The sequence below is a fragment of the Eptesicus fuscus genome, chromosome 19 (assembly GCF_027574615.1).
Source record: "Eptesicus fuscus isolate TK198812 chromosome 19, DD_ASM_mEF_20220401, whole genome shotgun sequence".
In the NCBI taxonomy this organism is placed as follows: Eukaryota; Metazoa; Chordata; class Mammalia; order Chiroptera; family Vespertilionidae; genus Eptesicus; species Eptesicus fuscus.
In genome coordinates, this window is record NC_072491.1 from 17835006 (window position 1) to 18081787 (window position 246782).

Here is a 246782-nt window from a genome sequence, read left to right on the forward strand (position 1 = left end):
ATCTCACAGAACCAGTTATCACCAGTTTATTGATTTCCTCCTACTTAGCACAGCAAGGAACTAGCAAGCATTTATCATAAAATTAAATTTACTCTTTTATTATTTAATGACTAAAAAGATAACCCAAGACTAATACAGTTATGTGTGTAGATTTCAGATGTGTTGCCTGTGTGCTGTGTGACAACACCATTTGGAGTGGGTCACTGGGTACCAAGACAAGGTGATTTTGACGACTTGCTGTGTCTACACCTAGGAGAAATATGGAGGTCAGTAGCCCTGATTCTGAATTCCATAGTTCTGTAGTAGGACTTGCATGCCACTTTGCATTTTATTGCCTTCCTTCTTTCAATGCTCTTGATAATCCAGATGCATCTCACTCTGTATCATAGGTACATTTCTGAAAATGTGTGCATAAACCAAATCTGAACTATGTTATGCTCTACGAAGAACACTTGATTTTAAACAATGATATAATTGATGTAAGATAAAAATTGCTGAATTTAATTTTTTGTGTGAATTACCACTTCTGATGGTAAACATGTTATTTAAATAGTAAATATATAAAAATGAATTAAATATTTTAATAGTAAATGAAATATATTAAAATGAAGTTTAAAAGAGAAAGTGCATTAATTTTTATCTTACATCTTTTGGATAAAAAGTAAAGTTCTGGAGGGGAAATAGGCTAATACCTTAAGCCTTAAGGTAACGTGTCTGTTTTTCCTGGGCTAAGAGTCTTAGCAACTTTTCTAAAAGCAATTTCTTCTTACCCAGATTATGAAGAGGGGATAAATAAGGCTCACCACATCTCCTTAGCTTAAAATTTAACATGCAGGTGACCAAAGTATGCAGAAAAATAACTTCTTTATTTTCTTTAATATCATCTTGCTGATGGTAGAAACACCTCAGACTTGCCACTTTAAGGCCACTCTCCCTATTTAAAGTCTCTTTTAATTTAACTGTTTGTTTTATAAATACCCAGACAATTCAAATCTGAAACTTATAGGAGCTGAACTAATGTTCACAAGGCTGGGGACAATTTTAATTGTGCACAAAGGATAAAACAACACGGAGAACATTTTGGGTCATGCCATGTGAAAGTGGCCTTCCTGGCGCTGAGGCTCTCCCACACGTCCAATGGAGGTCACGTTCGTGTCCTTCCACTCCCTTGGCTCCAGGCTCTGGATTCAGACTTCCTGGGTTCAATCCCTCTGACTTACAGATCTGACTCATGGAGCAACCTTAAGCAAATGGTTTCTCTCCTCAGCTTCCTCAGCTGTAAAATGGACAATTGCTTCATAGGAATTAATGAGAAGGGTTAAATTAGATCACACCCATAAGGGGCTTTGATGATGCTGCCTCAAAGGTTTAGGGGATTTAGGGGATTTTAAAGTTCACAAGCAGCTGTGGAAGAGACTTTTAAAAAAGGCAGTGATTTTGAAATCATATATGTACACACACGTACTATAAAATCATGCTCTCACTCTCTCTCTACATATATATATACATATATGTTTTTTCTCTTTATTATATATAAATAAAGGCAAATATGGACACAATCTAAGCTCAAATCACTACTACAAAAGTTTCTGGGCACTTTAATTTTTGTACATATCTCTTCTTTGACATTGGTAGCAATTTGCATTCTCTGGCCTGCTGGCCACATTCTGAATAACACTGCCTTACACAATGGCCTGCACAAACAAACACACAGTAAGTGTTAGCTATGTTGTTGTTTATTGAGTCCCAGTAGAAAGAGAGCAAATGGAGCTTCCAGTACTGTGCACATTAACTCAAGTTCAGTGTCACCAGCTAATAAATAATAAGCTTTCACTAAAGATAGAGCAAACATGAAAACTTCCAAAACACGACTACATGCATAACCTGTATCTATTTAACATAAGAAAAGAAAATGCTTTAGGAATTCTTTCATTTTATAAATGAAAAAACTAAGACTTAGAACTTAGTAAAGGCCCAACTGCCTATTAAAAGCACCTGGGAGAGCATTTGAAAACCAGTGTTGCCCAAGTGACACTGAGACTAGTTATATCAGAATCTCTGGTGCTGGGACATGGGCATAGAGATACTTAAAGAGTTATCCGTTTAATTCTAATGTGCAGGGAGGGCTTGGTTAAGGTTTTCTCATAGAACCAATTACTGGATGAGGCAGGACTCATGAGTCGCCACCTACTTATCCACAACACTGCCTCGCAGCCATTGGAGACCTCATTGCAGGGAAAGTATTTATTTGTCTTTGGACAATTAAGATGAATACATCTTGTGAAAATCAAATTTAGGGTAGAGGGAGGTCTATATTAAACAGATGATTAATGAATCTAACTCATGACCCAAACGAATGCACCTAATTTGGTTTCTCTAAGTGCCTCCCTGGGTGTTTTGGGAACCCCAGGGGGACACATTGATAAGTCCGATTAGACAGATGATAGGGTGTACTCTGAATAACCTTTTAGATTCAGCAAGGAATTCAAGGCACAATTTTTTAAAAATAAAATATCCTATTTCATTCCTATTTCCAGAATTGTAATCAGAACTCTGGCTTTTACGATGTATTATTTTTCTCATTTGGTTTCCCTTGGAAGAGAATGGAAACTCTGAGTCTTGGCCCCTCTTCCGTCACATTCTGATTTCCCCATTTAGTGGGCCAGAGCGCTTTATGTACACTTTAATATCAATGGAATTAACGTGCATTCTATGGAAAATGTACAATGGAGATTTACAGACTTGAGAAACATAATAAAAATTAAGCTAAATGTTGATGTTTTCTTAAAGGTAGAGGTGGTACATTTGATGTGCTTGCCAATGTTTAGTTTGGGGAAAAACATTTAAACTTTCCAAGGCTTCCTTTATTTTGTTTGTATTCAAAATATTGGTTCCTAGACCTCCCCTGTAGTGTAGAACTCATTCTGAGCTAGTTGGGAAGGTCTTAGGGGAGATACAATAATGAGTGGGGTGGATTTGATCACATCACAAGCAAAATTGTTTATGTAACCTGCTAGTGCAGAAGATGATAGCCACAGGGAGAAAAATTCTCACAACAGTTCTGCTTTGTCTACCGCTGATTTTTTCATTCAGATGTACCTTAAATCTCACTGTCCATAGAAAGTTCTTCAGGAATTTTCCAAATTAGTTTAGATCTCTGTGTAATATTATGCATTATTATTTTGTTTTTATCCACACCCAAGGATATGCTTACTGATTTTAGAGGAGAAAAGAGAGAGAGAAAGAAAGAAACATCAATGGGAAAGAGAAACATTGATGGAGAGAGAAATATCTATTGGTTGCCTCCCACATATGCCCCGATTGGGATCGAGTCCACAATCTAGGCATGTACCCTGACCTGACCAGAAATTGAACACACAATCTTTTGGTGCATGGGACGACACTCCGACCAACTGAGCCACACTGGCCAGGGTGTTACGCAATTTTTTAAAAATAGTTTTAAAGGCATTATTTACTAGTGTTTCATATATATATATATATATATATATATATATATATATATACATTTTTATTGATTTCAGAGAGGAAGGGAGAGGGAGAGAGAGAGAGAAACATCAATGATGAGAGAGAATCATTGATCAGCTGCCTCCTGCATGCCCCTGACTGGGGATGGAACCTGCAACCTGTGCATGTGCCCCTGACTGGAATCGAGCCTGGGACCCTTTAGTCCGCAGGCCAATGCTCTATTCACTGAGCCAAACCAGCTTGGGCATTATGAATTTTTAAAGGAAAAGATTCTCCTGCATGGCACTAGTCACAAGTATATTTACTTAATATATTTTCTGTGCTGGATTGTATCTTGTTCTCTTTCCAGGACTCCAGTACCTAACACAGTGCCTGGCATGGTAGTACTCAAATTTCATTGAATGAATGAATATGCCTCTTATCACCAATACCCTTTACACACACACACACACACACACACACACACACACACACACACACACCGAGTTAGTAATTTAAGTATTTGTCAAAAGAGTAGTGGAGAGCCCTAGCAGGTTTGGCTCAGTGGATAGATCCTCAGCCTGAGGACTGAAAGGTCCCGGGTTCGATTCCTGTCAAGGGCACATGCTGCAGGAGGCAGCCGATCAATGATTCTCTCTCGTCATTGATATTTCTATCTTTCTCTCCCTCTTCCTTCCTCTGAAATCAATAAAAAATATATTTTAAAAAAAAGAGTAGTGAAGAATATGCTCATATTGAAACCTTTCTGAAGTCTTAAGTTCTGCTTTATAAAACGCACAGGCTATTCAAACTTTTTGCGATTGTCACAAAATCAGAAACCACTTTTCAAGATGGTTATAGATGGTTGGAATCAGATTTGGGCTCAAATCTTGAGTCTGCCACTTGCTAGCAATCGACCTAATTACACAAAGCCTCAGTTTTCACATACATAAAATGGCAAACAGTAACGACAATAATGAATAAGATACCACAGACCATGGTTGTAAGGGTGGAATAAGAGAATATATAATTTAAAAGCTAGCAGAGTTTCTGGCACAGGGTAGGTCCTCAGCTAATGCTTACTGAATCTGAATTTCAAAAAAAAAAAAAGTGAAAAAATCGACAACGGCAATTTTGGGTGGAAGGTTTCCAGGTAGAGCCGGCTTCTTCAAGGTGGAGAAGGCTCCGAGAGTCATTCACCATGACTGCTCCCGGGGTTCTTGGGCCACAGTCCCTGCAGCAACATCTTTTATTCTACCTGTGGTTTCTGGAGTTACATCAGAGGTTTGGGTTCATTGGAATTAATATTCCCTGCATAATAATATCAGGTAATCTGAAACTTCTATTTTTTTGTCCTGATTAATTTTTTTTAAATAAGCCTCAAAATTATTCTGGGAACTACTGTATGAAATAATATATTGGTATACTGACTGTTTTTGAAATTAGGCCTAAAAAGTTTACCAAATATTACACTTAGGAACTGACAAACTTGGGTTTACTTGGATCACACAGCAGTATGTTGACAATCTTTAAGGCAAGAAGAAAAATAAAAATCTCTCTGATGTGAAACAGTGGCCATTTAAGCCACTCAAACAATGTGGCAGGACTTGGACCCCCCAAGTAGCCAAGTTTATCACAGTGGGTCCCCTTAGTTTTCCCTGGGATGGGATGTTTCTGAGTAAGGGTTGTGAAGCCAGTGTGTCTAACATTATTCAGGGCTTCCTGCAACCTCTTATATTAAGATTATAGCTAACATCCAACAGTAAATTGGAGGGAACTCAACTCTATTGAAAATCTCTCTCTTGCATATTCAAAACTCAATCCTCAGGAACCAGAGAGATATTACTGGAAGCCATGAGCACTGTGGGTCCTCACCAACTGAACCTTTTCAAAGTTCAGCAAAACCCTGGGTCACTCAGAGGTTTGTCAGGAATAGTATATGAGAGAAACTGCAAAAGAAAGCCATAACTAAAAGAATACAGACACAGGGTAGGTAGGTACAATTGCTTGAAACAATCATCTTTCATTCTAGGTTGTCCTAGGAAATCATGAAATTTAACCTCAGCAAGATACATTTTTATAACACAAATATTGAACAGCCTCACTCTAATAGCAAATAATTTCTATTTCATTTTTTCTGCTATCCTCGTAAAAAGAAGAGATTTCTTTCTTACATAAAAATATCTGAATTGGTTGTGATATGTTTTGATATTCTGAGACACAAGCAAATGAGTAGAAAACATAAGACACTCCAGAGCTTTCTTCAGCTCCTGAAATTTCTCTAAATTTGAGTAAAAAAAATAGGAGACACATTTCATTTGCATTTTTCACCCCTAATTGAAGAACCAGTTTCTAATGGAAGAACATGAAGCTGAAAGGGTGCCAATGAAATAGCTGGGTTTCATAAGCCATGGGACTGCTTTCTCAGTACAAATAAGTTTGTGGTTTCAAACAGAAAGTCTCTGTGGCTGGGATCTGTGAACAGCAACTCAAATCAAACTTCATGGAGCTGTTCTGACAAGCAGGAAATGTGTAAACATTCTCGAAACCACCAAAGTCTGTCAGGTAAGGGGACTGCCATGCTTCTGTTTGCCACAGAGTGTCCCCATCTTCATTCCTTGTTCACTGGTCAGTTTCTTCAATTCAGAATGCAGTCATCTTTTATTCTAGGGCAAATCTTCATTTGACATTTCATGCAAATTATAATAAATCTCTCTCTCTCTCTCTCACACACACACACACACACAACACAACACAACACAACACAACACACTATTATACAGTCCCATTCCTAATATGAGCTATTATTTTGCCTTTGAGCTCATTGAAAAGTTTTGTTTGTTTTTTAAGCAAAAGGAAGAAGAAGCGGGGGATTAGGAAGAAAGGATGAAAATTAGGAAGGAAGGAAGGAAAAAAGAAAGGAAGGAAGGGAAGAAAGAAGAAAAAAATGGATCTTCAGTGAGATGGTAAAGAGAAGTATTAGGCCACTCTATAGAGTACCCCTCTCAGTGCCTCCAATGCTTATTGAATTAAAAGCAGACTAATTTTGTGACTAAGACAAACCAATACTGACTCTTCTTGCTCCCACCCATCTCCCCTTCGGCCATACAGGAGAGGGAAAGTGTTCATTTATTGCTCTATTATGACTGAAGCCAGCACTATTTGGCAGTTACTCTCCAAAAAATTTAATGTCAAAACTTCCATTTCTTGAAACAACAGGTTTAGTCAAGGCCAAACGCTTTGAGAGTAACTTTTTTCCCTCATGGTATTTCCATTGCTGATACTAGCCAAAACCCAAACTACATGCCCAGATGAAAATAAACATAAATCAGACCTCAGAAACAGCTTGAGTTTAGTGTGAAGAGTAAATGAATGAGGACTTGGGTTAGCTTGAATTTTATCTGAATTAGATCCTTAATTTGTTTCTGAGCTGGTTAGATTGGGATTTCTTTTTATTCCTTGTTGGTTTAGATCCTCAGTTTTGATGTGAATAAAATTGTTAGTGTACTGATAAAATAAAATGCACTGCCACCACTGACGAGAAATATTCAGAAATTCAGCCCACTCCATTAAGTATTAGGCAAATTCCAGTGACTGGTGACATATTACGGTTATTTCCTCAGTTATTCCTGGTAAGGGGTCTACCTAGGAAATGAGCTTTCTTTATAACAAAAGAACCTTGAGTCTCTAACTCCCCCATTCACTCATCCTTGGAGAAAAATGGTAACACCCTTTGTGAATGGAACGTTAATGTTAGAAGTAACCTTAATATGACTACATTTTATTTTTTTGTGGACTTGGTGAATGTTTTTTCTGATATGGACAGGATGAAGCACATAAAAGCAGTTATTAAAGTACATATTTTTGCCTGAAAACAAGCCCTGTTTCTGCCCCCACAGGATGTTGGTGCTCTCCACAGACCTCGTGTTGATTACCCTCTGTGGGAAGTAGCGGTCAACTCTAATTAACTAATTTACTTTCAACAAGTGTTTAATTAGGGCCTTTGCCCATATGTTGTGCTCTTTTGAAGATTCTACACAATGTAGGAACTTTATTAAAATACAAATAATTAATCTGGGTCTCTGACATGAGAGGCCGTCGAGCATGTAGAAAATAATCTGAAATAGTTGACAAGTATTAAACTCGATAAATATATATTTAACAACTTAGAAAGGGGAGCGAGCCAACCATCATGGGGACAAAATACTGTGCCTTAGGAGACTAGCCCTGAAGAGGAGGACATAAAAACCAAAGTGCAATATTCAAAAGAGGCAAAATTATGATCACTGACAATAGATTGAGAATAACAATAAATTTTTGACTATTAATGTGTTAGGTACTTTCTGCACTCTCATATGCTGCTCATAAGAATTCTACAATCTAACTCATCCTCATTTTGCAGGTGAGGCAACTGAGACAGAGAGGGGTTAAAAAATTGGCCAAGGTTACAGCTGGCAGGTTGCAGACTTGGGATTCAATTCAGGGAAGTTTTAAGCCATTGCAGAGGTACCTTAAAGAGGTGGTTCCCCAACTTTGATGTCCATAGGAATCCCTGAGTAGTCTGGTTATACTGCATATTCTAATTCAGTGGGTTATGGGTAGGGTCTGAGATTCCGCATTTCTAACAAACTCCAGGTAATGCTCATGTTACTGATCCTCCAACCACATTTTGAGTAATACATATTTAAAGGGACAGTGAGGATTTCAACAAATTAAAATGTGGTGGAGAACATACCAGAAGCTATTGAGAGTCAGAGAAGGTCAGCAAATTAATCAATGACATAGAGCTGATAAAATTGTGGAGGCAGTTCTTAAGACCAGGTCCCAGGGCCAGGCACTGTGACTCTAAATCCCTTACCTTTTGTCCCTCAAGCACCAAGACTATCTATATAATAAAAGCCTAAGCCGACCATTACGGCGGAATGACCAGAACAACTGGTCACTATGATACACACTGACCACCAGGGGGCAGATACTCAATGCAGGAGCTGCCCCATGTGGTCAGTACGCTCCCACAGGGGGAGCACCGCTCAGCCAGAAGCCGGGCTCACAGCTGGCAAGAGCAGCAGCGGTGGCAGGAGCCTCTCCCGCCTCCGCAGAAGCACTAAGGAGCAGCAGGCCAAGCAGTAAGGAGCAGCGAGCAGGCGGTATAGAGTGAGGGCTCTCGGAATGTGAGAGGGATGTCTTGACTTCTGGCATAGGACCGCTTCCATAGGGAGTGGGCCTAAGCTGGCAGGCAGACATCCCCTGAGGGGTCCTGGACAATAAGAGGCTGGGCTGAGGGATCCTCCCCCTCCCCCAGTGCATGAATTTCGTGCACCAGGCCTCTAGTATAATTATAAAATCTGGATATAGAGGAAGTAATGATTGCAATTGGAGTTTAACAATTAACTACCTCTTCTTTGGGTCATGGTCTTATTCCAGCTAAAACTTATACCATGTCAATTGCCATCCTTGAGCACAGGAAGTGAAGTATGTCTTTAAAACCCTGCAATTGTAAAAGCTCTGCCATGTTTGTGGGTAAGAATAGGAAACATCCCTGAGATGGGCTGTAAGCTCCTTCCCCAGAGGAGGCAGAGAGGGCGAGAACAAAATGCAGAGTCAGGCTCTCTGGTTTGAATCCCAGCATCACCCACAAGCTGTGTGACCTAGTTTGAATTACTTAACTTTGCTGTGCTTCTGTTTATCTGTAAAATGAGCATACTAAGAACATCTACCCCTGAAGATTTTTCTAAGTATTAAATGGGATATCGTTGAAAAGTTCTTGAAACAGTTCGTAACATGTTCTAAAGGCTATGTATTTCTGTTAGCCAACCTACAATTGTTCTGTTTGTTGAACACAGAACTAGCTCTGACACAGCAGTGGAGAAACAGCAATGGTAAAAATGAACCAAATTAAGGTAGAGAGAAAGTCATTAAAGCTCAACTCTGCCCCTTCACTAGATTTCCCTGAGCCTGTTTCCTCACCTGTAAAGAAGGGAAGCTGAGTGATCTGGATAATTTCAAACACTTTCCCAGGAAAAATAAAGTAAACATGTGTGGTTCCATTATTGAATGGGGCAGGAGGGGAAGAACATGGGAATAAGAATTACTTACATAGCTTTTAATAAAGTTAGATCCTGCTCCTCAGATTCCTAGGCCCCTCCTGCCAATTTATTAAATATAAGAAGAGACATAAAAATTTCAATAAGTGCCCCATATGATTATGATGTATGCAGTTTCTTTGAGGAACACTGTCCTAGATAATAGAGAAAACAATCCAGTCTAGAAGTGCAGTTTTTTGTAAATAATCTTTATATATGTGATCCAGATATGGATAAATAAAAGTTAATATCCAAGGTAATGACAGGCTCCTATTTACTGTGTGCACATTCTATGCCACACATGTAATAAATTAGATATTTTATATATGTGTATGTGTACAAAATACCTAGTTTTCACAAAATCCCTGCTGACGTTTTTGAACTGAACTTCAAGTTCTGTGAGCCTATTAATTTCCTTTTCATTTAAGCCATGTTGAGTTGGGGTTTTGGTTCCTTGAAGCCAAAAATACCCTAACTAGTTCACATATTCTATTCCAGGCCCTGCGGGTTTAAAATGAGTTTCCCCACAAAAGTTCAATGACTTGTGTTCGGGGAAAAGGTGTCAGACTAATAAAGTTGTAGTATGTTTCAAAACAAATTTATTTTAAATGTAATAGAAACACTGGGGATGGAGAGAAAAGCTTTAGGAGAGAAAAACCCAAACTAATTCCTTAAAAAATGAGCACACAAAGTGGGTGAGAAGGGCATTGCAGGCAAAGGCGCAGGTGTACGAGAGGACATGGAAGGAGGGACTCTGCAGGAAGCTGGTCCTGTCTGCCAGCTTAGTATAGATTATCAGCAAGTCTGTTCAGGCAACGAGGAATGATTTCATCTCCTCTGAGCACTGTGTGGAAGAAGTACCTGCGATGATACTACCTTGCATCTGACAAACCTGTCTCCAAATCTCAACTTTGCCCTTTATTAGCTGTGTGATTCTAAGTTACTTAATTTCTCCAAGCCTCCACTTCCTAGTCTGGAAACCAGGGTTAAGGATGTCTAATTTGTAACTTGTTTAAAATGGAAAGATAATGAGTATAAAGTTCTTGGCACATTGTTGTTGTTTTTTTTTTTTGGGGGGGGGGTTGTGTTTTGATTTTTTTCCCTTTATTGATTAAGGTATTACATATATGTCCTTATCCCCCCCCCCACTCATGCCCTCACCCTCCTGTTGTCTGTGTCCATTGGTTAGGCTTATGTGCATGCATATAAGTCCTTTGGTTGATCTCTCCCCCTCACCCCCACCTTCCCTCTGAGTTTTGACGGTCTGATCGATGCTTCTCTGTCTCTGGATCTGTTTTTGTTCATCAGTTTATGTTGTTCATTATATTCCATAAATGAGTGAGATCATATGATATTTATCTTTCTCTGACTGGCTTATTTCGCTTAGCATAATGCTCTCCAGTCACATTGTTTTTATTACTTCAATTATGATGACTATCTATGTGCTAAAAATACAAAGAGAAAAAGACGTCATCGCTGCTGTTGAGATGCTTAACATTCCATTGACAAGAATTATGTACCAGCAAATAGTTTTCTGAGAATGGAAATGTACAGGATAGTATGAAAAGCACACATTTTAAAATGTAACTTGATAAACTTTTAATTAATTTGAAAACATAAACAGATTATTACAGTTCCATTTAAGATCATGGTTTCCACAGCTGCGTGGAAATGTGATTGTAAGGAGAGGTAGCAGAGAGGTTGAGAGACTATTACAGTGGGAGGGGATGAGAGAGGGCAAGGAAACCAGGTAGACTTGTGAGATAGAAGTAGAATTAACTGGATTTAGCTCTCATGCCGCAGCTATAAGTCTAGGACAGTGGTCGGCAAACTCAACAGAGCGGCAAACGGCGGCTCGCGAGCCGCCGTTTGCCAACCACTGGTCTAGGGTGATGTTCACATTTCTAGTTTAGAAATATTTAATATTGATGTCATTCTCCAGCATCTGGACTGTGAGAGGTCGAGCTAGACTCATCAGAGTTTTCCCATCCTCATTTTCCTCACTTGGCCCACCCCATGCGTGGCCAGCAATTAATTATTCCTTCCCTGCAATCTGTGTTATGAATACTGGCATACCTTGTTTTGTTGCATTTTGCTTTATTGTGCTTCACAGGTGTTGCCTTTTTTTTTTTTTTTTTTTTTTTCAAATTAAAGGCAAGACTCTCCACCCACAAAAAGATTCCTACTCACTTTACTGTGATACTTGCTTTAGTAGGTGGTCTGGAACCAAAACTGCGTTACCTCCAAGGTATTGTGAATGCAACTCTGCATGCTGTATTGTATCTGTAATATACATCTACACTTTTCTCTATTCAGGGGTCCTCAAAATTCAGTCCTTAAATCAGCAAATCAGTATTACATGAGGACTTGTTAGAAATGCAAATCCTCGGGCTCCATTCCAGACCACCGGAATCAGAAACTGAGGCTGGGCTCAGCTGGTTGTGATTGAACCCCCCAGCAGGTGATTCCAATGCACGCTGGATTTTGTAGAATCATGAGACCACAGTAACCTTAAATACACCAGGTGATTTGGAACATTCTGGCTTGCAAAAGAGGAAACAGCTCCGGCAACGTTCTGCCAGTCCCAGGAAGATGAACTGTGGCTTCCAGTGGAAGGCAGTGCAGTCTGAGGATGGAGCAACCTAGGCCCTCACCACAAATACAGGTAAGATCCAACTGGGCAAATTACAGTGACTTTGGGCAGCTTCGTAGCTGATTTGGTACAACCTGGGTCTTCTTTCCAACGCCAATTGCAATGCTCAGGAGTAGCCATGATATATGCTGCAAAACTACCTAAGGAGTAGGCCAGTATCAAAGCTACCAATCCTACTGGGAGAAAAACTGGGGCCCTGTGGAATCTGTAAGAGGTAATCAGAAGGAACAGTGTCCCTCAGACATGCTCCTCCTGCACACTGAGTCACTCCACTGTTCTTACAGACAAGGCTACTCAGACTCCAAGAGACAAACATAATAGCCCATCCTGCCAGGTCAGTAGGTAGAATTTCAAGGGTCAACAAGGCATGGTCTTAAGGGCTCCAATTACAACTGGGCCACCAGACAGATGCTCAATTGTCTACGGGCCTCTGTGGCACAACTCCATGCTTCTTAGGGAAAAGGGGGAGGGTTCCTTGGGTCTTTCTGAGGGAAAAGGAATTAATCCTATCATGACCCCTAGGTCTCAGCCCCCAAATGCCCATTAACTGTCAGACTAACTGGTGTCCCTGGGTGGGCTGCAAAGTTTGGGAATTGCTATGAAATCACTTCCTGACAGTTTTCAGAATGAAATCCTATGTATAGAAATATTTTCTTTCTCATTAAATCACTTATTTCCTCATCCAGGGAGCTCTTTTGTTGAAGTATTGTTGAAAATTCAATTTAAACTGGCCTTTCCCTGAAAATACAAAAACTACAGTTCCAAGATCTTCTTTGTCTAATGACAAGAGGCTGGGTTGGACCATCTAGCTAAATATCTGCAGCTGCTGACCATCATCACTGCTTAGTTTCTTACAGTTCATCTACTCCCTGACCCGCTAAGCTAATTACACTCCCAGCCCTGCTCACAGTTAGACTTCTATGGGCAGGATCTAGACATGCAGGACTCCCCAAAGGTCAAATGGGAGACTTTTCATTTGTTTGCTTTTCTCCATTCTTAAGAGGAATTAAGTACAGACCAAAAGGGACTCACAACCTCAGCTAATTCTGATCCAGTCTCTTGGGACATCCACATTTTCCTCTACTCTGTTGTCTTCCCTTTGGTATTATTGCCATCAAGACCTCTGGATGCTCAGAATACACTAAGCTTTAAGGAACCTTGGGCAAGATTTTAATCTATGCAATCCTCACTTTCCTCATCTGTAAAATGGGGGTAGTTGTGAAGATCACATAAGAGAATGCATGTAAGATTAGTGTTGTACCTAGTTTGTGGTGCTGAATAAATGGTAGCATTGAGGGATGATGATGATGGTTGATGATGATAACAATCATGACAACTGTAGTAGACAATTTTAGTGCTCCTCTCAGATCTCCTTTGCTTCCCCAGAGGCCTTTAACCAATGACTATTGGGTGTAGGAATAAGAAAGCCCCATGTAGGAGGATTTGGGACCATAAGGATGCTCAGAAACTAAAGAAACAAAGATGAGAAAAAAGGACCCTCCTTGCTTTAAGGGAGTGGCTTTGGCATACTTCTATGTTGATACTTCTTGACTTGTGGTCATTAGCAGTGTCTGTACTCTCACCAAAGGCGTTACTAGCAGTTTGAGTGCCAGCTTGTCCTTATGGAGGAAGCCATAAGCTTGTGAGTAGACCAGTGGCTTCAGAAGCTTAGTGGGGACAATAAAGGGGTAAGTCATTGACAGCAACAAGTAGAAGTGTGAAGAGTTGGTAGAATTCTGTAGGTTCTCCCATAGTAACTGGGTAGGTTTGAGGTAAGCTAAAAATCCAGTAAGAGTAAGTGAAAAAAACAGAACCAGGAAAATGTAGCATAATACTGAATCAGTATGAATTTTCTCATGACTTTCAAAGAATGGGAGCTATAGAGCTTCCTATCTCCCCATATTTCCTTCACCTCACCCGACCATGGGATGATTTTCTAAATCAATTCAGTCGAGTTCAGGCCTGCACAACTTATTGAAAATCTAAATGCAGTTTTTTGTTTTTTTTATAAGCCCCCTTCCCTTTCTGTGGCAGTCGTAAGTGTCCTGGCACTTCTGGTGAAAGAAGTCTCCCAGCCTATGGATTCTATTCTGCTGTTTGTGATTGACCAGGCCCTTGTGGCTCACATAAGCAAACCTGGCCTCCAGGCCCTCCAGCCAGGCTCCCAATGTCAGGACTCAATGCCACAGTTCTTAATACCACTCAACTAGCTCAATAAGGTAAGAAAAAGGAACAAAAAGTATAAATATTAGAAAGAAATCATTAAAGTGGTCAAGTCCAATCGCAATTGCAGGTTCAGGAATTTCTGCTGGCACAAAACAACCCCCCCCTTACACCCCCCCCCCCCCAGTATCTGGTATGGAGCAAAATAAAAGCTCTCTATTTAGCGCAGTAAATAGAAAACACCAAAAGCAAATTGCTTTCACTTGTCAGGGATAGCACTAACCTCTCCTGTTTTGCCTAGAATTGGATCACCTCTCCAACTCTGATCCATAATTGAATCCTCCAGAGACTTGTCTTAGCATCCTACAGGATACTCATTGATCCTCAACATTTAAGACACCATTTTGATAGAATCTGGACAACAGGAAGTAGTAGATAGTATACATGCTGTAGGACAGAAGGTGGAAAGCAAATCCCACCAGAAATACAGGGATTTGCTACCGTGGTTGTGCTTCTGGGGACCCGGTGGTCTGGAGTATACAGAGAATGACAACTTGCAGTATCTAGCACCCTGTGTGTCAAACACTAGTGATATTATTTGTAAGAGCTCTTTGGGCTTTTGAGACAACATATAATTTTTTAAAAAATATACAGAAGTCTTGCGAGTTTTGAGTAGGACTGGGAAGGCTCTCCAGCTTGCCAGGGGAACACCAGGGGAACACAGGGATTAGAGCATTTATGGAAGATCAGAATATTGTGTGAAGTCTCTGGTGATCCCCTGTAATGAAATTACAGTACAGGTTCAGAAGAAAAATTATGCTTTCCTACAACTATTGCCCTTTTTGACAAACAGCTCTTGGCTCACAATTGGGCCCTGGTGGAGAGGGACTATGGGAAGCAAGGTGTCCATGCATCAAGAATTGGGTGTTATCTGTTCCACCAGCAGATAAAGTGGGCATGTCCACACCACTCCATCTTCAAGTGGAAGTGTAACTGGGCAGGCTTTGAAATCATAAACTGCTTGAACAAGTAGCTTGCATTTCCATTGAAACTACTACTGTGGCACTGCTATCTCCATATGGCCTTGTGGGGAATTCTTTATGACAGATGTTCAAAAGGCAGGGGATAGAGGGGGGCGGGGAGTGGCAATTTAAAGATTGCTCTGTTTATATGCTGGCCTCATCTTGAAAGGAACAGAAATATTCTTGGATGAAACATGGAATGAATGTACTATTAATAGGCAGAATTCCAAACAAAGTGTGGAATCTCGGAGGGAAGATGGGGGAAGGTGGATAGGTGGGAGGTAATAAACTAAGGACCTTGTGTGCATATATGTATGGCCCATGGACACAGACAATGGAGCAGTGAGGGCCTGGGGCGGAGGGTGGGGCAGGCTGGAGGGGATCAGTGGGGGGAGAATGGGGACATAGGTGATACTTTAAACAGAAAATTATTTTTAAAAAATTAAATAAATAAAAGGAAAGTGTCCCAGAAATAAAATTTTTCTAATATGCCTCTCTTTGCATAGGACTATAAAAATGACCATGCAAGCTATAACTTTAGAAAGCAATCTGTTTACATTAAATTTACTGGGGTAACATTACTTAATAACATAAGTTTCAAGTGTACAATTCTATAATGTATCACCTGTATATTCCATTGTGTACTCATCCAAAATCCGGTCTCCCTCCATCCCCATAAACTTGAGTCCTTTTACCCTCTTCATCCTGCACCCTACTGTTCTTCACCTCTGGTAACTACCATACCATTTTCTGTCTATGAGTTTGTTTTGTTTGTTGCCTTTGTTTTATATCCCATATATGAATGAAATCATATGGTTCTTGTTCTTTTCCATTTAACTTATTTTACTTAGCATGATACTATCAAGACCCATCTATATTGTCACAAATGCCAATATTTCATCTTTTTATGGCTGAGTAATATTCCATTGCATACTAGTACAGTGGTTGGCAAACTGCGGCTCTGTTGACTAATGAGTTTGCCGACCACTGTACTAGTATGTACCACATCTTCTTTATCCATTCATCAGTCAAAGGAAACTTAGGTTGTTTCCATGTCTTGGATATTGTAAATAATGCTGCAGTGGACATAGGGATACACATATCTTTACGAATAAGTGCTTTTAAATTTTTTGGGTAGATACCCAGAAGAGGGATTGCTGGGTCATATAGTAGCTCAATTCTTAATTTTTTGAGCAGAAAGCAATTTTAATAAACAATGTGAAAAACTATAGTTGTTTCACAACATTTAAAAATTGTCAAACAATAAAAATCCTCTTACTGTCAAATATAAATGTATAGGGAAATAAAAACATTAAAACTAATATTTAATTAATACACTATAATTTAAAACAGAAACATTGAGAATTAAAGTATTTTATTTGTTAAAAAAAAAAAGGGACCAAGAGTAATTTGAACAGTGATAGCCTCCTGGTTGTAACTTAGGAAGTGGAAAGAGCATCTTTTTTTTATAATTTGGTGAATTGCTCTGTTCCTTTTTATTCTTCTACCATTTTGTCCTTTGCTCTTACACTGTCATGAAATCTCTGAGAATTCCTTTAATGAGATGTGGTTTTTTTGTGGGAAGGTCAGCATCACTTACTCTGGAATTTCTTCATCTTGTCACAATCCCTTTCCTCATTTATATCAATAAGTTTGCCTGAAGTAAGTTCCTCCCGCTACATACCTAGAACCTCTCCAATATTCCAAAGGTCATCTATTTTGTCTGTCACTGATTTCACTTCTGGAGTTATCTATTTTTGTTTCTTTGCTATATATCCATCTTTGTGGGTCAATTCCCTTTTACAATTATCCACTTTTGTAAAAGTCACATGAGTTTATCACTGAAAGACAAGGAGGCAACAAATGACACATTTTGCTATGTGTGAACTGAATAACAGATGAATAGTGACCAGTCACTGATAGACTTTGAAAAAAGTGACCCGTCCAGTCACTGATCATTATGTGCGTCTGTTGTTTACATAGTGACTTGTGGACTGAAGGGCTGGCAGTGAAGTTTGTACTTTATGCAGTCTCTCTTAGATCTCATACCACGGTAACTAAATCTGAACTGTGTTGTTGAGGGTCTCTGTGGTATTTAAAGTGTGATAACTGAAATTCTTGAATATCAGAACTATGCAAAATGAGGACTGCTGATATGCTTCTTTGTTTACTTTGCCTTGAAGGAGAGACAGTCTAAGGTATGAATCTATGCTGATTTTTAGACATGATTGGGCCATTTGGTCAGACACAGAAGGAAGAATTTTTGCAGATTAGTGACAAGGAGATTTGGGGAAGAGTTATGTGGATGGTCCCCTCAAAATGGGCCCAGAGTATGAAAATAATTTATGTGAATGTTCACTAACCGTCCCCTTTACAGAAGAGACTCCCAAGAATAACATGAACAAGATGACATACCCTGTGTATCTCAGGTCAACCTCATTTCTAGTCCCCCGAATGTTTGATCAGTCAACTCAAGAGCAATGTGCCATGATGGTAGGGATGTATTTTATGCAAGATCAACCCCATAGACTGCGCCAACCAAAGCTGTTCAGCTTACTCCCACTTCTAATGACACCAATACTGAATCCTAGGAGATCCAGCTACCTTTCTGGTGAAATGCTAATTATGTTGCATCCCTAACATCATTGTCTTAGTCTGTTCGAGCTGCTATCCCAAAATACCACTAGGTGGTTTATAAACTCCGGAAATGTAGTTTTCATAGCCCTGGAGGCTGGAAATCTGAGACCAGGGTGCCCGCAGGGTTGGATGAGGCTCCTCTTCTGAGTCTCCGGTTTCTTGCTATGTCGTCTCATGATGAAAGGGTCTAGGGAGCTCTGTGCGATCTCTTTTCTAGGAGACCTAACCATCTCCCAAAGGTTCCACCTCCTGGTACTATCACCTTGGAGATCAGGATTTCAACACATGGATTTTAAGGGGACATAAGCTTTCAGACCACAGCAATCATGCAAAAGACGGTGATTTGTCTTTACAAAATAGATATTTGTGGTTTTGGATTTGCCTTCTCTACCCACCACTAAAAATAACATCCATAATGCCTTCTCTGTAAAGTTTTCTACATGGCATAGCTTGACCAAGAAACATATTTTTCAGCCAAAAAAGTGAGCCAGTGGGCTGATACTTATAGAGCTCACTACTCTTTTTTTGTTGTTGTTAATCCTCACTCGAGGTTATTTTTTTCCCATTGATTTTTAGAGAGTAAAAGGGAGGGAGTGGAGAGGAGAGAGAGAGAAAAAAAAAAAAAAGAAAAAGAGAGAGAGGACAGAGAGAAACACCGCACCGATGTGAGAGAGAAACATCTGGTTGCTTCACACATGCCCCTGAATGGCCTGGAGTGAACCTGCAAACCCGGTATGTCCCCTTGATCAAGAAGCAAACCTTGACCCTTCAGTGCATGGGCTGACACTCTAACCACTGAGCAGTGCCGGCCAGGGCAGAGCTCAGTACTCTTACCATGTACCTTATTACCCATATTAAAGAATGTTTATCAAAGATTCATTTACAGCATCAGTTGACAGTCATCACCTTGCAAGGTTGGTATGCAGCATATAATCTGAGCCAATGAGGTGCTGTTTCTTCCAAAGTTAAAACACACAGGCGTGGAAACCCAGGTGTGGATGTAGCTATGACTTCACCCATTATTATACCTTATTACTCAACCCCAAAAACTTTTCTCCCTATTCCCAAAACTCTGGGCTTTGCTGGTTGAAGAATTTAATGCCCAAGAGAGAAATGCTTCCACAATGAGGGATAGCAACTGTTGCATTGAATTAGAGGCTGAGACTGACTTTTTGCCGTTTGGGGCTTCTCGACAAATAGGGAGGTACAGGTTTCCCTGTGCTTCCTGGGTTATTGATTCAGGTCAGGGGTCTGCAAACTTTTTCCATAAAGGTAAAGATAATATTTTTGGCTTGTGGGCCATATGTTTTCTGTCACAATTATTCAACTCAGCTGTTATGTGTGAAAGCAACCACAGTCAGTACTTGAATGAATGGTCATGGCCATATCCTTACTAGATAGGATCAAGGAGCAAAACCACAAAATGAAGGGTTCTTCCTCCTTCTGAGCACTCCCATTTGATACATAAAAGCATAAGCAGATATTCTTTCAAGTTTTCCATGTTCCTGCCTGCACCAATAAAAAAGGAACTCCTGCCCTCTGAGAAGTGTTGGGAAAATTTTTTCTGCCATTTCTTTACCTGTTTTCTTTACCTCTCAGGATTTGAGGAATAACATGTAACTGTCAGCCTCTTCAGGGCTCTTTCCCTCTTCAGGGGAGTTGCATACCTATATATTCCTCCACCTGTAGTCTTTATTTCTCTGGTCTCCTTTCTGTGTTAAGTTTAGGAAGGTCAGACCTTGCAAGGGCAAGTAGTTGTGAAGGTGAGGAAGCCTGCAGTTTCACAGCTGCTTCTGCCTGTAGCTGGTGAGTAAGCTTAGCTTGTTCTCTAATATCATCAGTCCTTGTATGAGCATCACTGTGTTGTTCATGGATTTCCTTCTAAACATCTATGCATTCTGAGAAAACCAAAAACAAATGTAAGACTTCTTAAATGACAGCTTTCTACAATGCAAACCTAAAGTGTCTTGCTATTCTGAAGCACAAGTGTTTCTATAATCTCTAAATCTTGAGGTCATGAGCATCCCTTAGAATGAGGATGGGATAATATAAATAAAAAAGGAAGGCTGAGGATTCTGGAAGGCCAGGAACCCAATAACAATTTTTAATATTGTTCTAGATATTGAGGTAGGCACTTTATTTATTTATTTATTTATTTATTTATTTATTTATTTGCTTGGTAGGCACTTTAGATATATTACCTCATTTAATACTTTCACAGCCATTTAAAACTTATAACAACCCAAATATTAGATTTCTACTTTAGATGAAAAAAATGGGTAACCAAAGATGTTAAGTTATTATAAGTATTGCTTATACAAACTAGTAAGCGGCAAAACCAGAATTTAAACACAGTTGTCTTTGTCTTCTAAATCCATATTCTTAATCACTGTGCTATATTAGTGATCAGTGGAGGGAAAACTAAAACAATAAGCCATGATCTTTTATCAATTGCCTCTCCCAGTACCGGAGATAATTCTGAGTAGCAAAAACTACCCAAGAAAGAGAGGTAGTTTATCTGTGGCCATTTCTAAGTTAGGATTGAATATTCCATTCATCAGCCATCTTCTACTTTTAGAAACCTGAACCTGGGCATATCCTAATTCATGATTCCTCACCAGAGATGCAGTACTGTGATCCATTCAGGGCTAACAACCCACTGATGAACTGACAAGTAGGATTCTGACAAAGTCCAAGGAAGGAGAGCTTTCATGGTCTGACATGTCAGGGTTACATTTTACACTATCTCTACTTTGTCTGCTTAACTGAGCAATATTCTCAATGTCCCCTTCCTTCACAATTCCTATAATGATATATTGATATTTTTCGGGGAAAAATTATAGAATTGTCACAGTCCACTAAAAATCCACGATATATACATTTTAATTGATGTTCCAAATCTTTTCATACATCTTTTACTGGTTCTTAAGTACCCTCCTCCATAGCCACTATACAAAACTTTTATTAGTCTCCTCAAATATTGCCACTCAGAACAAATAACTCCACCAACTTTTATTGATAAGAAGCCGTGTGACATAGTACCTCATTTATATCTTCTTCAAAATGGCTCTGTCTGGATGTCATATCATAAGAGGATTTTCTTTGTAAATGCAGAATATTTACCTTAAAAAGACAAGTGGGGGTACACAATAGACGATGATGATTAAAGTTACTTTACTTTATATAGCTAAAAATTCATGTAACTGTTCAGCCATCTGGCTTACACATGGAAGACAGTAGACTTACTGAATTGGCTGAGAACACAAGAATAACCATTTGGTCACCTAACAAACATTGCTTGGGTGCCTACTCTGTGCCAGGAACTGTAACCAAGATAATAATAGTTTGGTCACATGGGGCTCAACACAACAAAGGCTTTTTCCAGTTTGAACGTCCAAGGAGTAGGCTATCTTGAAAACCTATAAATAATCCATTTTTTCAACCAAATACCTGCTGACCACATCAGATATTGTAAAATGTTTTTCCTACTGCAGAAGAAATTAAAATAATTGAATTACTTTTTACTCATTGCTTGTATGGAATGACAATTCTGGGTTCTTTTCTCCAGTATTTATTATCTACTCAGCACTGTATTTATTTCCACATTCCTTTAAAACTATATCTATTCTGATTCAAGTTTTTGCTGATGATTTATAAGTGGTTTCCTGTAGTCCCGATGACTCCTCTAAGCCTCAGTCATGCTTAGCCCTGCCCACTGGCCATTTCCAGTTGGATGTCTTGTCTGTCCAAAATTAAAGTATTTAATCAAACTTATCCTTAACTCAAAACTACTAGTATGTACACATTTCTAATAATAGCACCATTTTATTCCTTTATTAATTTTGGCACAAAATCTTATAGTCACCATTGATGTACTATGTCACTTAGGTTTTAGGATTCATCGATCATCAATCATGTTGACTCAATATTTCCAAAGCTCTCTTGCTCACTTTTTAAAAGAAAAGTTATATCCCTCTTCCTAGTTCATGACTATTCTTTAGAGTGTCTAATGAGTAGGACACGGTATCCCCAAATCTGTTTTCCTTGACATTTCTCAAAATAAGTACATACACTCTTTTTAAAGTGTTTGCAGCCTATGAATAATAGTCTTTATCAAAATTTAAAAGGATTTGGACCATATTTCTGTACAGCTACTGTGAGTGAAACTCATTCATTTCCCTGCATCTCAGGTAGCACAAAATATTCAGTAGATAGTTTATAAAATGGAAAAATGGAAGTACACCACTAAAATACCCCAATCATTGGCAATTCAGAAAAACTTTCAGCACAAGAAAATACGCTAATGGCATACAAATTAAAGCACAATGGTGTACCTCTGCATCCCCATTAGAAAATCTACAGTGAAAAAGACTGACCATATCAAGTGTTAATGAGTAAGTGCATCAACTGAATCTCATACACTTCTATTTGGAATATAAAATGATAAAATCACTTTGGAAAATAGTTGGTCAGTGTTTTAAAGTCGTAAATATATACCTACCATATGACCCAGCCAGTTCATTCCTAGGAATCTACTCCAGGGGAAAGGAAGTATATGTTCCTACAAAGGCTTGCACATGAATGAATGATCATGGCAGATTTTTCACAATAGCCTCCAAATGGAAATGGCCCGAACACCCATCAACTGGTGAATGGATAAACAAATTGTGATATACTCATACAATGAAATACTGCTCAGCAATAAAATGGCATGAACTAATACAGCAGCATAAATGTCTCAAAATAATTATGCTGAGTGAAAGAATCCAGTCATAAGCAGAGTGCATACTGTATTATCCATTTATATAAAATTCTAGAAAGTTTAAACAAATCTGTAGTGACAAAAAACAGGCTATTGGTTACCTGAGGACAGATGGATTCAAAGAGAGCTTACAAAGGGTCACAAGGAAACTTTTAAAGGCAGTGAATGTGTTCATTATCTTGATTACAGTCATGATTTCATGGATGCTTGCATATGTCAAACTTTACCAAATTGACACACTTTAAACATGCAGTTTTTTTGTATACCATTTATACCTCAATAAATCTATAGAAAGATAAATGAAAAGAAAGAAAAAATTTTTTCATCCATTGGAAGAAATCAATTATATAGATAAACACAGTTTGCAGAGGAAACGAATATTTTAAATGAAAATCTGGTTAAGGATTATTGCTGTAAATGTAAGATGGACTCAATTATTTATTCATGCACTTAATGTATACCTATTTAGGACTTATAGGCACTATTCCAGACACCAGGGATATATCTGTGAACAATGAAGGTGAAGTTCCTATCCTCTCAGAGATTATATTTTATTTGATAGAGGGGACAAAATGCTTATCACACAGATGAACAAATTCTATATGATTGTAAGGGGGAGTAAAGCAGGGGAAGGAGACAAATAGGAATAATGGGGGAGGAGGTTGCTATTTTTGATGGACAGGGAAGATAATGACAGATGACATTTGAGCAGAAAACCCTTTTATAACATTAATGCTTTTAATTAATAATTTTTCATAATTTCAGACTTTTTTGAGAATTTGGATAGTGAAATAATGTTCTGGATAGTAACTTGTAATTCTTTATGTGACTCACCTCCTTGATCTTAAAGAATTTGGGAGTATGTTGATGGTGGGGGTGAGCTATAGAGAGTTAAACATAATATATATAAATTAAAGGCCTGTGTGATTTCTAAAAGCCAAACACCAATTAGGAAACCAGTTTCAAATTAGAATCATCTTCCTTAATTACCACTTTGAAGGGAATTACCTTGCCCCCGTAATAGAACATGTAGCTCCCTTTCATTTGGTAGCTGAGCCTAAGTATTCTGTTTTTTATTTACCTTTACTTGTATGTACTGACTTCTACATGTTGAAATCAATACATTCATAGCAATGAACAATGAGACCATCTTTGTATGATCATATTGACCTATCAGTGTTATTATCTATCATTCACCTATCCATCCAGCATGTACTTAGTACCCACTATGCTCTGTGCAAGGGCTGCAGCATGAAGCCATGGCAATGAACCAGACATAGAACTTGAACTTCTATAGCTTATTGTGCACTAGGAGTGGACACATGTAAATTAATGAGGAAAGAAATTGCCAGAAGTGTTGACTTACAAGATAAAGCAGGAGGGAGGGGCTTGTCAGGCCCACTATTATGCGGTATCCTCGGTGATCTTTCTGTAAGCTGCAGCTTTCCCCCTCTTCCTGCAATGTCCTGTATCTAATATTTTGGAGCCAACTAGACTTGGTTGAATCTCTTTTATATCCTTAAACATCTTTCAGGTACTTAACACCCCTCCAGCTGTTCACCTGTAAAATGGGAGAGATAGAAATAAGGATTAAAGGATATAACAAATATAAGGTGTCTGACAGACAATGTCCAATTAATGTTCTTTTTCTTCATGTTTTGCTCACCCTAGGAACCAAGTGTGATTTTGTACTTTAAATTTTTAAAAAATTATTATGAAATATTTCAGCTACAAAGTGTTTAAAGAATGAATTAATAAATTCAGTTTCAGAAACAGAACATTATCAGTACAGTTAACATCTATGTACCTGACTCTCTCATCTCCCTCCTAGCAATAGCTTCTTCCAAGAAATAACCTCTATTCTGAGTTTGCTGTAAATCAACCCCATGCATTTCTTTAGTTTTTATTACATATATACACATATGTACTACATGTGTATCTAATGTTTTGTGTGTTTTTAAATTACATCACAGTCTCAGTGATAGCGAACCTATGACACGCGTGTCAGCACTGACACGAATAGCCATTTCTGATGACACGCGGCCGCATGCCGAGGATGAAACATTTGCTGCTCCTGAGGATGAAACATTTGCGACTAGAGTCTTGGAGTTAGTTTTTCCTCAAAGTGACACACTACCCAAGTTACGCTCAGTTTTTTGGCGAAGTTTGACACACCAAGCTCAAAAGGTTGCCCATCACTGGTCTTGGTTCTGAAAACCAGATTTCCCTGCAAATGTGTTTGTAAGATGCACCCTTGTTGATATGTACAGAGCTAGGTCGGTCACTTTTCTGTTCATACTCTTCCATGTAAATATTTCATGACTTTATTTTTGCTCTGGTTGGTAGGCATTTAAAATGCTGCTTTAACAATGCTGCCATAAATGTTCCAATCAAGGTGTCATTTGCAAACGTGTGAGAGTTTCTCAGGGGTATATTTGGAAGTAAAATTGTTGGATCGTTGAATATACACAACTTCTATTTAATGGATGTTACCAAATGACTCCCAATATGTTGTAATAATGCAACTTTCCACTACTAATATACGAATTACTAATTTTCCACATTCTCATTACTTCCTGGCATAGCCATATATAAAAATGTTTTCAAATGAAAGGGTGTGAAATGGTACTTCAATATGGTTTCAATTTATGTTTTCCTTTCTACCAGTGGAGTTGGGCATCTTTTTACATGCTTAGTGGTCATTTGGGTTTTCTCTTCTATGAATAATTTTTGCCCATTTCTTCAAAGTGTCTTCATAGCAGGAGAACTGACATTTTTTTCCTTCTCCAGTTTTAAATTTATTAGAATCTTGATAAAAAAATATTTAAACCTATTGGAAAATTTAAAAAACAAACATAAGATTCTCCTTACCATCCTTGTTCCCAATCACCCAGTTTTCCTCTTTGTAATTAACTTTTCTTCAGAGTTGAAATCTGGAAGCAGCATATAGAGAGTATTGCTTTCTTAATTCTGTCTGTGCAGTGAGAAGTATATTGAATAGAGTGAAACTTAGGTTCCTGTGGCAATTCTTAAAGGCTGAACCAGTCAAGATGCTTTTATTACCCCCAAGCAGAGAGAGAAAATGAAGAAGAGAGAATGATCACTGATCATTGAAGGTCACAGAAATTGAGAATGGAAGGTCTCATACCAGGAGAGGGCTCAGGCTAGGGCTGCCCTTCAGTACAAAAGTCCCAGGAGCCACTGGCTTGTGTGTGATCTGTCTGTCCTCATACAGATCAATGACCACTGAATTGTATGGAGATGAAGGAGTCAGTACCTGCTAACCAAAAGTTCTTTATTAAGCCTGTTGAGGCATGCATAATGTTGGACATTGCTTCGGTGTCCTCTGACATCATAGTGAATAATAACACCTATGATTTGTGTTTATTGTTTGTTTGTTATATAGGAAATACTTTACACACTAGCTCATTGGATTTCTCAATACTTCTAATAGGTTTTTAAGTTAATCCCACAGATGAAGAAACTGAGGTTCATCCTGGAGAATAATTTACCCAGCTGATAAGTTACTGGTCATAGATAGAGCTTACCTTGTGATAAAGTCGGTAGATTTACTTAACACTGATGTGAAGCAGAGTGTACTAGTAGTTATGTATTTCAAATTTAAATTTTATAATCACCCACCTGGAATTGAGAATTGCCGATTTATTTGGAAATGTCCAGATTATTTTACACCTCACATCACATATTTCTTTACAATGAAATTATCATGTGCCCCGAGTATATAAACCTCTGAAAGTAGATGCCAGGTCACCACTAAGAAAGATCTGACTAGAAACCCAAAGAGTTGGACATTTCTAAACATACAGCTCCTCTTCCCTATTACTGTCACTCTCAGTCATCTTCCCCTGAATATTGGTAGGGAGAATAAACCACTTTTAAATAGCAACCCTCTGGATTTATAAAATTTATAAAGCTTCAGATTTAGGCAATTTGTGAGCCATTTCATTTCTGCAGGGGAAATAAAAACTAGCTCTAGGATTTTCAGGCTTTTAGTATTAGCCAAAATGAACCCCTCCAGGGTGTTCTTCCAGAGTTCCCCCAAACAATCCCAACTTTCTCAAGGTCTCCCTTATAAGAGGCCAGGAGCAGTAGCCCAAAATGAGCTTCAGGGGTCTAACTGCTGGTGCTAGAAGGTCAATTGTTACTTGAAGTTTCCCAGAAGAAAAACTCAATGTCTTTTTATAAAGAAATTAAACATTTATTTTAAAAGGTGATATGTTCCCCCTAAAACTCTTTGTGCTTTGGCAGAATGCATTCAAGCCAATTTGGGGGTTATATTCAGTCTTAAAACTGTGGCCACTAATCCACAGAAGCTGTTGACTTCTTTGAAGTTTCCTTTCACTATGAGCTGACATGGTTTTAGCCAAACTTGGCTTCAGGAGACCTTCAGAGATTGTTCTCTGCCCAGGTTATGTGCTCTCTGTATGGTGGTTGAGTCCTTGGCTCAAATTTCCTGGGGAGGACCAAGTTGCTCAAGTACAAGGCAGAGTAGATAAATGTTTCCAGCCCATGGAGAGGTTTGTGAGAGGAGTGTGTGTAGGGGTATGTGTGTGGAATGGGTTTTTTTTGTGTGTGTGTTTTTGTTTTTAAAATAAATTTTATTGATTTTTTACAGAGAGGAAGGGAGAGGGATAGAGAGTTAGAAACATTGATGAGAGAGAAACATCGATCAGCTGCCTCCTGCACACCCGCTACTGGGGATGTGCCGGCAACCAAGGTACATGCCCTTGACCGGAATTGAACCTGGGACCCCTCAGTCCAAAGGCCGACGCTCTATCCACTGAGCCAAACCGGTTAGGGCTGTGGAATGGGTTTGAATATGAATGGGTATGAGTAGATTTTGCTGAAATGAACCTATGAGATGTATATGGAAAAGTTAAGTTGTACTAGTGTGTTCCAAACATTTACATTTGTCAGTTCTAGAAATCACTTTGGTAATGACTATACAATGGTTATTCTCTATATATCATTATTTCCCTGTGTAATTATTAGCTAACTTGAGATAATGATGAAATAATCTTGGTAAATGGTCTAATAAAAACTAGTGTCATGCCAAATTGACCTTGGGCAGCAATGAGAAAGTAGCACATGAAAGTAGTTAAGTGTATTACCCAAAGTTCCCATTACTGTATTCAGACATCTCGCCTTTCGATGCACTAATATTTCTCTTACATAGGGTCACGGATCATTAATTCCCTGGCCTTGAAATCTCATTATTAAAAGTGTTACTTAGCAACTTTTAGACATTGAAGTGAATCCAAATAAGAAAAGCCAAAAGGTCTGTTGGTCTGTTCACTCTTATTGTGAAAAACGATTGATGTCCTAAGCTGAAATATTTTTCATTTACTTTCTTAGAATTATATTGTCTTGACTAGGTTAGGAAAAGTAAAATGTACATTTTCTTGGCTCCCCTAGATCAGGAACAAAATCACAAACATATTGGTGTTCATCTCATGTGTCTGCCTCACTATTCTTCACACATGAAAATGGCTCTCTGCTCTCCTCCAAAAACGTTGGATTCAGTCTTGAAACAACAATATATGCTGTCTAATACTGTTAGTGGATGCAAGAGGCCCAAATATGTCTATTTTTTTATCTGCATGTTTGATTCATTGTGTGTGTGTGTGTGTGTGTGTGTGTGTGTGTGTGTATACACACACACTTTATTTATTTACTAGAGGCCCAGTGCATGATTAAATCATGCATGTGTAGGGTCCCCTAGGCCTAACCTGCCACCCAGGCCATATCCACTGCCCTGCAAAGCCTAGCACGCTCCGCGGACACTGCTAGCAGCCTGCTCCCCGCTTTTGATGGCAGGGGGTCCGCTGGTGCTGGAGCAGACACACAGCTCCCCCGCTTTGGCTTTTGATTGCGGGGGAGCTGGCTGTCTGTCCGCTGGTGCACCAGGCCTTTCAAAAGGCCTGGTGCCGGAGCGGACAGACAGCCAGCCTCCCCACTTTCACTCCCCGCTTTTGATGGTCCACAGCAGGACGTGGGCTCACTGCCCCAGAGGCCCCTTTAGCACCGACGCGAGCTCAGCGTCCCACCGGCCCAATTGGCCACCCCGGCCACCCTGAGTCCCGCCCCCTGCACCTCCCGCTGGCCCAATCGTGGGCGTAGCAGAGTGATGGTAATTTACATATTACCCTTTTATTATGTAGGGTTTATTTTTTTTGCTAAAAGCAGTCATGTTTGCCTTTATTACTGCATGCCCATTGGTGTAGCCACTCGGACTATCCAGAATGAGAATACCACCTCCATTGTGTTCCTACTCTACTTCAATATTTACCTATATTTAGGCACTTACCATCCTGTACTATATACTTATGCTTATATCCAGGCTTGACTTCGTGGGTGTGTGACCTGTGTAGTCATGCATGGCCCACACTTTTCAGGGCCACACTCGTGGTTTAATGCTGCACTGCAGATCTCTTGAAATTCTTAATTTTTGAAGCAGACGTTCTATATTTTTCATGTGTCCTCCCTCCCAATGTGTAGAGCGAGACCTGGCATATATTAAGACACCATAAATGTTTTGAAAATGAATGAAGGATTTGCAAAGTCAATATGATCCATGTTATCTTAACATGGATCATATTGCATGACATGTAATGTTAAATATGCTTTAAAATGCTTTGATATGCCCGGCTGGCTTGGCTCAGTGGTTGAGCACCAACCTATGAACCAGGAGGTCACAGTTTGATTCAGGGCACATGCCCGGGTTGTATATCCCCAGTGAGGGCTATACAGGAGGCAGCCAACTAATAATTCTCTCTCATCATTGATGTTTCTCTCTCTCCCTTCCCCTCTGAAATCAATAAAATATATATATATATATTAAAAAATAATAATTAAATAAAATGCTTTGATAAAATTATTTAAATTAAACAGAACCAAGTTTTGATATCAAAACTTTAAGATGATAGAAACATGCCTTCAATTTGGTTATGACAGCCATTTAGTCTGAGAGGACATACCTTTGGTAGACATTTTTATAGAACACTTGGCTGCCAAGTTTAGATTCAGTAATTACTGAACAAGTATCAGTTGATAGTTGGTATAAAAAGAACTTTGGGACTTGGATATATTCCCTCAGACTCACTTTTGTGCTGTGTCAAATGGGGATACTTCTACTTGCTTAGTCATACCTCACAGTTTTTGTAGGTGATGTATATATATATATATGTATATATATATATATATACACATACATATACATACATACACACACATACATACACACACACATATACACACACACACTAGAGGCCCGGTGCACAAAATTCTTGCATGGGGGTGTGTGTCCCTCAGCCCAGTCTGCACCCTCTCCAATCTGGGACCTCTCGAGGGATGTCCGACTGCCCGTTTAGGCCCGATCCCGGTAGGATCGGGCCTAAACGGGCAGTCGGACATCCCTCTCACAATCCAGGACTGCTGGTTCCCAACTGCTCGCATGCCTGCCTTCCTGATTGCCTGTAACCGCTTCTGCCTGCCAGCCTGATCACCCCCTAACCACTCCCCTGACAGCCTGATTGATGCCTAACTGCTCCCCTGCTAGCCTGTTTGCCCCTAACTGCCCTCCCCTGCAGGCCTGGTCCCCCCCAACTACTCTCTCCAGCAGGCGTGGTCCCCCGCAACTGCCCTTCCCTGCAGGCCTGGTCACCTCCAACTTCCCTCCTCTCCCGGCCTGGTCACCCCTAACTGCCCTCTCCTGCAGGCTTGATCACCCCCAACTGTCCTCTCTTGCAGGCCTGGTCCCTCCCAACTGCCCTCCCCTGCTGGCCTGATCACCCACAACTGCCCTCCCTTGCAGGCCTGGTCCCTCCCAACTACCCTCCCCTGCTGGCCATCTTGTGTCCACATGGGGGCAGCCATCTTGTGTGTTGGAGTGATGGTCAATTTGCATATTACTCTTTTATTAGATAGGATATATATCACTGCAGATATAGTAGATATTATATGCAAAGTGCTATGCTATATGATGTGGAAACCAGTGATTTAAACCCAAGGGCCCTTTCTTTAGGGAATTTATAATCTAATTACAAGTATAAATTGTTCAGTCTAATAGTAGGAGTAACCAATGATTGTTTGGATCACAGAGCAGAAGCACCACCATGACGAATTCATCAGGCTTCCCATTCCTATTGTAGACCTTAGGAACCTGCATTTTTAACTGCTCATACTTTCAGACAATTTAGAACCTTAATTTTGGTCAGTTTTCTCATTTGAAACAGTGACAGACAAGGGTCCTTATTGTTCATTTTGTGTTTGTTCTGCTTTGAAAACATATAATTTCCAACAAAAATCATGGACCATAACTATCCCTGAATTGTATTTCTAAAGTTGAGACAGATTATGGGAAAACAGAGTGGGGAGGAGGGAGAAAGAGACAAGAGAATATGAAGCTTCAGGGAGGGAGAGAAGCTGGGAGAGAGAGAGGATGGAATCAGGATCCTCTGGGAAGGTTTCTTTATCCCTCATCTCAGCTTCCCCCATTGCCTTGGCTTGTGAAATATTTGCTACTCACTATACTTCCTGGGTGAGGCCACTTGTTAAAGATTTTAATATATTTGTACAAATTATAATAAACTCTCCCCCAAATCATCATCATCACCACAACCACCAAAGCAAAAGGAAGAGAGAGAAGTAAGTCCAACCCTGCCGGTGTGGTTCAGTGGTTGAGCATTGACCTATGAACCAGGAGGTCACAGTTCCATTCCCAGAATACGGGCTCAATCCCCAGTAGGAGGTGAACAGAGGCAGCTGATCAGTAATTCTCTCTCATCATTGATGTTTCTCTCTCTCTCTCTCCCTCTCTCTTCCTCTCTGAAATCAATTATATGTATATAATTTTTTAAGGCATCCATATAGTAATATAGAATTGACACCCCTAAGAAATTCTGCCACTTTGGGTAAACTCAGGCATGTCCAAGATGTAAATCAAATCTGCTTTTAACTTGGACAGTTTGGGTTTTATGTGGAAGAACACAGAAAAAAATGCGCAGGTAATAATAGCCCAGAGATTTCTGCAAAGCAGATGTGGGATGGGGGTAGGAGTAAACCAATCCTATCCCTCTTATCTGGGCCCTGATTTCCTGTAACTCCATTGTTTAGGGAGTCCAGACCAGATTTTGGACTTGCTTAAACTTTACCCAACCTTCAACTATACAATTTTTATGTAGTTTTATATTTAATCATCACAGAATCATAGGGTCAGTTTGTGGTAGCTTTTTTCCAAAATTATTCTGGGATATGTTTGGATTGGCATTTAAGCACCAGTTTTATTTGTCCTGGAGTGTAAATCAAATAAAGAATCACTTTTGGGTCAATTCAGACCCAAATATCTTTAATATAGCCAAAGTTTGTATACAGCAGTAGAATGTTTTATATTTTAGTTCATTTTTATAAAATACTGTTTGTACATCAAGGAAATATTTTAAAACAAATCATGGAAATTCTTTTTTAATCATGTTATAGACTCAATCAGTACTGTGGAGTTAAAAAAATCATATAATTTAAGAAAATATATTTAATAATTGGTGCCAATTTTTAGATGGTGGTCTTTTGAATTTTCTAAATTTCCTAATTAGGGTGTAGCAAATTTAATGACAAAGAACTGCACACAAGCAGCTAATTACAGTGGAACACCACTGATATTGAGGAGCTAAAGAAAGGGTAACTAACATACCATCCACTTTGCCTGTTGCTATTCCACAAAACACATCAGAGTTCAAAACTATAAGATGAAACACATTCAGCCAGCCTATTTTCCAAAGCTCAACAGTCTGTGTTTTTGAAATGCACTAATTTAAATTTAAAGACACATATTTAATGTTCCCCTTTGTAGGTTTTCAGCAGCAAACACACATGGAGTCACCATCTGTTTTTAGCCTGGTTCATTACCAATTCATCTCCTGTGCTGTATTATCAGATCAAGAGGGTGGACATAAATTTGGCCACCTGGGCACTGGTGTCATTAACGTGCACCCCAGCCACACACTCATAAAGTGGTTTTGCTTGGAGCTGTAACTTCGTGGTGCTTCCTTTTTCCATTTGATCAATGTTGAGTTTTGCTCAGTAAGCTCTTAATAATGTAATTTCGAAACAAACTAGAGAACATCAAGAACTTTCAGGGGTATTTTGCCTACAAATCCATGAGAAAATGATTTGTGTTTTTAGGGATGGACACAAACTGACAGAATAAAGCTGATAGAAATAGAATCAGAGAGAAGAGAAATGCAGGAAGAGAGAGAGAGAGAGAGAGAGAGAGAGAGAGGATCCTTTTTATTTCCATGAATGTATGCAAGTGTAGAAGACTTCAGACTGTTTCAATATAATTTTTAGTATGGCTCATGATTGAAAATGGGGGAGCCCATGTATTTTCTTTGTTGTAAAGGAATCTCTAGCTATTCATCTAAAATCACTTAGTTCAAAACACAATCAAGGTGTCACATTTAAAACAGATGTTTTACTTCTAATTAAAAGTTTGACCAAGTATCACTTTGGGAGCTATATTGAATTGAAAACTAATCTAATAAATTATGAAGTTAATTAAAACAGATAAATTGCCCAGATTTTTTCCTACCCTTTTTAAACATTGAACAAAATCACAGAAACACAATTATCTTAAAAATATGATATGAAGTAATTTATAATATAATAATCACGTGTTTTATAGAAATTTAATATTATAATTGAAAATCTTACAAATAATATAAAAATTCTCATTCCTGACTCTCATAAAAATTTTCTTAGGATTCTGGGCTGATTCAGATTTTAATAATCAAAATATCACAAAGAAAATGTTGGACCATTAATAGAATCCTTTGCTGAATAGCTACTATAGCAATTTTGAGGAATAAAAAGATGGAATGCAGAACTTGAACTCTTATCTCAAGGGATTTATAATTCAGTTGGTAAGATAACTTTATTCAGTCATTGAATAAAGTTAAAGCATTTCATTTAAAAAATGTTATCAAGTCTCAAAGTATATTAACTGTGGAAATTAGAGAAGTAGGCTACCAATGGTAACTTAGAAGAGTAAGGCTACAAGGAGGAGGTAATAATCAAGGGGAACATTGTGAGGGATGGTGTATTTAGCCTTCTAGGGATGCCATAACAAAATGCCATGGACCAGGCGGCTTAAACAACAGACATATTCTATTGTGTATAGAGGCCACATTTTTTGATACATTCTTCCATTGATGGATGTTTCCATACCTTGGCTATTGTGAATAGTACTGCAATGAAAATGGAAGTACTAATATCTCTTCAAGATAGTGATTTCCTTTTCTATGGATATGTACTTAGAAGTGGAGTTCCTGGATCGTATGGCAGTTCTGTTTTTATTTCCTGAGGATCATCCATGCTGTTTTCATAGTGGCTGTACCAGTTTACATTCCCATTAACAGTGTGCAAGGATTCCCATTCATTCAAATTCTCACCAGTGTTTGTTATCTTTTGTCTTTTTAGTTATAGCCATCCAAACAGGTCAGAGTTGATGTCTCATTGTGATTTTGATTTGCATTCCTTTGATGATTAGAAATGTTGAGCATCTTTTCATGTACATGCTTCAGGGTCTTTTGTTGGCCATTTTTTATGTGCTTTTTTGGAAAAATGTCTATTCAGGTTCTTTATCCATTTTTGAATCAGATTGTCATTTTGCTATTGAGTGGTATGTATTCTTTATACATGTTAGATATTAATGCCTTATCAGATATGTGGTATGAAAATATTTTCTCATTGCATAGGTTGCCTTTTCATTTTATTAATAGTTCCCTTTAACGTGCAGAGCTTTTTATTTATTTTTTAATATTTTTGATCCTCACCTGAGTATATTTTTTCCATTGCTTTTCAGAGAGTGAAAGGGAGGGAGGGGAGAAGGGAGGGAGAGAGAAAGAAAAAAAGAGAGAGAAACATCAATGTGAGAGAGGCACATGACTAGTTGCCTCCCAGATTAGAGGCTGGGAGTGAACCTGAAACCCAGGTACATGCCCTTGACTGGGAATCGAACCCTCAACCCTTTGGTGCACGGGTGGCCACTCTAACCACTAAGCAACACTAGCCAGGCTGTGCAGAGATTTTTAGTTTGCTGTAGTACCATTTGTTTATTTTATTATTTATTTATTGATTAATGTATCATTGATTTCAGAGAGGAAGGGAGAGGGAAAGAGAGATAGAAACATCAATGATGAGAGAGAATAATTGATCAATTGGCTGTTTCCTGTATGCCCCCCACAGTGAGGATCGAGCCTGCAGCCTGGGCATGTGCCCTAACCAGGAATGGAATCATAACCTCCTGGTTCACAGGTCTACACTCAACCACCAAGCCACACCAGCCAAGCTATTTTTATTTTTGTCTTCCTATCTATGAGAATTTTTTTTCTTTGCAATATTTTTATTTATATTTTAATCATTTTTTATATTCTTAAAAAAGTCCCTTTATCATTTATTATAATACTGGTTTGATGGTGATTAACAACTTTAGCTTTTGCTTGTCTGAGAAGCTCTTCTGTCCTTTGATTCTAAATGATAGCTTTGCTGGGTAGACTAAATTTAGTTGTAGGTCCTTGCTTTTCATCACTTTGAATATTTCATGTCAATCCCTTCTGGCCTGCAAAGTTTCTGTTGAGAAATCAGCTGATAGTCTATGGAAGCTCCCTAGTAGGTAAGTAACTGCTTTTCTCTTGCTACTTTTAAAATTCTGTCTTTGTCTTTAACCTTCTGCATTTTTATTATGATGTGTCTTGGTGTGGACCACTTTGGATTCATCTTGTTTGGGATTCTCTGCTTCTGGGACTTGTATGTCTATTTCCTTTGCCAGGTTAGGGAAGTTTTCAGTCATTATTTCTTCAAATAGGTTTTCAATCCCTTGCTCCCTCTATTCTCCTTTTGGTACTTCTATGAAGCAAATGTTGTTATGCTTGATAATGCCCCAGAAGTTCATTAAACTATCCATGTTTTTATAATTTTATTCCTTTTGCTATTATGATTGGGTGTTTTCCACTACCTTGTCTTCCAAATCATTAATTCATTCTTCTGCTTCATCTAATCTGCTGTTGATTCCATGTAATGTATTCTCTATTTCATTTATTGTATTTTTTACTTCTGACTGGCTCTTTTTTTCATGGTATTTATGTCCTTTTTCATACTTGCTATTCCTATGTGTAAGTTCTCACTGAGTTCATCAATTTTTCTCCTAAGTTTATTGAACTTCCTTATAGCCTGGGCTTTGAACTTAATATCTAATATATAGCTTACCTCCATTTTGTTTCGTTCTTTTTCTGGAGTTTTTCCTGTTCTTTGAATTGGGACATGTCTTCTCATTGAGGCTGCCTACCCCTCCCTCCATATCCCCCCTATGCATTAGGTAGATCTGCTATGTCTCTCATCTTGGCAGAGTAAATTTATATATTAGGTGTCCTGTAGGGCCCAGTGGTGTAGACTCAGTGGTCACTTCAGTTGGGTGCTCCAGGGGTGTCCCTTGTATAGATTGTGTGTGCCCTCTTGTTGTAGTTGAGTCTCGATTGCCATTTGCACATAAGTGGGTGATATTAACTCTCAGGATGACTGACTGTGAGGACTTGCTGTGATTACAGATGATGAGCTGGATTTGCTTTAGCCCGGTTCTGGTGACCACTGAGTCTACCCTTTGGGTGTGTCATTTGTGGCACTAATTGGGTGGTGCTCCCATATGGTCTGAAGCCAGCCACTGGGTTTGTTGCTTCTGGGGCCTCTTGGGAGGGCCCTGGTGCAGGGCAAGATCAGCTGCTGGTTGTGCTCAGCCCAGAACCACCTGGTAGGAGCTACAAAGTGTCTGTGCTTCACTTGGGGGATACCTGGGAGAGGCTATGCTACCAATCAAGGCTGTCTTCCACTATGGTTTCAGGGTTGCTTAACAAGAGACACAGGGCATGCTGAGGTCTGAAACTGCTTGTTTGGGGTTTGTGGACCTTCAAAAGATTATAGGAAAATCTGCAACTTGAGCCAAGGCAGGCTGCTTGTAAGGAATAGCACTGAGAGAGGTTTCTTGGTGGGGAAGGGTCTAAGGGAATTACCAGGGTGAGATGAGTATTGTTACTTTGATGGAGACTCAGATTTGATATTTGCCTGCACCTGCCAGCTGTGTGAGAGAAGAGCTGAACAAAGGAACAGTGGTCCCTGCCAGCACTTTTGTCCTACAGAGAGCTATCCCTTCAGTTCTTACCCTGAAGGCAGATAATTGAGTTCCTCTACATATATCCCTCTTGCTTTTCAAGTGGCCCAGTGTGGGTATGGGACTCCTCACTCCTCATTGTGTACCTCTGTTACCAAGATATCCTTCCCGATTCTAAACTATTACACATGGATAGGGACCAGCCTGTTTTGTGTCATCATCCCTCCTACCAGTTTCAATGTGGCTTCTTCCTTTATCCTTAATTATAGGAGTTCTGTTCAGCTAGTCTTCAGGTGGATCTCAATGATGGTGGTTCTATAATTTAGTTGTGATTTTGGTGTGGTCATGGGAGGAGGCAAGCACAGCATCTACCTACTTTGCCATCTTGAGGGAAGTCACCCCATATGTTTTCCTGTAGGAATCTTATGATTTCAGGTCTTACATTCAAGCCTTTAATCTATATGGGGTTAATTTTTATGTATGGTATAAGATAGGGATCCATTTTTATTATTTTGTGTGTGTCAATACATTATCTCACCACCATTATTGAGGAGACTATCTATCTTATGCCCATGTCTAGGCTCCTTTGTCATAAATTAATTGATCCTATATACCTGGGTTTATTTCTGGGCTTTATTCTGTTCCACTGATTTATGTATGTTTTTTTGCCAATACCATACTCTTTTGATTACTATCATCATAATGAAAGGCTAATATGCAAATGGTTGTCACACCGTCATGCCATAACACCGATCAATAGGGACCTGAGGTTGCATTGCACCAGGTCGGGGTTGGGGGTGGGGGGCCTGAGGCCACGCCCCCTGCTCTGGTGCCAGGGCTGGGGGACCTGAGGCCGTGCCCCCCCTGAGGCCGCACCCCCCCGCCCCAGTGCAGGCCGTGGGACCTGAGGCTGCGCCCCCCCCCACCTGGCAGGGCTTGATGGGGGTGGGGCCGGCCAGGTCTTCGTGTTGCCCAATTGGGGGGTGGGGCCAGCCAGACACTTCTATTATAGAGAAAGGGCAAATAGCAATATTAAAATATTTCCTCTAATTCCCTTTTAATGTGTATGAATTTCGTGCACCAGGCCACTAGTAGCTCTATAATATAATTTGAAAGAAAAGTGTGATGGCTCCAGTTTTGTTCTTCTTTCTCAAGAATGCTTTGGCTATTCAAGGTCTTTTATGGTTCCACAAAAATTTTAAGATTATTATTCTATTTATGTGAAAAGTGCCATAAGGATAGCATTGAATCTATAGATGACTTTGGTTAGTATTACATATTAACAATATAAATTATTTCAATCAATGAGTATGGAGTATCTTTTCATTTATTTGTATCTTCTTCAAATAAAGTTTTTAGTGTATAGATCTTTAGCCTCCTTGGGTAAAATTATCCCTAAATATTTTATTCTTTTTGTTATTGTTGCTATTATAAATGAGATTTTCTTCTTTTCTTTTTCTGACACTTGGTTAGTGTACAGAAATGCAACTGATTTTTATGAGTTGATTTTTTTATCCTGCAACTTTACCAAATTTGTTCTAACAGATTTTTGGTGGAATCTTTAGGGTTTTCAATCAGTAATATTATGTCACTTGCAAAGAGAGACAATTTTACTTCTTCCTGTTTAATCTGTATGCCTTTTATTTGTTTTTCTTGCCTAACTACTCTGGCTAGAACTTCCAGTACTATGTTGAATAGCAGACATCCTTGCCTTGTTTCTGATCTTCAAGGATAAGCTTTCAGTTTTCCACCATTGAGTATGATGTTAACTGTGAACTTGTCATCTATGGCCTTGGTTATGTTGTGGCATGTTCCCTCTATACCAATTTATTGAGAGTTTTTATCATGAAAGAATGTTGAATTTTGTCAAATGCTTTTTCTGCATCAATTGAGATTATCATATGATTTTTACCCTTCATTTTGTGAATATAGTGATCACATTGATTGATTTTTGTGGTTGTTGAGCCATCCTTACATCCTGGAATAAATCCCACTTGATCATGATGCATGATCCTTTTAAAGTACGGTTGAATTCAGTTTGCTAATATTGTGTTGGGAATTTTTGCATCAGTGTTCCTCAGAAATATTGCCCTGTAATTCTCTTTTTTTCATAGTGTCCTTTTCTGCCTTTGGTATTGGGGTATGCTGGCCTTGTATAATGATTTTGGAAGTGTGCCCTTGGATATTTTTTAGAATAGTTTGAGAAGGATTGTACTCTTCAGCTCTATGATTTCTCTTTGGCACTTTTTTATTTTCTATCTCTGTTGAAATTCTCACTTTGTCACACATTGTTCTCCTGACCTCAGCGAGCATTTTTATGGTCATTATTTAGGGCTTTCTATCAGGTAAATTGCTTATCTCCATTTTGCTAAAATCTCTTTCTGGTATTTATTTTGTTCTTTTATTTGAAATATATATCTTTGTTCCTTTGTTTGAAATGTATTCATTTGTTTGAAATATATTCCTATTCTTCTTACTCTCTGTGTTGGCTTCTGCACCTTAAGATAAAACAGCCAGCTATCCCAGTCTTGACAGCGTGGTCTTGTATAGGAGACAAACCTCATCAATCTGTTTGGCCTGAGCTCTTGGTTGTCTCTCAAACACTTGTGATTGTCTAAACTGCCTTCTTTATTCTTAGTGGCTCCCAGTAGCAGAGTGTGTGCCAGGACCTATCAGTGTACCTAAGGGGAGGATTGCACTTGGCTCCTAGATCAAGCTGACTAGAAGCCAGACCCTCAGGAGGCATCTTGGAGAGTACACAGTTAAGCCCCTTCCAGGGAGAACTGAGAGATGGCCATTTTTGTCTGCTCCCTCTGTGCTAGGCTGGATATACAGCTGCCCAAGGTGGGTTCTGAGACTATTAAGAACTGCTTCGTTGTTTGCTACAGTCCTCTGGGACTTGTGAATGCAAGCCCCTTTGGTAATCAGAGCCAGCCAATTGGAGGCCCATCCCTCCCAGGCAATCATGAAAACTGGGTCATGAAATATCTGTAAAAGGGAGATACTGGTGACTTGTAGTGGGCTACAGAGCAAAGGTGGTGGAGCAATTTGCCTGTTTCCCTGGTCTCTGGGGAGGATCACAGGCAGCCCCTAGATGTGTGCTAAATTAGAAGCCTGAACCTCAGGCAGCAGCAGCTTTCAAAGTGTGCAGCTGGACCCCTTTGGGGAAAAGACTGAAAGATGGGCAATTTTGCAGTTCCCTCTGCACTGTGCCCTGGGGGCATAGCCATGGGAGTGTTCCCATTCATTAACTACTGGCTTTTTTTTTTTTGCTTTGCTTTTTTTTACTATAGTCTTGTGAGTCTTCTGGATACAAGCCTTGTTGGTTTTCAAAGCAAGGTATTTTGAGGTCCCTTTTCTCATGGAGTCTTAAAGTTGGGGTGCTAAATCTTTCCCTTCCCAGGGAGAAGCTGGGAGTTGGGAGTTTCCTCTCGATTGAATGGCACTATGCTGAGGGTCGGGGTTAGGTGAGGGTGTGTCTCAGCCTTATCTACCATTTGATGTGGGTATTTTCTCATTCACCCAATGTGTAGGAGTTACTCAGCAGTGGTAATTGCTCCCTATGAAACTGTATATTCATGTGTCTTCAGATAGAGGGGAGTACGGGAACCTTAATCCTGGTTGGCCTCTCACTAGTAGCATTCTATAGGTTACCTACACTTGTTGAATATGGTAGATATGTGGAGAAAACCTATGAAGATTATGTGCACCTTGGCTATCTAACCATATTGTAGAAATCTTTGAAAAAGTTTTACAATAAGTTATTTTATCACCATTGTCAGAATGCCAATCCTACCTAATAATAGACAAATACGCAAATTGACCATACCTTCGCTATGCCCAGGATTGGCCAGGAGGCGCGGGGGGGCGGGACTCGGGGTGGCCGGGGTGGCCGATTGGGCCGGCAGGACGCTGAGCTCGTGTCGCCAGCGGCGGTGCAAGCTCAGCGTCTGCGCCATGGCTGTGCTGCGGCACAGAAGGGGCCTCTGGGGCAGCAAGCTCCCATCCCACCGCGGACCATCAAAAGCGGGGAATCTGGGTGCCTGTCCGCTCAGGCACCAGGTCTTTCAGAAGCCTCCGCCATGCCGGAGGCTTCTGAAAGGCCTGGTGCACCAGCGGACAGGCACCCAGCTCCCCCGTGATCGAAAGCAAAGCATGTAGGGGACCCTACACGTGCATGATTTAATCATGCACTGGGCCTCTAGTATCTTTCATAAAATGAGAGAGATGCTTCATTAAAAGTAGATGTCATTGTTCTAACTCTAAACTTATGTAAGTTATTTATTCTAGTCAAATATCATTTTGACTTTTCTGCTTTTCTTTATCTACTGATCGTGTTTCAACTAATAAGTAATATAGTTTCTTGACCCCATGAAAAACGGCATTACAGAATAATGTCAGGCCATACTATGGTACCAATAACCTCACAACCTCGGTGGCTTAGTACAATAAAGGTTTATTTCCTTGCTCATGCAAAGTCTGATTTAGGTTGGGCAACCACCCAAGGCAACTCTTTTCGAGGCAGAGACTCAGATGCAGGCTACTTTCACCTTGTAGCTCTACCTTTGTGATCCCAGCCAAATGGGAAAAGAAATTGTGCAGAACTTGTACTTGCTCTTAAGTGACCCAGCCTTGCAGTTTCATGCAATTCCCAATCAGATTCCTTTGGTTAAAATAAATCACAAGGCTTCATCTAACTACAGGAGAATTGAGAAATGGACTGCTGCTTGGTGGTCAGAAAGGAAAGAACTAGATGTAGCTAAGCACTAGAAGTCTCTATTATATTTAGTTTTCCCAGGTGATAGATGTAGGAAAGAGTAAACTTGGGAGAAGCATGTGTGATGGGAAAAAAGATTAAGAACATATTTATTTTATTAAAAAGTGTCATGCAAGTACCTAAAACTTTAGTTATCCTATTTACATACTGAACTCTGAAAAAAATGCCTTTAACACTTTTCAGTTAAATACCATGATTGTAGGTGTCTGTTCAAACATGTATGCTCTTATGTCCGAGAGTTGTTACCAAAGTATCTCAATAATTACAAGTTTTAAAAATCCTCATTGTTGAAAATTACAAACCCAAGGACCTATAATTCACAGACTAGTTTTGTTGTTCATTTGACATATTTTATTAAATTTGAAAGAAATAAAGGAAAATTCTTTGTAGAGTCATTGAGATAATTATTTCATCATAAATGTAGATGAAATTGGTAGGTGATATGGTAACCTGAAATTAAGTATCATTATCACATTTATGTGAAGAGTGGTTTTGAAAGTTTTTAAGCATTGACTTATTTTACGTTCTTTTTACATCAAAACCATTTTCAATGAGCTTTTAAGTTTTGCTCTTGGAGTGCACAATGAGGAAAAATATTTGAGAAGTCCAAACTCCGTAATTATTACAAATTTTTCCTAATTGCCCTTCACTTATCCTGGTATTTTTATTCTAAAATAAGGGGCAAGAGAACTATGTAAGTCTTGAATCCCTTAGTCACTCTTAGTGACTTACCTGCTCCTGGTTTTCCTCCCTGGACACTTTGACATAATCTCTCTCTTGGTGCCGCCTTCTCTGGTCAACATCTAAGGCTTGGTGCTTCTAAGGCTCTTTTTCTCCCCCTTGTACATTCTCTCTCTGGTCAGCCCATAAAGTTCCTTGGTATTAAGTGCCATCTATATATTGATATCCCACAAATAGTGTATTTCTAGCCCTGAACTTTCCCCTAAACTCCAGGTTTATATCCAGTTGCCTACTTGGTATTTCCACATAAGTATCTAACAGGCACGTTAAACTTAGCATGTGAAAATGGCTTATTTTTATTCTCCAGTTTTCCCCATCTTCCCTATATGTTCTGTTGCTTAGGGCAAGAACCTAGGAGATATAATGGTTTCCTTTTTTCCCTTCACCACTACCCACTCCATGCAACTCATCAGCAAGTCTGTGGGCTCTTCTGCCAAACGATGTCCTGAATCCAAACATTTCTCTCCTCTCCTGCCACCCACCAGCCCAAGTCACACTAATTCTCATCTGATTACTGCAAAAATTGGTCTCTTTGCCTTCGTTTTGAATATCCACCTTCCACACTGCAGCCCAAGTGAATATGGCAGAAGAATCTGATCACATCATTAAGCTGCTTAAGTCCTCCACTGATTTTCTAAGCACTTAGATCAAATCCAATCTTTCACCTTCGTGTTTCCATGTCTTGGCTATTGTGAATAATGTTGCAGTGAACATAGGGGTACATATACCTTTATAAATAGGTGTTTTCAATTTTTTTGTGGAGATACACAGAAGAGGGATTGCTAGGTCATACAGTAGCTTGATTCTTAACTTTTTGAGGAACTTCCATACTGTTTTTCACAGAGGCTACACCAGTTTAACATTCCCACCAGCAGTGTGCCAGGGTTCTCTTTTCTCCACATCCTCTCCAAAACTTTTTATTTGTTTTATTGCTAATAGGCATTCTAACAGATGTGAGGTGGTGTCTCATTGTGGTTTTGATTTCCATTTCCCTTATACCTAGTAAAGTTGAGCATCTTTTCATATATTTATGGGCCATATCTTGGGCAAATTGTCTTTTCAGGTTCTCTGCCCATTTTTTTAATTTGATTGTTTGGGAGGTTGGGGCGGGGGGTTGGTGTTGAGTTGTATGAGTCTTTATATATTTTGGATATTAGTCCCTTATCAAGGTATTGCTTGCAAATCTCCCATTCAATCAGATACCTTTTTGTTTTGTTGATAGTTTCTTTTGCTGTGCAGAGCTTTTTAGTGGGACATAGTCCTATTCATTTATTTTTACTTCCCTTGCCCTTGAGGTTAAGTTCACAAAAAATGCTTTGAGACCAGGTTTAGCACCTATATTTTCTTCTGTGTATTTTCAATAAGTGGTATTGGAAAAATTGGAAAGCCACTACAAAAGAATGAAACTAGACTTTCTGATACCATATACAAAAGTTAACTCAAAATATCTAAATCTTTGACACATTCTTCAGACTGTTCAACCTCTAAATCAGATTTAATGTTTACCACCTACTTTCAAAGCCATAGTTACTGTGATAGCTCTGCCTTCATGATTGAAGAGCTATCAACTAATGTGTTTACCAAAGGAACCCTTGGAGATTTTATAATAATGATCATCACAGTCCATTCAGGCTTTTCTTGATCCCCACAAGATACATAGAGGAAGAGGAAATTAAAAGGGCACTGTATTCCAGTGAAAAAATGTTTAATATTTTATTCCACATGGAACAGGATAGTATTTAAACAAGAGAATAGCAGAACAAATATATTAATAGAAAAATAAATGGAGACGTATAAATAAAAAATTGGAGTGAAAGTGGGATAAGAATATTTAGGATGATGATGAACACTTCAGAAGAGAGAAAAAGAGGACCAAACAGGGTTAGGACAAAGCAAGTAAAAAGGTGGGGAGAAATTCAACAAAGGTTTCTGAGGTAGATAGAGTCTAATAATGGATTAGACTTAGAGACAATGGGAGTATATGATGAATATGAGTTTTTCTTTAATCAACTAAGTAGGTAGAGAATTTGCTTCTTTGATATTGAGTCTATCTCTGCACTTCTGTGCTTGTCAGCATCACAAAGAACTACATTACCCAAGCTCTCTAGTTTTGAGGCAAGTTTGGGCCATGGCAGATGCTGGTGGGGGACTGGAGGTTGAAAGGTTGGGAGAAGCCAAGGTATTTTTCTCTCTCACTTTGCCTCAGACAACATTTCTTAGGGTGACCAGATTTCTTCCAAGATTTCAGCTCCCTCCAGACAAGCTTTCTGTCTTTGGTTCCAGTTTCCTCAGTGGTCATAGCTCTAGCCTCGACTATTGTTCCAGCTCTCGTTGGACAGCCTTGCCTTCTGCCTTCTGGAAACATCACCACTTCCTGTTATCCCTCTTGCCTTATGGGTGGTAGTGGCTTCCTGCTGTTGCTAATCTCTGGATTGTCTTGCCATCGCCATGCTTCTTGTTTCCTTTATTACCTATGTAATCAATTCCAAGTGTTAAATTCCCTGTTTGAAATACCTAGACTAGTATATTTCCTTGACTAGACACTGACTGATAGTCATAAGTTCAGTTTTCAATACATTGAACTTACGATAAGTGTGGGGCTCCCTGGTCAAGATATTTTAGAAGACGCTTAGAAATAGTTACCAAAGACCTGGCAACAGAAATTGGTTTGGATAGCACCAACATGCCGGTGGTATTTGAAACCATAAGGTTAGACTTCCCAAGTGGAATGAGGAGATGAAAAGATTAAATAGTGAACTAACCTCTGAAATATCAATATTTTAAATCCAGGCTTAGAAATAGCTTGACAACTGAAAAGAAGGAGCCAGAGAAGTAGGAAACCCAAGGTAGGAATGTCACAGAAGCCAAATGAGAAACAAAATTCCTAAAGTAATGGGAACAGTAGAGTCAAATTTGATGCAAATAGCAGATAGGACACATAAAAAGGGATCGAGACAAACATTTTGCTTGAATTTAGCAAGTGAACTGTCATTGCTACTTTTGTCAGAACAATTACAATACAGTTGTGGGGAAGAAACAAGATTATGATGAGTTAAGATGAAAATGGGGAATGAGAGAAGACATCAGTGAATGTCAACTGCTTTTTCAGGATACTGAACAATGAAGAACTTGAAAAAAAGAGAACTTGAAGTCAAAGGGAGAGGAAGGAGTGAAGAAAGGCATGGATACTGAACATCCCACAAAAGTAAGAGGGAATCGGGTCAAATGTTGAAGTGGAATAAATGGTTATGCTTTTGAGAGGAGAGGAAGGATGATGAGGTTAAGATATAGATATGTTTACAGGGTTGCTTATTATGCCTTTTCTAACATGGTATTGTCAAGTAGTATTCACTGTGTACAAACTTCTTTAAAATGAACAGAAATATTATTTACTTCTCTTGCTTTCAGCTCCCCTTTAAAGCAAAAAAAAAAAAAAAAAAAAGTTGGAGAAGGAATCACACGCTTGAGGCTAAGTGTTAACTTTTCTCCAAAGTCTCAAGCAAGACATGAAAATTCCATGTTTGTAAACATGACTGATATTAGCATCTTGAAAAACAAGAACATTTATAAAATTGGCTTTTCTTAAGTGCTGATTTGTCAATTTTTATTTCTTGTGATGAGGGTATTTAAAATGTATAATCTTGGCAACTTTCAAATATGCAGTTAACTATGTGTTAACTATAGTCACCATACTGTACCTTAGATCCCTATGACACTAAGCTACATGAAAATATTGGGAAGAAAACCGGTTTCATATATTCTACTCATATATTTTATACAGTATAGAAATGGTATATCTATTTGTGGGAAACCACCGATCTTTTTATAACTGCCCTGAAGCTACAAATTACACTGTAGCATGTGTGTGTGTGTGTGTTACAGCTGTATGTCAATTCCCATGAGAATAAAAGTTTGAGCAAATAATGTCCAGGCATCAAACAGTAAATTGAAGGGAACTGATGCTTTCAGACACATAATCATTTTTTTTGAGAAATGAATATTTTAAAATTTACATAGCCAGGGACAGAGGTAGTTAAAAAGAATAACAGGTAACAACTTACGTAGTGCTTAGTATATATCATGCTGTGTTGACCATACTTTACACATTTTACCTGATTTAATCCTCAAAACACAATCCTACACATATTTTACTAAATTCAGCCCTTAAAACATAGCCCTGCAGGTAGGTAATATTGTCATCTTCATTTCACAGATGAGTAAACAGACCTGGATAAATTAAATAATTTGCCCCAGGCTATTCTCAGTCTATACTGGAACTCAGTCTGGCTCTAAAATTTCCTCTCTTTTTCTAATTTTTTTCCCTTTTTATCTAATTTATTAGAATGACACTGATTAACAAAATTATACAGGTTTCAGGTGCACAAATCTATAACAAATCATCTGTACACTGTATTGTGTTCACCACCCCAAGTCTCTATCCATCACCATTTACCCCCCCTGTGGTCTATGTCCATGAATTTCTTTTGCTCAATCTCCCCAGCCTATTCCCCACCCCCACCCTTGAGACAGTTTATCTATGAGTCTGTCTCTATTTTGTTAGTTCCTAAAATCTCCACTCTTAATTACTCCACTACCATGTAATTTATAGCTAACCTAGTTAGTGCCTTAGATGTAGTTACTAGCATAGGTTTGAAAATTTTTTTCTTTTTTAAGGACCATCATTTGAGGGTAGATTTTTAAAGTGTTGGGTTTTTTCCTAAATATATCTCAAAAGAAAAGCAAATTTCCACAAATACTTTTGAAGTTTTTTAATGCATGAAAAGAACATCCCAGAAACAGAACAGGTATTGACTTACTAACAATGAAGCACTATACAAGAGCCCCCTCCCTGCTTAGCAATAGGAATATAGTGTAAATAGACGTGAAAGGAGGTGAACACTTCAGGATTAAATGCAAACCCTAAAGTTGAATACAACATTCATATATGGCTTATCTCATAACAATATTTTCATAATGATGTATATGACATTTATACTTATTGGTAAGATGCTTTTGACTCAAAAGTTAACCAAAATACTAAAGAGGTAGTTTTGCCAATGCAAGGTGAGAGAAAGGCTTTACCTTGCTTTGTTTTTTCCTCAAAAATCTGCAACCATTTCTTTTGGATCATCCAGGAAGATAATGATGCTTTTAGAAGTAGCCAATTCAAAATCCTTTAAGAGCCGATTCCCTGCAAGGGGACAAGGATGTTTTTGAAACCACAACTCTGAAACCGTCCCTAGGAGCTCCCACGCTGTTCCTCCCCATCTCAGATATGAAATACATTCTGGCTCCAAGGGGACCTGTTAAGATCTGAACAGCAGTTGTAGGAATTCATCTTGTTTTCTCCTCAGATCCAAAACAGAGTCTTATGATGGTAACTCCTACAGTCACCCAAGAATACTGGTAGGTGCCCTGTCACTAAGTCAGGGACTGCTCTAAATGATGCATATACACATACTGAAGTTTGGAAGTTCTCTAGCAGGCCTGTGAAGTTGCATGACAAGTACTAGGAATGGCTGCATGTAATTCCTCGTGTTTCAGGTGTGTTTCATTATGTCATCCCATCTTAGACTCAAAGGGACTTCTAGTTTCTGACTGCCAGATGCTGCTTTATCTTGTGAGGAGATACATTCTTTGACATCAGTCATTTGACCCTATGTACAAACTAGCTTATCCTATCCTTACAGTGAGAAATAAGCCCACAAAGAAAAGAAAAGGTAAGGTTCAAGGGGCAACAAAACATGTGTCAATTCTCAAAACTAGAACAGCCATTTACCGGACAACAGTTAGGAACCACTAAAAAACAAAGTGACATCTATCAATCAGGTATGACTTGTTACACATAAGAGAGCATAAATATACAGTAAATAAGAGGTTTATGCGTAGCCCCAGCGGAATATGTACATATCAGAGCCGCTGTGAAACTGAGCAGGAATTCCTGTAGCATATCCCCAGCTAAGAACAGTTCCATCCCACAACAGTTTGAAGGGAACAGATGCTGAGAACATGTGGTAACATTAAGCAGATATCCACATACATGTATCCTTGACAGTGCACAATGTGAGAAATAGAGGGCACAAGTGAAATAGCACTTTGCCTGTTGAGCATCTTCCTTCCCATAAATATGCACAAGTCCGTTCTCCAATGGTGGTCTGCAGCCTCACACTTGGTGATGGTGCACGCCGAGCCCAGTCCCCTGCTGTACACTCACTCCTGCTTCCTCCGATTCAGGTCACGAGCTCCCACCTTCACAGTCTCCAGCTGCAAATCAAAGCATAAATAACAGAGGCCATCGTGGCTCCTCCTTTCACAATGTCACTGGGAATGGATACTGGTCAGAGCAGCACAAACACCGCGCACCAGTGTCCGGGAGTGGAGAGTAGCTTTGTGCACTTTTGCAAAAAAAAAAAAAAAGAAAAAAAAATCCACCCGACGTGTCTCTTATTTTACTGGTTTGCCCTGTCTGTAGCGAGGAAGACACTGTGCTGCTCCTGGGCTCTTTCTGTCAACTTCCTCTTCTTCTTCTTGTTCTTCTTCTCCTTCGCCTTTGGCCCTCTCTTCCCTACAACGGGGGGAGAGAGAGAGAGAAATGAAGACGTGAGAGAAAAGGCTCTTTTTCTAGGAAAGAAAACATAAAACATTAAGAGTTTTACACAAAGCCCATCTGGAAAACATCACCTATGGAAAAAGCAGCCTCAAAGAGAAAATTGTTCACATTAATTTTGACGGAATAATAATAATTTACTAAATTGGATATGCTGTCTAAACCAGAGACTGATCTTCCTGTTACAGGGAACTGGCATATTTAAACACCTCCCAGCGGCCTGATCAGTCTTGCAAATATCATCCTGCCACAAAAATTTCACTTATCCCCTCCTACTTTTAACAATGCTACCCTTTACTAGACATCTTTACATCTTTCTCCTGCTCCACATGTCAGTGGGTCAAAAGAAAATAAGCATCTATCTACAGTAAATATACCAGAAGTTTCAAACCCCCCTCGCCCTGCCCCACAGGAGAAACTAATGTCTTGCTTTTAACATTATTCCCTCAGTGTCCTCCAAAGGCCCATATGATATGACATATGTGGAATACTTTATTTTCTATAAAAATTTATGAGGCCATCATTCATGATGTGGCTTATGGCTTCTTATAAAAATCGCCTAGACCAGTTGTTCTTACTGATTGAGAGCAAGAAAAATGCTTGTTTCTGAAGAACTGGTTGACTATATCTTACAAGCAGAAAAATCACACCATGTTATCCTGTTGGTTCTCTTTGCCTTAGTCACTAGGAAGCTCGGAGCACAAGGTAAATAGTCGGAGTTTTTGGGTGCAGTTTTCCCTTTGCCTCTGCTGTATTTCACTTCTTACATCTTGTGGTTATGCATCATGGTCTTTAGAAGGTCTCAGCATTTCTTTGCAAGTATGTTTACATAAGATTATGAAAAAAATAAGGAACACAGACATTTGCTTTAGGTCCATTGCTCTCTTTGAGTTCTAAACACACAGGGATCATTTTTAGAGCAGGAAATTAATAAAGTTCACTTGCATTTTACAGAAAGCGAGTCATCACTATACATCTTCAGTACAGGAAGGTTTTTCCTCAAAAGACAAAGAATCCTACAGCCCGCTCGCCCCCCTGCCCTATGTCCAATTTTATCGTGTAGTTCTACAAAGCCTTTCCTGTGAGACACCATAGTAATCAGTACCACAACTAGGATATCCTGTTGTAATCCATGCTCTCCAACCTTCCCAGACCTTTTCATGTCAGGGACATAGATGACCGCTGTGAGAAATGAAGAAGAAACAGACCAGAGGTTAGAGAGGTAGATGCATGCCTTAGGAAACCAGACATTCTAGATCAAGAGAGGCCATGAGAGTCCTGCATAAGGGAGGTGTTTCTCATTTCTGCTCTTTTTGATCAGAAAGGCTTTATTTTATTTGAGTATGGAAAACAGTCTCACTGATAAGACTATAGCACATAGTTGCCACGTAGTGGATACTTAGTGTTTGCTGAGTAAAACTTTTATCACAAGAAAAAAAGATTAGAAAAAGAATAACTTATTTTTAATAGGACACTACAGTAAAATAATCAGAATATCATGCCTTCATATTAAATTATGAAGGTCCTTGAAGTTAACTTCTGGTTCTCATTAAATCCTGGCATTAATGTTATAATGGCATTTTGCCATCTTTAAATATAGTTAATCCTACCCAATGAATCTTTAGTCCAAGCCAGCATTAATAAAAAAACTGTAAAGTTACAACTATTTAATAACACCATATCTGATGATGAGACACACTTAATGAGGGCAGAGATGAAATATTTAACATTAAATAGAATATTTAAAAAGAAGCTTCAATGATAAAGTTATATGAAGGTTTTTCTTAGATCTATATTTAATCTTAACAGAAAATCCTTTAAAACTCATTGCTGACTACATTGAAAAGTTCAGTTTAAATTTCATTTCTTTAAAGGCTGGAGGTTTCTTTAAAAGCAAATTGAAATCCAGTGAATGGGAAATAATGCCAACATTCCTTGATTTTAAAGTATATTCTGTTAAGATAAAAATATACTGAATATGTTATTTAAAGAAAGCTTTTCACAGTCACCATTTCAATTCTTCATATAAATGATTTAGTTGGGAATCAAATGTGCACTACTTTCACTAACAGCAAATCTAAGCTAAATTAGTGGAAACTCATTTTAAGAGAGGGTCAATTTCATGTCATTTACTTAATATATTATTCTGATGTAATTGTCAATATCAAATGGTCTTTGGATTTGCTGGCTGATATAATATTGTGTGTGATAGAGAAGTTATTCAATATTTGCATAAAACTGTTCATATTGTAGCCAAAAATTCAGCAATGCTTCTGAAAACTTATATAATTTTTCAAATTGTACAACTATTCTATTGGAAATAAGTCATATGGTGCCTGTTCCAACTAGAGATGTTCTGGGAGACCTAATTGTAACCCTAAAACTTTCCTCAGCAATCTCTTTTGAATGACGTCTCTGTGCTATTGGCTCATTGCTTGGTTTTGTTCTTGGTCAGCCCCATTTCTCATGTAAGATATATTGCAAATACCAAAGAATTAAGACAGTTAGCCAATATTTGACCATGGATAGGCCTAAATTAACTGAAAATATTTTGTGGTCCATAGTAGGTTGTTTTGACTTTAAGCCCAACTCAAAGTAATAAAAGAATATTGAAACATATCCTAACAAAAGGTATAAAAAGAGTCTTGCACATATTTTCTTCTGGTCTCTGCTAAGATTTAACAAAAATATATATATGTTTTTATTTATATATTTGAAAACAACATATTGAATATACAAGCATGCTAACTTATGTTTTCACTTAACTTGTTTACATCTGTGGGTAGATTAGACTCAGAGAATGACTTCTAGACTTTCATCAGATCGTTGCACATTTTTTCAAGAATATTCACCTATACAGGAAGCATTTAAAGGCAAATTTGATGCCAGTCACCCAAAAACTAATTCAACTCATGGATTTAACTTTCTTGCTTTTTAGTTCACAAGAGAAGACTTGGAAAAGACATTCCCCAAGATCAGCAGAAAAGATCCGAGTTTTGTTAGGAGATTGTCAGGTATGTCCAACACTAATGACAAATTATGCGTATCTTTGTCCTGAGTGCTTTAAGAATGCAGGTGCCTTGACAAATCACTATTGAGTGAATCTCTTCAAGATAGAAGAGAATCTGATCTACAGAGCAGATCTCTTCAGCACTGTTGTGTGAATGCAAGAAGACAACTAGCTCTTAAGGCAAAGCAATGTGATTTCATAGAGAAAGGCCTCCTCTGGGAGGAAGCAAACCTGATAGGTAGGCACTGTCTTATGACAGAGGTGCTGGTGCAATATTATACTTGTGATTCTTGGTTTCTACATTTATAGAAAGAAGATGCTATAGTCATCTTTCATTAGAAAGTTATGAGACACCGTTAGAAAAGATTATATTCCTGGGATGAAAGGAAGATGAGTAAAATACCACTGGCAAGACAAGATTATCATCAAAATGAACAAAGTTAGAAAGGTATTATCAAAGCCACACTCTAACCAACATAATTACATTGACTTGCACACATGTGGAAATGGTCCAACAGGATAACCTATCAACTCTTCTACAGAGAAAGGTGAGCAGTGCCTTATGGAAATACTCCTAACGTCCAGCTGTAGATTACTGCTATTAGAATCAGAAACAGGATAGATTATTTTGAACCAAGGTATCAGGCAGCCTCACAAATTACATGAAGCTGTGAAAATACTGACTCCCCTGTCAGTCACACATGAATTTCATTCTTCTGTAAGCTCTCCAATACAAGGAAATGCTTCAGATGGTTTTTTCCCCTGACTAGTTTAGATAAAAGTCTTTTCATCATTGGAACAATACATCCACCGGTGAGGCACAAAGGTTGTGAAGAGTTTCCATAATGATTACTGAGTATTTTGAGGAAGACTTTCTAATGGAAGAAAACTAAAGAAAAAAAGTCAGTAACTGTGACTAGCAAAAAAGATTAAAGCTTCGGTATATACACAACTGGGGGAATTAGCCACAATTATGACAAATAGAGTTAACTGTAATGACCAGTATTAGAGCCACAACTATGACAACAAAGGTCATCACCTAAAACCAGGACCAATTTCTATTACATTTTAATAAGTTTGTGATGCTAACTTAAAACCTAGGCTTCATTGTATTTATGAAATTCATTATGGTGACTCAGGGGTCACCTCAAAGAGATTGTCATCCTTCAAAGCAGCTAAGATTGAGAGACAAGAAGCCTGTGTAACCACCAATTGGTGAATCTTGTCCTACATAAGAGGGCGCACACACTGTAGGCAGAACATAAAAGGTTGCCTCCACATCTAAACGCAGAGGGACTGAGTTGTAGACAGTGAATAGCAATTGGGCCATTACTTTCTCTCATATGGGCAACTTGAGTTTGCCCAAGAATGAGTAGCAACAGAGATTTATTTATTTAAGAGTGATTGATGATTCCCTGGGGGGAAAATGCCAGCTGGTTCCTAAAATATTTTTAAAAGCTCATATGAAAATAGACAAAAGTCCTAAATACAATTCATAAAAAGAAATAAAAAATAGCTAATAGCTAATAAATATATTTAAACAATCAAATCTCACAATCAAAACCACCAAATAAAATTAGTTGCTACTGCAAAGATGCTTAAGAGTGAAAATATGTAAAGCTAGTGAGAATGTGATGAGACAGGCTTTGGGATTCAGTTTGAGAATATGCAATTGATGCAGACAGCCTTTCTGAAAAGCCAGTTGGCAAGTGTAAAAAGAGCATTAGGATGCTCATAACATTTTAAAAATTGAATTTTAGGGAGGGAGAGAAAGAGAAAGAAACATTGCTTTATTATTCCACTCATCTACTCATTCACTGACTGGGGATCAGACCCAAAACCTTGGTGTATCGGGACAATGCTCCAACCAACTGAGCTACCTGGCCAGGGCAAAAATGTTCATAACTTTTGAACGAGATCTTGGAATCCATTCTAGGAAAATAATCTAAACTTGGGCAGAAATTTATGCATAAAGATGTTTACCATAACTCTGAAAAAACCTGTAAGTTACCTAAGTGCCCTTCTACTACAATTTTATGATTACCAAAGCAGTGTGTTTTCAACTATGAAGAAGCATTTTGTATTTTAAAACCACAACAATTAAATTTATGTCCAAGAATAATTGCATGTTCCTAATACTTAACATAAATAGCTATAAGGAAAACCTTGTACTACTAAAACATTTCTACTGTGGTGGTAAGCAGATTTTTTTTTTTTTTTTGGTAATATATTTTATTGATTTTTTTTACAGAGAAGAAGGGAGAGGGATAGAGAGTCAGAAACATCGATGAGAGAGAAACATCGATCAGCTGCCTCCTGCACACTCCCTACTGGGAATGTGCATGCAACCAAGGTACATGCCCTTGACCAGAATCGAACCTAGGATCCTTCAGTCCGCAGGCCAACGCTCTATCCACTGAGCCAAACCAGTTAGGGCGGTAAGCAGATTCTTTAGTGAGTAGCCAATCATAAATGAATCTAAGATATATAAAAACTTAGGAACTATTGGACCTAAACACTCAGACATTAAGAATACAAAAACAGACTCATAGAAACAGAGGCCAAAGGGATGGTCACCAGAGGGAAGGGGGTGGGGAATGAGTGAAAAGGGGGAAGGGGAACATAGTCAATATCATTGTGATAAGTTTGTACAGTGACAGATGATTACTAGAATTAGTGGGGTAATCACATTGTAAGGTATAAAAATGTCAAATCACTATATTGTACACCTGAAACTATATAACTAATATAATGTTGTATACTGATTCTACTTAAGTTTTTTAAAAAGAATATATATTAGTTCATGAAGCTCTTTTTTTCCTAGAAAGGAGTCCAAGTATGGTGAGCATGACTGGCATCTACCACAGAATATTCTATATAGTCTAAGATAAAAATCTTCCCACTGTCTATAATAATTCAGGATAACATATCTTGATGGTTATTGATTCACATTAGCTGGAAGTCAGAGGAGAGTAAAGTTAGCTAGAACTCTGAGTAAAGCAAAGGAATTCATTTTTGGCTCCTTCGTTATAGTACAAAGTTCCTTGTCATTTTCAGTAACATTTATCTGTTTCTTTGGGTTTTTAAAAGAAATAACACCCTTTTCACTAAAAACATTTCACAGACAGATGTCTTTGGAAAGAACTGGAAAATCCTTCAATGGTTTGATGACTGTGATCAAATTTTCTTTGAGGAAAAATATAGAGACAAAAGAGTTGAAAAATAACAAGCTATCTACAAAGGAGACTTTTACTGGGCATCTTGAATCTCAAGTCATTTCATCTTCATAAAAGTGCATGTGTTTTAAAAGTCTACACAAAATCTGGAGATAACTTACAAGTAGCTGTCCATCTTATAAGGCTACTGGTGAAGAGTGAAAACCATCCAAAATAATAAATGACAATGCATTTCTCTAAACATACAAATGTGAAAATCATTCAAAATATTTACTGCTATAGATTTACACTATTTCAATAAGCAATTCTGTCTTAATGTTCTATCTGTACAAGTTTGCCATATTTTTATTGTAAAAAATAGTATGAAATTGCTTTCTTTGTCTTTAAGACCATTCAAGTTTTCTTATATAACACATTTTATTAGGCGTGAGGTCTGCTACCTATTTTGTTGAAAGGAAGTTCATTTAGTTTTAAAAATCTTGTTTCATGTTCAAAACAATGAAGTTGGAAGAAAAGCTAATTCTGAAGATCGAGACTTTATAAGTTAATTATACAACCAATAAGATTTCCTGCACATAGTATTTTCAAAATTTATAGCCCTGAAGAAAATCACTGTTCTTCAGGCATATTACAAGAATTCTGAAGGGGCAATAAGATATTCCCAAGCCCCTCCCAACTCACTTGAAGTGGTAAGGTCTACAGAAAAGTAATTTCAATGAGATTCAAATTGTTCCATATAACATTGGTTATTCCAATGATTTGTTTAATATAAGCTCATAGATACCTGGTACCTCAAACACAGAAATGAAAAATCAGTTCAAAGACAAAAGTCTATGGCGTTTAAGATAGGGGAAAATAAATAAATTAGGATACATTTGTTTCAAAAATATCCAGAGCTCTTTTTATAAATACTTTAGGTTCATTGTAAAGGACAAAGAGTGTTTCAGGGTAGTGAAAACTAAAATAATGCTCTGCGTAAATGCACTTGTGTGAAGGAATAAATACATAACTCTACCACAAGGGGGCACTAATTCACTTTTACTGTAATGTAAGAGTACCATGGTTTAAAAAAAAAATGTACATAGGAGCTTTGGGGCTCTAACTTCTTACATACTTCATTTTAACCCCAATTGGAGGTCCTTTTTTTTTTTTTTTTCTTTCCAGGCAGAGTTAAGCTCTTTGGTAAAGTGAAGAATAGTAGCAAGACAAGGAAAGATATAATTACATACTGCTTTTAAAGATGTTTGAGAATAAAGGCAGGGAATAATGACAGGAGAAAAGAAAAGATGAATCTGCTATTCAAATAGTGATTTGGAGAAAGACGCATTATCATAAACCCAAGTAGTATTTTCTTATGGGAAAATTAACCTAAATTACCTGCAAAGAACAAGTCCTTTCCTTGGATCTCTTATTTATAAGAATGAAGTTGTGAAAATAAAAATGATATTCATTATTATCTGGTGCATAGATCTGATATCAAGTATGAAAGCTGATTAGGTGGCGAGTCCTGACAAAGGGTTATGATCAAATTGGCCTCCCAGCACCAGAAACAACTGGCTGTTTTTTTTTTTTTTTTGGGGGGGTGTTAAATATGAAACAAGTGAGGTACAGAAAAACTAGGGTGACCTATCCAAGTTCCTACAGCTAATTAGCAGCTGAGCTGGGCTTGGAACTAGGTTTCAGTGTCTTTCTTAGATACTTTTATAGTTTTAAAAACCACTGGATAAGGACACAATTATAGAGTTGTTTTTTCAAGAAATGCAGAAAAACATTAGAAGACAAATAACATTACTCTGACCAAATTCTAGGAGAAGTCATTGGCCACCTCATAACTGTGAAGAAACCGCTTTATGAACTGTTAAAGTACTGCCTAAATAACAACTTATCTGTAACTTTGACATTCTGTAAACTTACACTGCATTGATTCATTGCTTATTCTTTTTCTTACCTTTTAGCAAGATGCAATCTGTAAAGTTTCCTAGGTCGGGTAAGTGAGATGGTGGACATTCCTACCATGGACCATGCACTCACTGTAAGTGCTTTCGACACATTCTCACGTAATTGAATATCATGAAAAAAACTGAAGTACTCCAACTGCCTGCCAGAACATTGTGCAGTTATGCATCCTAAAATTACTTAAGATAAATAAAATTTGCAGAAAACCATCAGGCTCATTTGGCATTCCTAAATTAAGTCAGAAAAAAACATCAGGTTTTGCAGAGAAAATGATACAACTATTTCATTTGATTAGGAGCGATGGGATAATCAGAAGAATTTGAAGTTCCTCCATAGCTGACTTCATACTATAACAGAAGATACCTTTTAAGGTAATTCCATTAGAATAAGAGGATTTAATACCTACTCCTTGGTCTTCAATCAATAACCATTAACTAAATGAAAAAAAAGTCTAAGAAATGATATACAGGACTATAATCATATGGCAAGCATTTATTTAATTTGGATTCAACACAATTTCTATGGAACTTGAAGACACACTTACAAGTGAAAAGAAAAACAGAAATGGTTTCTCCAAGACAGCTGTGTCAGGCATGGGCTGTCGGTCCAAGCCTACAGCTCACCTAAGTAGTAGGCCTTACACGAAGGGAGTCAGCACAGAATAACAAAGAGCTGCATGTTCCACAAAGGCTCATGAGCACATTCCCTCCTCTGTGCCCAGGGCAGCACTTGAACCTCCCTCATTAAACAAATTACCACCTTCTGTTTTAATTTTATGTTTGTGGATATGTCATGCAATATATCTATATATATATAAACCCTAATATGCAAATAGACTGAACGGCGGAACAACCAGTTGCTATAACGTGTGCTGACCACCAGGGGGCACATGTGGAACATGGCAGGCAGCAGAGCGCAGAACACAGCGGGCATTGGCTGCGACTAAATGGCGGAGCAGGTGAGCAGGGGTACCAGACCAAGGTGGGGTGCTGGTTGTCACTGGGGCAAGCCCCTGGTGATTACTGAAGATTCTTTGGTTCCACCCAGCACTCACACCTGCTGCTGGTACCAGCCCCACTTGCACTGACCAGCCCTGATTGCCCCTGAGGGCTTCTCCACCTCCCCCTGCTCCTGAGGGGTGATCAGGGCAGCAGCCACCACTCACACCCGCTGCTGGTGCCGGCCCCAGTCACTCTGTGCAGTCAGCGGGTGCGAATGTGGCCAGCGCCGTCAGCGCATGGGAGTGGTGGGGGCGCAGAGGATGGGCCAAAACCCACCTGTGCCCACCACAGCCTCGTGGCCCACAGTTCCTTTCAAGGTGCACGAATTCGTGCACTGGGCCCCTACTTTGTGAATAATTACAGATAGCTACAGTTAAGACCAATATATGCCATAGAGTCCTGGTAAGAGTCTTTCCACAAATTAAGTTATAGATATTCACTTATTTCACCTAATAAAGGGAGTCAGAGCAAAGATATATGGGCTGGACCCAAAGCCATGTGGTCTTTGTCACCCATCATAAAATGAACTTTCTTGTTCTTCCTGGGTGTCACGTGGCAACTGCCCTCAACTTCAGTTTATACGTGGTCTATGAAGGTGACCCTGGCCCTAAGTAAACTCCATGATCTTTCAGCTTACCTCCCTCTTATAATAGCCTCATTCTCTTTTGTCTTAATCACATATTCCCAAGAGGGGAATTCCACATGCCTTGCTCCCCCTGTGAGTTAACCCATAGAGTCATTGGGCCAGCCAATGGGTTGGTCACTCCCAGGTCTATCCTGGAGGGGTGGAGCAGTCACGTGACCCTGGACTGGGCAGGCATTGAGGACACAAGGTTAAGAACATGAGCTTGAGGACAGATAGCCATAGATTCAAAAAAGACCTCTGCCTCTTAGAAGCTAGTGATCTTGGACCAGTTACTTACTTTTTTCTGAGGGTTAGTTTTCTTATTTCTAAACTGATAAAATCATTGGTACCCACTTCAGTATTGCTGTGAAGTGTAAAGACAATGTATATACTAGTAAAGTTCCAGAAACTATACCTGGCACATAAATGCTGAACAAATTATAGCCATATATGAGGTACCTCACATGTATTATTTCTAATCCTTACAATGGTCCGCAAGGTAAGCATGATTTTCAGTTTGCTCATGAGGAAATAAGTTTAGAGAAGTTAAGTAAATAGCTCCAAATCACATAGCTCAGCATTGAGTCAAACCAACATCTGGCAGATTCTAAAACCTGTACTTTTTGGATCCCTTGTGCCCAGCAAACCTCTTTGATCTCATAATCATTAAAATGGCTGCTGAACAAACAAATTAATATACTAGACTGAAGAAAAGCATCAACCTCCCCACTCAGCACCCTGAGATATCAGAGTTCCCATGGGGCACATTAGGTCCCCCAAGGGCCCGGCCTACACCTGTATTTTTCATATTAATTATTTACTGGAGTTAAGGCATTCAAAGCCTCAGTTTCCTGAGGTCAAGCAATACATTTAGCATTTCCAATTCAGAGTCAACAGTGTGTCCTTGGCAAAACCCAAGGGAAGAAAACACAGCATGCTTTTTTTTCAACTGGGACTTGGGAGAAGTTTAGACCTGTTCATGGGCCAGAAATAGTAGAACCCTCCAGGGAGCTTTTTCAAAACATAGGTTCCCTAGCCATACACTGACTCCTGAATGAAACCTTCAGGAGGAAAAATCTGGAATTATTGTTACTGTTTTAGCTTCAGAGGTGGTTCATTGCAAAGTTAAGATAACAGGGAAGTCTAGAGCATGAAGCTCTTCTAAAAAGGACGTGGGCAAAAGAAAGGACTTGGGAACAGGAGAAAGAAGGAAGTGCTAGGTGAGAGTACTTCAGAATGCATTGCAACCTCCTTCCCAACTGAGCTGAGAAATAGCTTCCAAATTGTAAATGAAGTCCTCTTTCTGCCTGGACTCCCTTCCCCAGGTTCTGTTTGTGGTGATGCCCCAAGAAAGCAGCAGGAATCAAGATGCCCGTGGCCAGTGGAATGTGCACACAGGCAAAGGGTCCCTGATCTCTGTGCTCAAGGGAAGGGGCTGCAGGTCACTCCGGTTACAGCAGATTCATTTCTCCCAGCGGTTGGATTCCAGAGACTAGCTTTACTCTACAGAATCTCTCAATTCACTCAATGAACAGGTTCTGTTTTGACAGACAGTTTAGTGGGTTTGCAGAAATTCTAAAGAGTTAAAAAAAGAAAAAACAAAATTGCACTTGAAAAAATTAAAACTATTATCAAGTTCGGGGCTTCCTCCTAACTAGAATATAGAGTTGCCACTTCAAAAATTGCAAAGACAAGAACAGTACCCCTCAGACCAGGTGACACAAATACCAGAGGCATTAGGGTGGCATTAGTTGTATTACAGACAGAGGAAGCATATTACAAGTCTTTTTTCCTTCTTTCAGAAAGGTGCTCTGAGGTTCTTCTAAATTATTAAGTTGTCATCATCACCTTGATGTGTTAGCTGTGTGCTAGGCACTAAGTGTGTTACACATGTTAACTAACTTCATACTAATAATATCCCTATGAAATAGTGTCCTTGGTCCCACTTCACAGCAGATGAAATTACAGATGAGAGAAGTCAGGTGACCTGAGATGACATTGCCAGTAATGGTAAAATTCAGATTTGAACTCAGTAGTCTGGTCCCACAGTTTATGATCTTATCCATTCTATCTAATAAAGAGGAAATATGCTAATTGACTGCCACGCCCTCAAAGATGGCGGCACCCAATCCCCTCAGCCCCGCTGGGGCGGCAGGCCCACACGCCTGCCTCCGGTGTCCCCCAGTTCCCTCAGCCCCCCAGCCACCCAGGGCTGGCGTGAAGCACAGGCAAGCCTCGGATGGCGGCTGCCCAGCCGCCCAGGGCTGGCCCGAGGTTCAGATAAGCCTCAGATGGCAGCTGCCCAGCTGCCCAGGGCCAGCCCAAGGCATAGGTAACCAGGGCCAGCTGAGGTTTGCACTACCGGCAGTGGCAGCAGCAAAGGTGTGATGGGGCGTCGCCTTCCCCTGATCGCCGGGTCAACTCCTGCCCCTGAGGGCTCCTGGACTGTGAGAGGGGGCAGGCCAGGCTGAGGGACCACCCCCTCCAGTGCATGAATTTTCATGCACTGGGCCTCTAGTTATGCTATACTTTTCCAATCACCTTTGTAATATAATAAATGTGGTCTCCTGAGAGAGAGGAAGGAGGAAGAAGGTGTTACACTCTTCTCTTTAACCACAGACTTCCACAAACCCTATGACCGGTCATTTTATGACTGGACCATAAAATTCATAAAATGGAGGCCAGGACCATCATTGGTTTGATATGAGACCAGAATCAAGGGCATATTTTCTTTGTTATTCTTGCAGGACAAGGAAAGTAAACAAATATTTGCCAAAATAAATAGTTTCTATCCACAAGTAAAGATCAGATGAATGTTTTGGTCACTGTAGAATCTTTTGTCAACTACCCAAATAGCAGTGAGGGATTTCAATTATAGGAAAACCGAACCTAACGATTCTTAGAGACTTCACATTTCTAAGGTTTCAAAAGGTCTAATACTTTGCTGACTTATCTCAATTGCTAATACCTTTGTCTGTGATCACCAGATAATAAAAGAGCAAAACATGGCTAATTTTTTTTTTACAAAAATCCTAATGTTTCATAAAATGGGTTTATTTCCCCTCAACTTAAAATGGTATTTCACTCTCCACAAAAAGTACCGTATTTTCTGGCGTATAAGACAACTGGGCGTATAGAAGATTTTCCTGGGTTAAAAGGTCGTTTTATACGCCTGAAAATATGGTATATAGACTGTTAAACATATAAACTAAAATCAAAGGAAGCTACTACAGATGTGTGTGCATACACACATACACAATACGTATCTGTCGTATTTCCCAAGCATTGCTTATTTCCATGTTTGTATCATTATGTTCTAATTATTTTTATTTAATTTTGGTGTTTAAGGGGAAAGATGAGAAACCAAAAGTTTACAAATAGCATGGAAAAAATTAAGACACAATCAAAGTGATTTAAACTGAGTCATCACTGAATGAGATATCCAACAGAAAAGTCTCACTCTAACTACTAAAATTTCAGGAAAGACATCCCTGAAGCTGGATGAGAAAGCTATATAAAGAATATCATTGAGCTTTATGTCTGTCTATATAAAACCCTAATATGCAAATAGACTGAACAGCCGAACGACTGGTTGCTATGACATGCACTGACCACTAGGGGGCAGACACTCAACACAGGAGCTGCCCGCAGACCTCGACCAGCAGCGGTGGCGGGGAGTGGGGTCAGCGAGCAGGCGGCACCAGGCCTGCTCGCCGACCAGGCCTAGGGACCCTACCCATGCACAAATTTCATGCACCAGGCCTCTTGTGTGTTATAAAAAAACAAACTTCTCACAATCTTAGCAGGGCAGGCTCAGGGATCTATTCTGAAGCAAGCTAAATAGATCAGTGCAATTGAATTATAACTCTAAAATTGCCTTTTAAGAACCATATGATTTCACTCATATGTGGGGTAGAAAACTGAAAGCAACAAATGAACAAACAAGAAAAGCTCATAGATACAAATAATTGTGGTTACCAGAGGAAAGGAGGTAGGGGGTAGTAAAGGATAAAGGGGGTCAAATATAAGGTGAAGGAAGATTTAACTTTGGGTGGTGGGCAAACAATGCAATATACAGATCATGTATCATAGAATTGTACCCTTGAAACCTGTATAATTTTATTAACTAATGTCACTCCAACAAATTTAATTTTCAAAATGCCTATTAACAGTGACTAGAAAGTTAGGGACCCTGCAGAGGAAGGAAGGTGGGGGAAGCACTGTCCATTTACTGTGCTTGAATACTGCATCCTACTTGGCTTTCAACAATGCAAGCTAGCATGACCAAATGAGGTGCTAAAAATGAAAATGTTAACCAATTAAAAAAAAAAAAAAGAACTTTGAGGAAAGATTACAGAATATGCCTTTTCAAGCAACAAAAAAATGATGTCAATGCTCATAGGATATGTACAAAGTTATGTTTTAAAAACAGAACTGTTTTCTACCTTTCCCTATGTTGCTAATTAAAAATAGATAGAATTACAACTACAAAGGTGTAACAAGCCATAATAACTCCTGGTCTGTTAGGGAAGTTATAGACTGAGTTACTGAGAACAGAGGTGATAAAGCTTTCCTGCTTTACCATTTTCAAAAATTAGATAACCGTTTTTTCTGACAGTAGCGTGAACAGAACTCAGAAGATGAGTGAGTTAACTTTTGGAAATCGTTTCAAATCAGTTTGATTATAATACAAGAAAGACAAAATGTGTAGGTGGTAAGTGTTAAAAATTAACATTTATATTTTGATACTTTTTTAGAAGTAATAAGTATATTTTAGTTGCCTAAAATTAATGTGTTTTCCAATTAATCCTATAAAAAAATTAAAAATCTACCAAAATAATAATGCCCAGGGATCACCATCTAAGTGTTTTATTAAAAGTTAATTGATTCTAATATAAATCAAATATTTCTTTGAAGGAAAACTGCAGTTATATTTTAATGACCATTCATTTATTCTTAAATTCTAGTCACTAATAGTTTCAGTAGCAATGAAGCAAGCCACCCTAAAATGACTGTGCACTATTTCTCTGAAATGTGAGTGTGTATATTCCTAAGTGCAAGGGTATCTAAATATATCCCTCCATAGACTACCTCTGGGCACACTGGTTGAGAGAACAGTTTACTTCCACATAAATATATATATATATTCATCTTACAGCATAAAATTATATTTTTTAGGATTATGACCAACAAATTATAAGTTTCTTTAAAAATAAGATTAAATTACTAAAGAATTAAAAATTGTAAATTCAACATGAGTTGCAAAATTCCTATGGTAAAAGTTTATGGCTTGGAGTCATTACTAATGAATGCTATTTTTCCAGCTCTGACAAAGAACATTTTGCACTGAACAATGTTTCTTTAAGGGTCCAGTTTTTACACCATAAAATACAGGAAAATAATTCTTATTAAGGGCAAAGCATAAATTGCTATCTCACTCCCAGTTAATGTATTTATAAATAAAATATGGAAATAAACAAATCTGGTTGAGGGAAGTTATTCAGTGAGTGGGAGGGAGGAAGGAAAAAGAGAAATAATTATTATGGCTAAACTGTGTCTGGTCACATTCACATTACCAAAGGGATAAAGAAAAAAAGCAAATGGGAGGGATTCTCTTAAGAATACAGGGGTGGGCAAAACTGCATTTTTTCATACAGTTGTTTGTATGAAAAAATAATATAACAATTAATAAATAGTAATACAAGAATAAACTTTGTGCCCTGGTACTGAAGGGTCGCTGGTTCGATTCCTGGTCAAGGGCATGTACCTGGGTTGCTAGTTCCCTGTCTGCCCCGGGGGACCCAGGTGGGAGGCATTCCAGTCGATGTGTTTCTCTCACATCAATGTTTCTCTCTCTCTCTTCCCTCCCTCCCTTCCACTCTCTCAGAAAAGCAATGGAGAAAAAATCCTCAGGAAAGGATTAACAACAAAGAATAAACTTTGTATTTCACATACAACTGTAAATCTACTTTTGCCCCACGCTGTATATGGGCAACTTATCTGGTAATATTAAATTCAAGCGATAAAAACTAGTTAATTCCTGTTTGACTCATTCTGTATCTAAAGTGTGCGGACTTCCAGAAGCCACAGACAATTTCAGTTGTAGAGGGCCGCCTGGGAGGCACCTGGGCATTTCCTTATTCATCAGCTGAACTTGGCTTAGGCCGAGTCACAGCCCTGGGAACATGCTTCCCCAATGAGGCTGGACATGTTAATCAGTTCTGACTTCATAGCAGCCCAGGTGTCAGCAGGGGCGGGTCTAGATATGTAAATCCAGTAATGCTAGGGCCTAGTTAAGAATGCAAATAAGTTCCTTTGATCCTAAGTTTTGGTGTTACTTCCTGGATTTTGGGGATATAAAATAAACCTGCTGGGTGGCTCAGGGTCGTCGTCGTCGTCGTCGTCATGCTGCCTCTCCATCAGAGAGGAAAGATGGCGTCCCACCCAGCCCCAGCTTCATGAATCTATTTTTGTGTCTTGTTTTCTTTATTTCTATTATTTCTCAATCCCTGGCCGCCTCCACTTAGAACCGGTTTGTTCATCTCTCTTTCCGTGCGGGACGCGGAAAAGGGAGATCCCCGCCATGTCTGGCCCCCGCCGCTTCAGGCCCCCGCATTCAGTAACCTTCCTTGATTCCTTATTCCTTTCGCATACTGTCTTTCCTGGATCTCTTTATAAGGAAAAGCCAAAAAACCAATGCTCTTTCCAGCAGGAAAATTTAAAATGTATTCTCTGTCACAGACTTCAATAATAAAATAGAGTTAAAGTAAAAAGTATTTGAGTATAAATCCTTTTCCAAATTCATTCCACATAACTCCACAAATTGTGCATTTCATAAATTGAATGTACTGACTGGCTGAAATATTCTCTTTCCTTCTGAGTAATGCATCTTTCCTAGTGCCAGCAAGAGTTTATTTTAGAGGTAGAATTAAATCAGTCCCCATTAAGGAGTATCTGAATACATATTGTTATGTGGGTAAGAATTTCTTTCCCCAAGTGTTATTCTGCAGGAATATCAACTCCCAACAGTTATACACCTGTATATACTATATACATGCAAAATTAAGTGCAATGAAGCAGATGAAAAAACAATGAAGTATTTGTATACATGTCTGATTTAAGTATACAGCAGTACAACCTTTCTGAAAGGAGTGTTTTCCCTGTACTTTCTTCTAGGAATTTTATAGTTTTTATCTTACGTTTCAGTCTTTAACCCATTTTGAGTTCATTTTTTGATAGGGGCCCAAATTTGTTCTATTGCATGTGGATATTCTGTTTTCCTAACAGCGTTTATTGAAGAGACTGTCTTTTCCTTATTTCCTTATGGGTATCCTTGCCTTTTTTGTCAAATATTAGTGGACCATAAAGGTGTGAGTTTATTTCTGGGATCTCAATTCTGTTCCATTGGCCTATGAATCTGTTTTTATATCAGTACCATACTGTTTTGATTACTGTAGCTTCGTAATATAGTTTGAAATCAGGAAGTCTGATGCCTCCAACTTTGTTCTTTTTCAAAATTACTTTGGCTATTTGAGGTCTTTTGTAGTTCCACAACATTTTAGGATTATTTGATCTATTTCTGTGAAAAATGCAATTGGAATTTTGATAGAGATTGCATTGAATCTATAGATGGCTTTGGGTAGAATGGATATTTTAGCAATATTAACACTCCAGTCTTTGAACTTGAGATATCTTTCCATTTCTTTGTGTCTTCTTCAGTTTCTTTCATTGATATCTTACAATTTTTGTGTATAGATTGTTCACTTCCTTGGTTAAATTTATTTCTAAGTATTTTATTGTTTTTTATGCTACTGTAAATGGAATTGTTTTCTGTAATGCTTTTTCTGATAGGCCTGTGCCTGGGTAGTGGGCAAGATGCAAACACACATGTAGTGGTGGGAACCAGGGCAAGCCTCAGGGCTAAGGCCAGCTACAGGTGCCCTGGCCCCAGCAGGAGCCTTGCTGTCAGTGTGCACTAGGCTGGCTGCTGGTGTTCTGCTCACTGGGGCACAGCAGTGAAGGTCAGTGTCAGGAGTCAGTCTGGGGGAAGGCGGATAGACAACTAGAGGTGTTAGCTGCAGGTGGCACAGTGGTACAGGCCATGGCAGGAGACAGGGCCAGATCCAGGCCCACAAGCAGCGATGGGGCCCCTGGCTGTGGGCATGCCCTCCTGAGCCTGCATGGTGTAGCCTTAGGCCTGCACATGGCAGTGGAGACCAGCTGACAGAGATGGGGCTGGAGGGGCTACCCCCAAAGGCGTACACAGAAGTGGCGTCTAGACTGACACCTTGCACACTCACACAGCCACAGAGGCCTGGACTAGCTGCCAGTGTGGGTCCTCGGCTTCTGCAGGAAAAGGTGGGGGGCATCAGCAAACATGAATAGTTGTGAGGCAAAACCGGTGAAATCTGCAGGGGGTCTGTGGTGGCTGTGCTGGCCTTGGTTTCTTCAGTGACGAAAGCTGCTGGTGTGATTGGCACCTCAGGTTGCTCCCACTGTGTGGCTGGCACTGGTAGCCCTGGCTTTTCTTCCTGGTTCCTAGCCATCTTTGTGTCTCCGCTTTGCTGGTCTCTGGGTTGGGTGTCTGAAGTGGGTCCTCACACAGGGCCCCTAAAGGCTGCGGGAGCCTTTCCCGGGGAGAGGAGGCCTTTCCCTGGGAGAGTTCGCACTTGGCCCTGAGCAATGCCGCTTGGCGGATGAGGTGATACAGGCACAATGAAGCTGTTCTTCCTGCCCTTTCTGTGTGGTTATGCTCCGGTTTTTTGTCCCACTGGGTTACTGGGACTTCGTCAGTGGATTCCAGAGCTCTCCCAGAGCTGTTTTTGTTTGTAGGCAGCTATCTACTTATTGATCTTCATGTGGAGATAGAGACTAGGGCCTCCTACTCTGCTATTTTGGTGATGTGACTAATAATGATCTATTTTATAAACAAAATGGTATATACAGGCATGATTATTTTATTATTGTTCTTTAAACTATGCATGTAAATTACATGGACTTTTGGGTAAGTATGGTTTTTCTTTAGAAAATTAATATAAAATCACTGTAAAATACTTCATAAAAACACATAGAGAAACTATGCCTGGAAATAACCATTGTTAACCAAAGATTAGATAGCTAGACAGATAATCTTTGAAACAGAAAATGTTAGCATAGCTCAGAAATGCTAATCAACTACTTGGTTTCTTCTTTAAGATATTTTGCAAAGTGTTTTTCAAGGAATGACTACATTGGCATTGCACTTTGAAACTTCTGTCCTTTCTCTACAAGAACCCTCACCACCTGAATCTAACTTGTTCCTGGAAACATGTTTTGTAGCAAACTTTTGGATAGTGGTGGCCTATCTTCTGTTTTTAAAATGGAAAAAGTAATTTGTTTCCAACTTATGAAAATACCCCAACTAATGTCCCAGAATTTCACTAAAATCCTTGACAGCACCCATGTAATAATCCAGCCAAGGATTTCTGACTAAAAAAGAGTTAGATAGCCTAATTGCCTATTTAATAAAACTTAATAAAGTCTTTGATAGATATATTCACGTTAACTAAGCAATATACCATATAGGATTGGAAGCCTGCATTTGGAAATCACGTGAACAGGGAGGACAGCTGTAGTAGGGTGACTCCAGGTCACTTGCCATCACTTTCTTCCCTCCCTGCATGCCATTCCCCCATCCAGAGGCCAGTCTCTCTCCTCATGCCTCTGTCCCTCTGAATCCAGGGTGGCCTTACCAACTTGCATGAGAGAGATGATACTCTGGGATTTCCTTCCTAAGAAGCCTTACAGCTTCATCTGGGTCTACCACACTGTACGGAAACACAAGCCAACCAAATGGAGAGACTAAGTGGATAGAAAGATGCTCAACCAACACCACGTTTTGCAGCCATGCCAGCCCAGGAGCCAAACATGGGAGTAAGAAGCCTTCCAGTGCATCCATTCTTCAGCACTTAGCTGACACACAAGAATGAGTGCCCCCAAGAGAGAGCCTCCCAGCTGCACGCTGTCAACTCACACATCCATGTGAAACGATAATAAAATTCTTGATTTTGAACTGCTACATTTTGGAATGTTTGTCACAAACAACAGATAACCAGAATATACACTATCCTCTTTGGAGGACTACTGAAGTAGGATTGAAATGCACGGCACATCCTTCTTGCTTGGACTCACATCCTACTAGAATGTTTTTGCTGGCAAGTCATGTAAACCTAGAGGGGCTGGGTTCATAAATTTGGTGTAAAGTTGTTTGCAAGTTGTTTCAGCAGATAGTGACCGTTCAGGAAGCCTGGCGCAGCAGTAATGATAACTTGGCTGGGTTATAAGATTATAGAGTCACATTCTTCATCTTCCAAAACTTAGGTGCTATTCCACTACCTTTTTTTTTTTAGACATCAAAACTAGAAGTCTGAGGGCAGCTTGATTTTTATTTTTGTCGTTTGGATGTAAAGTACTTTCCTTATGGATGCTATGATGCATGCAGAATTTTCTCTATCCTTTTTATTTCAAATGTTTTTGCCAGACTGTGACTATATATAGATATCTCCTTCACATATTGAGTTGTTTGGCTCTATAGACTCAGACAATCTTTCCACTCAAGGTTTTTTTTATTGTTAATAACCTTTTCCATCATCAGTTTCAATTTTTGCTTCTGAAATTCTATTTGTTTCCCAAGATTTTCCTCAGTACCATTACTCTGTTTTCCAAACGATCAATTACATACTTGACACTCGCTGAGGAAAGTTTTAATTATGTTTGGGTCACCTTTAAATCTTTATCTCACCTGACCTCTCTTAATCTGATCATGTTGTTCTTTTATCGCTGCCTATTCATTATTGCTTCCTAACTTATTTTTTGAATAATATGTCTTCCCTGCATTCTATTGAGGACAAACATTTTTTTCCAAATTTTTCTTCTGGCCTTATATTGCAACAATAGTAGGAGTTGAGTCTGAAGTTAGCTAAGTTTTAGATGATTTCCCTCTTATTCAACAATAATTATTCCATAAATTCACTTTTCTTTTTCTCTCAAAAAAAGGAAGTCTACTCAGATCTAAGAGATGAGTTGTGGAGACTGCCTTTGGACCCACCTCCCCTCTCTGCCCATCCAGGTGTTGATTAAATTCCATTTTCATCCCAACACATGAATTGGACTTGATCTGTCCATCCCCCAACTTAATCCAATGCTTAGGCCACTCTGCTATGATACTGCTGGACTCAGATGGAACCTTCTCGTAGCTACTGTCTGGGTTTCTAACACATTGAAGGGAAATATATTAAATTCTAATCCTGAACAGTCACCCAGTCAGGGTTCTTTACATCATCCCCCTGACTTAACAGCACTTAAGGGAACCACATTTTCCAAAACACAAAGTACCACCTATTTCTTATGTATTTGTTTTCTTGGAGTTGGTGAGCATTTGTAGGAAGAGCAATATGAATAGGCTTTGGAGAGAAAGATGTAAGAAAGAGAAATCTTGCTTCAAAGACAGTTTATCCTTGTCATTAGAGCATATGTCTGGAGGCCAGACAGTCTGGGTTCAAATACTGGCCCTGTTCACTTGCTCAGATCACACAGTGAACACTGGCAATCTCTGTGCTTCTATTTCCTCATCTGGAAATTGGAGATAACAGTTCCTACCCTATATAATAATTATAGTAATTAAGTGAGTTAATATACTTAATACAATCGCTGCAATATTAAGTATTCACTATTAGTTAAATTATCATTATATTATTATAAAGCAGAGGCCATGCCAAAAAAAAGAACATCTATCCACTTTTCTAATTGACAGAGAACTTTCACTTCTGCCCCAGGGGTCAGCTGGTTGGGACCGGAGAAAGCCATTTCTAGCTTTCAAGTAGACAGTCATCGGTAGCATAATGCTAATGATTCTCTACTTTTTTTTTCAATTCAGTGCTTTTGATTTTTAGTTATTAGAATGTATTTCTGGATTCTGAAGACAGGTGGCCCATTGGTGTTAGTGTACAGTGTTATCAACTTATAAGTATAATAGGGAGAAGTCAGGAGAGGACAAATCCATCTAGATACCATTCTACCTAATGATCATTAATCCAAAGTATGTTAAAAAACAACAACAACTCTGTATTAGAAAGAAAATGTACAACTAAGGTTTGCATGACTAAGAACAGTTCCCCAGTCCAGTCTGATTTATTTAAACTAATGACAAATGGCAAATTCTAAAACTCTCCTGATCAATCAGAATTATTAAATGTGGACCCTCTCCACCAGAGAATCACAATGCTGGACATGACTTTGAGAGCTCATCTACTCCATGCATCTGCCTTAAAATATGTCTATACCCATTTATCCTGGAAGAGTATTTTAGAGACCCAAGAGAATACTTAAGTATTCTTAATAATCTTAAGTATGAAGGAGCTTTTGATTACTTAAACTCCAAACCCTCTTCTGTGGTTATTTAAGTCTAGTTTCTCAGAGAGAGAAAACTAGTTGGCCACCGGATTCCCCATAATCTTTATGTTCTTTAAACCTTATTATATCATCTTTTACTACCCTTTAAAAAAGATATAGCTAACAGATGCACTGCTTATCTAACAAAGTTTGCATCAATAATTAGCTTTATATAAACACATACTGCCTATTCTTCTTTTGAAATGTCATATTTATTTTAAACAAGAGAGTAGAAATGTAGTCTTGCCAAATCACGCAAAGATTCCTCCAACACTACTTCTAGCCTAACCTTCTGACTCCGTCACTGAAGGTACTTACATTATGTGCAAGTAACAGAACTGGGAGAAATGCCATTTCAAGTTTTTATGTATGGAACATTTAAAAGTGGCGACTTCCTGAAGTGAATACTTTCCAATAATCATCTTAGTTCAGGAAAGCAATATAGCATAGAGGTTACGAACATGCTCTTTGGAGACTGAGCGCCTCAGTGCAAACCTCAGCTCTGCCCCTTTAGCTCATCCAAAGCCTCAGAGCTGGTGTCCTCTCTCAGCCTCAGTTTCTCATCTGTAAAATGTTCCTACCAGATCAAGTTGGTGTTAGGATTAAACAAGAAAATCAAGTGAATTGTATCTCAGTTCATGGCCCCTGGTAAGCGCTGAATATATGTCGGTCGCAGCGTTAGAAATGGTGGGAATAGTAGTGGTGGTGGTGATGGTGATGGTGATGATGATGATGATGATGATAACAAAAGAGACAATCAGTGAGGCCAAGGGAGCAAGAACAGATCTTCGCCTTCCTTAAACCAACCACGGGAAACAGTCTAACTCAGAGCCACACCACAGGGAGGTCCAAGCACAGGCCTGACCCTGCTGGGAGCCTCGGTGGCTGTGCTGCCCCAGCTCGGTCAGTCACCCCACGGACTGTTCGCTGTCTGACATGAATTAGAAGTTGCTCTTCCCGCCTCTGAGAGATGGTCACTGCTGGTTCGAATGGGATTTACTTCACATCCCCTGACTTGAACAGCTTCGCAGAAGTAATTTTTCGTTGTTTTCAAAGGATAAGTAACATTACAGAAGTTCTCCTGTCCAACGGAGTGAGGATCACTCCACAAAAGGAAAACACCCCAAGGAAAACAACTGTGTAGAGGAGATAAATCCACTTCAGGATGGATATTTACCAAAAAGAAATTACATCCACAGTTCTCTCAGTTGGGGACCAATGGCAAGTTACATGCCCCCTGTTTAGCAGCTGACAGCCAGCCAGATCCTGTGGCTTGGCTGCCTCACAAGCTTGAAAGACGCAAACTTGCAGAACAGCACCCAAGTAAGCAAGTAATTGCAAACTGCTCTCTGCAAAGAGGAGAGAGGAGACATAGCTTCCAATAACTACAATCTTGAAGAGATTATACAGATAAATGGGCTCAGCCCTGCAAAGGTAGAAAACATTCCATTAAGTTTGCAAAATCTCTGAAGGATACTTTAAATCAATTTCTCTCTCCTCTCCTCTCCTCTCTCTCCCTCACCCCCTCCCTACAACCTCCCCCCTGCCCATGCACGAATTCATGCATGGGCGGGGTCCCTCGGCCTGGCCGGTGGTGATTGAGGCCTGTCAGGGAGCTGGCCAGCGGGGGGGGGGGGGGGGGGAACCACGGGAGGTTGCCTGTGGGAGCTCCTGCGTTGAGCATCTGCCCCCTGGTGGTCAGTACGCATCATAGTGACTGGTTGTTTGGTCGTAACGGTCACTTAGGCTTTTATGTATATAGATAGGTTGTAGGAAACAAACATAAATTTTATCTTTTCAATAGCTTTTTTTCTTCTTATATTTTTCTATCTACCCCAATAGATTTCCCACTATAAAAAAAATGCAAAGCAATTCTGTCTGTACTATTAACTCTGATTTTCTTAAGGCGCTATAAGGCAAAATGTCTGCGGGAAAGGAAAAATGTTGCCAGTGGGGATTACAAGGCCCCAGCTCAGCTCTAGTATTCATAAAAAGAATCTATATCTCTATCTATTCTTCCACCTATTTTAAGCTTTCTGGGTGATTCCGATGATCTCCTTGGTTTGCGAACCTCTTCTCTAGGTCAGTACTATTAAGACTGCTTTATCTATATTCTTTAAGTTGGCTGACATTACCAACGTTATAATTAGTTACAATTTAATAGGTTCCCAAGTACTGTGCCCAAGCATTTCACATGTAGTGGCCCATTTAGTATTCATTACAACTTTTGAGGTATTTATGAAAGTTAAAAAACTGCAAAAGTCACAAAGCTACTAAATAAAGGAGCCACAGATATGAACTCCAAAGCTTTTCTTCTTTATTTGTTGTTTATTTAATCCTTTTCTAAGGAATTTTTCCATTGATTTCTAGAGAGAGTGAAAGAGAGAGAGAAACATCAATGTGAGAGACACATTGATTGGTTGCCTCCCGCAACCAAGGTACTTGCCCTTGACTGGAATCAAACCTGGGACCCTTCAGTTCACAGGCTGACACTCTATCCACTGAGCCAAACTGGCCAGGGCCAAAGCTTTTACTTGTAACCAATATATTGTATTGCCTGGTTATAAACGAGCATCAATACTTAGAAATAAAGTAGGAGTGGAGTACAGGAAACTGAGTTTGAAAGGAGAATGAAGATAAAAGAAGATTTAAACTTTGTAGGCTCTGTTAGCCAGATCTCTATCACTCGAACTGCCGTCCTTTCCCACTGCCCCAGTTCTGAAGTAGCATGGATCCTTCCAGTGGTAAGTTACTGTTGATGAGCAGTGTAAATGCCCTCAAACATCTGACCTAGGAAATGTCCTGCATCATACCATCTTGCCATCGGGATTTCTCATGATATGCAGATGCATCTGAACCACAAAGTTGATAACCAACACCAGCGCACTGAAATTACCCAGTCTAGGTTTTGTAATGATTTCCAAGTATGTGGCTTCATCCCTAAATAAGTCATCTAACTCCTGACGGGCACTCAGTAAAGCCTTATTAAGTCTATAGCCCTAATCTCACACTTGGAGAAAACTGGGCTGTTGTCAGAGGGGCACGTCCACCATCCGCCAGAGCCGGGCCTGGGTTGGCCCTATCACCAGACACTGGGCTTGACCACCGGGTGTCATATTTTATCCCAGGACTGTATGGCATGGTTAGAATCCCAGCTTAACTAATCGACATGCTCAACTACCAAGTAGGATTTTATCATCCAATTTGTTTCTCATCATGTAGGCAGCTGTTTTAACCAAACTGTGCTAATTTGTTTCAGGACATACATAAAATCCAGCATTCCTCGATCAAGGCTGGAAACGTAATAGCACTTTGCCAGTGAATAAAAAAGTCTAGATGGCTCCCATAAAAACCTGTGACATGAAATTAAGCTAATTACAAGACACAAGTTTAGGGTTTAAACTACTTAATAATTCTTATTAATCTTGCACTAAAAACTGAAATCAACAATGGACAAGAGTTACTTTGTGTAACTAACTCTCTTCAAATTAATGCTATTTCCTTTATAGTAAAAAGAAATGCTAATATAAAGTGGGTCTTTATTCTTCACATATCCTTCAAATTATAGCTTTGCAGTACTTATGGCTCCAAGATAGCCAACATCCAGTAATGCCCTTGGAAATTTGAGATCTGCAGTATACTTTTGACACAAGCCTCCTTTATTTCCCCCTTAAATGCTGTCAAAACACATGAATGTTATCACTCCGCATTACTTTATGTTCGGATGCTTGGCTCTCACCAAATTAGCCAAATCATTTGTTTGTATCAAATCACAGAAACAAATATTGTATTAAATATAGAAAAGTAAAATAGGATAAAATTTGCAGAAGTCCAGTTACACAAAACCAGAAACTAACAACAAACACAAAACAGTTGGCTGAAAACTTAACATGAGGTGATCACACTAATAGAATAACTGCAACACTCTGTGGTTTTTTTAAACTATACCACTAAATAATAGTTCACTTAGAAATTTAATAAACATGCATATTTGTTTCAAGGCAATACCTCGATAAAATAAAAGATTCTAGTCTTTACATACTAAATGAGTACTCTTCTAGAGGTGGTCTCAAAAAAGTAAAAAAAAAAAAAGACAACCCAGTCAGACCACTATAGTAGTCTAGATGGGCAAAAAGAAGGAAGAGTAGTCCAGCCAGAATGGCTCAGTGGTTGAGCGTTGACCTATGAACCAGGATGTTGTTTGTGGTTTGATTCCCAGTCAGGGCACATGCCCAGGTTATGGACTTGATCCCCAGTGTGGGGCATGCTGAAGACAGCCAATGAATGATTCTCTCTCATCATTGATGTTTCTATCTGTCTCTCCCTCTCCCTTCCTCTCTGAAGTCAATAAGAAATATAATTTAAAAAAAAGAAAAAGGAAGAGGAAGAGTAGGGTTGAGTAAAGAGAGGTTGCAGGCAACAAGTTAAATGAAACTATTTGGAAGTGGTGATCACAAGTAGAATCAAGTGGAATTGGTGACCAAATGGAAATGGGAAATAAGGATAATAGAGGAATTTGGAAGATTTCCAAGTTGTGGCCTAAATGACTAGGTAGTTGGTGCCATCCTCTAAAATAGGGCATAGCAGTGAAAGAGCATGTTTGAAAGGAGAATTAAAAGTCATTTTAGAAATTTTTAATTTGCAGTATGTGTGGGATAAGTGGGTGGAAATGTGAAGGTCGGGAGCTGATAATGAGGCACTAAAAGGAGCTGGTAGAGATGAGAAGGAAAATATAATAAAGAAAAGGTCATAAGAGATGAATAAGGTCCTCTTGAACAAGGGCTAAGACTCAGAAATACTGAGGTAGCCCTGAAAGGAAAAGCTGTGTCCCTTCCATGAGAAAATACTACAAGTAGGTATAGTGTTTGAAGGTGGATGGGAAGAAAGGGAGGTAGTTTATTTCAATTGTCTGCCATAAGAAGCCATCTGAGAACAGTCACAGTTAGGATGAACTACTGTGCTGAATGAGAAGGAGGAGAGGGGGAGGGGGAGGGGAGGGAAGGGGGAGTGAGGGAAGAGAAGGGAGAGAGAGAACAGGAGCCTAAGCTGGCCTGAGGAATTAGCTAAGATTGTGAGGACACTGTCCAGCAGGTCTTTCATTTCCTCAGCCTTAGACTGAATCAGGTTTGGGGATTTTGAAGTCCCAGAGGTTAGTTGAAAGTCCAGCCTGTCTTTCTGAGCCGGTGCATGGTGTTCCATCACAGAAAGCTAACAGCCATGAGGCAACCTCGTGAACACAGCCTAATGGAGTCTTCACTTACACATACATACACCTCTCTGAGCTGATGCTGAGCTTAAATGAACCATGTCACTATCAATATGAAAAATCACATGGCATAATTTTCCCAGTTCACAACCTAGTCCAAAACAGTCAACTTTTGCCCTGGCCAGATGGCTCGGTTGGTTGGAGCTTCATCCCATACACCAAAAGGCTGCGGGTTTGATTCCCAGTCAGGGCACAAACCTAAGTTGTAGGTTAGATCGCCAGTCCGGAGGCAACTGATAGATGTTTCTCTCTCTCCCCCACCACCACCCCCACTTCCTCTCTATCTTAAAAAAAAAATGAATAAAAACATATCATTGGATGAGGATTAAAAAAATCCAGTCGACTGTGACAAGAAATTGGACAAAGAAATTGCATATATACTTATATGAAATATACATGTATGTATGTATTTATTTTTATTTCAGAAAGGAAGGTACAGGGAGAGAGAGAGAAACATCAATGATGAGAATAATAGATCAGCTGCCTCTTGCACACCCCCTACTGGGGATCAAGCCCACAACCCAGGCATGCGCCTTGACCAGAATGGAACCATGATCCCCCGATTCATAGGTTGATGCTCAACCGCTGAGCCACACTGGCTGGGCTATACATGTACTTAAATTATCCATTCTCTTTCATATTTATATGCTCATAAAAATGCTGATCTCAAATTTGTCACCCATTATATATGATTTCTGATATATGATACCAAATTTTACCTTAAAGGAAGATTTAAAATTTATTTTCATAAAATAATTTTTCAAAAGAAAGCTAATTCCATTTGTCTTGCTGGTGCCTAAACTCTGTTTGGATTAGTTGGCAGCACTTGAGACTTAGAAAACTTAGAAGACAAGACCAGAAGCTAAAACTATCATTGTACAACATAACAGGTTATAAATTCAGCCTTTTAGTACAACTTTGTACTCATTTCAATCCATCTAAAAATTAAAGACCTTGTACTTGGACATGATAATCAGGTCATAACTATCCAACTGTGATAATTTCAAAACTCTTTGCCATTGTGTAAGTCTTGGACCCTCATCTTAACAAATAAAATTACCCCATAATCTTTTATATTCCATTTTTCTAAGTTTTTAAAGGAATGCACATGCTCTTTGCCTGTCACAGGCAAAGGTTACCAAGGCAATTCACAAAAGAAAAGATGTAACTGGTAAACAAAGAAATGGAAGAGGGATCCCCTCATTAATAAACAAGTCTAATTGAAAACAGATGACATTTTTAAAACTTAATTAGATTATGTTTTAAAACATAAAATGTAGTTCTGGCAAGGTGTGGTAAGGCTGATACTCCACTTTGCTGGTTGCACAATGATACAATACATTCAAGTCTTGTGGAAAGCCACCTAACGACAAATGTTGGCAAATATTTCCTTTTATGTAGCAATTCTACTATTCAAGCTATCCTAAGAAAGTAATCTAAAATACAGAGAATTCTGTTCATAATGATAATGACAAAAATATTTGCTTGTGAAATAACTTGGGTTGTGTTTTTTTTCTAGAATACTATGCAGCTGTGAAAGAAGGATCTCTTGCCCTTTGAGACAGCATGGAGGGACCTGGAGAGTATTATGCTAAGCGAAATAAGTCAGTCAGAGAAAGACGAATATCACATGATCTAACTTATATGTGGAATCTAAAGAACAACATAAACTGACAAAACAAAATAGACCCAGAGACATTGAAGCATGCAACAGACTGACATATTTCAGAGGGAAGGGGGCAGGGGGTGGGAAGATATTAACCAAAGAACTCATATGCATATATACATAACCCATGGACATAGACAACAGGGTTGTGAAGGCCTGGGGAAAAGGAGGACATCTTTAACACTGTTAACAATAAAGAGAAATTTTAAAAAATACAAAAGATACTCATTATGAGATAAGGTTCAAAAGGGATGTAATCTAAGTATTCACCTTGGAATTTTGCAATATCATGGCTTCCTACTGGGTCCTACATTTGTGAGAAGTCTTTTTTTTTTTTTTAGAATAGTTTGATTTTTAGAGAGAGAGGAGAAAGAGCGAAAAACATCGATGTGAGAGTAAAACTGATCAGCTGCCTCCTGCACGACCCCCCGTCCCCCGCAGGGACTGAGCCAGCAACCCAGGCATGTGCCCTGTCCGGAAATCAAACTGGCAACCTTTCAGTGCAAGGGACAACACTCAACCAACTGAGCCACACCAGCCAGAGCTGTGAGATGTCTTTATCCTCCTGGGAGGATTGTCAAGATTTAGAGAAACTATGTCTAGGTCTCTAGATATGTAAGTTAGAGATGGAACTGCCCAGACAGGTGGGAAGAATCAAAAGACACAAAGGCATGGGACTAATATACCAGGACCACAAAATAGTGCTCTATTATATGGCAGCATGGCGCCCTTTGAGCCTCATGAGTAAAGCACCTGGTATTAAAAGAAGGAGCTAGGAATCTGGAACCTGAAGAGCTTTAGTGTCCTGGCAAGCCGTCCAGGGTCAGGTGGAGGAGCTGGCACTCTTGAACAGCCGCAAGACGCCAGGAATGTTAGCTGTGTGCAGGCGCTGCATGTTCTCCTTTAAGCTTCTCAAGCCTTCAAGGTAGATTCCATCATGTCTCCCCAATTTACAGAAAAGGAAAATAGCATCAGAGATGTGACAAGGACAAGTAGCTAATGGGCAGCAGCCCTGGGGGACAGTGGGAAGGAGGGAGGGAGGAAGGGAGGGAGGGAAGGAGGGAGGGAGGGAGGGAGGGAGGGAGGGAGGGAGGGAGGGAACAGGGGGCCAGCAGTGGAGTCCCAGGTGGTGGTGGCAGCGTAGAGACTGCAATAGGTTGGCATCAACTGGAGATGCCAGATCATGAAGTAACTGATGGCAATTCACAGGTGAACCGAAATGTTTATCCTGAGCTGTGTAGCCTTGCAAGTCCACACCGTGACTTTCTGTAAGATTATTCTCACCAAGCCTTTAGTAACAGTATTTCAACAAATGGGTTTGATCCATATTATAGGGAGAGCTTCTCTTCCACGTTTTCAGCAGATGGGTTAAGAAAATATACGTTTTGGTCATACACACACATAGAGAATATGAGTGAATGAGGTATTTAAGGGCAGATATTTCTTATATGTCTGCTTAAAATCTCAAACATGCACACAATAGGACACTTGAGATGAAAATGCTGTTATCAGACAACATTCTCATAACATAAAAATTTGGTGTCCTTTCAAGTTTAAATTTCAAGTTATAAGAGATAAAACATTTAATAGACTCGGGAGTTCTGGTGCCACACACAAAAATTTTAACTTTGCTACATTTCTTGACATGTTTATCAAATAAAAGATTTTGCTTCTGTTCACAGTCTAGTCTTTATGACTTCAAAGCTTGAAAATGCTCAGAAGAAATTAAAATTAATCCAGAAAAGTTCAAATCATTTCATCCCTGTGACAATTTACAACTGCCCATCATTTTTCTAGGCAAATGCTCCAGGAATACATTATCTTAAACCTCTCATTTATGAATGCCTGCAGAATTACTTAACATATTGAAAGGAAAGGTTTTCTTTTCAAAATACACAGTCTCTCTACCCACAATACTATCAGCACAAAAGGTCATTTATTAAAGCTATAATATCCCACCCACTTAGTGAAAATAAATAAATACAATAAAACAGACCGTACCTCCCCAGCCCATCAACCAAATGAATTAAAAATTGGGCGGCTCACCTGATGGTGGCTATCGGAATGTGAAAACTATTTGGAAGCTAAACACAAAGCATAGGTTCAGGAAAAAGGAGTCCCTCCCAAGAGACATCTAACCTCTGAGGAGACAGGTGACGGATGTGCCTATGGACTAAAATAAAATAAAGATCTGGCCAACCAAGCTGGGAAGGAATTTAAACACAACAAAACCTCATGTTAGCACATGCTGGTGCCAAATGTATCCCGCAATCTTTAGGAGTCAAGCATTTTGATGAACTGAGGCAGGAAGCTGTGGAATTGAAATGAAAACCTTCCAACCCTCTACCTCTGACGGGCTACCACAAAGTCGGTCCACAGTTGGCCACGGCACAGGCTAACATTACACTTTGGCAATGGGCTTGAAGAGCTGTTGTTATTATGTTTTTAATTAATGGTAAGAATCAAAACAAAGCCTTGAATCAGCACAAAATACACATGAGAACATCTCTCCGAGAGTGAATGAAGCCAGGTCTTGGGACAGCCTGACGTGTCTACAAAAGAGGAGGACAGGGATCACGGAGAAAGGAAACATGTTTGCGAGCAAAAATAAGATTATAAGTCTTGCTTGTTATTAACTCTGGCCAAGCCTAAACAAACATTTTTTTTCTTCCAGTTATTATTGAGTCATATGGCCACTGGCAGGAACTGTTATCACTTCATTTTCTGCAGAATGTTTCGGAAACTTGAAACCTCCCACACTTTCCCCATGTGAATACTCTGGATTTTTAAACAACCATGAAGTGTTTGTTTCCAAAACTGAATACATTTGATGGCTTGATAGTACAGCTGATCCATCACAAACTGTTTAACAGGGAAAGTTGGGGGTGGGGGGACTAAAAATGACACCAGACCACAGTGCACAATGATTAAAAAGTTATTCTGGGACAGCTATATAGAACGACAATTTAAGTTAGCATTGGCATTAAGGCTGTTTCCATTGTGCCTCTGCCTCTATTTTGCTGTTTAATCATTCAATTTAGAGAACACTGGCAAGAGTACAGCCTGAAATGCTTGAAAGTAAAGAAGCAACATTTAAAAAATCTGCTGTAATCTTTGTGTGACTGACCCCTCTGGAGCACCTGCTCAACTGTACAGGAACTTATGGCAAAAGATGCTAAGTTAACTGCCAAGTATTTTGCCCACATTCTATGAGAATAATAAGAAAAATAACTATCTCGAATCTCAAAGTCCAGTGTGTGCTTGGTAGTAAATACATTCTTGATTGTTCTGTGGCTGTTTTACAAATAAAATGCCTATTTTAGGTAGTGTTTTCCTCTAAATGGTATCTCTGCCAAAAAGTACAATTGCTTAATATCATCTTTGGGTTTTTAAAAAAAAAATCTGTATTGTTGAAAATATTATATATATACACACACACACACACCACACATACACACATACATACACACTAGAGGGCCCGGTGCACAAAATTCATGCATGGGGAGGTGTGTGTGTCCCTCAGCCCACCCTGCACCCTCTCCAATCTGGGACCTCTCGAGGGATATCCGACTGCCCGTTTAGGCCTGATCCCACCAAACGGGCAGTCGGACATCCCTCTCACAATCCAGGACTGCTGGCTCCAGACTGCCTGCCTGATCGCCCCTAACCGCTTCTGCCTGCCAGCCTGATCACCCCCTAACCACTTCCCTGCCAGCCTGATCAACACCTAACTGCTCCCCTGCTGGCCTGATTGCCCCTAACTGCCCTCCCTGCCAGCCTGGTCACCCCTAACTGCCCTTGCCTGGTGACCAGGTCACCCCTAACTGTCCTCCCCTGCTGGCCTGGTTGCCCCCAACTGCCCTCCCCTGCAGGCCTGGTCCCCCCCAACTGCCCTCCCCTGCAGGCCTGGTCCCCCCCAACTGCCCTCCCTTGCAGGCCTGGTGGCTCTCAACTACCCTCCCCTGCAGGCCTGGTCACCCCTAACTGCCTTCTCCTGCTGGCCTGGTCCCCCCCAACTGCCCTCCCCTGCAGGCCTTGTCCCTCCCAACTGTTCTCCCTGCAGGCCTGGTCCTTCCCGGCCCCCACAACTGTCCTCCCCTGCAGGCCTGATCACCCCCAACTGTCCTCCCTTTCAGGCCTGGTCCCTCTCAACTGCCCTCCTCTGCTGGCTTGATCACCCACAAGTGCCCTCCCTTGCCGGCCATCTTGTGGTGGCCATCTTTGACCACATGGGGCGGCCATTTTGTGTTGGAGTGATGGTCAATTTGCATATTCTTTATTATATAGTATCTCCTTTTTCCCCCATTGACCCTTTCTAGTCCCCACCCCCAACCCAGGCCTTAACCACACTATTGTCTGTGTCCATGGGTTATGCATATGTGCATACAAATTCTTTGGTTGATCTCTTCCCACCCACCTCCACCTTCTGCTTAATATCTTTGAACCAAAGTTAATTTTAACCCTTTGCACTCGCTTGCCTTTTTCTCGATTCCTTTATTCTAATGCTAACTGTGTCAAGTCACACTCGACATCCGAGTGCAAAAGGTTAAGGAAATCTCTAATGCCACTAGATACAAACTGACCTCCTGTGAGACAACATAAAACATTATAATGTTGTAACTTGTAGCCACCCTAGAACCTTCTGGTTGTGCTATTGTAACATCATCTACAATTTGAAAGGACTCCTGTGTTTTGCACTGAAAGGGCTAACGAAAGAGCTCTGGCCCGGCAGGCGTGGCTCAGTGGTTGAGCGTCAACCTATGAACCAGGAGATCACAGTTCCATTCCAGGTCAAGGTACATGCTGGGGTTGCAGGTTCAATCCCCAGTGGGGAGCGTTTAGGAGGCAGCCGGTCAATGATTCTCTCTCATCACTGATGTTTCTATCTCTCTCTCCCTCTCCCTTCTGCTCTGCAATCAATAAAAATATTTTTTTTTAAAAAGAACTCTGTGCTGAGTGGATTTCCTCTCCTGCTAGCCTACTCTTTCCTGCGCTCAGGGCTAGTTCTTAAATTTTCACAGAGGTGGTCATTTCTGCTTAGCAAATAAAGTGTTGGATTTTGCCTAAAAGGAACTTGAAATGTAAAACACCAGGTTTCCTAGCTCCAGCCAAGTTTTATAACAGACGCAAGCCAGAAATGCAAATGATTTCTACAAACTTCTAATCCTGTTACCAATCCCTTGAGACTCGCCCCCTTACCCTTCATCTCTCTTCTGGCTAAGGTTTACATTTTTATTGCATGTTTTCAAAAAGAAAAACACTAGTAAAGATACCCTAGATTCTGGTTTAGGAGCCCCAAGAGATGACACTGAGGTGTGGACTTTAGCAGTTTTCTAATTAAAAAGTCAGATAGTCTGTTTCTCTTTAAAAAGCTTCTACTCCCAGTGTCTGCGCAGCAGATGCTCTGCTGAGAGCTGCTCAGCACCAGGCATTCAGGATCTGCCTCACGCAGCCCCTTCCTGAGGCAGGTCTAGCAAGCAATGGAGGGTCAACATCAGAGAAGAAAGGACTCGAGCGTCTCCACTATGTACCATTTTACTCAAAATAAATTTTAAAAATAAGAGCCAGTTTTCAGAGGACTAGGAAATCTGAAGAACACAAGCACAATTTTGAAAGAAAATTCATTAAGTAGAAAAGCAATCTGAAAAAAAATTAACAAATCAATAAAGGAGGAAGACCCAAACCCACGGAACTATTTAGCGGTGGATGGAATACCAATCAATCACAGACCCTTTCCGATAAAGCTCTTTTCTTTTTTAAGGTTCAAGATGGCTCTTTTATGAACTTCTCAAGCAGTTGGCATCAACATTTTTCTATGGTGTCTGTGTTCCCTGCTCTCAGCATTGGGTTCTTGCTTTAATTCCAGTTGCTGCAGATTTTTAACTTTTCAAATCTCGAATCACTTCATCCTCACAGCTCCTGTAACACCTGGTATAATGAAAAGCCATGCATCTCACCAGAAAATTGTGCATTTGACCTATTTCTTTCAAACCTGTGGGTCAAGGATTGATATCCCTGCTATAAGGGATATCAATTATCCAGAAGAGGACAACTACATACAGACTCTGGAATAACTATCTGCGATTCATCTGGGTCTGTGACATAGAGCGCAGTCAGAATCCAAACAAGAGGCCAAGAACAGAGCGGTCAGAAGTCAGTCTCCTATAATCTCCATCTTCTGCGGTCGCCGCACTCTAAATCATACTGCGTGACAGTCCAGGGACTTGGCTCCATAAAGCGCTCACCAGATCCTGAGTCTAGACAATGATAATAACAGCGACAACAGCTTAATACCTTGGGGAAGGGAGAGGGGATTGCTGTAACGAGTAGATTCTGAAATCACTTAAGTAGAGCTAATTTCTAAACAATGTACATAGTAAGTGTGGACCACTTTTTTTGTGTGTTTTGGGGCTTCATCTGTAAAATGCATTAAACTAGCCCTTGCCAGATATTTCATGGATCACTTAAATTGTAAAATGCAGTGAAATTTACATCACCACAAGATACCGCCCTGATAAACGTTCATTTCAATTGGACATGGGCGTCAGTCGGACCACGACTAAACCAGCGAGGAGTCGGCTTCACACTCAGCAGAACCCCGTCCCGCTAGGATTCTGAAGTCGTCTCTGACGGAACACTCCATAAACAACGTAGTAAAACCAAGAAGGGAACTCTTTAGAGGTGGTGATTAATAAGTCAGGAAGGTTACGCTCCCTGAAAACTGACCGAGGAAACATGAAAAAGGAAAGGTATCTAAATTAGGTCAGGCAGAGGCACAAAAACACCAATTTCGAAGCAAAGTAACATAGGACCTTCTCCCAGGGCACAGAACTGCCTTTCCATGATCTGGATTTGACAACTGTACCAATTATCTGCCTTCTACTAAATGGCCACCGTCTGTTAGAGTGGGGTTGTCTGTGCCAACGTTTGGAGGTCAAAGTTGTACAGTAACTTTAGGGAATCGACTCAAACGAGTCAGAACCCTGAGATAGAGAATAAGAGCCTCTGAGGGTGGCTGACCTGCCCACAGTAGCTCAGCTCTTCCAATTCCAGCTCCAGTGTGTGTGCCCGCCCGCGAGAGAGGCCCGGGCAGCCTGAGGTCGCTGGCCTCTCATGCTAACGGGACTTGGACTGGCTGAACAGCTCGGTGTGTTACCTCGGGCTACGTGGACATTCTGAAAACCCTGCAGTACCAGGACCTAAGAGATCCAAGAAAGTCAACTATGTAAGATTTCTAACTTAACAATATAAGATTTCAGCAAGCTTCATTTCCTCTATCATCGGTATCAGAAATCAGGATCTAAACTTGGGAGTCTTTTGACTTCACAATTCTTTTGATTCTTTTACAGCACTGGCTTTGGAGCCTGAAATACCAACAAAAAAGTACAATTTAAAAATTCAAATTTTCCTCTGTTGATAAAATAATATTTTGTATTTAAAATACTAAACATTTTTTGCCCCCACCTTAAGAAAATCCAAATTAAGACACCAAAGCTTTTTCCGGCCAACAGGAATTATATATTTTCTTTCTCCAGTTTTGGGGTGAGGGTGGTTTTCGCTAATAGCTATTTTTGATTTTGTTATTAAAAGGCACAGATGCTAAAACATAAAGAGGAAATGTTGCAGACATGCTAGCTTTGAAACAGAGCTAGAAAATGCACTTAAATTGTGGATGCTTTTTGTATTTGAGCTATCTTTGTTTCTCACTGGGCTTCTCTCTCCAGGAGCGGACAAATGCACTAATTTTCTCAATATGGAAAATGCCAGCATTAAAGCCAAATAAGTCGGGTTTAAGATAATTACACTAGATTTCATCAAAGCAACTTGGCAGTCATCAAAATTCAATCCTGGTTAGTTGATGAGATTTCATCAGGCTGCTTAAGAAGCAGGAAAGTAAACAAAGTGGAGAGACAATGAAAACAATGTGACAACTGTCAAACAAAATGCGGAGCACAACATTGACCGTCTCCCCAAACACAGTGCTGAAACCCCAAATTCTCCTTCCCCTCCCACCTTCACCCCTCGTGCCTGCACACACACACACACACGAGAATAAATGACCACCTATTTTGAATTTTCAATCATCTTTAATTGTGTATTCATGGCATAATATTGATTGTGGAATGATTTGTTACTAAGTACTTAAGGTTGCATAAAAGATGAACAATTTGAGGGCTGTATGATTTTTTAAAAAGTTTTAAAATATGGGTGCTTAAGAGGTCACCACCCTTGTTTGAACTCCTTTAAGCAAGTTCTTAATAAATGTAAGCCATTATAAAAGGAATGGTTCAAATTAGGCTACTGCCGATGTTACGGCGTTGCAACTGGAGAGGCTCACATGTCATCCACCTGGTGGAAAATTTCACGTAGTGGTTCCTGGGATTGTATAGGTCTTAGGTTTCCGTTAACGTGGAAGCAGCGTGGTTCCAGCAACCCAGACTGCCACTACTGCTTCAAACAGAGCTACAGGAGCTAGCCACATAACTCTTAATTCAAAGCATGTTTGATGACTGGATTAGGTCAGTCTGTGCACTTGGATTTGACAATTGTACCAAAGAGAGGAAGATCTGAAATCAACAAACACTTGACATTTGAGGCAGAAATTACTTTGAATTACTTGAGTTAGCAATACCACTCTCAACATGAGAGTACTACAAGAAATCTTTGCTCACATGCAAGACCTGCATGTGGTTCCCTTCTATAGGTTTTGACATAAGATGAAAAGATAAGAGGGAGAAAGGTATGGGAGGCTATACAATATACCTCTTCCAGGAATTAGCCTTCAGTTGCTTTTTACCGTTTCATTTCATTAGAGGTTCATTTCCTTTAGAATTTCCAAGAAGAGATAGTCTGGAAAACTGATTCTTCCCTATATAGGTGTTTTGAAAACAGACTCTTCATATCAGCCAAAGTCTGTTATATATGTTCTATTTATAAGTCCAAGATAATAATCAGAGACTTATTATTAACTCATGGTTCTAGTCTTTTGCTACCTTGAGCTAAATATTCTAACAACTAAATTAAGACTGTGTCAATAACTAACAGCAACCATTGGTCTATATCACCAAAAAGTGAGCAGAAAAGATGTCAGATCTGCCAGAATTTTCTCCTAGGAACAAGGGAAGATGACACCTATTGGATAAAATGTTCAAGAGGCAGCTCAAGATGAAGTAAAGTTGTGTTTGGAGCATATCATGAGCTTTTCTAACATACCATATTTAACTGTATATAATTTGTATATCCACATGAAAACCTGTAAACTACTTAAAGAGGAGATTTTTAAAAATCGGTCCCTCATAAAATTTTGCAGGATCTACCAAAAAAGTAGATACATTACTGAATTCAGTCCATGCTAAGTTTCATACAACTATTTGGAGAGAAAACAATAAAAAGGTCAATCACCATAAAGGATATATGATGCAATAGCATGAACAATCCTAATTGCATTACCTCTGAGGAAGTTCCAGGGATTACTATGGGTTGGAAGATAAACAGACTATATGGGAAAAAGCTCTAGGTTTAACATCTAAGCAAAAACCAAGCTTTGCCTTTAGTATCTAACATTGCCATGGAGACTTCTCTCAGCCTCCCTGACCCTTAGCTTCCAACATATAAAAGAGGAGATGTAAATGAGTGCAACTTAAAGTTGTGTTTAATAGAAAGACATGCCTTTTCAAAAAGAAGAAAACATATGCAGAATCCCCAAAATGTAAAAGAGGAAAAAGTAAAGCGACTCTCACTCAACCAGGCTGAGAGGCCAGATCCTTACCTGTGAGAAAGGAGCACTCCTGAACCTAGGTCGAGAGCTTCCTTCTCTTCTGTAAATCCTACTCTTCCTCAAGGTTAAGTTACTGATCCTATCTAATAAAGACAGAATATGCAAATTGACCATCACTTTGTGACAAAGATGGCGGTGCCCACAGCCAAAAAGGAGGGAATATGCAAACTGACGTGACAAAGATGGTGGCGGCCAGGCTGGGACGCTTGCATCATCGCCATGGCGATGACACAGGCGTTCCACCCCGCCCCGGCCACTCTCTGCCTCTGGGCATCGTAGGAAGGCGGAAGGTGGCTCCGGGCCGAAGCGAAGGCAGAAGGTGGCGGCCAGAGTGAAGGCCCGGGTCCCAGGTGTTGGCAGCCAGGGGAAGGAAGGCCTATTCTTACACGAATCTTCGTGCATCTGGCCTCTAGTATATAATGGGTTTAAGAAACTGAATTTTCATAACAAGATGACTTTAGTACAGTGAAGCAACACACATCACTGAATGGTATACCTCTGTTCCCATATTCCTGGCATTAGGCTCATCACTATGGCATAGGTGGCTGATTTATTTGTTATGAACTACCATATTTTCCGGTGTATAAGACGACTGGGCGTATAAGATTTTCCTGGGTTAAAAAGTCATCTTATACGCCGGAAAATACGGTATGCCTCATTGTCATACCCATGCTTCAGTTTCTTTTTAAATATTCACATTTCCAAGCCTGAGGTTTGTAAATGAATCACATATGGGCAGACACTTCCTCTTCCCTGGGATAATTCTTCAGTCAGCCTCAAATTTTTGTGCACTGGTCAATCCATGGGGCTCAATTCAGTAACTAACTCTTACTAACTTTGAAGTATTTACTGAGTTCATTCCTTCTGTGTATTCAACTCCTTTTGTCCTGTGTCCCCATTTTGCTCCCTGTGTTGTTTCAAACAGATTCTCTATGTTTACATATACACATCCAGTTTTTTCACACTTTTGATCACTTGATCTTTCCCCCCACTCTCTACTCATTTTCACTTATTGAAAACACGTGATTCCCGGTCTATAGTCAGAAGTCTCACCTCTTCAGCCACCAGTCCTAGTGGCCCTGCAACCTTCACTCCTTTCAGCAATTGAGGCTCGCTCTGCACCAGGCCCTGTGCTGATCAGGATGCTCAGTGACATCCAGTCATTTTGAGAACTCAGCGTGTCAGTTGTTCCGCCTAGGTTACACCATGAATGAGGTGAAATGAATTCAACTGTGAATACGCTGACACATCTGTTAGCTGGATTGCAAATTAACCTGCATGCCCTCTGCATATCAAAGGTGATTGCAATCTTCTAGGTAAAGAGAATCAAAGGGTTTCAAGTCAAGTAAAGACAATAGAAATGAAGATGATTGGACAATGGAGAAACAGGACTGAGTGGGTGGTTTTTGTGGTGTTTTTTTTTTCCAAGTAATAGCAGCCCACATTTTCTGATCCTTGACTGTGCAAGACATGGTATGGCCAGGGGATGTTAATTCTTGTAACAATCCTATAAAGCAGGCATCTGCTATCCCCATGATACAGATGCTGACACTGAGGCTTAGAGAGATTAGGTAAACTTCTCAACTTTGTCTACATTCAGGTGGTTGAACAAAGATTTGAGTTCTGATTTGTCATGTGAGGAAGAGATTCAAAGGTAGGGCTGAGAGTCTGGGTAACTGGGAGGCTAGTAATCCCATTAGAAAGAATAGTTGCCCCAGGGGACATAAGATTTTGAAAGGACAGCAAGGTATGTGTCACCTGTTACGCTAGTGTCTAGGGAAGATGCCCATCAACAGCCAGATCTGTAGGCTTGGGCTCAAACAGAAGATGATCCGCATCTGAATGAAGCCATGAAGTGGGCAAAATCAAAGAACACCAAAGCGACAAGTGTTAGACAGTCATGGAAAGAATTGACAACAGGATTATAACAAAATGTACCAGAATATTAAAAACATACCTATTTGCATATGTGCTCATTTACTCCTCATAACAGTCTTGTGACATATCATCCTCATTTCATATATGGCTACACCCTGGGAAATTAAGTAATTTTCCCAATGTTATTCAACCAATAAGCGACCAAGACCAGTACATAACAAATTTTCCAATGTATAATCATGCATCATCACTGAAGGTATAAAAAGAAGCAAATGACTGTTTCCCAAAGACATCCGAGGGTGTACTGGGGGGCTTGGAGGGGAGGCAGGAGAAAGAGTCACAAGCAGATTGGGTCAAAGCATTAGAATTAGGGGGAACAAATACATGGCATATTGCTCCCCACCGATGCTGCAAACACCACAAATTGGTAACTATACACTTTTCTCCGAACTCAGCACTTAACTCAGAATCCTTCTCAATCCAATGTTCCAGGCAACTGCCAGTAAGCAACGTGCTAAATAAAACCATCTTAGGTATACAATTGAAATTGGACCCTGTAGGAACATTTCATCCTTGATCTGAATAATATTTGTGCACTTTAAGGTTTCAGAATACTCGAAGGAAACCCCCTTTAGAAGTTAACATCATAAGCCAGAGTCTTGGTAAATGGCATACAGGAATAGCAGTTAGAACGCACATATAGTTCAGTTAGGGTAAATGCAAAATGTGCCTAGATGTAACAAAATAAACTACTCTAATAAAACTGGGGAATGGCTTGGCTTAGAAAGTTGGCAGAAAATGACATAAGGGTCATAAGGCAGAATCCTGCACTCTTCAGAAAAGCAAGCAGAACATAAATATATAAACATCAGAACGCATAAGTATTCTTTGGTAATTCTCCCAAACTCAGACTGTTTAAAGAACTGCCCCCAAATCTGGGACGTGCAGTTTATCTTCTGACACCTTACCAACATGACCTCGGTCACTTCCACCTCCGTGCTCAGAAGTCCCCTATGGCTCTCTGCTGTGCGCAAAGTAAAATTAAAAAACCAGTCCTCTCCAGAGAGGCACTTCACAATCAGTATGCAACTTATGTCTCTGCTGTGAGCTTCTGTGACTGCCATTCTCAAACTCCGAGCTTCAGCCAGGTTCTTCTGCTCATCCCCTTGGACACAAGGAGTACATTGTGGCATCTTTCCCCACAACATTCTGTCTAGAAAACTCTCTCCCCTTTTTATAACGTGTTTGCCTCATAATATAATTTAAGCTTTGCTCTTCAGGAAGCCTTCCCTGGCCACAAGAACTAAAAATGATACTTTTCCCTAAAACATCAGAGCCTGTAACAATAGTTATTCACATTTACAAATAGACCTCTGCTTTGTTTATTTTAATTTGCATTTCGTCTTCCCTGGTTAGACTATAACCTCTTTTATCTGTATCTTCCCTGCTCCCAATTTGTCCATTTCTTTATGACTCAGGCATTAACAGATGTTAAATAACTGGTTTGATGAACCTGTAGACATGGCGATGGGAAAATCATGGATTGCATTGGAAATTCAGCTCCAATACTTACTACCTGAATTACACTGTAGAATTAGGTTCAAACGAGGAATCGGAAGGCACTTTGTAACATATTCAATAAAGTCAATTCAACTCAGTGAGTATTTACTCAAAATCCATGTGGTTCTCATATCAAATAGTTTTGCCAGAATAAAATTATTGAAGACCAGTCTTGAAGAAGAAACAAAAATCACAAAAGGTTACTTAAAATATTACTGCAGGACTTTACATCATCACCAGAAATAACTCTGCATCTAAATCAGGCACCTCCTGATCATGCCTAAGAACATGGTACTATGTAGAAAAGACACCACGTTTATTGACAAGTTCAAAGGGTAACTGACCCTCAGTACCAACGTCCATTTTCTAGGTTCACTAGACACCAGGATCTTCTAAATGTGTCCAATATTCACTAAGAGAACCAAGTGGACGATTCATTCAAATATAACAGGTAAATCAAGAAGTCCTGATTCCACATTGCCTCTACCGAACCACACGTCATGATTAGACCTTCAGCTGTCATTGAGGGATAAGCCTCCCAAGCTGCCTCTGCATTCGGGAAACACCCTTTGTCACACAGACGCCGAAGACCTGTCCACCATGCAACTCATGGCTCTGGATGGGAATCCCCATTTGAGAAATATGTTACTGTGTGTCTTCCTATGAACCTAGAATGCTTTCTTTACTCTGAGAATGGTCATTAGTTTCCTCAATTCTTTATTTTTATTGATTTCAGAGAGGAAGGGAGATGGAGAGACAGACACATCAACCATGAGAATCATAGATTTGCTGCCTCCTGCACGCCCCCTACTGGGACTGAGCCTGCAACCCAGGCACGTGCCCTGACCAGGAATCCAACTATGACGTCCTGGCTCATAGGTCGATGTTCAGCCCCTGAGCCACAGTGGCTGGGCTAATTTCCTCAATTCTATAATGTAGGAACCATCCCTCCCACCCACACGCACACATGTAAATGTGTCTGAATTGGAATGAGTATTCATATATGTGTGTTGTGATATATGTATATAAAATGTGTATATATTCATATATTTTTGTGTATACGTATATATGTGCTGTGTATATATGTATATATGCATATGGTTGTGTAGATATATACACATATATGTGGTGATTTTTCCCTTTAAAAGCTGTTATGAAATTGATATTCTATTTTATAATTAATCATTTCCTTTAAATAAGAATAGAAAGAACCATATCTACTTTTCCCCTTTGTTTGGTAAGAGGCCCAAATTTTTAGCCCAATTATTTCAACCAACACATATTTGTATGCTCTATTTTCTTTATCAGTCCTGAGCCCTCATTCTAAGTTTTCCTAGTTCTGATCTTTTACTAGTAAATTTGGGGCAGTTCTTGTTTTGCTTTTAGCACATTATTAAATAACCTTTCACATTCAGTTATTAAATCCTTCAAGTAATGGGCAGGATATAAGGGCATAACATTACTTATGAAATGTCTCTTGACTATATGCAAGCTCAAATACAAGAAATATTAGGGCCAAGTATTATATAAACAAGTCAACTGCACAGCAAAATCTATTGCCTGTACATCATTAGCCTAAATTAAGTGCAATAACTCTTGCCACCTGAACCTTTTGCCCCTCTCTATTGCACAAATACCTTGATCATCTCAAGCACTTCCGTATGATGACATGAATCACACTGGGGTTTTAGTAAAACTCTGTCATTATTTCCATTAAAATGTGTGTGTGTGTGTGTGTGTGTGTGTGTGTGTGTGTGTGTGTGTTTTCTTCCTGCGCCCTGATCCTGGAGGCTTTCCATGAGTACAGCTCTGGGTCACTCCAGTAGCTGGAGAATATTTACAGGAAATCTCAGTGAGCAAACTGCCTGCGCCTCTTATCAACACCAGCCGAAGTCCCAGAGAGGTGTCTGATGAGGAACATAAGTTGTTCTAAAAACTCACTAGGGGATTTAGACTTGAGACTCTCTTATCTCATGAGGAAAAAGAAAAAAAGTCCTCTGGAAGTGGAGGGGTGGGGGGAATCTACCACTGACACCATGTGTGCCCTATTAAAGTTGTTTTTATTCTAGTGTGCTGTAAAAATTGTTGTATATATTTTACATTAAGATCAGAGTAGCTTACTGCTGTGTAAAATTCATAAAAGAGAGGCTCCTTTGGAATTTCCCTTTCCTTGCTGTGTTGCACACAGAACATCGGGCCTCGGGTGGCATATGCCGTTGAGAAATCCCTTTTACAAGGACCCATAAAAGAGACGAGGACACGGTGCTCCCGGCTGTAATGAAGTGGGGCTGGTGCAGCCTGCAGATGGGAAGCTGCAGAGAAGGACACCAAGGTGTGGCTTCTTGCACTCACGCCTCCCTGGCCCCTCCGGCAAGCCAGGCTGGCACCGGGACAGGCTCAAAATGAAACGGGGAGAAGCAGTTGCCTTATAGCCCGCCCTCAGCCTCCACAGGATGGGTGCTTTGCACACCCCAAGACTCCCGCGTCTCAGTCCCAGACGGCGCGTAGTTTTGCCCTCTCTGGACATTCCGCGATGTCCCGGGCACACCCCATTGCAGCCCACTTTTCTGCTCTTCCACTTCCTCAGGCCTGTACCCTCTGAAATGTGACAATTAGTAGGTCTGAAAGAAATCATTGCTAAAATAAACCCCCCAGAAAAACAAAAACAAAAAACACCGACAACAGGTGTGAATAGTTATCACCTACCCACTTTCCAGCAAACAAGGAAAAAAATTAAAAAGTGGTGGGTGGAGGGTGCAGAGAGGGTGGGCATACTTCCCAAGATGCTGCCTAAAGTTCATGGTTAAGATTGCTGAAGCAGGAATTACAGACGTTTGTTTGTTAATCCTCACCTGACGATATTTTTCCATTGGTTTTTTTGAGAGAGTGGAAGGGACCAGGAGAGACAGAGAGAGAAACATCGATTTGAGAGACACATCGATTGGTTGCCTCCTACAGGCGCCCCAACCAGGGTAGGGATTGAGCCTGCAACCGAGGTACGTGCCCCTGATGGGAACTGAACCCAGGACCCTTCAGTCTGTGGACCAGCATTCTATCCACTGAGCCAAACCAGCTAGGGCAGAATTCCAGACACTTGAGCTGCTGAGGGAAGTGTCTGAGGGCAGGTGGATCTTGGCTAACTATCAATTTAACATAATAGTTATACATTAACATTTGAAATGTGGCTGCCTTTGGGTGACTGTCCCAGTTTATAAACACTATGAAATAACCTTACAATTAGCTGCCATGTATCTAGAGGTACCTGGGAAATAGTACAATTTGCTCAGTTTGAAATAACTAACAGTCACTGATTTTAAAATATAATGAAGTATTTAGCATCGCAGAGGGGGAGCAAGAATGCCCCCTTTTTCAGATGCTGTCTTCTTCATATAAAAATTTCAATATCTACATTCCAGACAGCCATGAAAGTTTCAAAAGAAAAGAGGTTTTACTCTTATCCTCTCTTCCAAACTATTCTTGAGGTTGGCATGTATAAAACAGACCACATAAATTGCAACTCAAATGTAAACAAAATGTACAGAAATAAAAAACACATGTCTAAAGCATATTTTCTTGACCCTTATCCTACTGAAAATGTGCTTATTTCCTGCTCTCAGTTTAATCCATCACAATCTACAACCATATTTAGTTATATTATCTAATACCTAGTCCACATGTTGCTGTCAATTTATATACAAAAAAACAAAAATTAGAGAGGTCTTATTACTATTGCTTTTTAAAAAGAAAATGTTTGCAGAAATTAAGAGTCCCAATTACTAAAAAATATTTTCTTTTGTTTCCTACCAAGTTAAAAGCCACTTTAAAAAAAAAAAGGAGATAATGGTCAAGTAAGGTCTCATAAGAGGAATAAGTTATTTTCCAATAGAAACAGTATGTAGTAGCAGATTCCATATTTAAATTTTAACATACTCCTAAGAAAATATTAGGGCTTAAAGAATTGCACTATATTGTTACTAACAATTGTGGTATGGCGAGTTGAGGAAGCCAGGAGTAGAAAGGATAAAAAGCTATCTAAGCACATGTTGAAGCATCACCTAAATTACTTTAACTGTCTGATTGCTTCTATGTGTCAGAAAGAGAAAAACCAAGCGGGGTACAGAGCGGCTAGGTGCGGGGGTGGGGCACGGATCCCAGCGCTTCTGTGCAGACCAGGGAGCAAAGGGACAGCGATGAATGCTGGGTGGGACTCAACATAAGGCAGCCTCAGCGAGCAGGTGACTTTGAAGGACTAAGGATTAAATAAATAAATAAAAATAAAATAAATCCTATCTAATAATCCTATCTAATAATAGATAAATATGCAAATTGACCATACCTCCGACATACCCACAAGCCACGCCCATCATCCAATCAGAGCGAGCATGCAAATTAACCCAAACCAAGAAGGCTACAGCCACAGAGAGCAAGGTTTCCTAGGTAACAGAGGAAGCCAAGCTTTCCGCCTGCCCTTGCCAGGCCTAAGCCTCCACTCAAGCTACAAAGTCAATTATAGAAGGTAAACAAATTCAAACAAATGGCGGCAGAATGGAGTTTGAGAGAGCAGGCCAGGGTTGCCGCCGGCAACAGGGGAAGCAAAGCTTTCCGCACACCCTGGCCGGGCCCACCCGCTTAAGGTAACAAAGTTTCAATTATAACCCCAACACAAATGGCTGCCAGCCTCGGAGGGAGCCCCAGGCTTGGCTCCACTCCAGGCTACAAAGTTTCAGTTGTAGAAGGAAAATAAATTCCAGATACCAGGGCCTCCACTTGGGTTGCCAGGGGGCGTGGCTGGCCTGCAAACCACCACAGGCCCCTCGCTCAGGCCGCCCCACACCCCAAGGGAACCCCCACCTGATCCGGGACGCCCTTCAGGGCAAACCAGCTGGCCCCCACCCCTGTACCAGGCCTCTATCCTATCTAATAAAAGAGTAATATGCAGATTGATCATCACTGCAACACACAATATAGCTGCCCCCATGTGGTCAAAGATCCTGCCCCCATGTGGACACAAGATGGCCACCACAAGATGGCCAGCAGGAGAGGGCAGTTGGGAGGCACCCTGCCTGCAAGGGAGGGCAGTTGAGAGGGACCAAGCCTGTAAGGGAGGGCAGTTGGAGGTGATCAACCCTGTAGGAGAGGGCAGTTAAGGGTGACCAGGCCGGCAGAGGAGAGAAGTTGGGGGCAAACAGGCTGGCAGCAGAGTGGTTAGGGGGTGATCAGGCTGGCAGGCAGAAGCGGTTAGGGGCAATCAGGAAGGCAGGCAGGCAAGCAGTTGGGAGCCAGCAGTCCTGGATTGTGAGAGGGATGTCCGACTGCCCGTTTAGGGATCCGACTGCCCACCGGGATCGGGCCTAAACGGGCAGTCGGACATCCCTCGAGGGGTCCCATATTGGCGAGGGTACAGGCTGGGCTGAGGGACAACCCCCCTCCGTGCACGAATTTCGTGCACCGGGCCTCTAGTAAATAAATAAAAAAGCTTGAAGTCACTCTTTTTAACCCCAACAAACTGAGGATGAATGACAGTAAAATGATAGAAGAAGAGGTCTTAGTAGGGGCAGCTGAACCAAAACAAAGCCAGTGAGTGGCTCAACACTTTGGCATTTACTAAGTGACCTTTGGGGTATGTTCCACTGGCTGTTTCAAGTTGGAAGATATTGGGAGGGGGTGGTGATGGCAGAATGCCCTGGAGTGTGTTTTGGGGGTGTTTTTTTTTAAGTATTTGTAGAGCAAAAGTAAAATGATGTGTCTGTTGGAGGGAGAAATAGTTTAAAGTTGGCTACTTCAATGGTGGACAACCATGGCTCTGTCCCTGATTTTTATTATAAGGAACAAGAAAAGGGCAGGGGAAAACTTGGGTTTCCTAGGCAGCAAAATATTGGTCCTACTCTTGGCTCTCCCACTAGAAACTTGCTGTGCATCACCTTGGTCCAGTCAGAGCCTCCCTAAGTCTCAGTTCCCCCCTCTACCCTATGCAAGTGGGAGAATCAAGATGGTCACATAGCACAGCCATCGAGTCCGTAGCTAAACAACTGTCCCTAGGTCTATCCAAAGCTCTCCTTCATTCAGATCTATAACCAAATGGTACTCCCTCAATTCCTCTGAATACCCTACAAAAAAATAGGCACTCCCAACCAACTCTTTCACTGGCTCCTCATCCTGCTTTATTTTTCTTCACAGCCTCTATCTCTGCAGAAAATTATGCATTCATCCACTTCTTTATTGCCCTGATTCCCATTAGAAAAGCTCTATAAGGACTCATTATGCCCAATGATTGATACATAGCCATGCTCGATAAATATCGAATGAATACATGAAAATTAGTTGTCATGAGACCTTACAAAACAGTCCCATACAGACAGGACAGGACATCTCAGGCTGAGGTTATGTTGGCCGATCGTGTGAAGGAGTGGAAGAGTACAGCCACTTCCAAATGTCAGCACTTCCCCCTGTACATGAGCATCTGCCAGCTTTGTCCCTCCACAACCATGATTTAGTTTTTCTATTTGTTATTTAAATATATAATGGTAGCATGCTTATATTTTTCTATTAATGTATTGCCTAATATACAACATGGTTCAAACTCAAAATTCCTTTCATTTAAAGATTCAAGTTATAGCCCGGCCAGCATTGCTCAGTGGTTGAGCATCAACCTATGAACCAGGAGGTTAGAGTTTGATTCCCGGTCAGGGCACATGCCCGGGTTGTGGGCTCAATCCCCAGGGTCAGGTGTGCAGGAGGCAGTCAATCAATGATTCTCATCATTGATGTTTCTATCTCTCTCTCCCTTTCCCTTCCTCTCTGAAATAAAAAAAACATATGAAAAAATAAAGATTCAAGTTATATGTTAAGAGAATAACTTAGTCGCAACAGGGTGAATTCTATTCATTAGTGAGCTCAGGGTGGAAGAGAGGGAAGGCAGTTATATCTGCAGTGAGTACGGGCTTCATTTTTAAGTAGTCCATTATTTTCCCCCTTGTTTCCTATATTCATTTTTTCAATATATTTTTCCTCTCACTCATTATCCACCTTTCTCCTTTCACCATGTTTTTTTTTTTTTAAGCTCTTCTCTTTTTTACTCTCCTGCATCTTGGTAGATAAACAGGTCATATGTGGATTTAAAGTATTGCATAGTCTTTGAGGGTTGACTACCTGTGAGAAAGAAAGAGAAGGAAAAAAGAGGTTGAAAGCTGCCCAATGTGAAAGTCTTGGCACATGCCCAGTGCAGCTACTGAAAAAGTGTTCAGTTCTTTGTTTGTAAAACAGCGATCCTGGGCTTCCAGTCTCTCCCTCGCCCTGCACATCTCGGCCACAGAACTTGCCCAGATCTTCTAACAATGAATCTTAGAATCACTGGGTTTTAGAACTGTGCTGGATCTTACAGGTCGCCTACCCTCATACCCTCCAATTAACAAACGAGGAAATAGAGGCCAAAAGAGGTTAAGTGTCTTGCCGAGGGTCACAGAATTAATGGCTTGACAGGGTACAGAGACCCAGATCGCCTGATCGCCAGAACAGAATCCTGAAAAAAATCAGTGTCAGCAAAACCCAAGAAACTCTACAGGCTATTTTCACCAGAAATGGAAGAAAAGGTCACTGATTAAAAAGAGAAGTTTGGGAAGGAACACCGAGTAACTTCAAGTGTAAATCAATCCATGACTTAGGATGTTCTAAGAGAATCTTCTTTTAAAAGCCAATAAGCATCTGACCATTAAGGGGAAGATACACTGAAGCATTACACCATTTTTTTAAAATCTTGCATCCATTATTTTCTTATTTTTAGTAGTTTTTAATGAAATATCTTATATACTTAGTGACTATTCCATTGCATTGACCTTTAACTTCTGCCTTCCAGTAATCGAAAGCAGCTGATTTTAATGTGCTGGTGCTTTAGTGTGAAGGAGGTGAAGGCTGTGTTTGTGTGCAATCAGGTTAAGATTGGCTCCAACAGGAGAAAAATCCATACATATGTTGAAAAGATCTGAAAAATGCCTGTATTCCCAACCTGATTACGACTTACATTTTTGCATGGTTTGTCAAAGCAGATCACTAAAATCAAATCAAGATGTAAAATGGGCTGAAGCGGTTTTCGTCTCCATTCTTCCATTAATCACCGTGACCTACTGAAGAAAGGAACTTTTTGCTCTCTCACCTGAGGCAAGGTGGGATACGACACTGGAAGTTATGCCTATTTTTATAAGTTGGTGCTCAAGTTCCAAAATTAATTTTCTAGTTGTAATTTCTTACATTTTAAAATAGAAGTTATTTTATTGCGGAGTAACTTTCCATTTCTATCAACAATTCTATTGTAGGTCCCTTTTTATAAAACAATAAAACAAGTTTCCATATAACCTTTTAGACCTACTAACGTCATATAAAAATTGAATTTATTCAACTGAAAAATGTAGATTTGGGAATTAAAACAATGGCCAGTCTCTCCTAATAAATAATACTTGATAAAGCCTAAATATGAATTAAATCAGAGTTCATTACTGGTTATCAAAAAGAGAATATTAACATGATATATACACATTTGTTTCAGCATAATTTACATTGCTGACAGTGTTGGGTTGTACTCTGTAAGACAGTATATACTGTTGTTGGTAGCACAAAAACTATGAGTGCAATAAACATTACAAGTTAACAATCTAGCTGTTATCTACTAATTCTCAAGCAAGACTGGGGCTAGGTCAAAACAGTGGGAGGGGAATATTCTGGCTCTTGTTACACATAAGCATGTTTGTTATAGGAGCATTTTCAGGTTAATTTTTGCTATTAACGTAAACCACAATTGGGGGACCACATCGCTGGAAGAGAAATGGGGGGAGGGTAGTTATATAAACAACATACAACAAGGGAAGCCTTTCTTCCCAATACCTGAATACATCAGGTTTGTTTTTAGGCATGAGGTTGCAGGTTAAATGCTCTCAGCTATCCAAGAAGTGGCTTATTAGTTTTGTAAGAAAATATTTTCTTATATTTTGACTGAAAAATACTCAGTTTAAAGCGAACAAAACCATCCTTGTTAGTGAAAAGCAAACCCCCCAAAAAAACTTTGTTTCAAAGACCCAGCAAAGCAAAGCAAAACTAATTCAAGAGGAAAAGCTGCCTTCCTAATAGTAGCTTCTGAATCTGGATCTAATAGTTCTCAAAGGCCGACCGGAGTCTTCAAGTCTTACAGGTTTGTCTTCCTCCACGGATCATGGACATTCTCTATGGGGCAGCATAATACGGATGTAAATCCATTTTAAGCCGATAGGTATTCTCTCTCTGGCCTGTAACCACAAAACTGAAAAACTGTGCCCCAACAGAAAAAAAATAAAATAAAATAAAGACAAACAAAAATTTTGATTCTTTCACAGGGCAATTTTCCAAACACAGCTTCTTTGCTTTTCTATGCTGTAGGCTAGAAAAACCCCAGCTTCATCTCCGACAACGTAGCATCCACTCGTGATAAACGGTAACAAGCGATTACACTGTGAGAACCACAGCGACGGCGCTGAGAACTCCATCTCCAACAGACTGACTCGGCTCCAGCCGGCACCTGAGCTATGTACGCGTCTCCTAATTTGTAAATGGGCCTAATCCTGTTATTACAGAATAATTACTGCAAATCAGCACAATTACTACAAAGACATGAATAAACACACACATACCAGTAGCTGTTTTCTACAAATTATTATCAAAACAAAGAGAGCCGGCTAATTGTGGTAACATTAAGACAACGTTTATTCCTCCCAGTGTTTGGGCAAGTTTATTTTAAGTTGTCATCTTCAACTAGTAATGATGCCGATGATTTTACAGATGCCATAAACCTTTCTAATCTAAACGCTTCTCAGCTGAAAGTTGGCCGCTTCCCTCAGAGCAACATCTGCAAAAGCCTGATTTCATAAGACCCACTTGTATGGTGCGTTAGCCAAAAAAAGACACACACACGCTCTTAGAAACCTCAATTTGGAAAGCCCATTTGTAATGCACTCTTCTAAATTATTACCAAGGTGTCGTGAAAGTAAATGAAATATCCCCTCTCTACTCTTCACAGTGTAAGCATCCATCTTTAAAGAAGAATAATGTGGGGTTGGACCCTCTGACCAATGTTGTTATCAGGTTTCCTCCATGGAGAAATATTCATTATTGGGGGTGGGGGTAAAGGGAAGAGGCAAATTCAGAAAGCATACCACCCACGGTAGTGACTACCCACACTCACCTCCGGGACAGTGCCTCATGGCCATCTTACATCTCCTGGATTCGGCGATGGTTGGACATGGGATTGTATCTTTCGCTGGCTTTTTAACAATTTGCCGTGTTCTGGTTTCCAGACCCCATTTAAATCCACATGTGCGATTATTTCTGCTACAAGTCCCCCATTCACTCCAATGACCAACTTCACATCCTTCTAAATAAAGATGAAAAATAAACAAGACAAATACAAATCATTTGGAACCCATTTGCTCCACTATCATCAAATGTATATGCTCTCCCCACTTTCAGATTCCCCAAATTAAGTTGTACGGCCCACAAAGACCTATATTCCCCTTTCAAACTTTAATTCTTTGAACCAGAGGGTTCCTTTCATTTACAATAATTGCCACATCAGTCATTTTAAAACTAGTACTTTCAATTTGTCTTAGTTCATTTTTTTGAAGAGATGCTTCTGGTCCATTCTAAAGACACTGGAATATATAATCTCTGAAAGACTCAATAGCTAACATCTACAGCCGAAGATACGATTTTCATATTATGACAGAAGACAAAACTTTTCATGTGAATTCCGAATGCCCCCACTGAAATTCACAAGTGTGTTAGTTTTACTTCGAAAGTAAGTGTTTGGGCCTGACCAGCATGGCTCAGTGGTGGAGCATTGACCTATGAACCAGGAGGTCACAGTTCCATTCCTGGTTAGAGCAGTAGGGGGCAGGAAGGAGGCAGCCAAGAGATGATTCTCTCTCATCATTGATGTTTCTATCTCTCCCTCTTCCTTCCTCTCTGGAACCAATACACACACACACACACACACACACACACACACACACATTTATATGTATTTTAAAAGTAAGTATTTGGTGAAAAGGATAGGGTTTTTGTTTTGCATTTTCTGATTATCTCAATTCTTTCAATGGGTGTCAGGAAACCACAGTATGTATTTCCTATTCCCTAAATTGGTGCTATGTATTATTATAGTGTGCAAAGTAAACAAGGATGGTTAGGTATATGAAAAATGTATGATTTTTTCTAGATTACATATCTGCTTTTAGCACCCCCTTTTATAAAATCATAAAGCAGAAAAGTGGGCTTGCTTACAATCTCCTTGGGTGAGGTTGGGGAATAAAAGGACAAAAATTGATAAAGTTAAACCTCCTCATCAAATTCCCCATTCAAAAGCCCCTTCGCACTACCAGGTCACAACTCAGGCACAGGGTCCACACACACTATTTCAGCATTCCAGATCTTAGCAGGCATGATCATGGTTACTCTTAGATGTTTCGAAGCTATTCAAGATGATTTGTATTCAGGGGAATGCATAGGACTCAACTTGTAATTTGTTTATCTTTGAGGGTTTCATAAGAGCTCCCACTGACTGTCTCTAAGGGGCGTAGATCTTGCCTCTCAAAAGCAAACTCAACATTCTCAATATGCTCTTCTAGTGGCTTTCCAATGTTTAATAGGGTGTTGCCTGTATGAATGTATTCACTCACACACAAATAGGAACGTAAGTACACATTTCTTCATAAACCTCTTCTTTAAATGTGTTCTCTGCAAGCTTTTGAATATATAATTACTAGAGGCCCAGTGCATGATTCGTGCACTGGTGGGGGCATGGCCTGTGTAGATTGGCCCGCTGTAGGAGTGCCGCTCATCCTGGTCAGCCCCCTGAATTGAGTATCTGCCCCCCAGGTGGTCAGTGTGCATCATAGCGACTGGTTGCCCTGTCGTTCTGGTCATTCCGCCGTTTGGTCACTGGGCTTTTATATATATAGTCAGACCATTTTAGCAATATTTCTTTAGGAAAAAAAGTTCTCAATTTTTCTCTTAAGTCTCCATTTCAAGGAGATGGAAAGGATCATAATACACAGCTCTCTTGTACATCATATCAGATGTATAACATGCCAAATAAAATTCACGGATAGGTGCAGAGGGCTGGGAGTAGTGAAGATGCCATTGCACCTAAGAACAGATTCAGGCATTCATCAAAATGGAGGTACTGACAGAACTTTACCTTTTAATTGGTAGTATAAAAGCCAAAACCATATAAAAACTATATAAAAATAGTGAAAAAGTAGTATAAAAACCAAAGTGTTTTCAAACACTCAAAAAATACACAATTTATAAAATGTGTATTTCTCATTATTATTCACAAACGGTATATATGTATATATTAAATTATGCATTCTGGCTATATAAATTTAGTAAAGGTAAAACTGTTTTAATGCACTTTGCAACATACAGTCAATTATCAAAATATATTTTGCACAAAAATTTTCTTCCCAATGATATTTAAAAAACAAATGGCTAAGAAGAGCCATAATTAATATACATAACAAAAGTGATAGAATCATTAATAACATGGTACTGCTTGAAATTTTTATGTTTATTTTAAACAAAATGTTTTTATCTAACAGATACTAATAATTTTTTAAGATAAGTAAGAAATAGATGTATTACACATATGATAAAAAGCATTATCAGCATCTAAATAGTTTAATCTAGAAAATGTACAACTCGCAAATTTTGTAGCAAGATGTAATATATAAAACAACCCAATGTCATGATGCCTAAAGAATTCAGAAAGTCAGCAAAAAACTCAAATAATTATTAGTTCTAATTAACAGCAAGACAACCAATTTGTTATTCGGTTGAATAACCCAGTATGCATTTCCCCCTCCCCAAGAAACAGGTGTAAAAAGTTGCAGTTTGAAAGTTACACAAAAAACTACTTACCCACACATTCCATGGTTTCATCTAATGGTGCAAAACCATCTGGGCATTCATCAAAGCAACGGCCTCTATGCAAATAAAAGCCTACTTTGCACTTGGTACAAAAGTCTTTGCTAAAGCAAGAATCACAGTTTTCTATTCTGCATCCTAAAAACAATTTTAAAAGAGAAAAAGAGAAAATTTCAGTCAAAGAGAAATGCACTCCTTTTACAAATAAAACTTTCACAAACTCATCGGTCAGTTCAATTGAAATTCTAGTGGTCAGAGCAATATGTGTTCAACTCCTTTGTTTCCTAATGCCATCTCATTCTAAATCACTCCTACCTCTTGCAACAGCTCACCACATCAATAAGCTTAGACACAACTCCAGCCCAAGGCCCTGGGCAGCCATGAGACCCTTCTGAAATTTTTGCAACTCCAAATGGGATTTAAAAGGATGTAAAAGAAAAAGAAAACACCCCCACTACAAATTGCATTGCTGCTGGGACTGAAATCTTCTCTGCTCTTCAAAAGACATACAACAGAAAACATACGAAGGGGGATACTCTAATCAGGATCTTCTGCTTCTGGACAGTCAATTACAATTCTGTTTATGTTGGTCAGTGCTGGCATTTACTTTCATCAGAGGGTTCCTTAACTTGGAGGGGTAGTTCAGGTCATTAGAACGAAAAGAAAAAAAAAAAACACGTAACAATGTGCCAAAGGCTTTATATGCATTTCCATAAGAATCTTACAAGGAGGGCAGTGCTAGCCCTATTTTGCAAATAAAGAATTTGAGACTAAGAGAGATTAAGTCCTAAAGCTAGTAGTAGGTTCTGACAGCCCCCAAAACTGATTGCCTCCTACATCTGGGCTCCTTTTTCTGACCCGCTAACTGAATTTGGCGAGGAGCCGTTTGTGAAGCAATGCTTTCAGGCCTGCTCCCTGTGGACTTGAACCCCAGATCTGCCCTGACCAGCTCTGTGACTCCAGACAACTACACGCCTCCCTGAGCCGCTGTTACCCTCTGTATGAAACAGAGACGTCACAAGGCTATTGTGAGAACTTGTAATAATATAGGTAAATTGACTGGCTCATAATCTGCACATAGAAGCAATAGTGGACTAGAAACATGTATTTTTCCACTAAACACACATTGCAACAAGGTGTAAAAAGAAGCAGAAATGTATCTTGTATTATAGGTCAGATTCCCGAATAGGCCAGTAACATCTGGGCCAGAAGATAGCGGGCTTGCATGGGGAAAAAGAAATATACTCTAAACTGCTCTGCAGAAGAAAGGAGAGAAGGTTAACGGATGGGTTAATTGAAAGGTCAGGTTTTCAACAGATTATATTTTATTATTACTTGCAACAGATTTAATTGATGGTAATTAACAGCACGTAAAGCTCTATGAAAACTCCATGGCATTGCTTATATTCGTTTAACAAGCCTCAGAGTGCCAGTACTGTATTTAGAGCTTTCATGATTCAGCAAAGCTTTAAAATATATAGTTCCTGTAATCAAAGAAAAAAGAATGGAATAAAAAATAGTAACCAAAGCATGAACTCACTGAATATTAAAATTTTGAAAATTGAGAAAATAAAGCCAGAAAGTTGAATTAAAGGCTAAAATATATACGTGTGTGTGTGTGTGTGTGTGTGTGTGTGTGTGTGTATTTCATTAAAATAAATAATTACAGTTTCTAGACCTAAAAAAGACAATGGTAACTCTTCACCTTTCAATATTGAGTATAAACAGCTCTTCATGTATTAAATGACCACCATGAAGCAGTTAATTCAATTTCTAAAATGTTACCATATTTACAACTGGAAAACCAACTATGTGTGGGTGAAAGTCCATAGTGAAATTATAGTATTGCTCTTTTTGGGGAGGATGGTTGGACACAGGACACTTTATCACCCTATAAAAGGTTCATTTGTAGTCTTAAAAGCTGTAACGTATATTTTAACACAACAGTGGTCAGTAGCCGGTCAGTAGCTTCTTAATCATGGTGAAAATACATGACCATCATGTCCACAAATTGCTAGTTTTCTTGCTACTTTTTTTTTTCCTTTTAAAGCAAGCAGCCCTTCCTGTTAGCAGAATTATTTCCCAAGAAATAATGATAAACATTCCAAAGATACAACAGAACTAAAGGATGAAAAAAGAACAAAGCATTTACATTTTTTTTAAAAAGGCTATACACTTCATAAATCAATTGTTATCTAGAAAGTCTGATTTTTCTTTAAAACATGACCTGCACCATCAAGCCTTTTGGCCAAAAAGTTATAACAATAAGCATTTGGACTTAATTTTACAAGGTCCTTTGCTGATCTTTATTGTTACCTGTAACTCCCTTTCCTCATTTTGTTCCGTGTTCCTAATACCAGTCCACAGAACGTGGAATTTCTGAAATACCTATCATTCTCTGTCAAGTCCCTCAGGCACAAATCCTGCTGGAAGAAAGCTTAACTGTTTGTCCTAAAATTTAAGTAGAACAAAAATCTGATGCATTCAAATTGTTGAATATGACAACCATGAAAAAGCACGAGATGAATTATAAGAAACCAAGTTGCAAGATATCTAGTGGATAATGTCATAAAACCATATGTGCATGGTGGGGTATGAATAGCTTGGAGAATTTAATTTGGGAAAGGGTGGTAGAATTTTGAAATATGTCAAAATTATATATTTCTGAATTATATGAATCTTTTATCATTGTAATACATTTAGTGTTAAAGCAAACCAAAGTTATTGCAATATGCATTTGTGACCTACTTGAATTTACAGGATATAAAACTTTATTAGCATTCTAAAATAAATTCTTTTGATTTCAAGGTAAGAATGAATGAAGAATTATTATCCCATCCCAAATTTTATTTTTAGACTTAGGTGCATGAAATTACCCCCATTCTTTGATAATGCTGAACCTTGCTTTAGCCTTCAAATTACACAATCATTTGACCAACTCTCGACAGGATCCTTTGTTTTCATATAGTCAATGGCACGTTTCCTTCACTCCAATCATAAGGAAAAGAACTAAATTATTTTTTGTTCAGTAAAGCATTTACTAGTAAACAAAAGCTTTGACTGGTGTCAAGTCCCAACATCACCAGAAGCTCTGCTGGCCTTCCTGGTCTCAGTCACTCTGCCACAACATAAACCCAACGCCCGCAGCCCGTACAGTCAGCGGCCTGAACCGACTGGACTCATCTATGCGCAGACACCTATGAACTGAAAGCTTTTCAAAGCGAGCAACTGCATAGACCACTACCCTGGAGATCTACATCTGGACGTGCTTCCAGCCTGAAAACCCTTCCTCCCTACTCCAGGCCCACCCACAACCCCCTGCCCTCTTCCGCCATTTCTCCGGAAACTACCCCTTCTGCTTTGGAGAAAACCACTATTTGTGGGGCTTCAGAGCTCCCCTCACCCCAGCTACTCTGCCCAACACTGCTTAAGCTTGTTACCCTTAAGTAACTGTGATTTAAATCTACTCTAGTAACTAGTTCTTAACATAAAAGTAAAACATTCTCATTATAAATAAAAATTCTAAACAACGCAGAAGGTTTCAAAGAGCATACAGAAATACCCTTCCTTACTTTAATGGCATAGCAGGCCTGCTTCTCAGAAACAGCAACTGTATTGCATTTCAGAAAAATCTCTATGTCAACTTTATAAATAAAGGAGTTTTAAAATACCAGTGGGATCATTTAATAGACTGATAAACCTTAGAAAATTTTATACTGTGTAAAAAAACAGGTATATCAAAGTTTACCAAACATGGGTCCTTTCTATAAAAACCTGGGCTTTAAGTCCTCGCTCAGAAATACAAGACCCTGGTTTAGCCAACTTACATGCTTCTAAATTACATGCCTCCTCAAAAATGCAATCCACGAAATGAGGACTGCCAATATCGGTTTGAGTAAAATTACTGTCCAAGCGAAACTGCCTCCAAATGCAGTCTGACGGGGCTGTCATTTGGCAAGAGGGGTTTACTCTGGCCAAGGGGGGGAAAAACAGGCTGGGCACCCCTTCTCCTGTCCTCCCACAGTACCCATACAGGCTCCATTATAACATTTTCAAATTACACTGTAGCACAGTTCAACAGTTCATTCCAAACATTCTCCAAAAACGTAGCATTGTGCCAGACCCTGAGAACATAAAATTATGATACCCATTCCCTGTCCTGGAGGTGCGAACGCCAAAGGCAGGGAGCCAGGTGCACTTCCAGGGCCTGGCCACATGGCGCAGTCGTTACCCGCTGGGCACCTCAGAGGCAGGGAAGACGGCGTCACCTCTGTTCAGCCATTACTTTCCTGTATTTTGTTTTCAGTCTGTGAATTCCTTGTTTCTAACACAGAGCCGGGCACATGGTGGGGTTGTAATGCTTGCCAAGTGCACTCACGTGCATGCCACTTAAAAATGCAATCCCTTTATAGCATGTAAAGGCTCATTTGAATGCTTAGCTTGAGATTGCTTACACATGCACTGTAGATATCTTGAAAAAGAAAAGTTGGTTGGTTGCCGTAAATCTTATTGGAGGAACAAACAGTGAAATACCTATTTAGAAATAGAGAACACCTAAATGGAAAGCAATTATAATGGAGAATGTCAACACCGAAGGGTGCCAGGCAATCTGCGCTACAGACGTTGGAACCTCCGCTGAGCAGGTGTTAGAAAGACAGAGGGAAGACAGAGATCTGGCCATGACCACCAGGCATAACGGGGCAATGAAGAAACGTCACACGCATGTGTGATGGACCCCAGGAAGAGAGGCTGGGATGAGCTGGAGGTTACGTGGAGGGGATGGTTACTTGGGCTTAGATTGCTGTGGGCAGGGAACTTCACTTCATAGGTAGTTTCAAAAAAAGGAAGTAAGACTATACGTTATTTGTACTTGGTGTGGTTTTCAGTGTTTCAGTAACAATAAAAGTGAAGTTAGGTTCAAGATTAGGGCTTGCTTTCACTATTGTAAAAATTCTTGAACCTGAGAGTAACATGGCAAAGATGGTACCCGGTTTGTTCCCCCACTTCAGCCAGTAAAAGCCATGAGGAGCCGGGCATCATGATGGGTAACTAAAGGCACAGGTGAAAAAGCACGCCAGCATCTTCAGGCCACGAAAGGGAACCGTCCCGGGCAGGCCATGGGATGACAACCTGACTGCTCTGAAGTGCGCACAGAGTGAGCTGGGGCGCCCTTGTTTTCAGAAAATCAAGCTTCCTGGAAGCAGGAAGAGAGTGACGGTAAGGAAAGGCGCCCAGAGCCCCAACACTCTAAGAGGAAACAGTCGTGGGGAAAGGAGTTCCGTGAATCAGTAGAGCCCACAAGCTGAGTTGAGATGAAAACTGAGAGAAGCCACAGGTCCGCCCGCCATCATCCCCTCTGCCTGTGGTCCCACAGCACAGACGGTCTTGGCACACAGGCAGGGGTCGTTTTGTTTATCTTACCAGCAAGACCTAGATGACAAGAACCATCTCTGAATTGAGTATCGCCGCATGGCCAATCGTAGAAACAAAACACTAAAACCCTGACGTGAAAGCAGAGAAAAAGCAACCTCTGCTGAGCCCAGCTGTGAAGATCCACACCAAGGAAGCTCTTTGTTATTTCTTGGTCACGGGCTGTGGGCTGCAGGCTGCACTGGCACACCCTGGTCGCCTGGCTGCGGACTGCTCCTCAGCTGCCCTGTACTGTCAGACTACCAGCATCTCCGTTCCGAATGAGGCCGCCGCGGGCCGCCGCCGGGGCATTTCGTCTTCAAGTGCAGTTACAAGAATCCAAGAGCACCAAGACCACCCCTGGAAAACTCTAGGCGGTTCTCTGCTCAGGGTGTACTAAAATCTGAACAGAAATGAAGGCGACAGGTTGTTCCAAAAGGCATATGAAATTAGACCTTGAGCGATTTTTTTTCAGATGGAAAGTACTAGACTGTGCAACTTCATATGAGGTTTCGTAAAACTGTTTAAATATTTTTAGGTTTCTCTAAAAACTTCAAATAATGCTGTTTAACATTCCTTCTCAAAACTCCCAATGATTTATAAATATACCAAAATACAGTTTTTAAGCTTTATGTTAACAAAATCATGTATTTCTAATATGTACTATGGCAGTAATCCCATTAGAGTTGGGACTGATGAAAACTATGACCTAAAATCTAAAAAATTACATTCTTTGCAGTAATATGTAATAATTTTAATAAATAAAATGGAATTTTATACATATTATATTATAATTAATATAATAGATCATATATATACATATATACATATACTATATCTATCTATATAGATAGATAGATAGATAGATAAGATAGATAGATAGATATAGTATATTTACTCAAAAAAAGGCATTATCTGTAGTAAATTACCTCTACCTTTGTTTTGGTCATGCAGCTAAACAAACTGACTACAATCATTTGTTGAATACCTGCATGGAAAGTCATCTACTTCAAACATTAGGAACCAGGATTTAGGAAAACTGCGATCTAAATGCAATTTTAGATCTCGGGGTAGAGACGGGGGTGGGGGAATTACATCCTCTGTGGGCCCTAATCTCATTACCGCCAGATAGAGGGGAAAATGCCTGACCTACCTATATCAGATGAAGGTTCAGAGTATCAAAGATGAGAACAAAAGAATAGGTAAAAGGTGCCACCTAAAATGTGTATCACTCCCTAGAGCCCAATAAGCCTACCCTTCCACAGATACCGTTTGAAATGTGCAGGGCCCCTTTCTGAGCACAAGGAAGCTGTTCGGTTCCTAAAGTGCACTAAAGGTGGTCTGCCGTGGCCATTAGGGCCGTGACCACCAGGATGGCAGATCCTGCCTTGGCAGTGACTTCATCTCCAAATTGCAATCAGGTAAGATGAATGGACTCCATCCAGAAATTTACATATTATTTTTCAGATAGCTATTAAGTTCTATCTTATATGCCAAAAAGTGCCCTTTATTTCAACCTCTGAGGATATATATGCTGTCAAATGTATTTTTTTTTCCTCCTGACTCATTTTAACTTAGCATTACAACAGTTCATTAAAATAAAAACCCAAAATTCAAATTTATGAAATACGTTGCTGGTAGCTTCATTGCAATATTTGAAATGTTTAAAAATGATAGCTTGCCCACCCACACACAGAAAAAAAATCTGAAGAAATATTGAGGCTTGTGCAAAATTGTGTGGTCAAGTAATGAAGAACTATAAAAATGTTGGCTTCATTTCTCATGTATTCAAGTGGTGCATATTTGAAATCACTCTCAGAACAACCGAAATTAAAACTTGGACACATCTGCTGGGACTTCAAGAGTAGGTGTTTTAGAGGGGTGTTTTTTTCTCCATTTAAAAGTTGTGAAAGAGGAGGACAGCTACCTCAAAACAAAGTAGGAAGGGAATGTGATAACAATAAAAATGGTTTTAAAATTACAAACCAAATTAATATCTCTTATCAGATGTTTAATCCCTGCCATAGCAGCTCTCTCGTCCCGGTTACTCCTTGTGCTTTTCCTTTTTTGGTGACTCCTCACCCTTTCCCGTTAGACGGAAGCAGAGCACTTTACTGAACCAGACTTTAGTCTTAGTCGCATTTTTGAAAACATTGAAAAAAGCAGAGCTCTCCAACTAAACGGAAAAGCATACGTAAGCTAATATATGCCCTGCCCTCCACGCAACCTCCACCCAAAGAAAACAAAAGGAATCTCTTAATCCCTGCACACGCCAAACAGGCGAAAGCAGGAATCAGCCAACTCTTCCCGTAAAAGACCAGATAGTAAGTATTTTAGGCTAGTGGGCCATAGGATCTCTGTCTCAACGGCTCTGCTCTGCTGTAGAACAAAAGCAGCCACAGACAATGTATAGATGATTGTGTAGCTATTTCCGATAAAACTTTATTTATGAACACTGAATTTTGACGTTAATATTATTTGTAGGTGTTGCAAAATATTGTTCTTCCTTTGATTCCCGCCCCCCCCCCCCCCAGGGCCAGTTAAAAACCTAAAATCTACTAATAAGCTCAAGGGCCCCACATAAACGGGGGGGGGGGGGGGCAGGCCAGATTATGGCCACTAGTCTTGGTTTGCTGACCCCTAAACTAGAGGATGATTGATAAATGCATGAGGCACATTGGAGGGAAAACGAAAAAAAGACAAGGGTTTCATTCTGAAAACATGAAATGGTAGTATTTAAGCTTAGGGAGGCTTAGTGACTCTGCCATCTTTCAAAAGCACAAACCAGTCTTGTCATTTCCCTGCTTTCAAACCCTTCAGTGGCTCCCTGTCACTTCCACATTCAGATCAAACCCTTGATTTTAAAACAGAAGATCCTTCTTGTTAGACACACCCATCCACTGCCTTAGCTTCACCTCCACGTGTGCCTTTCATCCTATCCACGCTAGTTTCCTCTGACCTCCCCACACCAAGATACTGTGACAGCACTTCTTCTGTTGTTGCCGTTACTATGTTCATCACCACGCACCCCCCCCCCATTAAATGGGGGTTCCATACAGAAAACAGAGAATGTCTTCTGTTCTATATTCACGGGTCCATCACACAGGTGATGATCTATCTGCTGAATGACTAACGAATTTCATACTTAAATTTCTATCAGTTTTGAATAAACACTGGAAAAGAGTCCACCTTATGCATTTTAATGCAATTGCATGATTTTGTTACAAATAAAAATACTTTAGATTATGAAGAGCTCCATTTCCAGTTTAGGCACCAATTTATTATATACTACATTGAAGCTCTTACGTCTCATTTTCCATCTCTAAGAAACAAAAACTATGCATATTCCTTAACTGTAAACTTAATAAAGATGACAGTTGGAGGGAGAGACTGAACACTGCAGAAACTAGACCTAAAAAATCCATATAAAGTCACAAAGAGATCAATATTAAAGAGGTAACTGCCAACAGCAGATATGATATGAGAGTGAAACATTGATAGGCTGCCTTCTGCATGCACCCCACTGAAGATCAAGCATGCAACCCCGGCACGTGCCCTGACTTGGAATCAAACCAGCAACCTTTAAGATCATGGGACAACACGCAACCAACAGAGCCACACCGGCTAGGGCTCTCTAGAGATTTTTTTACAGACTCAAGAGAGTTACTAGAACTAGAAGGCTATTATTCCAGAGTGTGTTAGGTAGTTTGTCTAAGCTCACAAAGCTAGTTACTGTCAGAGCTCAAATCAAAGCCCAAAGATCCTTCCAACCCAGTGTTCATTTAAAGATGTCATCTACCACAAACTGATTTCTCTGTTTGAAGATAAAATCTGTCTTAAATTCCTTAATAGGATTTAAAATACTTAAACTGACCACTCATTTAAGGGAAAAAAAAATAGAGAAACTGAGATTTGTCTAATACTAGCTTTGGAACTGTGCATAATAGTTTTGTCTATATCACATGGCTTGATTTTTAAAGAGCAGTATAATGCCCACCCCCACCAAAGAATGTTCTATTGGAGTCTCAGACTTTGAGGCCACCCTGCTACTGGCTCATTGTGTGACTTTGAAGAATTATTTATTTTATAAACCTCAATATGCACATTTCTTGGGGGCAGGAGTGGCAGGAACAGGGGAGGAGGGAGGGAGACAGGTAGAATAGAATCAATTAGGTCTCTTCCAGATCTAGGTGCATAATTTTTTTTTATTAGTTTAAGGAAACGTCTACATGCCTGAAAGAGGACTTACAGGGTTGTGAAAACACACACACATGCACACACATACACACATGTGCACACACTCACACACAGGTTGAAAGGTAAAAGTGTTTATGAATTGAACTAAACATCCTCTCCTTTAAGAACTATTGGCAAGATGTTTTCTTTGGTACCTTCTGCAGCATGGCCTATAGGGCAAGGTCTCTTTCTAGAGAAGAAACTAGCTAAGAGAATGCCCTTTCTAAGTGTGCCCGCCCCTCAAAAAAGACAGATTCTAAAACTTATCCAATAATGTGGTTTTTGTAATTTTTTTCTCCAAGAGCATCAGGGTGGTATCGTTAAAGAAACAGGAATCTGAGAAAAACTGCATCCCCTTCTTAGCTTTGGGTCATACTGTGTGTCCTTGGGTAGGTTCCTGAATGGTTCTAAGCTCGTCTTCTCAATAGTAAAATGTTAATGTTTACCAATATCACATAGGGTTATTAAGCGAGTTTTGGAATAGCCATTTCCACCTGGAATTTGAGTTTGAGGAGAAGGGCTGGTCTGGAATAGCAAATAGCAGTAATTTCTAGAGGCATTTGTAGAAAGCACAGAATGTTAGAGCAATGACCTCACAGCCTCCCCTAGGTTTTACAGATGAGTTTTTACTGGTGCTCAGAGAGTATGAGATGCACTCATCGTCAAAGAGTAAGTTAGGAAACCCAACTGATCTGTAGCCCAGAGTCAGCTGTGGAAGGAACCATGAAAAGGTCTCTCTGCATGAGTTGGGTTTTTGTTTATTTTTGCTTTTTTAAAAGTATTACTTCCTAAGCTTTCTATAAGAAATATGCATAACAATTTTCAAAATTAAGTTTTTTCAAATAAATTAGTTTATCAATGAATGAGAAATAAAAAAATGGAGAAAAATCACCTAATATACAGTATCAGAGACCACACACACACACACACACACACACACACACACACACACACACTATGCCTCTGTTTGTACCAAGAAGCCAACCTCAGCCAACATTTCATTGAGTATGTCTTCCTTTGGAAGAAAGATACTGCTTTACAATTGGGATCTTACTCTAGCGATTAGGAAACATATGAGCAAGTCTCTCTGTATAGGATTTTTTTAGGGCTATTGTTGATTGAAGCATAATTTTCTTCTCTACTGTTGAGAAATGATCTCTTAAGAAAACAAAAAGTGGATATGATTTCAGATTCTCAGTCTGTGACAGCTTTCCCAATTTAAATCTGTCTCCTCCTCTGAATACAGATAACAATGCAATATATGCAAAGTGTCTGTGAAAAACAGTGCGAATCATTAGCATGAAAGAACCAGGGTCATCCCAAGTCACAGACTGAGAATGCAGAAATAGTCTTCCCCTTCCACTTGGCCTCACAGGAGTCTTGTCAACCAGCACTTCTTGCTTATACCAGACGAGTAAAGATCTCCTCCAGGTCAGTAACTGCAACATTGGTTGCACTCACCTACAATAAGGACGACTCTGGAAAACCCATTCTCACACACAGATACCTTTTCAAGGCTGATTTACAGTCACTGTTCCCTCTCCATTTCTGAGAAAATAGATCACTATAGCCAATCTGTGCCCGTTAACCCCTACAGGGGAGCATCTCTCTAAGGAAGACCCTATGATACACTGTGAGTATTGTTGAGTGACCGCCCGCACTCGTTTGCCCAGACTGTTCTGTTTTACACCCTATGTCCCTGCATACGTTTAAGAGCAGCACCTTGCACTCCCTAATGTGAGTGACACATTAGATGGCCACCCTATCATCCACACACAGTATGTAAAATGCTAGACCTAGAACCTGAGATAAATTTCAGGAGCTATTTGCATTCTTGCCTCATCTTCCTTGTGCACCAAAAGTCTAAAATAAAAAAACCACACAGAATATTCGTGGACTCAAATCCTCCCAAAGTGGTCTAAAGCCATCTAAGTAGGAATCCGTTTAATGATGAACCCATCCTCCTATGAAGTTCAAAAACTATAAAAGACAAATAACTAGGTAGCCCAAATCATACAGCATAAGGATAAGGTGATTCTTTGCAAAAATTAGCCAGTCTAGCCCTAGCCGTTTTGCTCAGTGGATAGAGCATCAGCCTGCAAACCAAAAAGGTCTTAGTTCCATTCCAGTCAAGGGCATGTGCCTGGGTTGTAGGATACTCCCTGGCCTGAGCCCTGGTCAGGGCACGTGCAAGAGGCAACCAATCAATGTGTTTCTCACACATCAATATTTATCTCTTTCCCTCTCTCTTCCATTCTCTATAAGAAATCAATGGAAAAATATCCTCAGGTGAGGATTAAAAAAAAAAAACTAGCCAGTCTACTGATACTTGTTGGGAGTTATGCCTCCTCTAGTTATTAATCTAAAACAATTTCATGAAATGGAAGTAGATGCAAATTTTCTCTAAGCCTATATATTTCTATCTGTGCTGATGGCAAAACGATTCACCCAGTCACCTTAGCCAGAAACCGTAGGATCAAATTTAATTCTCTCTCTTCACTCTGCCAAATTAGTTACTAAGTCCCATTGACTATTTTTATTTTATTTTTTAATTGAATTTATTGGGGTGACTTTGGTTTGCAAAACCACACAGGTTTCAAGGGTACAACTCAATAAAACATCATCTTCACACTGCATTGAGTGCCCCTCTCTCCATGCAAAGTCTCTTTCTGTCCCCATATTCTCCCACTTTGCCCACCTCCACCTACCCCCACCCCCTTTCTCTCTGGCTATCACCACTCTGTTGCTTGTGTCTTCATGTGATATTCATGTTTTTTTGCTTAATCTCTTCACCTTCTTTCACCCAGCCCCCAAACCCTCCTCTCCTCTGACAGTTGTCAGTCTGTTCCTTGTGTCCATACCTCTGTTTCTATTTTGTTCGTCAGTTTATTTTGTTCATTATATTCCATATATAAGTGAGATCATAAGGTATTTGTCTCTCTCTCCCTGGCTTATTTCAGTTAGCATAATTATCTCCAGGTTCATCCATGCTGTTGCAAAAGGTAAAATTTCCTTTTTTTTTATGGCCAAGTAGTATTCCATTGACTATTTTTAAAGTCTCTGGAATTCATTACCCACAAACCTTTCATCAGAACACTATTTCCAATTCTTGATTGTTAAAGTACCCTTCCTCTACTTTCTATTCTTCTCCAATTCATTCATCTCCCTCACTTCTGCCAGAATTATCTTAAATAAAACAATTTCTTTAGTCCACTGCCTGCTCAGAACCCTCAGAAAATATCCAGATCTCTTCTCATGGTACTCAAGACCTTTATCAATTGCACTCAAACTCCACTTTCCATCCCCAATTCCAACCACACTTCCCATTAAGCACACACTATTCAATGGTTCTCATCCAAAGATGGTACTGCTTCCCTAGGTGTCTGGAAATGTTTGGGGACATTTTTGCTTGTCACAGTGATTTGAGGGCACACAAGACATTTAATGAGCAGGGACTAAGGACAAAAAAGGTCCAGCAATGTAGGACAAGATGCCTTACCAAAATGCCAAACGCATTATTTTTACACCTGTGGTTCCTTCTTTCTAGAATCTATTTAACCTCTCCTTCACTAGTTCTGCCTCCATCCAATATAATATTGTAGTTGGATGATACAATTCAAACTCTTTTCTTATCCAAAGAGCTCAACTGATTTAATAGTCATATACACCGTGTGTTAATGGGAGATAATTAAATCACTCCCAGAGCACACTGGCTGCCTGCTGATTAGCACAGTGTATTAAATTATGATCAAACTTCTTACCCACCTTCCATTTCACTCCATGTTGCCCTTTTCCTTATCCCCTCTATTCCCTAGAATTTGAACTTCTTTAAGAAATGGATGTTCCTTTGATATCTCATTAGTTTTTAAACTCTAATTTCTACTGTTTTTGTAGTATTCTATGAATGATTTTTGGATTAAAAGATGAAACATTGCACTGCATTCCCATATATGTATGTTAAAATGCCATTTCTTAATAAGCTTTTTTTTTTTTGGTAGCTGTTAAAGTTAGAATACTTTGAAGTAAACGAAATATTTTAGTTATATCTTTTATCAATAATACTGATTTACAGAACTTCAAAATGAATGTATTAAATTAACATTAGACTAAATAAGGTATTGCAAACTCAGGCAAAAGAGGGAAAATAAGCTACAAATACTGTGGGGTAAACTGGGGAAAACGTTCCCAGTTTTAAAAAAAAAAATGGTATTTATGTTTCTTTTCTTTTTTCTTTTTTTAAGTGCTGCATAAGCCTTACAAAGATCTGCCTAATCAGCTTATGTATTGAGATGACTGTTATAAAAAAAAATTACTTAATCTTTAAAAAGTGTGTGCAATATACTTCACCACAAAATATAAATAAAGATATATTTAAAATGTTCTTACCTCACCCCACTCAATTTTTTAAATTTGAAGTTTACATTTTTTCTTTAATATTTACATATTAAAGATATATCCTTGTTGTAGTAAAAACATTCAACTTAACCCCCCTACGTTGCATAAACAGTAAAAGAGGGTAGACAAAAGTCAATTGCTCACGTGCACATCTGTTCATATCTGGGGCTCGGTGTCCGTAGTAGCCTGATGGGCAGGAATGCAGGCACTCTCCATACTGGCGCATGCCTTCTCTTCGAAGAAAGAAGAACAACTTCTGTTGACATCGGCTGCACCCATTGTCCTTTGAACAAGACAAGCAACCCTTGCAAGTGGGATTTGATACATAACTAGCTGTAAAAGAAAAGAAAAGAAAAAAACAGAAAGCATGTTTAAATGTAAATTGGATGAGGCTGGTCAATACGATATGCTGTGTAGACAAGTATCTCTTGTTCTTTTATTTTCATCGCATAGAAAATCCAAACAAAATACCCTCTGCCACCCCCAAGAAAAATGATTAATGCACAGCCAACGTTAGAAACAGAGAGGAAACTCAGAGTCAGAGTTGAGGCCAGAAGCTCAAACGGACTGGCTTGTGGAGATGTTAGACCAGACAGAGGTAGACCTCATGGCAAGGTCCTGAGTCCAGACCAAGAAATGTGCACGTAAAGAGCTGGAGATGTGAGGGCTGTTTGTCTATAAAACAAGTCCTAGAAGCTCCCACTCCAACTGGCCAGAGAAGAAGATTCCAACCCTGGATTAGGGGCATTAAGAGGGTGAGCAGAAAAGAGAGAAAATGTAACCCCATGAGAAATAAGTACCCACATCTGCAAAACATCCAAGAGTGGGCTCCAAGCCTAAATTATCGATGTAGTTTGGAGCACCTAAGTCAAAAGGTTAACATATAAACTTGTCCAAATCTAGTAAAACCCACCAAAAAAGAAAGAAATCTGAAACTATGTTAAATTTTTTACAATCCTGAGACCAGGGGCTTTCATGGAAAACCACCTTAACAAAATGAACAAGTCACACACACAGGCAAACTGCTGTGAGGAAGAGTCATCAGTCTCGATGAGAGAGAGATTTCACACCTAAAGAGTCAGAGGAGGTAGGCTAGGCCTGCAGGTCTGTGGCGAGCCGCGGCCATGGGTTTCTCTTCCGCAGGATGGGGTTTGTGAAAGTTGTCAAGAATAAGGCCTACTTCAATGACACCAAGAGAAATTCAGAAGATGACGAGAGGGTAAAACTGATTACTATGCCCAGAAACGTTTGGCAATCCAGGATAAAAGTAAGTACAACACACCTAAATACAGGATGATAGTTCGTGTAACCAACAGAGATATCATTTGTCAGATTGCTTATGTTCGTATAGAAGGACATATGATAGTTTGTGCAGCTTATGCTCATGAACTCCCAAAGTCTGGTGTGAAGTTTGGCCTGACAAATTATGCTGCAGCATATTATACTGGCCTGCTGCTGGCCTGCAGGCTTCTCAATAGGTTTGGCATAGACAAGATCTATGAAGGCCAGGTGGAGGTGACTGGAGATGAATACAATGTGGAAAGCATTGATAGTCAACCTGGTGCCTTCACCTGCTATTTGGATGCAGGGCTTGCCAGAGCTACTACTGGAAATGAAGTTTTGGGGGCCCTGAAGGGAGCTGTGGATGGAGGCCTACCTATCCCTCACAGTACCCAACGATTCCCTGGTCATGATTCAGAAAGCAAGGAATTCAATGCGGAAGTACATTGGAAGCACATCATGGGTCAGAACGTTGCAGATTATATGCATTATCTAATGGAAGAAGATGAAGATGCTTACAAGAAACAGTTCTCTCAATACATAAAGAACAACGTAACTCCAGACATGATGGAGGAGATGTGTAAGAAAGTTTATGCTGCTATATGAGAGAACCCAGTCTATGAGAAGAAGCCTAAGAAAGAAGTTAAAAAGAAGAGGTGGAACCGTCCCAAAATGTCTCTTGCCCAGAAGAAAGATCAGGTAGCTCAGAATAAAGCAAGCTTCCTCAGAGCTCAGCAATGGGCTTCTGAGAGCTAATAAACCAAATCACAATTTTCTATGAAGATTTTTCAGAGAGACAATAAACTTATAAGGCAAACAGAAAAAAGAGTCAGAAATAACATAACAGTCTAAAAAGGACTTTTAAATTAGTATCTTTAGGATATTTGAAGAGATAAAATAAGGACCAGAAATCACAGAAGAATATCATTAAAATAATTTGCAAAAATTAGAAAGCGATGAAAATTCTAAAGCTGACCGATTAAATGGTAAACTAGAAGAGAGGGAGCTAACTGGAAAACAGGTTTAAAGAACTGAAGCACAAAACAAAATAAAGGCAAAAATGTAAAAAGGGTGAGATGCATGAAAGAAAAAATGGTAAAGCTCCAAAACATGATTAGGTATTGCAAAATCAAATAAAGAGAATGAGTAAGACATAATATTCAAAATGATCATGGCTAATTAGTTTTCAGAATTAAAGAAATACATGAATTCTTCAATGATAAAATCAGAGTCCTGAGCAGATCAGCAAACACAAGTTGGCATCTGAACATAGCCTATTTATAATTAAAGGAGGAAATCAAACCAGAGGGAACAGCAGATTACCTAGAAACGAATAAAAATTTGACTTTTAGCAGACTCCTCATTAGAAACAATGTTAGGTAGATAGTGGAATCTTATCTTCAACAGTCTGGGGAAAAAATTCTCAAACTGTAATTCTATAAGCAGTTAAATGATAGTGGACGAATGAGGTCAAAATAAAGGCAAAGAACTTATTAATCAGAAAAGCTCACTAAAAGAATAAACTGTATATATTGGGGAAAATAAAATGGAACCCAGAAGGAAGTAGACTGTAATAATCAATAGTGATCAAACCATTTGAGAAAAATGGTGGTGTACCTATAAAAGTATTAATTTCAAAAATAATGATTAAACTTCAGGGTTTAAAAATAATACATACTTTATATTCAACATCAATAGCATGGAAGACTTGAGGGAAGCCAAAGTTAAAGCACTCAAAGTTTCTGTTATTATGAGTCAGGAAGACCAATATAAATTAAACTTTGTTAGATTAAAACTCCAAATAGCAACTACAAAAAGAGTAATGCATAACTTATAAACCAGGGATGGCTACAAACAGGTATAATAAATGTATAAAAAATGAGTAGGAAGTAATAATCCAAATGTCTGTGAACATTTGATAAATCATGGTATCCTATATAATAAAATCCCAGCAACCATAATGGTGTAACTACTGGAACAGCTGCTCGACCAGTCGCTATGAGGTGCATTGACCACCTCTTGGTCCCTCCCCACCACCTGCAGGCTCCGATCGCAGCATGGTGAACGGGGAACCACAGAGAAACGGGTGGGTGGCTGCAGGGCGGGACTGGGGACTGGCAAGTGGGCGAAAGATGGCCCTGATCGCAGGCTAGGCCTAGGGACCCTACCCGCACATTATTTCATGCGCTGGGCCTCTAGTCTATATATATAAAAGCCCAGCGACAGAATGGTGGAATGACCAGAATGACCAGTCTCTATGAAATGCTCTGACCACCAGGGGGCAGACGCTCAACACAGGAGCTGCCCCTGGTGGTCAGGGCGCTCCCACAGTGGGAGCGCCACTTGGCTGACTGGGATGAGCGGTGCTCCCACAGTGGGCCAATCCCTGCAGGCCACGCCCCCACCAGTGCATGAATCCATGCACCAGATCTCTAGTATTCTTAATATGAATTTTAATGCTAGAAAGGATTAAACTATCAGTACAACCACCAACATAAATGAAATTCATATGCATTTTGTGGAGCAAAAGAAGCCAGACCAAAAGGTAAAATAAGTGTCTATTCTAATAATTCTATTTATATTGATATCAAGGGCCCATAAAGCTAATCTATGGTGACTAATGCCTTTGAGGATTGGGGACTAACTGGAAAGGGCTATGGTGGGATTTTTGGTAGGTATATTAGTTTGCTAAAGCTACCTTCACATATTACCACAATGTGTGGCTTCAACAACAGGAATTTATTCTCTCAGTCCTGTAGACTGGAAGTCTGAAATCAAGGTATCAGCAGGGCCAGATTCCTCCAAGGGCCCCAGGAAAGGACTCCTTGCCTCTTCTGGTGGCCCCAGGTGTTCCTTGGCTTGTGGCAGCATCACTCCAGTCTCTGCCTCTATCTTCACATGCGCCTTCCCTACATAACTCTATGTATCCTTTCGTGTTTCTCACCTGGACCCAGTATGATCTCATACTCATCCTTACCTTCACTATATTTGCAAAGCCACTGTCCTCAAATAAGGGCACATTCTGAGGTTCCAGGTGGATGTGAATTAAGGGCTGGGGGTTGGTGGGGGACTATTTAACCCACTGCAGGAGGTAATGGAAATGTTCTAATCTTGATTAGATATTGGTTAAACAAACATATATGCAGGATGGGGCAAAAGTAGGTAAATGAAAAAAACAGTTTATTCTTGTATTATTATTTATTCATTATTGTATTATTTCTCATATAAAGAACTTTAAACCTACTTTTGCCCCATCCTATATTTGCAAAACTCATCAAACTGTGCATTTAAGACCTATGCATTTTTATAAATAATGTGTATAATTTGTAAGTAAATTATAATACAATATATTATATACAACAACTTCAAGGATGATGTAGTTACTTATAACCTCATCACATTTGAAGATTCATAAACTATATTGAATGCTCACCTATTCTTTATGTTGTTTTTAAAACACACACACAAAAACAAAAAACAAACAAACAAACAAAAACACCAGAAATGTCCTATTGGAGGGATTATGTGGATAGTACTGAGTAAATGTAGAAATAGCATCTGAAAATTGATATATGAGCTTTAGGAAGTTCACTACACCTAGTAATTGAAAAAGAAACAAAATATGTTTCTAGTCCTGATATAAAATTCAGAAATGATACAATTTGAAATCCCAGTATAATTTCTAAAATGTGAAGAATTTACATACTTTTAGTTATTACTATACCAAGCAAGGTCATAAATATAACAAGATATATAATGTCACAGTGACTTCATTTTATTGGGTTAACCTACAAAAGAAAGACATAAGAGAAGGACTAGAAAGCTCATCCATTATTGAAATTTTTAGCTTTGAGACTACATCCTATTTGCTCTACATATAATCTTTAAAAATATCAAGCAATAAGTATTCATACTAGCAGCAATACAACAAAATACACTGCATACCACACACTTCCTTTACTTATAAGGATTCAACATCCAATCTACCTACAGCTACTTGTAGCAAATCCATATAGATTTCAGTTTCATAAGATGCTCTCCACCTTTTGATCTTGATTTGGCCTTATAGCCTCTCTTCTAGGGAAATCCCAAAACCAGGGCTTAGTCTACCTCCCAGGGAAGGGATCAATGAAAGCACTCAGGATCAGGATAAGGACCATTTATATATATATATATACTGAGAGAGAGAGAGAGAGAGAGAGAGTTAGTTTTGTTTTAGAATCTATTTTATTAACAACTTTCAAATATACTGTACAGCAGTGTTTATAGTCATCACATTATATATTAATTACATCCCAAGTACTTATATTATAACTAGAAGTTTGTATATTTTGACCATCTTCATCCAATTCTCCCATCTTGTTATTTACTTCTAATATTAATCCAATAAAATATATTTTTTAATTTTCAAAAATTTTATTGAAAAACTATACTTTTCAATTACAGTTTACAGTCAATATTATTTTTTAAAATATCTGTATTGATTTCAGGGAGGAAGGGAGTAGGAAAAGAGATAGAAACATCAATGATGAGCGAGAATCATTGATCAGAGGCCCCCTGCACGCACCCTACTGGGGATCGAGCCCACAACCCCGGGCATGTGCCCTGATAGGGAATTGAATCATGACCTCCAGGTTCATAGGTCAACACTCAACCACTGAGCCACGCCAGCCAGGCCATTCAATACTATTTTGTATTAGTTTCAGGTATACAGCGTAGTGATTAAACAATCATACGTTACAAAGTGCTCCCCCCAATATTTCAAATATCCACCTGAGGGCCAGGCAAGGGAAGAAAATAAGGACAGAAAGTGAGTTTGCTCAGGCGATGGCACTCGATGCAGTGTGCAGATGATGTCTTATTGAGCTGTACAATTGAAACCTGTATGGTTTTGTGAACCAACATCACCCCAATAAACTCAATTGAAAAAAAGATCTTGAATTGGCCACTCAGATCTACTTCTTCCCATCTTTTCCAAAATGTTCTATAACCTGTTCAACTGCTTTTCTCTGCATATTGAATCTATTTCATGGACATTCTCTTGCTTGCAAACCTACTTACCCTTCCCAAATTATTTCTCATTTACTGCCTTATTTTTAAAATCTGTCATAGTGGAGGAAGAAATAATCTATTCAGATGAAAACTCGCCTCCTCGGCAATAATTCTTAATAAAATTTGGCAAACTTTCCAGATAACCCTTTATATTATGCGTGCATATATATGTAATGTGTAATTTGTATTTTTTCATAACTGTGATCAGACTTTACATAACTTGCTCAATTTCAGTTAAGTTGTGAATATCTTTTCATAGCGATGAACCAGATCAATATCACTCTGATAGTGTTTTAAAGCATCGGTTTTATCTGCCGCCTCTACTTACCACTAGCATCCATCAATTATCCCAAACACTGCATTTCCAAAGACCACAACCACTTTCCTAATCCTCAGTAAGACCCCATTCTCAGTTCCTGGTTCTCACAACCCTGGTAGCTTGAGTCACTGCTGAAAGTTTCCTTCCTCCTCTAGCTTTCATGATAATGTCTCCTTCTTGAGACTTAATTCCAGCCCTCATTCTTATGAGTTCACTAGTCTCATAACGCAGGCCCTTATTATTTTTCTCACTTAGATCTACTTAGGGCAACCCAACCCCTACCCACCTCTCTCTACTTCACTCTACACTCTATTGTTGGGTCCATTTTCTGCTTTTATACTTATTTAAGGGTTTCTGTTACACCTTACTCTGAGATAATTATGGTCTGTTTATAGAGCATTTTCAACTATCTGAAAATAAGCCTTTACTATTTACAATTTCTCCAGCTGCCTTCTGAAAAGGTTTTATTCTAATATTGCTATTGGTGTTCTGAGCAGGATGTAAGGAGTGAGCATGTAAGTTTCAAAAACTGGGATACAGCTCAACTTCTCTGCGTAAGAAAGGGGTAAGATTGGGGAGAGGAATGGGTAGGTGCAGAACGCTAAGTGAGAGGAACAGAACTGGGAATATCCAGTCGCTGAATGATGGATGAAATGGCTTTGGCAGAGGAGGTGGTCACTGGGGAGAGCCCAATTCATTGTAATTTTCAAGGTTGTGTAAGAACAGAGCCCACCTCAAGCACAAAGACCCCGTGGCATGGTATTTGGAGAAGTAACTTATGACTTTTGTGAAAGAGAACGCCTTTACCATAGGAACATGTCTAGGAGGAGTTTGCTGACTGCTTTCTGGTCTTCAGTTACACTACCGATTTGAAGAGGCAATATCAAGGTTACCCAAATCCCAAACTTCGCTTCATAAGTAAAGAGAGGCTTTGGAAGATCTACATACATAGCAGCAGGCTTACGAAGGTTCTCTGGACCACAGTCATCACGATCTAAAGCTGAAGCTGTACTTACTTTCAGTTCAGAAGTTAACCCAAGAGCCCTTTATCACCATAAATCACACTCCATAGGAGAACAGAGAATTACAGAACCAGGAGAATCAACACAAATGAAAGGCTTTCTGTTGTGTTCTGTTTTTATGTATCAGATGCCAACTTTCATCTTGATCACAAAGCTTTCAGTCAACAAATTGTTCTTCACATTTTTTAAAGGTATTCTTAAATCATTAAAAGCATTGCTTTATTTACTTGAACCTTGACTGGCTTAGTGAAAACGAATTAGGGAATACTTACCTGAGTCTCTATCTTAGATATCTTTATAAACCCTACAGATGTGGAATTCTCTTAAACAGTCCTGACGTGAGCCACACCCAACCTAAGTGCTCTCTCTTCCTCTCCCCCAGTCTTCTTTAGTCATTAACAGTGCTCCTCGGTGCTGAAGGGCAGTATTTGCAATTTGAAGCTTCATGCTCCAAACCTCAAATAGACTTTTTAGTTTAACTAACCATGCCCAGTGTCTAGTACCCTAGTAGCCTCCTTGCTGTAAATCAATAACTTAACAATTTAACAAAAACTTCTTCATCTGTAATATGGTGACTACACCAATCTCTGTAATCTAAAGTCAGGCAAGAATAGACCTTTAAACATGACCAAGGTAATTTATTTTGCCAGGATCGTAATAAGTCAAATAGCTCTGCCTATTGCTTTGAGATTTAATTCAAGTGTGCAGGTGAATAAACAGATCTTAATTCCCAGCTCGGATGACATGTTTATTTGCTCTCTCTGTAAGCTTCAACTTTTCCTACCCTAAAGCCTGCTGAGACCCAGAGCCTCATCATTCCAACCAAAACACTGTTCTAAAACTAGACCCACCCAAAATCCTAAAGATGAAATATATCGCTCAAAACATGAAAAATCCTCAAAATGATGTTAGTGGTATTAACACAAATCCACGCACATTTCCAAAGGAATGTGTGGATATAGAAAACAAGACAAATCACGAGGCAGAAACCAGGTGACAATACCTGTGTCTCTAACAAGAGCATCAAGAGAGAAACATGACATTAGTAGAACTTTTTACTTTTGATTCCTCTTAAATTGCAAAGTAAGTTTTGTTTTTTTATGAAACTTGGTATTTTAAGTTTGATCCTTTGTTAAATCAAATTCAGTTATTCCATAGAGCATTCCGTGTAGGTGTTGAATGCCCATCTGTTTCTAATATAATCCTAACACTTTTTAAAAGTGCTCCCCTGTTTCTGGAGTTAGCCCTGGCCAAGCAAGAAGGAATCTAAATTCCTTCTCAGTGAAGCCATCCATTCCTGACAAAAGGCACAGGTTTCTCATTTTGAAAATAATGGGACTGAACAATGGGCAGCTGGCATCTTAGCCTTACTCCGTATTTGTTGGTTAGATAACGTTACAAGTTCAACAGATTTTTAAAAATTAATAATCACTATGAACTTAACTGATCAAGCTTATCATAAAATTGCTAATGTTTGTCTCTGCCCAATTCCAACAAGACCTATAATTAAAGACAAAAACCCTATCTCTGGCACCAATAATAGGAACTTGCATGTTGGATCTTATGCACATCAAGGTGGGCATAGATCCTCCCACTAACTAGAGCTTGGCAACATTGGGGTAAAAATACAATCCTGTAACCATGTGTACCAACACGCTCAAACTCAACTAAGCAATCAAAGCCATGAATTGAGCCACATAAGATTTGACCAAAATGAGAAATGCCTATCTTAGGACATTTTCCTTAGTTTCATATTAAATTATAAGTATTTATAGAAACCATCACCATAAAACATGTAATCTGATCTTTGATACTGACAACAAATTTTAACATTCTAGATGTTCACCATCATGCCCTAGACAGAAAATAAATGTTAAAATTAACAATGGTAATAAACAGAGATACATTTCTACATGTCCATTAAAGTTTTAGAGGACTAAATTAACATGAATTTAATCCAGAAAAAATTTTGAGCATAATAAGGACAAATGTACCAAAAACTCCAAAATTATAGAACTTTTATAATTAAATCATTATTTTCTCAATCTCTTTTTATCTTTTGTCATAAATTCTTCAATAGGTAATACTTTTAGATAAAAAGCTTACAAAACTAACCTCCAAGTACTAGCTTTGAAAAATCCATTATTGTGGTGAAGGCCTGGGGGTCGGTGTGGATGGAGGGAGCTAATGGGAGGAAAAGAGGTACTTTCAACAATAAAGATAAGTTTTAAAAAGAAAAATCCATTATTAATTGGTTGTTTGAAAATGTTATTATTTAATTAATAATACCATTTTATGCACCTAAAATGTTAAGTAGGAATGAAAAGACGTGAAATATCCTTACCTCTAGATGTATTCCTTGAGAAAATAATATTTCTAAAAATTTATAAGTCCCTCAAAATATGGAAATCATCTGTAGAGATGAATGTTGTTAATGATAACAGGATTAAAGGTCTTTAATAGGATGATTTTGCTTCTCCTATGAAAACTCAAATTAAGCTACTAGGTGATTTTAAAATATGAAGGAAGAGAGTTAATAAAGTCACAGATTTATTTTTTTAACACATGAAGTGCTACTATCTTCTAAAATAAAACATGTGCAATAGTGAAAAAGAAGTATGGAGGGACCTGGGGAGTATTATGCTAAGCGAAATAAGCCAGTCAGAGAAAGACAAGTATGACATGCTCTCACTCATATGTGGAATCTAATGAACAAAATAAACTATTGAACCAAATGGACGCAGAGACATAGAAGCATGGAACAGACTGTGGCATCTCAGAGGAAGGGAGGGTGAGGGTGGGTGGGTAAAGATCAACCTAAGAACTTGTATGCACATATGCATAACCCATGTGCACAGACAATAGGGTGGTGGAGGCCTGAGGTGGGGGGAGGGGAAGGGGGGGCCAGGGGCGGGCTATAAGGGGTTAATGGGAGAAAAAAAGGGACATATGTAATACTTTCAATAAAGATTTTTTTAAAAACATGAAGAAAATGATCATAATTATATGCTTCTTATTAATTACTCTGCAGTGCCAGCACCATTTGAGCCATAATCCTCACAGATGGGCACACCTCAGAAGTACATTGACAATCACAATTAACCATGGCCATAGTGTGGCTCACAGGACAGGATATTTTGCACACAGGGAAGCAGAAAGCTTCAAGTCTGATTTATCTAAGATATCCCAGCGAAGCCCAGAATACTCAATTACTGTAGGTCAAGGAAAGATGAACCAAGATATAGTTGCAAAATAAATGTGGATAGAATCTTACATGTGTCTGTCTGAGGGCACAACAGACCTATCAAGAATGTGCTAAACATTCTGCTTTTCATTGAACAAGTCACACACATCATCAACACCCAAGACAGTCTGCAAAACTGGAGGAGATTGTACATATGGTGCCAGGTGGGTAATGGAAATATCAGAAGGAACATTTTGTCAAGTATTTGGTTGTACCACTGTGCTGTACACCCACAACCAATGCAAAATAAATACTGAATATAAACTGTAATAGAAAAATAAAATTTTAAAAATTCAAGGGCCGGCCAGTGTGGTTCAGTGGTTGAATGTCAACCTACGTAGTATGAATCAGGAGGTCATGGTTCAATTCCCGGTGAGGCACATACCCAGATTGCAGGCTCCATCCCCAGTAGGGGGCATGCAGGAGGCAGCTGATCAATGATTCTCTCTCATCATTGATGCTTCTGTCTCATTCTCCCTCTCCCTCTCTGAAATCAATAAAAATATTTTTTTTTAATGTCAAGGTAAAAAAATAAAAAATCCTGGAGGAGATTGAAAGCAGGTACCAAAGCAAACAATCATTACAGACATTAGAGGAAAAATAACTTTGGTTCAACACATTTTACCTTGAGACAAAGCAGTATTCCTTCAACACAGTTCACCCAAAACGTAAGCAGCTGAAGCAGATGTAGGTTGCACATCTGGTGGTGAGAGCCACAGGTTGCCCAGAGCTTCTGAATGCACATCAATTGCAATGTAAGAGACTCCAGTGCTTTCTATCTGCATCATCAGGCCCCGGTCCTCAGGGCTCAGCACCACAGAGGCGCTAAATGGCACTGTGACAAGCCAGTTCTATGCACTGATCAAGAGTCAGTCACCTCCCAGCCTATGCCAGAGTGAGGAGCTCAAGTAGAACGTCAGAATTCAAATAAATTAAACGGAATTCAGAAATTCTTCAGAAACATGCTAATACCCAAATTCAAGTAGAAAGACAAGACACACATACAAAAGAAGTAGCTACGTATAGACCCTGATTTAAAAATTTACAATCATGAGCCTTCAGTTTAGCATATACAATTCCTTAAACCATGAATTTTTCCTAATTAACACTCACTCTGGAAACCAAACCCTATAAGCATTACTCCTTTGGTCCCTCCTACAAACTCTTTGACACAAAAACAAATCTTACTGCATATCCCTACACTAGATGTTAGTTCTGATAGGTCGTGGGGGAGGGAAGGAACACTCATCACAAAACTAAGCTATGAAAGCAGGCAACATATGCCACCAGAATCATGGGCTCTTCAGCTTCTGCAACTGCTGACACCAGTAACATTAGTTGATAAAGTCGGGGGTGGGGAGGTGGGGAAGATGGTTTGAGACTGCTCATTTTCCCAAAGATATATGATGTTTTAAAACAAGGTAAAAATCATATCTTATGTTGTATAAAATAGGCCACCTGTTTACATCTGTGAAAGAGAAAAAATTTACTCCATGAAACTGTTCTAATGCCAAAAGAAAAGTAAGCTTCTAGTTAGAATGCGTGCGATCCTATAAGCCGTAGCTAGAAACTGCTGTGTCGTATGGATTACTCATGCCAAGAGCTGGCTTGGACTTTCCCAACATACTTAAAAGACCCTGTGGAAATGCTGACAGACTTGATGCTAATGGTAACTCCAACATGAGCAAATCCAAATATATACATTTCTGAAGATTGTGAAACCACCACGTTCACATGGTTGCATGTTTACATAAAGAGATAATCCAATTATCCTATATAATAAAAGGCTAATATGCAAATAGACCAAAAAGCAGAACAAACAACGGAACAACCCGTTGCTATGACTTGTGCTGACTACCAGAAGGCGTGCGTGGAACATGGCAGGCGTCGGCCATGGCAGGATAGTGGAGCAGGTGAGTGGGGGCACCAGACCAAGGCGGGGTGCCAGTTGCTGCCATCAGGGCAAACCTCTGGTGGTTACTGAAAATTCTTTGCTAATGCACATCGCCCGCCCAGTGCTTGCACCTGCTCCCGGCGCCGGCCCCGCTTGCACCCGCTGCCAGCAATTGCTTGATGCTGTCAGCGGGTGCGAGAGGTGGCTGCTGGCCCCAATCACCCCTAAGGGCTTCTCCACCTCCCCCTGCTCCTGAGGGGAGATCGGGGCCAGCAGCTGCCTCTCACACCCACTGCTGGTGCCCGGTGTCAGTCCCAATCATTTGGCGCCATCAGTGGGTACAAGCAGCAGCTGCCAGCTCTGATTGCCCCTGAGGGCTTCTCCACTTCTCCCTGCTCCTGAGGGGTAATCGGGGCAGCAGCTGCCACTCGTAGCCGCTGACTGCACCCTCCCCGCTCACACCCACTGCTGGCACCGGCCCCAATAGCTCCAAACCTTCAGCGGGTGCAAACAGGGCAGGCGCTGTCACCGCGTGGGAGCGGGACTGCCGGCAGACAGGGGGGCTGGGTGGGAGGGGCTGGGCAGGGGTGTGGAGGATGGGCCAAGACCCGCCCCTGTGCCTTCCATAGCCTCGAGGCCCACAGTTCCTTTCAAGGTGCACAAATTCGTGCACTGGGCCCCTAGTTTAAATATAAAAAAACAAGGGGCTCACAGAGCCAGATATTTACTCCATAAAGTTCTTAAATACTTTTTATATTCACACTGTTCCAAAATAGTTTTTCATACTTCCTAAAAACTGTAACATAAGTGCCATAGTGTCTGACCTACCCCACTGCCCATAGGAAAAAGTCTCCCCATCCTGCCTAGCCAAAGATTAAGTTGTTGCCCTAACCGGTTTGGCTCAATGGATAGAGCGTCGGCCTGCAGACTCAAGGGTCCCAGGTTCAATTCCAGGCAAGGGCATGTACCTTGGTTGCGGGCACATCCCCAGTAGGGGGTGTGCAGGAGGCAGCTGATTGATGTTTCTCTCTCATCAATGTTTCTAACTCTCTATCCCTCTCCTTTCCTCTCTGTAAAAAATTAATAAAATAAAAAAAGATTAAGTTGTTTTTTTCAAAGGCAGGAGGGATAGGATGGAGTCTATCTAATGTATATTCCCATCATGTACAAGCTGTTCGACTACCCCTCACATACCACCTATTTCCTAGAATAGAAATTTGTTTGCCAACTCCTGCTTCTTCCACTCTTTTCATTTTAAAACAATAAGTGGAAAGGAAACTGGATGACTTGTTTGGTGTCATAAACACAGCCCTCAAGAAGAATCCGTGTCATAACTAACCAGATTAAAGGCTCCATGTGTTTTAGATGTGGAAACTTCCAGGGGTCAGACCACTGTTTTAAAATTGAGAATGAGCCCTCTGTTAGCTACTGTCCTAGAGAAAGGTTTCTTCAAACAAAGATAATAAAGTTTTGCTTAAGTTGCCTTAATGAAAAACACAATAACAAACCCTTAGGGTTGGCAAAGAGTATTATGCAAGAGTTATTCAGGAATACACTCGGATGAAAAAAAAAAAGTGAAAGTATTATTGTATTCAGTGTAGGTCACTTGGTAAAAAATATCACATATGTTAACAAAACTCAGAATGATTTCAGTACTGAATCTTCAGACCTACACAGGATTTAGTTCTCAATCATTTTTTAATCAATTGCCTGCATTTAACCTTTTTAAACAGTTTGTTTTAACATGCTTTATTGATTTGCCAACTTCACAACAATCCATACATTAGAACTATTTTGAAATCTAGCTTCTTAACCATTCTTTTTTTTTTAAATATATTTTATTGATTTTTTACAGAGAGGAAGAGAGAGGGATAGAGAGTTAGAAACATTGATGAGAGAGAAACATCGATCAGCTGCCTCCTGCACACCTCCTACTGGGGATGTGCCCTCAACCAAGGTACATGCCCTTGACCAGAATCGAACCTGGGACCCTTGAGTCCGCAGGCCGACACTCTATCCACTGAGCCAAACTGGTTTCGGCATTCTTAACCATTCTTATTCTAAAAAAATTCTGTCTATTCAGAAGAAGAAATGAAAAAGAGGAAGGTAAAAATGAGCTGGGCGGGGGGAAGAAAATGAACTTTGGGGAACATGCCATGTATCAAATTGCAGGCTACATGATTTCATACTTTTTGAAAGTAATGCTTATTATAATTTCTGTGTATCGAAATGAATAAACAAATCAGAGAGTTTAAGAAACCTTCCCAAGGTCATATACTTTGTTAGTGACAATTGTGAATCCAGCTCTGACCTCTGATTTCAAAGGCCATGCTATTTCTGGCCCTGCCAGGTAGCTCAGTTGGTTAGAGCATCATCCCAATAGGTCACGGTTGTGTGTTCAATCCCTGGTCAAGGGACATACAGAATCAATAAACAAGTGGGACAAATCGATGTCTCTCTCTCAAATCAATTTTTTAAAAAAGCCATGCTATTTCTCCCTTAAGAGATACGGTATATGTATAGCACCTAGGGGGTGGGGGGAAATGCACTATACCATGATTAAAACTGTGAGAACACTCTTTCATTAGGCTGTACCCTCGTAATTTGCTCCCTGCCGCTTTGTTCTGCTTTTAGCTACAGCAAAATAACCAAAGTTTACTTTTGATGATTAGCCACTAAGAGTACTCTACTAATTCTTTCCTAGCATAACTAGGACTATATTAAGTCTCATCAACCCACAAAATTAAGGTGTTGTCCACAAAAGCACTGCAGAATAAAACAGCTGATACATTAAAAAAAAAAAAAAGGTAATGGGGGAAACTGAGTTACAGGTTTCTCTGGTATAGGTTAGAGAGAAGGCTTCAGAATTATAAATGGAAAGTCTTGAACTATTTGGGAATACAGCAAAACACCAGCACTTTGTAAATAAGAATCTCCACTTGACAAGTTCAAAGTAAAAAAAAAAAAAAACAATCACCCCCAAACCATGCAATTTCCTGCAAATGGGCCACTCTCCTCACTGTCTTTGAAGACAGATCCTGCCCTGGCCAAGGGGCCTTTGAAGCAGCGCAGCAGGCATACCTATGTAATTAGAAAGGCTGGGCAAGACCGGCAAAGGATGCAACTAGACTTTAAAGATGTGCAAAAGGAAGGAGGTATGGACTGACAGACTGACCCGAAGAAGAGAGCAATTTGCTCACTGACTATGGTTCTTCTCCACTCCCTCCACATCTTGGAAGCCACAGGCAAACTACACAAATGTTAATGGGACACTAAATAGTATTCGGTCACTTTCAAAAAGTGGCCAAAATGCATGTGTATTCAGACATAGGTGTGTTTATAGACATACTAGAGGCCTGGTGCACGAAATTCGTGCACTGGGGGCGGGGATCCCTCAGCCCGACCTGCACCCTCTCACAGTCCAGGAGCCCTCAGGGAATGTCTGACTGCTTTAGAGGCAGGAGAGGCTCCCGCCACCACCGCTACGCTCGCCAGCCATGAGCACGGCTTCTGGCTGAGCGGCACTCCCTCTGTGGGAGCACACTGACCACCAGGGGGCAGCTCCTGCATTGAGCGTCTGCCCCCTGGTGTGAGTGTGTGTCATAGCAAGTGGTTGAGCAGCCTTAACATATCATTAGCATATTATGCTTTGATTAGTTGAACAGACGACTGCACACTTAGCATATTAGGCCTTTATTATATAGGATGTTGTGTGTGTATACAGACATAACTATGTGCATAGACATTCTGTGTGTATACAAATATATGCATATACTAGTTTTCTGAATCATTTGAGTGCCAAGTTACAGACACTATGCTCTTTTATCTTTAAATTTGTCAGTGTTCACTATGTATTTCCAAAGAACAAAGACATTGTCTTATACCAGCCATATTGATACACTACTCTTTTCTAATCCATGGCTCATATTCAATTATTCCAATAACATCCTTTATATCTATTTTTCTCCAAGACTACAATCCTATTCAAGATTATGCACTGCATCAGGTTGTCCTGTCTCTTTAGTCTCCTTTAACCTGGACAATCTCTCTTTCCCGAGCTTGATGTTTTGGGAGAGAACAGATCAGTTATTTAGAGAATGTCCATTTGGGTTTGTCTAATATTCCTTCATGATTGGTCATGCACTTTGGGGGAAATGAATAAAATGATGTCGTGTCCTTTCCTTGTGTGCATCAGGTGGCACAAGGTGAGTTTGGTTGTATTACTGGTGATGTTCACTTTGATCTCTTGGTTAAGAGAGTGTCTTCCAGCTTTCTCCATTGTAAAGTCACTGTTTTACCTCTGTAACAAGTAATTTTTGAGGAGATACAGTAAGACTGTATTAGTAGCCTATTCTTCCACAAAATTCCACACACTTGTTTTGGTATTCATTGATGATTCCTGTAAATCAACACTTACTCTGGTGGTTATCAAAGGTGGCTTTCTAGTGCCATTATTCCTTCTCCATTCATTAGAGGACATTCTAGTATTAGAGAGAGATCCCCTTCTCCCTCGGTTGTTTGTCTACTTGTTTGTTTATATTAGTAGGGAATCGTGGATTTTATTCAGTGGACAATAATCTGTTACTGTATGAACACTCAACTTAGCCTAGACTTGTTCAGGAAGAATCTTTCAAGGTGCTGTGGTTTTGAAACTGTATTTTATGTGCATGGCACCAAGTGCTTGGAGTAGTGAGGAAAGAGCTCTAAGTTATCCTGGGAGAGCTAAGAGTAGGGGGTAATATGAGTTGGGTTTTGAAGAGAAAGCAGGAGTTTGCCAGTTGGAGGATGATATCCCAAGGAGCGATGTGTGCACAGTTTTGTGGAATAGAAAGACAAAAGGTTCCGTTCATCTGGTAAACCTGGGCCTGGCTTATTGACAGTGCTACTTCCAGACAAATGCAGAAACGACAGAAGGAGCTGCTCAGTACTTAACTGGAATACAGGAGGCATTTGTTGAAAATAGGAAATTTATGATGGTGCCGTGGGGTTTTTAAGAGTGGAGCACAGAGACTGTATAATCTAAAACTTTAGAAATGTATATTTCCAAAAGTTTGGAAGGAAGCAGGTTTGGGTTTGCAGTCAATGTTTCTAAATTAAAACAGGAAAATAAGTTATATAAAAATTAACCTCATTTTTTAAAAAACAACATAATTTTCCTTTTTTTTCTATCTGCATGTCAATATCTATGTCTATATATACACATAGATCTGTAGATAAAGAAGAATGAAATATACATACATACATTTTGCATAAACTATTTGAAAGTAAATTGCAGACATCACAATACTTCACACTACATTCTTCAGTATGCACCTGCTGAGAATATGGACATTGTCTTACATAATCACAATGCCATTGTCAGAGCTGAAAAACTGATATGCATAATACTACCAACTTTCTGTCTACTCATACTTGCTCAACTATCTCAAAAATGCTCTATTTTTCAACTATTCAGAAACCAGCCAAGGACTGTGCATTGTGCTTGCATTGTTTCTTTAGTCCTTTCAATTTGGAACACCTCGCCCATTTTTTTTTGTTGTTCTTTCTTTAAATTTAGATGTTCAGATGTTCAGGTGTCTTATAGGATATCCTACAACTTACACATAATTAGACTCACTATTTTGCCATTATTAATATGATCATTTAATTCAGGCAGGTATTATCATTACCTGAACACAATTAGGTGAAAGTATATTGGGGAAAAAATATCACTCAAGAGATTATTAATTCCAAAAGGGGGAGTTGCCTTTATGATTAGAAGAGTTGCCCATATCCACATTAACCAAGTGATGGAACTGAACATCACCAAGAATGGGCCCAATTGCATCATGAGCCTCCTGATGTGATGAAATGGGAGCCCATACCTATATAGAAAACTTGTCAATAGAAAGAGACAGTAGATAAAGATTATGAGGTGCTTTGTCTCTGCTCAATGTAAGAGTAGATCATTGGGCTCACATATATAGGCCTGCATGTATGCGCACACACACACACACACACACACACACACACATGCCCCAAGGGAGTGGAGTAAAAGGGAAAATTAGATATTTTCTGAGAAAAAATAGTTCATCATTGTGGTATATGGGCATGTCTAGGGCCCCACGCCTGGTTATGCACCACACTGCTCTAAGAGGCACTATTCACTTAGGCAGAGGACCTCTGCCCAGAAAGAATATAAACTAAAGGTTCCCAACTGATGATCATGAACCCTAATGCAGTCTGTAGCAGCATTTTGTTTTACTCACACCACATTTTTCCCTCTAAATTTTTTAAATGGAAATCCAGCTTTCTGGCTTTTTCTTGAATCATCAGGTGGCATGGCCCTCATTCTAGTTCAATAGCCATTGGCCTGAGCTGTATAGCAGCTGCCTCCATTAACCAGGCAAATACTCTCTATTTCTGCTCACCACTCTCCACAGAGCAACCACCTGGCCTCTGAGGATCACCTTCCACAAAAGAGACAGGGCACTAGAGTTCATGCTGTTCTGTACAACATTTTCCTAACATTCAGTCACTTACTAACTGGGATGTTTAAGTCATCTTACAAACCAATGCAACCTTTCTCTCTGCGAATTAATAATTATGGGATAGCCTAGCTGGTGTGGCTCAGGGGTTGAGCATCGACCCAGGAACCAGGAGGTCGCGGTTTGATTCCCAGTCAGGGCACATGCCCACGTTGTGGGCTTGATCCCCAGTGGGGGCCCTGCAGGAAGCAGCCAATCAATGACTACCTCTCTCACCAATGTTTCTATCTCTCTCTCCTCCTTTCCTCTCTTCAAAATATCAATTTAAATAAATAAATAAAGATTATGTGTAATGATATGATATTTTGAAGTATTAACTAATGTTTTCTTTTAAATGCATTTTTAGCCCTTAGTTTTTTCTCCATTGAAATATACAGAGGGACAGGTTTCACAAAGAGGTACAAATGCTTGAATTTTGAGTTTTCAAATAATTTTAAGACTTTTGAAAGAGACAAAAGCCTTTCCTTTAATTTTATTGTGTTAGAAGACACGGAGTTTGTTGTTGTTGTTGTTGTTGTTGTTGTTGTTTTGAGTATCAGAAACCAGAGATACTAAGACACCATTTCTGTCCTAAATAATCATGGTGGACTGTGGAACCCATCAGAGACATTTACCTGCTTAGACAAGATAAAGGCCCAATAATTTGGGCGGGAGGGAGGGAGACGAGCTTATATTGAGTGCGTCTCTACAAAGGGACCTGTACCCTAAACTTAGGGGAATGGGAGGGGGAGGCAACAAAAGAATATTCATATCCGGTCCTGATAAATTTGAGATTCAGACCAGAAGATCTCTGCGAATCCTAAGAAAGTAGGGACACCCAGGTGTGCCCTTCCAACCAAGACACTTACAGCAACAGGAGGGGGGACATGGGAGTGAGGCATTCAGGGCAGAGAGGACCTAACAAGTCCCCTCAAGCCCAAAGCAGATGAGGAGACCCCCCCTCCCCCAAATAACCTCACCTCCCAAGAAGAGCTCAGAAGTGGCTGAGAGAGATCACAGCCCAGGGACAGCCTCCAAGTCAAGACAAAAGGCAAAAGCACATGGACAGACGACCAGAGCCCCCAAGAGTGCATGCCATGCCGTGGTGGGGTGCGCAGGGCTAGACGTGGAGGAGTACAGATCAATAGCAGGGCAGCCGGGCGCAGCAGTGGCAAGTGGCATCAGGCTGACAGCGCCCTCCATTGCTTTCCTTCCCCAGACACGCTTGATGCAAATCTTCCTGAGAAGGGAGTGGGAGGAGAAGGGAAGGGCAGGGCTCATCTGGGGATGAAAATGGAAAAACACTTAATGGACAGAGTACATGAATGTACCAGGATTAATTTTCCACTACTCAAAGGAACAAGGCCTCAAGGTAGACACTAAATTCAAGTTTTGGAAATAAAGTGACTTTGTTGCACTCCCGAGCATGTGTCTTAGGAAATTTCCACCTTCTACATACACACAGAAAAATGTCTTAGAAAAACAGACGCAAAAATGTTGACAGTGGTTAATGCAAGGAGGTAGAATGAGTTGATCGTTTTCTTTATATAATTCGGCACTTCATATGTCTTGCAATGAACCTGTGACTTTTTTTTTTTTTTTTTTTACAGAAAACAGGCTATTTGGGAACTAAAAGGTAAATGATAATTATTCTGCCTTAAGGTATTTTAAGGAAATTAAAGAATAATTTGATTTTAAAAATAATCTTGGTACCAAAGTACAATGAACCATTTCTCTCCATTTCTAACATTTTACTTTACGTTACCAGAGTTCCACGCATGAAATTGGGTGTGTGGTGGGGGGGCAGAAATCCTTAACTTACATCCATGATTTACCTGTAAGAACAAAGCAGGACATGTGCTATTTAAACCATATGCAATAAATGGGCGTGCTCATCCATGCAAAGGATATCATTGGGCAGGGAAGAGTTACTGTCCCTTTAAAAAACACATAAAACCCTAATATGCTTAAAATACACACAGGAACCCAAAGGCTTTAATAACCTTAATTACAATTTCCTCAAAGTAGAACATTCATAAGCCTTAAATCCCTTTACTGAGTTTTATTGCCAGTAATTAGGCAAAGTACACAGAACTGAAGAGTGTGTGCATGTGTATGTGCGTAAGTTTAATATAATCAAGAGGCACTGTGTCATTTAGCCCACGTTTTTCAATACAGAAGGGGAATATTTAAGAAAGAAAAGAAAGTGAGTTGGGAGAATTCAGAATAGGTGGAAAGAAGGAATTTCTAGATTGGCTCAACATCCAAATAAACATAGTATTCGCATCCTGTTTATATAAATGATTTGCTTTAACTATTTCTTAAATTTTCCAAAAACATATTTAGTTGAAAAGTTGAAACCAAGATTGGTTTTTAAAACTGGAGGGCTACATTAGCAAGGTGTGCAAATTTGCCCGTGGACCTCAGCCCCAGCAGCAGCGTCGCCTCGAGGCGGAATCTCAGGCCTCACCCCATACCTATTGAATCCAAATCCATATTAAAACAAGATCCCCAGGCAATTCCTCCACATTGCTTAAAGGCATTTAGATCCAAGTTTTAAATGCAGCACCACCCACCCTCAAAAAAAAATAACATAAGGAAAATAAATTTCTGTACCTAAAAACACTAAAATTCCCTTTATGCCTTCTTATACATAAATTAAGATCAGTTCAAATGGGAAATTCATATATTTTTCTATCAAAAAACAACAACACAAAAGTCATACATAAAGTAGAATCTTTCTATTTTATTCTCCCAGTCTTAAACTGCAAATTGAAAATGGGTTGACATGCAAAAGAAATGCCAAGGGGAGAAGATTAATTTCCCAGGGTTATTACTTGACCCTATTCAACCTACAGTATGGACAACTACTCGGTCACAAAGTACCATCATAGTCAAGTACAGGCTACATGATAATGAGATCTTCCCCAAAGTTGAAAATGAGTACACCATGTAAAGGAGAATTAACACAAGTTAGGAAATATAAACGTGAAGGTTTTCATTGAAATTTACAATCCTCATACTGGAATTTACCCTAAATCGGCAACCCACATAAATCTGGCACAGATCAGAGTCTAATGGGTCTTGCCACATTGGATCAGACTCATGAACCTTCCTGTCCAGGATTCAGATGATGGCACCAAGGGACACACTGTGGGAAGAATGACAGTTCTTTGATGTCAACCTCAAAGGTTAGGAGTGTACCCAAAACATTGTAGTTCCCTGTAATAACCTATTATGGATTTGTCATCCACAAATTTAGTTAAATCATTTTTGAGGCTATTTATATTTTCCACCCCTACTTCTTCTTAGAGTAATCGGTTCCATTAGTTTATAATTTGTTGGGTAAGGTGATATTTTCTAGTCTCCCTGATCACCAAACTTTGGAATAAGGCAGTGTTGTTACTATCAATACTATTCGTATCATCCATGATGTCAAAAGAATGGCCCTATCTCCTCACACTTGTGTCTATAGATTCTTATTGATTTTCTTTGCTCCCTATGAGCAGTTACCTCCTACCTTGACCATTTTAGTGTGCTTCTTATATCTTCTCCAATTTCACTACATATCTTCTGGGAGAAGTGGGTATACTATTGATGCGTTCAAAGATAAGGGAATGTGCTGTACTTGATTTCAAAACTCCTTCCCTAATGATTTAAGACCTCAGTCAAAATTATTAGGGGTCCTGCAACCCTTCATCAATACTAGTAACATTAACATAATCTAGACACTTAACTTTCCATACTTATCATTTACCTTCTTTGTGTCTTTTTTGTTTGTGTTTTGTTTTGTTTTGCCTCCACTGATATACTTGTCCACCACTGTAAACATAAATTCATCTGCATATTTCTATTTTTGCACACTCAGGTAAGCTTAAGCGTTTGCCCTAAAATTTCTCTTCATTGGCTTGGCCTTCTACCACCCGGTAGAGATTAGTATTGGCAGGCAAAAGTAGAACCTATATACTCTTTCTAAGTAATAAATTAACTTTGGACTACATTGATCATCAATCTTTAAGATTCCCAGCTTGCTACATATTTCCTTTATAGAAAAATGCCCCACATTACATCTAGGATTCCTAGACCCAAGTTAGTTTGTTAACCATAATAGAAGCAGCAAAAGTATATACTCCCCAAGTATATGTTGACAAAGTTTTTTATGTATAAAGTTATATCACTTTTTTGTGATATACATACATATTTGTATTAAATTCTTCAATATGGCTAATAAGTAAGCATGATTAGTCTTAAAAAAATTATTATCCCCAAAAGGTAATTTGATGGCTATGGTACTACCCTTTATATGTCACACAAAAAATAAGTTGACATCATTCATGAGAAGTATTACAAGAATTTCCTGGAGAATTCTTTTATTCTCTAATACCTGAACCCACGTGTAAAGTCACAAGAACTTCAACCATGACAAAGACTGTACCCTGGACCAAACCCCAGTCAGGCTCCTCTGAGCCCTCTCCTCTACGAGCCTTGGCCTGGGCCTGCATAGCCCAGAGATTGCAAGAATCCTGCTAAGTCAGTTTAGACAGAATTCCTCATCCTTGATATCTGATCACCTCAATATCCAATCACACTCCTCATTCCCACCCTTGATAGCTAATCACATTTCCTCATCTCCCTTTCTGGATATCTATCACCCTGGCCTGCCTACATCAAGGGTCATTCAAGTCAGCTTGGCAAGAATTCCCCTGCTGATTTTGCATCCACCAACCCCCTCCGCACCCTAATCCTTGACTATAAATCCCCATTTTTTTCTTGCTGTATTTGGAATTGAGTCCAGTTCTATACCCAGGTTTCTTTTCTCCTATTGCAATAGTTCCTGAATAAAATCTGCTTTTGCCACTTTAACTATTGTCCAGTTCAAGTTCTCTTTGACAACCCAAAGTAAAATAAGATACCAACACTCAGCACCTATGATAACTTTTAAAGGTGAGGATGCAGAAAGGAGAAGCACTCGTGCTCCTAACACCCACAACCCACTGGGGTGCTGAAGAACTGAAGAGGAGATTAGGAGAGTTAGATGTGGACTCATCCCAAGATTGAAAACTGGGAGTAAGGAGATGGCTGTAGAAAATCTCCAGAAAGTATCCAGGACCACCCAAAACAGTCAATTGTGAAGCAGAATACAGACTTTTCTGCTATGTAGAGTCTCAAAAATATATATCCCATATGCCTTTTAGGGTAAGTTACTAAAGAATATGCCCCACAAAACCAGGGGAGTAACCAAAGAAAAGTAAAAATGGAATCCAGGAAAGAGGGTATCAAACATAAGTTAAAGGCAGAAGGAACCCAAAGGTAATGGTGAAGGGAAATCCCAAGATAATATCTGTCAAACAGCCCATAAAGCAATCAGTGTAGATTGTAGCAGATCAGAGACTCTGAAAGAAGTTTCTTCAAAAAAGATAAAATTAGCACGGCTGGTGTGGTTCAGTGGTTGAGCATCGACCTATGAACCAGGTCACAATTCAATTCCCAGTCAGGACACAGGCCCTGGTTTCGATCTCGATCCCCAGTGTGAGGCGTGTAGAAGGCAGCCAATCAATATTCTCTCTCATCATTGATGTTTCTATCTCTACCTTCCTCTCTGAAATCAATAAAAAATATATTTAAAAAAAAAGATAAAATGAGTCAACTAGTTAATATATTCTAACATATTGGGAAGAGATGTAGGCAAACTGAAGAAGATTTAGAGTTGAATTAGGCATGTATCTGTAAAAGAAAAGCCATCTCTAAAGAAAACGACAAATTATGTCAGATAGGAAACGTAATTAAGTATATACATACACTATGTGGCTCAGCTGTGTTTGCATGGTTATAAGAATATAAACACAAACTATTCATCCTTCCAAAATTATACTATAACTACACTAGAAGGATGGGGAGGAGAAGCATGCTTGTGTCTAGTGAGGAAGGGAAGTGGTAAAAGTGAGCTAAATCCTTATCTCCCATAGTGGAAATTCAACAATACCCTTCCCCCAAAAAAAGGTTGAGGAAGAGCAATAAAAGCATGCTATGAGGAGTTATGAACATAACTACACTAAGATTTTTAAATAGTTTAAAGTAGTCAGGGGAGAGGTAGCAGGAAGGCACTGGGACAAAAAGAGTCGTTTTCTCGTGCCAACCCTGTTAGAACATTTGATCTAAACTATGCGTGTGTGTAACTTAAATAAAAACAAAATTTTGAAACAAAGGATGCACTTATTTTCTTCTAATATTAGAATAAATTATTGGTAAATTATACTTGGGAAAATTTTAATCTTATGGGATTAAATTAGAAGAAATGCCAAACTAAAGATTCAATTACATAGCCCTTACAAAGTCAAAGGGAGAGAAATATGCAGCTGAATGCTAATATTCTGTGGGCTATCAGAAATTAATATCACAATATTCAAATTCCCAGATTTTTTCTAATTTTTACCAATCAGAAAAGTAACAAAACAAAAAAACCTTTAAAATCTGAGGTCTCACTCCACACTATGTTGCCTTTTCAGCAATTCAACAAAACCTCCTTGATGTAGCTACATTATAAAATTTTCAAAAGCCTCCTAACATTTAAATCAAAAAGGAGGGGATAGTAGAGTAATATCATGTAAGGAAAAATATCCTGTAAGTAAATTACATCTAGAAAATTAATACTTTAGAAAATTAATTGTAAGGCTAAAAGCAAGACACCCATGAAAAACACACAAGGTGATAAAACAAGCCAGAGGAAAATCATTTGGGCAAAAATTGAAAAAGGATCCCCAGTCAAATTTATAGAAAATATTCCTTTATTAACTTTTGGTCGAGAATATGTTTGTATATTTTCAGAAAACAACTCCGAGACCATGTGGATTCTAGCAAGAGAAGAATCGACAGGACTACTCCAGCCATGAATACAGAAGAGAAGCAGTCCAGAGACAGAAGACGCTGATGTGGCCTTCCCATAATAGCAGTTAGCAGCTGTGCATCACTGCAGATTGCCCAGGACCAAACCAGACAGAGTCGGACCTGCATTACCACCAGTTGTCCACCATCCAGAACTGAAATGTCAGTGCTGACATGTACACATAAGGAACTGTTGGACATTGAAATTGGGTCTCAAAAGAACTGTTGGCCCAGAAAGAAACTCACTACAGACCGATTCATTTGCCTGTCACCATAACCATTATTGCTTGTCTCATTTTCGGTTCTTATAAGTGTATTTCTAAGAGCACATGATCTCACTCATCTAGGGGAAATAATGAACAACATAGACTGATGAACAAGAACAGACCCAGAAACAAGGAGGCATGGATCAGACTGTCGGGCCTCGGGGGGAGGGTAGGGAAGGGTGGGGATAAAGGGAGAGATCAACCAAAGGACTTGTGTGCAGACATATGAGCCCAACCAGTGGTTAAGGACAACAGGGGGGTGGGGGCATGTGTGGGGAGGGGGGTGGGATGGAAATGGGGGGACGAGGACAAATATGTGATACCTTAATCAATAAAGAAATTAAAAAAAAAAAAAGAATATTAATTAGCAGGAAAAAAAAAAAACAAAAAAAAACCTCCTTGATGTAGAGAAACACAAAATGTTATTTGCCATAACATTTGTATTTCCTTAATTGTGGATAAAATTATACCCTTAATTCATATTTATATTTCCTTACTAAAAGGGGACTTCACTTAAATCTTGGCAGAAAGCAAGAGTTTCAAGACAGACACACAGCTTACCTCATTGTATGATGAACCCTTTTAGGGAGATCTCTTATTTTACTCAGGGGAAAATGAGGAAATTAATACAAGTTATCATCATGCCTTCTTATATAAAATATTGGGTTTACAAGAAAAGAATGCCTTTATTAATAATACATGGCATTTGTAATAAATCCTTCTCACGCTGTACTATATTAACCAATATTTCCCAAACCTCCCTTAGGTCAACATAAGAGTCCTCAAGCAGCCAACCAGATTAAGTAGGACCACATCAAGTAAAACCAGGCCACACAGAAGTACTTTCCTACATAAGAGACAAAACAATACATGTAAGATTTCAATAGTTTCTTAAGCTGTTCCAGTCTTGGCTAAAACTCACATCTTCCCAGACTTAGCAAAAATACAGACATTATCCAGACCTAAGGAGTTTCATATTCACTAAGAATTAAAACTCTTTGTTCCTCTTTGCCAAGATGTCTCAAATTCTTAAATAGGAAGGGAAAGGGCGTAGGGACATGATAGAAAGTCCAGATAAAGCATTAAGAATGAATCATGTATCATCAAATGTGAAGATTTTTTTTTTTCTGTAAAACATGAAGAATTGAAAAGTGCCAGTACTCTAAATTTTATGCCTTCATGGTCTTTTAGTGAGTTTGGCTTTTATATTTAACAATTCACACTTTAAGAAAACAGACTTCATGCCAGCCCAAGAATTGCACATATGTTATTGCCTATATGTTTAAAATAGTTTTGAAAACTGACATATGGTGGTATATATAAGTGTAGCCAATGTAATATAGATTATTTAAATTACAAATACAAAAGAGATGTATATAAAAGCAAACCTGAGAGATGTATTATTTTATTTCTGTTCTGTAGACCTCATACTCTCCACTGTTTTCAAACCCAACAAATTGAATTTAATTCAAAATGTTACAATGAACTACCCAACACTGCTTCTTATTGAAAAAACAGATACAACCCCTTCCACTCTTTCCCTCGTCCATCTTTATCGCATGGGCTACAAAGCTGACCGCTGCCACTCCATGGTAGCCTTTCCCTTTTGTGGGTTTCCCTTAGCCTTTTGGTCTGAACCACATTATAATCACATGTTTACATGCTGCTCTTAAACTTTCCTTTGATCACAATTACCGCCTTCCTTTTTTGTTTTATCTTTTTTTTGCTATTCTCTGTGATTAGAACAATAATTAGTCTTAGAAAGTGTGAAAGCACTTGCTGATTGGAGTGCGTGTGTAGATACAACAGCCACATCTTTCCTATAGATAGAATAACTGCCCATTGGTTTTTGCTCTCCTCAAAATGTTCTTAAAAAGAACAGACTTCAGCCCTGGCTGGTGTGGCTCAGTTGGTTGAGCGTTTTCCCATGCACCAAAAGGTTGTCGGTTCAATTCCTGGTCAGGACACATGCCTGGGTTGTGGGTTTGAGCCCCTGTGGGGGTATGCGGGAGGCAGTCAATCGATGTTTCTCTCTCCCTCCCTCTCTCTCTCTCTCTCCCTCTCTGTCTCTCTCTCTAAAATATCAATAAAAAACATATTTAAAAAGAATAGACCTCATGCTCTTTGTTTAACACTAGTGTAGGAAGACTAAAAGGTAACTTACATGTGTATATGTATCAGACATTACTAGTTACTTCCTCTTTCAGGATCCCAAATCTCTTGAGGGAGGCCATATGCTTGGCTGAACAACTAATTTCCCAGACCCTCTGGTAGTTAGGAGGCACTCATTGCATGCACTCTAGTCAGGGACAAGGGTATATGCCAGGGGGTCTCTCTCATTTTTTTTTTTTTTTTTAGAACCTAAAAGCTTTTCCAGAAGCCCGGTCCAGAAGACTTCCGCCTATATTTAGAGACCAAAACCTTACCTCCATCCTAGACTCCCATCCCCTCACCAGGGTCAGTTACCAACTCCTACCAATCTTCCCTCTCCGATGCGTCAATCACTCCACGAACTTCTCTGCATTTCTATAATTACGTTTCTCACTGCAGAGCTTGGGCCATTCTACCAGCCTACACACTTTTGAGCTCCCAACTCTCACTTTCACCTAGTCCTTTCTCCACTAAACTTTCAGAGGGATTTAAACATTAAAATTCCCCATTTAAAATTCCACTATCATTTCCACTACCCAAAGAAATAAGCCCAGTCTCATCGCCAAGCGATGTCTCATCCCTACACAAAACACCAGCCCTAAACTATGGAGTTTCTGCTTCTGCTCTTCACCATCCACCCCTAACACTTTCATCCCCAACTGCCCTTATTTTTCTAGTTACTCTATATTCATAAATCAGGACTCTTATCAGGTTGTATTTCACTCATTCATTCAACATTTATGATTATTTTATATGTCCTACACACTAAGGACAAAGGGATAAGTAAAATGACATAGGAACATGCTATCCCCGCCAGGAAACCTTCTCCGATACTCTAACCACTTTTAAGGGGTGAAGGGCCATGACAGTTTGCCCCTGAGACATGCTGGACTGTCTTCTTTTACTATATTTGTCACATTAGGATGAAATCACCCAGCTGTCTATTTGTCTTCCTCAGTAGACAATGGCATGTGTCACCTCCTATATATTTTGATGCGCCCAGAGTCCACGTCGGTGATTTGCACCTAGTATAGATGTTTGCTATTATGCAAAAATAAATTGCTAAAATGCTGTATGTTTCCATTAACAAATTTTAATGCACACGTCTTTTACTTGGCTAGTTAGGAAATACAGTAAGGTTCCTAGTCTTCAGGAACATACAGTTTAACTTAATAAGATATGCATGCACGATATGCCAAATTTCGTGCAACTTTTTATAATAAAGAGGAAAATCTCTAAGGTTTGGTATCAATCATTTGGAACAATCTTATGACAATGTTTTAGAGATCATGAATTTAAAGGCGAATCAACTGTATCTCTTTGCCAAACAAACCATTAACCATTTACTGAGAAAGTTTGACTCATATGTAAATTAAATGTTTTTTTCCCCCCCAAAATCTGCCTCCTTTTCTGTTACCTTGGACCCATACTTTCTCTTTGGGTATCAGTTCCTTAGACATTACTGAGCAGATTCCATAAATGAAAGCAAGTTGAAATTTATGACAGTAGTTCTTCTTGCATATTTAAGGCACATTTCCTTTTATTTTAAATCATCTATTTAAATTGAATTTTTCCCCTCCCGGCACACAGGCAGGAAAAGTTAATTCCCCAACATATAGGCCGGATATATTAACCTCCCCGTATGCTATAGAGCAGTGGTTCTCAACCTTTCTAAAGTCACGACCCTTTAATACAGTTCCTCATGTTGTGGTGACCCCCAACCATAAAATTATTTTCGTTGCTACTTCATAACTGTAATTTTGCTACTGTTATGGATCGTCATGTAAATATCTGTGTTTTCGGATGGTCTTAGGCGACCCTGCTAGCAGTTCTCAATCTGCGGGTCACGACCCACAGGTTGATAACTGCTGCTGTAGAGCCTAAGACCATCAGAAAACACAGATATTTACATGACGATTCATAACAGTAGCAAAATTACAGTTATGAAGTAGCAACGAAAATAATTTTATGGTTGGGGGTCACCACAACATGAGGAACTGTATTAAAGGGTCATGACATTAGAAAGGTTGAGAACCACTGCTATAGAGGAAGAAGGACCATGCCTTGCACTTAAAAGATGAGGGTTTATCCCTTTCCTTAGTTGACCATGATGGTCTGGCTGCAAATGGGCTCAGAAAGGAAAAGTGATGGCTTCATCACCTTCATCATCAAAAGGAAACGTATCCGGTAGGTTAGCACCCATAGCAACTTCCCTAGGCTTTGGTAGTCCCTTTACAAATCTCATCACATCCTCCAGCTAATACCATGTCCGCAGGGTACCCCCCTCCCACGATGCTACAAAGGTCCTGTCAAAGAGCACAATCCCTTGGGGAACCCAACAGTTTAGAGCCATGGAGAAATAAGAACCAATACTAGACACTGCAAAGGCAATATTGTGTATGTAGGAAGAGAATCATGTGAAAAGACTTCAAGGAAGCCAGAGCTGGAGAGAATTTTTAAGAAACAGTGCGTAAATGAATCGTTCAAAGAGGAGAAAGAAGATCACAATGCAAAACTGAGTTTTGATTTGTCTTTTAGAAGTATACACGGGTGTGTTATAGTTATAAACAATTCCCCCAAAGCAATGGATAACATAAAAATATCATCAAATTTTTAATATATTTGTTTAAATTAAATACAACATTGGGGAAAGAATGAAAAAAGTTCCACTTGGCATAACTTTATTTGGCTGAATTTAACTTGGGGTCAATAGTACTAATTGTTTTGAGGATTTTTTTTCTTCAATTTAATTTATAGGGGTGACACTATGTAACCTTAAATGTATGCCTTAAATATTGCATTTCAGCTTAACCCACTAATTTTTCGCAACTAGCGTTCCCCTTTTGTTCTGTTCAGCATAATGAGTTCAGTGTAATATCTTGTTTACTTGTTTATATCTACCAATAAAATATAAAATTTAGGAGGGTAAGAAAAAATTTTACCAAGGAATTTATATGCATACATGCATAGTCCATGGCCACAGACATTAGTGTAGCAAAGGTTTGAGAGGGGCAGGTACGGGGAGAAGGGGGTCAATGGGAAAAAAAAAAAATACAACAACAAAGATAAATACATTTTTTTAAAAAAAGAGCATAATCCCTAATCTCATCCAGCCTGTAACACGCAGGCTCTGTCTCCAGCGCCTTCTAGAGGCCGTGTCCATGTCATGGTCCCCTTTCTCGCCGCTGCACAGCTAGAGCAGTCCATGCCGGAGCAGATTTCCAGCCGTGGAAGCAAAGGCCTTCTCCCCTTCCTGTCAGCGGTAGGGAAATTGAGGAGTGACTTTCCTGAAGATCGCACCCTGGCCTTTGGGAGGAGAAACAGTTCGCCATCCCCCAAGCTCCCAAATGCGTATGAGAGTTTATGTGTGTCCAAGTATCAACACACAGAAAGTCTCAGAAACTGACATAACAGTGGTCACAGCTAGAGAAGGTTAATGAAAGGGGACATGGGAAACATGCTTTTCACTTTTTTTTTTTTTTTTTTACAATGAGGACATATTTATGTACAGTAAGTGTAACTAAAATGAGAACAAAAAGAGAAAAAGGGAAAGAGGAAATGAAGTGATAGATGAATTCATTTCTTATAATGAAATGACTCAATCAGCAAGTTTTCAAATTGAACTCCCTCGGTATTCCTATCATTATTTATAACTTACCCATCAGAAACAGTGAGAGCAGCCTAACCGTTCCTGGTGACAGCGAAGGAATACAATTATACTGCTTGAATCGAATGCAGCAAATTCAGAATGGAGGAAACGTCACAGCCCTTCGGCGCCCCCCGGGACCTAAGCGTGCCACACGGCCCCCAGAGACCATGTGGAAAATGAAGCTTCGGAAGCACCGGCTTCTGGTTAAAGTCAATCACCCCAGAAACAACAGAGTCTTTGTCAAGGAAACTCGAGTTCAAGTGCACGGGTAGCAGCTAAAACACAACACAGAGCATCTGAACTAAAATGATATGCTTTGATTTCGGACCATTAAGTTAAGAAACCAGCAGAATGCAAACCCTGAAGAGAAAGGATGTACAAATACGATGAAGATTGGCGTCCTCTTAGGAGGTGGCAGTTAAACAGAAAAGCGGTTATACTATAAACATCTTTATTTGTAAATCCACAAGGCAGGCGGTTCTGTTGAATAAGACCTTGTGTTGTGGTCACAGATCACAGATATCAGATAACCAAGGGTTTAGAAAATGCATTGTTTAGGAGACTACTGATAATAAAAGAACAACTATTAATTGGAAAGCGCACATGGCCCTCCTCGTGGTCTTTTAAGGCCTGCATCCTGCCCAGGGAGGAGGAAGCGGTGGATGGAAGGAGTTATGCGGAGCTGTGTCTCAATTACGGCTATAAAACCAGTTCCCCAAATTCTTTTAGAACCTCTCGTTAGAAGCTACTCAGATTACCTAAGATAATAAAAAGCCAGGAAGCATAAGGGCTCTTTTGACCACACATTAAACATGAATTAAATTACTGAAATTTCATGGTGTGCAGTCCCAATATGGTGCGTTTCTGTGCTTGAAAGTAAAAGAATTTAACAATTTTATACACGGAGGATAGTTCCGAAGGAAGAAAAACAAGCTAACGCATAACTCTGAAATGCTCCCCAACAAAGACAATTGGGAGAACACCTGGGTTAAGTTGCTTTGATGAAATAAAAAGTATATTAATCCGAAAGTACATTTGCACAAGATTGTCCTCTGCAGCACTGTTTGTCCCCACACCATCCTGGGAGCGCCCCAAATGCCCGTACACAGGAGAGTAAGTGGGTAATTAGGGTGCAGCCACACAGCGGGGTGCAATGCAGCCGTAAAAAAGAATGAGGAGGATTGCTAACCTGGTATGAAGTGGAGAAAAGAGCAAAGTGCAAAAGAATACCTAATGTGAGTTACCTATGGGGGGGATAAAAAAACACACCATGCATGTCTGCTCATTTGTACAACAAGATACAGAACCAAAAGTTAGGGAGATGAGTTGCCTGCAGTAGGCAGGTGAAATGGAGTAAAAAAGATAAGGAAATGTGAGCAGGAAAGAAGGGGCAGAGTGTGGGGAGTACATACACCTCTTTTGTTGACATACTTGAAAAATAAATAAGTGAAAACAACAAGGATGGGGAAAAGGAAAACCAACATAGAGAGGAAAAAATAAACACAGATGAATCTAACTGAATTTCAAATGAATAACAGAACTACACTGAAGTGGGAGGGAACCTAACCTAGGTAACTTTTGAACAACGTTTTGACTACATTCTCTTAAGCTAAAGACAATGAGCACCGTAAATAAACACTGGTTCCCAGTGGGCTTTTCCCAGTGGCATAGGTTAGTTTTTCTAAAACTATTCTATGTATATTTTAGAATTGTGCAAATGAGAGCGGTTTCTCATTGTTAGAAAAGAGAGTTAAAAACTTGGATTAGAACATGGCCAGTGTGTCTCAGTGGTTGAGCATCGACCCATGAACCAGGAGGTCATAGTTCAATTTGCAGTCAGGGCACATGTCCAGATTTTGAGCTTGATTCCCAGTAGGGGGTATGCAGGAGGCAGCTGATTGAGGATTCTTTCTCATCATTGATGTTTTTATCTCTCTCTCCCTCTCCTTCCTCTCTGAAATCAATAAAAACATATTAATTAAAAAAAAAAACTTGGATTAGATCTGAAACAAATTTTTTTCTTTTACATCATAACACATTAGTGGGGCAATTAAGAAAATTTGAGTAAGTTCTGTAGATGACAGTATACATCAATGTTAGTTTCCTTATTTTAACTATGGTTATAAATTAGGTTTTTGTTTTTAGAAAATACATACTGATGTTTTTTTCTTGTTGTTGTTTTAAATATATTTTTATTGACGGAATCGAACCATCACCTCCATGTTCAGAGGTCAACCACTAAGTCACGCCAGCTGGACCATACTGATGTTTTTAAGGAGCAATATGTCTCTAATTTATTTACAAATTTTCAGGAAAATAGAGACAGATAAATAAGCAAATTTGGAGCATGGGAAGATACATTTTAACACTTGAGGAATCTGGGTAAAAGGTATATAAGAAATCTTAGTACAAATTTTTAAACTTTTCTATAAGTCTGAAATTATTTCAAAATAAAAAGTTAAATGATATAGTAATACAAGTTTAGGCAGAAAAAGCAATAATCAACCAATCCATTTCAAAATAATTAACATAGTAATTACCTATAAAATAACTATATCAACTAATGCAAATAGTTTTGTGAAACTGCTCTTGGTTTTTCAAAGGAACCAGATCTCTATAACACTTCTATATTTCCTGGAGCTTTTGAGTAAATCATGAAAAACACCTCTGATATTTCTTACATAATAAGGCTAATTACTTAAAAGACTAACATACCCAAACGTATTGCATTTTCCTTTTAGATTTCTCAGTAGAGAAAATTAACCAACTGATTAAGTCATTAACAAATAGTTATTCAATGAAAGACACTATCTAGATGCTTATACAGATAACATCTACTGGTATATCTGGTTCATCCCGTTTTATTAGTTCAGTGCCAAAAACAAACTGCCATAGAAGCTTTATCCAATGGGCTTTGCCAAATGAATTATCAATCTGGCAGGATTACCACATGCAGGCAGAACATTCAATATAGCCCTGGTAATGAAAACAATTCTTGAATAATTTTAAGAAACTTGCTGGAAATGCATCCTCCATTACAAAGGCATTTTTATATGGGAAAATACAAATTACCACTGTCCATTATATTTTTTTTATTGAGCTATAATTGACATTTAATATTGTGTAAATTTAAGATGTACAATGTGTTGACTTCACACATTTATATATTGCAATATGATCACCACCAGAGTGTTGGCTAATACCTCCATCACATCACATAAATCACTACCCACTAGAATGGACAGATTGGAATGGATATAGTTTTGGGGAGTTAATTTTAAGCAGCTCTTTGCAGAGCCTAATAGGAACAATAAAAATGGATTGCATTTCTTTTAGGATGTCATCATTCTCAAAAATAACGCCCCCCCCCCCCCTTGATGTTTCAATTTACTCCCTGTTCTATTCTCATTTGGTTTTATATTCAACAGTCCACAAACTCCTTTCCACATATTTACATACTTGGAGATTCAATATAACCCTCACACCCTTCAAAAATTCTTCAATGGTTCCCAATGTCTATTGATAACCTTTGGCTTCTCACCCTTTGCTTCCAGACTAGTGGAATTAAACATACCACATGTGCAGTGACCTGCCATACATGCAGCCATTCTATACATTGTACAACTCAACAAATTCAAGTTTCAAGTTCCTAGCCTGGCACTCAAGAGACCAACCATCCAGTTTGTCCAGGACTGAGGGTTTCCCTGGAATGTGAGGCTTTCGGGGCTGAAACCCAGAGTCTCAGACAAATCGAACATTTGGTCACCCTAGCTCTGTGACCCAGCAACTGACCTCTTGACCTCCCGACGACGCCTTTGCTTCTGATATTCCTTTTCTCTGGCTCATCCAGCCCCCCATTATCTCCACATATCCGAGTGACAACTGTTCAAGGACTTATCTAAATGCCAATTTCTCTGTCATGTTTCTTTTTCTCCATTTCTGGAATTTCTCTTCACTGTAAATTCCAAAGCAACTCAATGGTGCCATTTCTTCCCTGTTGGGCACTTACTCCCTTAAGAAAGAAGGGGGGGGGGCACTTACTCCCTATTCCTGATGTGTCCTTCTTCACATGTGTGTGGGGGTGGGGACATCTCACCACATACTATGCACATTCTCCTCCTGCTCACCAATTCCCTACAAAGGGGAAAGGGGTCCTCTGGATGGAGAATTAGGGACAAGGACTATGAACTGCAGACAAGTGCTCTCCTTCTTCCTTTCCCCTTTGGAATTGGCTGGCACTCCCAACGTATTACAGAAGCAGCCTCCACGTGGAGTCCAGTGGTTGTCCACACTGTCCCTACCTAGCGGGATGGGTCTGTCTGAATCCAAGGTCTGAAATCAGGAGGCTCATTTTGCTGTACATCAAAGCCATGTTCTCTAGTATCAGCTTCACCAGTAACAAAAATATTTCATTTTTCATCTGAAAACTTCTATGTTATCACGCACAGCTTGATTTTGGCATGTAATAGGGATGCTATCTACTGACTACCTGCCCCCCTATACTGTAGGGTCCTGTAACCAAACCTGTATCACCTCCATAACTACACAGTATAGTGCCCTGCGGGTAGTAGGCACCCCTATCAGAGGAAGCAGGTACACATAGCTTACTATTTATATTTTTCTGAACCATGACAGAGTGGAATCAGTTCAAATCCTGGGGCTGGTCCTTAAGCAAGGTGGTCTTGAGTAAGTCTCTTAACCCAATTTTTTTCCCAATTGCTATAGAGACTTATGATCCACAGAGCCTCAAATACTTACTCTCTGGCCCTTCACAGATAAAGTTTGCTAATCCTTTTCTAAGGATTGTTGTGAGGATCACAGATCAGATGTTATTTATTGCTAGGGCCTAGCATATTAATTGCTGTTATCCATTTAATTACCACAGTAATTTTAAAGTAATACTTTTAAAAAAAAATCCTATGGGAATACAAAATTAACAGCCAAAACACCCTATTCTTAAATATTCCACCCCTAACACAGAAGGGAAAAGCTACAAGAATCATCATTTTTAATTTGCCACAAATTTGGAGGCTCAGGAAGCATTACCTACCACAAAACTCTTACACTCATCTACCAGACATTTTATCAGTGTTCCCAAGAACAACGATGACTCAAGAGAAATAAAAGATATACCAAACATTTTTTTCCACTAAAAGGAATCTTGAAATAGAACTTGAGCAACAAGTATATTTACATATTTAATCATCTTTAATGGATAAGAAGCAGAGGGTACCAATGGGAGCTATTTCCATTTAATATGAATTGTGAAAACTATTAAGTCTGACTGAGACTGTGCACTAATTCTTCCTGCAATTAACTTTGACTCCTTTAACATTGTGTTAAGTGCCAAGGATCCAAGATAAAGACAGCCCCTGTCCTTGTAGGGGTCAGAGTCCAGGAAGGCACACAAACATGCATTTAAACAGGGTTATCTGAATTCTTCAAACTGGAGTTCAAACACTTTTAGAAGTAATGACCCATCTCCCCCTTTCTCAGCTCCAAGTCATTTTTATTTAGTACCAGCAATGGAGGGGAGAGTGTTGCAAGGGGGAGTCCTAGGACAGATAAAAAGTCAAGGCAGCTAGGCCTGTGATGTCACAAGCCACTTGGCCAGAAGTGAAAAGGGTGAGGAATCGTAGCTGGATGAGCTGGTTGAGGAGACTCTGTGGAGAGACCCAAGCAGGATTTATGCTTAGGATCAAAATACACCTGAAAGTTTAGGAGGCTGCCGGTCTCTCTACCTCTGCATGTAAGTCAGCATGGCCCGAACCCTACAGGTTGGCAACTTGAGAACTTTCAGAAGCAAGAGTGTTTGTTCCTGCCTAATACCTGCCCTCTTGTGGGCAGTGGTCATGGTGAGGCTCCCCCAAATGACTCCAAGAGCCACAGCCATGGACTAGTGGGTTCTAAGCAAGGGAGGAAAGCCAGGACGGGTGCCATATGGTGACTGCATGTGATGCCCAGAAATAACGGGAGAAATTGGCTGCGAGTGGAACCCATAGTCCTTCAATCATTCTTCTGCTGGCTTTAATATGCCCTACTCATTTAGGATACACATGAAAATAAAACCCCACCGCATAGTAAGTGCTGTGATAGAGGTGTGTACAAGCTCCTATGGAATCCAGAGAAGGGACTCCAAATCCAGGCACTTGAAGCAAGTCAGAAAGAGCTCCGAGGAAGACCAGTTGTGTGTGATTTTACTAAGACTGTAACAAAGAAAGCCATTCCCTGTTATGAAATGGCTCTCTTTTTTATAATTCTGTCGGCTATTCAGCTTTCCCCTCCTGCAGGTACAACAACAGGATACATTTCATCAAGTGTTTCTAACATCCACTGAAATCATTGCATGAAGAACTGGCAAGCATTCTGCTACTGATGATTATAATCCTGTGTTAATAGCCGTGAAAGAACAAGATGATTTTTTATGCTACCAGAGAGTAGTGTCTCCCATGTATTGAGTCCTTTGAGGCTCAACCAATTCCATTGTTAAATTATTCTTGTGTTTCACAGGATATGCATCTAAGTTACATTTTCAAACTGAAACCAGCATAACTTGAACCAGCCTATTTATAAGTCATGGTATTACACGCTTGAACCTACCACCAGATTCATCTTTCTTCAAATAATGGCTGTAAAGAGGGTACTTAAAAGATCCCAAATATCTTGCATCACTAATGGATCACCATTACCTAGTGCAGAAAACTTGACTCAGGAAGTTGTAAGAGTAAACAGATGAAGTCCATTATGAGCTTTCCTTTCTTGTGGTGTAACTAAATGGCTTTATTATGCTACCAACTTTACAAAAATAAATTGTAATGTTTATTACTGATTATTAAAAACACTATGCATCCCATGCACTTTGAAAAATACACAGAGTACACTGTGATTCTTTTTTTTTTTTTTTTAAAGAGACCAAACCTTGCATGTTTGCAAAAGCTCTTTCGGAACAAGAGTAATACTAAAGTATTAAGTGTCACCTGGATGAGAATAAGAAATGACATCAAAATTAGAACATGCAAGTTTGGTACAATATTCACAAGTCAATAAATGTGATACATCACATAAAAAATCAGGACAAAAAAAGACCATAATTTTGCACATTGAAAATTCAAGATGACCCCTGAATAAAAATGTAAAAACACTACTGACACTGAGAATGCTAAAGACGGAAGCTTTGGTTCAGGTTGTGTGTTTTTGTTTTTCCTCTATTCATAGAAGATGGGCGGGAGGGACGTAACCTTGAACCAGGAGATACACAAAGCTGCTGAGGTCATTTACATCCGTTGTACTAGCTTCCTCCATCTCCAGCACAAGTAGAAAAGAAGAAAAAAAGTGATAGAATAAAGCAGGATTGGTGGCCCACACTTTGCTCACAGCAGACTGGCCTGGTAGCTACAATAGTGGCTTAGATTGGCAGAGAGCAGTGAGGCAAGGGACAGCTGGGTTGTCACCCTATACAGCAACACACAGCTTGATCAGGCTGTGGCCTTTGTCCAGGAAATATGACTAGACCACAGGCATAGAGAACAAATACAAGTTCTGACCCCGATCCTGCTTCTTCAACTCAACAACTTCAGTAAATCGCCTTGCACACGCTTGTCCTAATTCCAAAATTATATTTATTTTTTAAAAAGAAGGAAAAGAAAAATAGGAACAGAAAGAAGAGAGTTACAGAAAAAAAAAATCCATTGGTTCTACCAAACTTACATAATATTGTGTAAACTATATATAATCATAAAAATTTAATAATATACATAGTTCACATGTGCTCCATCCCTCAGAGAACCTACTCATTCATCTTCTGTCATGCTAAATGATGAGGTCCCTGAGGGCAGACACTCTTAAAATTTTATCACTGGCACCTTAACACAGTTTCTAGTGAATGTCAATGTATTCTATATAGATGAATAAATGGTTTCTATTATCTTCCAAATCAATAATACCCATTTCTATCCTGTATCCTGGCTACATAAACCAGATATTTAGTGAACATTTCTCCTTTAGTTGCCTATGACTTCAAAGTGAAGCTATTGAAATTTCCAAAATAAACCTCCCCCATCAATTTCTCACTTAAAAAAAAAGAAAAACATAATAAGCATCCTTTATTGTGTATTGTGGCACAAATACTTGGTCACCACCTTTTAAGTCACCAAGTTGAGGATATTTCTAAACCTTCTTAGCTTCTCTTCTTGTTGCCTAACACTGGCATCCTAGTCCAGCTGGTAATTAACTTGTGCCCAGGTTATTGCAAGAACTTCTAGGTGCCCCCCCGCATCCTGATTCCAGCTTCCTCCCCTCCAAACCACTAATCTTCCCCATGCCCTGCTTTCATCCCCTTCAGAAGACAGGCATACCTGGAAGGTGTCATGTCTTGTTCAACTCGGTGTCCATTCACATGTTTGCAATAAGAACATTCAGTTACCTCACAGACTGAGAGGCCACATGGACATTAATTTATGTTCAAAATGAGACTTCTTTGGATTCTCTGGATTATTTTCTTTAAATATAACCCATGAGTCTTTGTAATCACAAGGGAATGGATAGCTTACTTCTTAAGAGGAAGCGCTTGCTAGGGTGTTTTACAATTCACCCCTGTACTGTGCTCCCAGACCCTTGTTAATATTAAAAACAAAACAAAAAACACAACAACAACAAACTAAGATAAAAGAAAGGAGGCTGTGTGCTTGGTGCTGGTGGTGGTGTGTGTGTGTGTGTGTGTGGTAGGGGATGGGGGAGGGGAAAAAGGCCTGGAGGGCATGCCCAGCCCATGTGGCTCAGTGGTTGAGCATTGACCTATGAACCAGGAGATCACAGTTCGATTCCCGGTCAGGGCACACACCCAGGTTGCAGGCTCAAGCCCCAGTATGGAGCATGCAGGAGGCAGCCAATCAATGATTCTCTCTCATTATTGATGTTTCTATCTCTCTCTCCCTCTCCCTTCCTCTCTGAAATCAACTAAAAAAAAAAAGGACCTGGGGGGCAAAAAAATGCAACATGGTGTTGTACATTCTTTATGCAATTCCATCATAATTGGAAAGCTAAAAACTGCAACCCACGGGCATCACCCCTCGCTGAGTCACTGTATTCTTTGCGTGCATTTTTCTAGGAGCAATCAAAATGGTAATTGCAGGACTAACTGTGGAACATGAAATCACTGAATCTGCACCGAGGTGGAATGCAATGTGAAAAGTAATCTCTCATTAAACCAGAAACTGTGGTTTACATTGTTCAAAAAGTACATCGGATCGCTCATTCTCCGGGGATAGATCACAGGGCCCCTTAAGGACAGAAAATTGAGAAAAAGATATTAGTTCCTTCCATGAAATACTTAAGAAATCCCATGAGCTTCTGGGTTTTCCTCCCGCTTTTTCTAATTATATCAGGAATAAAGTGTTCTTTAAGTGTGCCATTAGCACCACCCTTAAAAATGTCCTTTTCCCAATCCAAATAAACAAGGATCCCAATTCAAATAAACAAATGATAAAAAGCCATTTTTGAGACAATTTGAGAAATTTTGTTGTGGTAGATATTAAATGATGCTGGGAAATTAATGTTAATTTGGTTAAATGTGGTAATGGCCTTGTAAAAGAACTACACTTTATATATAGACAATGAAGTATATTAAAGTAAAATATATGATATCTGAAATTTGCTTTAAAATACTTTACCAGAGCCCTGCTGGCATGGTTCAGTGATTAGCATCTACCTATGAACCAGGAGGTCACAGTTCCATTCCTGGTCAGGGCACATGCCCAAGTTTCGGGCTCGATCCCCAGTATGGGGCGTGCAGGAGGCAGCCAATCAATGATTCTCTCTCATCACTGATGTTTCTCTCTCCTCTCCCTTCCTCTCTGAAATCAATAAAAATATTTTTTAAAAAATACTTTTAGCAAAGACAAAAGAGAAAGAACAGATGAAGCATATATAGAATATACTAGTACATATATCCACTTGAAAATGTTGAATCTGGCCCTGACCGGTTTGGCTCGGTGGATAGAGCGTTGGCCTGTGGACTGCGGGGTCCCGGGTTCGATTACAGTCAAGGGCATGTACCTTGGTTGCAGGCACATCCCCAGTGGGAGGTGTGCAGGAGGCAGCTGATCAATGTTTCTAACTCTCTATCCCTCTCCCTTCCTCTCTGTAAAAAAATCAATAAAATATATATTTTTTAAAATGTTGAATCTGAGTAACTCATATATGGGGCTATCCTCTATTTGTGGTTTGATTGAAATTTTTCACATAAAAATATTCATAATGTCTACTTTTTCCCCTCTTTATAGGACTCAGAATAACGACTGCAGGGGTCCAACTGAGGTCTGAGGGCACAGTAGCATCAAAGTAGAGGAAGACTTGCTGTGACCAGGGACGGCCAAAGCTTTGTGAAGGTCAGTCCAGGAAGCACCCGAAATATGAGGTCTAGAAAAGATGTGCACGTATACAGAACACCTAACAATCTTGTGATAACCTCACATGGCCCATGTTTTGACTGAAATTACCAACATTTCCCCTAAAGGCTGTTTTTTGTCCCCACCACCACCAAACATGGCTTAGATTAGGCAATCAAAACTTATTGAAAACTTCCTCCAGGTAAACACCTCTTCCAAGTCTTGACTATTACTCGGTAGAGGGAGGAAAAAAAGGAGTTGGGAACAAGAAGATTGGACCCTTTTCCAAGAAAACAATATAATGGAGACAAACGATTGAAAGATTACCTGAGTTTCTAGCAGTCGCAACAGAACTTAAGAAATCTAAATATTTTTTCTAAATTATATTATCTTCAAATTACTGCCTCTCATAGCTGCTTCTCAGGATGAGTTACCGGATTAGTACAAGTCAGAATTTGATGGTACTTCCTACTGAGTCTCAACTCACTTTTCGGTTTCCTCATGGTGTTTCAGAAGAGTATGAATTAGTATCGCAGACACAACCAGTAGTTTCCATGTCAAGGTACAAGCTTAGAGTGAGCACTGGTTTCTCCTGCAGCCCTTACACATCTGTGATTCCTGGACACAGAGTCCGAGCTTCCCCTCAGAGGGTCTGTTTCAGTTTATCTGGATTGGGGCCCGGCTCCCACGTCATTAACTGCTCCCCCAGGTTATTCCCGCTGTTATCAGGTTTAGGAACCACAGACAGCGTCTATCCATGTCCTGGCTCATGTGAGCATTTTCTCGATTTTATTAGATATAGTACAGAGATAGAGACACAAGGGCAGCCTGCAAATCTGTACATGCTGTCCTCCAAGTATTAAAAAAAACAGCATTCTAAAAAGTTTCAAAATCTAAAATACTTCATGAAAAATAAAAACAAAACACTTGGCACAATAGCATTCCCTTCATACCAAGTAAACCACCGTTGGCACTTTGCTGTCCTCACAGATTTTAGTAAAACAAACAAAACAAAAACCCACTTCACATTATTAAAAACTACTGAAGTCTACAGCAAAGGCTCCGGACCCTTTGTAAGAGTGTGGCCACTTTTAAAGATTCAGCTCCTATGACGCCTCCCTCTGGTCCTGGCAGAAAGGCCTGCAATGCATCCTGGGTGCCTGTGGTGACAGTGCTTTCAGAGCTGGGCTGCACGTACTTACCAGTTTGCACAAGTCCGAGCATCCCCCAAACAAAGACCATGCATTATTTCTCTTCATATGACCAGCATCAAAAAAGTATTTGATAAATGCTTTGCTTAGTGCCTATTAGGAATCACACAAATAATCATGCACATGCTTAAATAGCTAAAGAAATTACATCAGGGTGTATATGGCAACACAGCCAGTGTGAGGCTGGATTCCATAATTCCCCTGACATTTCCATTCATTCTCTTTCACTGTGCTCCACTGTAGAGTTTCTAGATCTTGCTGGTTCTTGACCTCATGTGTTAAAATCATAGCCCTTTAGTAATCTGGGAAGCAAATTAAAAACTGTAAATTCTAATATCTGCCCTTTTTCTTGTAGCACTTCCTCATTGCTTAATAAGCCTATCTAATAAAGAGGTGATATGCTAATTGACTGTCACACCCTCACAAGATGGTGGCGCCCACCCCCAATAAAGAGGGAATATGCTAATTGACTGCCACTCACTCACAAGATGGCAGTGGCCATAGCCACAAGATGGCAGCACCCAGTCCCCTCAGGCCCGCCTCATCCAGCCTCAGTCCCCTCAGCCCCACCTCATCCAGCCTCAGTACCCCAGTCCCCTCAGCCCCACCTCACCCAGTCCCCGCAGCATCCAGCCTCATCCAGTCTCAGTCCCCCAGTCCCCTCAGCCCTTCAGGGGAAGGCAGTTGGGGGTTATTGGGCTGGCAGGGGAGGGCAGTTGGGGTGATTGGGCTGGCAGGGGAGGGCAGTTGGAGGCCATCAGGCCAGCAGGGGAGCTGTTAGGGGGCTATCAGGCTGGCAGGCAAAGTGGTTAGGGACAATCAGGCAGGCAGGCAGGAGAGTGGTTAGGAGCCAGCAGTCCAAGATTGTGAGAGGGATTTCCAACTGCCAGTTTAGGCCCAATGTGGGATCAGGCCTAAACCGCAGTCAGACATCCCCCAAGGGATCCCAGATTGGAGAGAGTGCAGGCTGGGCTGAGGGACACCCGACCCCTCCTTGCACGAATTTCATGCACTGGACCTCTAATAGTAATATAATTGCCAGCATTTGAGAATGCACTCTATGTCACACTGATTCATATGCTATGCATGTATTAACTCATTTAATATTTATAAAAGCCTTATGAGATACTGTTATTATTCCAAGTATAAAGAGGGTTAAGTAAAGTACAGAGAGGTTATGTATCTGGTCCAAGGTCATTCAGCCACTAAGTGTCAGAGACAGAATTCAAACACAGGTAGTCTGGCTTTAGTGCGTAGAACAAAAATAGATTCAAGTGTTTTCCTGTGTGTTGAAGAGATAAAAAGAAAAGAAACATTTGAAAGATGGTTTATTCTAAGGTTCCTCTCAAAGGGGTGGAAAAAAAGATCTGAATAATGAAGAGGCATGAGCTCATCCATCCAGCCTTCCCATCAACCCCACCCCTGAACCTTAAGGGGGTCTCAGTGTCTACTGAGTCATCACACATACTTCCTCTTTCTTGGCCAAATAATAAATAGTATAAACAAGGGATTGATCAAGAGGATAATACTAAGCACCTGTTGCTAGAAGGCTGGGGTGTTGGGGGGGAGGGGAATCAGAAAATAGAAGATATGATTACAGACAATAGTGTGTCAAAAGCTTGAGAGGGGTGGGTGCAGGGAGGATGGGGTCAATGGGGGTGGGGGGAAACAAAGCAGACATCTGTAATACTTTCAACAATAAAGATTAAAAAATAAAGTAAAGTCTTTTAAAAATATCCAATCAGAAAGGCTATATGAACAAACAGTGTTGAAATTTTTACTTTAATCCACTAACTTCTCAACCAGGTGATCACTGAAGGAATTTGAACTGGGTGTTATGGGCTAGACTTCAAGCAGAAATAAGGTTTAGGGGAAGTAAAGGCATTTTAGACAGGGGAAAAAAATACCTACATGAGCAAATGTTTGGGAACAAGTTCAGCTGCAGCATATAGCTTGATGGTCTCAGGAGACAGGTGGAAAGATAGGTGGGTCCAGACCACATAGAACATGGAATAGCTGAGAAACAAAATTGGTTTCTGCCAGGTACTGAGAAGTTCCTAAAACTGAGCAGGAGGACGACATGACTGAAGAATCATAATAGGAAGACTAATCTGGTTTGACATGTAAATCTAATGGAGCGAGAGGATAATTAACATAAAACTCAGTTAAGAGACTTTTGCCATAATCATGACTGGAATATTGATCTGGGCCAAAGCATTGGCAAGGGGAAATCATGAACCAAAAACCTAGCACCTGCTGATAACATAGTGTGAGGATCTGAAGGAGAGAGACTATTTGAAGACATTGTCAAAATTTCCAACCTGGGGGGAGAGAGAACTGAGGTATCACTAAAATCAAAAGCAATGTCCAGAATGAACAAGAGGACAGTGTGGGTTGTGGCTTTCACTTGCTTAATTTTGGCTGGGGGAGAGCACACAGAGAATTTGCTTTGAGGACAAGTTCATTTGGCCAAGAAGGTGGAGCTCTCCAGCATGCAAATGAAAACACAGGGCTTGTCACAGAGAGATTTTAAAGTTATTAAACAATTTAGGAGAGTCCCAAAGCATGAGCTAAAATCAAGTTTCTACTCCTTGCAACATTTTAGAAGAAGTTAAAGAATAATTGTGTGTGTGGCAAGAAAGAAAAATCCTATGGGGATTTCAAATGATCATTTTTTCCAAGAAGTTAAACAATGAAAGGAATGACAAAAGCAAAAATACTACTTCTTTAGGGTTGCAGCGTCGAAGGACACTTTAATAGGCAACATTGAAGATAACCTAAAAATATTTCCAAGTAAAAGGGCACGGTGCCAGGAATGAGAGGAAGAACATACAGACAGAATAGGTCATATCTGAGCACGGCCAGTAGAAGAGATGGGACCAAAGTACCAGTAGAAGCAAATTTAAACAAATTTAAGAGAAGGAGTGACTGAATAAAGAAGTTTTTAAGTTTTATGGTAACAGGAAAATGCAAGTGTAGTGAGAATAAGCAGACAGATAAGTGAGCTCTCAGTAGATAAAATTTTCCCTCTTCTCAGTAAACTGAGTGGCAGTGTGGTTATCTGAGTGACAAGAGACAGTATGGAATAAAGACCAGATTGCAGACAACCATTTGCAAAAGACACTGTGGGGGAGATGCAAAAAGGACTCCAAATCCAATGCTGGAAAGGATTTCCATGGAAAATAAATTCCACCTGTGTGCAAAGAACACACCAAATACCCCTTAGCAGCATGAGATTTGCATCATAAAAGGTCAAAGGGGAAAGCATTTGGATAAAAAGATGGCAGCCTGGAAGACGGGCCTGAATGTCTTGTGTCCCTTTCAAAATCCATATGTTGAAACCCTAATCCCAAAGTGGTGGTATTTAGAGGTGGGGCCTTTGAGAATCAATCAGGTCATGAGGTGGAATTCTCATGAATAGAGCTGGTGCCTTTATCGCAAGAGGCCCCGCTAGCCCTCTCTCTACCACATGAAGATACAAGAGAACAGCCATCTGCCACACGGAAGATCCTCACTAGACCCAATCGTGCGGGCACCCTGCTCTCAGACTGCCAGCCTCCAAAACCATGAGAAATAAATTTCTGTTGTTTATACGCCACTCCTTCTATGACATTCTGTTACAGCAGCCCAACTGGACTAAGATGACCACTACAAGTCCAGTCAGAATCCTGAGTCTGATAACACGCTGATAGGAAACAATAAATGAAATGTAGAGGTCTGTGGTTACCAAAGGTCAAAGAACAAGTTGATTAAGGGATGATAAGGAAAGGTTGAGCCACATAAATGATATTCAAGAGAAGAAAACACAAATTTGAGGACTGGGAATTAGAAAAGTCTCAAGATACAGTTACTTCACCAGGTCATAGAGGAGAAAATGTGATCAAGGACAAATTCTCATGAGTCACCAACAGGGTATCTATTGGTGCTGAGTTTGAAGTAACCCTAGGACCCAAGTGTAATGAAAGATGGTGAAGAAATGTCCTGAAGGTCATGGATGTGTGATAATGTGTGTGTGTGCCGGGGGGGGGGGGGGGGGGGGGGGGGGGGGGGGGGGGGGGGGGAACAGCAGAAATGAATGCAGTCAACGACAAAGAGGGAGAGTGTTTTACATAACAATGGTGGGAAATAATGGTTAAATGGGGCCCAGAGAAATAAGCTGTCCTTCCTTTTCCAAGGAAATCTGGAGAAATGAGAGGAGAGGGTCTTCCCAAGAGGAAGATTCCAGAAAAAGAGGCATTATGGCTTGCAACCCAGATTTCATGACAGCTCAATACTGGTGCTCTTTGAATGCTGAGTTAATAAAAGGCAAGAAGATGGAAGGAGTCGCCAGAAAGAAAGAGAAGCAACTTTGTCATTCACGTAGCTTTCTCCTGACACCCAGGGAACCTACATGACAACGTGGGGAGCATGGGGAAGTGAGGAGCTGAGTTCTTAAAGGTGGCTCCTAGACTAGCGGCAGGTGCAGGATAAGCTCTGCGTCTGGGACAACAGTGGTGGGACATGATGACGGAAGCAAGAGACTGGGGGGCTGGAGGCAGGATTGGGGGAGTCAAGGCTGTGCTTGGAGTCAGGCCCAGCTTTAAACCTGGTCCCATCACATGCCTGCATTAAGAACTCCTCATCTCTGCATTTCCAAATCCATACCGACTACAGATGGCTGCTGCAGGGAATGAGTACAATGAATACTTATAAAGCACGTGGCTGAGACATAGTAAGGATACAAAAACAACATCCAAAATAAGTGCCCTGATACACGGGGCTTGTAAACCTTTGGGTAAGTGTACTCAATCTGTAACAGGAAGCTTGTTTTGATTAAAATGCTTACTCTGTTTATGTGTTACATTAATGCTTTGTCACTTGAAAATCTGTACCTTAAAAACCCATCTTGTCTGAGCCATAGAGATAGAGGCAGGGTGCCCTGGAGAGCCTGCCCCATGGAGACCTCCACCAGGCTGCTCTCTCTTTAACTGGGTAACGCTTTTCTCTCATCTGCTTTGTTTCACTAACGGGACCAAGCAAGATGTAATATTTGGTTCCTAATAAGGAGCAAAAGAAAAGAAAAGTATTTCTAAAATTCTGTCTAAAACATCGCTCGATTTGCTAAATTGCTACAGGAGAATGGTTCTTTTAATTTAGTTATGCCCTTTACTAATATAATTTGGAAAAAAAAGTAGTATCTTGTGGTGGGGAGGGGGGGACCCAAAAGATAGTCTTAGCACCTCTTGCCCTGAAGCATGCCAACATTCCCTCACTCCACGTTGAATTTGAAAGAAAATTGAAGAGATACCCATGACCACTTGGCTGAACTTTATAATTGTGCTAGCCAATCAAGAGGCACAAGAATGTGAAAACCGCGGAGCAGGGACGAGGAAAGAAAAGGAGTCTCCGGCGGGCAAGAATCTTCCAGAGAAAAGTGAAATGAAAGAGCCACTTTTGACCAGCATTGTTTTAACCTTTTGTACTAGGATGTTGAGTGTGACTTGACACGGTTAGCATTAGAATAAAGGAATCGAGAAAAAAGCAAGTGAGTGCAAAAGGTTAATAACCAGAAATGTGAAGAGACATCCCACGGATAAAACTGCATTCGAATTATCAATAACAGCTTTAGAGAAAAAAATGCTCAGTTTTCCACTAAAAATACTTTTTTTGCAGAAAAGCAATGTTTGACTATTTTACAAATAATCACTTCTAGCACAATGCCTGACACCCAGTAGGAATTGAAGAAACCTTTGCTCAATGAATCCATGTCCATGAATAGCTGATATGTCCCAATGACTATGCCCTAATTCTAAATTATAGTCATAAAATGCCACTGATTCTGTGGTCCAGAAAAGAAGCTATGAATACTTAGGAAGTGATCAAGAAGGGGCAGATCCTGATTTTAGAGGCCAAGAAGTAACACTAATACCTATGCTCCTAAAAACACACTCCTAAATGCTCTTTTGAAAGAAAACCAAAACACTAATAGCTATGCTTCCTCAAAAAAAGCTGTTAAAAGTTTAAGTTAATTTTAAACACAAATTTCTCTCTGGATTACAAAGCCCATGTTTTAGACATCTGGGTTCAAATCCAAATGCCCTCAGAACATTAATTGCCTTCTCCTTTTATTATCTAACTAGGGGCCCAGTGCATGAATTTGTGCACCATGAAAGGAACTGTGGGCTGTGAGACTGCAGTGGGCACAGGAGCAGGTCTCGGCCCATCCTCTGCGCCCCCACCTGGCCCCTCCCGCCGCAGGCCCCGGTCCCCTGTCAGCCAGCAGCCCCGCTCCTGTGCCAGCCCCACTCGCACCCGCTGCCGACGTGGAGCGATTGGGGCTGGCGACAACAGTGGGTGCGAGCGGGGTCGGTGCCATCAGCGGGTGCAAGCGGCAGCTGCTGCCCAGATTGCCCCTCAGGAGCAGGGGGAGGTGGAGAAGCCCTCAGAGGTGATCGGGGCTGGCAGCCACCACTCACATCCACTGATGGCACCGAGCAATCAGGGCCAGTGCCGGGCGCCGGAAGCAGGTGCAAGGACCAGGCAGGAATGCGGCACACGGGAGCAAAGAATTTTCAGTAACCACCAGAGGCTCGCCCCAATTACAGCGACCGGCGCCCCACCTTGGTCTGGCGCCCTTGCTCACCTGCTCTACCATCCCACCGTAGCTGACACCCGCCATGTTCTGCACTCTGCCGCTGGCAGCTAAAGCCTGCCATCTTCCACACACACCCCCTGGTGGTCAGCACGTGTCACTGTGACTGGTTGTTCAGTTGTTCCAACATTCGGTCTATTTGCATATTAGGGTTTTATATAGAGAGATATGATACATTCAAAATCATAAAGAAGTATGTTTCCCCAACTATTCACAAATACCAAAACTCACAAATATTAAAACTTTTTTGGCCCAGCCAGCATGGCTCAGTGGTTGAGCCGCAACTATGAACCAGGAGTCAGGGTTCAATTCTTGGTCAGGGCACATGCCTGGGTTGTGGCTCGATTCCCAGTGTGAGATGTGTAGGAGGCAGCCGATCAATGATTCTCTCTCTTCATTGGTGGTTCTATCTCTCTCTCCCTCTATCTTCCTCTCTGAAATCAATAAAAATATTTTTTTAAAGTTTTTTTGGGCCCTAGCTGGTCTGGCTCAGTGGATAGAGTGTCGGCCTACAGACTAAAGGGTCCCAGGTTCGATTCTGGCCAAAAGCACATTGCCCGGGTTGCAGGCTCAATCCTCCCCCAGTAGGGGACGTACAGGAGGCAGCCAATCAAAGATTCTCTCTCATCGCTGATGTTTCTATCTTTCTCTCTCCCTTCTTCTCTGAAATCATAAAAAAAATATATTTTTTTTAAAAAAAGGTTTTTTGGGGGAGGGGTCCTGGGTAGAGGGAAGAAATGTCTGTTCCACATGTCCTTGCAACACAAGCTTAGCTGGATTATATTCACCTTTTCAAGACACTGAAAGATAGCCATCTTGTCTGTGTATGTTACACTGATATATACATCTTAAACAGTAAAAGACTCTTTTCTCTCCATCTCCCTCAGCGAGTTGCAGAGGGAAACATGTGAACAATTTGCTAACTGCTTACTCCATTCAGACTGCCTCAGACTCAGCACTCCAGGATAAATATATATATGGTTGGAATTAAACTGTGTAATAGAAAACACAGCTATGTTTTAAATCTCTCCTTCCTGCCTTGCCATCTTTATTCACTGACATGGAGAATCCCTGTGCCTCAGGTTCACATAAGTAAAGACTCAATAAAACATGAAATACCGCTTATCTTAGAGAGGCAAGAAGCCAAGGCAGGTAGAGTGAATGCTAACTGACCCCGATGTAGACTGTGCGCGTGACGGCGCTGCCGCTGGGAGAAGCCGCCCGCACACGCCTCACGGAGCATGGAAACCATTTGTTAATGAGCGGCCATAATTTAGGCCCGGGGCCTTCTGAAAAGAAAACAGTTATCCATTTGCAGAGCAGTATAATGAGATTTCACAAATGGGAAGATAAAATGTGCTATCATGTACCATGGATTGCAATATCTGGGGTTTGGTTGCCTTGAGAAATGTCTCAATCAAGAACAATTACAGATTTTCTCACACCACATACACCAGGAACCATTTAACAAGTACTTCTTTAAGACTATCCAAATGATTAGAAAGGAAGAAAAATGTCTATTTAGTGGTAGATGGGACCATTAAGATATGAATATGGTGAGAGAGAGAGAGGAAAAATAAAAAGAACTTAGACCAGCAATGAAAATGGTCATTGGTCATTTTTGTAAACCACTCGTGTAGGGGAGGGACAATCTTACGTCATATCCAGCCATGTAAACTTTCCTCTTGGGTTGAAATTGGCCCCTTGAGACAAAAGCATCATTTGTAAATGACTGCTCTCTGCGCTGCCTGACACACCAGTGCTCGGAACGGCGCATGCTTCCAGTCTACCACTCAAGCCTGGCCCGGTGTGCTGATGCCACCCTGCCAAAGTACACACGGAATGGACAAGAATTTTAATATTCATCCTATGAATGCCCTCTCCCAATGCAATTGGCAAGGGCCATCCACAGCATAGGCTTTCTAGAAATAAAATGAACCACTTGGGTGTGCAGACAAAACAGTTTCAAGTCTGCAGACATAAATGGAAAAAATAAAATCCTAATCACTCCCTAGGACCACAGCGGATTCCAAGTGTCTGGAGAGAAACAAGGCAAGAAAGGTAAAAAGACAAGAGGAAGAGGGGAAAACAGCAAAGCTGGATACTGGAAACTGCATGAGTCAGAATCAGAAAGTAGCACCTAGAGACGTGAGTGCTTAGTAGAACTCGGCAGCCAGAATGCCGTGTCCTTGCCAGAGGCCACCCCCTGGACAGAGGATTAGCCATTGGTAATATTCTATCACCTTCCTGCTCTTCAGTATTACTTAATATAACCTATGGGTATGATCGAATATGAAATATTATGAATGCATGTGAAACGTAATCGTGTACCAGTGAACAAAGCTTTCAACCACTATAAATATTTCAATTGCAGCCTTTGTTACTGCTTAGGTCAGAGGTCATGCCAGGTATATTAAGGGGACTTTGGGGAGTCTGTGACCGTGTGTCTTGTCAGCAAAAGTGCTATCTTCTGATAATGGTGAAAAATTTGCACACTTCACCAGACATGCTCTTCGAAACACCTCAGGGAAGTTCTAGAAAGGTTGTTGGACCTGTGCTGCTTCTTACTCAGTAAATAACGTGGCAAAGTAACAGACTGGATGCAGTGAAAGAGGAAGCCGATAGCCCACTGTGTTTATAATACTCACCCAAAGTAATGGGGCAAGTGACGAGATTTTTCTTTATTGTAAAGGGAAAATGCCTCTATACAAGGGATCTGTTTTGTGTATATGTTAAATAATTCTGCAGAAAAGTAACAGCAGCTTAACATTCTTATCCTTCCTGTGTGCTAGGTACTATGTTAGGTACTTTTTATTTATTTGTCTTTTAAATATATTTTTTTTTTAATTTCAGAGAGGAAGGGTGAGGGAGAGATAGAAACATCAATGATGAGAATCTGATCAGCTGCCTCCTGCACGTCCCCTACTGGGGATCGAGCCCACAACTCAGGCATGTGCCCTGACCAGGAATCAAATTGTGACCTTCTGGTTCATAGGTCAACACTCAACCAATGAGCCATGCTGGCTGAGCTGTTAGGTACTTTTTATGTATCATTGTCTAATCCTCACAATTACCCTTAGAAGGCAGGTACTACTAACCTCCATTTAACAGATGGGAAAACTGAGGCCAAGAGAGGTTGAACAACTTCTGAAAACACACAGCTTAGACCTAGGGGGCAATCCATTAAATACCCTACTTCTGTTATATGCCTCATTGCTGGGGGCCGAGGGGGGGGGGGAGAGACACTTGAGAAAACACATTCCTGAGGGACTTTAAGAAAGTGAATTCCAGGGCCACAGGACAGGACGGGAGTGGAACTAACTTGTCAAAATCTAATAACAGCCCTGACTGGTTTGGCTCAGTGGATAGAGCGTCGGCCTGTGGACTCAAGGGTCCCAGGTTCGATTCCAGTCAAGGGCATGTACCTTGGTTGCGGGCACATCCCCAATAGGGGGTGTGCAGGAGGCAGCTGATTGATGTTTCTCTCTCATCGATGTTTCTAACTCTCTATCCCTTTCCCTTCCTCTCTGTAAAAAATCAATAAAATATATATTTTTTAAAAAAATCTAATAACAAAGCCACAAAGGAACAGTGAAATTACAGAAAATCTACTAGAGTCGAGAAAATAAATATATTTAAGTAAGAAATACATCCATTTTTCTAAGTTCCTACACTTAAAAATCATCATTTTCATTTACTTGAAATCTTGGCTCTCCAAAATTACTCCTTCTCTAGAGTTACAAACAGCCTAGGCTCTGCTACTATACCTTTAAAACCTTGATGTTTAGAAAAATACAACTCCATCCCACTTACCTTTCTTTTTACACCCTCCCCCCCAAATTCTGTCTTGTGCATAGGTCAATAGTCTCAGGGGGAAAAACAAAACACTAGACTACTCACTGCTCTACTGTTTCCACTACAGTTAGAACATTGGAAAACCCTCATTACCTTCCAAGCCACGTGTATTTCCAGGATATATTTGTTTTATATTTATTGCGTTTTCAAATAAAATTTCCACAGCCCAGAAAAAGCCATGCAATGAAAACATACTGCTTTCTACTTATACATATTTAAGGGCTAGGACGTTTGCTTTCATAAGATTTTGGACTTGAGGTACAGAGCCGTTAATGATAATAACTAACTTAATTTTAAAAAGAGTTTATACGGGAGACATAGCTGGTTTGGCTCAGTGGATAGAGCACCGGCCTGTGGACTGAAGGGTCCCAGGTTCGATTCCAGTCAAGAGCACATGCCGGGGTTGTGGGCTTGATCCCCAGTAGGGGACGTGCAGGAGGCAGCCGATCAATGATTCTCATCATTGATGTTTCTATCTCTCCCTCCCTCTCCCTTCCTTTCAGAAATCAAAATATATATATATATTTTTTAAAAGAGTTTATATGAGAGTAAAACATCTCTCTGGATAATTCTTCACTTCTTTCATAGGACCATCCACATTAAATGGTGATAGTTTCCCCATTAAAAACGAGTAACAAACATATGTGTGTATAGATGGAGAAAGCAACTATGGCAAAAATGTTAACTGTGGGTATGTGGATGTTTATTTGGTCATCCTTTTTATGTTTCTGACTATTTCTAAATGACAAGGGAGTTGGGTGGGAGCTGGGTGGAAGGGGCAAAGGGGGAAAACTGGGGACATCTGCAATACTCTCAACAATAAATAAATAAATAAAGACAAGTGAAAGTATTTTTAAAAAGACAATAGGAGGTACAGTGGCATTCACAAAATCCCGTTTGGGATAAACAAAGCTAAAAAGTAAATTGTAAGCACGAATAAATGAAACCGTCTCCAGGGACAACTGCTGCCAGGACCTGGTCCAGGCTGAACATGACCTCCGACCTGGGACCTGGAGAACCTGCTCCCATCCCAACACCCTCTGCATTAAAAAACAGCAAAGTATCTTCCATGAGATAAGGGGGAGAAGTAAGATAGCTACATCTCCAAGGCCAGAAGAATTATCTGGAAAAAAGAAAAAGTTACGTAGCTGATTTTTCTTGGGTTCCCTTTTACTGACTTCAACCTTCAGATTTCTTCCTGGGAGGCTAATGACAGTGACAGCTACAGCAACACAGCACAGATCAATCCGCCAGTGAAGAACCCTCTCACCCCCTAAAATCAAAACCACATGTAAGGATGTGTGCAAGACCCAAGGATGCTGTGGGGCTTTCAGCAGTGAGCAAAGCTTCCCTAGCCCACTGCACCCCAACCCCACCAATAACACGTTTGGTGATGGGAAAAAGCCAACCTCATTGAAATGTTAAGGGAGAGAATAAAAATGGGTAGTCAATGTTTTAAAAAAAACTCATCTAAATATTAAAATGGGATGCCAATTACCATAAAATAATGTAGACGTGTGTCACTGGCAGTCACCACGTTGAGAGTGAGCACTGCAGAGACAGTTTAGAGGGGGAAGAAATAAGACTTCAAAGTTAGCCTGGTTAAAGTTTGGGGTTGGGGACTCCATCAGCAGGAGAAAAGGTGGCAGAGAAATTTAAATTCTCCTTTGAACTGGCTGCTTCTTGCACTGTACAGAAAGTGTGGGTACTAAGAGATGTCAAATGACTTCAAAGGAATTTTTAAAATACTACCTATGGCTTAAAAGTCTCGTCAATTAAAATAACAATGCACAGAGAAAACACATGGATGTTTTGAGAGGAGGACAGGTGGGTCTGGGTCTTATCAGGCTGTGATTTTAAAAGGATAAGTGGAGCAGCTGAACAAAAGGGTTTTGAGTATCATCCCAATAAATGAAGAAGAAAGATAAGGAGTTAGTCTTTAGAGACAGAAGGGGTTCGGAGGAGAGTAACAATCACATACTCAAATTCATTCTTTTAACATGAGGCCCAGAAAGACTGGAGGACTGTAGTTCCAGAAGGAACTCCAGCCCAAGCCTCCTGCCTCTTAAGTCAGCATTTTCCTTTAAAAAAAAAAAAAATATATATATATATATATATATATATATATATATATATATATATATCATAAATGCTAATTAGACCAGACCGTCAAATGACCTTCCAGACATCCTTCTGGACAAAGCCATGGTGGTGGGGGCCAAGGCAGAGGCAGTTAGGGGTGAGCAGTTAGGAGCAATCAGGCAGGCAGCCAGAGGGGTTAGGGGTGATCAGGCAGGCAGGTGAGTAGTTAGGGGTGATCAGGCAGGCAGGCAGAGTGGTTAGGGGTGATCAGGTAGGCAGTCAGAGGGGTGAGGGGTGAGGGGTGATCAGGCAGGCAGGCAGAGGGGTGAGGTGTGATCAGGCAGGCAGAGGGAGAGGCAGAGGGAGAGGCAGAGAAGAGCGAGAGGGAGAGGGAGAGGGAGAGGGAGAGGGAGATAAAAACATCAATGATGAGAGGGAATCATTGACTGGCTGCCTTGCACAGGCCCCCTACTGGGGATTGAGCCTGCAACCCGAGCATGTGCCCTTGACTGGAATCGAAACCGGATCCTTCAGTCCACAGGCTCTATTCACTGAGCCATACTAGCTAGGGCTTAAGTCAGCACTTTCTACTAAATGATCACCAAAGAATTCATATCACATTCACATAAATAAGTTCTGGAAATCTACTACAGTTGGCCTAGTGCCAAGGATAACAATATTGCATTGCTTACTTAAAGTTTGCTAAGAGGGTCAATCTGATGTTAAGTTCTTATCACAATAAATAAATACATAAATAACAAACAAACAAAAGAGAGCAGAAGGATATTTTGGGAGGTGATGGATATGTCTCTGGCCTTCATGGTGTTAGTGGTTTCATGGGTGTATACTTATCCCCAAACTCATCAAATTGCATATATTAAATACATACAGATTTTGATTATATCAATTATATCTCCATAAAAAAATTTTTTTAAGTCACATGAGCAACCAGGGTTAAGTAAATTTAAGTTTGTTTCCTCAAGTGTTTTCTAAGGGAATCCATCTTGGTTCTTTAGTAACTTATACTAAACTAAGTCATGTACATGTTAACATATTGGTTTGCATGTATACTTTTTAAAATATTTTTTGTTGATTTCAGAGAGGAAGGGAGAGGGAGAAAGAGTTAGAAACATCAATGATGAGAGAGAATCCTTGAGCGGCTGCCTTGTACATGCCCCACACTGGGTATAGAGCCCACAACCCAGGCATGTGCCCTGACCGGGAATCAAACTGTGACTTCCTGGTTCATAGGTTGATGCTCAACCACTGAGCCAGGCCAGTTGGACGCATGTCTACTTTTTTGAAAGTATGAAAAGGTCCTGGCCAATGTGGCTCAGGTTACAGTGACATCCTGTGCATCAAAAGGTTTCGGGTTCGATCCCTGGTTGGGGCACGTGCAGGAGGCAACCAATCCATGTTTCTCTCTCATACATGGATGTGTTTCTCTCTCTTTTTCTTTGTCTCCCCTTCTCTAAAATCAATTTTTAAAAACTATGAAAAGGAAAATTTTAACTTTTTCAGCTGGTAGGGTATTTCTAATGTGACTCCTTTTCACAGTGAGATAAACCTATTTATATCAAACTGGATCATACAGAAAACTGAGCATAAGACTTATTAGAGCTCTATATTGACACGATTCCATGAACTCATTACTTTGTGTAAGATGTAGTTTGCATCCTAATGAGCAGCATTTGATATCTCTAAGCATGAACATGTTTTGTTCTCACCAGAAGCAGCCAGTGTAAGAGAAAAAGCTGCTTCCTTTGAGAAATCCAAACTTTCCTGCTGCTGATTTTGAACAAATTTCCAGCAAGTACGTATTCCTCAGCACCACATGCAACAAAGATAAAGTATCAAAACTACCTTTTCTCTAATTCCTACATAATTTAGAAGTAACTTAGTGGTTTGTTAGAATTAGCATAAAGTTTAAAAAGTCACCATTTCGGGAAATTTTTCAAAACCATGAATGAAGAACTTATTAGAAATCTGATGTGGGCGTAAATATGAGTAAGAAAGACATCCACAGAGTAAGCAAGTGGAAAATTTAATTAGCAGCAGCTAACGGTCACGGCGCATTCGCTCAGTGCCAGGCACTCTTCCAAGGGTTTGACGTGTACCCTCTAACTCTCACAACAAAAATCACAAGTTAGGTAATAGTATTAACCCCTCTTAACAAACAGTGAAAGAGAAGCACAGAGCTGTGAAATAACCTGATCAATGTTACAGAGTAATTAAGGGTTGGAAGAATTTTTGGTATAAAAGTTGTGAACAAATTAAGAATAGAAATATGAATTTTATTGTTGAAGTGATTCTTGGGACCATTTAGTCCAAGCCCTTTATTTTAAGTAAGAGGATGTCTTGTCAACAAGGTGAACTCAAATTCATTCTCTCTCTCTCTCTCTCTCTCTCTCTCTCTCTCTCTCTCTCTCTCTCACACACACACACACACACACACACACACACACACACACACACACACACAGTCTGTAGAAGAGCTGGCAAAGAGTTCCTTATCAGGGCCAGTATAGGCAGCATTGAGAGCCACACACCTTACCTGTGAGTTTAGAATATAAAGAGGAACAAAGCCCCAGATTTTACTTATTCTAGGTCTTAACTGGGGTGCTGAGTCTGTATATCTAGATCTAATAGACCACACAACCTGGGCCATCAGCTGCCACCAATCCATCCGTTATCACGTGGCTTGCAGGGCGGGCAGCTAGTGGGAAGGCTCCCAGGACAACCAGCAGACGCACACCCTCCCTGCCCCCAACCCCAACCGGCCCAGAAAGTTCATTAGCAGCAGTGATCCATGCCCAGTCTCAACGCTCCCAAGAAATTACAAACAGTGTCTCTTCTTATAAGGGTTAAAAATCTTTAGTCCTGCCCTAACTGGTTTGGCTCAGTGGATAGAGCATCGGCCTTCGGACTGAAAGGTCCCAGGTTCAATTCCGGTTAAGGGCATGTACCTTGGTTGCGGGCACATCCCCAGTAGGAGATGTGCAGGAGGCAGCTGATCGATGTTTCTCTCTCATCGATGTTTCTAACTCTCTATCCCTCTCCCTTCCTCTCTGTAAAAAAAATCAATAAAGTATATTTTTTTTAAAAATCTTTAGTCCTTACCCAAATCCTTCCCATCATCAACTATTCAGTGCTAAATAATATCCTCTTCTTAGAGCCTGGACATTTCTAGAATGCCAACAGATTCTAACCCCACACTAATGTTCCTCCCACTAGGTAAGCAAAATAATCAACTGACCTTGGACATCAAAGAATTCCACTATATAAGTAATAAAAGCAGGCTTTCCTTCTCTGTTGCATAAGTTACAAAATTCTTAAAACATAAGTTCAAATATACATTGGGCATAATCAGTAAGAAATAAAGGCAGGGAATTTTCAGTACTTTCCAATTGTAGGCATGTAACTCTAAAAATGATTGGGTATAGCCTAGTATCTAAACTGTTATTAAATTCTATACTTTCAGTGTGAAATCACCACGGCATACCTTTGGTATAGTTTTTTCAAAACATCTGTGATTCAGGAATTCATGAGGACCACTTTATAAATAGTGAATATCTTACACTTACGAGTTAAGTGCCACCCAGCGGGCACAGATTAGTGGTTGAGTGTCAACCTATGAACCAGGAGCTCATGGTTTGATTCCTGGTCAGGGTTGCGGGCTCGATCCCCAGTGTGGGGCATGCTGGAGGCAGCCTATCAATGATTCTCTCTCATCATTGACATTTCTATCTCTCCCTCCCTTCCTCTCTGAAATCAATAAAAATATTTTTTAAAAGAAGGAAGTCCCATTTTCATGAAATCTTTTGCCAGAGCATCACCCGCTCCTTCCCCTCTAAACCCAGAGACCTTTCCTACTGGCATCGTTCTTCAGCATTCTGTCTTGAATTGTCTATAAACCGAAGTTGATATTTTACATTTATTTGTTCAAATAAATATTTCTTTGATACAATGTGAGCAAGGTCCCCACCCTTTTGGAGCACATGTTCCAAATCCTCTGGTGGAATACCAGAGCTTGAAATGGCAAGGGCGAGCGGTGCTATTTTTTTGTCTTCCCAGCTGTCCGGAGGCATAATTGACAACTAAGTTCGTAATGTATTTAAAGATGATTTGATATATTTATACATTGTGAAAGGATTCCCCCATTGAATTAATAGACATTTCCATCACCTCACATATTTACCTTAATTTTTTTTCTACTCTTAGCAAATTTCAATTATTCAACACAGTGTTACCAACTATAGTCACCATGTTCTACAGTAGATCCTTAGACCTTATTCCATCTTATAACTGGAAGTTTGAAGCTTTTACCAACCTCTCCCTGTTTCCCTGACTTTCCCAGCCTTGGGAACCACTTTTCTACTGTTTCTATGAATTTGATTTTTATTATTATTATTATTATTCCACACATAAGTAATACCATGCAGTATTTGTCTCTCTGTCTGGCTTATTTCACTTAGCATAATGCCCTCCAGATTGACCCATATTGTTGCAAATGTCAAAGTCTCAGTGGCTTAAACACCAAAAGTGTGTTTCTTGCTCACACAGGATCCAGAGCATGTACACAGAAGGGGACTCCCACGGGGTCATTCGGGCGCCCAAGACTATTTACCTGGATGGAGGCCCTGTTGTCCCCAGGGGCTCAGGGTCAGGGAGGGGCGGGGGGGGGGGGGGCCTAGGTCCTCTCTACCGAGCTGACTGACTCAAGAAGAGTGAGGGACTCCTCCGCAGGAGGTTTCCTGGGCCGGGTCTAATGGTAGTACTACATCACTTCTGCACACTTTCCACTACAAACCTCCGGCTCCTGGCCACACCCAGCTCCCAGGGAGTCTGGAATGGTCTAACTACATGCCCAAGAGGCAAAAGAAATGTGTTTTGATGAACACAGTGTTCTCAGCCACAGGGAAAGTTCTAGAATGTTTAAGAAATAAACAGTTGACATACTAGAGCAGGGCTGGGACTAGGATGAAGTGAACGAAGCTCCTACAGTACAAAATGTAAGGAGCTGCTCACTCGTAGCCTAAGGCCAGTGTATCTTTTTTTTAAAATATATATATATATCTTTATTGATTTCAGAGTGGGAGGGAGAGGGAGGGAGAGATACATAGAAGCATCAATGACGAGAGAGAATCATTGATCGGCTACCTCCTGCATGCCCCTAACTGGGGCTCAAGCCCACAATCTGGGCATGTGCTCTGAATGGGAATCAAACTGTGACCTCCTGGCTCATAGATCGACACTCAACCACTGAGCCATGCCAGCCGGGCTGAGGCAACTATATCTTGAGATTTATGCCATATCTGCCCCTTTCCTTTCCTCCCCCTATCCTGGACAATTTAATACAGAAAAGGGAAAAAGAGAAATATGCTGCTTTAGCTACAGTTACCGGGAAAGGAGCTGGTCTTTTGAGAGAGAGTTAAACAACAAATGCAAAGGTCCCGAGACAGGAGCAAGTTTCCCGTTTGAGAAGCAGAGAGAGGTGAATGGGCCTGAGGCACCTGCAGAAATAAGCAGACCAAGTCACACGGCGCCCCGGGCTGACGAGGCGTTGGGCTTTATGTCAGATACAGACGACATCCACTGCAGCATGTCCGCGGTGACAGCAAACACTCCGACTTCTGTTTTATGACCAATCACTCTGGTCACCCTGTGGGGAGCTGGGCTGGAAGGCTGTGGATGTGGCACAGGACAGAGATGCTGATAGCCTGCTCTACAGCATGTCAACAGGCTGAGAGAAGAGTGGTTCAAAATCTACTGGAGAGGGACACAGACATGACAAGTGCTGCTGAGAAAACAAGGAGCAAAGGTTTAAGCCACTACGTGGACATTCGCGTCACACGGAGGCAGGAAAAACAGACGAGAACGCTGTGTCTCTCTCTAGAACTCGTGAGCTCCTTAGGGATCAGGGTGATGCTTCCTTTGTATGCTCTACAAGAATAATTCAACAAGGTATTTTTAAAAGAAAATAACATATATTATCAAAGCCTCAAGGCAATACACACACTATCCCCCACCTACAGAATAAGCATCAGTGCAACATTCTGAAGGAAGGTTGGCCATAAGATCTGAAGTCTCACCTTTGCTTCTTGGTGGGTAAGGCTGAGTCAAAGGCCTAGACTGAAATGCTAGCTCTGCCACTTACTAGATCTGTGACCTTGGGCAAAGGACTGACTCTCCTGCGCCTCAAGATTCTTCATCTATAGAAAGGAGGAAGAAATAGAGCCTGCCTCACAGGGCCATTTGAGGATGAAATGAAATCACATGTAGCCTCAAGAACTATGCGTGGTATATAGTACCTGCTCAATAAATGCAATGATCATAGTATATTAATTGTTATATCTAGTGCTGAAGTGGTTCCTAAGGGAAAAAATAAACAAGGATGTTCATAGCAGCATTATTAGTAATACTGAAAAGTTAATACTGGAATATTTAACTTCTAACAACAAGGACATGGATTTTTAAATTTCATGGTTGTCAACAATCCAGGCATTATAAATAATATCATTAAAAGAGTTGAGATTATGTGCTTATGATGTATTGTTTTAAAGTATTCTATTTATGGGAAAGGGAAGGGAAGGGAAGGGACATCTGGAAATATAAAAACCAAAATGTTATCGCTGAGTGGAAAGATGATTGCTAGCTTTGTTTTCTTCATTGTGTTTTCGGTTTTCCAAATTTCCAACAATGAATTAAATGTTGGTTTATATTCATTAAAAAAAATACTCCTGAGCTAGTGGCTTTTTTTAACCAACAACTTACGTGAGCATGGTGTCAAGTCGTTACCACTTGCTTCCAAGACAAAACACCTAAATGTCTCAACAATATGAGGGGTTATTACCAAAATAACTTTCAAAACCAAATGAAAGAAAATGCAGTATAAAGGACATGAACTACTAGCCCCTAATTAGTGGATACAGCTCATCTGGTTTCTTAAACACATACAGGTCAAAGGGGGAAAAAATTCCTTCTCTAGAATCTTCCATCAGGAAAAGACGCCGTGTGCATCCCCAGCCCCGTGTCCCTGTCTGGCAACATAACCAGTGTCCTGTGTTCACACTTTTGCTCTCTCTCACATCCTGGGAAGGCACTGGACTCCTAAGTGCTACACTTCTCCGGCAACGGCTTGCTAGAGTCGTGTATTAAATATGTTTATGTTTAAAATCTCTAACATCCTCTCCAATTTGGTCCTCCCTATGGACATCTGTATAAATTAAATGTTCAATTTGAAATTATTAAATCTACATATTATGGTGTCTTTCAATGGGTAGTACAAAAATTACACCAATAGTGGCTTTCTTATTAACAATAAGCTAGGTTTTTAAATGGAAAAAAGGCAAGATTTCTGTAATTGAAAGAGCCAGCTGCATCTAATAAATAGAATTTTTTTTACAACTTTGCTGTCACTTCCCCACTGAAAGCATGTAATATCTAGACCCTTTCCTCATCTGCCTGCAAGTCAGACTGCACTGCAAAATGAGCCACCAATGGATCTGGAGAGCACATTGTAAGTGGCCAGCTGCCATTCAGGTCAAGCTTCGGGGAAACTTTAATCCTTCTCAGGTGACGTTACTTGTATTCTACAACATCCAGTTGATCTCCTCAAATATTTTCCTTCCTCTCCTCTCTAAGCCTTCCAGAGAGTGTTTAAGTAGCACAAAGTACTGTTTTTCTACCCAATGAGCCTCAGATTACACCAGGCCGGAGCTACTGTATGCTCACTCAGTAGCTTCTCTGAAAGCTGTTAACAGAAAACATTATCAGAAGATGTCTAATAGAAGTCAGGTTTTCAGAAGGTTTGCATTTCATTCTTGTTAGCGGGAGCCAAAAAGATGTTTTGGATGTCAGTCTCCCACTACTGTTTCAGTAGCAGGAACTATTCATTGGAAGACTTCACCTCCTCCATCTGACAGGCAAAATGGTTTGACACAAATCAAAGCATTTCATTCACTTGTAGTGAAGTTGATCCACTGGCTGGCCAGATGCGGACCAACTCCTTACTCTAAAGACTGGCAATTAGAGGGAAAGAATTAAGTGCATTGTCTGCTTTTCCTATAATAACTATGTTTCATAGGAATAAACTATGTATGGCTAAAATTAACTTTTAAATTAATTTATTTATTTTGAGAGAGAGAGAGGAAAGGAAAGGGAGGGAGGGAGGGAGAAAAGGAGGGAGAGAGAATGATTTGTTGTTCCTCTTATTTATGCATTCATTGATTGATTCTGTATGTGTCCTGACCGGGGGATACCCACAACTTTGGTGTATTGGGATCACACCCTATCTGGCCAGAACTGAACTGATTTTTAATAAAATTTCAGCTAACACATGTGAAAGGAATAATGAAAAAAAAATTTTAAGATCACTATTTGCAAATCCTAATGAAAACTGATGATTCAGACAAAGATCATTAATAGAAGAAACCATTAGCTAAAAGTTGAATAGGAACCTTAAAATGGAAGGATCAGGCTGTTACCACATGAACCTTTGATCAATCTCAGCGTCACTAAAAATGGCACATGGGATCTTGTGCTTCCTGATTGGTGTAAAATGAAGCACAGAGCACCACCTGCGGAAGTGTTCCAGCCAAAAACGTTGAACCTGAATCTAATCCAACCTTCAAGGAGACCTTCAAGTTAACAGATAATATGGAGGATATTGAAAAATATATAAAAAGTCAAATGACCCCCCAGGAGGGAGAAAATGGAAAAATCCAGAATATCAGACATTCTGCAAAAAACTGACCAGGGTTTTTCAGTAAGTCAATGGCATAGGAAGACGGGTGGGAAAGTCCTGATTTAGAATCAAAGAAACTTGAGGGACATATCAACCTAGCCATGTGTGGCTATTACTCGAATGCTGATTCGTACACACTAGCTGTATCAAGATATTTTTGAGACAAATGATGACGTTTGATTACATACTGATTAAGATGTGTTACCAAAGAATAAGCATATTTGCAAGAAATACATAGGATGAAAGGACATCATCTGGGCTTTGCTTTAAAATAAGTATTTCATAATTGACAGGATACAGTCAAGATCACATCAGCCACTGCATGACTTATTGGCCACCAGGAGTGGTACGATTGGCTTCCCTAACTCCACAACAAACTAACCACAATCCACTAATGGTGCCTCTGGGAACCACCACTGTCCACTATCAAACAACATTTGGTTTTTCAAATTACGTAGTCTCTTGACCCTAACAAAGTTTCTCCACTATACTGAGCTGGTGGAAGGAGGGTGACCACAGTATATCTTTCACCAGTAGAAGGAATGCTATGGATAGGACAGCTCTGACTTCTCTCACAGCATTAAACAGATATCCAGATCCTTGGATAAATAAAAGAATTCAAGTTAGTTTGCTCATTCCAATCACCCAACCTACAGCTGTTCTCTGCCACGGCTTCCCAGAACTAGCTCCCTCAAAATTCTTCTCTAAGCCTGACCCTGAAACACACATGCACAAACAACTCCAAAGAAAGTGAACTTCTAAAATATCATCAAGCAGCAGAGTGTCAAAATGAGCATGACCTGTAACAAAGTATTCTCCCACCTACAAGAAACTGCCCAGAGGACATAAGTCAAAGACTAGGTCTGCCTTCATTTAACTCAGATTCACAGATTGTAACCTGGGAGCCCCAGGTGCCAGTCCTTCTCCATCCACTGGGCTGCCAAGTGTTTCTCATTCGAATGGAGAGTCTTCAAAGACCAATCATGGCAGAAGGTCTGAGAAAAACAAATACCTTTGTTACCCACCAAAGGTCTACTTCTGTGGGGGGTGACAGACATAGGATGTGTCACTTGGTTATAGGGCTATTAACCCCACTCTGATTCAACGAAACTGGAACCTGGTCTTGAAACTGAAGCAGTGTGCTAAACTAAATATCCAATTTGATGATGATATAGCACAAATTCCTCAGCATTAGAAACCAGCTTTGACCACAGCATGGAAGGTGAACAACAAGGAACAGAAGGGTTTTTTAATCCTACATCAGACTTTCATTACTTGAGGAGAGAGAAAACTTAAACAAAATAAATAAACTTTGGATTTTTCAAATAAAATCAGACAATTTCCACCATTCTCAAAGGGATGATGCATTGAAAGAAATGGGTTTCTCCATAAACATTAAAGAATTTGGCAAACAATTAATTGGGAAGTATCAATTTGAACTTGTTTGGGCAACCCCGAATTTTACCAGTTGCTTAATTTTTTAGGCATGCATTTTATGGAAAACATCCTTAAAAAACAAACAATCAAACAAAAAACCCTAATGTTTTCCAAGTGGCTGTAGAAGCTGGAATCCATCCCCGGGCTAATGCAATTCCTAGCTTCAATTATCTGCCTTCCAGATATTATTAAAACTGAGAGGTTGGTTACATTTGCCTTTTGATGAAAAGGTCTTGTATGAAGGAGATTAGGGACCAAACCCAGAAACGCTCAGTCAGCCTGAAAGCTCTCTTTATGGTTCCTTTTCCCCTCCCTCTCCGTGAGGATGTTATGATGATGATGGCATCAGTCTTACTGGAGAAAGCAGAGCAGGTTTGCGACCTGAACCTACAGGGGAAAGCGGAGCAAACACAAATCTTACAGAAAGTCAGAGAACAAAGCACCAGGAAAAGAATGCAGAGTGTGCCCTCTATCGGTGTGAGCGTTTGCATTGTGGAGTGGCTGCTTGGCAAGTCGTATCCAGCAATAGGTGAGAGGCTAAGGCCCTCAATGTGGAAAAATTCCAAATGTGCTGACCCAGCAGCAAGGATCCAGCAGAAGCCCGTTTGGCCAGAACTGATGAGGGCTCGGCCTGGTTCTGACCAGTCTATGAACTGGCAGCGTGAAACATACAAGTCACACCGGTGCCAGCACCATATGGCATCAGCTGGAAGATTGCAACAGCGATTGCTAACACTATATCACTGCTTTGTTAATGAGATAAAAATTAGACCATATGAGAAGTTTTAACAGAACCCCTTATTCTGTCTATTTATTTTGTACTTTTATAAACTTTTTAGGGAAATGGAGAGGAGACTTTAACAACTATTGTCTTGGAGTAAGGAGTATTAGCCAAGGAAGTATTTGCTAAAATAAATCTTGAGATGGTGCTCCCAACGTGTCCTCATACTGTAAAGTATACTCGGGGCAAGTGTCTAGAAACCGACACACAGAACATGAACTTGGAGGACAAATTTCTGTACCATTGTGAAGCAGCCGGTTGGCATCATGCTAATTAAGAAGGTTACCTCGTATTTCTTTAATCACTGCTTCTTAACGTGTTGAAGGAAAGAAATGAACTGCAGGCCACTTTGATAATTCAGCGAAAGCTCTAGATCCTCTCTATATATACCTACCTTCCCTCCCCCACAAAGAAAAAAAAAAAAGAAAAGATTTTCCTTCTAATTATAGGAGACACAAAAACACTGTCCCCGCCTCTGGAGTCCCAAGTGAAGAAACCTTATTCAAAAGGAATGTTCCGACCAAGCCTACCTCTGTTTCATAAGTGTGCTTACTATCCTCCCATGGGTGATGGAAATGAAAAGGTTCTGAGTAAATTGTAAGGCTTTCCCAACAACTGTCTAAGGGGGAAAGCTACCTATAATTAGTTTCTAGGCTTTAGAGTAGATGTAAGACAATTTAATAACTTTTCTCTAACCCTGATTGGTTATCTGATTGTATTCTGATTGCTAAAATATGTGTGTATACATAAAATACACATATACACACACATGCATGAGTGTGCACCCACAGATACACATACATTTGTTCTGGCTATCAGAATACCAGAAATAAAAGAGGTTCCTATAATTCATATACAAGATTGGTTTTTTTAAATAATAATAAACTTAGCCATATTAATATGCAAATTTTACCAGATCACACTTAAGGTCCTACACCTCAGTTTCTCCACCCCCTCAGCACTCCGTTACTTCATATCAGTTATGTTATTAGCAAAATTATGAGTTGTAGTTAGTCCTGAGGCTGAATAGTCTGTGGACCAAAGAACTTTGAATGGGTACAAAGGTGGTTTCTTTCCTTTTTTAAAATGAATATTTATGTTGAAAGTGTACAAGAAAAGCCAGGCAATTCAGGAGGGTTGAATTCTAGTTCTATTTCTTTTCAATGTACCTGTTAGTTTTTATAAAATCACATTTATTTCAGTGAGCAGCTCATCTTCCTAATAAGTCAACCCAGTCTCAACTCTTTCAAAGGCAGTGAATTATCAGTGCTCTTCTGAAAGTCACAAGAAACTACATAGCCTACTCACACAATTTAGAACTTGTTCTAAATTGCGCGCGCGCGCACACACACACACACACACACACACACACACCTGTGCCTCTCACAGGTATCTCTGCATAACTAGATTTACAGTAAAGTCAAAAACGTAAGGATGCAGACTGAATGTTCTCCTCTACTAATTGATCTATGTTACTGATATGATTACCTTTTAAGAAGATAAATACTGCTTCCTTTTATTTTCCCCTAAATGCTTATTCATATAGACAAAGTATTTTTGGGGCAAAAAAAAAAAATCCATTATTGACTCTTTCTCTAAAAGAAGTGTTTTTAAAATATAGGTTACCCCCCACAGAGTTTACCCAACCCTGCCCCAAACTCACCTGTCATTTGAAATACTCTATCATTCAAATTATAAACAGATGTGTAGATTAAATACTCCGTAACAGAAGCCACAGGCATGAGTCTATAGGAGTTAGTGGGGGCGCTATAGAGGACAGGACACTGGGGACATCACCTACTCACAGGGTCATCAGGAGTCAGAGAAACTCAACCGCATGTAACACATAGGCACTTATACTCTGAAATCCTGAGGATTATGAAAAGAGACTACAAGATGAGGACTGGACTGGGGATGCTTTTATACATCAGTGCTGTTTTGTTTGTCTTTAAACTCTAAAGAAGACTATAGTACACAGTGAGTTTATACTCATTGTCTAATCATTCATTCAAAGTGTAACTACGTCCAAAGACCTTTGACTGAAAGAAATTTCTCATGAAGTCACCAAAATCATTATAATGGGAAATAAACAAAACCTCATAGTCAATGACTTTTTGTTCAGCCACAACTTGCGGAGGAAGCATTCTTTAGACTTCGTTTGGGGAAGTATCAAGATGAATATGCTAAAGTTCTGCCAAAGAGGAACCTAAAATATAGTAATAAGGTTTATGGCAAAATAACCAGAATAAAAGTGAAAATAAGAGTTCTTTAAGAGCAGCACAAAAAGTTAAAAAAACAGGGAAAATTCCAGGAAGGCTTCGTAGAGGCAGTGATGTTTTAGCCATGAACTACCACATGTTCAACAACATGAAAACACATGGCGTGGTTGGAAATGAAGTAATCTGGTATAGCTTAAGGGTATAGTACTTTCAGGGTGGTGGAAGATTGGAAACAGGCTGCAGTCAGATGATAGGGAACCTTGAATGCAACGTAAAAAAGGTAGTTGAGCCGAAACCGGTTTGGCTCAGTGGATAGAGCATCGGCCTGCGGACTGAAGGGTCCCGGGTTCGATTCCGGTCAAGGGCATGTGCCTTGGTTGCGGGCACATTCCCAGTGGGGGGTGTGCAGGAGGCAGCTGATCGATGTTTCTCTATCATCGATGTTCCTAACTCTCTATCCCTCTCTCTTTCTGTAAAAAATCAATAAAATAAAATAAAAAAAAGGTAGTTGATATGGAGACCTGGAAGGTTTGAGGTTTATTAGAAGAGAAGTCACATGATCAGGTCTGTGGATGAGGAAAAGTCAGTTTGGCAGCAATCACTGTAAAGGATGAAGTGAGGAAGAAGTGGATGCTGCGAGATGAGAGTCAGTGAGGGTCTGAGCTACAAAATACCTTTGGGAATGGAAAGGAAAGGGTGGATATGAACAGCATTTCTGAGGTAGACTCACTAGGACTGAATGAACCAATAAAAGAGGAAACAGGAAAGTCAAAGCCTACAGTGTGGCTTCCAGCCTTGACACATAGAAACCCTATAAATAAAAATAAGAATACAGGCAGAGGAACACATTTGGGAGAGGGCATAAAGGACAAAAAGAAGTTGTCGAGTTGTGCATGAAATGGAAAACATACCCACACAGGAAGGTGCATGGAATATCTATCCATATAGGAAGGTGCATGGACTATCTATCCATATAACAGTAGTTGGGAAATCAGAGGGTAATATATTCTGAAGCTCAAAAAACTCATTCATTCTAAAAAGAAAAAAAAAAAGTTGGGGCTTGAGTGGAAGGACTCTATGTGTAAATAACAATTCAAGATATAGGGATGGGTGGGAAGAATAAAGAAATAGCCGTCTATGCCTATTCCAAATGAGGGACATAAGAGGAGAAGTAGGCAGAATGTGGAGGCAAAACTAGAGCATGGAGCCACTAGCCAAAGGAAGAGACTTTTCTGGATAGGAGTGATAAGATATCTCCAGAGGAACGAGTAACAGGACTGCAACCATGTTGGTGGTGTTGGCAATGAGGTGAGTACTGGGTATGGATGATATAAAAAAATAAAAATAAAAAACCTTTCCTGAAATGAAATGAATGAAAGAGGACTGTTAAGCAAGGGAAAAGAGAAGTGAAAAAAAAAAAGGAGGGGAGGTGGGGGGAGAGGGGAAGAGATTGGAAAAATCCCTGGGGAAGGAGGAGATGAAGAATTTTAGAATTAGGGGGCAGCAGCATGCTTGAGAAGAAAGTGGGTGATACAGAAAGTCCTAGAAGAGAGATGAATAAGGGTTGGCCTTGGAAAAACTGAAAATGCTCTATCCTTTCTTACTCATTCCCTCTCCTCCTCCTCCTTCCCATCCCCTGTCTCCCACCCTGTTCTGTCAACCTGGATGAGAGAAAGATGGAAAGAAAACAAGAACTGAGAAAGAAAAGTGAAAATCCTTTTTAGTTGCAAAAACCCAATCCCTTAGAGTCATACCATCCCCACCCCTCTTCTTGACACACACCCACATGCCTATATATACACACACATATATACATGTATGCTTATATACATGCCCTATCATATAAATAGTTAGGTCTGTAATATATGCACTTTAATATTAATTTCACCCTCCATATGTATTCTAGCTAAAATATGAAAATTTATAAACATGGTTATGTAACACTATATTTACCTAAAGGTGAGTCCTTGATTGCTGTAAATCCTGGGGGAAAATAATGAATATCATGATAATTAGAAAAAAAAAAAAAGTTTAAAACTTTATCTTCATATGAGAGCTTACCATCTCCTTTCAGCAGAGTGGTGATCAAGTGATATATCAAATGATGTCTGTCATCTATTTCCTGGCCTTGGGAGAGGCGAGAATACTTATTTCCAGTGGCGGGGGGGGGGGGGGGGGGGGGGGTAAGGGATGAATTAAAAGACAGCCATTTGGGAGGAAAGAAGTAAAAAGTAGCCTGGACAATCCATAAACTGGCCAGTTCGTCTCTGACTAGATCAAGAGGTGGTTTTGCATTAAGGAATTAGAAGTGTCATTTCCAACTTGTGATTTCTGCAACTATTGGATTCCACCCAAGCTGGATTGTACAAGCAGATGCAGAGAGCCAGGATTAAATGGAGGCCTGGGAGAGTGTCACCCATTCCGAATCACTCCCCAAAGTTTCGGTAGCTAACTGAGGTGTTGGCTGGGGCAGGGCGCCTTCCTGACCTCCGTGCACGGCTAAGACACTCGCCGGAAGAACGCGGAATCACGCAGGAAGAAAGAGCAGCCCGTCAACCAAAGAAAAGAAAGAACGTGTTTATGTTGCAAAGTTAAACGTCCCATCGGCTTTTCTGAAATACCCTGGAACCTAAAGAAAGTGAGCATACAAAATGTATTTTGAAGCTCTTTTGTTTAAGTGCAGGTTAATACGTTCCATGTGCCATTTCATATTTTGAAAGAATACTGTGAGGAATAGGCTATCACTCAAAGTATTGTAAAAGCAAGTATCTCCACATCTCTTCATTCCATTTTTAAAGACGCAAATTAGTTTAGCCCTCTAAGGTCTGAGAGAAAACGTTTATGTTTTTTACCAGCCTCAGTTGCCAGAAACACCCCACACGGTTTGTGATAAATACTTCGCTTTTATGGAAGAAGCCAAATCCAATCTCAGGAGAACGAGGTGCCCCCACCCTTCAGTGTGGAGAAGGCTAGGGCCGGAAGCACTTGTGACACCGCGCCCCTTCCCATCACACCACCAGGAGCACCAGTTATAGGTCTGGGGGCCTTGCTGCTTTTAAAAGAATTTTATCAAGAAGTTTTCATAAAACCCTGGTTAAAATGTGACGGAGCATATACACAGAATGAGGGAGACATAAATATAAGTCACTATGTACCAGGCTCGAGAAATCCCAGGGGCCTATAATAAAGTAATGATGTGTCTACCCACCTCTCAGTAATTCAGCCTGAAATGTGGCTTACAACCACTACAAAAAATAAGATGAACCAAATAAGCCAGTTTGCCATACAAATAAATCACGAGAGGTCCAAAGACAGATGCAGGCAGTAGGGGTTAACAGTAGCTAATAATGACTATGCCTTTGAACGGGAGGTGGGGAAGGGGGGTGGGGGGGCAATGAGTTATGACTGTTAACATACAGACTGCACAGGAGTTGTCAATCAGCTTTTCAAAACGTTGACACGTGTCTCCCCTCAAGATATTCTCGGTATTGTGTTCGTGCCTGGTTCATTTTTAAAAAATTAATGCTGCCAGGCCCTCTTAGTGTTTATCAAATGAATTTTTATTTTAGAAATGTGTCTAACTAAAGGGGAAGAAAGATGAACCGGGGTTGCTTATGATGGTCTCCCCCAGAGAAAGGTTCGTCCAAAAGGAGGGGAGGCCGGCATTCTATGCTCTAAATCCTCTGGCTATATTTTGAAATAAAACATAGAGTTAAATGATATATTTGCTCTCTCTTCCCCACTGGATGCAATTGATTTTAACTGACTAAATTATCTGATCTCTGCCAAGAATTTTATTTCATTAAGAAAATGATATTATAGTGCATCTGAGATCATAGAGCAGACTAAACATAGTGCCAAAGAAGTTCTGAGAATGCTCCACAGTGAAGGTCTGATTATTTGCAGATGGAATATGAAGAGGGAAAAAAAAAAAAAAAAAAAACCAGTATCAGATCCCAGGCATTAGCCTAACCAATCCTGGTATCACTGCTGCCTGCATGGCAGCCCAGAGCCAAGAAAAGAACTGATCTTCTGAACCACAACACCTTCTTCTTTTAAGGTACTAATCACTTTTCCTCCTGGAAAGTAATATTTAACTGCCACTATTCCAACACAAAGGGGGAAGGGGAAATGTTGGGGCCACAATGGGCTCTAGCATGTCAGCTGTCACTGCGGACACGATTTGGCCGGTAGTCAAGCACTCACCAAGGAACTCATTTAAATCCATCTCCTTCGGGAAAGCCAATTGTTTGGGACGCGCAACAATTGGGGTGTAGGATCAATCAGGGGACGTGAGATCAATTAAAACCAGCTTAAGTTTGTGAAGAGGAACAATTCACACAACCTGAGTTAGATCTCTATTCATTTCAATACCCTCACAATGCAATCCTTAAGCTTCCTTGCAAAGCAGAATAGCTACTATCACCCTACACTGTCTAGCCAGCCCTTTAAGTAGTTCCACTTTTAATTAAAAACACAGTGCCCCCTTTGTTGGCACAGATAGTGTGGTCACCCTTAAGGACCGCAGTTATTTTAGCCAGAAACGTGGGATTTGGGAAGGGACATCTGTTAAGAAAAAAAAGAGGTGGGGGGAGGAAGGGGAAATACACTTGGATAGAATTTTATTTTTCTGTACAACCCTCCCAACGTACATGTACTTGAAAGCATTTGAATTTCACGAAAAATCGAAAAGTTGGGTTTGGCAAACGTTACCCCTGCACACTTCAGGATTGGGCTGCTAAATGTCAGCACTTGGGGGGGGGGGTATGAGATTTTGCTAAAGCAGCTTTGAAATAAACAGGCTTTGCCTCCGGTACCTAAGAAGGCAGAGCGGGACTTGGAGATGGCACGGGGGAGAAGCCTGCAGTATCGCTTCTGGCCGCAGGAGTGCTGTAATGTCCTGCTCCACGTTAAACTCTACAGGAACCGAACGCCGGATGCCTCCCAGCTCAGCCACCACCGGACAGACTGTGTGGGTCCGAAAGACAGCCCTGAATTAGCAAGTCCGCTAACTCACAAGCACTTGGCAAAGGCCTTTTGATGTTTCGATATTTCTCAAACTCTAAGCACTTGACTTTTTCGACCCAGGAGACCCGCAACTTCTGCTTATAAGAGGGGGGGGGGGGGGGGGGGGACGAGGGGGAAGCCTCTCCAAACACTTTTGACCACAGTGTAATCAAAAATTGCCAGCTCGACCAAATAATACCTCGAAAGAAAACCCTGGGGTGGAGAAAGGAGCCGGTGGGAGGGGTGGGGAAGAGAGGGACTTTTCCAAGATTTGCTATCCATTATCAAACTCCCGTGGCCTCTGGGAGGCATTTCTCCCTAGTATTTTTATACAGAAAAGTTCTAAACATAAGCATTTCCAAATGTCAGAAATGAGAGAGAAAGAGCACGAGAGAGATAAACCACAGGTCTGCAGCGTCCGTGGGAGCACGGGCTGGGGGAGGCTGCACGCCGCGCGGGCCATCTCCAGCTCTTGCCCTCGGCGGGGCCGGCCTCCAGCCCCGCGGGGAGGTGAGAACAGCTTAACGACTTCCTACAAAACTGTGAAAAATTAGGGTGCGAAAAGCTCCCTCCGAAATCTGGGCTGCAGGACTGGAGGTTCCATAAAACGAGTTATAAACAAATCACATCACAGGTCGAGCGAGACGTTTATAGCCCGGAGACATCAAGATCTGTTAACCTCAAGGCAAATTCTAACCGCGCCAAAGTTCAAATGGCTCGATGGCCCTGAAGGGCGGCTGCGCACCTCCCAGGAGCGGGTATAATGCAAGGTGTAGGAGGGTTGGGGGGCGGGGGAGGGTGTTTAAATCCCGCAGAAGACTTGATTGTGTTTAGCAGCTCTCCCTCTAAGTGCAGTTGGATTAGCTACAGCCACAGCGGGGCTCAGGGACAGAACCTGGCGCTCTAACTCCGCAGGAGAGCTGGCTCTCTCTCTGAAACCTTTCTGGAGGCTTCCACTCGCCTTTTCCGCAGCTCACACAAGTGATGGAGAGGGAGGGAGCGGTTGAAAAGCCGCAAGTGAATTTCATGGAGACCAGAAGCCTCTCTCAGAAATAGCTGCTTTGTGGAGAGAAGTAAATGGGGGGCGGGCGGGGGGGGGGGGGGCGCAAAGCCCGGCCTGTCCCCAAAACATCCCTGGACTGGCGAGCGCTCCCCAGAAAACCTGCTCCCCAGCTCCCGCTCAAAGCAGAAAGTTCCGTGAAGCATCTCACGCAGCCTGAGGTTCCAGAAAGAGACATCAATGTGGCCCTTTTCCTGGAAATGCAGGTCCTCCGCCTCGGCTTGGGACCCCTCCGAGACGCGCTCCCGCGCCCTCTCTCTCACACGCGCGCACACGCGCCGGTAGGCTGCGTCCGGAGCGATCTGGGGTCACGATTCGGGGCGCACGTGCGCGGGGGAAGGTAGAGCTGCAAGGGGAGACGGTCAAACGGACTCAAAGGAAAAGGAGACGGAGAAGAACAAGGACATTGGGTGCCAAATAAGAAATGAGACCGAAGGAGAGAAGAAGTCGGAGGAGACGCGCGGCGGCGAACCTGCGCAGGACCACACCAGGGAGCCCCGCGCACCCCACGCCAGCCGGGACCACCCGGCTCCCCGCACGAGCCGCTCCGGCCGGCCACACCTTCCGAGGACAGGAAAACCGCGTCGTGCGGGGCTCCGCGCCCGGAGAGTGGGGAGCGGTGGTGTGCCCTGCAGTGGGGGGGGGTGGGGGGGGCACCCTCCTGCTCCCTGGCGCCCAGGGAGCGCGGGCAGGAGGGAGCGCCGCGACCCGCCCTCCCGCGCCGCGCACCTCGGGGGAGAGCACCCACCTCGCTTGCTGCGCCTCCACCGGTTGCCTTGGCAGTGGCTGTAATCCATGCAGTTCAGGATGATGAGGGCAAAGGAGAAGAGGCGAAACTGCATCTGGGCGGTCGGGCGGGGGAGAGACGCCTCTCAGAGTCGGGGAACTGGAGGGCTCATCAGAGGAGAGGAGCCGGCGCTGCCCGCTGCTGGGAAGACGCAGAGGGAGAGTGGCCAGGAGCCCGAGGACCGCGCCGGTCAGTGCCGCGCGGCCAGCATCTCCCCGCCTTGACCCTGTGAGACCAGGAGGGGAAACGGGCTGGGTGGGGGGGTGGGGGTGGGGGGTGGAGAGCCCCAGGGAGGCAGCCGCCCCTGCGCGCGTCCCAACTTAAGAAGGGGAGGGAGCGGGGAGCGGGGAGCGGACTCCCTGCCAGGCACTGGCCGCGGAGCAGCTCAACCCCGAGCGCACAGCTGCCGCTGACCGGGAGCGGGAGGTGATTACAATCAGGAAATTAGCAACCTCCGCGGCGCTGGAGGCTGCGACCCGGGGGGAAAGGGCGTGTGCGGCTCTCTAGGGCAAGGATGGAGCCCCGAAGGCACCGAGGGCGCGGGGCTAAAGGAGCGCTTTTCGGCCCTTGGGTCCCAAGGTGGGACACCCAGGCGCCGTTGGTCCCGGGGGCGTCGCCTGCCGTGGGCACTTACGTCTCGGGCGGTGCGGGTGCCTTAGGCGCGGCGCCCCATCCCGGGCTCGGGAGCCAGCCGCCCCGCTCGCACGTGGGCCGGGGGGAAAGTTAGCCGGGACCCGCCGGGAGCGCCTGGCAGCTCGGGATTCCGGCGGCCGCCGCCGCGGGTTCAAAGGACGCGGAGGGTCCTCCGGCCTGGCGGCGCCCGGCAGGAGCGCGGCGGGTGCTGCGTCCCCGCCGGTGAGTGCGATCCTCGGACGAGGGGCGCGCCCGCTCTCACTCCCTGGGTCCCTGTCCAACGGGGCGGCTTCCCGAGCGCTCTCCGCAGCTACTTCGCGGCTAAGGTTTCTTGCTCCCTTTCCTGAGCTGAGGGAGGCGAGACGCTCACGGGAGGCCGAAGGGATGTGGCGAGCGCACTTTCCGACGGAGATGCAGCCGGCTGTGGCTCAGGATGCTTCTATAAGTAGGTGGTGCTGTGGTCCACGGCATCGGAGTCAGAGCTGCCGAGGAGTTCCTGGGTCCTAAAGCCAGAAACGCCCGGGTTTCCCTGAGGTCCTAAAGAGCGCTGACAGCCTCCAGCGAGCCTAACCCCAGGCGAGCCCCCTCCGGGCTTTCCTGGAGTGGGTAGCAGGGGTGGGGGCGCCCCTGGACCGTGCTAGGCCGGCTTCCTCTCGGGCACTCTGCGGTCGGTTCCAACCTCAGCGCCAACCTCCCTGCAGGAGGATCTGAGTGGCTGACGGCTTCAATGCTGCTGCTTCTGACCAGAGGAGAAAACACTTGAGCCGCATTCCCAAAGATGCCACACCTGGGCCACTTTTTAATGGACGTTTTGGATTGTGGGAGCGTTTTGTGCCATTTTAATTTTCCTTTCCATGCCTTCAGTTTCAGATGTTCAGACATTGGAGACTTGAGACAAGCATACCGTAGTAAGGACACTGTATTAGCATAGTCATGCTTATCAACTACTGCGTTATTGCCTACCTATAACCACTTTTACCAACATCGCTATTACATAGCCATACTTAGGTGCTCAGAATTCCCTTTCTGCACGTCTGAGTTGCATAAATCTGAGTTGCAGTCACTAGTTCCATTTCCTAGATAAGGGAAGTTGGCCCCTGAGACTGGCCCATAGGGCGCAGAGTTGACAAACACATCGCAGAAACAGAGGGTCTGTTTCTCTGCTCCCAGAGTGTTTGATTTTTATCACAGAATTTGGAAGCGATTGGAAACAGTTCAGCCTAGGGAGTGGGTGACACAAACATGACGACGTGATATTGCAGTGAATAGCCCTCCATCATAAATACCACTTCCCCCTGCGCTCACGCACATGCACACACCAAATGCACTTCTAAAGCAGTTAAACCCATGGGAGAATACAGTCTTCTCCAGGTAAGCCCTCTGTCCTCATAGGCAGCTTTAATACCCATTCAAGAACAGTGGTTATCAGTGTCTTTTCAACTCTTTCAAAGCAAAACTAAGCACAAGACCAAGTAGATCTGGCTCTCCCATTAACCAGCAGGGTCACTTGGGGGCATTTCTCTGGCTCTCAGCTGCTTGGCGATCATTTTAGGAAATTAGACCAAGAACTCTTCCATCTCTATTATGTTCTGGCTTACAATCAACTTTCTATTTCCACCAAGAAGTTTGATGTGGAGTCTAACCAGTGTGAGGGCAAACCTCATCACTGACGGGCTTTCAATGTAGGAAAATAAGTCAGCTACTGTCCTCCTTAAATTTACAGCCCGCTTTCAACCTTCTGTCTTCAAAGATTACTTCCATAATTTTAACCATTTGGGTTTCACCGTTGGCATTTTTTAAAACCAGAGATACTTTTCCATTTAGTGAACTCCCAGATCCATTTCAGAAAGGAGAATTTTAACAGCACCGCTTCTGTTGGAGATTGGTTAATGCTCTTAATAAGATAAGAATGGGCTCTGGGAGAAAAGAAGATGCCTAATTCCTTTCTTCTTGTGCTTTCTCCTGGTCTGTCTCTGCTTTATAAAGGACACCACTGATCCTCAAATATCTGTCACACTTAGTTCTTGAAGTACTTAATCTCTTTGGGCCTAGTCTGTTGATAATGCAGATTTTTTTTTTTTTTTGCCATTCACTGAATATTTTTCCTGATTTCAAGACTCCAGGAAAGATCTCACTTCTAAAAAAAACAACTCAAGTGGGTCCTAAATTATTAACTTTAATTCTGTATTCTTTCATTTCTAAACCCTGAATGTGTTGTTGAGGCTAAGAGTTCATAGTTTCTCCATCTTGGAGGCTCAATGGACTTTTTCTTCAAACTGAGTTTAGATGGCGGTTTCATTAAACTGGCTTTGTAAATGGACATGTACCTGGTGTCTGTTTACAGAGAAGCATACAGATGAGGTCGACATCATGGGTGACAGAGAGGGTTAACTGAGGGCGGGGATGGAGGATGATGTTATAGAAGCGAGGCAACTTGTGTACTTTACTCTTTATACTTGTAATTCATTCATACAGCTAAAATTCAGTCTCTCATAAAGGACATACGGGGAAAGGGTTCTGCCCCAGCCAGCCAGTTCTCCTCAGAAACAACCAATTACCCATGATTACCTTCCAGGTTTTGGGTATTCTTCCAGAGATATGTTGTGTTTATCAGGAAAACGTGTGTGTGTGTGTGTGTGTGTGTGTGTGTGTGTGTGTGTGTGTGTGTACACACAGTCATGTGTTGCTTAACAACAGGGATACATTCTAGGAAATGAGTCCTTACTTAGGTGATCTCATTGTCCTACAAACATCAACTAGAATACTGTATTCACTAATATGCACCTCAATTTTTTTATGCATCTGAGTTCATTCAATATCAGTTCATAAAGGACTTTTCCTGTTCCACATATTATTTCATTGCCCAGTTGTATTTAGCCAGCTCTCTCTATGGATAGTTAGATGGTATTCATTCTTTTTCTGTTGTAAGCAAGGCTTCAATTAACCTTTTCATGAGTCATTTTATCTTTTCACTATAAACTCCTAAAAGTAGAAAAGTTGGATCAAATGATGTGTGTGTGTGTGTGTGTGTGTGTGTGTGTACATGTGTATGTATTCTTAAAATTGCCTTCCACAGAGGTTCTATCAAATTACTGTGTATGAAAGTGTCTGTCTCCCTACAAACCAACCAACATGTTTTGGTCTTTTATACTCCTAGGCAAAAAATGGTATCTCAGTTGTTTTAATTTTTATTTCTTTTCTTCTAAATAAATTATGTGTCTTTAATATACTTAAGCAAGTTATATTTCCTTTTCCATAAACTCTCCATGGTATTGGTGACCTCTTTTTATATGTTTTCATTAATTTTTGTTTTGTAGAATACACATATATTTATCCTACATAATAAAAAGGTAATATGTAAATTACCATCACTCCACTACGCCCACGATTGGGCCAGCGGGAGACACAGGGGGCGGGACTCGGGGTGGCTGGGGTGGTGATTGGGCCGGCAGGACGCTGAGCTCGCGTTGCCAGCAGCAGCACGAGCTCAGCGTCTGCTCCATGGCTGTGCTGCAGCACAGAGGGGCCTCTGGGGCAGCGAGGCGGCGCGGGTGGGCGGGCTCTCGGCTCCCGGGGGAGGAGTCTGGCGGCAGTTGGGCTGCAGGCGGTGTCCCGGTGTCCGCAGAGGACTCGGGTTTCCACGAAGGTAGAGGAGGCGGCGGCAGCCCCAGCCTTCCTGGGCGGGAGGCGAAGGCAAGACCCCTGCTGGGCTCCGGCCGCAGGAGGACCACGCCCCCGCCCCGCCTCCCCAGGAGGACCACGCCCCCGCCCCGCCTCACCCTAGGGGCCCAGGGACTTCGGAGCTGCCAGCCACACCGGGTCCCGACCAGCGGACAGACAGCCTACACATGCATGATTAAATCATGCACTGGGCCTCTAGTATATATATAAAACCTAATATGCAAATAGACCAAACAATGGAACAACCAAACAACCAGTCACTATGACATGCGCTGACCACCAGGGGCGCACGTGGAACATGGCGGGCAGCGGCAGCAGGCAGCAGAGTGTGGAAAATGGTGGGCGACAGCCACAGTGGGTTGATGGAGCAGGTGAGCAGGGGCACCAGACCAAGGGAGGACACCGGTCACTGTATTCGGGGCGAGCGTCTGGTGGTTACTGAAAATTCTTTGCTCCCGCACTGTGGACCCACCAGGCACTCGCACCCGCTGCCAGCGCCCAGTGCCAGCCCTGATCACTCAGCGCCATCAGCAGGTGCAAGCGGTGGCTGCCAGCCCCTATCACCCCTGAGGACTTCTCCACCTCCCCCTGCTCCTGAAGGGCGATCAGCAGCCACCACTTGCACCTGCTGAAGGCACCGGCCCGCTCACACCCGCTGCTGGCAAGTGTCAGCACGTGGGAGCGGCAGGCAGCAGCGGTAGTGGGGCTGCTGGCAGACCGGGGACCTACAGACCGGGAACCAGGCCGTGGTGGGAGGGGCTGGGTGGGGGCGTGGAGGATGGATCAAGACTCACCCCTGTGCCCACCACAGCCTCGCAGCCCACAGTTACTTTCAAGGTGCACGAATTCGTGCACTGGACCACTAGTTGATGTATATTATCTTTTGAGATTTAAATTTCATATATTTTTCTAAGTTTATCTCACTTGTCTCTTAACTCTGCTTTCGATGTATATTACTATGTTGAAAATTATAAAATACTTTTATGTAGTTAAATTTGTCATCCTTATCTTGTGTAGCTTCTATGCCTGTGTAATACTTATAAAAGCTCTTCCCCGTGCCAGTCTTCTTAAATTTTCATTTGGCAATTACCACATACTTTTTTTAATGTTAAAAACTATAAGATATTAGTGATTTTATGGCTGTACGACATGGCTACATTAGAATGGATTTAACATTTTCTGAATCTTTCCTAAACATTTTTGTTCACAGATTTGGTTGACTTTGGCTCTGACTCTCATTTTCATTAGCTAATTGATTTAGAATTCTCTTATCTTTTATGTTATCAGATATTCATATTCTCTGATTTAAAGTTTCCCACATTCTTATTCATTGTTGAAATTTGTTGATATTGTACTCACTCTTCTGGTCTAGAATTTATTCATTAATTACTTTGGAATAAATTATGTCATTTTTTGCCATTGTATCATATTGATAGTATAATTTTTTTTCTGTTAAATATAAGCTGAATGTCCATTTTGTTGGTTTCATGTAATAGCCTATATTCATTTATCATATTTTGTATGAAATAATTAAATTCATTAACAGGAAAGATCTTCAACAAGGTCACTGACCAGTCTTTATCCAGGCCAATTTGTTGTTTTTAAAAACCACACCATAATCACTTATTTAACATTTGAAAAATGTGTAAATATTTGACTCCTCCAAATGTTAATATGTGCTCTGACACTGGAGAACTGGTCTGTAGAGTGCTGTGATAAGGCCCATTTCTCATCTGCTCTCCGTCCACATGGAAGAGGTCCAGGAGGCTCTCCTCAAAGGAAGTCCCACTCTGACCAGCTCATAAGAGAAATCTCAAGATTTGACCTCAAGTTTTAAAATTACTTCCTTTCTTTAATCTTGTGTGTTCTAAACTCTTTTGAACTACAGTAACATGTGTCATTTCCATTCTTATTTGTGGGAGGAAGTGTTACTACACCCAGTTAATAACAAGAGATACATAAAGATTCTCAGCCATTTTAAGAATCAGACTCCATTTTCATTAATGCGAAGAGAATATCTCTTTTCACTGCAATACTAATTGAGAAGAACAATGGAATAGGGAATACCTAAGAGCAGGAAATATCTTCTCAGCACTTTTTTCAGTACTAGTATCCAAAATAGATATGCTTCTACTAAGCCATTGGTTTGTCTTTAACGTATGGTTATAATGAATTGCATTATTGCACAAAAGCAAATTTGTGGCAAATGTACAAGACAGATAGGCTTTTTACTAGTCTCATTTCTTGCTGCATTTTATGCTTCTATTCTTATTTTTCTTTTGCTATGTTTTACCCACCTATTTTTAATGTATTCTAATTTGCAATAGTATATGCATCTTTATAAGCCACTTTAACTTTGGAACAATATACAAAATTCAAAAAATAATAATACATACATTACATTCATAAAGATACAAAAATATAAACACAGGTCAGAGAATCAGCCAGAGGGTTCTTCTTCTAGTTGCTGAGTGTGACTACTCTATTCTTTCCAGAACTGAGGACATAATCATGGTGTGAAGGTGGTGACCCACTAACCCCACGGGGAAATGGACCCAAGCCAAAAGTCCACTAATTACCTAGTCTTCATAAGCCCCTTCTTTTGACATTTTGAATGTCAAGAAATTAATAGTGGTTTTCCAAAGTCTGGTTATTTTTCCTAACCGCCCCCCCAACCCCCCGCCAACACAGTCATCTGCATAAATGGCCCCAGGTCCTGTTGGGGAAGGCCAGAAGAAATTCCCGGTGAGGGTCCTTGCTAAAGAGACCTGACCTCCTCTTCAGGGAGCTCTGGGGATGTGAACCGGCTCAAGTCTGGGATTAGTTAAGGGGCTGTGACTCTCCAGTGTGGTGACTCAAGTTACATTTCCATAAGTCAAACTTTTTCTGTGATACAAATAAAATAAGACTTTAGTAGGCTGCCCATCTATTTCAGTTCTAGGGGAAAAGTAAGTTATAAATATCAGTGACAATTATGTAATACAGTTCTAAATATGCAGCATTGCTTGTATATTTGGTACCCTTCGCCTGTGTCACACTGTAATTTTTATGATGCTTTCAGATGGTAGAAATGAGTCAAAATGGGAAAGTTAAGATTGGAAATATACCAGAGTCCAAATGGACCAAGATGATAATATTTTGGGGAAATCAGAAGCACCCACACCATCTACCTCAAGAGAGAGAAAGAAAGGTGTGCATCGAAGATCATGAGAAGTTGATCCATAATGTCACATCAAGAAATATAGGTTAAAAAAAAAAGAAATATAGGTTTGCCCTAGCTGGTGTGGCTCAAAGGATAGAGCATCGGCCTGCAGACTGAAGGGTCCCAGGTTCTATTCCAGTCAAGGGCACATGCCTGGGTTGTGGGCTCAGTCCCCAGTAGGAGGCGTGCAGTGGGCAGCTGATCAATGATTTTCTCTCAACATTGATGTTTCTATCTCTATCGTCTCCCTTCCTCTCTCTGAAATCAATAAAAATATTTTTAAAAAAGGAAAGAAATACAGGTTTGCTTAGCCCATTCCGGCAAACACTATCCACAAGCAGAGGACAATGAAAGAATGGGGCAGGAAACTGGGAGGGGGACAACAGAAACCACGGACCAGGAATGATGGAGCACAGACCAGGGTTTTCAGAGAGAAGGCTTCCAGTTCCTAGGAATGGCGAGCTAGATAATTTGAACCAACTCTCCTGCTGGGAACCACTAAAAATGCTGATTATAATAACATTTTTTCCAATAGCCACAAGCAGCTAGTAAGATAGTAAAGAATAACAGGCCAAACGAGAACTCAGGATGATAAGTGAGCACAAAAGCCACTTTATTCCGAGGCTGTTTGACCAACATAAAAAATGTGAATTTTCTTTTTTTTTTTTCAGGGAAGGTTAAATAGTAGCTTTAGAGTCAGGGTGGCTCAGTAGTAAAGCCGCCCTCACCACACCTTGCATCCCAGACTTATATCACCTCGGGGGTCTAGAGGCCCTCAGGCACTGAGTTGGAAAAAGCTGATCCTCTACCTGTGCCAATAGTGCCCACAGGTGCTGGCAGAAGCAAATTTAAAACCTGCCCAGGATCAGTGGTTGAGTGTTGACCTCTGAACCAGGAGGTCACAGTTCAATTCCCGGTCAGGGCATATTCCTGGGTTGCAGGCTCAAGCTCCAGAATGGGGCGTGCAGGAGGCACCCGATCAATGATTCTCTCTCATCATTGATATTTCTCTCTCTCTCCCTTCCTCTCTAGAATCAATAAAAATATATATATTTTTTAAATGTCTGGAATAAAGTACCTTTATCCAGAAGTCACATTAGTTCTGTGAATAATTTTTCAAATATAATAAGCAGCACAAAATTAAAGATAACTAGACATATATACTCAAAACAGTCACTGTGGACAAGAAGCAATAGACAACAGACCCTTGGTATAACCAGGCAAACTACAAAACAACTATACTTTAATGTGTTTAAAGGAATAAAAAACAAGCTTGACAATATCTTTAGGGGGTAGAATTGATAGTGAGTGGAAATAGGGGGAAAAAGGCTAAGAAAAATAAAATTTTGGGGAGAAAAGAAAGGACTCTCTGCATCCATACATGCCTATAAAATGGATAAAATCAATAACTGCATTATTTCCATTGAAATGCATTCTTAAGCCCTTCCTATGTAGCAGGTATCTGTTGTTTCTGCATGTCTATTTTCCATTCTCCCTTCCTCTCAAACAGCAATTTTATTTCCACATGCAGTATGTCCATTTACAAGGAAGTCTCACCTTCCTCCAGACTCCAAGAGTGGTAAGGTGACCGCAGCCTGGCCAATGGAAGCATTCCATTCCCCCAGTTACTGTAATTGATTCAGCAATGGACTGTTTCCCAAGAGAGACCAATAAAAGTAGAACTTGTGCTGGAACTCCTGAGAGAACTGAAATTGCTGAGGTCACTAAACAGGTAAACTAGCAGGGTGGTGGCTATCTTAGTGCCCTGAGGAGAGAGCCTGCCTGTGACTAAAACCAACATCAAGGAAAGCAAAGCCAAGGAAGAGAAATAGATTCTTTGTTGCTGTTGTTAATCCTCACCTGAGGATATTTTTTAAATCTTTTTTATTTTATTTTTTTTGTTAATCCTCACCCGAGGATATTTTTCCATTGGTTTTTAGAGAGAGTGCAAGGGAGAGGGAGGGAGGGAGGGAGAGGGAGAGAGAGAGAGAGAGAGAGAGAGAGAGAGAGAGAGAGAGAGAGAGAGAGAGAGAGATTGATGTGAGAGAGATACATCAATTGGTTGCCTCCCAAACCTGCCCCCCACCAGGGTGGGGATTGAGCCTGCCACTGAGATACGTGCCCTTGATCCAAATCGAACCTGGGACCCTTCAAGCTGATGCTCTATCCACTGAGCCAAACTGGCTAGGGCTCACCTGAGGATATTTTCTCCATTGATTTCTTAGGGAAAGTGGAAGGGAGGGGGAGAGACACAGAGAGAGAAACATTGATGTGAGAGAGCCACTGACCCCTTGACCCCCTAACCTGGAGCTGGGGGTAGAGCCTGCAACTGAGATACCTGCCCTTGACTGGAATCAACCCAAGACCCCAAGAACCCAAAACCCTTCTGCCCAGGGGCCAACGCTCTAACCACTGAACCCAAACCAGCCAGGATGAGAAATAGATTCTTTTAAAATATATATATTTATTGTTGAAATTTTTACATATATATCCCCTTTTTTTCTACATTGACCCCATCTAGCCCTCCTCCACCCTGTGCCCCAGGGCTTCACTACCTCACTGTCTGTGTCCATGGTTATGCATATATGCATACAAGTTCTTTGTTTGATCACTTGAGAAACAGATTCTTAATGGCATCCTTTAAGTACCTAGATTCTGAGCCTGACCCTTTTCCATTTTATGAGGCAGTACATTTACTTTTTCTGCTTAAACCAGTTTGAACTGCATTTCTGCAAACAAGAGAGTCCTGGTATACAAGAACTGTAGTCAGAGTAGTGGACTGGTCAATAAGAATAAACTATCTGAAAGCAGGAGAAAGGATCAGTAAAAGAAGGGGAACAGAAAGTTTAAGAGGAAATGATTATAAAATTCCGATAGAAGACTGACCTATTACCAACCTATCCTAAAAATAATCTCCTTCTACTGAATTTCCGTTTATCAATTACCCTTTCCTGGAACTTAAAACATTTAACCTCCTAGTGTGGCTAACTTTGTATCTCTTTATCTCACCTACAAATCTGCATACCTTGAGGAGCAAGTAATCATAGGATTTCAGAGTTATCAAGTTCCTGGGTAGACTTTCTCATTTCAAAAATTGAGGTAGAGACTATATATGGTTTACCTTGGTATCCTAGAAATATTCAGGAAGCAATATTAAGTAATTGAAGGAATCAGTTAATGAAATGAAAAGAAAATAGGAAATAAGAGAAATGAAGAAAAAGTGAGACATTATAAGAAAATAAAGATTATATATTTTGGGAAAGGGTGAAGGAGAGAAATTGGAAGAGAAAAGTGAAGAATAAGAGCAGGTAGAAGAAATCAGGACTATTGAGCAACACTCTTGTGTGTCTCCAGTTGTGGGTTAAATTATAATGTTTTTCTCTTAAACTTTCTTTAAATATATGTTTATTGATTTCAGAGAAGAAGGGAGAGAGACATATAGAAAAATCAATGATGAGAGAGAACCATTGATTGGCTGCCTCCTGCACGCCCCCTACTGGGGATCGAACCCGCAACCTGGGCATGTGCCCTTGACTAGAATTGAACCCAGGACCATTCAGTCCGAAGGCCGATGCTCTATTCACTGAGCCAAACCAGCTCAGTAGATAGAGCTCTTTTAGACTTTTGACCCTCCCAAAGTTCCTCTGCTTGTGGAAATAAAATTTATTTTTTAATATTGTGAGTGTACATCAAACACCAGAAGGAAGGCACTCCATATGTGTTCTGGATGGCAGGGGAGTCCTAGTTTCAACGGATGGAAGGAGAGTGGAAACACCCTAGACAGACTGGTGATGGGCTTATGGAAAGTTCTTGATCATCATGGTAGACTGCATGTGGTTTTCAATTATTCCCTTCCCCTTTCCTTTACGGTAATTATTCATCTTACTCATTGCCATGGAGCCTACAGTGACTTCTGTGGAACAAACACACTTCCCTGCCCCATTGACATCAGCTATGGCCATGCGATTTACTTTGGTCAATAGCATTTTTGACCCATAACATCTAAGCAGAAGCTTTAAGAACCATAGCTAGTGTCTCCAGCTCTTTTTCTTTGAGTGCAAAAATGGCATGATTCTAATAAGAGCTGCTCCTTTATCCCGGATCCTGGAAAAAGAGGACACGTGCAGTGGAGCCACTGCTGACCCTCAGGCACCTTTGTTCTTCCAAGTTATTGAGATGGAGGGATCATTTGTTACCAAAGCAGAGCTGACTTGTGCATCATTAAATTGCCTTTGACACACAAACATGTTATTTTTTTAATATATATTTATTGATTTCAGAGAAGAAGGGAGAGGGAGAGAGAAATTGAAACATCAGTGAGAGAGAATCAGCAATTGGCTACCTCCTGCACGCCCCCTACTGGGGATTGAGCCTGCAACCTAGGCATGTGCCCTGACTGGGAATTGAACCATAGCCTCCTGGTTCATAGGTCGATGCTCAACCACTGAGCCACATTGGCCAGGCAAACATCAATTATTTTTTAAAGTAAACTCCTGAGTTACTTTGTTTCCAGGGTTATATGCTCTGAGATAAAACTGATTCAGGAAAAAAAAAATACAATGTGTGAAATATAATTTTATCTACATTTATAATTTTTTCTATTTCTCAATACCTATGTAGGACCTGAAAAAGAACCACCAAAAATCGACCCATACTCGTTATTACTCATATAACTCACAGATTCACAATGCCCAAGAATGCAATAAAAAAGAATCTCCATAAATTCTCCCAGCAGAGACTTAGATTGCTTTGCTCTCATTACAGGAAAAATAGACTTTACTTTTAAATGTTAAAAAAAAAAAATTATAAGGCTGTCTGTGTGTATAGGGAAGACCACCCCTTTCCTCACCACTACCACCATAAAAATATTTACAGACTATAAATATCTTGGTTTCAGGACCTAACTGGTCATCTGATAGTTCAGTAATAGTCTCAGTGCAGAAAGAAAAATATGTTTCTTGGTTTTAGAGGAAGGAAAAGGAAAACAACTCCAATAGTTGCATTTTTTAATTCCAAGCTACAAAGGAAATGTTTGCTTTCATGAAAAACCAGTGAAGCAAGACTCGCCTGAATTTTTATATAAAGCTTCCCCACCCCACCCCCACCCAAAAAAACAACAACAATGGACTATAAGGTAACACCACTTCAGAAAAGGTGGGATTTTCACTTTATAAGGTGATAATAATGGACAAGAGTACTACTAACAATCCAGTATATATGTGAGTAGGTATAGCTTTAGCCAACCTGCTACACAGCTCTCCTCAAAAAAAAATTAAAATTACTTTTCCCCTATATCTAAAAAAGAAAATTTCATTTTCAACCTTTCTTTTCAAATCACGGGGGGTGGGGGGGGGAGGGGAGAAAGTAGGAGCTAGAGGAGAAAATTAAGGGATGGCTTTTATAAGTCATTTGAGTTTCAATTTCAGGGACATTTTTCTAGTTTTTTTTCCCCCCAAAAAAAGTCTAGATACACATAAAAAATAATAAGAAAAATATGCTGTGCACTGCATCCTGAATCCTCATCTTTCAAACTGGACCTGTTTGCGTGTGTCAGTGGGAGCCTGCCAGCTGTCGGAGCAGCGTCCCTGCTGGGAAGTCCTGGCGCAAGAAGATCCTATTTCTCCTGGAAGCACCCATCGCAATTTGCTAATATTCTTAAGGTGAGAGGGCACATTCGACTGTATCCACCAGCTTGGTTTGGGAAGATGTTGACTGCTGGGTGTTCAGAAAGAGATTTTTTTTTTTTAAGATTTCAAATGTTTTCTGTTTATTTGGTTTTTTTAAAGAAATACTCATCCATCAAATGAGTGGGTTAGATTTCCTTTCCTGTTTGGGAAAGAATCCGTTCTTTTCCCCCTTTTTAGTGGCAATTTATTATTGTTACAAGATTAATCACTGGCCATAAATCTCATGTATCTAAGGTACTTGGCCTGCTCTTTGCTGCATCACTGTAAAATAGTAAATCTAATATAACAGATTGTGTCATCCAGTGTATGCGTTTTTGAAAGTGGAAGCCAAATGTAAGTAAATTGAATTGGCTGACTTCTAAGAACCAGAGAGCTGTATGAGGTAGTTTGGATGGAGTGCAATCTCAGCCCACCTCCATCCTGCTCTTCCCCCTTTCAGAAACCAAGTTAATTGCAAGGCCCTGACTGCCGAAAGGCTGGTCTTTCTTGACCACAAAGGGCCGTTAAGCAGCCTAATGAAATGGAATTTGGAATCTTCCATGGCTTTTCCTCCATCTCTCTGTGCACAGACAGTTGTACCAGCTTTGCCCTAAATGCAGCCACTTTGCAGGTATGCGTTTCCTCCGACCCTAACTGCTCCAATCAGATTCCAATCAGATTTCTCAGGGGATTTTTAGAAGAGGAGGAGGTATCCCCTTCTTCCTATGTGCGCGCCCCCTCCCCCTTTTTTAACCAGACCATCACATGGTGCAGAGGTCACAAACTCAACCAGGTCTTTGGGGTCAAGCAAGTAACATAAAGGAGTTACATGCGTAGGAGGAGATGGTGGTGAACTACAGATTACATGTCCCATCCAGAGAGGCCAGTCACTACTTCGTTCTGGGCAAAATTTCCCCCATAAGCATTTGATCTACTAAAGCCAAATCTTTCCTTTTTTCAAGGAAAATGGTGTATCAGTCAAGATCTAATCAAGAAAAGTCTACAAATCTAAATTTTTAGGACATATCCCCATTTTCATGTGTAGCTAACTTAAAAATGTTAAGTACATGCACACATATACACACTGTTTACCAGATTAAGACTGTAGGCCTAGACTTTGTGATAGTGAGTGACATTTCTCTGGACATGTAAATGGACAAAGTTAGCCTCTAAAAATATTTACTGAAGTTACAGTCTTAACTTTTTTTTTTTTAATTACTTTATTGATTAAGGTATCACATATTTGTCCTCAACCCCCTCCCCCCGTTCCCTTCCCAATCCCCCCCACACACAAGCCCCCCTCCCCCTGTTGTCCATGATCATTGGTTAGGCTCATATGCAAGCACACAAGTCCTTTGGTTGATCTATCTCCCTTGTCCCCACCTTCCCCTACTTTCCCTCCGAGGTCCGACAGTCTGATGGATGCTGTTCTTGTTCTTCAGTCTATGTTGTTCATCTTTTCCCCTAGATGAGTGAGCTCATGTGATACTAGGAATACACTTATAGGAACTGAAAATGAGACAAGCAATAATGGTTATGCTGAGAGGCAAATGAATCAGTCTGTAGTGAGTTTCTTTCTGGGCCAACAGTTCTTTTGAGTCCCGGTTAGGATTGTTGGACACCTTCAGCTCAGTAACCTTAGACTACTTAACTTTGTGATTTCATTTATTTATTCATTCATCCATCAAATACTGATGGAGTGTCTACGCTAGGGGGCGGGTGTACAGAGAAATAAGACCTGGTACCTGCCGTCAAGGAGCTTACAAACAACCCAGGGAGTCTAACATAAAAACTAAGTTAATATGGGTGTAGGAATTTGTTGAATGTAAAGAGACAAGCTGTCATTGGGTTGTTTTTAAAACCAGTTCTCAAAACTGCGGTGCTGCTCAGTCTTCCCCCTCCTCTCTCATGCCCAGCTCCTCCCACCCTTCATAGCACCTATGCTAATTAGTGCATGTGCTGCAGGGCCTGGCTGTTTGCAGGCTGCTTCAGAGTCACTAAACTCCATGACTCTACCAAATTGTGCCCGCCAAGAAGTGAGTTAGTTACACAGGCCATCTTCTCAGACATGTGTCATACATGAATGGGCAAACATAACCTAAGTCAGAGAGAAACAGTGTTTCTTGTTGCTCTCCCTTTCATCATCCTGATTTTTCCTTTATCCTTTACACGGCTCACTCCCTCACCTTAACATTCATCTCTCATATATAGGTAGAACAAAGCAAAGTGCCTGGCATGACTTTTAGGCACTAGTAAGTAAAGGAATGAAATTCAGTTTCTCTTTTTAAAAAGTGTGTCATCCGGCCTTAAACCTTGAAATATAAATAGGTATCTAAATACACCAAGACTGAGGAATGGCATTAGACTAAAAGGGTGTTCAGATGTCTGGGAATTATTCTCTCTCTGTATAATTTAAAGCCGAGTTTGAGGGTCTCATTATATAGCTGAAAATCAATACCCCAAGAGTTTTCACTCATAGGACAGAAACTATCACATCATCTAGATTCTAGAATAAATTATAAGCTATATTTAAGGGACAGCTTGTGCTTATTGAGCATGACTTATGTTTTAAGCATTATGTTCAAGGATTTTTGCTGTCTAATTTAATAATTTAATTTTTACAATTAGTAGGCAGTGTTACCCCCTTTCCAGATGAGGAAACAGACTTAGGAAGATGGAATAATCTATGCAAAATCACACATCAGTCAGCGGCAAAGCCAGCGGGTAAATGCAAGTCTGTCTGGCCATAGGCCCTTGCTCTTCCACCAAACCACACTGTTACTTTAAAGCAGACACTGAGTAAATCCTTGCTCAACTAGTTAAGACTTTACATTTACAAATCCCTTAGCTGCCACCTGTTCTTTAAGCCAAAAAAGTAAAAAATGACAGAGAACAACTAACAACTTCAAATACAGCCGTATTTGACCAATTTTTCTTAACAAAACAATATGATTTCAGCCATGGTCATGTCAAAGACAAGGTAAAATGCCTATGAATTGCTTTGCCTGGTAACGAGTACAATCATAAGATAATAAATGATTATTCTCTTGTAACTCATTGCATGCGTAAACCGGCATCACTAAAACTGAGGATGGATGAATTCGACATCCATTTTACAATGCATTTACTCTATCAAATTATACATGTAAAAAAGCCAATCATACATCACCTTCTCAGGTTCTTAGGTCTACATTGAATACCACAGATTCTACAGTCAACAGGAAGGTTGAAAAGGGTCTGGCATAGACCAGGTTCCCTCCCATTCACTCCCCAATTCCATAAGTCCATAGTCTAGAACTCCAATAAAATAAAGTTGACATCCCTAATGAACCACAGAAGGAAGTAGGGGAATAAATCTTAGGACTCAATTTGTAGTGTAAAAAGGCTCAGCAGGTATAAACAAATCAGGATGTGAGTAGAGCCTGGCCCTTTTCGTATGACTCTGAACCAGTCCCTACATCCCTCCTCCCTCAGTATATCACCATTGATTTGAACTATTTGTAATAAATACAGCCACATCATGAGCCCTTGTCTGGTCACACAGGGAGGGAAGAATCAGCTTTCTGCCTAGTGTGCCCACAGTTGCCTTCGGACATTCTGCTTCCAAACTCTTGATCTGTGATGGTGAAGGAGACTCTTAATTGAAATATTCCCCTGACCCATTCCAGAGCCCCCATCCTTTGCATCCAGCCCTAGCCCCTCAAAATTAGAGGATGTTGATGATATTTTTCAGGTTATTTTTCCATTTACTTTTTAAAAAGCGACAGTTGTAGACCCTTGATACCTTCTGTAAATTTGGTCCAATTTGCAATGAATCTAGCAAAAATTTATGAAAGTATGTAAGATATGGATAATCTTCTTTCAAATTTTACATACAGCTTCTCTATTTTTGTATTCTTTTGTTCATTTCAGTTGAGGATGGAAGGATTCTATACCTGTGCTCATGCTACCATTTTCACCTGAAGTCTTTCACTGGGATTTCTTCTGTTTCCTTGCTTAGAGAGTCATAACCCACCCCCAAACCCTTTTTGGAATTTTGATTAAAATATCAGTTTACATCAATGGGAATTTTCTGCTGTTCAAGGAAGGCTTTTGTGCCCAGAAAAGACTATTCAGAATTACAGAAGGTTTAAATATTCAATATAATGAAGTGCCCAATTTAAAACCCACATATTCCTTAAGGTTTTAAATCCACCTAAGAGATTATTTTATTTTAACTATAAATCTAGTAAATTTTATGTAAAACAAGAACAATAATTTTCAGGAGAATCTTCAATTAATGTTTGGCCAACTAATGTAGACTGGACTCAATTCCACTGAAGCCATTTAATTTATGGACTTAATTAATTTCCCTAAGCACTTAAAACTTCATTTCAGATTAGTATATTTTATTTTAAAGAACTTCAAATGCATGATCAGGCAGGCACATAGCACTATTAAGCAAATCCTTTCTAGAATTTATACAACTCTTTTGTCTAAGAAATTGTGTGTGTGTGTGTGTGTGTGTGTGTGTGTGTGTGTGTGTGTGTAGAGAAAAAGAATCTCAAATTCTCATATTTCAATAATCTTAAATTTTAGGCAACATCTCTTAACAACTTTCAGCTTAAAATAATAAACTTTTATTTATCAATTAATGAATCAATGAATTTTTCAAAGTTGGCATTACAGGGTTAATCTCCCAAATTAGCTAAATTTCAAATTCTCTTCAATACAACAAGCTATTTATGTAATAGTATACACAAATTATTCTGAGTTTAACACAAAATTAGTTAAGCTCTGGATTTGTGTCCTCATCATTGAATAATATAATCAATAAAATGAACTCAAGTGCTACATATCAAACTCCAGACCACCCAAGCCAAAAGTGTAGTCTTTTCCACCAGCAATGGGACATGGACAAAACCTGACCAGATAATAGGCCACAAAAAATCTTTGGTAAGTTCTACAAAATGAAATTAAACAGGAGAAGTTACATACCCAAAATATAATAAAATGAAAAATAAAGAATAAATAGAATCATTGAGTTAGAAATTTAACAAATGAGGCTTCATCAAACTAAGAAGCCTCTTCACAGTGAGGGACACCATTAACAAAACAAAAAGACAACCTAATGAATGGGAGAAGATATTTTCAAAAGATATATCAGATAATGGGGTTGATATCCAAAACATATAAGGAAATTATACAACTCAGTAACAAAAAATAAACAATCAGATAAAAAAAATGGGCAGAGGACATGCCCAACTAATATTTGACAAGGCAGCTAAAAATACTCAAGGAGGAAAGAATAGTCTCTTTAATAAATGGTGTTGGAAAAACTGGATTTTCACATGTACAAGAATAACATTGGACCACTATCTTACACCACTCACAAAAATTAAAATTTTAAATGGAATATGTGAAAGCATAAGACTCCTAGAAAAAAAAAAAAAACATGGGGAAAAGCTACTATATGTTGTCTTGGTTACAATTCTTTTTGATATGACATTAAAAGCAGAAGCAACAAAAGCAAAAAATAAAAAAGTGGGACTACATCAAACTGAAAAGTTTTCTGCACAGCAAATGAAACAATAAACAAATTAAAAAGGCAACCTATGGAATGGGAGAAAATATTGTAAACCATTCATCTATTCTAAGGGGTTAATATCCCAAATATATTTTTTTAAATGATGCAACTCAATAGCAAAATAAATATAATAATACTTTGATGGAAACTTGGGCAAATGACCTGAATAGAAGACATACAAATGGCTTACAGTTACAAATGGCCTACAGTTACAAGAAAAAGTGCTCAACATCACAAATCATCAGGGAAATGCAAATCAAAACCACAATGAGATGCCACCTCACACCCGTTAAAATAGCTATTATTAAAAAGACAAGAGCCCTGGCCAAGTTGATTTGAGTGTTATCCCATACACCAAAAGATTTCAGGTTAGATTTCCCCTCAGGGCACATACCTTGGTTGTGGGTTTGATCCCCAGTTAGGGTGTGTATGGGAGGCAACCACTTGATGTTTCTCTCTCTCCCTTTCTAAGATCAATAAAAAACATATCCTTGGGTGAGGACAAGAAAAAGGAAGGAAGAAAGAGAGAAAGAGAGAGAGAGAGAGAGAGAGAGAGAGAGAGAAAGAAAGGAGAGAGAGAGAGAGAAGAGAAGAAGAAAGAAGAAAAGAGAAAAAGAGAAAAGAAAACAACAAGTTATAACAAGTGCTGGTGAGACTGGAGGAAAGGGAACCCTTGGGCACTATTGATGGGAATGTAAATTGTTGCTGCCATTATGGAAAACAGTATGGAGGTTTCTCAAACAATTAAAAAACAAAAACAGACTCAGGAAGAGAGAACAAACTGATGGTTGCTGGAGGGAAGGCTATAAGAGAATGGGTGAAAAGGGTAAAGGAAAATAAGAGGTACAAACTTCCAGTTATAAAATAAACAAGCCACAGAGATGCAATGTACCACACAGGGAATATAGTCAATAATTTTGTTATGACTTGGTGACAGATGAATATTAGACTTAGTGTGGTGATCACATCCTACCTAATAAAAGAGAAACATGCAAATTGACCGTACCTTCGCTACGCCCACAGCCAATCAGAGCGAACAAGATGGAGGTTAATTTGCATATGTGGGTGCTGAGCAGCCTGCGTCCCGGAAACATCCTCCAGACCCAGGCCTCTCCTAGCCTGTAGGCCCGCGCTTAGGTCATGAGCGGCAGGGGTCCCAGAACACCCCCTGGCCACTCAAAGCCTATGGGTGCAGGCCCCAAGCCGCCTGGCAGCTTGCAAAGGCTCGCAAACGAAGCAGCGGTTTGGGGCCACGCCCCCAGCCAGGCGCCCAGGACCAGGTGCTGGCTGCTGGCCTCTGGGGTGTGCAGAGACCCCGGCTGCCACCACCAGGTGGCAGGGACACGCCCCTAGCCCAGTGGTCACAACCCAGGGGCTACATGAGCTGCAGAGGATACACCTTTTAAAAAATATATTTTATTGATTTTTTTTACAGAGAAGAGGGGAGAGGGGTAGACAGTTGGAAATATCAATGAGAGAGAAACATCGATCAGCTGCCTCCTGCACACTCCCCACTGGGGATGTGCCTCCAACCAAGGTACATGCCATTAACAGGAATCAAACCTGGGACCCTTCAGTCTGCAGGCCCACGGTCTATCCACTGAGCCAAACCAGTTTGAGAGTAAATAACTTTTCTGACAACTCATTGGCTAAGCTCCCTATAGGCCGCCACTTGCAGTGTTCTTGGTAATTTGGATTATAAGAATCCAAGAAGGTGATCTAAGGTTTTTCCACCACACTCCTGGAGGAAAAAAATGAAGGTCCCTTGAGGGGTCCCAGATTGGAGAGACTGTAGGCTGGGCTGAGGGACAACCCCCCCCCCCGCCACCCTCCCACCCCCCGTGCACGAATTTCGTGCACCGGGCCTCTAGTTGTAAAGTATAAAAATGTTGAATCACAATGTTGAAACTAATATACTACTGTATGCCAACTACACTTTAATAAAAAAATTAAAGACAAAAGGGTTATAAAGTAAAACAAAACAGCAGAGAATTATCCACTTTTATTAATCACTGTCTATAAGAGCTATCTGCGCTCCCATGTACATTGCAGCATTATTCACAAGTCAAGACATGAAAACAGCTAGTGTTAACAACAGACGAATGGATAAAGAAAATGCGCACACACACACACACACACACACACACAATGGATATTATTCAGCCATGAGAAAGAAGGAAATTCTGTCATTTGCAGCAACATGGATGAATATTGAGAGCATTATGCTAAGTGAAATAAGCCTGACAAAGAAAGACAAATACTGTATGATCTCACTTATATTTGGAATCTAAAAAAGTTGAATTCATAGAAAGAGAGTTGTGGACTGGTGGTTGCCAGGGGTGGAAGGTTGATATATATATAATATTTATTTTTTTTTTCATCATATTGGATACCTTAAACCTGAAAAATGTTATATGTCAATTATATCTCAATAAGGCTGGAGGGGGGGGGGGTGGTGATGAAAAAAGTACCTTAGGAGGAAAAGATGGCTCCAGGTCAATATTGGGAAAGCAATTTTCCCAGAAATTTATTTGTCTCACTGGCCAGAATATTATCATTACATGCTCCAAAGGATCTGGGATTCTATAAAGAAGAAAGAAAGGGAGATTGGTAGACGACCATTTGTTTCTGAAATAATGAGAGTTGGAAGAGGGAAAACATTCTTGGAAAGGGTTTCATGGAGGAAGTGAAACAAGAGCTAGATGGCAAAAGTTAGATATGTAAAAGAAGACAGAAAGGGTTTACTCTAGTGGCATAAACAGCATCACCAGAAGTAGAATGCAGATTTGAATGATTAGCCTCACATATGCAGAGAACAGATGAAGGTGGAGACTATGCCTGGGAGCAATGGAGAAGACTAAATTGGTGGAGTGAGTTCAAGTTGTGGAGATGTTGGTCAGGAAGGCTTTGGATTTGACATGGAGCATATTAAGGATCTACTGGAAGTTTTGAAGTAAGAGGAAGAACGTATTTAAGTAACAGTTCAAGAAAGCTTTCTGTGGTTGCAGAATGTGGTATAGATTAAAGTGGAAAGAGATTGGATCTATTTGCTTATGAAGTCACTGAAAAACATTCAAGTGCTTTCACAGCAACAATTATGGTTGTTGCACAACCGAAGGTCTTAGAGTTACCCTAACACAAGTGTTTCCTGACTAATGGTTCACAAACTGGCAATCATCCATGACATGCTCACTAATCCCCCCCGAAAATGTGCCAGTCGTTCCTTCAGACTTCACTAACAGTCATTGTCAGAATAACATTGTCACTATATTTTCAACATATGAGACATTCTTTACTTTGGACTGTGGCAATTGAGCTTTTGAGAAGGAAATATACATGGTGATTTTTGAAAAGCAGGCCATTTTTATTTTGGTCAATATCTTTTAAGTTAAGTGTTGATGGCATCCATGTGTGGAGAAGTGTGTGAAGACTAATTTTTATGCCAGTGTCTTTTTCAAACACTGTGCATCAAAAGCCTGGTTTAATGGCCTGCCTGACTCACTCTCCTTTCCTTCCCCCCTCCCTCCACTCCCCACCCCTGGGGCAACTCAGATTTCTGCCTCAGGCTGAAGCTTAGCCCCACCCCCAGCTTGAGGACCAATCTTCCTCCCTCCTGTTAGCTGGCAATTCTGGAACCTTAAGCAAGTAGCTCAGTGACTCAGCAACCCAGAATGAAGTCAGCCTTGCTTCTGGACATAGTTAACCTTTGAATCCCATTCTAATAACTAGGTTCTCATCGTGTTTTTCCTTGTTTAATATCCTGTTGGGATGCCTGATCCAAAGCCCATCCCTCCATACCTAACGTCCTACCTGGGTCCCATTGGTCCTCCCAATGGCCAGTGTCTGAACCCTGAGTCCCAAGCCTTCTACTCTCTACTCTGCCAAGCCTTCCTGATGCTTCTTCTCTTCTTGTTGGCATTTCTAGCTATTGCTAGTTGTCAAATCTCCAGCAGCTCACTTGCCAGTACTTATTTCCTCCTATTTCTTATTGCTTAGAGTTGTCTGGTCTCCTGAGTCAAGTCTGTTGAACAGTTAATTACAACCCTGATTCAGACTTGTCCTTCATTTTTATAAATGCTTACATCTCAGGACCAATCTTTCAACCTTTTGTTTGTGAAAAGAATCCCCCCCCCCAAAAAAAAATATTAATACATATTTATTCTTCATGTTTTTTTCTTTCCCCTAACATTCCAAAAAAGTATCCAGGCTTCGTATTTTCTTGACACAAAGAATTTGGCTGAGAAGAAGGCAGAAGCAGCTTAAAGAAGATGGTTTTTTTCATCTTTTGGAAAAACTTACTGAAGTGTTTATTTTAAAGATCCTGAATGGGTAGAACAGAGAACCGTGTTTTCTGTGAAAAGTAAGAGTGGGGACCCAGGCCCATCTGAGGGGAGCACAAGTCAACTGGGAGTTGACAAGACCTCCGAGAGCTGGATGCAGGAGTTACCAAGAAACCTTGGCCCAGGAACGCCCAGTGCCTATGTTTCCCATGCCCAAGTATGGCACAGATGGGGCACAGCTGCAGAAAATGAAAGGGCTATTCTCACTGGACTGAAGGTGTCTCAGTAAGAAGCAGTATGTGGACTGGTGATAGGAGAGGAGCAACAGAAATGAGACTGGTAATCCCTCTTGCCTACTGTGACAAGGGTTCAAAGAGGAATTCAACTTTAATTTTTTTAATAATCCTAGATAACATAACTATAAATAAGACATGAACCCTGTCTTCAAAGAATTTCAAGATATATATGGAAAACAAAACAGGGTCATTTATATTATATATATATATATATATATAATACAGCATAATAAAACACTATAACATCCTATTTGTGCCACTAGAGTTGTTTTAAAAAATTACCTCTGATTGGAAGATTCAGAAACATCTTTGTGGAGATCTAAAGAGATTGGCACAATTTACGTAAGCAAAAAACCCTCAAGTTGGGAAAGAACAAGAAATTAAGCAACATTCAGTGGGAAGTCCATTTGGCTAGAACTTGCGATGCCTAATGTGTCATGGATGCAATAAAGTAAGAGATGAAACAGGGCAGGACATTCTGTTCCGCCAACAGGGAGAACAGAGTATGCGAAGTGATCGGAATAACTGTGTTAGCAATGCGGGAGACTAATTCCAGACAGTAGAGCCATCCCGCACTGCGTCGAGGACTTGTTAGGACATATATGCAAACGAGTGATCTTCTATTCCATTTACAACAAATAGCAGAATCAATCAACATAAAACAAAATTGGCAACTGCTAAATTATGAGGTTTTCGACCTGACCTGGGAAAGTTAGACTTAATAAATACAGGGACCAACGGGGGGGTTCAAAAACAATTAAGAGAAACTGTAATTAGCATATTTTACATGGGGAAAAAAACACACAACTAACCAGTGAATCAAATTTCATTGTAAATTTTTCACAGGGCAAAAAAATATCTCAATAAAAATAGTAAAATAAATTAATAAAATAAGAAGGAAAATGGAAATATTAGAAATGTTTAACTGTACTCTATAGAAAATTGATCAAGGAATTAAATTGATTTGGTACAACTCACTCCAGAAAAATAGTTTCTCAACCAGAATATGTCATGGGTGGGAAAATTCTGATGAAATTATTTACGCTTATGCCATGGTGTGAGAATGGAAGCACCCGGGCAGGGCCTTTGTTTAACACACTGCTAAGTCATCAGCACTTAGCACAGTAGAGGCCACCCAAAACCTTTTACATTTTATTCCATTCAGTCTACACAAAAACTATTGATTGAGTTCTCACTGGGTAACCAGTCTTCATCAGGGGTCCTGGATAGAACTATGCACGAGAGACATTGCCCTGGACCTCAGGGCTCTTACAGTGTCTCAGGGGCCACGGGGAAAGCTTTCGGGCATGCTCTGCTGTCTAGAAAGGACTGCTGGACTCTGAGTCCACTTGATGTTCCTCTGGGTCTCAACATGTTGACGCTGAAGACTCCTTTCTCGCTCATGATGAGCAATGTGGAGCAAGATCTTATAATTTACTTGGTCTTTTCCAGATTCTCCTCTTTAAAAAAAAAAAAAGAGAGAGAGAGAGAGAGAACTGAAATATTAAAAAATATATATATGCATTTTCATCATTTGCCCCTCTCTCTGGAAGTATTTATTTATTTGATAGATTTTTATTGATTTCAGAGAGGAAGGGAGAGGGAAAGAGAGATAGAAACATCAATGATGAGAGGAATCATTGATCAGCTGCCTCCTCCACGCCCCACACTGGGGATCGAGCCCGCAACCCAGGCATGTGCCCTGACCTGGAATGGAACCGTGATCTCCTGGTTTATAGGTCGATGCTCAACCACTGAGCCACAATGGCCGGGCTCCTCTCTCGAAGTAGTTAGATGCAACTGTGTATCAAATTATTCTGATCCTCAACTTAGTAGAAGACTGGAAAATAACGCTCTCCAACAGGTAAATTAGAACTCAGGAGTCAAGTCCAACCTTGATAAGAATGTACACAATTGCCCCACCCCTTCAGAAATGATTATGTTGGCTGCTTATAACTTTGTATTTTGCCATTTAATAGCAATTGGATTATTTTCAGAATGAACATCAAGGTAATCCTTGTTCCATCTTCCCATATAGTTGTCAAAAATATCCTTTCCTTCATATCTACCAAAACATAGTTTCTGGAGTTGAGGAATGATAACATTTTTTCTCTTCAAACACTTAGGATGGTTACAAAAAAGAAACTACTCCTGGGCCCAGTGCTGACAAGTGTTCAACTACGTGACTGTCTCACAAAAGAGAAAATACCACTGGGTTTGGGTTCATCTTGGAACACCAAAGTTAAAACAGATTTTAAGTTCTACTAAAAATACTCCCTGGACATTTCAGTTCAGAGAGAGGCCCTCCTCTGTGTGGACATACTGAGCATATTTGATTTCTCAAGCCAGGATTGTAAAAAGATATTGGTGATGAAGAAAGCAAAGGAGGTCTGGACACCAGCTTTGTCTTTCCATTCTGGGCCACCATCCTCTTCCTCCCTTTGCCCTGATTTCCACATCACTTGCTCTTCCTCAAACCCAGCTCGTCCATTTAACACATACACAGTGCACCGACATCACTAAGGCTTTTTGTTATTGAAGGGAAAACACTCTTAGTCCTTTTCTATTCCCTTGGTCCAGGGCATCTTGCCATTGTGTGTGAGGGGTTAGGAGACGGAGGTGTGTGTGCTCCGAGGCCAGGGAGGGCCTGAGAGACAGCCTGGGTGCCCATCAGGGTGCAGCAGGCTGGTAGTTACAGATCCACCAATAGTTACAGCAAAGACAGTTTAACAAGCCACGCTTCTCTATTCGCCTTCATTAGCTGCCACATCACAGTGCTTGGAGGGGCCAGAACATGCCCTTTATGAATCCCATTTCCAAGACTCAATCCTTTAGAGCAAGACCTAAATCCCACCCAGGGTCTGACACAATAGAATTCTCACAAGTAAAACTTCTCAGGGAAGGAGCGATAAACCGGGCTCCTCCCGAAGTCTTCTCCAGCAGATGTCCTTTCCAGGCTCACAGGAGCAGGCAGCAAGAAACAAGTGAGCTCAGGTTTCCCGGGGATGTGATTACTACCGCGGGGAAAGGAGAGGGGGTGGATGGAGAGAAAATCTGACCCTACCTTGGATTTGGAAAAAAAAAAAAAAAAAAAAAGCTGGCACTTTGGCAGTCCATCCACAAGTGCTTTCTGAATGCCAAGTGCACGGTAGAACCCAGCCAGAAACAGAGACCTCCGGTGCTTTGTGATAAGCCACTGTTTCACTCGCTCTGCTTCTCAATAGTGTCAGGTGAACAGAGGCCTGCGCTGCAACCTTAGAACAGAGAGCAGCGGCTGCAAGGCAACCGAACACCCAGCTCCTCCTTGGTGCCGCACCGCCAGGCTGGGGGAGGAGGAGGCCGGCTTTCTTCTCCTTAAAGAAAGATCTTGCTTCTTTGCCCCTTTTCTTAACCTTTCCTTTTCTGCTGTGTACTCCAGTCAGGTTTATCAGCCAGTGGGCCAAGTTGGACCAGCTCACGCCACGCCTTTGCCTGGGCAACTGCACCCTTGGGGGTTCCCAGGGTGAAGAGTTTGACTTCAACACCATCTGCCCTCCCTTTATATTTTGCAGTGTCAGGGCACTGGCTTGGGAGTCAAACACACTGCACTTGGACTTGGGCTGTGTGTCTTGGGCAATGTGCTTTCCCTCTCTGAAACTCAGCTTCCTCATCTGAAAAATGAGAATCAATACACCCGCCCTTCAGTGCTTTGTTAGGGATAAGACATACAATACTTATAGGATCTGGCACCTGGAAAGCACTTAAACAGGAGGAATTGGATGCAAGTATGCACATAACAGGTATGCAAACACATGGAATTTATTTTACCTGGAAGATGCTGTCGATGCTTCCTCCCACTGATCTGCCAGGTTCAACCCAAACCTCTCCACCTCTGGAAAAATCTTGCCCAACTTTGTGGAGTTCCGTGCTTTTTGCTCTGTGTTCCTGAAGCAAATTGTTTGAGTAAATGCACACTGCTGAATTCTTGTGCTGTTGAATGTGGTCATTTCTTCATCTGTCAGTCTGTCCTGCTGTCCCTGGAACACTTGGAAGGCAGAGGAGAGATTGTTCAGTCTGATGGTTATAGGTACAGTCTCTGGGGCCAGACTGCCTGCTACCAAATAAATCCCAGTCTCTTTTTGCCAGTTAAGTGTGCCTTGCTGAAATGGGGAGTGATTCTAATAGTACCTACCTCCCATGGTTAGTGTAAAAGAGTGCCCAGCATGTACAATTGTTAGTTTTATTTATTATCTCCCAGTGTCTGGGGGATAGCCGGTGCTTGAGGCATGGGAGTTAGAGGAACTAGAGAACCACTGAAAATAATAAGGATTCATACATTTCATGGGGGGTTAGGGGGCAACACATCATATACTAGTAGTGTTTCAAGAATGGCTAAATTGGTTCCAAAAGAATTAAAAACAGGATTTTGTAGAGATATTTGCTCACATGTGTTCTTGTAGCATTATCCACAAAGGCCAAAATGTCGAAGAAATGGAAATGTCAATCAACGGATTAGTGGGTAAAGAAAGTGGACATACTTACAATGGAATATTATCCAGCCTAAAAAAGAAAAAAATTCTGTCAATGCTACAACATGGATGACTCTTGAGGACATTATGCTAAGTGAAATAAGCCAGTCACAAAAGGACAAATAATGTATGATTCTGCATTGATGCTGTCACTACAAAACCAAAAAATTTAATTCGCTTGTTGAATTTGTCAACTGAATTTATGGTAATATTTATTTTAGTGCCAGAGATTTTATCTTCCAAGATTGACTATCAAAAAATCTTTGCTCTGATTCCATGAAGAAGCAAACAAAAAAAAAAAAAAAAAAATCAAGCCATTATTCTGATTTTTAACTTATTCTGATTTTCTATTGGAAGCATCTGAAGACACTGATGTAAAACTGGCCTCAATGAACTGTTTACAAAGTTCTTTTGTGCTAATGGAGCCAACACATTAAAGGTTTCTTTTGGTTACAAAAAAAAATCTAATAAAAAAGGTATAACTAAAAGGAAAAATATAATCTATGATTCCGTTTATATGAGGTACTTCCTGTAATTGAACTCATAGAAACAGAAGTTGTTGCCTGGGGCTGGCGGAGGGGAATGGGGAGTGTTCAGTGGCTATAAAATTTCAGTCATGCAGGAAGAGATAGTTCTGGAGACCTGGAATCTGAACAAGGTGCATATCCAGTTGATCCTGAACAACACAGGTTTGAACTGTGCAGGTCCACTTATTTGCAGATTTTTAAAAATAAATGCCTGAGAGAGAAACCAAGATGGCAGCATAGGTAAAAACCTGAACTTGCTGCCTCGCACAACCACTTCAAAACTACAACTAAAAGACAAAATGGACATCATCCAGAACCACAAGAAGGCTGGCTAAGTGGAAATTCTACAACTAGAAGAAAAGAGAAAAGCACACTGAGACTCAGAGGAGCTGCAGAAGTAAAGTGAAGAGGTACGGAAGCGCGTGCACGGAGAGGGCTGGCAACTGAGTACTCGGCTGGCTTTTTCAATCCGCAGGGAGACACAAACTCCAGACTGCTCTGAACTCCAGTTCCGGGAGAGACCTCTGGGGACCCAGACTCATACGGGGAGAAACTGGACTGTCTGGCAGTGGGCAGAACTCGAGGGCGGCTTTCTCTCAGAGGTGCTTGCAGCGATTATCGAGGGACACTGAGACCTTGGGGCCTCTTAGGGCAGGGCTGATAGGAAGCCATTGCTGTTTGCTCCACCCTGAGACTCTGCCCCACCAAGCTGAGTGCAGAGGCTTTTGCATATGAATGGCCTGGTCCTTTGAAATCTAAACTTACCTAACAAACTGCAGCTGAGTCAGAGAGACCCAGAACATCCAAAAGAAGGCTCAAGGCCCCACAGCAGCTTGCATTGCTTCACAGCTGGGCCTCATCTGGGCACCTCCAAAACCCAAACAAAGAACAGGAATCTGCAGATCTCTCCAAAGCTCCTGCTGGGTGGCCTCAGGCAGAGGCTAAATTAGCACCTCCTTGGAGATCCAAAAGCCAGTGTACCCAGGGGTCAGAGTAGGACCATCCAGATTACAACTCCTCAGATCCATAAGGGACACATTCAGGGGGCAGACTCAGTGAGCACCAAAGTCCCATTGAAGCAAGTCTTGCCTCATAAGGGTGTCTCCAGCACAGAAGTTCTCCCATCATAGACACAGCCAATTGGCCTGGAGGTCAATTCCTCCCAGCGATACCAACAACAATCAAGGCTTAACTACAACAAGACTGTGCACACAGCCCACAAAGGGGTGCATCAAGAGTGTCCACCTCAGATAATTGGGGAGGCTGAGCCACTGGGCCCTATAGGACACCTAGCACACAAAGCCACTCTATCAACACAGGGAAGCAGCCAAAATGCGGAGACAAAGAAACAGGTCACAAATGACAGAAATGGAGGAAAGAAAACTACTGGATATAGAGTTCAAAACCATGGTTATAAGGTTACTCAAGAATTTCCTAGAAAAGGCCTATAAATTTAGTGAGACGCTCAAGGATATGAAAAAGGACCAACTAGAAATTAAGCATACACTGACTGAAATAAAGAATAATATACAGAGATCCAACAGCAGACTAGAGGATCGCAAGAATCAAGTCAAAGATTTGAAATACAAAGAAGCAAAAAACACCCAACCGGAAAAGCAAAAAGAAAAAGAATCCAAAAATATGAAGATAGTGTAAGGAGCCTCTGGGACAACTTTAAGTGTACCAACATCAGAATTATAGGGGTGCCAGAAGAAGAGAGAGAGCAAGATACTGAAAATCTAGTTGAAGAAATAATGACAGAAAACTTCCCCCACCTGGTGAAAGAAATAGACTTACAAGTCCAGGAAGTGCACAGAACCCCAGACAAAAGGAATCCAAAGAGGACCACACCAAGACACATCATAATTAAAATGCCAAAGGCAAAAGACAAAGAGAGAATATTAAAAGCAGCAAGAGAAAAACAGTTACCTACAAGGGTGCACCCATACAATTGTCAGCTGATTTCTCAACAGAAACTATGCAGGCCAGACGGGAGTGGCAAGAAATATTCAAAGTCATGAATAGCAAGAACCTACAACCAAGATTACTCTCCCCAGCAAAGCTATCATTCAGAATTGAAGGTCAGATAAAGAGCTTCACAGATAAGAAAAAGCTAAAGGAGTTCACCACCACCAAACCAGTATTATATGAAATGCTAAAAGGTATTCTTTAAGAAGAGGAAGAAGAAGAAAAAGGTAAAGATAAAAATTATGAACAACAAATACATATCCATCAATAAGTGAATCTAAAAATCAAGTGAATAAAAAATCTGATGAACAGAATAATCTGGTGAATATAATAGAATTAGGGGCATAGAAAGGGAATGGACTGAAAAAACCTCAGGGGGAAAAGGGTGAGGGGGGTGTGGGAAGAGACTGGACAAAAATCATACACCTATGGATGAGGACAGTGGGGGATGTAAGGGCATGGGGTGGGGCGGGAACTGGGTGGAAGGGAGCTTGGGGGGAAAAAGAGGAACAACTGTAATAATCTGAACAATAAAGAATAATTAATTAAATAAATAAATAAATAAATGCCTGTACAGTTCATGATCCTCAGTTGGAAGTCTCTGGAAATGGTAGGCTGCCTGTATGTATTGATCTACACCATTTCATATAGGGGACTTGAGCATCTGTGGATTTGGGTATGGTGCCGGAAACAATCTCCCACAGCTATGAGGAACAACGTAAGTTTTGGGGGAGTCAAAAATTATATGCAGATTTTTGACTGCATGGGGATGCGTGCCCTTAACCGCTGCATTTTTTGAGGTCAACTATAGTCAACAATATTGTTCTTAAAAATTGTTAAGAGGGTAAATTTATGTTATGTATTTTTTCACCATGATTAAAGAAATGTAGATTTAAAGTCAAAAGAAGAACTAAATTAGATGTGTCAAGCTCAGCACTACAAGCCTGCGTCTGCCTAGCTCCACCTCTGAGATAAGTGCTGGTATACATGGGGCAGTCAAAACCGACACTGAGTCAGGGTTCCTTCAGTGCATATGTCTCCATGTTTTCTGAGCATCAACTAACATCATTTGAGAATCCTGAGGCATTCAAATGGGAAGAACTCTACCAAATGAATGATGTCTGAAGTGTTCATGTTTTATTCTCATGCTCAAGAGTGGTGTACTTCTTCTAGGAATATATCCCAAGAAACTAGAAACACCAATCAGAAAGGATATATGCACCCCTATGTTCATAGCAGCACAATTCACCATAGCTAAGATGTGGAAACAGCCTAAGTGCCCATCAGCAGATGAGTGGATTAAAAAACTGTGGTACATCTACACAATGGAATACTATGCTGCAGTAAAAAGGAAGGAATTCTTACCATTTGCAACAGCATGGATGGAACTGGAGAGCATTATGCTAAGTGAAATAAGCCAGTCAGAGAAAGATAAATACCACATGATCTCACTCATTTATGGATAATGAACAGCATAAACTGGTGAATAAAAAAAGATCCAGACACAGAGAAGCATTGATCAGACTGTCAAACCTCAGAGGAGAGGTAGGGGAGGGTGGGGGTAAGAAGGAGAGATCAACCAAAGGACCTGTATGCATGAATATAAGCCTAACCAATAGACACGAACACCAGGGGGTTGAGGGCATGAGTGGGGAGGGCGGTTGGAGGTTAATGGAGGGATGAGGACACATATGTAATACCTTAATCAATAAAGAAATTTAAAAAAAAGAGAGAGTAGTGTGCTTTCCAAATAAGTCTTCTGCTGGATAGCTTGCTTTATTTTTCCTCGTAGGATCTATCTCCACTGGCATTCTTATTCATTGGGTTATTGGTCTATTGCCCACTAGTAGAATATAATTCCATAAGAGCATAAACTTGTTTTTGTTCACTGTTATATTCCCAGGATCTGGAAGAGTTCCTCACACATGGTAGATGCTCAATAAACATTTGTTAAATCCCCTATTAGGGGAAAGACAGGAAAAAATACATAGTTCTCAGCTTGGCAGGCAATGTTGAGGCCATAATCTTGGCCAAAGGTTAACTTGAATAGGAAATTATCTTTGGGAGGGTAGAATCCCTTTATCTCTTTTCATTGCACTACTTTATCCCCTCCAGTCCCAGGATGCAGACCTCAGAGCCACTCTGCAACACAGTGAATATGAATTTAGTTAGGATTCTTTAACTAGATATGATCAAGACATACCAAATTTTAGACAATTTTACTGGCCAGTTAATTCCAGGAATTGAACTCAGTGGCAAGAAGTCATTAGACACAGGGGGTAGGAGAGAGTGAATCACTCAGGTGGGGCCAAGGAATACTTATATCCTGAGTCATTTCAGTACTGTTGCAGATAATATCACTTGAAACTGTGCTGCCTGAAACACACAGACTTAGAGTATTACCCAGGTATTCATTTACTCAATTAAAACTCTTCCTCTTTATTTCTTTGCAAAGCTAACCAAATTTTCTACCAAAGATGTCTGCTGGTTTGTAAGGCTTAGGACCCTGGGATTGCAAAGTCACTCTAAGTATCCTGGTGCCGTCTTTACATGCTAATTAGGAGGCTGAAGTGCACTACCTGCATTTTAACCGGTGGAGTCCCTTCTGTCTATGACCATCAAGATGGTTCTGTTCATACTGACACTCAGTCCCCTGGAGCCAGCATTTTTATCTGCAGCATCTAATGTCATCCCTCTTTGTGGCCCAGAAAGGATTATTTTTGCATGCTTCATTTTTTATGAAATGCTGGGTGAGAGCTCTTTCTAGAATGATAATTGGAGATGCTACCAAAGCTTTGGAGGGAGAAGATACTAATATCTTTTTTTTCTCTTTATTTTTCTGTAAAACAATCCCAGGGAAGAGGTTTGGGGAACTTGGTTGGGCTTATGATCCCCCTGTATCAACAAACTGCAACCCAAATTGTCAATAGCTGACTTTGCACAGAAGTTTCAAAACCAGAAACCAAAATAACTACCAATAAGAACCTACCGACAGCAAGATTTCACAGCGTTTTCCCTGTTGTGTAACCCAGGCTTCCTTTCACCTTCCCGCCCAGGGATCATGCTATGGGGAAGGATCATTTTCCTCTTCCTGACCCAAGCCAGTGCCCCACGAAGGCATCTGTAGTTTATAAGACTCCTCGGGCAGATTGGATGTGGCAGGGAAAGACTTTGGAGGGTTCAGAGCAGGAGACGAGATTGGATCGAGGCTGTGAGCGCTCTCTCCCAGCCTCACTCTTGAGCAGGGTGGCCCGAGGAGAGCTCAGAGTCCAGGGGTTTTCACAAAGAGTGAACATGTTTATACAAGGAAAATGCAGATCAAAAGCACAATCAGTTGCAGTATTCAAAGGGGAAATGGAGTCAAGAAAGGCCAGCAGGAAGCTTCCAGCAGAAGTGAGTGAAAAAGGAAAAAGGTTTTCTCGCAGGGCTGCAGTGGGCAGACCCACTGGAGAGCGGTGTGTAAGTGATGTTAATGTTAACAATAATAATGATGGAATAACAACAGCTACCATTTACTTATTAAGCACTTGTGATGTCCCACTGTCACAAATTCTTTCCATACATTAACTCATTTGGGCACAATGTGATGTGTGCAACCGCCTGTACCTCCACCTCTCAGATGCTGGTTCCAAGGCTTCGAAAAATTAATAATGTGACCACGGTCAGAGAGAAGAGCTAGGACTTCAACTGAGGTTCTTCTGACCCCCATGTAGCTGTCCTAGACCCTGGGCAGCAGCCTGAGAGCTTTGGAATGAACTCTGGGTGGAATATTCGAGTTCTGACTTGTTCCCTCCTTCCTCCAGCTATCTGTTTGTCAAGCACGCACAGAGGAAAAAGAGGTAAACTGAGGCGATTCCTGCTTTATTCCTCTCCTAGGGGCAGCTTTCTGCCCATTTCCTGACCCCTGTGAGGGGATGGCAGGTAGCAATGAGACGTCCTCAGAAGGTCATTGGTCATGTCACACTCGCTGCATGATATATTCGACCAAGACGCCTTGGTTTTGATTGCTTCTTTATCTTTCCATCGGAAAGCTCCATTTTTCTGTTTCTAAAAACCCCATAGCCCAGCTCAGCTTTTGATGACTCCTCACGGACCTTCCCATGCACATTGCTTCCTCCAGCAGCTGAATGGGAATGCTAAGGTGAAGCCAGTGAGCCCCAGGCAACGTCGCCTTGGCAGCGGCTCTCTAATTGGGCAAGGGGCAGGCCAGGGCTCCAAAGAACACAAATATTCCCATTTTTCTTTTTGGCAGAATTAATGGGTAAATGTTTTAACAAAAAACAGGAATATGATGAAGAGAGGCTGGAAGAAAGGGGTGACGAGGAGAAACTTCTGACTGGACAAAACCCCACATTAGAGCCCATCTTCCAGGCTGCAAAGATGACTTCAATTGTGTATTTTGGAGTCACCCAGACAAGAGTCTTATCTCCTATGTTCTCAGAAGTTGCTACCACATTTTCAGAGCACCACACATTTTGGTTTTCTGTGGTGGGAACAAAAAACATTTTTCTTTCCCAAAGCTAACTACAATAATGATGAAGTGGATGCTGGTAGCTACCATGTATATAAGACTCTGTGCTAAATACTTATGTAATGATGATGATGATGGTGATAAATATGAGAACTCACAATTTCATACTTTACCATGTGCCAGACAGTGTTCTAAGTGATTTACCTGTATGAACACATGTATTAATGCATGAGTTAACACATTAATCTTTATAGCAAAACTATGAGGTAGGTGCTATCATTAGCCCATTTTACAGATGAGGAAATGGAACTTGCTCAAGGTCATAATACTAAAAGGTGGTTATTTATCTTCCAGAAAACTAAGGTTCAGAAGGGTTTAGGAACCTACTCAAGGTGATACAGTGAGAAAGTGGTGAAGCTGAGTTTCAAACCAAATCCACTGGACTCCAAAGGATGTGCTGTTAGCCACTATGCTTACTCCAGAACGTTCTCTATAGCTATAGGTACAGACACACATGTATACGTATGTGCTTATATATGTAAATACACACATACATCCACACAACCTACAAAAGTAATGGTTTGATGGGGTCAACATCCATCTTGTGTTTCTATACAAGAATTTGGGACTCTTAGGTCCCAAGATAGCATTTCTTTTTCTTTTTTTTAAAGTATTTTTTTATTGATTTTTAGTCATAAGGGAAGGGAGAGGAATAGAGAGATAGAAACACCAATGAGAGAGAAACATCACTCAGCTGCCTCCTGCACAGCTGCTACTGGGGATTGAGCCTGCAACCTGGGTATGTGCCCTGACCTGGAATAGAACCATGACCTCCTGGTTCATAGATACATGCTCAACCACTGAGCCACACTGGCTGGGCTAATATAGCATTTCTTAGTGCCTTCAAAAAGTTCACATCTGGGTATACACAGAAGAGGACTGCATTTGAAAGTGACTTGGGCTACATGGAAAAGGCAGATTGAGGCTCTTTTGACCCTGTCCTGCCACCTATAAGCTAAAAGGCTCAATATCTTATCAAAACTGAAACCCACCCTGTTTGGGAAGTTCCGCCTTGGAGAAAATGTTCCAGGCACGTAGGCAGGAAGGTCATTGAGAACCTACCTCATCTCTCCCCTTTTCACCTCTTCCATTTCTCTGCTCCTTCACCTGCTCTGCATTTCAATGTTCCCAAGGATAAAAGGATTGTTGCATAAAGTCAGGTTCACCACTAAAAACAAACAAATATGCCCACCACCTAAAAGATCACAGTTACAGCTTTCCTTTATCTTCCTTCTTCCTCCAGGAAAGCAGAACAATCGTAATTAAAATGGAAGTAATTAAACGTGAACACTATGCACCTGGAAGACAACCAAGCTGCAGATTCCATATTTCCCCCCAATGCACAGCAGCTACCTGCCTGCCGGGTGTGCAGCACAACCTGTGACAACTGGGTCTTCCTCTGAGCCAAAGCCGTGTGAGCTGCAGCACTTGGGGCATTCCCGCCCCCCGCCTTCCCCCCCCCCCCCCCCCCCCCCACCCAACCGAATAAACACCGGTGCACATATCGGCGGGACAGGCATGCCCTGGCAGAAAAGCACACTGTCCCCTCTGGCTTTCAGTTTTATGTTTCTAAAATTCTAACTGACTTGCAACCACAGCAGAAGGAGTTCCACAAAGCTGGACAACCTAGGGCACATGGGTTGTGGAGTTCTCTGGAGCTTGGGCGTGGAGTAAGTCCAGTCCCAAAGCGAACTCCATACATGAGACAGAGAGAAAAGAGGACTGCTGCTGGGAGCCTATACTTCCTTGCATTTTCCTTCCCCTTGAAGCTGCACAGTGATAGATGCCGGGTAGACCGCGCTGGTCCTAATGCCAGATGCACCATACATGTGTTGTCAAACTAGGATTAGTGTGTTATTTCCCCTTTAAGTAGGTTAAGCTTTCTAAAGTAGGGGTAATTAAGATTATGATTAGACAATGAATGAAAGAAGTCATGGGGCTTAATGAGGATACCATAGCTACCCACAAATGGAAAGGATAACAAGTGTGCTTTTGTTGGTATGAGAAAAGAAAAGGGAACGATGGCAATAAAAGATACACAGTGCACAGCTTCATCCACGCTCCTCTGATGGAGCCGGGAGCACACCTGACCATGGAGATAACATGGCCGCCACTTTTTGGAAATCCTTTGTAAAAAGGACTTCCTCCCTCGGCCTATTAAATTCTCTGTGGTTACTAATCTCCAAATACTAAAAACATATAGCTTTACCCTCAAAGATAAAGATGGGTATGCTGACACACACACTTTCTGATCACAGGATTTGGGTGTCTGCTGGAGAGAGCTTAGTGGAAAATAGAAAGACACGGGCTAGGGGGTGGGGGGAGGGGTGGTGGGTGTGTGAAGGGAAGACCTAACTCTCTCTTAGCTGGTTCTGTTCATACACTGTTTCTCCATCTGCACATGGCCAGGGTTTCAGCAGCTCTCTCTCCCTGCCTCTCCCTGGAGAAATGCAAGAAACTCTTGACCAGACTCCCTGTTCTAATTGCTCTGCCTCACTCCATCCTCCACATACCTGCCAGATTGGTGGCTCCATAGCTTGTCCCTGCTGTTCCCCTGTCTGAATTCCTTCCTAGGGCACAGAAATTCTACCCTAATGAGTACCCCCTATTGGTAATACTTGCAGATTTTCAAAGACAAGAATGTCCCAATCATTGTGGATTGACTGGTAACACATTTGATATCTCTCATTAGTGGATTGATTAAATAAACCCTGGTTCCTCCACATAGTTAGAAACATGGAGCTGTGGAAAAGAATGAGATGGATCTAAATGTGCCAAATGTGCTGACATGGAACCATTGCAAGGTACAAAGCAAGGTCTGTACAGTATGCTCCTGTGTGTACAACAAAGGATAAAGAAAGGAGATATTTACACATAGGCTACTTCCGCAAAGATACACAGAAGTTAATGGTCACAGCTGCTTCCCAGGAGAGAGGCTGTGGAACCTAGGGCCTGGGGTGCCAAAGATTCCTTAGGTTTTTAAAATCATATGTAGACATCACTTTTGGAATAAGAAACAATTTTAAAAGCAAAACAAAACCCTCCATGTAATGCAAGCACAGTATCAGCGTCTAATGAAAGCACTTCATCACTTGGCCCCAACCTACTGTTGACGCCTCCTCTGTTGACTCAGGTCACACCATGCCATTTGCCACTGCTTGACCTGCTCCTGCTCTGCTCCCCGAGTGTCCACATATGCACCCCGCTGGGTCTCTGCACCTATATACTGAAGATAATTACAGTACCCATTACATAGAGTGTTTTTTGGGGTTTTTTGTTTTTTTTTGGATTTTTATTTTTATTTATTTATTTATTTATTTATTTCTTTATTGATTAAGGTATCACATATTTGTCCTCATCCCCCCATTCCCATCCCACACCCCTCCCCACGCATCCCCCCCCCCCCCTGTTGTCCTTAACCACTGGTTAGGCTCACATGCATGCACACAAGTCCTTTACATAGAGTGTTTTGAGAATTCAATGAGATGAAACACAAGTGCTTGTAATAGTATCCAGCAAATAATAAATTCCCAATAAATGCTAGTTGCTATTCTTTTGTCTTATCCTAAGGCAGTTCTTCTCGATAGTAAGACCTTTGCTCCCCTCTCTGCGTGGTGAAAGACTACGTATCCCCTACGGCCTGACTCAGATGTCATCCTCACAGTCTCCTTCACCACCTTCGAGCTCTGAGCACTTTGTTCAGAGCCTCTGTGTGGTGCTTTTCATATTCCATCATGATTAATGACATACAGGTCTGCTTCTACCCATACCTTCTAGGGTATAGAAGCAAGGACTGTGACCTATATAATTCTATAGAGTCTAATATGGTGTCGCAATATTATTTAGAGAAATTACATGTGGAAGCTGTACAAAACTGCCCAGAAGATGCAGCAATCGAAGTCCTCTCGCAGTGTATCTGCTAACGGCTCCCCCACTGTGTGACACGAGGGGAACCTTCTGGGAAATAGGGATTAACACTTGTGCCAAGATTCCTCCAAGGGTGATCTAAGCACTTCACACCATTTTGGCTGTCAGGCCTTGCTGCTCACTGCCCATCCTTCCTGCCAGAATGCTGGGCCAGCTTTTAGTACTTAGTAATATAGATTGTGAGCTAAAGCTTGGCCAATGTCTAATTTAAAAGATGGACTGTGCATTAAAAGCCCTAGAAGACCAAAAAAAAAAAAAAAAAGGCTTGAATAAATTATTATAAGAGGAATCTCTTGGCTGATCATCATTTTGGATTTGAGTTTCTAATATTAACACAATAGCATATTCAATTGTCCTCCATGCTCATGTGGGAAATAATATATTATTCAAAGATATAAAACATAATTCCAGATTTAAAATATCTGAGGGGAAAGGGTTTTTTATTTTCATATCTACTTATATATCTCTATGGATAATGTGTTATCAGCATCCTCTGGAGGTACCTGCTTAAGACTTGGGTTCTCAAGCTCAACCCAAAGCCCAATAACTTAGAACCTCTGGCAGTGAGGACCCTAAGGTCTGCTTTTCCACAGAGGGTGTCTTGGTATCTTGAATATATTAAACTCAAGAGCCACTGGTTTATGATAGCATTCAGGAAATTCAGCTTGAATAAGCAAGTACAGCAAATATAAAGATCTCATGAAATGTCAAGCTTCACCAAATCACCAAATACCCACTGTGTGCTGCTCTTTAGGCAGGGATTCCATATCTCTGGTTTTGCCAGGCACCTTACACAAGGTCATGCTTGCAAAGGTGTCAGGATAAAGCAAGGTTTGGACAACTGTGGAGAACTGAAATGTGGTTAACTAGGGACTGACTTCCTTTCCCATAGGCTCCATATCGAGTTTCCCAATTCTAATTAGCCCTACACATTCCTACACCTCAAGTGTAATTAGGAATAATGGTCATGGGAAGGAAAAGGGAAAGCAACATGCTTTGTCTTGGGCCTCAAGTAATGTGGAACCCAAATAATGAAAACTGGATCAAAATTGTACTTTATCCTTCACACCCATTTGTGCGGTACACACCCATTTGTCTTCCTTCCTGATTTCAGAGAGGAAGGGAGAGGGAGAGAGAGATAGAAACATCAACAACGAGAGAGAATCATTGATCGGCTACCTCCTGCACACCCCACACTGGGAATTGAGCTGCAACCTAGGCATGTGCCCTTGACTGAGAATCGAACTGTGATCTTCTGGTTCACAGGTCGATGCTCAACCGGCAGTGTTGCATTTTTTAAAATCTTTTTTTGGAGTAGATACAGTTGCCTTTTCAGTTCTTTTTTTTTTAAATATATTTTTATTGATTTTAGAGAGGAAAGGAGAGGAAGAGAGAGATAGAAACATCAATGATGAGAGAGAATCATTGATCGGCTGCCTCCTGCACGCCCCCTACTGGGGATCGAGCCGGCAACCCCAGGCATGTACCCTTGGCCAGAATCGAACCTGGGACCCTTCAGTCCGCAGGCCGATGCTCTATCCACTGAGCCAAACCAGCTAGGGCTTCAGTTCTTCTTGACATAACTCTAAGCACGTGGCATAAAGGTAATAATCAAAAGTAACATGCTCCACTCAGTACATTCTTCTTCCCTTACAGTAGACAGGTCAGCTCAGCATGATTTGAGAGTCACTGTGCTTTATGAGTGAATGTATATATTAACAGAGACTTACTGCTAAGCTATAGACTCTAGTGGGAAGAGCAGTTGTTTTCAACTAGAGAAAACAGTATCTATGTTTAGAGATTTTTGTTGTTGCTGTTTTAATCCTCACCCAAAAGTATGTTGTTGTTGTTTTTTTAATTGATTTTAAAGAAAGGGAACAAAGAGGGAAGAGGTGAGAGAGAGAGAGAGTGATAGAGAAACATCTATTGGTTGCTTTGGGATGATACTCCAACCAATTGAGCCACCGGCCAGGGCAAGTCAGTATCTATGTGTAAGACCCACTTCATCTTTTCTTCAATGTACAACCTTAATGAAGCAAGTCACTTCTCCTTTTGAAACTACAGTTTCCTTATTTGCAAGATGAGAATAAGGATTCCCACTCTCAGATAGTTGTCATGAGGATAAAAGAAATAATATTGAAAAAGCACTTAGGATATTGTCTTGTACATAGTAGACATTTAATAACGTCATTAATTCAATCATCATATAACAAAGCATCTTCTGCTATGTGCTATCAATGAACTGTGTTGCTATGGGAAACACTAAGGGCAGTACAGTTCATGCTTAAGCTGCTACTGTGATGCTTATCAACAAGATAAACACACAAACTATATTGTTATACAATGTATTTAGGTAATACAAAATATATTATAAGGCAGTATACGATCAATTGCTAGAGTGGGGGGTTAACTAAAAAATGCAATAAATAAGAGAGAAATAACTCAAGAGACCAGAAAAGCAATTTGCTAAGATTACCTTGATTATTCCTGAGGCATTTGTGAAAGGATGGCAGTTATTTTAGAAAATGAGAGTCAAAGATGTTTCATCAGAGACCTAAATGAAGTAAGAGAGTGAGCAAGAAAAGATCAGAGGGAAGATGAAGGAGCAGCAAGTGCAAAAGCAGGAATGAGCTTGGAGCGCAAGGTCCTGCAAGAAAACCAGACTGACTACGGTTTGAGCATGGGGAGCAGTGACAAGAGACATAGTGAGAGAGAAGAGAGGAGGCAGAGCACACAGGACCTCTCATCCATCAAAAGAGAGAAGCATATTCTAAATTGTGATATACGCCCATCAAAGGATTTTGAGCAAGAGAGTAGCATGATTATTTATTTCCTCATATCATGTGTAGACAACAGACTATGAGGGGAAAGAGAATACATATGAGACCAGTTAGGACAGTGGTCGGCAAACTCATTAGTCAACAGAGCAGCAAACCGCAGCTTGCGAGCCGCATGTGGCTCGTGAGACGCAGTTTGCCGACCACTGAGTTAGGAGAGTAATGAATTGGTCTAGATGAAAATGGCTTTCACTGTTGGAGGTGGGAAATAAAACTAAAAATATAGTCATTGAAATAAGTAAAGAGATTATGGAAAGAAATGATGAAAAATATGACAATCCGTTGGACAATATAGTAAGAGTAAAGAGGATAAAGAAGTGAATTAGAGCAGAGGTGAGAAGTAGGGAGGTCAGAAAGACATTATTATTTGAGTAGTAGAGTGCAAAGAACTGGATTCTGGAGCCCACACACTTGAACTTGAATTCCAAGCCTATCACTTTTTAGCCATGTGCTTTTGGAAATGTTACTTAACCTCTGTAAGCTAGTTTCCTCATTTAGAAAAATAGGAATAATGATATCTACATCATAGAGTTGTGAGATCCACATTAGAAAACATATCAATTTCCTATCACACAGTAGGCCCTTTAAAAATATTTGTTCTTTCCCTAATACCTCTGATTGAACTTAAACCTTATTTATCCTCTTTTAATAACAGGAAATCCCTAAATGTCCACTATTTAGAAACATGTGTAACTTGTTCATGGAGACTTTATTATGGTGGATCAATAATCATAGTATCTTTTTGTTATTATAGTCTCAATAATTCAAAGAGAGTTCTAAAAACTGGCCTAGCTTTATGGCATTTTGGGAGATTTCCAGGCAAACTGTGTAGTGTGGTCAGATCCCCTAAAGGAGAATCCCTGTGCCAAGCCCTATTTACCAGATGGCTCGGTCTTTAGTCCACTGACATTGTGAACTGATAGCAGACACATTGCGGGCGATTCTCATTGTCTGGGACACTGCATAGGGGGAGGCAGGCTTTAAGGTAATCAAGGCATAAACTCTATAGGACTTTATGGATTAAGGTCACAGCCCCTTAATGAATACATAATGACCTAAAGATGATTTCCATTTGCTCATCCAAAAGGAGAAATGGAACAACAGAATGTAGGTGGCTTTCATTTCCATTGTGCTGTACTAAGTGACTCCAGGACTCACAGCAATTTCCAATCGGGTCCTCGCTTTCAGTACAGCTTCCTGTTCATGCAACATGTAGGAAAACTGAAGAGGTTTCTAAGAATTAAAATGAACTCTGTTAAGCAGTTGAAGATGAGATGGTAAGTCAGAGGAGTACCCAAGTAAAAGATAGAGCTCCAGGCTTGGTCTGTCATTGAAACTGAAATTATACCAAGCATATTCTCTGACCATGATGCCTTGAAATTAGAAATCAACTTCAAAAAGGAAGTAAAGAAACCTGCAAATATATGGAGATTAAACAACATACTACTGAAAAATAACTGGGTCAAAGATTAAATAAAAGGTGAAATCAAAAGATATAGAGAGACAAATGAGAATGACAATACAACATATCAAAAACTCTGGGATGCAGCAAAAGCAAGAGTAAGAGGGAAGTTTATGTCATTACAGCCCTATCTCAAGAAACAAGAGAAATGCCAAGTAGTAAACAACCTAACATCACACCTTAAAGAACTAGAAAAAGAAGAACAAAAGCAACAAAGTCAGCAGAAGAAAGGAAATTAATAAAAATTAGAGCAGAATTAAGTAAAATAGAGAACAAGAAGATTACACAAAAAGTCAATAAAACAAAGATCTGGTTCTTTGAAAAGATTAATAAAATTGACAAACCGCTGGCTAGACTCATTAATGAAAACAGAGAAAAGACCCATATAAACAAAAACAGAAATGAGAGAGAAGTTACCACAGACATAACAGATATACAAAGGATCATTCTAGAATATTATGAAAGACTATATGCCACCAAATTCAATAACCTAGAAGAAATGGATAAGTTCCTAGAAATATATAACCTTCCTAGACTAAATTATGAAGAATTGGAAAATCTAAATAGAACAATCAGCAGTGAGGAAATTGAAACAACCATCAAAAAGCTCCCAGAAAAACAAAAGTCCAGGACCAGATGGCTTCACCAGTGAATTCTACCAAATGTTCAAAGAAGATTTAAAACCTATGCTTCTCAAACTCTTCCAAAAAATTGAAGAAGAGGCAATATTTCCTAACACATTCTACAAGGCCAATATAACCCTGATACCAAAATCTGGCAAAGATAACACAAAAAGAGAAAACTACAGACCAATATCTCTGATGAATACAGATGCAAAAATCCTAAACAAAACACTAGCTAATCAAATACAACAATACATCCAAAAAATAATACATCATGATCAAGTGGGGCACATGGATGGTTCAACATACTCAAATCAATCAACAAAAAGATAAAATTCATATAATTTTATCAATAGTTGCAGAAAAAGCATTTGATAAGATACAACATCCATTTATGATTAAACCACTCCATAAAATAGAAATAAAATGAAAGTACCTCAACATAATAAAGGCCATATATGATAAACCCTCAGCTAACATCATACTCTATGGTAAAAAAGTGAAAGCTTTTCCTCTAAGACCAGGCGTAAGACAAGGATGTCCACTTTACCATCTTACTCAACATAGAGCTGGAGCAATAAGGCAAGAGAAAGAAATAAAGGCATCCAAATAGGGAAGGAAGAAGTCAACCTGTCACTTTTTGCAGATGACATGAATCTATATATAGAAAACTCTTAAGACTCCACCAAAAAACTATTAGAAACAATAAACAAATGCAGTCAAGTTGCAGGATATAAAATCAATGTGCAAAAATCCATTGCCTTCCTATATACTAACAACAAAACTTGCAAATGGAAAAAACAATTCTTTTTGCAAATGCAACCAAAAGAATAAAACACCTAGGAATAAACCTAACAAAGAACGTGAAAGACCTATATCCTAAAAATTACAAAGCATTATTAAAAGAGGTTGAGGAAGACACAACAAAATGGAAAAACATCTCGTGTTTATGGACTGGGAGAATCAGCATAGTTAAAATAGCTATATTACCCAAAGCAATATACAGACTTAAAGCAATCCCCATAAAAATCCCAACTCATTATTTAAAGAAATAGAATGAGAAATCATCAGATATGCATGGAACCACAAAAGACCCCGAATAGCCAAAGCAATCCTGAGAAAAAAGAGTGAAGCTGGAGGTATCGTGCTATCTGACTTCAAATTATACTACAGAGCTACAATAATCAAAACAGCATGGTATTGGCAGAGAAACAGACACACAGATCAATGGAACAGAACAGAGAGTCCAGCTACTAGTATAAAACCACATGTATACAGACAGATAATTTTTGACAAAGGAGCCAGAAACACACAATGGAGTAAAAATAGTCTCTTCAATAAATGGTGCTGGGAACACTGAAAAGCCACATGCAAACAAATGAAACTGGATTACAGTTTGTACCCATGTACAAAAAAAAAATGGATCAAAGACCTAAATATAAGACCTGAAACAATAAGTTACATAGAAGAAAATCTAGGGACCAAACTTATGGATCTTGGTTGTAGAGAACATTTTCTGAATTTGACCCCAAAGGCAAGGAAAGTAAAGGCAAAAATAAATGAATGTGACTACATCAAACTAAAAAGTTTCTGCCCAGCAAAAGAAACTGACAGCAAAACAAAGAGGCAGTCAACCAGATGGGAGATGATATTTGCAAACAGTAGCTCTGACAAAGGTTTAATTTCCAAAATATATAAAGAAGTCATAAAACGCAACACCAAACAACCCAATTAAAAAGTGGGCAGAGGACCTGAAATATACCTCTCCCAAGAAGAAATATGAACAGCCAGTAGATATATGAAAAGATGTTCAACCTCACTGGCAATTAGGGAAATGCAAGTCAAAACTACAATGAGATACCACCTTACACCTGTTAGAGTGGCCATTATCAACAAGACAAGCAATGACAAGTTTTTGAGTGGTTATGGAGAAAAGGAAACCCTCATTCACTGCTGGTGGGACTGTAGACTGGTACAACCGCTATGGAAAGTAGTCTGGTGATTCCTAAAAAAATTAAGAATAGAGGTACTATACGTCCCATAATAGAGGACTGGATAAAGAAGTCATGGTACATATACACAATGGAATACTACTCAGACATAAGAAAGGAAGAAATAGCACCATTTGCAACAACATGGATGGACCTTGAGAACATTATGCTAAGTGAAATAAGTCAGTCAGAAAAAAGCTAAGAACTACATTTCACACATATGTGGGATATAAATCTGAAATTCGTGAACACAAACAGTAGTGTGGTGGTTGCCAGAGGGAAGGGGGTGAGGAGAGAAGGTGACAGGAGAAGATTTGGCTTTGGGTGGTGGGCACATGGTGCAATATACAGATCTTGTAACATAGAAACCTATACACCTGAAACCCATATGTTCATGTTGACCAATGTCACCCCAATAAATTTAATAAATAAAGGGATGTTTTAAAAAGAAAGTAGTGACCATTGAATTAGTTTGGACACATCAGGTAAAACTCATTATCATATCCTCCCTTAATTGCTCTATGTGGCTGAGTAGTTATATCTAAATGTCCCATGGATAAACAACAGGGAGAATTTTTATAACAGATGTGTTGGCCCCCTAGTAGAGCTGGTGATGTCAGATCTTACCATTGGTCATACTTTCTATAGTATAATGATAAATTAAATCATGGCAAGAAAAAAAATGTTCCTCTGACCCTTAGGTATTTTGATTAAAAAATAATTTCAAACTGTATTCTTGATTTCTATGAAGATTTTAATGAAACTTCATAAAATTTGTTGACACCTTGTTCCAATAGAACTATACTTTGCTCAGCTATCTGCATATTCAGCAGATGTACTGTACAATTATGTTTTAGAAAATTCCAGTCCATAAACTTACTATCAAAGAAAATGAAAAGCTTTTACCTGCTATATATGCTACACAGCTTGTACACAACACTGCTGAAAAGTGGGGGGGAAGTGTGATTTGCTTATTGAGACTTTCCAAATGAAAACATTGGTCACTTTTCAATTTCCTTAAAATGTGCAGAAGCACTTAATGAGATTATTGACCGTATAGAAATGGAGGGAGATTGCCTCCTTAGACATATGTCTGTAAGATGGATGTCATTGCTCCTAGCCATAGAAAAGATCTTAAAATGTTAGCTTGCCATAAAATCATATTTTCAAAGTGGACAAGGAGACCATCTATCTCTAATTTGAAAATGCATGAGAGTGAGAATGGAAAAAAAGATTACAGTAAACCAGAAATTGATATGCTATTTCTCTGGGACTGTCTGATGATCTTTGAAGAGGCCACATGGAACCTGGGAAAGGATGAACTGGCTACACATGAATTGTGTAATGATATGTGTAGATCACAACAAAATTCCTAGAGAAAAAAAAAAAACACTTTTAAAAAATGACAGCTTCATAACTCAGGAAATGGCAGCCAAGTTAAATAGGACTTTTTAATTTAAAAAAAAAATTTTTTTTTACTAACACTGTACTTGATTTGAAATCCAACTTCAATTTCACAAGTTCAAATTACCTCTTTGCTTTAAAACCATTTCTTAACTTATGATGACATCCAATATGCTTAAGAGTGTGGTGTAAAAATGATGGAGAATTTAGATATGGATAACCTATTAAGTAACTTCTACCTGCAAAGGACCTGCTTGATAAGCTGCTGTTCTCCAAATCAAGTCTGCAGACACCAAATGAATGAGCACTTGGGGAGAGCTAGAAACAAATTCTTATGCGTCTGAAAACCCACTGTTTCTGAAATCTCAAGTAGTCAATGCTCAAGGCATTTAGATCAATGTTACCACATTGGGCTGACATCAGGAATCGGTATAATGTGGGCTTCAGGGCAGAGCTATTTACTTTTACCATATGAAGAAAAAAGGGATGCCCTGAGGTAAAGGCTGTGGGCAGTTCAGAGAAGTATTACTGGAAATGGAAATTGAAAGAGTCAAAATATCCTATTGTATCATAAGACCAAAAAAAAAAAAATCTCATTTTTTAAAATTATTTTTTAATTCGATATAGGTAATATTTATTTATTTATTATGGAATTTAAAATACACACAACTAGCCTGAAATTGTTTAATATCCAATCAAGAAATAGAAGGAATTAAAATAAATCATTGCATCAGAGGAAAATAATACCAAAATATTGTTAAAATTAGTCCTACTCTTACTTGCTACTCTCACTGTTAACTAGCTCTATTGCTTTGGTTTAAATTATAGCATTTATATAAAGAAAAGTAAACATTAGAGAATTTAATATAATCTCAAGTAAACATTCTTTTTTTATATCTTTATGTTAAAGTAATAATGTATAAATTATTTATTATATACTATATATAAGCTATGTCCCAGGCTAGCACTCTAAAACGTTCCCCTAAACCTCTCCCAGTCCAGCCCTGTTTCCTCACTCACCTGGTGCTCCCAGAAATACTGCAGTGAGCCTTCTCAAAGCTCCCCATCAGCAGGTCCGATTCCAGCAAACCCAATGACAACAACCAACATACGCAGAAGTGGCTCCCTTCTTCATGAACTTACAGTCCAGCAGGAAAAAAAAAACAACAAACATGCAATTCCCCAAACAGTGTGTGGAGAGGTAGGACAGGGAAACATAGAGAGGACTAGAGAAAGTACAGCAGGGAGAGCTAATCCGGCCAGGGAAGGCTTTCCTGAGGACAGCTAGTTAATCCCGGAGGCCAGAAGGAAGACCATCTGCAAGCCCAGGTTTCCAGCACTGAAATAAGTCCTGGGTTGCAAACCAGTTGCCTACAAGGCAGATTCAGGCTGAATGCATTCTTTGGTCATTATAATGTTTTATATAAAAAGTCAGGCCCAATATAGTCTTTTTTTAAAAATCAGGAGCTTCTTACTTAAAAGTTGCATTTCTGGCTTTTTGAAAAATAAGAAATTTAACAACACTGGGCTTAAATACCATATTATAACAATCAGCTGGAAATGAGTAGCCACTGCCCCCTTTAAATGGCATACGCCTTTCTCAGTTCACATCGTCCCCATCATTCCCAACAGCTGCCCTCCACTGAGACTGAGTGGCACGTGCCACTTATCTGCACACAAGCTGTTCCTTGTAGTAGAAGCGTATTTCTTACCCAAATGAGAAAACAAAAGGACTGAGTGTCCGTGCACACCCAGCTTACTTCCCTTGAGGTCATTTTAGGCATTTGAGTGTGTGATGCGCATCATAAGCCTCTTTCAGATAAACAAAGGTCTCTTTATGTTTAAAAATTAGAGAGCATTTTTGCTGGAGAGCTGTAGTGCAGAGCCCATAAAGCAGCTCCCTCTCCTAACCACACCCCCTCCTCAAAGTATTTCTAAACCAAATTCCTTTCTTGATGTGTTTAACCTGGCTGACCTTTGCTGCGGTGGAGGTCTCAAGCTGGAACTGCCGTTCTCCCGGCCTCATCCTGTGCTCCATTCAGCGTATGTCCCTGGAACTAGACTTAGAATTACTCCATCTTCAGGGACGCATCTCCTGGTCAGAGGGCTCCAAGTGCCTTGAATGTGTCCCTCGGGATGCTGAGATAATCCAGTGAGGTGCAGGAAGAAAGTGGTACAGTCTTCCCTTATAAAAGGAAAGAAATGAAGATGTATAAACATTAAACCTATGGCTTGACACGAGTATCTTCACTCCTTCCCTGTGCCAGGCTATCACGGGTCTAGGTTTCCTCACACATTTTCCAACTTCAATTCATTGTGACACGCTGTCGTTTGCATTTGTCAAACTGGTGAAATGATTGCCCTAGGTTCCATGGCAATAAAAAGGCAAAAGTTGAACCATAATTGATGGACTTAGATGACGACATTCAAATAGGCTATGTCTTGTCTTTCCAATTTGGGGGCCCACTCTCACTTTCTCCCAGTTTTTTCAATGGTTCCATCTTTCTCTTTTCCTTAGGAGGTTCCCTGGTACATGCTAATGAATAGCCTCACCTCCCAGTCTTTCATTAGCTTAGAAAGCCTTCCCCTAGATATACCAAACCCTCTGGAAACTATCCTGCCTCTCTGACCAGCTCTGATAAGATGCCTTTTCAAGTCCCCTCTTTCTGCTTTTAAGAAGTGAGTTATCACCAAACTATCACTTTTGCTTTGTGTTCAGCTAGAACTGAGTTGGCATCCTAGCTTCACTATATGTACTTGGTCAAGTTATTTGACCTCATACAACCTCAGTTTTCTTATCTAGAAAAATACCAATTTTGCAAGGTGGTTGAAAGATTATGTGAAGTGCCTACCACTTTATATACAACAACAATAAAATAATTATTATAACAAAGAAGGATTTATCTGCTAGAGTATTCTGGTCTTTCTCTTAGTTAGCCTTGTTCCTAGAATAATTTAAGGGGAGAGAGAGGGAGAAATATTTTGACTGAACCCAAGTAACACAGAAATACTTCCAAATATCCAGCTATGCAGCTCTTAGCTGGTTGCCCATTAAAATATAGGGTTCAGAAGGAACATTTTCCTTGCTGGGTAAATTCTAGAATATTAGAATTTAATAATAGAATATTAAACATTGACTTTAGTTTCCATCTGCTCAACTTGCATCTTACTTCCTCGACAGCAGGATTTTTTTTTTTTTTTTTAAGAGTAATGAGTAATGGAATGTCTGGGGCAGATTTCGGACACAGGAGATAAACTCCAAGTTTCTAAACTTGCACAAATATCAGCCTATATCTCTTTCTGATCTTCCTAGTAGAAGTACATTCCTTTGGTTTATCCTCACTTGATCTCTTCTGTTTTCCCACTGAGGACTGACCAGACTCTACTTTAGCCATACCCTCGATAGCAGAATGAATTCTATCGTCTCTTTCGGTGGGGTGTCATTTGTCAACTGGAATAAGGGCCTTGATTGTAATGAGGAAGCCCTGAATATCGATACTGTCTATCAACGCCTTACTCTTGGCTTGTGCCTGATACCCCAGCCCCGCTAGCTAGGTGTCAGAGGTAACATTCCTCATGTAGGTTTCAATACCCTCCATCATAACCCCTTGACTTGGCTTGATGACTTCCATTATTTGTTTCTATATATTGAGGAAGGTGAGATTTTTAAGCTTCCAGGTGGGTGGGTTGGTGGGGGTGGGGGAAGCAACCAATAGAATGCTGTTTAGCACTCAAAACAAAAATGGATTGATTGAATGTCACCTTGTTTGCTTTAATTTCTGCTATTCCACAAATACAATACCCTCAGGTTGGGCTTGCTGACTTCCTGGACCCCATTCACTCTTACCTTTAAGTTGATTTACTTTTTATTGTGAAATATGTCACTCATAAAAAAAGAATGTATAAAGCACACTTTCACATAAAAAAAACAAACAATTGTAAAGCAAGCACTCAACTTCTCATAAACACCCATTATGAAATGATAGAACATTCATATCCCAGGAGAGCTTCACTTCCCTCCCCAGATGTAACACTATTTTAACTTTTGTGACAATCATTATTAATAGTTTTATCATTTACATATGTTGTCACTTAACAATGTAATTTAGTTTTGCCTGTCTTGGAATTTTACATTAATGAAACGATAGCTTTTATTTTGTGACTTGCTTATTTCGCTCCATGTTGTCTGTGAGTCCCATCCCCATTGACATGTAGGCAGTATTAGTGGATTTTTTTGCTCTCCAGTAGCCCATTGTATTGCTTCACTGTCCAGATGCACTTTGCTCCACTTCTGCCTCCATGTCCAGCCTCAGATACTCTCCTTTTTTCTCCTCGTGTGTGCAAATCTCTCAAAATATGAATATTGTTCTTCCTGATTTTTCCTTACCAGTTTACTGTTCCTTCTCTGAATTACTAATGCAGACCTTCATTAATTAATCAAATACTCTAAGTACTTAGTACTAGGAACTTAGACAATACTACTCAATTTAATATTCAGAATAGCTCACAAGTCTTTTATTTTACCAACACTGTTGGGCCCGTAACAGTGCTCAATTAGTACATGCTAATTCTTGGTTGAGAATAAAAACAATAACAATAATGGTAATAGTGTAGTAGTTCTAGCTAACATCTATTGTGTACTTACTATGTGGAAGTCAGTGTTCTAAGAGCTTTAGTAGTATTAAGTTAATTAATCCTCACAACAATACTATGATATAGTATAGGTACCACTATGCTTATCCTCCTGTTAGATGAGACAACTAAGACCAGAGAAGTGATGTAATGTGCCCAAAGTCATAC

At 40.4% G+C, this 246782-nt stretch overlaps 1 protein-coding gene, 1 long non-coding RNA gene and 1 pseudogene across 3 annotated transcripts; 2 read left to right on the forward strand and 1 right to left on the reverse strand.

The window, feature by feature from the left end:
• The first annotated feature begins 203 nt into the window (after nucleotides 1-203).
• LOC129147252 (uncharacterized) lies at nucleotides 204-57555 on the forward strand. The gene is made up of 5 exons (XR_008554623.1): nucleotides 204-266; nucleotides 45589-45684; nucleotides 52025-52100; nucleotides 57228-57259; nucleotides 57524-57555. It is a non-coding gene; the product is annotated as an uncharacterized LOC129147252 (long non-coding RNA).
• On the reverse strand, nucleotides 48929-194935 carry RSPO2 (R-spondin 2). Of its 2 annotated transcripts, none has more exons than XM_008143397.3 (5): nucleotides 194842-194935; nucleotides 118558-118746; nucleotides 104368-104511; nucleotides 101636-101824; nucleotides 48929-49044 (listed from the first exon to the last, which is right to left on the reverse strand). In XM_008143397.3, exons 1-5 carry the CDS (start codon nucleotides 194933-194935, stop codon nucleotides 48929-48931), a joined length of 732 nt encoding a protein of 243 aa, XP_008141619.1. The 2 variants fall into 2 exon arrangements, with proteins under 2 accessions (XP_008141619.1, XP_054564630.1); XM_054708655.1 differs by having other exon boundaries at nucleotides 194821-194935.
• On the forward strand, nucleotides 119508-120450 carry LOC103287680 (60S ribosomal protein L5-like; annotated as a pseudogene).
• Nucleotides 194936-246782: the final 51847 nt, after the last annotated feature.

What these genes read in the sequence shown, in the direction of transcription:
- RSPO2 (XM_054708655.1), bottom strand. Translation starts at nt 194,935, where the DNA reads ATGCAGTTTCGCCTCTTCTCCTTTGCCCTCATCATCCTGAACTGCATG. An exon ending in TGGGTGCTCTCCCCCGAGGT is followed by an intron (nt 118,747 to 194,820) that starts GCGCGGCGCGGG and finishes TTTCTTTTACAG; the next exon opens with CTAGTTATGTATCAAATCCC. An exon ending in CATGAGGCACTGTCCCGGAG is followed by an intron (nt 49,045 to 101,635) that starts GTGAGTGTGGGT and finishes CCCCCGTTGTAG; the next exon opens with GGAAGAGAGGGCCAAAGGCG.